The sequence below is a fragment of the Melospiza melodia genome, chromosome 18, assembly GCF_035770615.1.
Source record: "Melospiza melodia melodia isolate bMelMel2 chromosome 18, bMelMel2.pri, whole genome shotgun sequence".
Lineage (NCBI taxonomy): Eukaryota > Metazoa > Chordata > Aves > Passeriformes > Passerellidae > Melospiza > Melospiza melodia.
Window position 1 is genome coordinate 10,070,723 of NC_086211.1, and position 242,196 is coordinate 10,312,918.

The 242,196-nt window shown below is 41.1% G+C and overlaps 7 protein-coding genes across 16 annotated transcripts; 3 read left to right on the top strand and 4 right to left on the bottom strand.

Moving 5' to 3' along the window:
• Positions 1–1,126: 1,126 nt before the first annotated feature.
• RMI2 (RecQ mediated genome instability 2) lies at positions 1,127–6,776 on the bottom strand. The gene is given in 4 exon segments (XM_063171455.1): positions 1,127–4,988; positions 5,546–5,834; positions 5,837–5,931; positions 6,770–6,776. Coding segments are annotated over 4 exon segments (540 nt in total). The 3' UTR covers positions 1,127–4,839.
• Positions 6,777–23,267: 16,491 nt separating this feature from the next.
• On the top strand, positions 23,268–34,025 carry SOCS1 (suppressor of cytokine signaling 1). Of its 2 annotated transcripts, none has more exons than XM_063171074.1 (2): positions 23,268–23,288; positions 33,042–34,025. In XM_063171074.1, exon 2 carries the CDS (start codon positions 33,116–33,118, stop codon positions 33,737–33,739), a length of 624 nt encoding a protein of 207 aa, XP_063027144.1. In that variant the 5' UTR covers positions 23,268–23,288; positions 33,042–33,115; the 3' UTR covers positions 33,740–34,025. The 2 variants fall into 2 exon arrangements, with proteins under 2 accessions (XP_063027144.1, XP_063027143.1); XM_063171073.1 differs by lacking the exon at positions 23,268–23,288 and adding an exon at positions 31,045–31,149.
• A 52,406-nt stretch (positions 34,026–86,431) lies between these two features.
• Positions 86,432–146,805, bottom strand: CLEC16A (C-type lectin domain containing 16A). Of its 7 annotated transcripts, none has more exons than XR_010029959.1 (25): positions 146,661–146,803; positions 140,402–140,530; positions 139,593–139,726; positions 138,702–138,850; positions 137,933–138,038; positions 135,946–136,069; positions 134,896–135,070; positions 133,923–133,976; positions 131,428–131,541; positions 126,434–126,662; positions 124,892–125,021; positions 121,403–121,503; positions 120,542–120,664; positions 119,094–119,203; positions 118,582–118,626; positions 117,350–117,400; positions 116,502–116,630; positions 112,861–112,981; positions 108,453–108,604; positions 107,561–107,765; positions 106,688–106,855; positions 101,244–101,390; positions 95,575–95,694; positions 90,985–91,770; positions 86,432–90,594 (listed from the first exon to the last, which is right to left on the bottom strand). XR_010029959.1 is itself a non-coding variant. In XM_063171075.1 (24 exons), exons 1-24 carry the CDS (start codon positions 146,738–146,740, stop codon positions 91,430–91,432), a joined length of 3,237 nt encoding a protein of 1,078 aa, XP_063027145.1. In that variant the 5' UTR covers positions 146,741–146,803; the 3' UTR covers positions 86,432–91,429. The 7 variants fall into 7 exon arrangements, 5 of the variants coding, with proteins under 5 accessions (XP_063027145.1, XP_063027148.1, XP_063027149.1 ...); XR_010029958.1 differs by having other exon boundaries at positions 86,432–90,328; positions 90,423–91,770; XM_063171075.1 differs by having other exon boundaries at positions 86,432–91,770.
• A 1,183-nt stretch (positions 146,806–147,988) lies between these two features.
• Positions 147,989–156,306, top strand: DEXI (Dexi homolog). The gene is made up of 2 exons (XM_063171082.1): positions 147,989–148,831; positions 155,648–156,306. The coding sequence occupies exon 1, from the start codon at positions 148,304–148,306 to the stop codon at positions 148,583–148,585; it is 282 nt and encodes a 93-aa protein (XP_063027152.1). The 5' UTR covers positions 147,989–148,303; the 3' UTR covers positions 148,586–148,831; positions 155,648–156,306.
• A 1,867-nt stretch (positions 156,307–158,173) lies between these two features.
• On the bottom strand, positions 158,174–195,929 carry CIITA (class II major histocompatibility complex transactivator). 2 transcript variants are annotated; one of them, XM_063171083.1, is made up of 22 exons: positions 194,994–195,929; positions 190,493–190,684; positions 180,060–180,201; positions 178,324–178,437; positions 177,834–177,893; positions 176,458–176,541; positions 175,834–175,896; positions 172,997–173,146; positions 171,698–171,838; positions 171,507–171,563; positions 170,691–170,741; positions 169,470–169,535; positions 167,309–169,022; positions 167,022–167,195; positions 166,100–166,171; positions 164,701–164,781; positions 163,680–163,772; positions 163,241–163,324; positions 162,433–162,516; positions 161,874–161,957; positions 161,109–161,201; positions 158,174–160,216 (listed from the first exon to the last, which is right to left on the bottom strand). In XM_063171083.1, exons 2-21 carry the CDS (start codon positions 190,502–190,504, stop codon positions 161,129–161,131), a joined length of 3,399 nt encoding a protein of 1,132 aa, XP_063027153.1. In that variant the 5' UTR covers positions 190,505–190,684; positions 194,994–195,929; the 3' UTR covers positions 158,174–160,216; positions 161,109–161,128. The 2 variants fall into 2 exon arrangements, with proteins under 2 accessions (XP_063027153.1, XP_063027154.1); XM_063171084.1 differs by lacking the exons at positions 190,493–190,684; positions 194,994–195,929 and adding an exon at positions 185,276–185,351.
• Positions 195,930–196,307: 378 nt separating this feature from the next.
• Positions 196,308–206,019, top strand: TVP23A (trans-golgi network vesicle protein 23 homolog A). 2 transcript variants are annotated; one of them, XM_063171086.1, is made up of 8 exons: positions 196,308–196,410; positions 196,501–196,580; positions 200,477–200,513; positions 201,104–201,155; positions 201,586–201,675; positions 203,383–203,508; positions 205,076–205,205; positions 205,602–206,019. In XM_063171086.1, the coding sequence occupies exons 2-8, from the start codon at positions 196,523–196,525 to the stop codon at positions 205,661–205,663; spliced, it is 555 nt and encodes a 184-aa protein (XP_063027156.1). In that variant the 5' UTR covers positions 196,308–196,410; positions 196,501–196,522; the 3' UTR covers positions 205,664–206,019. The 2 variants fall into 2 exon arrangements, with proteins under 2 accessions (XP_063027156.1, XP_063027155.1); XM_063171085.1 differs by lacking the exon at positions 201,104–201,155 and having other exon boundaries at positions 200,477–200,621.
• Positions 206,020–206,608: 589 nt separating this feature from the next.
• Positions 206,609–212,389, bottom strand: NUBP1 (NUBP iron-sulfur cluster assembly factor 1, cytosolic). The gene is made up of 11 exons (XM_063171456.1): positions 212,362–212,389; positions 212,181–212,282; positions 211,615–211,751; positions 211,341–211,409; positions 210,780–210,812; positions 209,816–209,906; positions 209,503–209,657; positions 208,315–208,425; positions 208,090–208,192; positions 207,312–207,395; positions 206,609–206,776 (listed from the first exon to the last, which is right to left on the bottom strand). The coding sequence occupies exons 1-11, from the start codon at positions 212,387–212,389 to the stop codon at positions 206,724–206,726; spliced, it is 966 nt and encodes a 321-aa protein (XP_063027526.1). The 3' UTR covers positions 206,609–206,723.
• Positions 212,390–242,196: the final 29,807 nt, after the last annotated feature.

Sequence of the window (242,196 nt, forward strand, 5' to 3'; positions counted from 1 at the left end):
CCACAGTGTTTTAATGTCATAAATATATCTGATGCTATTTTCCCTTCCGAGATGTTTTTTTGTATTTCACTGTAATGAGAACTTGCATTACATGTGACTGTACTTATCACTCACCTGGAGTTCATCTCTTCATTTCAGCTCGAGCCAGTTCTGAATGGCAGATAGCAGCCCTGAAGATGGAAGAACTCTTTCAGCACCCAAAGCAGAACAGTTATTTTAGACAGACAAGCTAGAGGCAAGAACAGGGAGAGAACAGTAGAAGTGTGAATGCATTAGTGTTAACTGTGAATATAGTGAAGTATATAAGGTATAAAAGGAAAGATTTCCACCCAGAACCCCTGAGGGCAAGAGAAATTATTTCAGTATATTGACAAGAAACTATAATCAACCAGAAGAAATCTGACAAGAAAGTATCAGTTACTCTAAAAAAAATTCTCCCATTCGGTGGCAAAACTGCCTCTCCACAAGCCTTGAACCATAGCACAAATACACTGAAAAGCTGAGAAAAGCTCTCTTCCAGCTCAGATTAGTACAAGTGGACTACTTTGTAAATGCAGCATCAACAGCCTAGAGTCAGCAGAGATTGCTGACTTCTTTTTCTCCAGAAATGAAACTCCACCGTTCAGCAGTTCTGGAGAAAGTTATCTATCTTTTCCAGGGAAGTGCTCCAACACACAAGAAGGCTAAGATAGAAATAAGATGGGTAAATAATGGAAAGCAGTTAACAATTTTCTTATTTTTATGCTGGTTGATTTTTTCCTTATTAATATACACACTGTTAAATGAGAAACAGCCTTCTTGGTTTCTGTGCACCAGTTTCACATTTTCCCTTTGTAAACCCCTTGTCAGTTGATGTGTTGGGAAAAGGTGACCAATATCTACCCTACCCATGAAGTAATCTTAGGGTGTTATTGCTGCTCTTGTGTGTCTCACACATGATGAATCCCTTTTTGTGTTGTAGGTCACTTGATTTAAAAATTGCATCACCTTTCTCCACAGTGCCTGGAATGCAGCTATTCCTTGGTGAAAGGTAACGCTGCAAATGCAACGTTTGCGTAATATGCAAACATTGAAATAATGGTGTTTGGTACTCTGACATCATGCTAATAATAAACATCTGGCTGCCTTAGTTTTACGCTGGAGTACATTTTTATTGATTATTTGTAACAACAAAGTTGCACTGACCTCTGTAGAGAGTTAGCACTGGCTGGGTTTGGCTCACAGAAAAAGCAAGCAGCTGCCTCTTTTCTCGTGTGTGCTGCTTGCAGCTGCACTCGCTTTCTGAACATTTACTCTCTAGCTTGATACAAATGAAAACATGATTCCTACACTAGTCAGGAAAAAGTCCTGCAATTTTTAGCATTCCCACACACATCAGATGCTAGAAATCAAATATTCCTCTGTAATAATTTTATACCTGCACCCTTGTAAAAAGCCAAAATAGTAGTAAGTATTTCTGGAAGCTACAGAATATTTATACCAGTTACTGATTTTAAAAAACACATGATTTTCTCCCCAGTCACTGAATGTCTCGTCACCCCTCAGCTAAGCACACCAAGCATCTCTGAAAAATGTCTTGTGGTGACAGCTTCAGAAACAAAGAAAAATATCAGCAAGTAGAGGAAAAGACTGAGAAGAGCTCAGTCAGCAATACAGACATACAGGAATTTAACTAAATCCTAACTGCAGACAACAACATTGAGCTGGCTGCAGACACCAGGTCTCCTCTAAAAGCTGCAGATAACTTATCACTCATAATAAAGAAGCCATTTAACCACCAATAAACATTTTTAACTGCAGCCATGTCACTCAATCCAGTGTTTGGTATGTCTGAGCTGTTCCTAGGTTCTCCACATGCACAGTTCCTGTCTAGATACTCTTCAAAGAGTCAGGAACTTGTACAGGCCCTGGACACACCTCAAGCCCTGAAGCTCAGCAGGAGCCAGACCCAGCCCCAATCCAACCCTAGAGCAACAGGCCAGGTGGAAACTCTGCTGACCCCATGGGCTGGGCTGGGCACCCCACTGACCCAGTGCACCTACCTGCACACAGGGCATGTATGAGACACCACCTGAACTGAGCAGGGCTAACAGAGCCACCATCAGGGGTGAGAGAAAAAAAAAACTCCAAAAGACCCCACACTTAAATGAAATGTTCCAGGTCATGTTGGTAATTGGAGATTAGCACTGAATCACAGCTGCCATAAATAAAGCATTATATCCATGTTTCTGCACTGGGAGCTGTGCCTTTCCTCCCTGACTCTGCTGTTAACGCAAAGGCAAATGCTCTGTTCACCAAATACCTGCCACAAACACAGCAGTGTCACAGGCCACAGGGTTCTTTGACTGAACTGTGTAAACCTTTTAATGAACCACTAAAACCATCCAGCCAGACTTTTCAACTATGCCTTATTTACTGCATGGTAATGTCACACTTGGGCAATTAAAAAATGGAGCCCACACATCACCCTCCTGCCTAACAGAGGAGAGAGAGAGATGGCAGCTCCTATCAGCAAACACAACAGCAGAGAGACAGGGGGATGTGGGGAAGCCCATTCCAGGTGTCCCTGGAGGGAGGGACAGCAGTGTCCCTGCAGGGCAGTTGCCACCTGCCACCAAACAGCCCTCGGGCCAACTGAGAGATCTTTGTGATTTCTCATGGATGTGAACCTCTGGAGAAGAATCACCTTGGAAAGGTTTGGCTGAAGCATTTATCAGATCAATCCACCAGCTTCAGTACTTCGAAACTGGCTTTTATCTCTGCACTAGCCCTGGCTTTACCAGGACTAAACTTTTAGTAGATAACTACTGACAACACTGCACGTTATTGAACACCTTGACTGAAGTAATGCAACTGTTTATGCCTCAGGTGCACCATGCAGTTTATAAACTGTTATATGGCAAACACATACCATGCACTGCCTCTCTCATGGGTCTCCCCACCACAGCACACCCAGGAATTCCTGCCCTAACTGCTGCTGTGAGAGCACTCTGAGCACACCTGCCCACAGCAGCTGTCCCTGCAGAGCACACAGCTCCAGTGGTGCTTCCCAGTGCAGCTTTAGTGCTTACAACTCACCTCCAACATGTCCTTTATAGAGAACTCCACGATCTATAAAGTTCATAGAATTTCAACATATTACACCAACCCCAAAACAGATGTAACAAGTGCTCAGCTGTGACCTCCTCCTCAACACAGGGCTACAACTCCTCAGTTACATATTCTGCTGTGCAAAAGCAACAAAAATCACAAACTCATGTTTAACTGCAGAATTTGAGACACAAGGTGAGGAAAAGGGAGAATTCCCAGTACCCAGAAATAAGGCCCTTCAGCCCAGCCTTAAACAGCCACCATCAGCCTCTCACTAGGTGAAGTACAACAGAGCTGGGAGTCAAAGCAATCTCCAGCAGCCTTTTGTTTAGAAATACAACATTCACCCTGGCTACAAGTGTCTTTTGCTTTGAACTCCTAGGAAAATAATTTTTAATATGAACTAGTCACCAGACAATATGGCAGTCACATGAATTATTTCTGAAGGCTACAGCACTCCACAAGCAGATTTTTTCCAGAATTACAAACAATGAATAAACCCAGACTGCCAAAAGTCTTTATCTTTGTATGTCTTGGCACTTCATCAGCAGGATCTCAAGAGCACAGGACTTCCACTATCCAACTGCCTGTGATGTGATCTGCTTTGAAACACCAAACTCAGGACTGGAATTGCACTCTGAAATCCAGCCCTTAGCCTGCAAAGAACTCAAATCTTTAAAGGGTGCTGGTTAGTTTCCACATGCTTTGAAAACCTGGTCCAATTAAAAAAAATTAATTACTACAATTTGATTTTCATCTTAAATTGCAAAGCATTCAATCATGGTCTCTTCTCTTCCAACACGCATTCCTCATTAACATAACTCTATTGCTGCACAATACAGTCCCCAATCACAAAGCCATTCCACACAGATACTCCAATGCATTTGTCAGGACCCAAATTCTCTTTAGACAAGATGGAAAATAAAGAGTAGTAACATTTCTACTTTTTAAGTTTCTGGATATGATTTCATAGTTTGACTTTTTTCAGAAAAGGAATTGTAAGAATAGAATACAACTTAGAATGCTAGAAATAACACTTAAAAATAGCATACACTGGAAGGAAAAAAAAAACTTCAAAAAGAAAAATGCACTTAGGAATATAACACTTGTTTCTGGAGGTAAAAAGTATTTACATCTTGCACCTGGAGAATCTATTCCAAGGAATCCAGCATCACATCTTTTCATTAACTTCACTTCACTGAAACAGAGGGGTCATTACCACTTTCAGTATTTCAGAAACTAGAGAGGTATTTTAAGTACAAGACACTGCTAATTGTTACCAAGAGACACCTGTCTTACAAGCAGTTAAAAACATGGTGATTACTGAAATAGAAAACACAGGTGAAAACAATTCTTTCCAAGCACAGCCTAAATGGATTGAAACACATTTTGCCTTGATGCCAGGTACTGAGTTCACCCTGGTAGCACGAGTGCTGTGCAGCCCTTGCTGCCATGAACACCCTGCTGTAAAACACCTGCCTCGACACGAGCCCCCCCAGACAGCTGCTAACACACAGAAACAAACATACAGCCTTTTTAATGGCATGGACATCTTCATCAAAACATCAAATAGGCACTGCTCACACATGTTGGTATAAAAACACTGGGAGACATGAACTGTGATTATTATCAGATAAGCACTGGTCCCTATGTTTCACTGAGCCCAGCTTCTCACTGGTTTACTCCAGGAGTGGTTACACAGAATAGTCCAATGTTCTGCACCAAAAAGCAAAAGAAAACAAATTTCCATTAGGGGATGACTCTGTGCAAATCCTCCACTTCAAGGTTCCACATATTCTTATGAATGGGGTTTTCAGAGAGATCTGTCATCTTTATTGCTCGAAGAATGGGCTCCGGACTGCAGGACCGCACCACACCCATCACCATTACATACTTCCCTAAAAAACAAGTAAGCATTACATTTCATTAACCTTTGTATTACCATTTAAATTCATAAGCCAAATTACTTAAAGCCAAGTAAACAGTGCAAATTGAAGATGCTAATACTTGTAAGTAAACTCAAGAAATGAAGATTGCTTAGAACTAAATTTCAGAAAAGGCTTTGTTATCTGTACAATCACTTCTACAGCACATTCAACTACATTTCCACATAGAGTTAAGAGCCAAAAAACCACAAATTTATCCTGCTGTGTGAGTGGACTGAGGATAGGTCAGAGGACTGAAGTTTTAAGCAACGGGCCTATTTTGTACCACAGTTTCTGCAATACTGCAGACCAACACTTCTCCATTTGAACTGGCAGTTCTGGTGAAGGGAAAAGAAGGAAAAGAAAGCAAGACAGCGAAAAGAAAAATAGGAGAAGAATCTCTCTCCTTGTTCAGGGCCTCCTGCAGGGGGCCAGGCACGGCGGCCGGGCCTGGATGAGCCGAACCGCGTTAGAGCGGACACGGACAGGGACAGGGCCCGCTGCCCGCGGGGGACCCCGGCCCGCGGTACCTGCGCTGAGGCACGGCCGGCCCTGCGGCACCTGCTCCACGCCCAGCACGGTGAAGGCGCCGCTGCCGTCCTGCAGCCGGGCCGTGCCGCCTTCGGCGCCGCGTCGCACCTCGAGCACGGTGCCCTGCATCCACACGGCCCGCAGGGCCAGCGGAGCCCGGCCCGCCGCCGCCCGCTGCAGCTCCCAGGTGCCGCCCGCGCCGCGCTCCGCCTGCCGCAGCTGCGCCGCCAGCACCTTCACCGGCGGGCCCGGCGGGCCCAGCGCCGCCCCGGCCATGCTGAGGGCGCCTGAGGGCGCCTGAGGGCGCGCAGCCGCTGAGGGCGGGAAGCACAAGGGCGGCCCCGCCCCTGAGCGGCCTGCGCGGAACGGGAGCTGCCGCGCGGGGCTGTGAGGGGGTGAGGGTGCGGAGCGCAGGGGGTGCCCCCGCCGGTTCACCCGCCCCGTCGCCCTCGGCTGCACCGTGTGCCAGCCCCCCGAGCCAGCGCCCCTCACCTGGATCAGCCCAGAGCCTGAGTGGCCGTCATTTTGCCTGGTTCCAGTTCAGGAGCGGCCCCCTTCGTGCAGAAGGCAGTGTGAGCTGGGCTCGGTGCTGGTTCGAGCCGAGGGTGCCGCTGAGCGCCGCCCCCGGCCCCTGCCGGAGCCAGCCCGGCTCCCCCCCTGCTTAGCGGCACCGGGCCGCGGTGTTCACGTGCGAGTTGAGGGAGCTCCGGTTTCGTGAGAAAACAGAAAAATGCACTTGCTGATTTTCCCAGGGATGCTCTTCTGGGGAAATCCGGAGCATAATGCACTGAAACCATGGGCAGTTTTATTATGGGAGACTTGAATTCCAAGTCTTTAACCAATTTATTTATTTATATAAACCAATTTGTTTATATTACCGACAGGCTAGTTCACTTTGCTGTAGTCTGGTATTCTTGAAATGTTATGGTTTCTTTTGGGCGGGTGGGTTGACATTTCATTTAGAAAATAAGCCAAGAACTAAGCTAATGAAGAAATAGGAGGATGGAGCAAAGACAAGAATCAGGAAAACCAAAGGGATGGGTTCATTACTTTCACAAGTCCTATGACCTACAAAAGTGCAGAATGGGTAAAAATACACTGATTGCAATCATTCTTCTTTAGAAGAACTTTTGTTTTCCATTGAAATAGGCAGTTACTTTATTTTAAAAATCTGTTTTTTCCTGAGTAGCAAAATACATCAAAAGACCTTTTTACCTACTCACCCATCATGTTGTGAATTATTTATTCAGCTTTTTCCTTTCCAAATATATTTTCTGTTTGGAGACATTCTGTAAATGGGACCGTATTCTTTTTATAGTGTAAGGAAGCAGTTAATTTTTTGTTACCACTTACAGTAAGAATAAAACATAATATTGGTAATAACAATAAAAACACTGACATCTAAGCACAATACAGAACCATGTAATCTGGCAATCAAATCATATAGCTTACAGGAATAGAAAGACATTAGATGGTTACTGTATATGAATGCACGATTTGAGCAAGGCTCACAAGAGAATATTTGTAATTTATGCCCTTAAGCTGCAGTCACTTGACAGCATCAATATTTAGTTTCACATAAAAAAAATTAATTGTGCCAAATATTGATAAAAGTATTGTATTCCTATTTGTTACTGCATAATAGGAGTGTCTAATGCTTATTAAGCCATTAAATCTACAGATCAAGGCAAGACCCCTACAAGAGTGTAATCTTCACGAGAGACTAAAAGGTCCCTTTTAAAAGATTTGTCTTCAAGAAATGGTGTTATGAGAAGGGCAAAAGCACTGGCAACCTGCATCAAGAAATGGATTTGTTTTCCTAAACCAGAAAATCCTTATCTTTCAGTGAAATGCACAGTTATGCTGAATTACCTGCAAAGCTTTTCCCCAAGACCTGGTGCAGCTCAGCACAGACACATTCTGCAGCTGCAGGGAAAAGGTCGGAGGCCTCAACAGACTGGTCTGGAGGTGACCCCACAGTGTCATCCTCTGATTTAAGGGTAGCAGAGGAAGCTCAGCACACAGTTGGAAAAGGCACAGAGTTGGTGGTGGGCAGGCTCTAATTTACACTGGATTAAACATGAGCAGATTTTTGAGAGCACGGAATGCAAGAGTTTTGGTTTGTATGGATTAAAAGAGAAGGAATCAATTTCCTGTCTGCTACTACAATATGCACCTCACTTCAAAGCAATCCTCAAGGACATTATTCCTCAGGCTAACACACACATGAGATGGTCACAGTGTGGGTGAAGAAAGGTCAGACTACACCTAGACAGCACAGTCCAGATGAGAGCAGGAGTCAGGGCTCCCTCAATTACACTGGCAGGGTTTTGTTGGTATGGTGCCAAGAGAGCTTAGAAAAGAATTTGACCCCAGATCTCTGTGAAAAGAGATTTCCAAAGAAGCAGCAACTTGAAATTTTCTGTTGAGCTCAGACTTTTTTGTGCTGCCACTGACAGTACTACTTAAAATGGAAGCAATTCCCTGCTTCTCTCCCTAATTTTGGTAAAAGGCTGACATTACAGAAGCAGAAAAATATTTCTTTCCCTTGGCCAGGAAGTCTGATCTTTTACAGCCTTTCATTCTACCTGAAAGAGTTTTAAAAAATCCTTCTTTCCAGTCCATTGGCCAATGTGTACAGAACAGGTTCTTCAATTTTATTTCTCTTTCCTAGTACTGAGAAGTTACGAAATGGATTTCAAACAATTTTTAATTTTTTTCCCTAGGATTTGGAATCCAAGTAATCATAAAGTTGTTTTTCTTTTTTAATTTTATTTTTAGTATTTTGTATGCACTTGCTTTAGAAATAGATCTAGCTGGGAGCTCCACAGCTGACTGCAAGAGAAGTCACAAAGTGTGGAGCTGAAAAATACATAGATCATAATGGTTATGTCTGAATGGCCCACAAATGTCCATAAAACAGATCTGTAAAAAAACCCTTGTCTCTGGTCAGCCCAGAAACTCAGAGTATTCACAACTCAGAGGATGTGATTGGAGCAGGCCAACACCTTCTCTATTGTGGCATCTCCAGCAACAATGCCTGCCCACAGTTAGAGAGTGAACTGCAAATGACATGATTGAGCCTTTCATATCCTCATGCAGAAAAAGGAAGCAGGACATGGGAGCTCAGCATCACTGAAGGAAGATGTGAAAACAATCTTTGCAATAATTACTCTGCAAGTGAGGGCTCTGAGACTGTCTTCCTTTCCCTGGTATTCATATTTGACCTTTAAGAGATCTGTCCTAATTTAGACTTATTTTCTTACATTGCACACAGAACAATACGACACAAACACAAGAATATAAAATTCCATTGTTCCTGGTGTTTGTTTTGTATTGCATAAAAGATACAGTGTGGACATATTGACTAAGTCTGGAAAAACATCCTTCATCCTTTTTTTTTTGTTTTTAGACTATCTCATCATCACTGAATTTAATTGATGATTTGAAATTAATGGATCAATGAGTTGAAATTAATGGATTAGTGGGTTGGAAGTCAGTTGTATTTACATTCCTAACATGAGCATCAGCTGCTTGTAATTTGTGCTTTGGGGCAGAGCAGTCTGGCAGATGGATACTGAATTGTGTTTGACCAGGAATTTCAAAAGACCTGGAGCCAGCAAAGGCATATGCTGAAACAGGAGAACTCTAGGTGCAACCTGCCAAGGTTTTAATTAGGAGGTGGCCCTGAATAAGTGGTATTTTAGATGTGACTTGGACAGGGCAGGTAAATGTGAGCAACAGACATCAGAACCCTACTATTTACAACAACAAGAAGAGTCTGGCCTCTCCCATGGTCTCATCAAGCCAAAACCTGCACTTAGAGTGACAGAGGAATCACTCTAAGATATGGTGACCGAATTTTGTGGCAAATACCATCAAGCAAAGCATTAGCAAGGCATCCCCAGTGCTCTTTTTCTTTGAGAACCTAATATAGATGCTCTGCATCACATGTGAGCTTATGCTCAGTGGAATCTGTGGTGGATTATGGCAAGAGACTTCCTGGAGCTGCCAGGAGCTTCCAGCTGCACCCAGTGTGTGGAGAGGAAAACCAGCATCTCCTCAGAGAGTGGGGGGGAAACCTCAGCTTGTACAGGCAGCCTCAGCATGTGAAATTATTCCACTGCTCCCACTGGCATGCAGACTTAACCAGTTCCTGTCACTCACCACACATCCCTGCCATGGGGCCTGCAGGCTGTAAAAAGGGCAATGCTGTCCTGCTTAGCTGACTCATTTCATTTACAGAGAATACTTAGAGGAAATAATTAGAGAACTGCAGTTGTGTTCTGCAGAAGTGGGTGTCACCTGTTGGTTTCTTTCCATGGTATATAAATGCTGGCATGTAAATTAAATATATCAGTGTTCTATGGAATAGTAATATAACACGATTAAAGGAAAAAATTAATGAATCAGTCTTTACTTTACCAGTATTGTTTGCTGCTCTGGAAATGGTCTGCAGAGCTGGCTTCCAGATGGGCTTCTTCAAACTCCTGCACAAGAAAAAGAACTCTTTAAACAGGAAACATGAATGGTATACAAAGCATTAGGTCTTCATCCTGACAGAAGCTGGGCCAGTAGCTAGAAGACTTCAGTCACTCACCTTTTTGACTGAATTTCACTTTTTAAAAGAATTGGATATTTAGCAAAAGTTTAATAAGACCCTATAACCAGTGTAGGGGAACACAGATCACAGTGCCTTCCCTTGGCAGCTGCTGCTCTTGCACAAATACACTCTGATTAGCATGGTCAGCATCCAGTTCATTCAGCAATGTGACAGAAGAATAATTTTTCTAAAGAACAGCAAGCAGCAGAGTGACATTTTACTTCCAGAAACTTAAAGCCTGAGTTGTCAAATAGAAATCTACATAGAAGCCAGTAAGGCTGAGAAGTTACAGCCATTCCATTGGCAGGATTCTGTAATAATCAAGGCAATATTCAAAAATCCATGAAATGAATTTCTGGTGCTTAATAGGGAGACGCTTTTAACTAACAGTCAAATCTTCATACAGGCAGGATCTTTCTCAGGTCCAGTCAAAAATACTGTCTCTCCCTATGAACTTTATCTTGTTTATACTAAAAACATCACAGCTACAGCACCACACTGGATTCACAACAAACAACTGAATGACTGAAAAAGCAAAAATATAAAGAGGAAATCAACAGCAGTGAAACTTTGTTTGAAGCTGCTCAACAATAGCACTTACATGGTTTTGTGTACATAGGTGGACTGGGACCTAAAGCAGCTTGAGTTTCTAGTTTCTTATATGATGTGTATTCTGTAAAGCAAGATTCAAACCCAGAAGTGCTTACAAGCCTGGATGTAGAATGCATTTACTGCCATAGCCTCCACAAATAGCAGCCTGCTCCCCAACTACTGGCAGGAGTGAATGAATGAATGAAAAAATGTTGGCATGTTAATAGCAGTAATTTTAGATGGAAGTCACATTTATATATGAATATACAAGGCCTACTTATCTCTTAATAGGTCTAGAAGAAGATATAAAACGTCATGTTAAATCACAGAGTTCTTCCTAAATCACAACACTTAGTGTATAATTGATGAAGTATGTTTTCACATTCTTAGGGTTCTTTAATTTATTAAAAAAGTCAAAAGACACAAGACTGCATGAACCAATAGGAAGACATCTCATCATTTCATTTTAGAAAGACCTCTATAAGCCATATGGAAATGTCATGTTTTAAAATACAATTTGACATTAAAATGTCACAAACTGCCTCCACCTCTTGATTTAAGTAATTTTGATCACAGGTTTTAGTTTGTAGTTTGTACAGCACCTTATGTTAAGCACTATGCTGAAACTCTCTAATTTAGACCCATCTCTTTTCCCCTAAGCCCAGAATATGCAAGGTCAAATATGAATTTAATGAAATGAAGGTCACAGTTTTATTGCTGGCATTTGCTGTTAATGAACAGCCATCACTTGCATCTGCTCCATGAGCATCTCAGTTCTCAGCTTTTGTGAAGGCAAATACACCTACTGGTGCTCCAAGATTTTAATCAGCTCCTCCAGTGAGACTTTAGAACCTCACGGTATGAACCAAACAGGGAAACAAACAAACCAGAGGAACACAGAAAGAAACTGTGAAAAGGACCTACTTCAAGGAGAAATATTAAAATAACTTTTTATATACAGGTAAGATGACCTTTCTGCTAAACTGTGTGAAGTCTGCAGTGAGGCAACTGTATATCTACCTGGATATATTTAAATATTTACTGATTAGTCATATGAAAATATTTGATTTTTATAGAAGGCTAGAAGATGGCATATAGTGTGCAACACAATGGTTGTATCTGAATGTAGGTCTATATAGGGCAGCCTTCCAAACTAAACAACAAAACTTGGACTTGAAATTCAAATGCAACCAAAAAAAATGACTCATCAGGGATCCAAGTATATTGAAGCCAAAAACTTAGCAAGCTTTCAGCTTGTCATGAAAAGCAGCAGTAAATGATAAATGCAGACCCAGTACACCTTATTTTCAAAACCTGACAAGCCCACAAAACCAGACTTGCAGTAGTGCACTCTACTGCAAAAGCCATCAGTGCTTGTTTGTTCAAAATAGAAACTGTCAATACTGTAAGAGCCAACCAGGAGACATCAGTTCAGTGCAGATGATGCCTCAGACTCATGCAAATGTCACAGAGTGTCTGTGCAGAGCTGGCAGGACACCATGTGCACATTTTTGGTTGCACCTTTGGAGTTTTGATGTTTCAAACATCAAGCATTTATATTCAAGAAATTTCAAATATTACACAGGAGCATTTGAAGAGCTGAAGCTCTGCTGCAATTTGAACAACTACAAACAGACAATAGATGAGCTCAGACAATAGACACTTGAGAACGGAAAAAAGCAACACGTGACCTTGGATTTGCAAGGCAAAGCTTGGCAGATCTTGGCCTCCACTGCCGGTTACAGCCTCATTTATGAGAAATCATATTGGCGAAAGTGAAAGGCACGTGGTTTTTGTTCTTATCTACAGATCTCTGATTTGCCAATACGTTATCTATCTAGACTACTATAAAATAATACTGTGATTACTAATAACCACAAGATGTGTGTTAGGTATTTTCATTTTTGTTGTTTTCATAGATTTTTAAGGCAGAGGGAGACTTGAACAGCTGACCCTACTGTTTGACACAGACCATTGGTTTATTTGCATTCTGGTACCTCTGAGTCTTCCTTTGCTGAGAATTCAGTGGTGTTTCAGTCCACTGCAGACCACAAGAGCTCCCAGCACTCACCAGTGGAGCTAAGGAGGCTGAAGCACGCTCACTACTGCTTTCATGCTGCCATTTAATGGAATCAGTTTTACATTCATTTCTGGCAAATGAAATACTGGGGATAGCAAAAATAGTCTCCAGGCCCCTTTTTTAAGTCTATCCAGATTTGTGAACAGCAGTTAAGCATATTGATGAAGGAATTAATACCTTTGGGCAGACATTCTGCAAATGCAACTGGGCTGGCTCCAATTACTCTCCAGTTCCACTGCTCTTCCCTGCCTGGAAAAATTAGGCATTCATGTATGTAGGTTAGATTCAGAATATATAATGTGGATAGTTCACACTTTGGCTGGGCAAGTTAAATAACAGTAGATACTGCTCATAAAACCAGTGCTGCTCAGTAGCAATCACTGGTTCTTCTGACTGAGGGGTGTATTCCCTGTTTTGATGGGTATACAGTGCCTTCTGAAAAATGCTCCACACTTCAGGCCTCCTGTGGTATCAGCCCGAGTAATGATCACTAGCAACTTCCAAAATCAAGGCTGAGAGGAACAGTTCTTATAAAGAAAATCTCTGAAGTTTACAATGACAGGAATGTTAATTTAAATAGTGCCACATTTTACTCAAAACTGGCAGTGTTTGGTGAAGGTCCCTTTTGCTTGTGGCAACTTTCCCTTCTGTTTCTTAGAAATATCATTCTACTAGCCTGGGTTCTGGTTGGACACATGATGTCTAGGGAAACCAAAAACTCCAGCCAAAGAAAACAGAACTGAAAGTAACTGGAGAATCTTTCTCATTTATCTTTTGATCTGTACAATAGATAGATGCATTTCCTTCCAAAGGCTGCATTTCCTTCTAAAGGCTGCATTTCCCAGATGTAAAGCAATGAAGCTTGACCAGTACTTCTGCAATTTCCGTCACACAGCTGTGGAGTGTTGTGAACTGATAACATTTGTAAAGAGTAATTGTAAAGTCATAAAAGGAGCTTGAGTGAGTGCCATGAACTGTGGTAAAAGTTTCTGTCCTTGAATTCCAAGCATTTTTCATGTTTTGCAATGTCCTCAAATTATAGTTTATGGTCTGTAATCTTACACGAAGTTTGGTTAAATTCCTGGTAGATGAGTAGGAAAGAGCGTATTTGTTTATTATTTCATCAGAAAAGTTGCAGATATATGCCTTAGGAGCAATGCTTTCATCTTTCCTGGTACCTGTCTCTTGCAAGCTCATGCTGAAGAACAAGTTTCCATTGTGGTTTTCATTTGCTGCTTTTCATTCACACATTTATATTGCCTATAAATGTCTGGATTTGTAATGCCTCAGCTCAATAGCTCTCAAGTTGTATCTTCATGTCTAAATGGGCAGACTGTGCATTTCAGATGGTAAGAAATGAACAGGCTTTGCATGAAAAGACCTCTGTAAGGAAAGAAATTATCTCCTGTCCTACATCCCACTGAGTGGCAGGAGGGAACTTCTGCTTGTTTTTCCAGCACTTGTTCTAAGTGCTACAGCTTGGCTGGGCACAGTTTGGCCTCTGGAAGCAGGTTAGCTCTGATCATACAAGTACAAGAGTCCTGGGAAGGTGGGGTGAGACCCCTAGACTGCAGACCCAGAAGCTCTGCAGTGTACCTCAGCATGTCCATGCCTCAGCAGGATGGTGCTCCTGCTGTTGCAGAGCTGACCCTGGTCACCTACTGCCTGGGACAGAAGCACTTCCTGATACCTTTTCCCACCTCCCTTCCTCCCTTCTTCCTTTAGTGTACACAGACCCTGCAATAAAACCTTCTTATTCAGAAGGAAAGGGAACTATTGCATTGAAATTATAAAGCAACAGATGACTTGCACCTGGGAGATACTGCAGCTGCATTTCATCAGCCAGGAAATGTTGCATAGTCACAAAATGTTGCATACAGGAGAACTGAGACTACTTGTTTTTAACTCTCTGCCTTGTTGGGCATGAGTTTCCAAAGACAGGCTGGGTTTTCTAACTTCCCTAGAACTCAGGGCTACTTCTTTCTGGTCCAAACCTGTTGTTAATTCTAACATTTATTTGGCTACTGCAGCTAAGGCTGAATAGTCATTTAACCTCATATCTTGTACTTAGAATATATTCTAGGAAACTTATTATTAGTTCATGTTTTCATCTGAAATACAATTACATTTTTAACATAATATTTTTTAACATAGAACACCAATTCAGTATAGTTTTCCTTCCCTCAGTGTTGCTAGTTTGATGTTTATGGAACAATTGTCACTATTTTTTCCATCAGAATCTAATAGGAGAGGCTTGAAGTATTACTTATCCCTTCAGAGACTTCTTCATTCAATAGAGACATTTTCTTAAAGGGGTATAATTTTTTCAAGCTCCTCCATTTTATCCAGCAGTTTACTAGTGAGATCTTTTGTGGGAATGTGGGTGCTTCAGTTTGGGGACTCAGGCTCAAACCCCTCCCTGGCATGGACTCAAGGACATGCTTCTCATGTCTAATTTTGAAATTAAATTGAAATACCTCACACCACAAACCCATAGAAGGAAACATTCTCTGGTCTTCCTGTGAACTTGCTTTAGTTCACAGAAAGGCTTTCAAGAGCCATTGACCTACAGAAAGAATGGGCCTTGCCTTTAGGCCTGCAGGCTGGGGCTTTGATTTAACAGAGGTGAACCACTGACTTCTGTCTCAGCTTCAAATAACACTTCAGTAGCTTGTCTAAGAACTGATTAACGTGCAGTGAGTTAACAGCTCTCAGAGGGGTCACCAGAATCCAGTGTTTCCCAGCCACAAGTGACTGCTCTAGATCTTAAATTCTTAAATACTTAACAAATACTTCTCATTCCCTCTCCCTGAGAGGAGACTGCTACTCACTTGTCAGGACAACTGCAAGAAAAGGGAGAAACTGAAGTTTGACTGCTCTCTGCCAAGCAGGGGCACAAGTCTCACTTCTCCACATTCTGAGGAGGTCTAAGTACAAATCAGCTGCCCCAGCAATATTCTCTTGGCTTGCTCCATTTTTAAAAGACTCCCTTTCTTCAGAGACCCATTTTTCAACAGTCTCAAGGGAGGAAAAGCTTCAGCTCTGTAGGCAATAGTTCCTCACTGGGGGCTGCATGCATGGCACACTGGCTGCTTTGGATCTCCTTTCAAAGAAACTCAGCACTCTCAATGTACACCACAGAGGACCGTAAACAGGTCCAGCACTTTTTCTCAGAAACTTCCAACTTTTCTTGGGCAATGCTCAGTGTTGTGACACACTTCTTTTCTGGCTTTTAGCCTAATTAACTAGAACAAATTCACCAGGCAGTGTGTTTCAGAGCAGGGCTGAAATCCATGTCTTCATTCAATGCTGAAGCTATTGGCTTGTCTTTCCTTGCTGTGCCTGTTTCCTGATCTGTAAGTGTAAAGCTGGTCCTTGTAAAAGGGTTTGTCACACACAAATGACAAGTGTGGTTTAACCAGCACATCATCTTGTCTTTCACACAGTGATCTGCTCTTGTCACACCTGTGAGAGGAGCAGAGCAGTCAGAAAGACAAAGCACATCTCTGCAGTTTGAATTGCCTTGGAAAAGCCACGTGGGCTTCTTGCAGTCAGACCTTTCCTGTTTGTTGTTTTGAGTTCACCATAACAGAGTGTAATGATTGCTGACAAAGGATGTAAATAATACATAAGAGATATAGCAGGGGATGAAGAGGGTGAACACTGCTGAAAATAACTTGGATGATAAAAGAATCAATTGAGAAGATGAATTTTCAACACACTGACTCATTCAGATAGAATAACTTGAACAAATTTGCAGTGATCATCCAAACTCTTCTCTAAAGCATAACTTATGACAGATAATGACAGATAATAATAGAAAGGTGGTAAAGATCTTGTGAACTCTAAGCCTGTAATTACTTGCACAGTAATAAGCTGGAATGCTTTTAGATGTCTAGAGCATGCACGGATGAAAACAGTTTTTCCCTCCAGCAGAGGGGGCTTGGCAGTAAGTTTTCTAAACACAAAACCAAATGATTTCTTCAGAAATTGAGTAATACTAACATTGAACTGACTTTTGTAGGAACATGTGTAGTATTATAGGTAAAAACAGAACTTCCTCCAAACGAGAGATTTAAATATAAACAGACACAATTCCAGTGAGTGTTTTTCTGGCTATCTTGGTTTGCCTTATTTCTCAGTGTGGCTTTTCTATTTCAGCAGAAAACCCTTGCAGTTACACCTGACTGGCAGTGTGAAAGTTCCTGTTAAATCTGTCCTGTAAAATACTTCAATACATGCACAAGAAAAACCAGAGAAGGCACTAAGGTAAAGTCCTGGTGGAAACTTTTCCAAGCCACAACAAAGGTGTGTATTTGAAGGCAGAGCATGTCTTCTGAATAGTCCAGGAGTTTGCAGTACAGTTATTTGAGGACATAAACAATTGACATAAATCTGGATGACCAAAGAGACATTGGCAGCCTCACAATATGGATGAGACCAAAGCTGTGGATGTAATCCAAGGCTGTACAAAAGCCCATCTGAAGCTAATGCTTAGTGTTAAGTTACACACACTGTTATGAAAAGACGCAACAGTGACACAAATTTCCCTTTAAATTAAAACAGGCTTGCTAGTCATCTGGTAAATTCCTCTTTTTCATGATTAATTGGACTTGTCCCCCAAGTACTGTTTCCTTGCTTGATTTCAACTCTAATAGGGGAACAGTACAGGCAGGTGCATTTGAATACCTGGGATTATATTCTCTTTATTATTTCTGATGGACAGTCTTACTCCACATGCAACTACTTGAAAATGGCACTGTTTAGAGCTGTTCAAAACCTGATTCTTTTACTTCTAATGAGAACCAGCTGTCAGTTTTAATGATAGATTCTGGTAAATGTAATTTCACCTCTGTGGCTCCAGCTTCTGTTGAAGGAAATATTGAAAATAATGATGCACAGGAGTAACTCAAAATGAAATTCGTGCCATATATAGCAAAAGGTGCAATTGAGTCACCATGACCAGTAAGGTGCAGCACTTTCCCCCCTGATGTGGGCACAGGCTGTCCTGTCACAGGCACAGGCAGCAGTCACCTTGCAGGATGCTGGGAGGTGCAGCACTCCCAGACTGGGCTCTGCCCACTCACTGCCCTCCCTGGTCATTCTGGTGAGGTCTTCTCAGAAGGCAGGATCTCAGCACCCACTCTGCTTGTGGGGCGCCACCCACGTAACCCCACAATCTTCCCTAAGTACTATACTTAAAATGAGAGTATGTGGGGGAGGAAGAGGAGGAGGAGAGTTCTGGTCACCTGGTGAAATAAAATTATCATTTAGTGTGGATATCAGAGTGGTCAGGTTGTCTATTAACCCTCCTATTTGGAAGTGGATGTAGGATGTAGTGACACTATTTCTGGTAGAAGAAGAAGGGGTTAGGGCAGTCCATGGGGAGGAAGGGGGATGGGGCAGGTCACTGTGTCCTAGGTCCCCAAGCCAGAATCCCAGCTGATGGCACCAGCTCTGAAAGATGGTGAGCCCCAGCCTCTCCTGCCTTTGAGTCCCTCATCCATGCCACATCTCCAGCACTTTACCCACTGCTGTCAGCTCCCCCTGATCTTTGTGTCCCTCACTCCACTTCTCCATTGGCAGGTCCCCAGTGCCAGCTGCCCCTCAGCTCCCTCTGGCCTCTGCAATAATCTGAGTTTCTTCCCCAGCTCCTCAGGTGTACTTGGGCAAACCCTGACTCCTGCTTTTCAGAGGGGAGGGTTGCAAAGCACACCAAGACCTCCATCATTCACTTGGCTGAGGGAAAGCAACTGAGAGCCAGCTTTGGTAAGGCCATGCCCTGCAGAGCACTGCTGTGGGGGGCACTGGAGGGAACTGGGGAAGAGAAAAGAGAAGAAAAGTGGGCAGTTATAGGAATTTGAAAGAAAAAGAAGAATGTACTTTGATGCTAATGACTTGAGTCAGAATATAAGGAGGTTGAACTTCCCAGAAAGGAAGTTCACTAACAAGGAACCACAGACAACCTTCAGATGCCAAACTGAAAACTCTGGAGAAAGTAGACAATTCTCAGAAGGATAAAAGATAAAGCCCTGTACAAACTATACTTAATATAACAGAGAGAGAGAAAGCAAAAGTCCAGCAGACTGGATCTTGAAACTAAAAGAGGTATTTAACAGAAATTAAAGGGTCACTTAGATAACATTGGGCTGGAAAGCAGAAAAAATGGAGCAGAGTAAATTTTAAACCTGGGCCACAGGATTTTGTTCACATAGAGCAAGGTTAGATGGGACAATGTTCCAGCACTATTATGGAGGAAACCAATAAGGAGTAGCTGGAACTAGCACAGAGGGAATACAATAAATAAAATAAAGGACTGTGGAGGAGAAGAGAAACAGAAAGTAAAGAAAGAAAGTAGAAACAGAAGTGTAAAGAAAGAAGCAGCATAATAAATGTTGTATGGATAAACAGGGAAAAAGAATAGTTTGTTCTAGGTCAGTTCATGGAAACCTGCAGATCTCCCAAACCTGTTTTATTAATTCCCAATGCCAAGTTTAAAGCTGTGTGTGTACAGAACTTTGAAAAGGCAACTGTCTCTACAAATTCCAAATTGATCACGGAAAGCATTGTCTCAATGGCAAAGGATGTTCCAAAACCATGAGCCCAATAGAATAAAATGATATGTGACTGCTTCAGACATAAAATATTCTAGTGCAAGTGAGAATTGATGCTGCTGATCTAAAAGCTACTAGACGTTGCTACTGCTGTTACCTTAATATGGGATTCTTCCATCTCAGTTCATCTTTCCATAGGTGTTAATTCTTTGAAGGAACAGTAGGTACATTAGAAAATGTATTATAAACAAATGTATAATTGTCAACAGTCTCCTATTTAGCATATTTACACACATACTCTTAAAAAAAAAAGAAGAAAAGTAATTTCTGAATATTCTTGCACATGAAATGAAAGCAAGAAAAATTTGATTTTTAGGCCATCAAGAGATGCATGTAAGAGCCCAGTAAAAGTATGTGAATACAAGTCCTAAGAACTTTCACGTGAAAGATCCAAGCAGACACATCATTTTGCAGGTGTGGGTGGGGTCACTGCTAACCAAGAAGTCTGAACAGTCCTGTTGGGTCTACTGTGAGATCATTACCTTGAGACAATAAAAAGTAATGGGTCATATTTGTCAATTCGATCCCTCCAGGGATGAATGGAGCCCCTCTTGGTATGGTGCAAAAAGAGAAGTAAAACCACCCAACCAGAAAGGGTGTCTGTGCTGAGTTCCCAGTGACTGCAAGGGCTGAGTCACAGTGGGTTCTTGGACATGCAGGGGAGTTTTAGCAGGAAACCGCCTACCCTTTATTTACAGCCCTCCTTCAGCTCTGCCATTCCACTCAGCTCAGGAGATGATTTTATCACTCTGCATGTTGTGGATGCAGTTGCACACAGACACTTTCCAAAAGGCCTCATGTGTTTAGCGTTGGTTTTTCATGAGGTTTCAATACATTCACTTCAGATGGAAGAAATACTGCCCCTTCTGCCTCCTCTCCATTGACTCAGATTTGTTTGAGTCATCCCTGACCTGCACAGATGCTTTGCATTGCTCAGCTCTGTTTAGAAACCAGCATGCTGGCAGTGTGTGCCTTGTGAGCACAGACAGATACAGTAGCACAAAGGCACTTTTCTTCAACATTTGAACACTTCTGGTGTCTTGAGATTAATTTTAAGTAAAGCAGGAGTTCCAAGATCCAGAAAAGCAGGGGTACCCTCAGTTCTGCCAGCCTATCCTGCCTTGACTCAGTGATTTCCACATTCAGCACCTGGGAGAGTCCTGCACTCCCACGTGCAGCACATTATCTTTTTGGCTATTAACATAATTAAAACAACAGTAAGTTTGTATTAAAAAAAACCTGTTCTGGAATGCTAGCAAATTTTCTTCTTTGTAGAACACAGACTTATCTATAGGAAACCATATCAAAAAAATCTAATTGCAAACTCCAGCCCTTAAAATTGAGACGGGGCCTTCCTTGTGTTTCCTGCCAATTCTGTCCTAGTTTTGTGAGAGTTGAGATCACACATTTCCCCAGCACCCCTGTGTCAGTCAGTGCACACATGTGTGAGTGGGCAGATTTCAGGTTGCATATGCAAATATAAATCTGATATTGCCCAGTTTTTCAGATCTTGGCTATGTAACCATGGTGTGTGTACCAGGGTACAGGATGGCAGGAAGGCTGTGGTATGTGCTCTACTGAAGTACAAACTCCTAATTAGGAGAACAGAAGAGGAAATGGGGTAACGATTCTCTGGAAGAGTGATGGGCTCTCTGCACAGCCTCATGACTGCACTGAAATCCCATTTTCAGAGGGGAATGGTTACTAAATCCCCAGTGATGAGGAATTGTCTCCGGTCACGGAGTGCTCCTCAGTGTGGTAAACCCAGAGTAGAAAAATGCACAGATCCTCCCAGGTCTGCTTCTGCCTGCACAGGCATCTGTCATATTTCCCCAGCCCTGAGAAGGGGGCTGGGAGGAGATAAGGGAAGAAACAAAACCCAAGATGTTACCCGTTTCTGTCTGCATTTGGCAGTATGCAGAATAGTTTATGTAAATTAGAATCAGCCACAGGACTTCTGGGAAGTTGGCAGTGACACTGTCAGTGTCTCAAAGTTAAGGTATGAGTGAAATTAAGAGAGGAAAGTCTCTTAAAGCTGTTTCTAAATAACCAGTACAAACATGCAGTTCATTCAGCAAGAATTGCTTTGGCACCCTACATTGGCAGGTTCAGACACTCAGGATCACCTTCTCTTTTTTATGCTGCACTAAACTCTGCTTGTGGGTCACTTTTTGAAGCCAGATTCAGCTTTAGCCCTGCCTTTGAAGGTCACATTTGAGAGATCATCATAGGCAGAGGAGAGATCATCACAGCAGAGGAAGGATGCTGCATGAATCATGAGAGATGATGTTTGCCAAAACCTGCAGGCTGTACCACTCTTGGCATTTTGTGCAGCTGGCCTGTCACATGAAGAGGATTCACACATGCCCTGAAACAACTCAATGAGTGCAACTCCCTAACAGCCAATGGGTTTTACCTCCCCAGGCTCCAGTCCAGGGTTTCCCTCTCCCCCAGATCACAGCCCTCCTACTCTTCACCCACCATCACAACCACCGAGGGTTCAAAATGAACAGGAAATAGCCACACTCAGATCTTCCTGCCACCCGCTAGGGGAAACTGGGAATTCACTGGAATTCATGGAACTGGAGGCAGGTCACACACACATTATGCCCCTGATGCCACAGTTTATCTACACAGTTGATATTTTAGAGTTTCATGTATGTCGTTCAGTTTCCCTGACATTAACCTTTGAAAAAAAGAAAAAAGAATACAGAAAGAAAAAAAAAAAAAAAAAAAGAAGAAGAAGAAGAAAAACCCACAGCCCTTTGGGGGATCAGAAACCAATTTCAGGAAACATTACCAAGTTTGATGGTAAATGCAGCCACTGAGAGTAAATGCATTCTTGTGTATGTGTGTGTGTGTGTATTGGACCAAGTTTTTTATTGAATTTCCTAGAAACAGAGAAGTAAAAGTGTGGAATGCTATGACTTACTGCTGGAATAAGACAATGCACCATTATCAGTGGTGAGCTATTTCTAGTATGGCCCATGAGCAGGCAACAAGTGAGGGCTTTTTGGATCCAGGCAAGCTGTTTTTTCCAGCCCTGACACCTGGAACCCTCCAGTGCAGGGATCTCTTAGCAGCCCAGCCTGGGGCTGCCCTGGTCTCTGGCCCAATGGTCAATCAATGACTACCCTGGGCAAAATGGGACACTAAGAAAGGAAGGATAAAATATGCAAGGAATAAAAAGCCAGAATTAAACTGGAGGAGTTAGGCAGTGTCCTTTAAGTTAACTCAAAATTTGTAATCCAAGTGTATTTAGAAGAGAGCTTTGAATGTCTTTGTCCTTAATCTCTTCAAAAATAAGCTATTTTTAGCAGTAGATCTAAGGCCAGGACTGCTCTGTTGTGCAATCCTGCTTTTCCATGTTGCTAAAAACATCTCCTTGGAGATCTCTGCCCAACTGCCACTGGCAGCGTTTTGGATGCAGAAGTCAAGTCTGCATGTGAAGTCACATTTGCATTCTCCTATAGCCACAGCACATCCATCACATTCCTAATAACACAACAGCACCAAATACAGAACAAAATGTTCACCTTGAACAACAAAGAAAAGAATTTCTGAGACACTTCCTAAGAACACAGCCACTGTCCTATTGTTGCTGTGTTTATTCACCACTGGAATAGGAAATCTGAAGGGCTCTGATGAAACTCCTGCCAAGTCTTCAGCAAAAAAACCTAAACTCGAGGAAATTTCCTCCTGACCAGAGCACAGACTCTGAGCATGGACTTGGGAAGATACTGGGGCGTTTTTAATGTAGCCAGAAATTCTGGGTGTCTGGCTGGCCTCTGAAGCTCAGCAAACCTCTCAGGATATGCAGGACCTGGTCTGTAGCTGCTCCACCTTTGCCAAAGGTAAGGACTGCACTGTATGAGCATTACAAAGGGTCTAACTGCAAAAAGTAGTAATTTAACCTGTTAGTAATTTAACCTTTCTTACAGACTCAGGAAGAGAGTATAATAAACCTGTTTATGTGGGAAGTCATGAGAGAAAGCACAGTATTTAAATTTACATTAAATTTACATTCATATATTTATTGGTATTTCTTGCTGGTACTGTAGTAGGTGCTTAATTGTATCCATTTGCCTATAAAAGCTCTTGAGGGAAAAGGCCCCAACACTTGGCATAAGAAGAATTATATCTGCTTTTTCTTTTCAACTTATCACACAGCTTATCTGAATTTTTAAATTGATGATTAGAGAAATCTAATTATGGAACTTCAGCTTAGATATGGACTAAATCAGCAACTACCTGAGAGCTGTATGAATTTATGTTGGATGAGGCTGCAGTGTCAGCAATATACAGAACATTTTGTTTAGAAGTAAATCCTGAAGGTCACGGACACAGTGTTGGTACTGCTGCAAAAACTGAGAGGTAACTCAGTCCAAACTTCAGTGGTATAACACAGAGGCAGCACAGGGCAGCTGGAGCAAAGAACTAAGGAGAAATACAAATTTACACTGTTCTCCTATAAGAATAGCTCCAGTTACCTTTCCAAAAGGCTTTTCTGTCAGTAAAGCTGTATTAGAATCCCAGGGGGTTTCAGGCAGCACAGGTCACAACCCACATGTCCAGTAAGTTTTAGAAGGTAATCTTGGCAAGCTCAATTCAATTAATGGAATTAAGGGTAAGGCTTCCTCCAGACTCATTATCAGAAATTTTGCCAGTATTTTCTTGTGACGTTATTGTGACCTGAAATAGATCTGCAATTGAAATACAGCACAGCACTCATTTCCAGTTTAACACAAGTGACAATAGGACTTCTTGCACTCTCAGAGGACAAAGTGGCCCTGGAAAAGTGAGTCACCACAGACAGAAACCCTCCCTACAAGAGCAACCCTCTCCAGTAAGGTCTCTCCAGAACTCCTGTAGGAAATCCTCCAGGCTGGGCACTCTTCCCATTTTCATATTCTTAATTATCTAATTTACTGATAGAGGACATCAAGGCCTGCATGCTAAGCTACACTAATTTTACATAACATAATATTTCTTCTTCATTAATCCAAAAGTATGTGTGGTGAGGTCTGTATATAACTTATAAAGATATTTCTAAAATTAGAAAATGCTTCATTAATATCATTGGATGATGTTTCTTTAACATCAGATGCCAAAAATTCTACATTTAAAGGACTTTTTTTATCTTTCATCAGAAACTGTCAGCTTATTCTCCTGATTCCTAGAAATTTTCCTGGAGCTGGAACATGGTGAAACTAATCCATTTTGCACTCAGCTTGTTGAGTTCACATATAAAATTGGCTGAGGTTTGCAATAAATCTGGAGAGGGAAAATGTCTGAAGAAGAAAATCCAATTCTTTTTCCACAAGAGCAATTATGGTGGGGTTTTTTCTTTTTCTTTTCTTGGCAAATGAGGAATTAATATTTGTACTCTGAAGAAAATTATTGATCCACCTATCAGGACTTATCCTTTCTCCAGGGACAGAGGAGGAACACAAATCTGGATAATTCCTCAATACTTTGAAGAGCAGAAGCCAATAATAAAATCTATATTGGACCAATCTGTACAGTAGAATAAAAGGTGCACATTCAGTAGTTTCTGTTTGTTGGGTATAGGAGTTATTAGATACTGAAGAACCAAATGTATTCCATCATCAGAAGAGTTTGGTGGTTTATGATCTGGGATTTGACTGCAACCATAAAAAATATCTGTCAATGAATGTAGATTACAAACACAGCAGGAATACAGAGGCCAGCATACACTGCCTATGGAAGATCTCTTCTCTTGAGTATTAACAGTGATTTATTCAGATTTAGTCATGCAGGCTTGATGGATTCAAGTTTTAAAAATCCAACCAAATAATCTGAAAGTGCCTCAGTGAGTTGCCCACCTGGATCTGGCTGAGATACTGCAAAACACTGCTTTGCCATCAGCTTCTCATTTCTCAGTTTCCAGTGTGCTAATTCTGCCTCCTGTAACAGCACCACATGAGTCTTTATTCTCTTTAAGAACAAGACCACTTTTTTCCTTTTAATTTGGACTGTAGAATCTCTGTACATTCAAAGAAATGGAACTGAGATTTGGATCCATTTGACTATATTAAGAATGAATTTTATTCAGTTTCTGTGGACTAAGAACCAAAGATGAGGGAACACTTGAATCATTTCCTTTACCTCACCCCAACCATAAAAATCTCTCCATGTGTTGATTATGCCCAAGAGTAAAATGTGTTCCTTTAGCCAGCACTGAAAGCTCTGTGGTCCAGCACATGTATCTGAAAGCTAAACTAGCTTAATATTCTTCTGCTTTAACATCTTCAGACCAGTATTTATTGCTGCAGTTCCCCTGAACAGCACCCTGCTACCTCTTCAATTAGCACCTACATTATTTTTAGGGATCCAAAGTTCCTGCATCAGTTGTGGAGTGTGTACATACAAACACACTCACACACAATCCAGCAAGACAAATTTGTCATTTGGATGAAAAAAACCATCACAAAGCAGGCTGCCCTTTCACAATATTTTACCAGCAATTTGAGACTTTCCCTTTTTTTCCCCCCACTCAACTAATTACAAAGAAGGATGTCTAAACTACTGAAATGCAGAAAGCCCAAACCACATTTTCATGTGGTTAAGTGCTCAGCATTTGAATTCATGAGACTAATGTGAATCTTGATTTGACTTAGTTAATATCAACAAGGAACTTCCACTGAACATCAGACAGGATCCATTTAGTCTGGGCTCAAGGAAACCTGAAAAAGTAATTAACACAATTCAAAATAAACAATTCCAGAATAGTCAGCTGAGAAAGAAACCTTTCTTATGGCCTCAGACAGGTAATTTATTGGTTATTTGAAAAGTAGCAGTTTATATCTCTTACAGTGAAGTATTTCAGACAACATGGACTATTCAAAGGAACTTAAGGGACAGAGAGGCTCAGCTGTTACTCAGCCTTAGTCCACAATTAAGCTTAATTTATTTAACTTCCAAACCTCACACTTCTCCATTCTAGCCAGCACACATGTGCACATCCTTTTTAGAAAGCAAAACCACTAATTGCTCTCATCCATCCCATCTGGATGGGATCTGACTTGGACATTCTCTGCAGAACAGCACAAATTCCAGTTCAGACAGAATTAATTATTGCTGTACCAACTGGCTTGCCCTTGTCTAGATAGATGCTTATCAAGACTTGATAACAAATTGGTGACATCCTCAAAATGTATTTTGTTCTTGGTAAAATGATGAATTTGCTGTGACTGGCAGCCTGGCCAGACACACATTGTTCTTCAGTGATACCTAGCATGATAACTAATACCAGTGTAAAGTGAGTCACATCTGTAGCTGTTTTACCTGGAAGGGTTGACTAAAAGGATAAGAAGATGAGCTGAATTCATCAGGCCCATTTTATTACCTCTTAACTTAGAAAATGATTGATTGGAGGGTATGGGAATGGAAATGTGTGAGGCAATGCCACAGTGGCTGTTATCACTTGGACATGTCCTGTTTAAATGCATCAAACTCTAACCCAAACACTTCATCCAAGTGGGTGACAGGTTCACACCTGGCTCAGTGCTGCTGGTTTCACTGCATTTGAAAGCAGACTCACAGACAGTGTGGTGTCTAATTTACTTGCAAAATCAAAGAATTCCGATTTCAAGGGTTTCGTTTAAATGAAAATTCAGATTCTGGAGAAGAAAACAAAACCCACTAAAACAGGAAGGATGGTATTGTGGTTAAGTTTCTAGTATAGGGCTGTGAAGACCTGAATTATGTTCCATTCCTAGCCCTTCTGCAGATTATCTCACTCTCTGACTTTAAGCAAATCACTGAATCTCTTGGTGCTTCAATTCCCCTTTTCTAAAGATGATGGTGATTTGATCAGTTTAGATACTGAGCACATTCATGTAAGAGCTATCATGTACAGTATCAGCACAAGAGAGGCTCTAACCTCAAAAGACAAATAGTCAAATATGACTCTATTTACTGAACCATTTCTGCAAGAAAATAGCAATTCTGTATTAATTCCCACACTGATCACCCACTTACTGTACCAAACTCTAAACAACATGCTGTCCTACAGACACATTGGCCTGTCCAGTAATCCAGATTCATAACAGAATCAGTGTCTGCTTCTATTCTCAAAAGCTAGGAAAAAGCTAAAATAGGGAGTGCCTGCTGGTTTCCTAAGCCTTTCAGGTTTTCTGATTTGTTTTTTTTTTTTGGGTTTTTTTTTTTTTTTTTTTTTTTTTTTTTTTTCCTGGAGGACTGTCCCTGCAGTGGGGATGAATTCAGCAGGGTGTGGAATGCCCCATAATTGAATTTATACTGGGGAATATCCCACATGGTATCACAACCTCATCCCTCCTGCTGGTTTCAGAGGGTGAGCAAAGGCTTGGAGCACAAATAGAGGAAGCTCTGCCTGCATTATTCTGCTGTTAGCTGGCTAAGAGTGTGGGCTTTGGAAAACTAACCAACAGGCAAATATCTCACATATCCCAAACAGAAACAGTACTCTCCCACCTTCAAAACCATCTTCAGAACCACGTTTTTTCTCTTACTGCCTCCTGGTAGACCTTACCTGGCATCTCTATTCCCAGTGCTTTCTAAGGATATTCCCTGTCACCTTTGTCTTGTTTGTAGCCAGTAAGCCATGCTCCTGCTGCACAAGTGCCCAGCAATTCCTATGAATTTTCTGTCATTTTTCAAAACAATGTTTACAAAATAGGGCTAAGGACTTTCAATTTTAACTAAAGCTGAGTTTGCTCCTTGTCCTAACTTTTGGAGGTTTACTGATACGAACCTTCAGAGCCAAAGCATTTACTTTCCTTCTCTAGAAACAAGGGAGGAAGGAAGATGGGGTGCTGTCTCCCAATAATTTTCTCTCCAGATTTTGCTTTTCTTTCTTGAGATCATCAGCAGGGAAAGAAACACAATTTGTTTCACAGGCATTTCACATGGAAGGCTTCACTTACCAAATAGACCCTAAGTCTAATTCACCTTGCAAAAAGCACAAGTGCTCCTTAAGCTGCCAGAGCACGGGTCAGAATCACCTGGACTAGTGGCAGGGTTTTCACCTTCAGTCCTTTATCTGGAGCTGTTTCCCTGAGTGCTCTGTCCAGCAGCTGTGCCCGTTCCCCTTTCCGCAGTGCCCTCTGCTGGGTACAGTGACCTGCGGGATCCTGCTGCCAGGAGCTGCTCCCGGGGCACAACTGCTGAGGCCAGGGAGAGGATGCAGGAAAGGAAACGGAACGATGGGAACGGAGAGCTGCAAAACCAAAGCATGAGTGGGTAAAACTGAAGATTTCCCAAGAAAGCTCAACTTGTGGGACCCTCACATCTAAACCCTCAACTCCTATCACAGAAACTTCACTCACTGTGCAAATCTCCCTCACACACTACAGCTGACGCCCATTTCTCCTGGGCAAACCTTTCTAAGGCACTTCATGGAGCACCCCGCACCACTCTCACTGTGGGATGGTGTCAAACTCCATAAGCAGCAGCCTGACACTCTTGGCTTCTGCTGTCCAAGCTGGCAGGTTCACTCCATCACTCTCCTCTGTGACTGGGAGTTCACCTACCCATTCGAGCCTTGCCAAGCTCTGAAGCTTTGCAACAATTATTACCACATTCCTGCTCAATGAACACGACTTATTGGGCTGACACTTTGTCAGCTGCACTACTCAGTCCATGGCAGACAGACTGCATGTACACCTGCAGGATCTTTCTTTTCCATGTGATCTTGCAAAATTAAAAATTACATGAGAGTGAAACAGCTTTCCTGGCACATCTACAGCAACCTTCAGCCAGCTCTGCCTCATGTGAGAAACACGCTCCCCGCTGTGCTGCATTACAGCTGTGAAGGGCTCTGCCCCAAAAGCCACAGGCGGCAGGACAAGGCTGCAGCAGCAGGAGGGAGCTCGCTGGGCGCCCCGGGGGCTGGGGGAGAAGTTAAGAGGCTCTGAGCTGTACTTTTGGTTCTGATTCACCTTATCTTGACAGAGTTAATCACTTCAGAACCCTTTTCTTTGAAGTGCTGGGGGGAGGAAGGGGACTTTGTCTTGCCTAAGTAGACTTTAAGCTGTTAAGGGCAAGGCCTGGCTGTGCTACCTCTGTGAACACCAACAGTGCCATATCCAAACCAGCCATGGAATCTACTCCTGCATGGAGCACGCTGTGCCAAAGAGTGGCAATACTGCATATTCAAATTCTAGGGGAAGTTTCAGTTCCACCAGTCCTTCATGCTTTTGCTATGAGCTTGCCCCAGCAGCTTATGCCAAACCTTGACTAAAGCTCTGTTGCTCAAAACTTGAGAGAGAAGTCTGAGCATAAAGTGAGTCTCTGTGCAAGGTCTTAAAATTAATGGCATACTGCTTCTCCGAATTCATGACAACCATTCTCCTGCATTGCAGAACATAAGCAGTAAACTTTGGTGGCTAAAACATCATGAATATCAAGATTCACCCATTGTACACTGGCTGCACATCACTGTAAGGTGCTGTATTGCCATCAGGTTAAGTCAGTCTGTGATCACACTGGATTTTGAAAAGAATATTTAGTCTCAAAGCAAGAAATACATTCCCTCAACTTCATCCCAACTCACAAGGTATTGCCAGGCCCTCTCCCCTTAATCACTTGACAAAGACAATTCCTTTGCATTGTCACAAAACATCATGCTAACTACAGGGAAACTTCTTGGCCTTTCAGACTTGGTTATTTAAGAAACATCCTCTTTAGAAGAAAGCACACTTTACTGAGCCTGCTGAAGGGAGCACATAAGACACTGGTGTGGTATTTGAGGTTTCAAATCTCCTGGGTGAGCAGGAGAGCATTCCAAGTCTCCTGCACTGGCTGCTGGCAAGGTTATAAATACAGCTGGAATTTGAAAAGCTACTTTTAATTCTGATTACTCTGGAGAAAACCCCAGGGAAATTCTGCTTTAAGAAGTCAAAATCCCAGTGTAGCATCTTTACAGTCTTCTCAGTGTAAGGATCATAAGCTTTTCTTAATGCTTTTTGCACTTTGAGATTATTGGTCTAATACTTTGTCCTTTCTTTAACATTTAAGTTATACATTAGGTCTTCTTACCTCTTCTGTCCATGCTGACCTGTTAGCTCAAAGGAGAGCAGCTATTTTCACGTCACACCTCCCCGCAGTGGTTGCTTGCTTGCTTTCCCTCCCGTTTCCCCCCCACGTTTTGAGGCAGCTGCCATCAGAGCCTCATCCATCACCTACCTCGAATGTCCCCCGACCTCCCTGGGCCCTCAGAGCGCTTCCGTGCTCGGATTTCCCCCGCAGCACCTCTCGACCCTGCCCGCGGCCACCGCCTGCTCCAACGGGGCTGTCCGAAAAAAAAAGCAAAAAAAGCAAAAAAAAAGTAAACTCAGACGTGGTCGGATAGAAAAATACAGGTTGAAGAGCATCCCCAGCGGCGGGGCAGGGAGCCCGCGGGGCGTTCCTCGGCGGCGGCGCTCCGGCAAAGCGAAAGTGAAGGCCAATGTGTTTTCCGAGAAGGAGGGGAGGAGCCGAGGGGAGCTCCGCGTTAAATAAAAAGCCGGGCCCGATGCGCCGCCACAGAGCGCTGGAGGTGCCGCTCGCCCGCCCGCCCCGCGGCAGCCCCGGCTCGCCGCGGCGCCAGGCAGGGCCCCCGCCGGAGGATGCTCGGCCGGCCCCCGGGGCCAGGACCAGGACTAGCAGCGGGACGGGGACTGGCAGCCAGTGCTGCGCTCCGGGGACGGCCCCCACCCGCGGCACCCCGAGGTAAGGGAGGGTGTCTGCCCCGGGGGGGCCGCGCCAACAGCGACGTGCGCCGAGAGGGCTCGGGCGCCGCAGCTCAGATTATCGGAGGAGTTCTGCCAGATGTTCCAAGAGCGCGGTGGCCCCGGGAGTCTTGGCCCTTTATTTTTCTTTTTTTTTTTTTTAATACATTTTTCCCCTCCCTTTTTGGCTCAGTGCTCGTGCTCGCACAGACCTGTTGTGCCTAGTGTAAAACAGCGGGACAAGCACTAAAGGGAGCACGCAGGGGGGTTGCAGGGCCCCGCGCCGGCCGGGGGAGCCGGGGCAGCCCCGGACCCGCGGTGCCCGCTCGGCCGCGCCGCCGCCGGGACTCGCCGGGCAGGGCCGGGACCGGAGCCCGCGGAAGTCTCCGCTCCGCCGCGGTCGTGGCACCCTTGTCCCAGATCCCTGCCCTGGCTTTCGGGCTCCGAAGACTGGCGTGTCCCCTATTTGTCTGTGCGCTTTGGAAAGGCACTTTCCCTTGGCTCCCTACGGCTTCTGCTAGGGAGCCCTTTGATTTTTAGATCGCGGGCTTAGTGCTTATGTCTCCCCAGGGTGTCCTAAAACTGAATTTTTAACTTAAAATACTGAGCGATAATCCTGGCTCAGTAATTGGAAAAAACTGGCATCGGTTTCCGTCTGCTGTGCAAAGCAAGCCGAATGATACTTTCAGCCTGTTACTTACCAGCTTAAGGATTTTATAACCCTCGTAGGTGCTTGAGGAAGTAATGTGACTTAAATGAAAATAAACATCAAGTTGTTAAATTAGCGCAGACAGGAATCCAGCGGCATACTTTCTTAGAAATTCTCATTAGCATGTTACCCTGAACTGTGAGACGGCTGAGGGATTCATTTCTGAGAATCCTTCAAGGTTTCTCAACAAGCTGCTGCTGCAGATCTATATCTGACTATAGGGATAAATCCTGAAATCTATGCTTGCCAGTAAGGTCAAGGAAGCCAGCGGAGATGTATTGAACCACACTGTCAGAGGCAGACATTTCAGGCCAAACTCATTCCTGGTGCAGCACTGCTAATTCCTTTGAAGTAACACGAGGGATGAATTTAGTCCCTCATGTTGAAAGATATATCAATAGGAAGCAATTTAGATTGGGCCACTTAAAGTGCATGTGATACAAAAAAGAGAGAGAGACTGCGGAGTAATGCTTTAAGGGTTCACAGAGGTTGATTTGTATAAGCTAGTAGGTTGTAGCACTGCTGTCCCAAGGGAAACTTGGGAGAATGGAAATGGCCTTTTATGGCTGAGCCTCAGGTTAACAGGAGAGAGGAAAGAAGTTTTAGGATTACTGTGTAAATTGACCATGTTACAGGCTGCCCCTCCAAGTTACACTTCAGTCATACTATGGAACCTCACCTCACTCTCTTCCCCAGTTATCTGGGAACACAGCCTTCATCCACTTTCACTTTTTCACACAGTGCATGCACCAAATAACACTGTGTGCTGAGTTCTGACATTGTAGTTGGGAAGGCAGAAAAAATGGTAATTCAGTTGTAAACCTTGTTGATTTCTTCTTTAAAAACTTGAGAATGGGAGAGGGTGTCCATGAGATGACTTCTCATTGAGAAGTCTTTTGAGTTGCTAGGCCCTGAAAGGGCTCATAGCAGGGAAACTTATTATCTTCTGTAGCTCTTACTGATCCTTGCTAAATATTTTTGGAGCTCTGGAGTTTGCCGTAGTGATAGGCTGCTAATCTTGTCCAACAGAGAGCAGTTGCTTGCCTGGTGTAGACTGGAAAATGCATATTTAATTATTTTATAATGGGTGGGAGGTGTGTCAGTGGAAGAGGCGGTCGTTCAGCGACTGCGGCCGCCTGTCCCTGGGGATGGATCTCACATGGTGTCTCTCCTTGGCATTGCAGAGTAGCTGCTGGAAGGCCGCCCCGCCGTAGCCGTGACGCTATGGAAGACCGCATCCGCTGCTCTCGGCTGTAGGATGGTAGCGCACAGCAAGGTGTCAGCAGATAATGCACTTGGAGCAGACCCAAGACGGCTTCTTGACCCTCCGGCACGGGATCCCTCCCAGGCACGAGGCTTCCCGGGCCCCGGCCGGCCCGGCGCTGTGCAGGCACAGGGCAACACGCACTTCCGAACCTTTCGCTCGCAGGCGGATTTCAGCAGCATCACTCGAGCCAGCAGCCTGCTGGATGCCTGTGGCTTCTACTGGGGGCCTCTGAGTGTCAGTGCTGCCCACGAGAAGCTGAAGTCTGAGCCCGAGGGCACATTCCTCATCAGGGACAGCACACAAAAGAATTGCTTCTTTGCCATCAGTGTTAAGACTGCAACTGGGCCCACCAGTATCCGGATTAATTTTCAGACTGGGCGTTTCAGCCTGGATGGCAGCAAAGAGACTTTTGACTGTCTTTTTAAGCTGCTGGAACATTACCTAAGCTCCCCGAGGAAGGTACTGGTTACCCCCCTTCGCAAGGTCCGGGTGCAGCCGCTGCAGGAGCTCTGCCGGAAAAGCATCGTGAAGACTTTTGGAAGAGAGAACTTAAATCAGATCCCACTCAATCCTGTTTTAAAGGACTACCTGAAATCCTTCCCATTTCAGATATAAGTGCAGCATTAACTGTATAGAGACACATTAGACATGTGTAACAAAATCCATCCTCCTGGGTTTTTAATTATGTTTGACAGTGAGCAAACTTATTTTTGTAGCAGTTTACTGTATTTTGTGATGGAACCTGAACACTTGACTTCTTATGTTTACAAAAACTGTTTGCACAAACCTGGGGTTTTAAAACCCTGGCATAATTTTTCTGCCAAGCAGAATATTTTACTATTTTATAATATTTTTAATGATATTAACATAATAAACTTTATTGTCACAGTTTTTAAAAAAATAGCATCTCTGGTTTTAGTTTTAAAGGCTCTGACAGCTATCCTGCTGGCGGATTAACTGCTTAACTGAGTGTGTAAGTGCAGACAGGTCTCCACATGGTGCTGCTTCTTTGCCCTAACAAATTAGTCTTAGTGCTGGTCCAGCAGGCAGAGGATTCCTGCCTGCAAAAGCCTACAACAAAAAAGGGCAAGCAAGTAGAAAATATACTCAGGGTAAATCTGGCCAGGAATCCACCTCTCTCCTAAACCCATGAGAGCAGAGACAATGTCTTAAGACTGCAGTAGTGCATAGTTTTTGACAGAGTAAATCAAACCCTTGCTGACCAAGCTGCACCAACACTGGTTTGCCTTATTTCTGTGGAAAGGTGCAAAACCCTGAGCTAGAAGACGTTGCTGTCTGACATAACCAAACCCCATGAACCTCGGTGGGGAAAAATAAAACTGTCCAGAAATGCTGTTCACACACTTTAAAAGTCTGTGAATGCTGTATCATTGTGGTGCACTGGGGAAAGGATAGCTTAGTTCCCTTTGAAAATTTGCATACACAAATGGCAAAGGTGCAGGCATCCTTACACATAAAAAAGACGTTTCTCATCTTAAATTCCTCCTGATTTAAGAGCAGAGTTTTGACATGTTAAAAGAATCTATGACTTTGCTCCATGACAGAATCCAGAGAACATAAGCCTCTACATTTGCAGCTGTAATTTCTAGTGGCTAAACTGCATTCAGAGAAAGTTAAACTACATTAATTGTTCTGTTTCCATCTGCTTATGAAACACAAAAACAGTGCCCCCAGAAACTGCAGCTGTGAATGACTTGAAATGCCTGATTTGGCAAAGTGTCACCTGCATTATGAGAAAGTGATTCTCCTCTCCCCCAAGCATTTCCTGAAATCCATGAAAAGCTGACTTAGAAAAACAGCTGAACCAAATCACTTCAAAGAAGGCACAGAGTCTTTCACAGAAATGTACTCTATCAGCCTAGATCTACAGGGCTTACAGGAACTGCAAGCAGTAAATGAAGTAATCTTCTTCGGAGTTTGGGAGATAAAAGGTCACTCCCCCTACTGTAATTCACATTCCTTTTAAAGATAAAGCCACTTTTAGGAGACACTGAGTGTATGTTCTATAGTGATCCTTACTGAATCATTTGTTTAATATTTACCAAATCAGCTCTTACTTCATTGACATTTCTTTGGAATAAATAGGTTTCCTCCTCAAACATGACTAAGGATCACTCAGTCAGGACTGGATATGAAAAAAGGGAAAAAACACACAGGCAGTATCACGTGAGTTTCTGATGTGTTGCTTCCCTAAAAATGTTCTTTGGATCAGTCCTAAAACAGCAGAAAGCATTTCTGCTTAATTCTAAAGCTGGAATTAGTTGTCAAATGATGCATTTTCCCACAGCAGCTGCAAGGATATAAATTTGGGAAGTAATGAATGCTGTGCTGTGCAGCAGATAGGAGACTGGAGCAAAGTTTCTGCCTACATGTGAACAGCATTGTTGAATTGGAAAAAAAGTCTTTGTAGGGTGAAGGCTGCCAGACTGGTTTGCTGTCAGCAGGGATTGTTAGCCCTTCCCCATACTCTTTCCCAGATCCACACTACTATCTTTTAACCCTTCAGGCTCTGAACTAATGCCTCTTGCCCTGCTATACAGAAGAGTGCCCACATGACAGCATTACTGGTAGAACAAGCACCAAGTAACTTAGAAGGTTCTCTGCTACCTCTGAGAAAACCAAGCAAAACTAGACCTAGATATAGAACAAGGGGCTTCCCCCTGAGAGGTGTGGAATGAAAAGCGTAAGAATTGAGTCAATTTCATTTTCTTCCTGGCAGAAACAAACTGTTTTCTTTCTCTCTTCTATTGCTTTTGAGTAAGTTTAGCAGAAATAAGCCATATCTTCCCACATAAGGTGCCTAAATATCTTCATTTTGTCTTTAGTATGAAATGCAAATATAGGATAACTCAGGATAAAAAAATATATAACCAAAACTAAATAAGGACAAGAAGGTCAGAGTTGTATAAAATGTTTCTTAAGAGGAGACAAAGCTGACTTGTATTTTTAAATTACATTATCTTTACCTGCCTTATTTTTCTTTCCCTTCCTTTCCTTCTCTCTTTCTCCCCAGCATGAAATACAGTGGCCAGGAAGATCCTCCTTCTAATAGGTATATATGGGTTGCTCCAATGCAGTAAGGAAATCCTAATCACAGGATGTGTGTTCACAATATCACTGTGACTTCCCTTCTATAAGAGCAGGTGGAGGGCTCTCTAAAATGTCTGCTTACCTGTGTACACTGATTTAAGGGTGGTGTCACATCTAAGGAGGACAGCAGGAATCTCCTGAAGATTTCTGTAGTAATTTCAGCTGTCAAATCTCTCATCCTCAGTTTTAATAAAGTAGTAGCAAGGTCAAATAGGGAATTTGCAGTACTCTGCACCTGAAGTAATAGAAACATGCAACAGATTTTACTCCCTCCTGCTAAATAGCACATGAAGAGTGGTGATTCCACTCCCTTCCCCTCACCCAGTTCTTTCCTCTGACCTTCTGACTGTGGCTGAAAAGTAAACAGTCAATCTGTTAAAGGACTATGGGAGAATTCGAGCCATGCTCAGGAGCCCAGCAAAGCCATGCTTTGGAAGAGGCTGCAATATTCACAGTTAGTGGGGAAGGACAGCTTTAAGATAATGCCATTTGCAGCGTGGCTGTGTGCCCAGAGCAGCAGGGTGGGCTCTGAGCAGGGCCCTGCTCCTGGGACTGCACAGGCTGCAGGACTGAGGCCTCCTCACCCTTTAGGCCGAAACACGTTTTACTTTCTGAGTAGTTCAATTACATACAATGCAACAGCTGTAAAACACTAACGAGCAAATTAATAGACTTGTAGAAACTCACAAAGCTGTTTTATTTAAGCCGTGAGAGTGCTCAGGAGGAGGAGCTTGAACGCCAAGCAGGGCCCGTGTGGTCACACTAATTCTGTTATGATTGAAGTCATTTACAAGAAATGAGGTTCAGCTGCAGTCAGCACTGATGCTATTTTCAACAGACAAGAAAAAAAGTGTCCCCTAGGGCAACACTCTGCCCATATCTAACCATCAACTCTTCACCCTGCTGGTACTGAACCCTCTGTGGAACAGCACATCCCCCTCCTGAGCCTTCTCCTCACATCCAGGGGTTGTGCTGGGCTGGCATTCAGGCCCTGCCTCTCCTGCCACCCTCCATTCACAGTGCCAACAGCTGTGAGCAATGCATTCATTCATTGATTCCACTCATTTGAGACAAAGGCATTGTAACAGGGAGTTATTTAGGACTCTCCATGGCTTTCTGTGCCAAGTGTAACAACTGCCTGTGCCCTAAGTTTCCAGGAAGTTTCTCCCAATTGCCACAAAGTGCCATTTTCATTGCCTCTGACTTGTCGTACTTCTGCATAACTCAGATCCTGTCACTGTTTCTGTAGTTTTCATCCACAGCTGTTTCCCAGTACAGCAGCCAAATTTGCAACACCCTAGTCTAATTTGCTCCTTGTGTCACCATGGAATAACAGAAACATGGGCTAGCAGGAAGTGTAAAGAGAAGCCCAACTTCTCCCACACAAACCACTGCTCAAGTAGGGCAAACCTGCAAAAGCCAGAGTCAGAATATAAACTTCTGACTTGACAGACAGCTGAGTTACCCGCATGCCAGAAGTATTTCCCCTCTGTCTGCAGCTCAGTGACATGCTTTGGATTTAGCTATTGAAGGCAAGAATGATAGATGATTGTACATAGCAAAACAATTTCTCTATATTCTTCAGCTATGAGAGGACTACAGATACACTGTGAAGATGGAATATCAGCCAAACAGAATAAAACAAATAACTAGCTGCACCATAAGCCCCATTTGCCCAGTTTCTTTCATTCTGCTCTTTTTAGCAAGGCAAAGTAGGATCACCTTTCTGTTGTCATTTTAATCTCAGTTAGTCTTAATTTCAGTTATTCTTTGTAGCTCCCAGCCAAGTAAAAGAATGGTAAATCTGGTCATTACTCCTAAAGGGATACAGAGGATACCATCCAAACATCTGTAGCAAAATTTTAGGTCCACCAAAATCAATTACCAGGGAATAACCGACTTCTCCGCAGATAGTTTTATTAAATAACAGTAAGTATCTTTTTAAAATTAAATGCAAGAGCTATGATTGCATCACAAAGATTTCTTACTTGATAGACCTTCAACAAATTCAGAGGCTGAGAATGGTCTGTTTTGATGCTGTGTGTACATAAGGTTGTGTGCAATTTCCTACCTCTGTTCCTTGCAGCTCTGCAGAGTATTTGCAACCCTGTGCCCTTCAAACTGAAACTGCCCTTCAAATCAAACTTTCCCCAAATCAACTTCCCTACAGCAGAAACTAGTTATTACTGGAATTTGAGTCAGATTGAACTTTCAGGCTGAGATTTTAGGTCTCCTCTCAGGGATTCGAACAACTTCTGGTTCCCAGTCTGAGCACTGAAAACAGAAGATAAAATATTGTCCCCAAAATGTTGCAACATAGACTTGACTGAGGCTTACAGATTTTGTAATTCTCAATGTAATAGTCTCATTTGGCTATTTCTTGACCTGCCTCTGTACCATCACTGTTCAGACTGTCTAGACAGATCTGGAAGTGGAGCTGGTATATCCTAGACTCATGAAACTGAAGTAGGATCGGTATTATTTCTAACATTATCATTAGGATGAATTTGGGAGATAAATCTGCTACCCAACAAGTAAGGTTAGTAGCTATTTTCTTAGCTCTGCCCAGATAAAAAACAACAAACCTTTTTGCTAGACTTCCAGCATCTATTCTACATACACAATCTGCTCAGAAATAGCTTTGACAAATGTTTCAGAAGTTATTTTCTTTTCTGTCACACATTCTCATTTGCTCTCACCAGCTCAGTTGTTCACACCAGCTAATTTAAACAGCTGAATTAGATTAAAATCAGAAGCTTTCAGAAAGTTACATAACTGCCAGGACCTGCAAACTAGGTGCCTAAAGGACACTGTGAACCCTTCCTCACATTTCTCTCTAGTTCTCAGCAAGGCCAGCTATACAAAATAAAATGAAGTGAGCCATGAAAGCTTTACAAGTGTTATATACAACTGCTTTCTGTTTAAAATAAACTGAAACTACCTTTCAGAACCTCGAGCCTTTTTCAGGTTGAGATAGGATCTTTCCTTTACAAGCACAGAATATTCTTTATCTCATCTCTCACAGTCAGTCAACAATGATGTGATTAACGGTAAATCCACCCTGGCCTAAGACTAAATGTGTTATGTATAATTCACTCTCTTATGCAAATACAGGTCTTTTGGTTTTGAAGAAGCAGAAAATACTATGGTTTTGTAGGAAAAGGAGAAAATTCTTGTCCATGTCTGTAAAACTGGCAGTCAACAGAAGTTTTTTCACATCACAACAGCATAGTAGTCCTGAGCACAAGCACACTCCTGTAGCCCAAGCTCTGCAACGTATTACGTACCTGTTATCTCTTGTATGTGTTCAGCATGAACCATATTTGTGTAATTACACTGAAAGTAGATGGTGCCTTTCTTAAAAAATATTTCAGTTCCAGTATTCTCAGGCCAGTACATTTGACAATGTAATTTTGATTTTCATACAGGTTTCTGGCTACTGTAAATTTTCTCAATACTGTTGCTGCACAGAATAAGCTGAGGCTGTGTCAGGCTGAGCTGTGATAACCACACCATCAACCTGCTGCTCAACCTGAGTTTGATAGTTTTCCTCTCTAAAGAGCTGATTACAAAGGTTTAGGTGTACAATGGCATTTACAATCAATATTGTTCTGATTTGTCAGCTGTGCTGACAGTGATTCCTCTGAGTTTCTGGTCTGTAAAGAAAAGGAGAAAAGGCTGCACTGAGAGAAATGTTTGACCTGGCAGGGAAATCACTGCTGGCACAGGGGGCAGAGCTATCTAAAGCCCCCAAAACTCATGCAGAGTGTTGGAGCACTCACTGCTCTGGTGCACTCCCAACAGCTGGGATGTGCATGCGCTGCTGTAACTCCTCACCTCACTGAACACTTCACTCCTTTCTGGAGTGGATAACCGAGGCAACAAGAGTACAGAAGGATGCTCAGAGGTGAGGGTTTGCACACAGGGACAGTGATTCCTCCATCTTCCTCTAAAGCCTGAGAAGTCAGACACAGTAAGCGCCTCACAGGGTGGTGTGGGTGACCTCAGCTACCTTGTTTGTCTTTAGGGCCATGGCTATCATGGTCCAGGTCACATTGCCATTTAGGGATGTTGTTAAGGGATTTCTCAATAGCCTGCAGTGTCATTTGTCCTTGGGAGTTAAATAAGAACATCTCACCTAATTTGTGTGTTGCAGTTGTAAAGGTCTCAAGCACTGGTGAGACTAAATGTCTTCAACTTTGTGCCAGGGACAACACAGTTCTGAGTACTCCAGCTTAATACAGAACACATGGTAAGTTCTAAAATGCAAAATTGAAAGAGTAGCCCACTCTGGCTTTGAATGTTAGGAATAGAAGCCATGTGCATACTGGTCAGAGGGATTATGTGTGGAATCTAAATGCAAATAAAGGTCAGCTTTTCTTTTAGGAGCAGTGAGAAAGAATGTGAATCAGCAGGGCCTACTGAAGCTGTAAAGCACAAAGGATGATCCAGTTAGGCACACAGGTACTTGGGACAGGAAAAGAAAATAGGAAAAATCCAGCCCTTGGCTGAAGTGATACTGAAATGAGGCTTAGGACTCTGAACTCCAAACAAGGAAATTTTCTCTTGCCCTGTGATTTTGGAATCTTGCATTATATAGTTTGAGTTTCGTTTTCAACTCTGTCAGCATATTATTCTATACATGATACTGCTTTACTTGCACCAGCTTTTAAAGGGATAATTTAGTCTGATTTTCACAGCACAAAACAGAATGTGTACTACCTTTTTATCTTTTTTTTTGGACCCTTAGACAGCACTACAAGTGCCTCAGTAATAGCGTACTCTGTAAAGAGAGGTTTGGCTTTTTTTTTTCAGTTCAGTAAGGCCTATTCTCTTTCTAGTCCTTTTACAGCTGCCCTGCTGAAACAACAGCAAACTTCACATCTTTTTGGCAGTAGAATAAAAGTCGCTTGATACAAACCTCCCCATGCATTCACTTCCTTATCAGTGCATGCTCTAGTCCGGGAAGTCTTACTGTAATACACAAATGAATTTAGGAAAAGCCTTTATCTCTAGGAACTAGAAGTAAAAAGAAGTACAAAGGCCAAGCTGGGTATCAAGAAATACTTGCTGATTGTTCTCTCATCTATCCAAGTATTATTTTATACCTGCCTTTAAAGCAAATGTGTCTAACAAGGAAGACATTATCCTTGTGAACTGCACTGAGTATCTTTTTATTATGCTTTGGAACTAATTAAGCCTAGGTAATCTTTCTTCCCAATAAGTGTAATTTATGCACTGTGTGCAAGACCATACTCAACCCTACTGCCAAGGTAAACACAATGATGATTTTGATCACTGATCCTGAACTAGCTTCCTTCCAAATTTGCATTAAAAGACACAAGTGAAGAGTACAGGTAAAGCTATTTCTGTACACTGAGTATCAAGGGAGGACTACACAGTCCAGGGCTGCCTCTCTCAGCCATCTTATTTTCCCCTTGCTCTCCTACATATTTAATTTCCTCTGTAATTTCAATATAGGTTTAAGAAGAGGGTGATTTTAAAATGCAGCACATTTCACATCATTCCAAAATATACATTGGGCCTGGAAGCTCAGATAGATCGGTTTTGCCAGTGACATTTCTAGCAGGGAAGAACAATCTTTTCTGACCCCTTGGAGTTTAAAATATTACAGTTTATCTGCCAGACATGAACTTCTGATTCATGGTGAGGAAGAGCTGACTGCTGCACACCAATTATTATCTGTTAATGTTGAATATAAGCCCAGCTGAAGCCCAAGGGCAATTGTATATAAAGGCTAAACACAACCCACATACACATTCCACGCTGGTGTAAACAGGCTTTGAGTGAATTTATGAGTGCATGTGTAATTCCATGAATATTGTAGCTTGAGTGTTGGTCATTGGTGGAACAAAAAAAAAAAATAACTGCAGGGCCAGCTTGAAGTAAGTGCCAGGTTTAACTGAGGGCCAGTGGACTTCAGGATCTAATTAAAGGGGCTTAACTCAATCTCTAGTGAAATGAACAGAACTGAGCAGAAAAGTAACTTTGGAAGAAAATCTTTTCTTTCTAAAGAAAAAGTCTGTGTGAAATATGGGAAGACTGTAGCATGCCAGAGAAAAGTATTCTGGAAGGCTGTGAAATTTTGGAAGGAGGTCGAGTGTTTGAGAGAGCCAGATAAACTATGAGCTGGGTTTTGAAGGAATTGCACAGGGACTAACAGCTGCAAGGGGATCCAGGTGGTCCTCACAAGTTCTCTCACCAGCTCTAATCTCCATTACAAAAATGGAGTCCTAGGTGCAGAACAGTTCTACACCTAATTTAGAGCTTCTAAGATTCAGGCATGTTAGGTAATCCAGCATAGTCCAAAACTGCTCAGCTTCCACTGACAACAGGGAAAGCCGGAGCCTTTACTGATGACTTTTATTATTCAGTAGACAATTATTTTCCATGCAATTTATGCTACCGTTAGTCCAAATTTTTAAAACTTGAACTGACTGCAAGTCAGTTTCAACAGCCTCTAGTGCTAGAGGTGAAATGAATGCAGTTCCTTTTATTGAAGCTTAATCCACATTAAGGGTACAATTAAGATAATGTGCTGATTGAAGAGGGAAAAAGGAAGAGACACCTTTAAAGCACCTTCATAAGGAAGCTTCTTTTTAAATAACCATTAGCAAAGTATTTATGAAACTCCTCCAGTCTGAGTCATAAAGTGTTTAAGTAGCAGGCAGATTATGAAAATAGCTTGGTCTCAGTAGTTCTAAAACATAACCCAAGTTCTGTTGGGTTATGTGATCATTTGTACATTTGTACTAGGATGGCTCTGGCCAAAAGTAGCTTAGAAAGTTCTTCAAATTAGCATCTTGAAAATTTGTTGAGAATCTAGAGCCTTGACCTGTGGAGACCATGTGGTGCCACATCACTAATTAAGAGAAAAGAAACTAAATTCAATGTAAGAGTAGGCACAGGCCACTCACTTTAATTTTCTGCAGGTTTTTCTTTTAGTTAAGTTGCATAATGAGAAGTAAAGATTGTACAGCAAATTACTAGTGCAACAGGCACTGGTATTCAAACACAAGGAAAACAAATCCTTTCCTTTTAATTCAAGTCCATCCGGCTTCCCATGATTTCCTGTTCTCCAGCACAGTTCAGTTCCTAGGAAGACTTGCACAATACAAATATACTGTTGCCTGTGCTAACAAAATAATTGATGTGCCATGAAAAAACTGGCATAAATATTATCTCCTCCTGGTAACTACTAACAGCTAAATTGCATGTGGTAATCCTTTTTGCTATTAATGTTATTTTAAACAGATATAATGTTTAAAAATCTAAACAGAACAAACAGTAGCATGCCCTATTCCATGCAGGATGTACAATAAATGACACATTTACTGTAAAACAACTATATCAGCACCACCACAGTTAAAGAACATATCTCACAGTCACAGCCATCTAAATTGGCTGGTCAGATATGATTCTCTGGGAAATTAAGGGCTGAGGAGGAAAAGAGCATAATCAAACAATTCTTTCTAATGTTATTGGACTGGGGGGGAGGGGAACAACCATCTTTCCACTGAACTCAGTTTCTGCTTTATGAATCAATTCACGTTTTCTACTCTATATAGTTCAATACAAAGAGGTCTGAGAAGGATGGACTAGTCAATGTTCAAAATCTGGTTCAGTTTTATTAATTTTACTGAAATTAATATACTCATATGATCAACTTGGAGCTCAGACTAGCAAGCACTAGTCCTGCTTTGGAAATACTCCAGTTTGCGACCTTTGGCTCAGACACTTTAGGAAACAGAGCTGATAACCCAGGAGTAAGTCCAGGAAAATAAATTAAGCATCTGGAAACTGTTTAGGAGTGTGTTTAGGAGATGGAATAAGAATTTAACAGTAAAAAAATAAAATCCAGAAATATTCCTGGAGCAATGACTAAATCACAGGATTTCTCAGGCACACAGAGCAACTGAAGCACCAGCCTGCAGACCTCCCCTGCTCTGTTCTGCTCAGCCAGAGATGCCCTTGGGATGCCCCCCTGTTGCACAGCCTTCAGAGGCCACAGTGCTCCCCTCTGCCACAGTGGAGTGCAGGACCTTCACCTCTGAGAGAGGCAACAAGGACTGAAACCAAATCCACTCCTGGCACTGGATCCGTTTGGCTGCTGAGGGAAAATCTTGGCAAATACAACTACTACATCAGGACTGTCATGCTGGATTGTGAAATGCTGTGAAAGGCCAAGCTCATCCATACACCTAAGACAACCATTTCCCAAGACCAAAAGGATGAAAAGGAGAACTTCTCAAGAACTAGCTACTTCCATAAATCTCTGCTTAAGTAGGGGATGTTTTGCTATGGATTGCAGAGGCAGCAAAAGCAGAACTGGGTCACACACATACACAACAGGTGCTCTCCCTCCTACAACTGGGCAAGAGTCTTGATTTCAGTACAAAGATTTACTCACTGTGTGGCCCATCACATAACATCTCCTGGCCTGCACCAGTCACTTCTACCTGTGAAATGCCTCTGTAGCTCTGACAGTAACAGAAACAGGGTGCCAGTACTGACAGAAAATTCAGGAGTACAAGAAAGTCAGAAGTGCTTCTTTGCCAATTCTTGCACAGACAGAAAGTGCATGACCTAATTCAGGAGAATCAGTTTGCAGATCAGAACATTAGTCTTCCATTTTCCATTTATCATTCACCAATGATAAACTTGGATGTGGTGGCTCTTATATTTCAGGAACTTGCTCAAAAGCTTAGAGGCTCAGTTCTGATTTTTAGCACTTGATATGAGTAACACTGACATTTCTTTTCAGGATTTTGCTGTTTCCTTTGCTTTATTTTGACAATCCCAAAGGACATAGCTAGAAGCCATAGTCATATCTGGGTCAGGATTTTCACATCTGATTATTGAATCTCTTGGGAAAACTATTTGTCTGGAATTGGAGAGAAATTAATGCATTAATTTCCATTAATATAGTATAATATCTGGATTTTTGATCAATACCTAGCTACAATTCTTGTGGAAAGGGGCTCAGCTGCTCTACATGAACAAACAGGGCTTTGCAGAGAACTTTCTGTAGAGGCAACACAGGTAAATCATGTCACAACCTCATTCTCTCTTCTCCACCATGTGCCTTCTCTTCAAAACCATGGCACTTAAGGAGTATTTGCATTCACAGACAATCTGGGGGATGGGAGCCCTCTTAAAAAAAACCTCTGCTGGCTTCAAAAGCCTTGTAAAACTCCAACATGGCAACCAGGCTGCAAGTAGGCAAGGAAGTGATAGGAAAAAGTGACAAGTGTGGCTGTCCTGACTCCTTCCCCCTCAAAGAGCTGGAAAATACAGCAGGAGGGCAAGACGATCACGCCCTTGCCCATAAGAAAAAATGGAGGATTTCCCTCCTTTTGCCAGGGTAAAAATCTATAAGGAAACTATTGTGGCATTTCCCCAAATTGCTGTTACACAAGCTGTGGCATCTGCCCTGTCCCCTCCAGTGGGAAGGGGCAAGCACAGACTTGCTGCAGCTGGATGACAGCAAAGGACAGAGGCAGGCAGACTTTATCACCCTGCGTTGTTACTGGCACGAGTAAGGACTTCTGTAGTACAGGAGGAGCTGGTTCTGAGCCAACCTACTCAGGCTCCCAGCAGGCATTAGTCATTTTGATAATGGTCTAAATGCAGCCACCCAGTGACTGCTTGGCAAGCTTGAATCTCTGCCATGCGCACGCTGATAGAAGGAGTGCCAGGCACCCGTGTCAGCTGAAAGATACTGCCAGTGGCTGGGGGAAAGCCAAACAGAGCAGGTGGGTGTGGTGTGAGCACACAAAGACACATGTTGGGCCAATGAATGTACTCAGGTAAGTGAGAACCAAAGCAGAGACTGCTGGACTGTTTGAAAGTAATGATGGAAATAGTTACCATTGGGAAAGTGGTGCCTGTTCACTCGTTATGATGTTGCTATGTGAAATTTCCATGATTTTCCTTAAAATGGTGATTTGTTACACTTTGAAGTCCTTACTTGGTAGGGCAAATGCATTTACTCACGGAAAGTGAAAAAAGATCTCATTTCATCCAAGGAGCTGTATGGTAATTCCTTTAACCATTCACACATGGCAGATCCTACTCCTCTTTCTAGCTGTAGCAGATAATTCTTTCCACTTCCCACATAAACATTGCAGTGCCCTCAGTCTGTTCCTGTAACTGAGTGGTTGATCCTCCAAGATGAAAAAAGCTCTGAAAAACCAGACTCATCCATACCGTTCATGTTGTCCCCACCCTTTACCTTACTTTTATGTTTAAAAGTATTAAAGGTAACCTGAAGGACTTAGACCAAGCAGCTGGGACCCTCAACAGCCAGCAAAACCTTTTTTCAGTTGCTCTAAATGAAAACTGCTCAAGTCTGGTCAGTAAAACCAGTCGCAATCCCTATTTCACATTTCTGAAAGTTAATTTTTTTTCCATAATTTTATCTATTTTTTTGAGAGCCAGAAACTAGAAGGCTGCTGGCTATGTATTTTGCATGATAGAAACAATGCAAGCAGAGCACTTTTAAATAGCTCAAGAGCGTGGTGTCACAGACAGCTGTGACAATCCAGCAGCTTCCCCCTCAACCTGGAATCTCCATCCCCACTCCAGGGCCATGGAATCCTATGGGGATCCTTTATGGTGGCTCTTGTGGCAAGACAACTTGTTATTTTATCAGTCATATCACAGTAAGGACAAAAAATGGCTAAAAAAAGTCCAAGAAATGTGGGAACTGGTGCAAAGCAGAGCAGGAGCCCATGGCTGGAATGTGCCAGGTCCTGCTTGTTTACAAAATTTGCAAACCCATCAGCAGCAGAATATCAATAAAAGACAAACTTCTCATTCCAGACCAGAGTCACTGGACAGCTATTGCAGGAGCCTGCTGTTGAGTTTGGCAGAATCAGACTGGAAATAAAATGCTGAACTGAAAGCACATACCCCATAGCTGAGAGAAATAATTCAGAGTCTATTAATAATGTGACATGTAGGACCCAAAAAACATGTAAAGTGATTGACTTTGCTAATTCTGTCACAGAAAGTGCCTTTCTGATATGAAAATCCTGAAGAAAAAGTTGAGTACAAATGTACTAATTCTTAATTCTCTAGGAGGGATAAGTTAAAACTTTAAATACAAAATTTAGATTTCATAGCAAAAAAATCAAACACCCCAAACCCCAACCAACAATCCCAAACTAAAACAAAATAGCTGTAATTAGGGCTGAATACTTATGGAGTAAAATGAAAGACTGCCCAAGAGAAAAAAACATGTCAATGACTAATCAAAGAATATTTCAAATTAGGCAAAATTCTCATTGAATTTGCTGCAGAAAGTTGATAGTGACCACAAAACTGATCTTTAAAGAAATCTCAAAATAAAAAAAAAAAAAGTTCTTCCTAAAACATAAGAAATTTCTTTTGTGCAAAAAGTAATTGAGGGGCTGGAGGAAAAGCAGCCAGTTTTATTTGGGTAAATATTGGATTTAATCTGTGATTTCATGGGTAGGGTCACCAGATGTTAACTTTACACAAACCATGCTCTTCTCAAGGGAGAGCTGCAGCTGAGTAAGAGCCCAAGTGTCTGATCCAAAAACTATTGGCAAGGGAGAGAATGTTTCCAATGATCTGTGGAGGTCTAGATCTCAGAAGAGGAAGAAAGAGCAGAGTCTCTTCTGAGTGCACAAAGAGCCAAAGCCTCTTGGACAGCAGGCACATGCAGGGGCTATCACAAGGATTCCTTTGGATGACTGGTACACACACATCATCACTGCTTCAAAGAAGACATACAGGACAATACTGAGTTCTTGGAAAAATGGGAAGAGGAAGGAAAAAAGGAGGGGAAAAAACAACAGTAATTTTTAACTTACTGGAATCCAAAATTATTTCCACAGAAAATGTGGTTGGTTACTATAATTTGGAAAATTATTTTTGCAATCTGCCTGTTGGTGATTCCTTGAAATGAAAGAGCAGGCTTTAGGCCAGTGGGCTTATTTTCTTGCACAGGAACTGTTAAGTCCTTTCATCTTGCTGCAGAATACTTTTTTAAAACTTTAACTCTCTCAATGTTTGAATCATACATGAGGTAAGAGAGTAGCTCAGGGCAGTAGTTAGTTTCTCCCTGGAGGACGTCCTCCCATGGCAGGAGCTGTGGGCTCAGGCTGGGTGCTGAGCCTGCTGTGCTTTGGTTACTCCTCATTAAATCCACAGCATGGATTTAATGAAGGCTAGAGGGAGAACAAAGGGGGCCATAAACCAACAGCTCTGCTACAACACAGTCTCCTCAACTCAGTGCAACAGAATCAGCCCTTGGCAGGTCTAGGGCAGGACAAATTAACTTTTTCACTGTTCACTGACTAGCAAAGTGCTTCTGTGCCACAGAGATCCCTGCCGCGATCATGTGGCTCTGCCTGGAGCAGAATTTGGCACACCTGTGCTTTCTGGAGGTACTTCAGATGCAGCAGGCACAGCACCAAAGAACTCAGCTGTCCTGGGAAATAATGAGGGAATACACAACGGGGATTTATTTGTTCCCACACATTCACAAAAAACACCAGCTCAATCTGCACCAGAAGCAAATCTGAATTGAAAGAGGATATTATGGTGTACATCAACAAACTGTTCCCAGGCATAGTTCTGGAGAAATGATTACTCAGCTAGTAAAAGTATTTTAACTAGATTTGCACAGCTCTTGTCATATATGCTCAAACATGTTTGCAGAGATGCGTTCAGTGTGGCACATGCACGCTGATGTCAGTTCCAGTGACATGCTCTCTGCACACTTGAATTGCCCTGACAGTACTGTGGCAGCAAGGCTGCTAAAACAGTTGTTTTTAACAGAGGTACAGGAGGTCAGCTCAGCAGGAGAAGTGACTGTAACTTTCAGTAAAGTGCCCGTTTAGTGAACCGAGTCTGGGATAGTTGTGCTTTTGTAGTTCAAAGGGAGCGTCTCTCTACACGTTTGGCTTTTAACACCATCCCTCCATGTGATTAAAGAAAGCCACAAGAAAGAGGTTTCTACATTATTATCTCTTCCTGGAAAACAAACCTGTCTGTTTCCCCGAAGTTTGCTGGTACAGAATTATGCAGCTTTAAAGGCAGCCAGACATTTTGGCTGCCCATCCACTTGCTTTCCTTGCAGCTGTCATTATCTCTGTTTTACTTTACCTGAACTTAACAACCCCTCACTCCCTTTCCTCCTCGGTTTCAGTAACTCTTCAAAATGAAAATCAATAGTGCTCCTTTTACTCCAAAGTACAGCCTTTCAGATCATCACGTCATATTGTGCAGCAGCTGCTTGGAGCCTGTGTGGCAGAAATAGCCCTTGGATGAAGGGTTTCCAGTAAAAAGCTGCCTTTTTCTAGCATTTCACTCTCAGCCTTTTACATTGGTTTAGATCAACATTGGGTTTTTATCAAGGGATTCAAGTGACATGTTAGTGGCATGGCTAAGACAACTCAGAAAGCTTTTAAAAAGTATTTCATCTAAGAGACACTAAATAAACAAAGATCTGAGTGAGTGGATTCTATTCCTGTCAAATGGTCATTGAATTAAAACAAATTTACCTCAAACCTCTCATTAACAGAAGAACTGCAAGTGTAATTTAAGTTTCTGTTTTGCTTTTAACAGTATTGTAAATGCATTATAGTAATCCTACTCCTTTTTAAGAAAGTTGTCCTTATGACAGATACATGAAAGGCCTCAGGAAACCCCCCTCCCTCTTCCTCTAGAAGTGTCAGGTTTGTAAGGAAGAGATGGTATTGCAAAAGTCTGGACATAATGTAACAGATTTTCCCAGCAGACAGGGCAGACCCTGGATCCTCAGGGTGGTCTCCCTGGTGCTGCTGTGCAGATGGGTGGCCTGGTCCCTCCCTGGAAGGGAACAGCACAGACTGAAAGACCTGAGCACTGAAAGTGAATGCGCTACAGCTGCCAGTTCTCATAATCCAAGTTATCTGAAATACCAGATCACTTCAGAGACAAGCCAGGTTTCTGTCAGCACTGTGGAGAAGCTGACTTCTATAAACTTCTGAAGGAGTTCACAGTATAAGTGACACATGGAAAAGTTGAAAGTGGCAGTTCTGAGAAACACAGTGACAGGGTTGTGGGCAAAGGACTGCAGCAAGGCAATTTTTTGCATTTGTTTTATCTTGGGTCTTTTCTATAAGAAAGTTGGGAATATTTTTTATACATACATATATATATATATATGCACACTACAAATGCTTCCTTTTGAGACAGTTGCATCCTACAGGAACACTGCAGTTGAGAGTGTGAGAAAGCTTTGCTGCAGCTGCATAGTGACCTCTTTATAACCTTCTTTGTGCCTGCATGAAGGACCAGTCAGCAGCTGTGTCACTCAGCTTGGATTTTAAGATTTCTTCCTTTACATAACCCCAGACAGGTTTTCCCCCATTGAGAAATGCAGCTGGTTTTGTCCCAACTCCCTCCTCCTCACAGCCCCTTCCTGTGCAAGCAGACACCCTCATCATGATGCCACTATCAAACAGCAGCAGCTATCACTACATGGGCTGCATTTGCTTCCTTCCTTCCCTCCCTCCCTGTGGCAGGCACAAGAACCCTGGATCCCTCTCTCTCCCTTATTATGGTGCTGCCTGGCTGCCCAGGTAATACCTGGTATTTTACTGGGTTTGCAGTGTCTTCTATGGGAAGAAATGACAGAACAGAAGCAAGTGTCCTGCAGGCTAGAGCTGACTCACAAGTGCCTTGGCTATTGTAGCAATGTTTCCCTAAGTCCAGAGAAATGAGGCTGAATTCCAGATGTGGTGTCCAGGGAGAGAACAGACATTTCATCTTTGTCAAGCAGATGGGAGAAGGCTCAGGGTTGAAAACAAGAGAAAGAAAGAGCAAACTTTTCTTTAGCCTACACATAAGGCTGGTTGTATGATCTGATATCAGAAATATACATAAAGCCAGAGACAGATGTGGCACTAAGTAACTTGTTGGGTGTCTGTTCATTCAAACCAGAATTACTCTACAGTGCCTACAATCCATTAGAGACAGAGTGCCTTAATTGAAAATAATCTGGTGAGAGAATTATTTAGCCCAGATGTGTGTGGATGATGAGCAGGAGTTCCAGGTTCCAAAATAGCCCCACTAAAGCTCAGCAAACAAAGGAAGAATCTCTCTGATTATTTCTGCCAAATGCAGGACTCCAAAGCCACCTCATCTGGCAGCCTTCCAGAACTGATGTTCACTGAGAGTAATGATTCATATTTACACTGTTCTTCCTCAAAATACAGGGGAATTTTGAAGCATATCCAGACGTGTAAACTTTTCTTTAAGCAACAGTCTCATTGCAAAGTATTTATATACTGAGAATTCCCCCCTACTTCTGGAAGTATCTGCCACACAGAAAGTAACAAAATGCATCCCAGTATTCTGCAGCCCAGTCTGACTGGGGCAGAGCTGAAATGCTTCTTGTTGGAAGTCTTTAAGACATAGATTCTAAGATGAATCAGGAATTAATTCCAGCTATTTTCAGCCCACATCCAAAATTCATGCCTCACTGAATGCCATCCAGTGTTTCAAAGATAAGCATTTTGAGTAAGTGCCACCTTCACCAACGTTACAAAAGTACTTTATTTTTGACTCACATTTTACTTTCCTCCTGTATTCAAATTCCCTGTTCTAATCACCATTTCCAGTGAACCCTTATCCATTTCTGGAGATCTATACTTTTCACTAGTTGGAGAGAAGAAACACTGGACTTAAGCACCAGAATTACTCAGCAATGAAACAAGAGTTTGCTTTATGACCAAAAAAAGCTAGAGTGGAAAAAATGTATCCTCTGTGGAACTGACTCAGTGTGATGGAAAGTGGCAGACATACTATTGACAGTATTGTTCTTCTCAGGTCAGCCCCTGACAGGTTTTTTCAGTGCTGCAGTACAAATTACAGGAACTGGCCCCAGCCAGACCCACAATCCACATCTCAGCAGCAGTAACAAGGTTCAAAGGTGGATTACACATATGTTGATTATGGGAAGAAGGAAATTGATTCATTATTAGAGAACAGAGCATTTTATACAAGCTCTGTTACCAGGAATATTCAGAAATGTATTGCTGCAATGTCCCCCTCAGAAGCCATGTCACTCACCTATTCTGGCACAGGAAGTGAATGACCTCAGATTTTACCTCATCACACACATCCTGTCCCCATGCAAGTCCTTCAGCCAGGTGGGCACTCACAGCACCCACACCCACTCAGCCACAGCACTCTGCTGAGATGCCTGCTGGTGGTGCCAGTTCTGGCTGGCTGCTCATTCAGATGGGCATCCCCCAGCTGGGGCTCGAAACTCCCCATGGCTACAGAGCCCTTCCTGTCCTGAACAAATACTCCTGTATTTGTAGTAAACACAAACAAAAAATCAGGATGAATAGCATGGAGGGGATATTAAACAGCAATAGAAGAGTTGGCAAAGAATTCAACATCACCAAAGGAAAATGTCATTTAATATCACTGAGCTTAACTAGCTCAGGAAAATATCCCAGAATAGCCTTTATTTGGTAGTTAGAGTTATTGGGAAAAGCAGCAGGAAGTATGCTGGAGACAAGGGGAAATCCTGCTGCTAAACCATGAGAAGTTGAACACAATTTCTATTTTCACTCTAGGCTGCACTGTGCCACTCACTCCTACTGATAAAAACCACACACCTTCAGCTTGTATCAAGATCACATTGAGTAGAAAACCTGCCCAAAGTCCAGCTTTGGTAAATCACAAAATGAAAACATTCACATGGTAAATACTCCAATTCAGTTCCCTGAGTCTGTTTAATATAGGTGGATATTTAAACTTCTATCTGACAAATCTCAATTCCTTAGATTATTTATACTTCCTTTGGAAAAAGCTATAACAGCTTTTTTTAGAGCATAGTCAATGAAACTAATGTACAGTACTTTAGTGAACTTATATCTAAAAGGACACCACTTTAATATTTTAAGAGCAGGAAAAATACACATAGGTTGAGAGAAATGAAAAAGAAATGTTTGAAGAGAAAAAAGGGAAGGTGTGAGATTGGAGTGTCTGCAGTGAACCCCACAGCAAAAATCTAGAGGGGGCTGTAAGAGAATATCAACCCTGTATGGTCAAAATAGGGGCAAGAAGGAACTAAGAAAGAAGGTGCAGAAAAAAATTTAAGTCCATTCATAAGGAAGAAGTGTTTTACAGCAACACACCCATTGTAAAGCTCTAACCTCTAGTTTACTTTGGCACCTTTACTAGATATGGTTTGATCTGAGATGGGATGAAATCCTATATTGATTTAAGAACACTTAGTAAAATGTCCCATCTATGAACCATGCAGGGATTCCCTTTCTACATATATTTTAGCATAAACATATTATTATTTTATTATTCTAAAAATGTGCTTTATTTGTTTTAGTATAAAAGAAAAATGTACTGCAGAGTCCTGGAAGAGAATTAACAAAACAATTCTGTCACTGAGGCCCAAACTTAAAAGGGCACAGGCACTTGAACTGCCTTAAACTTCAGCTTGGTATTAGGTAAGTGACATATAAAAGATTTTGGTGGAGAAAATATATCAGAGTGTAGTTAAATGGAATTTATGGAATGGTATATTGGGTTGCTGTGAACTCTATCAGAAGAAATGTGTATACCTGTTAGCAGGATTTTAAAGCACTATTTCACCCAGCAGCCTGCTGAGCGAGGTTGGCTCAGTGGCATCTGCTGAACATGTTGTCCAATTAAGCAAGACACTGCCAAGAATCATAGAGCTGCAAAACATTTTCTTCTCCTTTTAGACATTTCTCTTTTCAAGAACCCACCTTCAAAATTGAGTATGGACAGAGGGTTCTGAGCTCCAGCTCTAAGCATAAAACACATTTTGACACAAGTTTGATCACATGCTAGAGATGACACATGGCTCCAAGTCCAGTTCCTAAACTGCTGCTAGGGAGAGCAGAACACAGCAGAGCTTGTGAGCAAGAGCATGAATGGCTCCCACAGCAGCTGTGGCTTTGCTGCAGTGCCCCCTGCTTCAAGGAGTCTCCTGCTTGGGCTGCAGGGACTGCACCACGGCCTGCAGCCTTCAGCTGCCACCAGGAGCAGCAGCAATAAACAGAGGCAGCAGTGTTGTGTGGTGAGGGGAATCCCGTGTGTGACAGCAGTGCCAGATCTCCAGAGGCAAGGCGCTAAGGACCAGTGTTTTAGGCTAAAACTAATGACACCAGCAAACAACCCACTGTTTATAAAGCTTATACTCTTTTGTTGATATTAGGTATGGAAAGCAGGCTTTAGACCTCCCACAGTGAAGATCAAAGTTGTTTTGAAAGGGTTCACATATCCCAGGATCTTAAGTCTTACCCTCAAGCCAAACCGCTCCTTTAATAACAAGACTGTCAACTGCCAAAGAGCGGGTCAGAGATCTGGTTGTGGGTGAAAAGAGAAAGACTTTAGCACAAACTTGTCATTCATGTGGGACACTTTTTTCTCTTCATCTTCCTGCTCTCAGCTTTGTCTCTTAACAGCTTTGAATCTCTTACCTGTGTTAGGCTTATTCCAGTCCCTACACAGCAACCGACCACAATCCCCTCTGTGCCTTGGGGGTGAAAATAGCAAAGAAACCATCTGAATTGCCTCAAAGATAAAAGTATATAAAATGTCTGTCTACATTAAAAATACATTAAGTTCTTGTCTTCTAAGTCTTTGAATTTGAGCCTTATGAACTTTATGAGGTGACAATTGTGCAGGAACCAAGAGTCAAAGCACAAACTGTGCTAAAACGTCTGCCACTACTAATGAATTTCCACACTAACTTTTGGTCTAATCAAGCCTAGTTTTACACTGCCAACATTACCTGGTCAAAATAGTTGTACCAGAATATGCCCCAATATGAAGTTCACTTCCATTCCAGTAGGAATTACCTTAATTACCTTAAGGCACCTCCAACTCAGTTAATTTCTAATCATCTGATGCTGCTGGACTCCATTGTAACCCTACAATCATGAACAAGGACTTCTGCCTTTAGAGAGATAATGGTCTCTATTCTAGTACAAGAGGTAGAAACCAAAAGGAGTTATAGCTTCATACTTGTTGTAAATACCTCCTCTTATTCAAGTATGCTTATGCCTGAGAGCAGCTTTTCCTTTTAACTTTTGGTACCAATATTTTTAAACTACAAAGCAAGGGCTTTATACTTGCAGAATTAAAGACAGATACAATCTTTAGAAAAAAAAAACACATTTATTTTCCCACATCCTGGGCAGCTGCAAGATCCTTTGCATGTTATTAATGACCTTTCTATGTACTTCAGACTCAATCACTCTGGGAGAATACTTTGCTTTAACTGCTTACCTGAACCCCAAATTTTTCTTAATGCTTCTTACTCCTGTGTTCCCCTCCTAAATGTGTCAGGGACTGTCATTCAAAGAACATTTTCTTCACTGCCTGCAGGGCTGTGTATCTGCATCACAGATCTTTCTGTTAATGATTTATGGTATCAATTCAAAGCTATTTTCACATTTACAACAGCATTCCATACATCCTCTTTCAAAGAGATCCAGGAATAAAAAAAGCACAGGATTGCCACCAGCTGTCCTAGTGGGATAGATCTTGCAGGGCATAAGTCCCTTTGAGGCACATGAAGCAGGGTCTGACTACAGGAAACACAGATTGTTCCCAAGTTACACAGACCTCAGCTGATGTTAACATGAATTTCAACCAAATGAGTACATTCTGTGCAGGCAACAGCAGCTCACTAGATATTAGAGCACTCTGAACAGATAAGGTAAAAGATACCATATGCAGTGTGTGCTAAATCATTTAGCCAAATGTCTTGCAGGAAAATGTTGATGTATTCTATTCCAGGAATGTTTCCTGGGAAAAACAGCTGTTGATTCAGGACAGAAGATTTCAAGGCTGCCTCCATATACCAGCTGCAGCTTTTCAAGTAGTGCTGAGTTATATAATTTAACTTATATTCATAGTTAGTATGTTTTCACATAAATGGGAAAGAGTAAAGGAATCTATCAGTATGAGCAGAGTAAATTACACAAGCAGGACTAACTACTGATTTAAAATTGGACTCACAAGCTCAAATATAACTGGAGAAAGGACAAACAGACACAGCCTGTCCTGATGCCCACTCCCAAATGATACATGGGAAACACTTTGCTACCTCAAATTTAGGCTGGTTTCAGACTATGTCCTCTTCTTTCAGATGTATTTTTAGTTCTTGTAACTGTCAAAAATCTGAGGATATAGAAAACACCTTTTTCATCAGCTTTTCCTTTAGCTCTGATACAAAGAACTGCTAGTTAAGTGAGCTAGAAATTGTGTTGGTTTTGACTAGTTAGCTGGTGTGTGTTTTCAATTTGTGCTGAAAAAAGTGTCCATAATTCAGGGATGTTTTTGTTATTGCCAAGCAGTGCTTACACAGAGCCAAGGCCTTTTCTGCTCCTCACCCCACCCAAGCAGCCAGGAGGCTGTGGGTGTGCAGGAACTTGGTGGGGGCACAGCCAGGGCAGCTGACCCCAGCTGACCCACGGGATATCCCAGACCATATGGGTGTTATACTCAGCACATAAATCTAGAGAAGAAAAAAGGGGGGATGTTCAGAATGACAGCATTTTCTTCCCAAGTGACTGGCTTGATAGAGCCCTGCTTTCCTGGGATGGCTGAACACCCACCTGCCCATGGCAAGTGGTGAATTAATCCCTTTGTTTCTGCATGGGGCTTCTGCATTTCCTATTAAACTGTCTTTATCTCAACCCACAGGGTTTTCTCACTTTTACTCTTCTAACTCCCTCCCACTGTGAGAGAGTGAGCGAGGGACTGTGCGGGGCTCAGCTGCCAACAACAGAACCATGGGTGGCTTCTCTGTGCTACAATTGCTTTTGTGGTCCTTGCTGTTCTTGCTTGCTTTTGCTCAGCTGGTGAGGAGGAAGTGAAAGGAGAGAAGATGTAACCAAAGGGGTTTGCATTGAGAAGCTGTTCTTTCTCATGCAGTTTTTTTTCACACCATCACAGCATTAGATTTTTCCAGCAGCACCCTTAGAAAGTTGTAAATCTTGAGGGCAACAAGGGTCAAAGACTCTGCATATCCAACTGGCAAGCTGAGAAGTGCTATCCCACAGTACTGCAAAACACCAGAGCCATCCTGTCTTATTTAAATCTGATGCTCTGACAGGTGAAGGCCACTTTCATGCTTGTGCTCCATCATACAAGAGCTAGATAGCACCTTGCTAACACAGCACAGCACCTGACTGTGGGCATCAAACTGAACATCTCTCTTGCCTTTTGGGGAGAAGTCAAACAATAGGGAGCCCCTGCAGATGCCTCCACCTGCAGAGGGCAGGTGGAGGAAGCTGTCACCATAATGATGACTGAGCAAGATTGTTCCCTTGGGTACATCCTGTATACCAAAAGCCAGAAGTGTTTAAGAAAACTAATAACCGTATATCCTGTTCTTTCATCTGTCATGCATGGAACTGAACATGCAGGGGTTTTTTTCAAGGACACCACCAGCACCTCTAACCTACAGAGCCTGTGAACCCTACCTGCAAAGGATGAAGGATGAATTGTCCTTCCCTTTATAAGTCAAGATGTTCCTGTGAGGAAATAATGTATGGTAGAAGCAAACCTAGCAGAGAACTGCATGGCAAAATAATTAGGTAAAGCTGTGGGACATAAAAAGGAAGAATATTAATGTTGTTGGGTAAAAAGCACAGATGAAAATAGCAGGAGAGTTTCAGTTATGCTGATGTGCAGTTCAATAATTGTGCAAAAGCAAGCACAGTTGCATCTGGTGATCTCAGATTTGAGATGCAATCAAAAATGGGATAAATCAGGGAGTGAGACAGAAAATACCATGAGGTGACCTTGATGTGTCTCAATATTACAGAAAATAGAGTAAGCTTGGGTGTGCTCATAATCTGTGAACTGGACCCTAAAAATTGATAGGATTGCATAAAATTGTGCAACTTCATAATTAACTTTGGGTCCTGCTGGTGAACAAGTTTTTTTGGTGTGGAGGTTTGAATTTTATGTTTTATACTTGCCAGTTATTTCTCCTTGACAAAAGCTTAGTTCTGTTTGGGCAATTTGTTATTTTGCTTTTGAAAACAGATTGAGAATTTTATATCACTAAATATTATGGATCCATAATGAAACTGAGAGAGCTGGTAGTGCTGCTAAAGCCACTGCACCAGGCACATTTTCTGCTGAGCCCTTCACCCATGCCTTGTGCTTTGTTTGAGTTCAGGTGCTCTGTGACACTCTGATGCTTCCAGCTGCTCTGTCCCCACTTTCCCTCAAGGAGACAAGGACAGAGGGCAGACCCTGGCCTTTACTGCCTCCACCAGTCACAGGCTGGAGGGGCTGTTTTGGTGCAGGGAACCTTTCCAGTGCCATCATGCAGCCAGGAAAAGAAACTGCTCCTTAACAGAGGACAGCAATCAACATCCTCTGCTGCTCTGCTCCCCAAAACAGCAGCACCCCTCTGGAGAGAGAGGGGTGAGCTGCTCTCTGGACAAAACTGCTCTCTGGCCTTTAAGAGAGGGTCTTAAACTCCAGCTCTGATCTCTGAGCCTGCAGATGTTGAACCAGCCCTTGCAAATTAAATAAATGACACAACTTCCTATTGCATAAGAGTCCAAAGGTTAAAAAAGAAGGGTAAGTAATATAGGATAACAGCACGGCACAAAGCCAAATCCTTCTGTAGCCAAAATAAAACTTAACCAAGTTACAGCCTTCAGTAAAATCACAATCATATTTCATTTACAGCTTGGTGACTTGCCCAAGTCATTCACCATGTCACTAGCTGACTCAAAGAGTGGGGTTAAACATAAATTTAGTTATTTGAAGTCATGCCCCTGATTGATTTGGACACTAAAGTATCTAGGTGTGTTTCATCTCAGCCTAAAGCTAACACTCTTCAGGGCATCTCTGCCCTCAAAATGCTCATTTCTCTCCACTGACTCCAAAGAGAACTTAGGGTACACACATCCATGCTGTGTGCCAGGGATGGGACACTGCACTCTCACAGCTCAAAAAGCTGCACTTTTTGAGAAGGAAAAGAGAAAGAGGGTAAAAAAATAAATGGGATTAGGAACAGTGATGCAATTTCCAAGAAGAAAACAAAGAATCAATCCAATTGAAGAAAAAAGCAAAGAAAAAGTAGCCTTAGGAAAACTTGGCCTCTGAAAAACAATGCACTGAGGTGAAGAAGAAAAACATGGGTAGGAGAGGTATGTGGTGTGCTTAAGTTTTTGTGTTAGAACACGTGATTAACAGGAATTTATATTTCCTTTCCAGGGAAACTGCTATTGCTAACACCACTCTCACTTCTAAAAAGTTTTCCGAGCTCCTGGCAAAGATGTGTCAATGATCCCCTCCTTAGGTGGCCCCTCCGGACACTGATGATCCCTTGTGTTCCTTGGAAAGCCATTAACAGGTACAGCTGGCACACGGCAACATCCCTCCAGGCAGCGTGATCAGCTCCCGGCTTAATGATAACCCGACTGATCCTCAGCCTCTAATCGCTGCATTTTGGGAAGGTGGGAACAATATTTTGTTTCTACAAGGACTAAAACTGATGCCTGGAATGCCAAATGAATTTCTCGTTTCCTGAAACTCGAGGTGTCCGTGGCCCATCAGTTCCAAGGGCACTGGGCTCCAGGAGCAGGGCTGGAAATGGGCCATCCTGAGAGGGAAGATGCCTGACTGAGGCTCTTGAGCTCTGCAAGGAAATCTTCCCTGCATGCAGCTGGAACAGCGCCAGCAGAACGAGGCACGAGTGACTGAGGGGCCTCCTGCTGCTGGCACTGCCAGAGGATGCTGCCGCAATAATTAGCTGGAAGCACTTTAACCCCTGGCCTGTAGCACAGAGCTGTGGGTGTCTGCTCAGTCACACATCACCGTCGCTGATCCTGTGCACAGGCACGCTTAAGCAAGACAGGGGATGTTGAAAACCTCCTGCTCCTTTCCAAGCTTGTTTCCTATGCACTCCTGCTTTCAAAATAGTGCTCATTTAGTGTTTACGATGTCAGTTATCTCTTAATTCCTCCTTTTTAAAAAGTTTAATTGAGAAAGGAAATAAGTGAAAAAAGAAGAATGCTGCACAGACAGCCCTTGAAATTGCTGTGCACGAACTCATCTGATGGAGCTTTGTAGTTGTTCCAACAGTTGTTCAGGTGATTGGGATGAAAAAAATGTACCACAAATCAACATTCTTATAGTGTGACAACACACTCTAACCCTCTCTCATGCCTTTTCTTTCCAGAGGAGAGCAAAGTCTTGGCAACATCCAGCACAGTTATGACACATGTAAATGATTTTGTGAATGCTATTTATAAAAGGCTTATCACAGTCTCTGTGTCCTTAAATCACAAATTAAGGGTGGGGATGTTATTTCATTAGAAGACAAATCACATGTTCTAACATGAAGGCAGTTTTAGAAAAGAAACCACCCTACAGCAGTTGGACCAGCTGATTAGATATTTTGCTCCTGAGTTTATAGGCTTGCCCCAGACAAGAAGCTGCTGAGCAGAACTGAGACCACGCCAAGTCATTGTTATGCTGGACAAACAGAGAATTCTTCTCCCTGCTCATGACATAACATATCCTTGTGAAAACATAGCTGCTTTGAAATCCTGAAAAAGCTGGGATCTCTATCATCAGGGCATCAAGCCTGTTTCATTCACATGACAGGAGATCTGTGCCTGTGTTGGGGGTGGCGAATGATGAAGCCTCCTCTCTCTCCCCTGCAAGAGAGATTTCTTTAGCCAACTGGTAGAACATGCTTTGAAACCTAAACAGTTTTCTTGGTTTTTTTAAGATGAAGTCATTCATGCTCACACCACCTGAATTGAGGCTGATGCTGTTTTCATTCTTGTGGATAGAGGTCTGGAGCACATAAATATGCTTGTTAAAAGTAAGAAAGAAGCCACAGTCTTTTGGGACTGAGTATCACAGAGGAATACTAATGAGTGTATTGTTTCTACTCTTATTTGTGGTCACTATTATCAGCCTCTTGTTTAGAATCTTCATTTGTTGGGCTTGGATCCATTAAAAAAATAAAATATGGAGCCAGATTTTTAATTTGAAATAGGAGAAGGGAGTTTTTGGTCTTTTCTGCATCTGCCACAAAGGAACCATTCCTTGCAGACTGCAGCCAAAGCACAGGGAAACCAGGACCATCCTGTGCCCTGTCCCAGACACTGCACTTGGGCAGGAATTGTGACAGGCAGCCAAGGCCAGTGCTTTCCTTGCTCAGAGGTGTCAACAGGGCTCAAAGCCTTGAGCCAGTGAGAAAAGCATGTTGTTAGTGTGGGACATCCATAAGAGCACAACAGTAAGATGAAGAAAAATGATTCATAGCATTATTTGTATACTCCTCAACATGAAAACTTTAACTTGTCAAATGTGGAGGAAGTGAAGCCTCAGTAATCCTGGAAACCCTTGATTCACTGTTTCTGAGGAGGGGGTCACTTTCAGCCTCACAATGTGAAGGGAAAAGGCTCCATCCCAACCTTCCCTTCTTCCCACACCTCTGTATTTCCCCATCCTCAAACCTGCTGCTCAGCTCTGCCAGGTATGCTGCTGTCAGGCTTGTCCTTGAATGACTCCAGTCAACTGAAGCAGACCAGAGCAGGGGTAAATCTGGCCTGGAAAACCAATCTAGCTCCAACATTTGTGTTTGCATGAGGTTCCCAGGTGCGAGCAGCTAAGCTAACACTTCTCCTTGGAAACATTCCCAGCTCCCAGGGGAGGGGCTGAGTCAGTGCTGGCCCTGCCACACAACGGGAGGGGGCTGCAGCTCTCACACAGCTGCTCTCTTCAGATGAAGCTGCTTTTGACTCTGACCTTGCTCTCCAGCTACATTTTGAGAGATGCAGCACAAGTATCAAAGGACTTGCTGTGCAGTCTTCCTTTAACCTGTGCTCTGCAGGGTCTCAACACGACTGACATTGCTGGCTTCTTCCTGCTGCAAGGAGGGATTAATGCACGGCTTCTCACTACATCCCCTCTTACTGGTACACTGCAGACCACAGAGCTGCAGGCCAGTCAGCAATTGAATGAATCATCAGACTTTTGTTCCCCAGGAACATTTACTGTACTAATCAGTAGGAAAACACAATTAAAGCCCCAGATTTGTCCTTGGTTCAGCCTTTTTGTTCAGAGCCCGGGATGTCCCTTCTACCACCCTGTTTAATTTCTCAATTAAGCTGTCACATATCCCTTGTTTCTGGAGGCAGAAGGCTCAGTCATTGGCTATCAGCAACTTCTGACACCAACACACAGATATCACATGCCACAATAAGCTACTTGTCACTGAGATATAACTACATGTACTGAGAAGATGCCATAAAATACCCAAAAAATCTAAGTATTTTAGCTTTTGACCTAATCTACCTCTTTTCAGCATTGTAGTAAACGCTTTAGTACCAATTCTCTAGTAATCTCAAACTCCTCTGGACACCTTTACACCTTTGTTGAGGTGCAGAGAATTTACCAGATTTTGGGTGTAAGATGTTCTCCATTGAGTTCTAAACCTCTCCTTCAGAAAGTTTCTTTCACAAATGAAATGTTTCAGGTTTCACATTTGAGCTGCTATAAAGCAAACCATGGCAAGAAGCCTTATAAAATATTTGTTTTCCGTGGTGCCACTCAACACAAGGAGGTTTTGCCATGGCTGTGCAATGCTCTGTCCTTACAGCCCTGCATGGCTATGGTGGCTGCCCCACACCAGTAAATGAAAAGCTTTTTTATAATTCAGTCTAATTTCAAAGAGCAATCAGAATTTTCTATGGTCCCTTCAAACTCTTCTTAAAAACCTACAAGAATTTTAACAGAAATGTGGCCATCTTACTAACATTTGACTGAGGCAGATGCTCTCAGATGCCATGAGTAAACAGTGGGAAAAGTGAACATGAGGACACCAGGGTGAAGGAGGGTAATGTGGCCATGCAGGTGGCAGGCAAAGGGCAGCATTGATTGCTAATGCAGAAAAGCCAAGGACACAAAATCTGTCTCCTGTTGCAGCATTGGGAAAAGTGCTGCCTTCTGCAGGAAAGCCAGCCAGGTTTCTGTGATTTCCAAAGGTTTCTAAACAATTTGAGTATTAGTTTCCTAGATTTGAAGATAAAGGCATAAAAATCCCTTTTGTTTCCTTTAGAAACCACAACACTTTTTGTCACTGTGTTGTGTGACTTCTATCATGAAGTGGATGAAGGCAGAATTAAAAAGATGAAGGCAACAGGATTTAACAGGACAGCAGTATCCAGCAGGCACTCAGGAGACATAAACACACCTGGTGAGTCACACTTTTAGTGCAATCTGTAACACAAAATATACAGTCTCTTGGGGTGGTAGGACATGACACCTCTCAATCTGCTATATACTATTATGTCATGAAGATGTCTGAAATGCAGTGAAATTTCTTCTTCCCAGGGGATGAGGACTCCTTTCAGTGATATGATAAACTGTAAAAAAGTAAGAAAGATGCTAAGAATGAAAAGAGATTGCCTGAGAAAAGGTGGATATGATGGAAAGTACTGAGGGTGTTACACACCTCCAGACTTGCTCTAGATAGTTCTCTCTTATCAGAGACAGACAGAGATAATATAAGGAACCAATTAATCATGGACTGGTTTGATTTCCCAGACAACTGTCATGCAACAACTGCTTCCAGTAGTGAGAGATTCCAAATATTTTTGTAGGATACAGTTATTAGTCAATAAAGTTTTGGACTTGTTTTGGTAACTCTGAATCATGTGCCACTTTCAATGTGGTATTTCTGGCACCCTGCATCCTGGGGGTGGTTCCATACAGTCATTTTAAGCAACAGTTTGTCTGTCTTATGACATTTCCCACCCCACTACCTTTTTTTTTAACCTGCCCCACAGCCTTTTAGTCTCCCTGATTTGGCTTGGCATGGAATTTTAGCTTTGGATCCCAAGATCTGCATCGCACCCAGTCTGTTTCTCCATTCTGTTCTGGGAGTGTATCCTCCTCTGCAGCTCACCAGAGTAAATATGACATAACCCTGCTAATTCCAAAAGAAAGCACCTGTAAGCAGCCTGATCTGGGATATTGAAACAGGATGGTAATGCCTACAGACACAATTCCAGCAGAGCAGATGCAGCCTGATCTGGGATATTGAAATAGGATGGTAATGCCTACAGACACAATTCCAGCAGAGCAGATGCATGGCAGTGTTAACATACACCCAATATCACACCACAAAGTGTTTTACATCCTGATGTTATGTATGGTGGTGCCAAAGATTCTATCAAGCTTCTCAGAAAACTGCTGTACCCTCAACAAAAGCTAAGAGACAAATAATGCAATTACCTTTAGAATGAATTTAAGTTAAAATACTTATGGGTATTGTCAAGGCTGAGAACCCAAAAAATTGTACATAGAGAATATTACAGATATCCACCCATGAATGTTTGGATAACAGGCTTTACTAGTTTCTAGGGGAATTTCATCCATCTGCTAATTTCCTTACCAGGGAAACGCCTCTGCAACAAAAGTAGGTCACTGGGACTGCAGGGATCCCTTCAGCTGCTGTGAGGCAGCAGGAAGGTGTGAGGCAGCAGCATCCATTTGTCCTTGGCACAATTTCTGACTGAAGTGCTGCACGATCAGCACTCTATTAACAATGGCACAATGGCACTTTGGAATTGTCTGGACACTCTTCTGATTTTTAGGCAATGACTTAATACAGGACTAAGTGCTGGAGGATGGCTGCAGACTGAATGGTTTTGGGGCAAGTTAATAGATGAGTTGTACATAAGAGATAACAGTCTGAGGATCATCAAGGTGCTGGGTGGTACCAAACAGCACTAATTTACCGAGCAGGGTGCTGAACACATGCAAGGGCTCTCAGGTGGGTGGGGAAGTCCCATGGCCAGCACAAAGAACTTCCCAGATATCTTGGCTTAGTGTGAATTGCACAGTTTGCACTGATTTCTTTATCAAGACACCAGAGCTCCCACTTATGGGAAGTAACTCCTGTTGAATTCACAGGAATTAATTAACTTCCTTCAGACACTTAACAGTGCTCAGCATAACCGAAAGGAAAGCTAGGTGGGAAATTTTCTGTGAACTTTAACAGAAGCAGCTTGACCACTGCTGCCAAGTTCAAGGCTCCTTCCTGATAAACAATTCAACACAATATGGAATATCAAGTTTACAAGATAACAGGCTGCAACAAGCTGCCCACTGACTTTGCTCAGTAGTTTATATCCACCACTTTCTACTCAAGAGAATGTTAGAAGTAGGTTGATTTTTTTTTTCAAATAATCTACTAAGGAAAGAAGGTTAAGGAAAAACTATCCTTGATGACAGTCAAATAATTTCTCAGTAACTTTATGGCGTTCTCCTGATCATTGCTTTTGCTAAAATGCTTTGCTGAAAAGAGAGAAATGTGCACATATGCAGATCTCCTATTCATGTAGGCCAGTGTTACATGCTCTACTCTCCAGCAGTCTTTCTGGCACAGCTTCTCCCCTACAAACAATTTGAGAAACATCGTTTACATTATTCTCTGTGATTTCTGCTGGCTTACTTCCAAAATCCAAAATAAGCAGGCAGGAAAAAAAATCACAAGAAAACTGGTCCATGTTTCAAAATTCATTCTTTCTTTTCTCTGGAAGTGCAATTACAGCTCATGAGCATTTGTGAGGCCACTAAAGGGCTGTGGGAGCCCAAGGAATGCTCACACAGTGGGAGGAAGATCACCCCACAGCAAACACAGAAGATTATTGGAGCCAGGAGGATCCTGAAGGGAACCGTAACATGCTCAGAGCACTTTCATTTGTTTTGTGAAGAACTGGAACTCTTTTCCTCCCTTATTCACAATGCTTACACTGAGCTCAGCTTTGGTATCTGGGAGTGCATCAGGAAGAGCATTGCTAGCAGGTCAGTGAGGTGACCCTGCCCCTCTGCTCAGTGGAGTGCTGGGTCCAGTTCTGGGCACCTCAGGACAAAAGGGACAGGGAGCTGCGGGAGCAGAGGGTGACAAAGAGAATGAGGGGACCGGAGCCTCTCTCTTGTGAGGAAAGGCTGAAGGAGCTGGGGCTGCTCAGCCTCCAGAGGAGATGGCTCAGAGGAGCCCTCAGCAGTGCCTGTCAGTGTGAGCGGGGAGGGCTCAGAGCAGGGACCGGGCTCTGCTCCCTGGCCCAGCAATGGCACAGCAGGAACGGGCAGGAGCTGATGCCCGGGCAGTTCCACCTGAGCACCAGGAAGAACTTCTTCCCTGAGAGTGCCCGAGCCCTGGGACAGATTGTCCAGAGAGGCTGGGGAGTCTCCCTCGCTGCAGATATTCCAGACCCATCTGGACACAATCCTGTGCTGCCTGAGCAGGGAAGCGGCACCAGATGAGCACGGTGCTCCCGACCAGCCTGACCCGTTCCGTGGTTCTGTCTCAGCACTGTCCTGACCATGTCATGAACCATTACAAACCCCTGAGCTGTACCAGCTTTAACAAGAAAACCATTTCCTTATCATTCCAGGAAAAGACAGCCTAAACCTCCAACAATTCCCTGGCTTTCCCCCATTTGCTTATCCTGGAATGGGATTTGCTTACAAAGACTTTAACAGTCACATTTTATTGCATAACAGCAATTAAGAAAAGCAAATTTCACCTTCTGGTGAATCAGATATTACTTCCATGGTTCCAACTGCTTCAGTTAAGCAACTAGTTAACTGCTTATTTCATTGAAGGAAAACAATGAGCAGAAACAGAAACCAGATAGCCCTTCTTTGTGAAACATTTCCTAGGAAATTTTGGTGATATTAACCAGAAAAGAGGAAGCAGCAGCAATGATTCAATTTTGAAATAATGAAAACCTCTGTATTTTTACGTTGAAGTCTCACCAAGTGACAGTCAAACCATCTCCTAAAATAGATTTACTTTCTGGGTATGAGGATGAGCCTGCCTTTCTCCACACACTTCTCATCACAGTCTATTGTTTCCTTCTTCCAGGTCACCTGATTGCTGAACCTTCTCCCCTGCTCCTGATGCAAACCAGAAGTGGGAAAATACATTGTAAGAGAGCCTGGAGTACATCTTCCTGCTGTGTTCAAGATATAGGCAAAGTATGAGTGGCTTTGGTGCAGTCCAAAGCTGATCAAAGCTGGCAGAAAGGAGGTGGCAGCTCATACAGCTCTGGATAGCAACAGGAGGGGCATCTGGAAATCAGCTTTACAGAGCTCATGAAGGTTTTGAAAGTACTGGGCCATAAATCATCATATGCATGTACTGAGCTGATTTTCACATGCATGCTTCATGTTATATGTGCTTCAGATTTCTGAAGTTTAATATGGGGCAGAGAAAAGGGGTTCTAGTTCTAACAAGGACTGCTGTTTGACTATGCTCAAATCTGATTAAAGCCTAACTATCAACCTAATGTTTAGTGTTTCATTTCAAGGTTGTTTCCTTTTGTTTCCAGAAGCACAGAAATAATTATCTAAGTTTACAAGGAACTTTTGGCTATATCCAAACTACAAAGTTTTTTTCAGGCTGGAATCCTGACTAAACTGGAGAATAGGTTTGAACTATTTGCTCCTTGCACATTTTTTGAAGTAACAACAGAAAACCAGCTTTGAATAGCTATGGTGATATGTAACTGAAAATCCAAGATAAGCTTCCATGTAAACAAGGAGAGGTCAGAGGTGTCAAACTCAATAACTTACATATAAACTATGGCTGTTTAAGTGTTAGTACCATTGAATTATATTTAGACAGAGAAGAGGAAAAAAACCCATCTGACAAAGATGTAATTAACTTTGGTACTTTACCTTTTAAAGGTGTAAGAAGGCCATTTACATGAAGTTATTCTGACTCTTTCAGTCTAATTTGGAGTTTTGGAACTCAAGAGCCTTTAAAAAGACTATTTTTATCACCCTAATACCACATCCTAATCTGTGATGAAGTAATACTAACCAGATCAGGCTGTTTTAGAAAAATAGCATGAGTGCAACTAAGAAATCAACAGGATAAGACGTGGGAAGTAGGCATTGTTTTTTGGATGCCCAGTTGGCCAGAACAGACTTCTGCACAATTTCAGTTCCTAGGCATGGGCAAGTAAAGATAACTAGTGGCAGTGAGCTGACCAGCTATGTATTCAACTATGACATCAACACACACTCATCAACAATCTGTGCTCTGCACACAGGCACACGAGTTTTCTGCTGGATTATTTTTGTGCACAGTTACAATGGCATGACAGACATATTCCATAGGTGAACATCACAAAACTCTCTGGCCTACTGGGCTCCTCATTCTAAGTGTGGTGGTGCAGCTGAAGCACTGAGCCAAGGAAGAGGCAGGCTTAGGCTCTGCAGATGAGAAGTTCTGAGTCCCAGCACCTGGAGCTCCCTGCACACACAAAAACCTGGCACTGCTCTCTGTGCTCTGGCTGCTGTTGCTTGGCTCTCCGGTACTGCCAGAAAGGACCATCCTCAGCTTTACAGTGGATAAAAGGGATTGAGAAGTGTTTATGGCTGCAGCATTAAAGCCTGTCCATGCCTGCTTATACAGGAAGATAAACAAGTCTCTGTTCCTTTCCCTTTAAATAGCAAACACAATACAGTGAGGTTTTGAATGTGTTTGGTTTTTTTGTTGTTGGTTTGGTTTGTTGCCTAAACTAACATTAGACATGTTCCTAGGGAAGCTCAGCACTGACTTACAGCCAATAGGCCCTTACTGGGTAGCAGCCAGATGACAATATCTCCTCTCAAAAGAGGTTTCCCTTTTCAGATATCTCTGTGTTATTTATAGGCAACAAGCAATGCATACAAAACATCAGGAGAAAAGGGAGGGGCAGCATCAAGCATCTTGAGACTTTATTCAATTACTGCCTGACAGAGAAATAGTTGCCAAAGTCTTTTTGAATAATTTTTAAAACTTTTTATTATAGGAAAAAAGATCCGTTAGTCAAAGTCCTGTCAGCCCAGAGATAAGGAAAAGGCTTTAATTTCTAAATAGAAGGACACTTAGAATTTAGACGACCTGCAGTGTACTTGCTTCTAGAAAATGATGGAGGATTTGTTTGCTTTTAGTGTTTTTGGGAGGGGACTGAGGAAGGAAGTGTTAGCTTACTTTAGAAAGAATGCCTAGGATAGAAAAGCAGCTGGAGTAGAATACAGTGGAGGCAGAATTGTGGTTCCAGGGACAGCCAGGAAATTTCAGTGGAACAGCTCCCTTGCTTTAAATCCAGCGGCTGCTGACACACATAGCAGAATTATCTCAAAGCACCCTGGGTTTTGTCTTGATTTTTTGAGAAAATATAGTTCATGTTCATGTGCCTCTTCTGCCTCCTATTCCCGCCATGAAGGCTTCAATGGATTGGTTGATTCTAATCCAGTTTGCTACAAACCTTGAAACACCAGAGTTACCCACTCTCTCCAGCCCTCTGCACAGTTGAGAAGAGAGGAGAAACTACTTTCATTTTCTCTGTTCATCTAATCTCAGAGGAAAAAGTACAAACAGCTCCACTGTTAGAATTGTCTGGGATGACCCATCTCCTACCTGGGAGGCAAGACAGGATGTGCTGCTCCCTGCCCTGTCAGCAGGTGAAATAAAAGAAGGTGGAGGCTTGGCCACTATGTACTGACAGGAAGGGAGTTAAAAATACATCTATGTGGGAATTTATACATGACCTAAGGAATAGCTCAGAAATGCAGGACAAAGTCACAGAAATATGCAATTGTGTAAGGTCTGCTGTTAATAGCTGAGCTGCTCTCCCACTGCACTCATCACTCAAAAGGCAGAGGGCCAGTCTCCTTCTTAATTAGCCCTGAAAAGTTAATGACCCATCACCTTGGCTGTGTTACAACTTCTGCCCACAAACAATAGATTAACCACTCAGGGACCAGCACCAACAGCAAAAATCTTAGTTCAGCAATCATGAAAGACCAAACCATCAAACAGGACAGTGCTAAAAGGAGGATGTGTCAGGAACACCTGAACTCACAGACTACAGGGAGCCCACGTGCTCCCAGTTTGCCATCACAGGCCATTAGTAAAGGAAATTAAACTAACTACAAGTGATGGAAAGCCTTCCAAGTGATGTACTGACTTCCTCTCTAGTGCTGGATTTAAACTCCTAGGTTTTTACAACATTAGAAGGCAAGCTAAAAGCAAACATCAGAAACAAGGCTATGGAGCAATCAGTGAAATTTCTGATAAGGGCATTGAAATCCAGGAAAACAAAATGTCAATATTTTGTCATCTCAATGTACTCAAGTCTAAAACAACTAAATATAGTCATTGTATATGGCCTTTTCATAACAATCTGTAGCTCAGTTATTTTGCTCTGCAAATACAGAGGAAAATGGGAAAGGGAGGGAAATTAGGGATGAGATATTAGGGGGGAGGGAAAAAGGGAATTAACATTGGATTTGCAAAGCAAAAGCTCCAAATCCCAGTAAACAAGATTTGATACCATTTTTACTTTGAACACTAAAGCTCTTGGCACATTAAACTTCTTTTAGGGTTAAGTAAATTACAACAATGTCAACTCTTGAATTAAACCAGGCAATTCCTGCATTTACACAAGTCTGACATTGTTTCATTTGAAGGTAGAAAATGTGCAACTAGAGTCCATGCCCCTGGCTGTGCTGCTTAACCTCCTGGAGGTAGGAGCACCCTCCTGCCCCCTGCAAATGTTTTCTGCAGCAAATTGCACTGATTGTTCAGTTAGCCAGGCGAAAGAGCTGTCCTCTCTCCAGAGGCTGTGATGGACAGTGAGGGTGATCAGGTCCACCCAGATTTTGCTAGTAATTGAACTGAATAAAAGCTCTTCCCCAGCCAGCTCTTTGGCCAGTGAGGCTTAGAACCCTGGTGACATCTTAAGTGTATTCAATTTAGATCTGCCTGAGAATTTTGTATATTATTTATGAGAATTGATTTTTTTTTTTCTGTGAGGGAATAATATAGCCTGTATCCCTCCCTCCTCATCATATGCATTTCTGGTAAAATAGTTCCTACATAAATACCAATGCATCACTGTCAGAAGAATTGTACACTTTTAAAAGACTGCCTCATTTTGTAGTTCCTCACTTTACCAGAGTAACAAAAAATTAATGGAGAGGAAAAAATACCTGAATACACAGAAAATTCACAATTACCTTTCCTGTTTGCTGTTGATAGTCCATTACAGAATAAGGTTAAGTTCTCCAGCTACTTCACTACTGTCCTGCAGCTACATGTTATACAGATATTAATTTAACCTTGTCCCAAAATATGTTAAAACTGAGAAGGAAAAAAAGCATGGAGATGGGTAGTAATATCATCTTACTTTGTCTCAGAATAAAATTCACATAATTGGTCTTTCCTGTCTTATGCTTGAAAAATCAGAATTCTTACAAAATTTATGTACATGTTTTTCTTCCACAGGATGAGGTTTTCATTTTCATAAGACATTTAAATACCCTCCCCCCAGCAAGCTGGATAAGAGATATAGGTTTATGAAAGAAGATTATGGCAGATTTTGAGTTCCTAAATTCAAAACTGTGCTCACAAATATGCAATTCTGCTGAGCAATTTTTGGGCTCTGGAGATTCTCTTAACTCCAGAGATCACTTTTGGGCTTATTGCCAAAGACTTAAATGCTCTCCAGACAGCATGCTGGCTTTGGATGTGGTTCTAAGGGTGGGATTATAAAGAGTTCTGAATTATTGCTAGTGCTGTCAGTCTAGCAGGGGGAGAGTGTTTATAGTTAGGCACCAGTGGATTTATTTCTCTGGAGCACTTGATCTCCTGTGATCCATCCTACACCAGCCATTTTCCACAAGGTTGTCCCTATTCAAGCAAGTCTTTGCCCCATATCCTATCAGTAATTTGTGTGTAATTTGTTTATGTCAAAGGTTATCTACTGCCTTCTCTTGATGAAGTTGTCTCTGTGTTCTCCACCTGCTTTCTCCCACAGCTATGAAGATATCAGTATTTCCATCCATTCCCTCAAGGAGACTGAAGGAGGGAATGGAAGAGTGGGAGATGGGCCTCAGCCAAAGCAAGGTTTATTCAGAAATTTCCTATTGGGAAAAAAAAGGCTACAAAAATTTGTTTAAATTCTGAGTCAGCTGGAAAACACCACAGCAACAGATATTTCTAAACTTTAAAAGAAAAAAAAAATACAATGTGCATGCTGAACTCAGAAGAGGTCCATCTTTATCTTTCATAAAAGCAAATTTTTATTTATTTAAACTAAACTGAAAAATTTAGGATTACTACTTCTGTTTCAAAACTGGAGAATAAAAGCTATATTTCAATTTCCCGGATGCATTCACTGCATCGGGGAAAAGCAGTAAATCCATAAACCTGAAAGTGAAACAGTCTCATAAAATATCGCCTGACTCCACTGAGCTATCTTATCTCAATGTCCAACAAAACCTGGGGCATTTACTAGAACACTGTCACAGCTCTGAACAGCTGCAAAGGAGCTCACATGGCTTCTTGTCCCAAAGCTGCTGTACAACACTTCAGTGGTGACACGAAGGTACACCTTAAATTGATCAGTGGGTAAGGAAGAAAACACTTGGAAAAACAATTCTACCCTCAGTTGTGGGAAAAACTTCTGCATAGAAGCAGCCTTGCTTGGTGCTGAGGGAGAAAAGAGGGTTGGACAGAAAAGCCTCCAATTCTGAGATCAGTTCAGCTGCTGCAAAATCAGTCTGGCAAATTTCCATGGATATGGTTTGTACTGAGGCTGCCCAAGGGCCAGTACTGAAACTACTCTGCTAAAAAATCCTGCAATTCCTTCTTGTCCAACACTGCCTTCCCACTGTGTGTGCCAATGCCAGTCTGCCAGGAAATAAAACAGCACTGCAGATCACAACACCTGGGATGGGGTCAAGTACTCACTGGGGGAAGAGCTTCACCCCATTTGGAACAAAAAGAGGGCTAAGTGTGATTTATGGGCACAGTGGTAAAAGCCTGGCCTCCTATCAGTAGCACATCATTACTGATGTGCCCATATTGCCACTCCTGCATTTAGTTTTGCAAAATACTTGTCATGACCTGCCAGACACCTCCAGTGCCCATGTACAGGCAGCATGGCATAGGGGTGCTCTGTAACCCAGCACACTTCATGCCCTGGGCCTGTACTCTGTGGCCAACACACCCTGGGACACTGCTCAGACTACAGAGGGAAAAGCCTGAATGGAGCTGCACAGCCCAGTCACATCTCTTATGTTGATGCAGAAATGAGCATTGGAGAACAGATGATTTTTGCACTTGGAACTGAGCCCTTGGACCACAAACCCTGCATGTACTGAGCCACTGTCTTCCCTCCCCAGAGCATCCCTCCAAAGAAGGAAACAAACCAGAAAGAGCAGAAGAATATAGACCCTGCTGGCTCTCATGCTGGATACAGTGATTCAAAAATAAGATGTTTTGCTTTTCTCAGTCCCCCTTCTAGGCATTTAGAAGAAATTTATTTCATATGTTCTGAGCCCTCATTTTAAATGGAAAGGATCCTGTGATCATGGCATTAAGGACTACTTGCAAATACAGTGTTGATCCCCCAGTGCAAATCCAACAGATCTGCTCAGCACCTTTCACTCAGCACTTCAGACTAAGAAGAGAACAGGATTACCTGTTTCTTTCTATACAAATATTTGTATAATAGATAAAACCAAAAGGAAACTACAGTCCATAGTACTGCTGCACATATCAAGTCCTGACAAGGGCTAAATCATATTTCTGAAGGGTTTCTTTTGAACTGGACACAAATGAAGGAGTCACAAGGTGAATGACTGGCTTTATCATGGAGATAAGAAGGCAGCAGAAAGCAGTAGAAGCAAAGGCTGTAGCTCAGAGAAAGCACGTGCCTGGCACTTGACCTGGGACATGCTGAGAGCTTTGAGTAAGATTTCATGGAGGTTTAAGTGAATTTCAGACTGGAGGCTGTGGTCCTGTCTCTGTCCCTCCCTCTCCAGCTCTAACTTGTGCCAGCAGTAAAGCTCATGCGGCTCTGTAACAAAAATGTCTGGCAAAGAAAGATGAAATTAAGTATTTTGGAACTTTATTTCTTCCAGTTAGGGTTCAGACAGATTATTTCCCTTACCACAGTCACATGAGCACTATTTGCTAGTAAACAAGTTCACTCAAACAAACTCCTCACCTCAGTCCTTTGCAACCTTCTAGAAAAGTATAAAAAAAAAATCTCAAACACTGCCAACCCACTTGGCAGTAATAAACTGAACACTGGAACATTTTATCTTTAGACTCACCAGTTTGAGTGCAGAAAAGCTTTTCATCTGAGTTGTACAGGTTGGCTCTCAGTACTAAATGGACACTGACGTGAGGGGAGAAGAATTTCTGCTATGGGAAGATCTAGCCAGAAAATGTCAAAAGCTTGGAAGCCAGTTCTTAGCAAACAAGCTGTAAGACATGGAAGATGCTAAATTATGCTTGTCAAATGCATGTCAAGAGAGAGGAAAACAAAAACATAGTTGACAGAAAGCAATCATGTCTTGATGCTCCTGCCTGAGAGCGGAAAGTGGTTGATGGCTACAAACATCCTAGATCATCAGCCAAAATAAATGAAGGAGATTCCCCCTTTATAAATGGTGAGGCTGAGTAGAAATCTACTCAGCCACACCTAGAGAAAGTGTACTTCAAGCCTCTGTCAGCCTCTCTTCCCAGCAGTATGACTGTGTCCTCAATATCAAACCATTTCAAGCCTATGAAAGTGTTCCCTATGTGACCTCCTGTCAAAACACAAAAGTGTTCTGCACTGGGAAGGAACAAATGGTACAGGCAAGGTGGCTTGGCAATGTCTGTTAAATAGGCAAGGAAGGGGGAGAGAACATGCTTCTCTGCAAGGTCTTCAGGCACTATCAAACTCTGGAAAGAGTTTGGGTAGTCTGCAGTAAATCCAAGCACTGCATACTACCTCCTTCAATCTGGTATTCCTCACTTACATTTTGCTGTCTCCATGGGATTATTGGCTGGAAACAGACACACTTGATCATTTCTGAGACCTCAGATTCCATTATTCTGCCACAACATTTACTAATTATAAATGCTTTGCCAAATATCCAATGTTTTCACTGGCTGAAAGCCCACACTTAATGGGCTGATAAAGAACAAATGCTGTCAGAGAATGGCACATAATTGGTTACACAGGTCAACTGAAACTATGCACTCAGGGGGTGCCTGCCTGAGCAAACAGCATAAATGAACTTTTCCTGGATAAGAAGCTGAATGAACTCTACTTCTAGAAGGGAATTTAATATGTTTAACTATTCCCACTGCTATTAAGCCTTTCCCTTCAGTGATGAAAGTTGTACATGTCATGCATGCTACTCTCCCAAGAATGCTGTGACTAGAAAACAAATGGAGAGAGTTGACTCAGAGTGTGTGCTGGGCATGCATAAATAGGCATTCCTCTCTTTCCTGGGCACACTGATCATACAGGAGGATGCTTCCAACACTAATCTGCACATCCTGGCTGGCATATAACAATAAGACATTGTCTTTTTAAATCCTGCTGTTCTGCTTCCTCCCTTGTTTGCCCTGTAGTCTACAATTCCCTCAATCTGTCCTCTCCCTTTCCTGCATTACCACTCCAGACCATTGTCAATTCACATCCACAAACCTGCAAAAAACCAAAGACAAGTTCCATTCTTCTCCATTCCATGCTACCCCCTCTTCCCTGATCACTCAGAGCCCTGTTTCTTGGAGCAGGACGAAGGCCCCAAACCATCACAGGCCAGAGCAGCTGCAGTACCAGCAGTGTCCCAGCCCAGCAGGCAGAACAGCCTCGGGCTGGGGAAGGGGCACAAGACAAGCAGTGTCCATGAGACAGTGCCCACGTGCTCCAAGGACGTTTTGGTTTTAGAATTAAATCCTTTCTGTGAAACCATGTCAATGCATTAGCTAACAGAGTGGGGAAGTGAGAGCACACAAGACCAAGCAGCTAAAATAAGATGGTGATCAGTGAGAAAAGCTGCAGAGGACAACTCAGGGATGTGAGAGATATCAAAGGGTTGTTTTCCAAAAAGTTTCAACAGTTGTTCTTCTGGCTTCAGACTTTAGTTGGCTTCCTTAGCTTGGCTATTTAACTTTCCAAAAAAGCTTAGTGCTGGTGGAAAGGGGGACAATACTGAGTGAGTATTAATGTATCTGTTTTCTAGATTTCTCAGATATTTATTATCTAAACCCTCTCAATAGCTAAAAATGCTCTTCTCAGCTTCTGGAGGTTACATTGAAGACATGTCTTTAATTTGACTTGTCAGCTGAGTGAATGCTCATTCAGTCATCTGATGGCAGGCATTTGTAGGAAAATATCCAGAAAAACAACCCCAAATAAGAATTTTCCTTGCAATCAATCAATCTGGTTTCCAATTAAAATCACTCATTCCTTTAACTTTCTTCCATGAAGTTTTTGCTTCTACTGTGCCAAATTCAGGGAGTGAACCCTGTGAATACAGGGTGAGGGGAAAACAAAGCCAGACCCACCACCTGTCCTGTCACCCAAACTTTCAGAAGTTTTAGGAACTGTGGTTGGGATCCACAGGAGAAGTACAGGAAAAGCAATGGCACAAGTGTGCAGAACACTCTGGAAATTAGTAACTCCAGGGACAGCTTTGTAGACACAGTTCCTGACTTTTGCTGTATTGATTGTGCCCTTACACCTTTCAAATTATTTATCATTTATTTTACTTGCTGTCTCACTCTTTTGGTAGGGCTGTCTTAGAAATATATTCAGTAGTTTATTCCGTTTTGACAAAGAAGGGAATCAGAAGCTGCAGCCACCTGAGTAATTAATCTCTTGAAGATATTTGCAACATTACAGACCTGGGCTTAACAGGTGCCTTGTAGGGCTGTCCTTCTTTTAGCTGGACTGTTATTCACTCAACTCTGTATATTTTAACAGTAAGCTCTGTTTACTTCCGTAACATATGTTAAATGGATATTTTGGTATCACCACATCAGGATACTGAGTACTATAAAAGTGAAAGCAACTTATGCAAAGGCTGCAAAGGAGGGGAAATTAGACTGCTTAATTGCATCAGCCTGACCCCCTCCAGGTTAAAAGGCCTCTGTCTAGCTGGTAGGAAATTCAAACACCACTTAAAAAATGAATATATATTTTAATTCCTTATCATAGGTGGTTTAAGAAAAGCCCCAACTTTGAACTGAGCTAACTTTGAAAAGCCTCACCTATTTCAGTGGTGGGCATGCAAGAGTCCAGTCTGCAGACAGGTTTTTACCACCTGTTGATTCCTGTGTTCAGGATCCTCACCTGGTGCATTAGCAGGGAGCCAGAGGTGGAAGAATTAAATAACCAGCTGTGAAAGCTGAGCCAGAGCTGAGTTCCAACTCGGGTGACACCCCAAACTGCTGCTCTACACCATGTTGAAATCCCTGAAGGGATAGTGGTAGTTTCACTTTTGGTTCTGCCGGTGGAAGGGAGGAGCTCAGTTTCTGTTTCCCAGAAATGCTCTCTTTACCCGTAGGTCTCCTGCAGTCTTGTCAAGGACTTATTACCTTCCCCCCCTCACCCCGAGGAATCCTCAAACATTCCTGACACATATGCACTGTGTCCAAAGACCAGGAATACTTAAGTCAGACTTCCCCCTGCTCTGGTCCTCCTTCAAAACACAGAAATTATGGTATTTTAGTTCTGAACACAGTTTCACCTATTTAACCTAAATTTGTTTCTGTTTAATTTGTTCTGACTAGTGGACCAAATATGGCAAAAATACTCCTATCAACAATTTCATATTAGCTACTTCTACTTTTTTTCTCCTCCATCTAGTGTATTTTATGTTTTTGTACTTTCAAATCCATCTCATTTATTCAAAACTGGTTGCAACACATGCAAACCAAAATGAATTGTATCAATATAAACAAGGACATAGAAATTTACAGGATAAAGACAGAAGCAAATGACTTCTGCGACCATTTCCTGCGTGGAAAAATATATTTGAATGATACAGTCCCTGAGAGCAAGCAATTTAAGCTTTTGCATGACTAACTTGACATTAAAATTCCAACTCTGGACCACAGATAGTGAAACAGTCACCCATAGGATGAGTTTGCAGGCATGGCTTGTTTCACCAGTGGACTAAAAAGGATATTTTTTCAGATATTTTTTTCCATTGAAAAAAATGGTTTGAGGTTTCTTAACTAATTTATCTTGGCAGGCCAAGGAGTCTGTAGTGGGTATTACTGTCTTGATGCTTTGAAGAACTCTGTTTTTTTCACGTTCCCACAAAAAATCATTTGAAGGACAAAAAAAAAAAATCCTTTGCCTCTTTGTATAACAAATGGCTATGGTCTAAACCAATAAGAGAGTTTAAAATTAGTGTTTCTAATGCGACCACTGAGACATTTCAGACCTAATTACATCTGAGGCAGACTTAACCACCCATTTCTCTCCAGTTTCACACAAACAGTAATTGCCCTGCAGCCGCACTGCAACACTGGAGAATTAACCACATCCTAGACGAGCTGCAACAGCTCAAGGGAAACCCAGGAGACTCCAGAGTGGCTGTGCAGGCAGAACAGGCTCCCAGATCAGTCCCACAGGTCTCCATTCTGCAGTGAGAACCAGAACCAGGCCACTGGTATTCTGTACCAAACACCTGCACCAGGTAATGCTCCACTTCCTCTCTTGGCTTTCTACTTTAGCTCTTGTTGAATTAACATGGAGTCAGAGACACAAAGTGAGCATTCCTGAGTCCATATGCATACATGTACTGATGCTCATCCTAATTAAACTACTTGTTAAAAAACCCCACTATTTTTACTGGCAGCAGCTGTGCAGATTTTCCTGCAAGCACCAAATGATATACAACCCCTAGGCAAAAATATAAGTGCTATTCAAGTTAGTGCACTAATAAAGACACAAATAAATGATCTCTATTAATAAAACTGTCGAAATTAATGTTCCCACAAAAATCTTACACCTGGATCTCACTCTGGAGGCCAGCAACCAAACCATGGAAGCAGGAATGTGGTTCTGCAGTTCCAGTATGGCTGGATCACTCCAAATATGCTGCTCTGTGGCAGGCAACAAATCTTCAGTGAAGGAAAAGAGACAGCAAAGTGCTTTTTTACATACTTAGCTACTGTGAGCAAAAGTGCAAAGTACTAACTTAGGTACTGTAATCAGTGGAGCTATAAACAAGATTATCTGTCAGCCACAGAGCTTGGAAACTGCAGAACCAAAGCCAAAAAGGCAGCAGAAAAGTCCAGGAGTTCCCTGGCAGGGTAGGTAGTACAATTCAGGATGCCTCTTCCTTGCTGCAATGTTGCTCAGCACTGTGGTAACTCTTGCACAGGGAGAGATTTCCTCTTATTTTACAAACCAGCCACTGCACACTGTTCAGACAGCAGAGCTCCCAACCAGCCTCCCCCTGCCACGTGTTCCAGACTGACTCTGGAAGCAGCAGGGAGCAACAAGCTGTTTGCTTTGCTCCAAGATTGCAGAGTTCATTGACGGCCCCTCACTTATTTTACACCTTGCACATCCAGGCTTTGGTTTGCTGTCTTGGCTCAACCAGGTTCAATTACATTTTCACTTTATTATCTTTCTTCGCTGCCTGTTTTAATATAAAGAATAGTATTTCACATTGCACACTGAGCTGAGAATCCATCCTCCCAAGCCTCCTGGATTGGAGGAGGAAAGCTAAGAAAAAAAGGAACAGGTGTTCCCATTTGCCTGTCAGGTAGACTTCATAGAGATCCTCTGGGTTCACCACACAGAGGTGTATTGGATCTAACACCTAAAAATAAAACATCTTACAAGGAAATGTTACTGTGCACAGATTGGGAATTGCTCCAGCATGAACGCTCCGCACCATGGGCTCACTCTGACAAAGGAGTGTCCAAGTGAAGAGGTGCAAGTTTCCTTTTCCTGGCAGACTGAAGCTGGATACAGCTGCAGATCCAAACTCCAGAGCACAGGAGTGGCTTTGCAAGGACCAGCTCATACTTGTCAAAGTCAGTCACAGCTTTCTGCTTTCAGGTGAGATAGATGATGTTTTTAAGTTCTCTTTCTTACAATGAGAATAAACAATCCAAACCAAAACAACAAAAACCATGACAATGGTAAATTAATAACTGCCCCAGAACTCCAGTTCAAGGCACGTCTCAGACAAAGGCAGAGTATTTGTACTGCAACATCTGAATATTGCCCATTTGAGGAACTTCATTTCTGGGAGTTGAGAAATACTGTGGGTTTCTTTCCTATTGTTTCCTTAATCTAGAAGCAATTCAGAAACATCACAGCTTCTTGGGTAAAGCAGAATAATAAGAGCTAACAGTGACAAATCCCCAGTCAGCACCAGATCTGTAAGTCTGTGGCCTTTGCCCTGAACTAGCTCTTCAGAGGAAAAGCCATCCTACTGAACTCTGAAAGACACCTTGTGTCTGTGCTTGCTTGGGCAGAAGAGATAACTTCTTGCAAGATTTCTAGTAATTCTGGCTAAGGAAGGCTTGCATGGAGACTTGTTAATGCACTTTTGAATTAAATATTCCCATTTAAAAAATCTGAAATATAATTTTTTTCATTCCCATTTTCTCTTATGAATAAGTTTGAAATCAGAGTTTTTTCACTTAATGTCCCCCAAAATTTGTTGGTTTTGATAGTTCACACGTAACCAAACCACGCAAAACTGCTCTTTTATCAGCTCTTGTTGACAGCTGAGGCAATATTCCAGATGATTCTCATCCAGACTGGCTGAACAATCATTCTGGGTTTGTCCTATTACTTTTCTTAAAACATCTCTTTAGTCATCACATTATTCTGAGGACTAGCATTACATGGAAAAGTCTCCTCATACATACTAGTAAAAAGATCTTGTCTAGAAGATGCATTTTAAGATCAGATATTACATATAATCTCTCTTGCCACTGGAAATTCAAACCAGTCATCAGTAAAGGCTTTGTGTTCAGTTCTTGAGTCATCCACAGACTCCACATACATTCTGAGCCATCAGAGTGTGATATGCTTTTCTTATCTCTAATGGAGAAACAGTGCCACTGCCTTGCACAAGTCACACACCTGCCCTACACTCAAGTCATCCCTACACACTGTAAACTCATTGTAACAGGGTTTGACTCAATTCACATCTGGCTCTTGGTTGCATTTTCAGAGTGAGCAGGGATATCTGTGACATACCATGGTGGGGAATGAGGAGCTCCTGAATCAACTTCTGGTTACCCAACTCAGAGTCAGTAAGTAATTAAAAAAAAAAAAAATCATTCAGTGTTTCATGTTAACAAGGTTAGTCACAGGACTACTCAGAAATTTCAGTTTCCAGAATGAATGGTACATTGTCAACAAGGGAGCTGAGGAAATCCTACCAAGGGAACATTCTAGCACCAGGATGCAGTGACTTCTGTGTTTATTTTCTTGAAAATACTGAGAAATCAACAGTTTCATTCCCTAATTCACTCAGGTAATATTTAATTTACTGTTATAAGAAATACTTAATGAGTCTTGGTTAGGTCTCATTGTTGTAGTGCCTTATAGGACCCACACTACTGGCCACTTGTGGTTCTTCATTTTGGGATACCTAAAAAAGCTTCAGAGGGAATTATCCGTTTCTTTCTGCATACAGACTTTCTATTCCCATTCCAGTTGTTCTCAGCGAGTTCCTGATAAATCTTTTTCTAACAAACATGCTCCACATGAAAAATTATACCAAAACCAAGCTTCCTATGGTCTTTGACAGATTCTCTGTACAAGAGACAGACCAACGGGGATTGTTGAATTATTCTGATAAATGGTTCTACATTGTGTTTGACCTTTGTTGGAGGTTCTTAGGCTCACGGGTACCTTGTTTGCAGTGGTGTAACTGGTAACTCAAGCAGTTAAGGATTTCTTCATGACTACTAACACATAACACTTCCCTCTAACAGAGCAAAGGAGAAAAGTTTGTCATGTCCCAGCTCAGAGATGGCAAAAGGGAACTTCTCACCTACACTAATCCCTCCACATTATTTCAGATTACACTTCCTATCAGTTTCAGAGAAGACACCAGGCTGTCACTGAAGCAGATGAAAAGTGTTCCTTTTTAATCACTTGGCATTTTACTGTCACATCTTAAATGATGCCAATCTTCCATTTTTTTCCCCAAATAATTGTGCTACTAATACCTGAGACTTTTACAGAGGTTGTCTGTACATCATATTGCTATGGTTAAATTGAAGGAAAACTCTTCACTTTCTTGCTTTTCTTAGCAATTTCTTTCTATTTCTTAAGTCTTGCATTTCTTTTAGCCTATGTATAAATAGATGCTTAAAACAGTTTCAACATTCTAAGACTGACTCACACATTCAATTTGATTTCTAAGAGAGTTAGTAATTTCCTTACTATCATTGCTATGAAGCAGAAAAGATGGAAAAGGTTTTAAATATACTGACTTTTCCCCCTTTGGTTTTTTTTTTTTTTTTCCTAAATTCAAAGGAAACCAGGCTTCTTTTCAGACAAACCCATTACTGTGATCATTCTGGACAATAGTGAACAATTACAAATTATGACCAAATCCTAAATCAAACATTCCCAGAAGCTAAAATAAGTATTTTATTTTCTTATAGTTTTAAAGTTGTTCAGATGACATAGAGATATAGTGCAAACAAAAAACTAAAAATATTTGCTTTGAAAGTTACAGGTATTCGGCAGGAACTATGTTAACTGGAACAAGGAGTAAGACTGGAATGATGCCTTTAATGACATTTCTTCATGACAAGGTGATAAAAAGATTAATGCTTAACATCAACCTCAAAGCCCTTTACCAACATGACTTAGGCTTCCCAAGTACAGCACTAATCTGTTTAAAAAGGGTGAACTCAGGAACAGGAAGGACCTGTCCAACGTCCTGTTAAGCTGAAGCCCAGGTGAAGCTGCTGATACCAGCCTGAGACACAGCGTGCAGTGTGAGCTGACCTGAACACAGCAAGGGAAAAGGCACCTCTGATTTCCCCTAACAGGTCTGGTTTTCTCTGCACGTTCAGACAAAACAAGAGGAAGCTTAGCTCCAAGATTGTCCTTCAAAGAGATCTGTGGTTTGACAAAATTTGAGAAACATCCCTCCCTCCCTCCCCAAAATGTCTCATCTGAAGATCTGTTCAGAAACTCTCTAAGAGGCTTGCAAGACCTGTTTTCACCAAAACCTAGTGTGCTGAGTGAGCCTATCTCACTCCAAAGCACTTTGGCAGCTGTAAGAACGACAATTATCTAACAGACAGCGGTTACCAACACCACTTTCGCAGGAAAGCCTTGAAGCTGATAAACTGTGATAAGCAAATTCAAGTGAACTGCACGGTAGAGAAGTAGCAAAGCAAAGCTGCTCACATCTTGTTCCCAAGAACTCTGGAATTAGCTACACCCCTCTCACATCAGCAACTGGGTTTGCATAGGATAATATGGTGGTGGAGAAAGAGTAAGAGTTAAACACAGGTCTGGATATGGACAATTGTATTTGATATTCCTACAGGTGATGAGCTTTTTGTAGTACCAGTTAAGCAACTGACATCCTGAACAGAGGTCATGATCTCATATAAAATACTATAAAATTATGTTTCTTCTCTCTTGTCCCTCAAATTAGCTATTAGGAAGAGCAAGACTACTTTCCTCCTTTGCAGACCCCATCTCTCTCTGCAGACTAGAAATTCTTTTTCCTAAGACATTATGGTTACGTGCCTCTCTCCTCCTTCAGAAAATCCTTTTTCTATCTCTGGTAGCTCTGGCTGCTGAGGCAGAAACAGCTCTGAGCACCACTGTAGTGGTAAGCCAGTCTGGCTCTCTTCCGTCTCAGTGCACTGCTCCATCAACACTGCAGTTTCAAGCAGCTGCCTAAAACTGCTTCAAATAAATGACCCCTAAATGAGGACAAATTTACACAAAGATGTCTTCAGTCAATTAACCAAAAGACAAAATTTGTTTCTGTAATAAAGTAACAGCTTGTTTTCCCATCCGGTGTCATGATGTTTATTCCATACTAAAGCTGAGAAAAATGTTGTGGAACTAAGAAACAGGGACCAAAAATTCTTCTGTCCTTAGCTGTCATCCAAACAGGCAAAAAACAATATTAAACTGTGGCCTATGTGAAATATAAACCTTCATTTGGGGACGAGACAGTGAGAATGGAATGCTGAGATCAATATTTTCCACTCAACAAGCACAACATTTCTCAACTTTGTAGAGTTGAGTGTCTGAGGACATGCAACTTTCAACTTATTTCAGAAAATCCCCAGTCTGCATAATAAGGCACTTAATCAAACACTTCACCTTATAAAATCCATTCTCTAATGACATCAAAAATCAGTAATAATTTTAAGACATTTGCAGATAAGATGATGGCAAAATCCTTCAGCTAAAAGCAGACACGTTGTCATCTTATTCCAGGGGTCCCATACTGTTGTCTCCTTATCACAACAGTTCCATACCTTCTGAGCGTTTTCTCATGGTCATCTCCTCACAGCACTGACTCTTTCTCCTTCCCAAAGCAGCCACTGACTCCAGTTCCCTTCTCACCCAGCCACCCCACTCTTTTATAGCACTCTGCTTCTCATTGCTTACAGCTGTGGCCTGGTAAAGTCAGGCCTGTTCCTGATCTTTGATAATTGGCCCAGCTGCAACTCCTTCGGGGTAAGATACTTTCTACACTAGCTTTAGTTTCTTCTATTCTATCCCCCTACACAGACACACAGCTGAGCACCACCCAACCAGACTGCCTTACTCCCCTATGAGCTCAACTACCTTAACTGTGTGTGAACATTTGTCTGAAACCTTTCTTCCAATTTTTCTACTGGAAATTTGCAACTCCAGGTGCTGCAACTCCCTCTGCTTCTCCTTATCTGAGAGACTAAATGTATGAGTTTAAAATTCAATTGAATTTTCAGGGAACACACTCTCATAAACAGCCATCTCTCATTGCCAGTTGTATGCAGCACATATTCAAGATCATCAGAAAGTACCAAGACAGCTTTTTTCTTCATATAAACTGTAAGACAGCAGAATAGAAATGCTGTTTCTTCTGCCCCAACAGCTGCATCCATGAAGTCACAAAGAACTCCCTCCTTGACATGGAAATAAAGGTTAAGTGTCAAAGAACAAAGAAATGATCTCCAAATGCTGTATCTTTATTTAGCCAAGAGTTACTTTGACAAAGACATATGTATTGACAGAGTTTCACTTATTTTTATAACTATGCTGAAATGATCTTGCTGATAAAGATGTGGATTTACCCACTATAGGACTGTTCAAGTTGCTATTCTTAGATGTTTCTGTGGAAAAGAGTGGACTAATGCAGCAGTGCATTTCTGTCCAGGTAATTTTCAACCCAGTCAGCTTGAGAAGAGGTTTGGAGGCTGTGCTTTCATTCCCTCTCTGATCATTGTTAATTCAGGTCAAGAGGCTCAATCTGACTCTAGAGAGGTTTAGAGTCTAGAAAGGCTTAGCAGAGACACAAGAAAAATGACAAAAGGCTGCAAGAGTTCTGAAGCATCAGGATACAGAATCACAAAGCAGTTTCAAACATGAAGGAAGGGACCTTCCTGGCCACAAATTTGCATCCTTAAAGCAGTGTTACTGGCAAAATTCAGGAGGTTTGGCTGCCAGGAGCAGATTCTAGGTCATTTTCCACACCATGATTTAATATCTGCATCTTAGGAGACAACACTGTGATTTACTCTGATACCTAGCTTGCTTATCTGATGTACAATGTAATTGAATTTCTTCCAAAGAAAGCTTTTGGAGCAATGACTATTTTGAGAAATAACATTTCCCAAGGAATGTATATTGACTGTGATGAATTCCTATAGATGTAGAGGCTAATTAGCAAGAACCCAACTAATAACTTGGTTGGATTTAATCCATATACTGAACTGGCAACATGCACCAGAGAAGGAGGCAGAGGGCGAAAGCATGTCTTTGGGGAAGAAATCACACATGACAGGCACTTTCAAAGTGGTTCACAGATATTTCATTTGTTGCCTAGGCTCTCTTAACCCTCGGGCTCATCTGCTTTCCATCACCCTTCCAGGCCTGTTTCTGCTCCCCCTCCTGCTATGTCTTTCCTGCATACTCAGGGCAAATTACCCTGACTTAAAGATGAAAATGCCTAACAGTCACATATGCACAACATTCTTCTAAATAAAAACAAGGTTCTGTAAATGTTGTCTTTCATTGCTCATGGATGTCCTTGTGCATCAAATGCATGCAGCAGCACATGAAAGGGAAGAAGTTCTCTTAGTAAAACCATTTTTATTGCCAAGTTCCATTTACAAAGAAAGGTCTCTTCCTTGTTCTTGTTCAGGTTTTCAATAGCCATGACAAATTCTCAATGCCAGCAAATACAGACTCAGAAGTCTGGATTTCAGAAACATACACCAATATTTTCTAATTCCACTCCCTTCCCAGATGCTTAGTTACATTGTTCTTTAAATCAACATAAGATATCACATTTACTCCAAGTGTCTAACATACCCTACATTAAATAATTAATACTTATTGCCTGTAGAAAGACATTTCAGAATTAAATTCACACCATGTGTGGGCTTTTTTCCATGTAAATGTAAGTGCAGGTTCAGGACTTCTTTTTCCTCAAATGAACTACATTTCAGACAACTTTACTGAAATATATTTCATAGGAGGACAGTCCATGTTCATAAAATGCTTTTTGTAGTGCTTAAATCCCAGGTACATTCATTCTTCTAGAAAAATACATTTCTACCTCTTTGCACTGAAAACAATCAAACTTACAAAGCAGCTAGAAATGAAGGAAAAAATTTGCAACAAAAATATCAACACAGCTATTTACAAGTGGAGATGCCTAAAATGATCTTCTAAAGTTTGCAATGCTTCCAGAATGTTTCCTGAAGTTGTGACAATGTATAGTTAGTGCTGTCCCTGGGCAAAACAAAGCTCCTAGACATAATAGTCTATAAATTTCATACTTGAATCTATTCTCAATCTATCTTTAAAAAAATTATCTTCATGTTCATTGTAAGAACTTTTGCCTCAGTTAGTCCTTAAATACAGCCAAACACTAACCCTCAGATCTCATACAGACTATAAGATTGCAATTACTGTGTGTCTTAAACTCACTTTAGTATGAGTATCCATAACTAAAAGTAATGGGAAACAAGATAAAAAAAATTTCAAGAATCCTCAGATGATGATCTTAAAAGAATCCTGTGAACTAGTCTGGACCTTAACTTTTGTTATCAAGTATTCTTAGTCATTACTTGCTTAAGCCATTTTTGGTTACTTTTAAAATAAATGCACTCAACACATTTATTTATGCTAACAAGACAGCCCCAACAATGACAAGTTTTTCCTTTTCATATTAAGAACCAATCAATTCAAGTTAACAAAACAATAAACCAGATACCACCACAGTGCACATTTATTAGACAACCAAAATTTAGCTTTACATTTATGATACATTAACAAACACAAAATATATATTTTATAACACCTTGCAAAAGAAATCAAAACTGAGCAACGTGCAAATCTAAAAATGCTGGGAGATCAAAATAGGGAAAATTCTGTACAAATGTAATATAAAAATATGTTTCCATATGAAAGAACCCTCTGTTTGAGACTCAGTCAAGAACTGCATCTCCTATGTCTTTGTTGCTACTCAAGTATTGAGCAGCAGAAAAACCCCCAAGAACTACTCCCCTCCCAACCCCTAAAAACATCCCACCCTAGCAAGCCCTGCTTGGATCACCCTCTGCTTTTCAGAATCCAGTAGGAGATGGCAAGATTTATTCTATTTGTTTCTAATTCATGCTGCAAATGCTGGGGAAGGTCAAGAGAAACACAGCAGGCAAGCACAGGAGAACTTCTCCAAAGATTGCTAGATAATAGAAGAGCAGCGCCCAGGTGAGTGGTATCTTAAGGTGGGTCAGTGTGGTGAACCAGGGACACACCAAAAAACTCTTTCAAGAAGGACAGTAGCAGTTAAGAAGAGACTTTTCAACATGTATTTAGATGGCTACATTAGGCTGTCTGAAAGAAAGAGACCAATTACCTTGGAAGCAAAAGGCCTTGATCTCCTGCCCCCAGCTATGTCTCTGCAGATCTCTGATCCAACTACAGGACTAAACCATTTCTTTTCCCAGGCAGCAGCTGCTTGCCTGGGCAATGCTCTTTTAAAAGCAAGTTTCACTTCAGCTGGTTAGTGGAGACAAGGGCAGAATGTTTACTTTGGTGTGGGTTTTCTGACCACTACTCCCTGGTGGTCAGTGCCCCTGCTCCTAAGGCTGTTCTGGAGCTCCCTGTCTCCTGCAGGAGTGACAGCAGCACCCCAAGAGTGACAGCAGCACCCCAAGAGTGACTGACAGCAGCACCCCAGAGTGACTGACAGCAGCACCCCAAGAGTGACTGACAGCAGCACCCCAAGAGTGACTGACAGCAGCACCCCAAGAGTGACTGACAGCAGCACCCCAGAGTGACTGACAGCAGCACCCCAGAGTGACTGACAGCACCCCAAGAGTGACTGACAGCAGCACCCCAGAGTGACTGACAGCAGCACCCCAGAGTGACTGACAGCACCCCAAGAGTGACTGACAGCAGCACCCCAAGAGTGACTGACAGCAGCACCCCAAGAGTGACTGACAGCAGCACAGCACTGAAGTGTTTACTTTTAGGAAGTGGCTTCATCCTTACACACACAGTTTCACCTGCTTGTCTGATAGCTTACCTACATCTTCAAGCATAAAGTTTATTTTACTGCTAGTGAAATGACAATTCTAGGGCAATTACTGAATTCCTGGATTGCTTGAAGTAATCACAATTAAACAGTAGACCTATTCTTCTATTTTCCTAATAACAGTATTTAAGTCATTTCCTGTGAAGCTCTCACTAGACAAGTGATCATGAGATTGAAAAGCCACTCAAAAGTAATAAAAAGTACAAAGTCACCTCTCTTTCCCTTTGCCCCATTTCTTGTGCAGTACAGCTCAGGGGTGAGATTATTCATATGCATTGAAGAGACTCTTTGTGGGTCTAATCTTACTAGAACTGAATTTGAAATGAGATAAATTAAGATCAAGGTTTTCCAGTCTAAAATTACTTCTGTTTAAGGGAACTCAGCCTGCACAGTGATATTTTCTGTAATCTAGGTCAAGAATCTAAGGTTAATAACTAACATAAAATGATTTCTAATTAAGTGAGGCATTTTTTATAATGGTCTCCAGAATATTACTAAGACTACAGTGTAATGCTGCACCATTTTAGAGAGAGTCTAGACTTCAATCAGTTCAGCTAATAAAAATTCATGTGGTTCTTGTGCCCAGATTGCTACTGATGTGTCTAGGCCTGTTCAGGTACATGCACATTAGCTGCAACAGTGACTGCATGAATGCAAATTCATCTTAAGCATGAGACAAAAAACCCAAAAAAGCAGGCTCTTACTCTAGTAATGCCAGATTTTCACACAAAATCCACTGCAGTGCTGAGGACACCTAAACTCTGAATTCATTTAGAGTTTGGGCCACTCTGGAATGGTCAGATTATCAGTTAATTCAATTTGAGACAAAGTAGAAGTCACAGAAAATTAGAAATCAAAACTGCATGAAAAAGTAAATAGGGGGAAAAAAATTACTGGCATTCAAGTGGCAGACACCTCACATACCCAGCTGGCAAAGATTCAATTATTATGTGAAGGAGAAGACAGAAGAAGTGAGAAAAGTGGTACCTGTGAATTAGTCAATCTCATATGTGTATATATATATGAATATATATCTATATATACACCTATATGTATATACACACATATATCTACACACACATATATATGACAGCCAGGAAGAGGTACAATAAGCAACTGGGAAAAGGGTAAAAATGTTGCAGATTCACCCATTTGGTAAGAACTCAATGCCAGTAGAGTGCAGTGGTGACTAAAATCAATACCAAGTAAACAGCAGCCCTCCTCTGAGGAACTGCCAACTCAGGGTTGAGAACAGACCAGCAATGACAAGCTACTCAATTTACTATTAACTTAAATTAACTTACTTGGAAATTGATGAAAAATCTGAAATTCCTTTCATGTTAAATTATGTATCAAATCAGCAAAGAACATTCCAAGCTTTAAGAAACATCTTTCCCTTTTCTGTCAGCTTGGTGTCAGGATCTAGGAAGTAATGTGAACTCAGAGTCACTTTTACGTATGTTTAATGTTGTTTAACTGAGATACCATCCCAGACAGGAAAAAAAATAAACAATACCTTTCGAGATCAGACTTGCAATGGAATTATCACTTAGATATGGTGACCTTCTTCCTACATGACTATGAAAAATCTGAAAAACCTCTTTAGAGTAAAACTGCTTCTGTCTGCTTCTTGAAGTTGTCTTTCAGTTGCAGGGATATCACCATTCCTCAGATGTGTAGCAATTTGACTGTCAGAAGTGAACAAACAAGCTATAGCAATCTTGTAAAATATTTTACATTCCTCTCTGGGCATCTAAGCAAAGACTAAAGTAGTCTCAAAAATCCCTTGTGTTAATTTGAACAAGCATTGTGTTTTAACTTTGAATCAAACCTTGAAATAAATAAATATGGAAAACATAGTATTTAAGTCTGGAGTCCTACAAAGACAATACTGAATGTGGCCAAGCCTGCTGGTATTGTGCAGACCTCCAAAAGATGAACAAGTTTAGGATTAAAAAAAAAAACAACCAACCAACCAAAAAAACCAAATAAAACCCCAAAACCCCTGTTCCACAAATAAAACCCCGAACCAAACACCAAACTGAAAAAACACACCCTGACTCAAATGGAAATTTTACCTCTGTCCTATAATATATAATTTTTTTCTGGTCTATGGCACATCTCCCATTTCAGAGACGTAACAATGCAGTACCATGAAGCTGGGTATCCAAAAGTCTCTTCACTTTGCCATAATACTGTAGACCTTTTACAATAAATTAGTTCCTATTAGAAAGACAGTAGGTTCTCTGAAACATGTTCATGTTCTTGTATAACATAAACTGGTAGGAAAGAACCAATCCAGATTCACAAGTCTGGGTTTTTCTCTCTTCCCCAGTTCAGATATGCTGAGTATGCAATGTTGGCTCTGAAAACTGCTGACATTCTCTGTCACCACTTGGTCCCTTCATGTGGGCCTGAGGCCTCTCAGGCCTCCAGAAGTATCTGCACTCCCAGAGGGGAAAAAAAAATAATCACAATTTGGTTGCACTTCCTTCACTGTTTATTACGGTCTGCATGGTGGCTTTAGTCAGAACTTTCCTCCTCTACCTCTTTCACCTTGTCAACCTCAACTTCAGGCTGCAAAGAGGCCTGAGGGATGCAGCTGAATGTTCGGATGCTGTGCGGATCCACTGGTGGCACCAGTGTGAGCGACTCCACACTCAACGTGTCCGTGCTGTCATCTGTGAGTAAGGATATGGTGGGCTGCTGGGCAGGAATCAGGCTGGGAGACAGGTTGGCTGTTTCTGTGTCACTGGGTTTTACAGCATTTCTGCCGGACTTGGAAACAGCTGCAAGAGTTTCATCAGTCAACATCGTCTGACCGGAACTGGCCGTCAGAGGCTGCTCTGGAGCTGAAGCATCATCTGAGAAAAGAAAACACCAAGAACAATCAATACTCAAGGCAGTATGCACATTAACCTAACAATACACCATTATTCAAGAATAACTGGGTAGAAAATACAGTTCTGTGAAGCACTATGCTTACACATCCACATTTTAGTAATTAGAAATAAACCAAAATATTATAAAGGCATAACCTAAAACGTCAGTAGGATTATGTTCTAATTAGGAACCATTTAGTATTAGAATATGTATCAATATTAAAAATTTTCTTAGAGAGAGCAAGTTGAGGGAAAGAAAACCTCTCCAGTATTTAGTATGAACTAAAATGAACCCGCTACCCCTTACCAGGAAAATCTTTAGAAATAAAAGAAAAAAACTGAAGAACCACTCTATAGCCAGCTTTCCCAAAAGGTGGCCTGTTTCTTACAAAAATTTGGAAGTCACTCTCTCAATTCATCCTCCAGGTTCATATTTAAGTGACACCTCAACCACAGAAAGCAGAATTATGGCAGAAGAGGAAGGAGGATCATTTCCTTGCTGCAACTGAAAGGTGCTGCAAGAGGCCTGCTTTACACAGCCTTCTGAGACATGGGGGTCTCCTCCTAAGCAAGGAGCATCCAACACTCACATTGAGAATAAGCATAAATGCTACAGAAAACTGATATGCTGCTGCACCTCCTACTTCATGAAAAAACCCTCCAACATTATTAGCTATTTGTGCTGTCCTCTCCCCCTAAAAATCCTAGTGAACTGTCAAGCAAGCTAAGCTGTTCATTTGGCTCAGGATGGAGAGGGAATGGACAGGATGAGGTGATACAGCCTTAGATGATCAAGTATGCCCAGAAAAGTCAGTTTTTTTTCTTTTCAGACTACAATAATAGATGCCATTAAAGTAAAAGGTATCCAGCTTCAAGACAGACCAGTTTTAAAGCTTTTCTAAGAAACAGCATGTGTTCAAGTGTACAGGAATCTGCAGAAAAGCTTACAAGGCAATGTAGTGAATACATAAGCTAAGAATTAAATTATGGTTTTAATACACAGTGACCTTAAAAAATTTTCTGTTTCATTATGATTCCAATTAGTCCTGGAAAAGAACAGAAAGCATGAACATAAGACAAAGGGAAAAAAAAAAAAAAAGGAAAAGCAAAGTAGAGAATGGAATGGGTATCAGTAAGGTATAAATGGATTACACTAAAATTACTGGTTGTTTTACCTTTCTGGTAAGATAACCCAAACAATGGGGTACTCTCACTCCAGAAACCACTCACGTACTTTTTGCTGAATTGGAGGCTAAAGCTTCTTGCTTTGATAAAAACAAGATTTTTAGATGGTAAAAAAAGTCTACTATTAAATAAAAGAGGTATCAGTGGTTATTTTTGAATGATAAGTACAGATTCAAAGTAACCCTACAGATTCTTCATCTGTCAAGAAGCTTTAGTGAGAATGTAGCAACTGATAACAGAGGAAGTGATGCAAGAATCACATGGAAAATGAACTACTCACACAATGAAATACAGGCTCATTTCTCTGAATTCCAAGCTGAGCACTAACATTTCAGTATGCACAGAACAGTGAGTTTCTGCATTTTCAACTTATACAATCTTCAAATGCTATCAAATGCTCTTTGCCAAGGTAACTTTTAAATCTTATTTGTACTACAGCATGAATAGTCCCCCCAATTCAGATTCAGAAACGTGAGGCATTCTGGTAAGTAAAGTATTATCAACTAATGGCATTCTGCTCAGAATGTTGCTTATAGCACATTTCTATTTAACTTCTGAATCCACACTTCAGTTCTTAAATCATTCCTTCCCCTCTCCCAATAGAATATCAATGTCTTAATACTTGAATTTACTGAAATGATGAAAGACATTATATTCTTTTGTTATGCTGGATGTTTTGGTCCCAAAATCCTTCCAGGTAGGTTCTAAGTTAATGCTAAAGTGACTCCTTTCTTAATGCCACAAACAAAAAATATTTGGAAAAAAGTCTTCATAAAAAAAAAGTATCTGGAGTTAACAAGTCCAAATTTTCTACACAAAAGTCTCAAAAAAACCATTAAAAAGAATGGCAAAAGTATCAAAAACTGTGAGCAAAATACACTGCCCAGTATTTCAGTGGCAGCATTTGTAGAGAATACAAGATCAGAGCTCTCCTGTGCTTCCCTCCAGCTGTTATTGATATTGCTAGAAGCCAGTCTCTCCCCTCTCAGGATGTCTTTTGTCACTGCCAGCCTGGTTTCCATCACTGTGGCATTGAATTTCAGGGAACAGTGGCCAATTGCTGTAACCCAGGGTGGCACCACTGTCAAAATGATCAGAAAACAAATCCCAACACACAAAAGGGTGGAGGAGAGAGAGTTCTTAACACTGTCTAGAGCTCACAAGAATGTCTGTCCTTAAGCAGGTACCAAGCTCTTGCTTCTAAGGAGTTTCACATACTCAGCATATCTATAGATTAATTTCTCTACTTATTATCTGGAATTTCCCTTTATACTATATATAAAAATACTAACTGGCTTTCAAAATCCAAACTCCCAACATTTTGGCGCAGTTTGACTTTTGGATAGAAAGAAAATTTGTAATTTTTCCCTAGATAAAACCACCAGTCATCGAGATATGCTCTGCTCTTAAATATCAAAAGGTTATCACCTAATACTAGAAAACAGCATTTCTATTTATCTTTCCCCAGCCTCAATGTACTTAGGCAAGAGTGTTTTGGCACAAAATATATGCCAAATCTGCAGCAAAACCAGGGAGAGAGAAGTCAGTTTCTTAAAATGGTTTTGATCTTTGCTCCAGCAAACAGTCTTCCATACCTCCAAACATTGTACTTATTGAAAACAAGGTGTAATTTTGCAAGTTTTGGGGTGTTATTAGCTCTCTTTGGATGCAGAGCCTTCAACAGCCTTACAATGTTTTTCAGCACTTCTTTAATACTACAAAGATTATTGTTACAACAAAAAAAAACAACTAAAACATTCAACTTGTTATATTAACTTATGCTAAGAAGGGTTATTGTGAAAGAAGTTTGAAAAGAACAGAAAAAGGAAAGAATAGACATCTACCGTGAAGTGTCCTAAGCTGTACAGCAACGTACTATGAAAGGATAACAAAAATACAAATTACAAGACATTAGGCAAAAAGTTGCAAATTAAATCTATAATGATGAAAAAGGGTGTTTATATAATACTAGCAGAGTAAAGTAGCTTCATGCCATGACAGGAACAAAAGAAAAGAAAATTAGATACAAGTTCAAACAGATTATATAACAAAGGTCATCTGGAGCATATTTCCATATTTTTTTGCATCTGCTCCTCCTCCTCACCTCCTCAGGTAAGGACAATCAAACAGTCCATAAAGTCATCTGCCAGAACCTGATGATCACAGAAATATTAAGCTTGTGCCATCAGAGTCCAGGGACAGTCTTATGCTGAATGCCTGTCCATTTGACCTGTGCTATAAAGAGATTTCTTGCTGCTGGCCAAGGACCTGCATTACTGTCCATTCAGGAGCCTGTGTTTACTGAATTTCACTACAGCCAGGGCTGCCCTGTGCAAATGAAGACATGGCTGCTTTGAAGCTGGAGGCTTGATAGCACAATTTCCACCTTTGGCACGAGTGCCCAGAGACATGGGAGAAGCCGCAGATAAGGCTTTCAGGAACAGCTCATTATTGATTTACAGTTCTCCCAAAACAAAACGCAGAGACAAATATTATAACACTTTCTTCAGTTTCCTACCTCACTGTCACTGCTGTCAGCATGGAAAGCAAATATGTTCTACTGATTATTATGGGCTTGTGAAGGCTTATGGAGGAACCTGCCTGAGTGGGTATTGCGGGAGTTTCTGCTGCAGCTGCTGCTGGAAGGCCTAAACCCAGTGTCCACCGTGACTGTCAGCCTCCGACAGACTAAACACCCGCCGGCGTCCTTTCCTGCCAGACCTTACTAGAGGGAAACACAGCCAGAAATCATACAGAGCCTTCAACAATGACACAGGGGAGGGAAACTGGAATGGAGACAAAGGATAAATGTTAGAGCAGCAACAAGAATAAGTGACAAGGACACACCCGTAACTGCTGGTATCTTGAATACAATTTGACACCACACCAAGAGCCTTCTACTTTTGGGAAATACTTCTGAAGCAGGAAGTATTCATTCTTTAGAAATAAATGAGTTTATATGAATTTAATGCTTTGCTTCCTATCTGAAAATGTTTGTAAGTTTGGGCTATGTCTGGCAATATCAACATCAAGGAGGGCTGGCAGGTATTTATTTGCATTATAATCTACTCACCTGCTTTAGAAACTTTGAGAGAAGTTCTTTACCACAAATTCTGGTGACACAGAATTATTCTCCTTTCCCCTGGCCATGAATTATATGCAGTGCAGTACTGTGCACGTGACAACACTTCAGATCACTCAGCCCTACTATTCTGAAACCCAACAGTAGCATTTACATTTGGTTTATGATAAAACCGAACACAGCGTTTGAAAAGATAACAGCAGTTCAGATGATGATGCTTGGTGCATAGAAAGTTCCTAGAAAAGAAACTTTCTAAGAACAAAAGTACTTCCTCACCTAGTCAGAAAATTACTAGAGCTTCACAGAACAGGAGGTCAAACCACATTTACATTACTGATTATAGAGGGAAGAGACAGAGATGGTTTCAATAGGAAGGCAGGCACTGCTCTTCTAAGCTTGATTAATCACCCTCTCCTTGGAATGGAAATTTAATTTCAGACTGGAATCCAATATGTTCTCTGCAACAAGGGACAGTTCTTGGTACTTATTTTAGATCTTTTATCACCAATACCTGCCAGAAGCAGAAAATACAGCTTAAGTGGCACAGATCAGTGCCTTGTGAAGTCCTCATTACCTATTGCTCTGATGTAAACATTTTCTTAAGTACTGAAGCCAATTGCTTTTTAAAAGTTAAGACAGCTTAAAAAGTAATAAAATACAGCACAGATGACATTAATACATTCATAATTCTGGAAGACTGCTAACTTACAGTAAGAGAGCTTCTATATCTAATCCTTGGCATATATGACAATAAGCACTTTAAAGAAGTGTACAGTTCCAGCAGGAGTAGCCAAGACACAACTGTATTCTAAGCTCTGAAACTTGATGATTAAAATCTGTCTAACGAGAACATTTCTACCTTAGGCATAGTAACATTTCAAAAGCACATGATAATTAAAAAAAAAAAAACTAAATACAAAGAAAAAACCAACCTGATAGCTGGACTTGCAGAACCCGACACTGATTTTTCTGTCTTGCTAAGCAATCTGCTTTCTTTAAGGGATGATTTCTGCTTTTTCAATTTTAAAGAACAATAATCTTGTAAAGGGCTAAGTTTAATCCCCAAACACTGCAAATGGGGGAGCTGCCAGTCTTTAAAATATCTGTGCCATAAAGCAGCTTGACAACTACTAGGTAGGATAGCCAATGAACTTGGGAGTCATAGGAGTTTATTTCACTCATGACAAAGCAACTGATGCAATGCTGTGGGACAGTCTGATGCAGGTATGAGTGATAACAAGTAAATTATTTTTACAAAACATTGAACTAACATAACTTTTCCCTGTGATACATTTTTGAAAGAACTTTTGCTGTTTAATCATCAATTTATCCTCTATGTTGTAACATTTTCTCTTAATTAACATGCAATTTGTCTTTATTTTGTTCTCATCTATCACTGTTTTATGTAAAAATTGGTGTCTATGTTCCAAATCTCATTTTCTGAGACAACTCTGTGAAGATTTACAAGTATCATCTAAAATATATTAAACCCTGACCAGTTTAAATCTGTCAACAGACTGTAACTTAGGACACTATAATCACAAGTTCACAGTATAAAAAGCTGTGTGGTTTAAGATGTTGCTCCTAAGGAAGGTAGTTGAGGTAGTTTCCTTGAAGTCCAGATAGGCATCTCCCCTTTATCAAGTCTGGCCTTCTTGTCTGAAGTTCCTGAGCAACCCAGGATGCTTTTCATGCTCAACAGCTTGAGCAGGTGCCAGAACAAAGAGGGGAGCAGGGAAGGAGGGGCAGAGAGGGGCACAGACATTTGTGTGTGTGTTCAAAATGGAATGGGAAATGAGACAGAGTCAAATGTGACAGATGGCAGCAGCATTCAGGGGCTACCTTGGGACATAAAACAGATTTTGGTAACTGCTTGCTGCTCATCACAGACTGGTTACTTCCTCCTCAAAGGAGCTACTTCACATCATGCAAGTCACTGCTGAGAAGCAGAGGAGGAAAGGCATTTTAGCTTCAACTGTCCTCAAGTGGTTAAGCTAAGGGAAAACCACTGCTTTACACAGAAGTGGGTGAATACCAACAGCTGTTTCCACATCCCAGTTGAGTGGTCAGCATGACCTGATCTAACACAGACTGTGCTCATGGCACTGTCACCTCCTTCAGCAGAGTTCTGTTCATGCACAAGTTCACAGAACAGCCCCTTGCACATGCCAAACAGAGCCCCACTTTCATGCCACAGCCCTGGCAAGTTTCCACTACAGATCACAATTCCATGTAAGTATTACAAAAGGGAGAATATTCAAACTCACAGTAAACTGGTCAATCAGTTAATGCAGAGACACTGATCCCAAGAATGCCACTACTGAACTGGTACTGGCAAAAGTGTCAAAAGGGCTCTGGGGGTTGGGGAAAACCCTTCCTACATTCACACCTCCCAGAAGACCTAGGGAGTTCAGAATTCTCACTAGTCTGTAATAAGGACATTGAGCCACCATCAGAACTCACCCACAGGTTTTAAACCACTACTTGTGTTCATTATTGCCTGCAACTACACTAAGCAGTTTGGTACAGACCAGGGCAGCAGCTTTGAAGAATTATGCACACTTATTGCTTTAGTCTGATTTTAGGAACAGTTTCTGTGCATTAATGACATTCTTCTAGAAAGAAACTAAACTATTAGATATGCTGCAGCTATGCACCAAATACACTTCTAACACTAACAGCCAACATATCAGTCTGACCTGACCACTGGTCCTTTGAACAGCCACATACATGGCAGGGATTCTTGATCCTACAGGCCAGAGCAAATATTGTCCAGCAAAACCCCTAAGCCACATGCATGCACCTCAGTTCCAACTGTGCATTATCCTACTGCAATAAAATACCTGCTCATGCACATAAAGCCACTGCCTTCCTCTCTGTAACTGCCCTCTGAGGAGAACAAAAGTCATCCCTGCAGCAGATCAGTGCAAGTTCTGATTTGGGACTGGAGCAGCTGACGCACATCGTCAGGTTCGTTCCCTCTGACTTGGCTGAAGGGGACTGGGCCCAGTGGTAGGACCCAGAATTGGACCCTCACAGCTACATCTGCTAGAGCATGACATAAAAAAAATAATCAAAGCACACCCAAAGACAGTTTTCCTGCACGACACGTGACATTTTGCACATACTTTATGATTAAGTCACAATGAAGGTCAAGGTGGGCAGTTCATGCAACCTAACTGGCAAAGTGCATACTGAAATCAGGCACTCCAAAATACTTTTCCTCTGGTTTTGGTCTGGGTTTTTTTCATTATTTTTATCATAATTTTCAGGGGTGAGGAAGGTAGGGAATAGTTTGTGTTTATTGTTGTTTGTTTTTCTTTTTTTTTTGGAAATCAATGAGCAGCTTCCTGTCATCAAGCTTTTTAAAATGCAGGAAAACCAATTTTATGTAATACAAATGCCAACATACTGTGTAAGCAGACTGCAATTTTGTTAACTACAGTCTGTGATGATACTTCAATAATTCACTATCTTTTTATACTTGATGAGTAATTGTATGTTCTGGATCTATGCATTTTTTCATAGAAATCAGATTATGTGTGCTTGAAACACCTCAGTCTGAAACAAAGCACAGTCTTGCTTGATATTTTTGTGAACTAGCTTGAATTGCTTATACTTACAGAAATAATATAGATTCTTTATTTTCATTTCCTTTACCACAGTTTTCTCTTAGATACTCTTGGTAAGAACCTGTAGCTGCATTTCTCTTTCTGACCATAGAGGATTCAAATACAGCAGAGGACACTGTACATGAGCCTTTTTACTCTGCTAAGGAGAAACATGTCATCAAATTCATGTTTTCTTGTAGTGCCAATCCAGCCTGAGGATTCTGACAAATGACAGCACTTCTCTGTGCAATGACTACATATTACCTGGACCATGAAGAGACTGGGTAACAGCAATCACTTGGCAATAGAGGAAATAAATTTTTGAATATATGGTATATAAAAATATCCAAATTATATTCTGAAATTACACATATTGCAGGACTATTTTGACTATGTGTTAATCTTTCAAGGTAATAGATGCTTTTTAATCTAGAGTCTGGCTGCTAGAATGCTTTAAATATTTATTGTACCTTAACTTCATCAGCACTCTTTCATTACCCTTTCCAGCAGTATTTCTTTCAGGGACACTCACTTGAAACATATTGGTCTTCAACATATTGGTCTTCAGTGAAACCTAAAAACACTCAATACCTAAAGAAGTTGCATCATTTCCTGTAGGACTGCAACAAATTTTAGATATAGATGGGCCTTCCAAATAAAGGCAAAATGGCACATCTTAGAAGGGGTAGCCTGATCAACCCTCTCAAGGAATGATCAACATTGTAAGTGACCACTAAAATGAGGGCTTGCTTGAAAAGGTCTTGAGAATCAAGTTCCCTCTATTGTTTTATAACCAAAATGAGGTAGAGTAGGTCACTTCTAGCATGAAAGCATTTCAGGATGCACCCTTGTCTAGTCTCCAGCCTCAGGCTTTGCCTCACACAATTTGCACTCAGAACAGACAATGCTACAAGATTCTCTACAAATACTACATGAAAGGGAGGAATAATGCAAAAAGAAGTTTCAGTTTAAGCATACCCACTAAATATACTGACCAATGCAAACACATGCAACCTACATTTGTGAAAGTTACACTGTCAGTCTATTTATATTGCAGCCTCTTCTGCACCAATGAAACAGCCTCCTGAAACATGGAGGTGTTCAGCCACAAGAGTGTTGTTGCGAAAACTTTGCAATATTAATATCCTAAATAATTATTTTCAAATATTTCATATTTGGCCCATTGTTACAAATTACCCTGAGGATCAGATAAACACACAAAAGCAAATGTCACCCAGTTAAAAAAAAAAGCAATACTTCAGTTAAAACAAACCATTGACAAAAAAAAAAAATCCTCAACATTCTAAACTGTTTGTGCTAGGAGAGAAGTCAGACAAGCAGGACATTATTTCACCAATACTTAAAGTCTCTACTGAAAGAAGCCAAGTATTTAGAGTTCCAGAAAGCTGAAGAGATCACTGCAATTTATACTACAATTTACTTTTAATTGGCTTAGTTGATTAAGTAATCTAAAACCATAAAGCCCTACTCTTTGAATCCAGTAACAAAGCAACTTAATTTTACAATGATCTGCTCTGCATCCCTTAGTGCCTAGGCTGAAGGTGGTGAGTGAATACCTGCTGGGCTCTGAGCAGCAGAAGGAGTGGATGTCGAGCTTGCAGTCACTGAGTCACAGCGCCCTGTACTGCCACTGCCACTGGAAGGGGACGGTGACGAGAGCGGGGATGGATTGTGCTGATTTATGCACTGGGCTACAGCAAAGCCTGCAAAACAGGACAGTGAAGTTTACAAGTTAAATAGCAATCTTAAAAGATTAAAGCTGTTGAACAAACTGGGAAAGGGTAAAAGCAAATCCTGTATGAAGGTGATGCCAACCTCATGTAGTGACCCAGAGGATGTGCCCTTTCCCACCTTCATCCTGGAAACCAGAGAAGTCTGAATGCACCTGACTGAAAACAGGCTACAAGTGCTGATCAATAAGTAAGTAAAGAGTTTAAGGGATTAAAGGCATTTTAAAACTTAGAGATTGCACAAACAGTCAAAACATATTGAAACTTTTCGATTTTTGATATAGTCAATATATTCACAGGTCACAGACTGTAACATAAGGAAAACAATTAAGTCAAAAGCGAACAAAAAACCCTCTTGGATATAAGACCTACATTTTTTTACTAGACACGACTTCAGAAAATTTTAATCAATCACATCTAATGCTGGCACTGAATTTCGTCCAGCCTCTCACAAACTGAATTTTTTCCAGTGTGGAAGGAAAGACTGGAAAGGTCTATGCAGTGTCCGACAGCACCTCTTAGATGAGTCATTTTCTGGCTTCCAGTGTAATTCTCCTTCAATCTCTTTGCAGGGTAGCATCCTTTTCTTTCCTAACCAGATGGCATTAATTCCTTTCTCCTTCTCTAAGTACACACCTATAGCCACCTCTTCAGGTTTTGCTAGCAAGCAGCTTTTCAGAAGTTGATGCACTTCTTACAGCAAAAGAAGTGCCTTCACCACGGGCTGTAGGTCAGGTGAGGCACACCACGTTTCTGCTTCTGCAGCTCTCCTCCCTCTCTCCCATGGGAAAGTGCTAATGCAGAAGTTTTTTTGGCAGTCCTGTGAAGTACTGAAAGTAGCCACAATGTGGACTACAAAACACCTAACAATACTCTAGTTGCTACCTTCACTGAACAGTCAACACTGAAAGGGAAAGTATCTGACGATCACGTAAGACTGAAAACACACAACACAGTTCTTTATCCTTTTATACAGGGAATCTCCCTTGGCAGTGAATGGATGATTCACTCAGAGAATCTCCTATATAGGGAAGGTGCTGGTGCCATACAGGATGCAACCACTCAAAACTCAGCTTAAATGGACATGTTACAAGAAGCTCTGAAAGCTCTGAAATGTAGATATACCAAGTCAGGAAAATGCTGTTAGCAGCAACACACTGACAGGCTGTGCTACAAGTGAAAACAACAGTGATGAAAGCACAGAAGAAAGCTCACAAACATCTGTCCTGTTAATAATCTGACTTGATCTGTAATCCCACCTCCTACATTCTACCTCCCACGCTTACCCAAGAATTAGACTCAAAACCACTTGCAGAAGCACAATGCCACCTGAATTTCTGTAGCACTGCAGCATAGCTTTAGATAGGTATCTAAATGTCATTTTTACCAAGTTAAATTACATTCATTATGTTCAAGATGAACACCACTTGAAAGAACTAAATCACTACCAAGGCAGGAGAGATGTCTTTCAGTGAAAAACAAAATATTCGGTAAGGAACTAATTGTCCTACAAATGTAAATAAATCCATGCATTTTATTTCAGAAACCAAAAGTGACTGATCTACAATCACTTAGGTAAGTTAAACTGAGTTTACACAGTGACACCTGACAGTCTGCAAAAAGTTAACCACAAACTGAACCACCTCAAATGTGAAAGACTTCCACATGTATCACTGGCCATGAGTGCTATAGTTTTTAATCACAGAAAATGTACATTAGATTTTTCATACACAGTTCATAGTTTGAAATATCAGTTAGGATGGGGTAACAAGGAATAACCAACCAGTGGACTTGCGACCACAGAAGTGAGGCAAAGCCAGCTGTTAAGGTGAATGAAATTAAGAACAATTCCTAAAGCCACTGCTACAGAAGAGCTTACATCGAGATATTTAGCTTCCCTTACAGGGCTGGTAAAGGCTGTACCTGCGGATAAAGCATTCTATATCCACAAAGTTTGCATTTCAAGGGAGAAGAAACCTTCCACCCTCAGCAGAACAGCAGAAATAAGTAGACAAGGTCACCCATGACTGTCATAGGGAAAACTGGTCTGATTTAGCAGGATTGCCAGCCCAAAGCTTCTGCAAAACAGCACTCATGGATTCATGTCCTTACATAGGAGCATTTGCTTCAAAATGACCTCAACATATTTTCTCTCCCCAAACAACTGCAAAGGAAGAATTTTAAATGCACTAACGGAAGCTAATTTAGATAGGAAGGAAAGGTAAGCCTGAATAATTCAAAATACTGTAACTGGGAAACTACTGACCAAGGAAAAAACCTCTAATCAGGAAACTCCTATTGGAAATACCTGCAAAGAAAATGTGAGCAGAATTAATCCTAGCTACAGGAAGCAAAATAACAGTAAGGAAGTTAATCTGATGATGACAGGAATGTTAGTTTGTATTACACAAAGGGTTCCAAACCTATGGATGATGTTTTTTCCTTCAGACTTTAAAATGAAGATGGTTATAACTTGCTTGCCATGCTAATGTTAACAAGCTTTCCTCCTACTTTTTTCCTCTCAAAACCTTATTATCATCTACTAAGATATTAACAATGGATAAAATAGTAAGAGAAATCTATTGATTTTTGAATCTTTTGCTTTTCAAAATAAATTTACTTAGTAGGTAAGCAACCACACTTGTTAAAATATTTAGATGTACCTTTTGCTGGAAATCGTTAACATTTCCCTTAAGACAGGCGGGGTATATAAATCTCAGAATAGAGCTGATACTTGAAACTAATTCTTGAGTTTGCTTGAAGAGGAAGTCATTATTTATTTACTTTCAATGGAAGACATCTGTTCACAGGGCCCCTACCAAATCTGCTGGTTTCTTTAAAAACAGTGTTCTTTATTTACACAGATTGCTTCAGAAGTACAATATGTTCATACATAGCTAATAGATGAGATGGTGAAGAGTCCAGCCAGCTACACTATCCCTAAAATGCTCTAACATTCTAGCAAAGGTCAGAAACTTTAAATAGACCTTGGAGTATACTCATAGCCATGACTTCATGGTGATAAAATTGATCAAGTGAGGGATTTTGCTTACGTTGTTCTCTACTGAGAACTGTCCAGTCCAGCAGATGATCACAGCATGTCCCTGCACTTTTCACAGGGGGATGTTCTGAAGCATGGTCTGTGACATTCTCATCACCCTTCACTTGTCCTGCACAAAATCCAGTTTCAAGCTATAACAATGCTCACCCTCTTTCCCCCAGACACCAAGATTTTAACTTTGCACTGTGGAACAATGAAGGAAAATGAAGCCCAGTTTGACAACAATAAGGGAACACAGAAGTTAACTGCAGGCTCTCTAGTGACATATGCAGAGCTTTATGTAGGCACCATGAGAGAAACTGAACCAGACAACTGCAATGAGTGTTCTTGAAAATTCTAAATTCATTGACAATAGGAATTAGGGAACTGAATAGCTGTATCAAAGTTCACAGAGTGAAACTTGCAGGAGGAATGAAAACATTGATATGAGTGTTAATTTCTTAAAAACCATGCTGGATTGTACAGCACTGACAGCCAACATGGTCCTAACAAAAGTAGTAATTAGTCTTCTAAAAATGTTGCCATAAAAACAGCTCTGCTTTGAATCTACAAAGGACATCATCAAGGGAAAGCATAATTTGAGTATTAAAAGTACAACCAAATTAACTGACTGTGCGAGCTCTGCAGAACTCAAACACCAGCTGGAGCTGTAACAGTTAAGAAATGCATACATGAAGCCAGTAATTTAATTGCAACTTGTTCAGTAATTTTTTCAAAGCCACAAAATTCTCCTCTTGAAGTAAAAATCATTGCAAGCCTGATTAAGGGATAAGCACACAGATTCCTATAAAAATCACTAAGAACAAGGAAAGCTTATTCATTCCTCAGCAAAGATAAGATAACAAACCCATATTTGATACTGGTTTTGTAATCAGATGTAAACACAGGATATTAATCAATTTTTATTTTATTACTACCTGTCATAAAATGCATTTCAATGATGTTGTATTTGATATACTTCCAGTGGCCTGCCTCATTTCTTATGCTTTGTATCAAATAAAAGCTTTAAAATACTTTTCCCTCTGGATCTGCAAGTGGAACTCTACATTTCCTGGATTCAAATAAAGGATGTCATTGCTTGAACAAACAACTATGTTGCATCATCCCCAGTATTCCCCTTCGAATTAGCAGATGAAGTCATTCGTTAGGAACACAAAAGCACTCTTAGAGAAAGCTGAAACAGTAACACTGGACTCTTTACAACCACACCTTTTCCATGGAAGTCTGGTCAAATAAGGAAAACACTCCCCTCACACATCATACACTGGTCTTTGACGCACTGACTGACAATACCCATGGTTTTATAATTTCTGTTCCCCAGTCAGGACTCAGGTAACTGAGCTCCAATTCTAAAGCAGTAAAACATCTGCATCCTAAGTAATCTGAATTATGTGCATTTGAATTCTGAATCACATTTAAAGAGAAATGCTGAGTTCTGTGAAATGACTGACAGTAAGAGGTAATGAAATCTTTTGTATAATACAGCACAATTAAGTACTTTCAAGCAGTATGAGATTTCCCTTTAAAATGACTCAACCCAAAAGGAAAATAGTCATCTGGAAAAGAATTTTTGCAGAGAAGTCAATTTTTATTGTGAAACACACAATAAAGAGGAAAAAAAAAGCAAAGAGCTCATTGATTTAGAATCATTCCTTTAATCCCAGTTCCAAGCTAATGTAGCTGTGGCCCTTTTCTGTCTTGCTCACTCTGAGGGAAATGTGGCAGTGCACAACATTCCAGCTGTTTCCACAATCCAGCATGAAGACATTCATAACCGAATTAAAGGAGGAAATACACACAACTGACTGGGACTGCTCATAGAATCTAAATGGGAGGTGCTGGGCTGCAGCTCCAGAGCTGTGTCCAAAACCTGTAACTTCAGCTGAAGGCTGAACAGGAAGATCCGGATGTGCTGCATATATACTGAGTATGCAAAGCATGATTTAAACTAACTTGATTTGTAAGGAAGGCAAGGTATTAAGACATCTGGGGAAACTGCCATGGAAGTATCGCTCACAACGCACCCACAATACACACCCAGGTATTATTTGTTTCTCTCAGAGTAAATTTTGCCATAAGCCTCATCCTGGAATTGTGTGCTCAGGAACACACCACAATAAGCTTTTCACTGCTTGTACAAGTTACAGTACAGTTTTTGCAGACAGAAATCACAAAGCAAAACCTGCTTGTTAATGAATGCTAATCTTACCTGGGACTTTGTCAACAGATGCAAAGACAGAGCGCTGCACTGTGGGGTCACTGCTCCCACGCCGGGACTGGTCATAGAATCTAAATGGGAGGTGCTGGGCTGCAGCTCCAGAGCTGTGTCCAAAACCCATAACTTCAGTTGAAGGCTGAACAGGAAGATCCAGGAGAGCTATGTTTAATCACAATTGATAGTATTTGTTACTCAAATACATAAAAGGAAAAAGAGGTGACAAGAAAATTGATAGTTTGCTCAGGACCTAAGACTAAACCAGATTTTAACATAACTTGCTTTCATTTACCTCTTAATTATGGTTACAAATGCACTGACAAACTAAAGAGTCAGTGCTTCTGGCAACCTTTTCTATATTGCTGTCTACACCACATTCACACTAGGGAAACCTCAAAATTTCAGCGGAAAAGAAAAAAACCCCAGGATTACAGGAAGTCTCTTTCACTAAAAAAAACATTGGAGTTATTAACAATTAAAAAAACCCTTTTGCTTTTCCCTGCAGAAATAAAGTAATTCATTAGTTAAAACAGAACACTGCAGAAAGCCATTTAAAGAGACAATCAGCTTTAAGATGGAAAATAAATGCCTTTGCATTCATTCAATCTAAAATTTTAAATATCAAGTACTAATATCCTCAAACTTGCTTTTATGCCTTGCTTCATGTAAAAAAAATTAAAGTGTCACATATCCACTTCATAAATTCTAAGTTAAATATGGAAGTAAATCTATTCCTTGGAAACTCAGTCCTGTTTTAGAGTCTTCTGTAGCCCACCACTCCTCAGTGTGCCTCAGCCTGACATTACAGAGTGATTTGCCACGACAGCCCAGTGCTGTCTCCCAGAGCCATTGCAGGACACCACCCACCTGCTATCCTCTGCATTTTGGTGCGCCGCGCCTGGATGCGGCCCTTGGCCAGGCGCTGCTTGGCGATGATGCAGCGAATGTGATCGGCGAAGATGAACGTGGCCTGCAGGATGGGGAAGGGCTTCGAGTGAGGGCTGGAGGCAGGCTTGTGGATTATGATGTTCAGGGCTCTGCTGTCATCCTCTACTCCGGTCACCTGCATATCCTAAAGAGAAGCAGAAGGCAAAGAGTTACAATAAGCTTTTCTAAACTACAGATTAAATATTAACATTGAAAGAAAGTATTATGATAATGTTTCATTAAAGCTCTTACTAAGACAGTTTCCATGTTAAAAAACCCAGCAATATAAAACCAAACCAGACTCTGCAAGTTGTACAACTTGGACTTACTTCTTCAGAAATTAGTATTCATAGAGATTGAGTATTTGAGCACAGCAAATTTTCAGGAAATACAAACAGCAACAGTTAAGGCAATAAAGAGACAAATGAGAAAAAATTCCTTAGATAAGCACACATCATTTCAAAATTACAACCTGTCACCTTCTCCACCTGTGTAGGAAAATCAGAACTCTAAGTGAGTTCATTAACTACTTGAGTAAAGTGCTTGGAACACAATCCTAACCAGATGTGACTTCAGTCTTCAAATGAGCATAGCCCATCAGATGTTAAGGAAGTTACCCCATCTGCAATTGTGTCTCTGGTTACCTACGTAAATTTCTTCAGAAATTCAGAATTGTTTTAAAAGGCAGGAAGCAGAAAAAAGACCAAAGAAACAAGGAAGCATGCTACAGAGCTTAAATATATAAGCTAATACTGGTATTACTATTTATCCAACATAAAATGTAGATTTTCAGCTCAGAAAAGCTGGCCACCCAAACTACAACTTCCCTTACCTGCAGAAGGCCTGCAAACTTAACTACTCCCCATCCAAGTCTGGCAACATCTGGTTCAACCAAACTCATCTGGTAAATATCCACAGCCAGGAATCTTTGAACTTGGCCCCCATCCTTTGTTACGACTGTACAAGCAATCAGATCACTGTTATCTAAAGGAAGGAAGGAAGGAAGGAAAAAGGTTACATAACACTGAAGTTGAGGATTCTGGGGGGGGTGTGGGTATTCTACATAACAGAAAACGTTAACATATAAAAATATAACAACCTTGATAACACATGGTTGAAGCTTCTGTTCACATTTTTAATAGATATTTTAACTTTCCTATCACAGTTACATAGAAAGGGCAGGAGAGATTTTAACAACAGTGGTTCAGACATACAAGTTAAATATAAGATGGGTACTATATACACCTTGCTTACTCTTATCACCTTCACTACCTTTCAGAAAAGAGCTCCTTTCATCTCAGGGGTAAAACTGCAACATTCTTATTTCTCTCACTAGGTGAAGTCTCAACTTGTTAACAACCACAGCCAGACCCAACACCACTGCAGGCCATGGCTTCTACCTTGTTATAAACTTTGTCTCCTGACACAAGCTACTTTTCTACAGGTCTGAAACCAATGCTGGCTCTTGGACTCACTTCAATTTCAAGATTATTTGGACTCTCCAGAGAAATTGTAGCAGTATTTTGACAATATTTGATATTTCATTGACTTATATTGAACAAACAGATTCTTACTCCAGAAACCCCTCCAACAAACCCCAAAATACATTCTCCACCATTTCCTCACTGCCCCGTTCCAGTTCAAACCCATTATTAATGAAAAGGGACTAAATCACCCTGTTCACACCAGCTGAAATCTACCAAGCAGCCGTTAAACTGGCAGTGCAACCCCTAGCAGAGCTCTGCTAACTCTACTAAGAGCTGCTTTTTCCTTTGCTTCTTTCATATTGATACTTTCATTCATATATTTGATGCACACAGGTCTTTTCCTCTCTCTCATCTAGTACAACTTACAGCAAGTAAAATATTGTGAAGGCTATACAAATCAGTAGAATTTATTTACTCATTCAGACATCTAAACAAGCATTTAACACCACTTTTCACACTAGAAACATCTGCAGGATAAACTACAAGTGGATGTGTACAGCTCTTCACAGTGGCAGGTCACATAACCATAGAGAACAGCCATGAATTATGGTCAGGAGGTGGAAGAAATTCTTTTGTGCAGCTGATTACCCAGAGATGATGTGGAATTTACATCACCAAAGGTTTTCAGGCTTCAAAAATCAAACCAACTTCCTCTTCCCCACAAAAAACCCCCCACAATACAAGTGAGAGATCCTTTCCAACTAACATTTCTGTGAATCTACCAATTACTCTTTACCAGCAGGATCCATTCAAAATTCATTGGGTGGTAGGAAAGAAAGGCATGAAATACAGAACCCTAACACAATTAAGAGGATAATTAATGCTAACCAGTGTGAATCTACTGTCAGCTTTTGAAATTTGAGAAAACAAGTTTAATCAATAAATGCAATACATACAGGACATGATTCAGTTAACATGAGAATTGATTGCATTAACATTCTCACAGCCCTAGAAGACTCAAGAAATCCATAAAGGATTGGCAAATATTACTGTAGAGGATTTATTCCTGTTTAAAGAAGGAGCTCAGACACCAGGCAGAACTGGATATTTCTGATTTTGGTATGCTTCATTTCTTGCCTCTTATTCTTTCACCAAATGAATCCATCAACAGTTATTTCAGTTGACTTGAATTCCTGAAGCACTCCTGCTCTTCTCAAGACAAAGTGCTTGGATTGGGACTCCTTCAAACAGGAGATGTCAGGCTGATGACTCTTTTGGGAGATTCTCAACTAACAGGCCACAACACCAAATAGAGTTGTGGAGTTCTCAAATACTAGTTTTTGACCAGTATTTACAAAGTTTTTAGTGCAACAGTAAGCAGGTTAAAATACTTGCTATACAAATTCAACTGCCCAAGTACAAAAATGCACTACTTCAGGAACTCAAAGGGCAGAATGCCTTCTAGAACAGAAAGTTTTTATTTCAAACCTGACAACATCTTGAAGTAAAGCATTACTGTAAAAGTCTTTAAAAGAAACAGAAAGGAAAGTTACTCATTTATTAGGCAACTGTTACAGGAATCCTTTGAGCCTATACAACTGAATGTAGTTCATTTACATGACTGTTTCTAGTTCACAGCTGCTGAAGAGTCAAACTGTCATCCTTGATGACAAAAACAGAAGAGAAAGTGTGGTTAAACACATTTTCAGTGAACTGCTATAAGAATACTTACAGCTATGCTATGAAACAGCTAGAGATACCCAGCCACATTCAGATGAAAATATCAAGCCCAGTAAACTTCAGTACTATTCAAATTTGGTCTGATTACAGTGAACCACAGGCTGAATGGCTTCCTGGTGTGGCACTGCTGCAGAGAACTGGAGTGCCTCTTCTGAGATTAACAGCAATGGCTAATTTCTCCTCATGCAAAACGAGGTTTGTAACCAGTCTGGATGCTATACCTTCATTACTTGGATCCAAAATTTCTGTGAACTTTCTCCAAGAAAAACCCAAGTTTTGGGAAATACAGCCAAGGAAGGAGAGTTCATAGACCTCAGCTGCTTGCAGTGCTGAAGATGTAAATTCAGGGAAAATAGTTGTCTGTGTTTACAAAAATATTTGCCTGAAAAGACTGTATTGTAAGAAATTTTCATGAATATAACAGCTACTCAATATGGTCTAAATGCACCTGATCTGCCTTGGGGCTTGATCTTTAATGATTTTATAATTTCCAGCCATCCCAATTCCAGAAATTATCTGCAGACATTAAAAGCTCTTACAGAAAACTTTCAGCCCTTTGTATGCACAGCTGGCAGCCCAAGATAAGCATTAGGCTGAAGATAGTGAATGCAGCACCTCCCACTTCACAGGAAGAACTCTTCCCAACAGCAGGCACCCTTCTGGGATGATATCCAGCTTTACTAAGCAAGAAACCAACCAGTCATGGATCCACCTTGTTCCCATGAAGTACATTTAGCTCATGTTAGAGGAGTTGTTCCTGGTTATACATCTGCATCACATTCTGGGTTACTCTCTTTGCCACAAATATGACAAACTGTCCTGGACACCTTTTTTAGCTGACCCCACTTTGAGCAGGGGGGTTAGACTGGATGATCTACTGAAATTCCTTACAACCTCAATTATTCTATCATAAACTCTTCTGAAGTCTTTTTAAAAAAGTTGACTCTGATGGCGTTTTAGAGCCTGCTCACTCTGTCTGCCAAATATGCAAAGAAACTTAACTACAATGTTACTTTTTTTCTGTTTCAGCAAAGAAAAAACAGCTTTAAATGTATCCTCATTTACCTCTTGGCCATGGCATTTGAAACATTAAACAGAATCCTGTTACCACCTGAAACCAAGCGCTGAGGCTGTTAATTTGAGCTGCCAGTGACTTCACACAGTGAGCTGCTAAACAAGACTGAAAACACCTCCAGCCTCCCAGGCAGTCTAAGTGAGACAGTTATCACAAAATATGTAATTGCTTCAAAACTACTGACAGTAGAAAAACACTGCAAAGTAACAGTTGCTGTAATTCTGATGACAGCATATCCAGCAGTATGGAATGAACCTTTTGTGGAATTACCTGACTCTCTGTTCATACATTTATATATATTCATACATACTGGTGACAACCTTGTAACTACACCTAAAGGTTCACATTTAACATATGTGCATCAAAATATTAAATATGGTTTTTTACAAGAAACTTGAATCTCCCTCATCAAGCTCACATAAAACATGATCATTACATTCAGGCAAAAGGAAAAAATAGAGCTATTTTGATACAGTTCTGTGGGATTTTTCCAAATCAAAACAGTAGCTGAAACCATTACTGGATCATCTTAACCTCTACTCCCCTCTTAAAAGGATTTGTATACAAACAAGCATAAACACTGAAGGCATCTTAATGTTCCCAAGAATTTTAAAAGCCTTGTATTAATAGAGATTGAGGAAAATTTGTCAAATCAACAACACCCTCAAAGTGGTATTTAAAAAAGACACACAAATGTAATTTTTCGGGTCATGCTTTGCCCACTGCACAGTCTCCTGCCAAGGTATGGCACCTATGCAATCCTGTGCATCCTGCGTGCTTTGTGTGATATTCTCCTTGATATCCTCCTGTCTCTCTTGTTTGGGCAAAGACTCCAACTGCAAAATACATTTTTATGCCACAACACACAGTGGAACCTCAACACTGTCCTACTTCAATTCAGGTAGTTTCAGTAAGAACAGCAGTAACAAGCAGTTTAGGAGAAAAAAGAGTTAGTAATTTTTGTATCAGACTATTTAGGAAATTGAGGGGCTACTTACTCAAATCCAGAACATCATCTGCCTTTATCAGATCTCCCTCCCTCGTGAGTGGTAACTGAGTTTCCAGCTCACCTTGCAAGTGCAGGGACAGTGAACGGAGCATAAAGAAAACTCTGATTGCCTTGAGAAATTAAAGAAAATATTATCAGAATATTTTTACACCCAATACTACATATTTTAACAGAATCTTACAAACAAATACTGGCTTTTACAATTCCCAAGTTTGCTGTCCTGTAGTAAATATTTTTAATACATTTAAAATTGAAATTAAAATTGTAATACCTTTTACATTGGAAAAGTAGAATGTAATTTCCAACTTAGTTAAAAAGAAGACATGAAAGAAGCTGAAACCTGCCATTTATTTCCAGTGAAGTAGAAGCAGCAGAGCCTTTGTATCACTGGCACACTTACACAGACTGTGACTGAGAGGGAAACAATTACAGGAACTGTTTATGCAAAAACAATCCTGGAATATTTTTATTTAATCATTATTTAAGACTGATTGTATTTGCAATACTTCTATGCTATAGACACCTACACAACCAACCTTCAGAGACTCTCACATTTGGAACTTAGAACAGTAATAACTTTTCTGGCCAAGTCTAGCTAATATGTCTACAAGTTAAGACAGAAACAGAGGGGATTTCTGCATTTTAATTTGCAGTTCTCACTACAACTAGCCACATGTAACTTTCTCAGAGCACTTAATTTATATTCTCAGAAGGTCTTCATCAGGGCAAAGCATTCTGAAAGCTCTAACAGCTTTCAGAATGTAAGAAACTTTCAACAGCTGCTCTGTGAAATGAATATGCTAGTTTTGATTTACAAATTCATGACATATGGTATGCAAAGACCCAAAGTGTCAAAGAACAATCATTTTATTAGCCACATTTTGAAAGGCCCCATTTATAATCCTCTTTCCCTACAAGAACTGCATTTTCAGTACAGCAAATGAAAAATCATTTTTTATTACTTTCGGTGTTCTGCTTTTTAAGAGTTTCCTACACAGTAATTCTGTGGTGTACTGTAAATTAACTGCTGCTTTACAGTAACAGCATTGAATTCATGAACAGCTGCAGTGCCCAGAAACTCCCAGATTGCAGGAAGTACTAGGAAAAACAAATCTAAAGTGCTTCAAGGGAAAACTCTACACTCTTCTATTTTTAAAATCAACAGAACAGTGGCTCCTGTGAAGTAGAACTGTGAGTGTTTGAGCTTTCTACTGGCAGTGCTTCCAGGAATTTCTGACACAACAGGGATGAAGAGAGGGAACCCATGTATCAGGTTCTACCATGAAATGACCCCAAAGCAATGGCTTTGAGATGCAGCTGAAATTTAACAGGGTAATCTCATTATGTGAAGCAAAGGACACCAAGGGTATCTAACAAAAATATGATTAATTCATGAGAACAGAGTCACTTTAGAATCTGAGATAACCACTCCCATTTAGGGAGTGCACTCTAATGTATTGTGGATTTACTGAAATTATACAGGATAACTATAAAGCAGTTTTCCTACCAAGTCCTTCAAGAAGAACTCACAGTACTTGGTTTAATATTTGCCAAATTCAGTCAAGAAGAGGAAAATCTTGCCATTTTTGGTAACCCAAAAGTTAAACCCAACAAGGATTTTGTTTGGATTTTTTTTTTAATTTGGAGTGCAACCATCACTCAGCTTTCACTTATCTGCCCCCTCAAACCTCTTCCTCCTAGACTGCATTAATTTGTATCACATTTATTTCCTATAAAACGAATGACACTCATCTCCAAACATGCAATCACATTTAGTGCAGAATGAAGTACAGGAGTAGAAAATAAAATTAGAACTTTAGCCTTTGCAAAAAAAATAAAATGAACAAGAACATCAGATGAAATGGAAACTGTGCTGTGCTTCCTACAATACTGACACAGCCCACAGTTGGTTATCAATATACTGTGCCTAATGTATTTTATCAGATCTCAACGAAACAATAGAAAAGTTCTGTGGCCTAGAATTTTTTTGGCTGACTTTTAGTTTTTTGGTTAACTTGGAATAAATACAGATTTCTATCTACATTAAAGTATTATGCAACTATGATCCTGATTTCCTCATCTATATACAAGTTCTATGTGCAAAGACACATCAATTTGCAGGGAAGCCTACCACTATCTTATTACATTCCCAAGAAAGTGTTCTTAGTAATTCAAAAACTTCTCACAAAGCGAGATTTTTGAGGGCTTCTCCTAAAGTTGTTAAAGAGAAGAAGAGCTGCCACTTACAGGGACTTTCCATAGCAAGGAAGTAAGATCCTAACAGTTAAGAACTCATAATATAATCAAAGTTCACTTACTAGTGAAGTAAAACTTGAGAACTTTTTTGAATCGTGTCAGAGCATGTTCAGAATCAAATCTTTTTGCATTTGAAACCATCCTTAGAACCTCATCAGGTTGAGTGGCAGCAGCAATGTCACAAGGGATACCTGAGTCCAGCATTTTGCCATGGTAGGTCAGCCAGGGCAAGGCAGCAGCACAGGAAATGAGGAAATACCAAACCCTGAGTGCAATGTGACTGGGGAAGGAGCACCAACAAGGAATCATTCTGGGAATTCTTGCTCATGATGGAGATCCTTTCATCCCAAAGGCTCAACAGGAATATTTGTATTGATTTTTTTATTTCCACCAACAGAAGTTAAGCTATTCCTTATTTAGCATATGAAAATCCTGGAACAGTCATTTCCCACTAATGTGCATTTCTAAGTATCTTTCTGTTAAATGCCTCAGAGAATTTCAGGAAGCATTTCTGCTTTCTAAGAATAATACTTTTCAAAATAATTCACTGTATTGTATCTGACAACTTGCTGTGATAACAAAAGCTGTGTGGCTTATAAGCAATGAAAATGAACCTTCTCAGAAGATTGCTGTAAGTATGTTACTGCACAAAATCATCATTTGGCAAGTGCTGTTCTCTAAGTTTCTTTGCATTGATATAATTGTATTATCTAAGTATATTCAAGTACTCTTGAAGGAAAAAAATATCTCTTAGATTTACTGACACTGCAAGGCTTCTGGGACACAGCCAGATAAGGGCCAAGAACCGATTAACCAAGAATGAAAATGAGGATGTTGTCATTCAGGCCAGTATCACCTCTATGGATTGTGTCAGTCACAAAAATACTTTGCTGGTTCTCTCTTCATTTTCAAATCTCTATCACAAATTACCTTGCCAAGATGAGCTCCCAAGTAAAATTAAATTTTTTGCCATGTCTAGAAATATGAGTGATACTAAGCCAGTCAGTCTTCCATGGAGATTCTTACTACAGGAATATAATTGAGACAGCAGATCACAAAAGAAGCTGACAATATATTGAGTGTCATCAAAATGCCTTTGTATGTAGCTTTCTGTATGGTCTGAAAATTTAAACCCCAGTGCAAGAACATGTTGCATTGACGAGACACAAGAAATCAGAGAAAAAGCTTCTCCACTGGGGCAGGCAATTATTATATATGCTCTACACAGATCTGTCTTCAGCAAGTTTTATGATTTTATGGATGAACCTTCCAATCAAGCAGTTTTCTAAGAAAAGTATTTGTACTCCTAGAATTGCTCAATGATTTTGGCATCACTTTGTCAGGAGCAGATGGAAGCAAAACAATCTTACTCACTCTTCGTGTTCTTTCTACATCTCCACAAGGCAACCTCTTCACAAAGTCAATCCCGGTCAGAGGAGTCCCCGTTGGGGGCAGCAAGATGGAGGCATCCATCATCAAGTATTCTACATTCATAGGTTTCATCTACAGAAATATTTCAGCACTGGTTAGTATACAGAACAAAAAGCATTTGTCTCTAGTTTCAAATATAACTGATTGTTGTGTATTTTAAAATTCTGAGAATTTTTAATACTGTGTCTCATTTAAGGGCCTTATATGCAATTTTTCATTTAACTCCACGCAACCTCTCATTGTTCCCAGACACACTGCCAAAGTTTTCATACAAATAAAACATAAGAAAAACTCCAGAAGATTACAGAAAAGGTATTTGCAAACACTAAAAACCAAATTCTGCCAGGTTTGATTTCAAGTTTTGACTTAAATTTGTTGTTACTTCAATCACAAGGAAGTTTCTCATAACTTTTTCTCTCCAAACAGAACTTTCTCAGAAGAGAGAACATGCTGAGCTTCAGACAGATATAGGAAGATTTTCATATTGTTTAGGGAAAAATAATAAGTCCAGTGTCCCATTTAGGGACACTGAATGTAGGCTGAAGCAATTTTTTTTATACTCGATTTTATAAGTAATGGAATTTTATCAAATAAAGAGCCGTGAAGTTTCACATAAATAATTTATGTAAGTACAGACACAACTTCTCAGAGACAAAAACACCACTGACTTTTTCTTATCCTACTCCCAGTAATAAGTACCCCAGTGTGCTCAGTAGCTATCAGCACTTTTTCTTAGCCCTGTGCTGTATCTGGGTTTGAGGATTTGCCAGGACAGAAGAGATCTCACTTACTGTCATAGTCCTGTATTCATCTTCAAACATATCCAGAAAGATTTCTTCTCCCTTCCAAAAGAAAGAACATGGACATACCATGAGCCTTGCTCTTTGGGGCTCTATCAGGTTTGCTCTGTACAGTGTCTGTGAAGGGAGGCCAGGGCTGCAGGGCACTGCTGAGCCCTTCAGCAGCACTGCTCACACCTCTGGGAAAACACACTTAGCAAAGGGAGAGATTTCTCTGCAGCCCCTGCAGGACCGTGGCGGAGCAGGTACCAACCCTGCAGCAGGCAGATGTGCTCTGAAGGAGCTGCAGTCTGCAGGAGCCACACTGGGGCAGGGGAAGGTGTGAGGAACAACAGACAGAAGCTGTTCTGGACTGACATCAAATCCCTAATTCCCACTGCCCCTGCACCACTCACAGGAGGAGAAGGTTGAAGAGCCAGGAATGAAGCTGAGCCTGGGAAAAGGGAGAGCTGGGGGACAGTTTTAATTTGTCTTTGTTTCTCATGATCTAAATTTATTTTTCTTGGTAATAAATTAATTTCTGTGAAGTTGAGACTGTTTTGCCCAAGACTGTAATTGGCAAGTGACCTCCCTGTTCTTTATCTTGACATGATATTCTATTCTCCCTCCATCCTGTTGAGGAAGGGCAGTGAGAGAGCAGCTGAGTGGACCTTTAGAAGGCAGCCAAGGTCAACCCACCACAAGTTACTTATTTTTTGTAAGCCACATTGAGCAAACATCCTTCAAGAGAATTCTAAGAAAAACAGGAAGATATTTCAGCCACTTGAAATCTGTCACGGATTTACTGCTCCTTATATAAAAGTTAATGCTTGGGGCTAAAAAATTTAATTTCTTTCATTGTTTACAACACATGTAAAAGTAAAAAGCTGCCAAGGTTTCCAATAAGGAAAAAAAAATTAGACAAAACTTTAGATGATCATTTCAGATATGACACAAACAAAAAGCACTGTCAAAATCAAACACATTCCACATTAGTGCCAATGATAAACTTGATCTCCAGTACAAACCCTGGGAGTATTCCAACAGCCCCTTGTGACATGGGTCAGGGTGGTATGGGAAGGATGGAAAGGAGAGGAATTCTCCAAGAAAACACTTCCTTCCCTATCACAAATTTGGAGGCCCCATCTTAAAAAAGGTGTTTCTTTGGTCACTATGTAAAGACTGGGCTGCAGACATTCCCCATATGTAAAGGACTTTTTTCTTACAGCATTCTGCATATTTACCTTATAGAAACGGCGAAGGAGATGAACACTTTCCTCCCTTGCACCCTAGGAAAGAGAAAATGCATTTCAGGGAATACACTTACTTATTAGTCACATTAAAAAACCCACCCAAACACTCATACAGAACAGCCTGTCTAATAATTCATGGCCTTAATGCTAGAATTTGATAGAATACAGTTCTTGCACCTATGAAAATGCAGCTTATTTAAGTTTATTATTGATTATTTCAAAAGCACTTTTCTTTACGTTATAGAGATGGATAACATACAAGTTTCAGAGAGACAATGAAACACAAAACTGCTGGAGAAGTTACAAGTTAAAATAGCAGAGATGAGAACAGAGCATAGGTTATGACATTCACAGCACAGAGCTACCAATGCAAAGATGTTCTAGAAGCTCAAATTTCACATCAAGGCTGATTGCAACCAGAAATGAAACAAATTGATTCAACTATACTCCAAGACTGAGACACCAGTAATGCAGTGCCTGGGAATTTGAAAGAAAACACTCACCTCCAGACAATCAAGGTGTACACTTTTTATGATCCTGCCATTTTTGGAAAACACAAGCTGCTTCAGCAATAGGCAGCCAAGTTCTAAAGTTGCCAAACGAATCTTTCCATCTGTGAAAAGAAAATTTCAACATACAAAATAGTAGCAGTTTTGGTTACAGCTCTTGTGATCATTCCATGTCCTTAAATGTTTCTACTCTTCCTGCAATTGTCAAACTTTGCTCCTTTGAGTGCTGGTGCTGCCTTACTATGCTGATGGCTATAAAGAAAAAACTGAAAGAGTATTTTAAAGCAGAAGAAAATTTAAAGCAGAGCCATTCAGTAAGAAGGGAAAGATTATTACTATTAAACAGTGAGCCCAACATTGGGTTTTGCTGCCTTTATCAATCTGCAGCACAGGTTGAATTACTCTAAAATTACACAAGGATCCCAGACATTTGGGATGGATGAAGTTACAAGGTGAAAGGAAGCTTTGTATATAGTACACTACTAAGGCACAGCTTTCCCTTGAAGGGAGAAAAGGAGATGTTCTACACAGCATGCAGCAAGTTGAATAAAACATACCCCATTTCCATCCTTCTCCAGCACCTCCCTCCCCAGACATGCCTTTATTTAAATAAATACATATCCTCACTTGCACTCCTTCCTGCTGCTGCAGGTACAAACTCTTCATATATAAACATGTTTTTCATCTCTGACACATCAGCACAAGTTAACATGCTGTAGAGCAGTTTTGCAAGTCAAACAAACAGATTTTTATTCTACAGACATTCAAAAATTTGATAGGGTGTCAGTTTCTGGGGAAATCCAACTCTACCCATTTACAGTTTTAAGGGGGCAAAGGCAAGGAGGAGAGGTGTGGCTTGAACAAAGATCATTTTCATGGAATAGGTCATGGAACACTAACCCTCGTTTCACAAAAAAAAAAAGGGAAGAAAACCCCCAACATTTTCTGCAGAACAGTTCAGAACTGAAAATACAACCTGAAACAAAAAAAAAAAGGAGAAAATTTGCTACCACCTAGAGCTGACAGATAAAGGACTGCTATAAGCAAAGCACACCATAGTTTTCAAGATTATTTCTCAAATGAAATTATTTCTACAAGCAAAGGTGAGACAGATCATATTTTCAGGATGAAATCAATAAATGTAAAACCCCTCAAAATCTCAATTTTTGTTTATTCAGAAGTGCACAAAGTAGGAATTTAGACAACAGATCCTTGTATAGTTCTGAGTATAAAAACAACTACTCAGCACAAATCCAGAATTTCTGATTCCTCACCAACCAAGAAAAAGCCAATAGTTGTCTTTCACAAACCATATCTACATACTGCTCATCAAAGAGCAGCTGAACAATCACTTTCTCCTCAAAGACAAGAGGCTAAGTAGCTTCTTTCTATCTTCAAAAATTTCACCTTGGAAGGAAAAACAAACCCTGGAAAAGCAATACCTGGTTGTGCAGCATAATTCATTATCCTGATGAGCCCTTCTGCAAGGACATGATTATAGGAATTTCTCTCTTCAGCATTTTGAGCTGGAAGTTGAATTCTCTCCAACTTGACTGAGTCAAGTCCTTTCATGAGAGTGAAGGAAAAAAACGCAAATTAGAAAACAGGAGTGTGCTCTGAGGCAAGCATTTAATAGACCACAGCAGTTTTCTCAGAAGAGAACAATCAGCAATAGGAAACTAAGCAAGATAGTTTTGACTTTGTATGACAAGGAAAAGGAGGAACAACGAAGACCAAACACATTGATGAATCCCTGAAAATTCTCAGCCTTAAAAGGGGCCTACTGAGTGGCAACACTCAAATCTCAAAGTTGTTGGTGAAATGCAAATGATTTTGCTGTTTCTGAAATTCTCAGATTATTTGTTTGCATCTAAATCAAATCAAAGTCAAGCCATACATCTGGAGAGCATAATGGCTAAAGGGGAGAAGATCAAAGTCTGATTTTAAATTCTGCTTTCATAGTTAAGTAATCTGTTCATATATGTTTAAACTAAATAGGAATTTTATTTTGTAGTAGTCCTATTTAGTATGCTCCCAAACACAAATAAAATTTTCAGTGACTTGTTATATAAGGAAACTAATCCCTTCTTTCTTTAATATATTCCTCTAAAATATCAAAGTTCTTTCTCAGGAAAGGCTGGATTGCTGGGAAACCTCTTAGAACAATAAACAATTATGGATTGTGAGGATCTTCCTGTCCCATTCTAAAGAACAGCAATAAACAACCCCATAAAGCAGAAGATGACTCTACTGAGGTTCTTCCAATCCTGGCCTTGGAGTTAACTCCACATAACTGCATTTACCTTTGTTGTGTGACATTGCATATAAAAGACAGAGAACAAAGAGGGCGTAGTAATCATCTTCAGGACAGTCCAGTGCATTGTAGACCATATCAAGGAAAGGCCTGTGGAAAGGAGTAATTTAGAAACAATTTTAAAAATATATAGAAAAATGGGTAACCATCTTATTGTACATGTAGCTAACGGAAGAAGCAAATTCACAGTAATGCACATTTTCAGCCATTATAACAAAAGAGTTCTGTTACAGAGTTTCTGTTGCAGAGTACTCAGATTACAGCCATGCTCTGTATTTACATACTGACAATAATTCTGAGTTTTAACCAGATTCATTACATAATACTTTCCCAAGAACTGCTTGTTCAAACAGTTACTGGGTTGTTTGTAGCCTGTTTAGTAAGTACACAGAATCATTGCAGAGCTTGCTTTAAGTGCATACCTAAGTAAACTCAAGGAGCTGCTATCACTGTTGTATAAAACAGACTCCTTTAAAACTCATGTGCTAAACACAATTGAAAAGCTCTTACTATTACAAGTAAGAATTTTTACCAGAAGTCTGGAGGAAGCCAGGTTTTTCTAAAACAAGAGTTTCACTGTCCAACAGTTATAGGAAAGAAATATTAACTAGGAGGGAATATCTGAAGAGAAAAAAAAAAGGTTTGGATTGTAGATGGGTTTTGTTTTCCTGAGTTTAAACACTTATGACCTATGACACATATACAGAAAGTTACCAACAGTGCCAAGTTCACCTTTTCTTTACCTGTACCTTGGAAAGACAACAAAAGTCAGTGTAATCCAGAAGGCATTTGGACAGATCAGATGCTGCTGAGATTAACCTGATATTAGCACAGGCCTGATGGCAATGCAGCTTCACTTCTGGTCCTAGGATGGCTTGCATCTAGTCAGTAGTTCAAGTTCAGAGCACATTCAAAAACGAAATATATTTTCAAACTGGCCCAGCTAAACAAATGATGTGTCAGGGTAGTGTCACAGTCATCAGGAGATGACACTGTGTGTGGAAGCCCGAGTGGAAAGGGTTTATTCCTATCTGCTAAACTATACTTTAACAGTGAAAGGAAAAATATCCTTACATTATCTAAATTATATTTTAAAAATACATTAAAAGAACAGTAAACAACCTAAACCCTAAACTGTAAAAGTACTATTTAATATAATTTCATTAAAGCCAAAGTTTTACCAGGTGGAAGCTGCTGAGGTATCAGTAGTTATTCCATTAACACCAATATTACACAGTATTAAATTACTTCTCTGATGCCTAATGCATTTTTCATTGTTTTCCCCCCACATACTAATTAGATTAATGAAATTATGAAACTTGAAAAAAATCATTACAGAGCAGCAAGAGATACCATTTTCATTCCACATGCTTCTTCAAAGCATCTTATCGACATTGTCTGTCTCAGCCACAATAATCTGAGGCTGAAACAGCTTCCAAGAATCCCCCTCACCAATGTTCCTCATTTAGATTAAATACACAACAGACCCAGAAAACTTCAGCCTAAGAAAATAGCAACAGAAGCCACAACATAGCATGAGGATTTGACATGCTTTGGAAAAAAGCTTTGCTGTGCAGCATTACATAAAGTGAAGCTAATTTAAAACATGTCTTTAAGCTTAAACTTTCCAGTAGTGAGGCCTATCTAAATAAAATAACACCTAAAATACTTAAGCTTTTTCTTTTGTTTTTCACAGTAGGAAAAGGGCTAAGGGAAATTAAAAGCTTGACTTAGCTTTTACAGCTGCAGATTTTAAACTGCCAACTGTGCTGTTTTCCATTTATTTTTCAACAAGTATTGGACTGTTTTAAAAAGAACCAAACAGTTTTCACAGTAAAGACTATATGGTAAGTATTTTCAAATGTATTTCTTAACTCTGTAAGCCTTTGCTTCCTTTAATTCTTCTACTAAGGGCTTGATAGAAGCAGCAGATCAAATGCCATACAAGTGTTCCTCAGATTATTTGTTCTTGTGGAGTATGTCCACAACTGAAAACTGCAACCCACTAGGAACCACTGTCACCACAGGCATTAATGACTACTGCAGGTGTGGAAGCTTCAGTTCCAGTATGGCACAGAGGTCCCTGCATTTTCCACTCCCATATGGTGCCTTATCCACAAGGCTCAGTGATTCCAACCAGTGTAGGACAGAAACTACACATACTGAGGCAAGTCTCTTGAGAAATTTAGCTGCTGCTTCAAATACTATACTTGGCATAATAATACATCTTAAGCTACAGCAGCTAATCCACTGACATTTCAAAAAAAAAAAATCACATAAAACAAAGGCCAGAACTTCCCTATACAAGGTATACCCTTATTTTAAAACTATTTTTAGCTCTGCACATTCTTTGATGTTGCTTATTTTTAGAAAAGATGCAGAATTCTGCGAGACCACATCTGCAGATCAAGAGAGGCCTGAACTGCAGACATTTGCCAAATGCACTGGCAGCTCACTTGCATTCTGCTCTTTTCAAGACCTGAGCATCCCAGTCACTTTAGTATTCCATGCACTCACTGCCAATTTCTTTCTAAAAGCCATTTGGCACATATTTTAGTCAAATTATCAATAATATAGAACAGTGTGTTTTAAAGCCAGTTCAAGTCAAGGTTCAATTTCACTTTTACAATGAAATTAAATGTTATCTTTATTAATGAATGTAATCTAAACTACAAAGCTATAATGAAGACAGAATGAAATTCTGGGAATACCAGGCAGCATTTCCCAAGTTTAAAAATAAATTTTAAATCCTATCAAACACGTGCATTTCCCCAATGGACACATTTTCAATTATTTTTGTGTCAGGCACATTTGGTTTCTTAACATTCTATTAACAGGAATGCAAAATCCCTAGTGAGAAGTTGTGTTAGGGGTATTCATTACATCCAAGCTTAAATTTTGAAGTCAGGGCAATTTCTGCTCCCAGAAACACTTATGAACTGTATTTCCAGTAGAAGTTTCCAATAACCCTAAAACATAGTAATGGACCCTGGAAACAGTAAAAGGTTACAAGGGTTTGCCTATTACTACTGTTACTAAAATTCTGCCCAACTCATCTCTGAACTGACGAATTTTCCTTGTTTTTTCCTTATAGGTGCATACAAAAATGGACAAATGCAACTGTAAATATAATAAATAAAACTTCCATCTTAATTTAGAGGTTTAGAAAATTACAAAATGCAAAGATTTGTACTCTATTTTTGTCATGTTAATATTCTGTAATTTAACTTTACCAACTTAATGCAATACAACTGCCTAAAGGAAAGCACAAACTAAAATGTAACAGAATCATTTCCAAAACCAAACAGTAGAGAGACTACACTCCACTTTTGTATTGATTCACTCACTTGTGATCCAGAAAAAACCTGTAATTTTAACTTGAAGCAGATTTGAAACATCCCTTTAAGAAAAGCAAAAGATTTAAGGGGAGGATAGGTAAGGAAACAATTCAGCAACATCTTTTCCAGTTCCTTTATACCTGTTCCAGTTTGTCATGTCACTCCCAGAAGCAGCTGCACTCTTTTCTTCATCTGTTGTATTCTGTTCTGTCACAGCAGAGATGGACAGCTCTGACAGCTTACACCTCTCCATAATTACCATCTCTATTTCTAAAAAAAACAAAACATACCACCAACATTTGCTATTTTCAACAAGATTATCACAAGCTCATCTGTATTTTCTGTTTGGTATTAAAAGCATTTCATGCATCTATATGTAAGAGGTGTAACTATTACTTCAGAAAGGTGAATGAGAGATGTGGGAAAAATTTTCTTCCCAGTAAAGCCAAGAATCTGGCTTACATTTCTTTAAGGAGTGTAACACTATAAAAAATGTATACATATACATAAAATATGTAAAGAAAATACACATATCATTTTGGCAAATAAGCCACAGTCAGCTCCCTTCCCACGCAAACCACAGGAAGAAAAGCCATAGAACCTCTTTCTGAAAAAAAAAAAAAAAAGATTGTGAAAAAGCTGGTGAGGCTGGGGCATGGGTGGACATCAAGTTTCACTGAGGGTGCAAACAGCCTCCACAACTGCAGCAAACAGGACACCTGGTCCCCAGTGCTTCTCACCTACTGAGCTTCAGCAGAACAAACAAATCTAGCCTTCCCTTAGGAAGCTGAACAAAGATTACAACTAAATGCATCAGTTTAAACAGCAGATTATTTCATATTTTCTTCAAAGCATGGAGGAAAATATACTATCAGTTATTTGGCACCATTTAAGGAAAGCCTTCTCAAAAACACTTCTCAAAAAGACTGTTTACCTAAATCTAAACTCAGTCACGTTTGGACAGGACTGTCAAAGAATAACACCCTTTCTTTCAATTGCTTGCAGGCAATCCTGCCACATTTTTCTCATTTTATGTTTAATTCTCAATTTACGTTTAATGTAAGTACTAGGACTTACTATCCTTCTAAAAGTTAGTAACCATAAAATAAACAGTTATAATATGCTATAGGACCACTCATCCTATAAAAGCAGTTCTTAAGTTTGGGCTACAACAAAAATGCAGAAAAAGTCCAAGTAAAAAAAATCTAGGAGTCAAAGATATTTTCAATTATGAACTATTTAATATCATCTTCCATCATGTAGTGTCACTTCTAGCACACCAGTTAAATTTTATCATTGAAACACAGATAAAATACTGCTGATTATCTTGCAAAGGTGAAGTGGCTACAGCTCTCCCTTACCACAAAAGGAACAAGTTATAAAGCTGTCAAGCTTGCTTATCAAGCCATGCACACTGAGGTGCAAGGCATGCATTGTGATAAGGGCCAAGGCCTACAGGCAGATATGAACACACTTCCATAGCTTTAATGAGATTAGAAGTACATGTTCTCACAGCTTGACTTAACATGAGAAAAAATCCAGCCAAAGCCTTAAACAAATGTCATAGTCCCGTGCTCACCTAGTGCAGCAAGAGAACAAATCATGGAACTAATCACAACCAGCTCCATCAGCAAACAAAAGTACCTAAATTGTAGGCACCCTTTTCTTGCTGGAATACTCACCTTCATTTTCAGTGCTCGTCCTTACACCCTTTGAACTTGCTTCTGTACCTCTACTTTTATCAAGGTCATCTTGGTTATCTTCAGATCCTCTCTCCTCTTCATCTTCCTCACCAACATTTTTATAGTTGGGTCTTTTCTGCATCCTCTTCTTCCCTTTCTGTTTGTTAATTTCAAGAGACCTCTCAAGTGTTTCTGTGGGTTTTATGAAACATCTGATACTTGACTTTGCCTGTAAATTTGAACAGTGTACACTGAGTTCCAGCACAGAATTTTTAATTGAAATTGATAAAGAAACTTCAATTCATATAAAATGTAAATCAGCACACTATCCACAAATCTCAAAACCATTTTAAAATACAGAAAATTAATACCAAATCATCAGTAGCACAACTTTCCCCAAAGTAACTACCCCAAATATCTATCATTAAAAAGTAGGCCTTCTTGAGACAGGACAATGCAGAACTACCTAGTTCATCACCACAAGTTTTACATTGAAGGTGTGAGACATTACACATAAAATTCAGACACCTTTTGTAAAAAGGATAAAGGCAGCAAAATCCTACATGTATGTTGACAGCAGCGATTAATATAAATACACCCCTTTTAAAGGTGCAAGGACTTTTTTAAAGCAGCAAGGACAAAATCCAATGCTCTGTGCTGTGAGATTTTTGGGTTGGTTGCATTTTTGGAGTCGCATGCTTCCCTCAATATCAAACTAATTCCTGTATCAACCAGGAAGAAATGACAGTCATTAACCTTTTTTGGGCCTCCAGACATGACTTATCAAGTCTGGAAAACATAACTTCATTTATTAGACTTAATTTACTTGTGTTTTACACAAAGTTATCACAGGATAAGATGGCAAACCAACACCTCATTTTCTTAAGTATTAATTAATTTCAGAACAAGTAAATAAATTTAGATAAATTTCTCCCAGAAGAAATGAAGTATTTCCAATAATGTGTCCTAACAACACAGAGCAATGGATTCTTATAGAAAGTGACCAAGATGCTACAAGAAGCTCTGCAAATAAAAGGAGTAACAAATTTGGTTTTTAACAATTCTGCAGCTTGTCTCTGAGCTGTGCTGTTTGAGCTCCCCTCTGCCTGCCAGCTAATCACCAGAGTACAAAATAAACACTAATCAGCCAAACCTCACTGTTACTGAGAAGTGAAACACATGGTTTGGAGCTTTCTGCCAGGTTTGACCCAAACAGGACAGTTACAGAAACCCCATTAACTTCCAGAGCTCAAAACCTCAAACAGATGCAGCTCACACTGCCTAAAGGGTTAAAAACTTAAGGGCAAGCAAGAGAAAGAAGTAAGACTAGAGTAAATACCAAACTGATTACAGTCTTTGCCTTAGGTGACTCAGTACAATAAGCACTCAAGATGACTGCATCAAACAAACTCTGGGGAAAAAGTTTGAAAAAATCCTTCCCTTCACTTAGTGAGGAACATCTATACATAAGAGATTAGGAAAATATCAGGGAAAAAGCTGTCTACAAGTTAAAGGCCAAAATGATTCTCTGAATCTGGCATTTTGCAAATGCTTTATAGAAATCTTGCGTAAGTGAATTTACACTTGGCACTGAAACAAACCACATAGTGGGAAGACTATTTTTCAATACCAAAAAATCCCCATAAATACAAAATTCACTACACTTATATCCCCTGATAACCTCTTGGATGCATTTTTTGTGTGATCCAACTGCAACACAGGAAGGTTATAAAATGAGCAGGCTACCTTTATTGATGGCTTCTGGCCAGAAAAGTCATAAGAAAAGGGAAGAGCACCTTAAGTTCTATTATTTAGGGGAAAAACAGAAAAGTAGCATGCAACTTGCATAACACATTTTCCCCTTTCTGCATTCACTTCCTACTTCTGCATTGCTTCCTAGAATCTTGTAGCTACTTCTTTATGGAGAAAGCATGTACTTAACAACCTTGCATTTCTCATGTGCTCAAGAGCAAAGTACCACAAGACACCAGCAGACAGTGATGTGCTTGTAAACATTGAGCCAGAGTTTGCTCCAAGAAGGAATGCTGTAGAAAAAACCCTACACAAATATTCTGTTCTGCTAAAGGCAACACGGCTGTATCATTAAAACGTTCTAAAATTAGATTTAAAATTATTTTAGATAGCATTTGGTTTATAAGTTGATCATACAAGTTGAGGTACTGCTGGTTTATATCTTTAAAATGTCTTTTAACCACATTTTCAATAATGGTTTATCTTGTGCAATGTGTGATGGTAAAATAAAGCAATAGCAGTAACACCTTTTACGGGAAGGAGAAAGTAGGTTAAAGAAGAAACATGCACTAGGTAGAAGTGGCCCACATGTGAATGATGCAGGAAAACAGATCTCACAGGAAGTAAGGTAAACCTTAGTGTGATATCTGACAACTTTAAATACATTCTGCTGTCTATACATATTCAGCTCTCATTGTGACATAAGAGTATTTCTTCTGGTGATGCCCAAAACCAGGGAAAAATACAGGGAAAAAATATGGAATGATGTGGAGAACTTGTTCAATGGAGCCTAGGCAATCACTACTGCCCAGTGATGTTCAGCAGATCTCCACGGGTAGGTTATTGCCAATTTGTAAGATATCACCAGTTACAACTGCTGGTCATTTTTTCCATAAATTGATTTACAGTAAACAGTATCACTTGTTCCTCTTGTGAGAACTACCACTGCTCTTTGCCCTAAATAACTCAGGGTATTTTGCATTTATACACAGCAACTGTGATGTTTCTCAGCTTTTATTTTTGTGAAGTGTTCTTTACTCAGTGTCCCAGCAAGAGGACTCTGTGTGTAATGAACTCAGTCCTTACTCTTTATCTCATTCCACTTTAATTTATCTTATTAGAAAGATGAACAGAGATATGAGGTTCTACATCTAGGTTTAGAAACTATGTGCTAGTTAGAAACTGACAGTTACATTTCAACTTAAACATATCAAGACATCTCAGTTACAACAGATGAGCAGTGATAGATACAGAGCGAGGGTTTAGAAATAGCTGCAGTTCACCACAATACACAGATTCCCCACAACAACAAGCTTAGGACAGTATCAGAACAGTTATCAAGATAAATTAGAACACAAAGGAAGTAGTAAATGATAAATCTGGGTCTGATTTAATTAAAAAAAAATTCTACATTCAGACTAAAAATAAATTTTAAAAATTGCTCATCACTTCTATTTAACAATTCTAAACTAACTTCTGAAGTAACTTTCAGTATTCAATAGAAGTTGGCAATTTCTTTGCAACAGAAAATACCACAGCAATAACCCTGCAAGGATCCTGATGTGCCTTCATTTGCACAGCTGACCTGAGCCCCCCTGCACTGAACTGTATCAGCAGGGAAGCCCAAGCAGCAGTTCCCACACAGCCCTGCAGAGCAGCTCCCCCCATGGCTCCCCTCCCTGGCAGCCACAGAAGCCATGGAGCTCTTCTGCTGGACACTGCACCCCACTCCTGCACATACCCAACTCCCCCAGTGGGCAGTCTGGGCTTTCCTCTCCATGTTCTCACTAAACAATATGGTTGAAGTTACTACAAATTAAGGTTTCTCCCATGGAAGTTTTTCCCTTTACCCACTGCTCTGCACTCCCTGGAACACAGCTCCACCTCTGGCAGCTTCTCCAAGGGTCTATTCCAGAAGGCCAGCACCCTTCCTGTTTAGTACCTGCTCAGGTACAACAGAACCCCCAGTTAACATGTCAAGAGGACACATCTTTAAGACCAGTAAGGAGCAGCAACCTTAATAGCATTACAAAATTAAGAGATGAACAGCAGTCTATAGGAAACCCCTAATATTCCTGACATAAGTGCAAGCACACAAAGACATGCTATAGGTATTTGGTAACTCTGTACAGTAACCATGACAGGAAAAGAAAATCTCACTTCTGTAACAACTGGTACTCCACCCTCTTGCCACAGATTTCCTAGCAACAAAGCTTCTTCTGCACAAGTGACACACAACACTCAGTATGCACTTAGCAGAATGTCAGACATTTCCTAACATAAGTGATTGCTTTATCTTAAAGTAATCAGCCAACTCTATCATTCTAACGTAGTTTTTTCTAAAAAAGGTTAGATTCTAAATATCATGGCCAACAGAACAAAACACCAGAACCCAAAAGCTACCAGCTAAGATCATTCCACACAGTTTCCAATGCCCAGTGGGAAGAAATCTGGAAAAGTTGATGTATCTTGGAGGAGTTGAAACATATCTCCCTCCTTGAAACTCCCAGAGATACAGCCAGTGCTAGGAAGGAGGTGAGTAAGAACCAATCTATTGCTTGTTGTAAATTAAACATTCAGTCAGTAACTGCTGGCCAGTCAGTCAGTAGAGGACACATTCAATTTTTGGACAGAACTACAGTCAGGTGCCTGTTACAGTAAGGTCATGCCCCCCTACTCGTTACCATGCCCAAAATAGGCCTCTAAAAGGTAACAAGCATTACACAAACTGTGAAAGCCACAACAAAAGGGAAAATATTAAAAACATGACACATAGAAAACCAGTAACAGCATCAGCATCTAGCAACATCTCCCATGGTTAAATGTGAAGGTAGAAGGCCAGTGACAGAGTAACACTCTCCCTTCTCACATGCTCACTGATGCACAGCTTCCAGAGATGATCAGTTTTACTGCTAAAACACTGGGAATATTCAGATGAAAATCCTAAGCCTGGTAATTTTTTAGGTCTCTCATTTCTACTACAAGTTGCACATTGAAATTACACAGGAAAGGTGTGGTGAATAATTTTTATTTCACTACCAAAGCACAGATAAAAACTGAACACAGAAGACTGCATTACAGAAGTGTCCCATCAAAATGATGGTCCAACAACAAAAAGTCTGCTACTGCTCTCATCTCCTAAACATAAACACCTTGGTTTACCAGTTTCCAGATACCTGGCTTTGATTTTTAAAAATTTTCTTTGCCTTAAAAAAAAAAATTACAAACAGTTGGCCACTTACGGAGTTTTTCTGTATATCTTGCTCAACCTTAGAAGAAAACACTGAGAGGTCCCCATTGAGTATAACCTCAGCCAAGGAGTTCACCAAAGGAGCATAATGTATAATCAGAAAAACCTATTGAAAGAAGAGCAGAAAAAACATCAGACATATTTATACAATACAGTTTCACAATTTCACTAGTTGAACATACTTTAGACCTTGCTAAGTGCTATCTTTAGTTTACACATAAGTGCAACTGGTAACAGAGAGTTCATTAAATCAATTTAAAACAAAGGAGACAAGGGTATCTGACCTGCCTCTATTTTTGAAGCTACCTAGTTTTACTAATGCTTCATATTCTTTCCTCCTTCTGAGAAGTGTAAATTCTCTCTTCAACACCTTTGAAAGGGAAGTTGTGTGATATTCCAGCAAGGAACTCATTAAAACCATTCCAGAAATTTATTTTTCTTTTAGAAACAACAAACTGATTATGGTGCACAGCATCCCCAGACCTTCCCGTGTGCCAACAAGTGGCCAGACTCCAGAAAGTTCTGTGCACACAATCACTGTGCAGTGATTCATGACTAAAGGCCATGCACTAGGCTGAGCTGGATCAGAAGCAGCTTTTCTGGCTCTGAAATTGCAGCAAATCAGTGTCAGCTACACAATGGCTGCAGAACACAGGAGTAAAGACCATAATCCCTGGAGCACTGAAGCATTTAACCACAAGTGCTTTGGTGCTTTACCAGAGTTCTGTGTTTACACTGACTACTCCATTTTGAGCCAAGGCTTACATGTCTGGGCCAGCCAACAACTGGCTCCTGGACAGAACCAGCTCAGGTTCAGCTGCAATAGCTTTCTGTCAGCTTATATCCATTCTCTTCACAGGAATATCAAGGCTGTATCCCTTATCAGTGGTTCTAGCTGAAAAATTCCCAAATAATTCCTAACTCATTAAACCTAATCACTGCTTTGAAAATATTTAGCTAAATGTTCTCAACAGGTTTTCTGATTAAAGTCAGAAGCATTCCAGACCTCCAAAAGGCAAGTGATTATTAGCATGTAGTGGAGATCTACATAAAACTTTAAAGTCACAACACATTTCAAAAGTGCTTTGAACAACCTCCAAAACATTCGAGCTTCTGCCAATTCAGCAAGTGTTGCTTGACCGTCCGCAGGCCTGCTCTGGTTCAAGAACAGCACAAAATCCCTTTGTCCCAGGGGCTGAGAAATCCCAGCAGTGCATTTCCAGGTGCTGGCATCAGTCTCTCAAGCACTTGTGTCTAATACAAGAGTAGTGCCTAGAGCATATGCCAGGTGTCAGGAACAGAAACAGTCAGCAGGGTCTGGCAGATCTCATCCCACCCCAGACGAACGCCAGGTTAAAAGAGGTGGGAGAAGATGTTTTTCTGCCAGTCACAGCAACAGTAACTTCATTTTCTATATCACATCCCATTCTGATACACAAAATTTGTTCTCAGTTCTTTATGACTACTTCCATTTTCTTCTTTAAAGAGAATGAAGAACATAGATACAAATCCTGAAATGATACATTGTCCATACTTCTACTGAAAACGAAGACTTTAAAAGAGATCACAACTGCATGATGCAGATCCCTTTGCTTACAAGCAGCTGCTGCTCCCACAGTTTTATCTGTGGTAAATAACCCTCACACCACCACAATATTTTAGACTTAAATTAAGGAGCTTCAATTATTTTCCTAGGAAAAATCTCCAACCCCATGCTTCTAGCAAAAAGATGAATTTATGGGCCAGATCACAATGAAATGAGTACTAAAAAAAATTCTAAGATCAAAGAAAAAGAAGTACAAATTCTATGAACGTAAGTCAAAACTATTTTCAGACAATGTAATTTAGGTAAATCAATCTCACAGTAATGCACTGAAGACTACAGGGACAACAGATGAATTTTCCCTACAAAACAAAAAAAATCTACTGTAGAATTCTTAATTTGAAAATTAATTCCAGAAGGAAAAGGAGGTGGAACTGATATGAGTAAGAAATAAGTCTTAATTACAGATTTAAGCTATAGGCATAATGACATTCATATTGTGAATTGTGAGAAAGTGAGATTTTGGTAGTGGTGGTTTTTGGGGTTTGGGTTTTCAAAGAGGAAAATTAAAACCCGAGATTTTCCATAGCTTAAGCAGATTCAGAATGCAATACAGCATCTGGGTAAATTTCATCTGCCATGGCACCAAGCTCTGACCCAGCATGCTGCATATCTATTCCACTTTATTTGTCAGGGCGTGTACACAATTTGAAATGCTCTGAAAGTTACCCTGGGCAATGGGATCCACAGAAAAATGACATTAACTCAAACTGTCTGCCAAAAATGTTTTACTTTCTTTTTCTTAATGAAAACTGAAAGGTTAGAAATTTGCTTTGATGAATTTTCTTTTATGGTTTTGCCAATATGATGAAAACACACTATTTTATAATCACAAGAGTACTGCAGAATTTGTTCTGAAACGGGACAAATATTAAAATACTTACTTGAGAAAGAAGATAAAGAGAAACCTGGAGACTTATTTTCGGACGCTCTCCACCCTACAGAAAAAGTTATGAAAGTGCTTATTTGTACAAAGAATTTATATGGCTTAATGTTTTATTTAAAATCAAACTTGTGTTGTTCCACATCCTGCTACAAAATATTCAGAAAGCATCAAGTTCTTTATCTTTAACATTCACTACTTCTAAACTATTTGAAATGGAGACTCTCTGAATAATCATATCTCTCACTCTTCCTTGATTGAAAAATTGCAATTAATTACTGTCTCTCGTGGTCACTTCAGTAATTTAAACAGGTGAGCATCTGAGAAGTACATTGGTTTTCACTATGCTACCAGTTCAAAAACTTTTCAGTTAACATTCATTAAAGACTGCTAATTAGCTATTCAGATAGCATGAAATATTACCCACAACAGACAAATGAATGCAGGAACCTGTACAGGTTTAAAAAATACTTTCTATTTCACAAAACCCAATTTTAGTGAAACCACCACTTAATTTAAAGGCTATGCTTTAAACATAAATTCAGCTTCATCACACTAAAACACAGCTTCTCTACAAACAGAAGAAATGAGTATCAAACCCAGGAGTCTGTATTTTCTACATGGATAGATTTTTAGACCATGGCAAATTTGCTTTTTCTGTTTTTGCCAGAAGACAAGTTAGCTTATCAGAAAAGGAAATCACACATCTCCCAGTGTCACAGAAATGTAAACCCTGTTCCAAATTTGCAGTTCTTCTTGGTCTCCAACACTGTGAGCTTTTAACCACCATGTCACCCAAAGCAGCATTTCTTTGGTGTGCTCTTGAATTGCATTTCAGGCTATTTCCTCTACAGCCACCCTCTTTAAGCTATTTCATGTAAACCACACATCATATACCCAACTGCCCAAATCACTCTGCACACTGAAAGCAAGCAGCACCTTTGGGAATTCACTGTTTGCAGGTATTAGCTTACCTTGTCTTGATTTACTAAGGAATACACGTAGAGGGGAAGAAAGAGCCTATTAAGTAGGTGGTCTGTCAGCACATCATTTAAAAATTCACAGTTAATGATAAGGATATCATTAAGGTAATGCAAATGATCAAGATGTTCTGCCACCAGGTCACTCAGTTTGCCCCTATTTCTGTGCCTGAAAAGAGAGTAGAAATAAAAAATTATACATGATCAATTGTGATAGGAAAAAATAACATACATCCCTGCCACAGATCAGCTGGCTCAGGTAGACAGCCCAAAGAAGATGTTTCAGTGAAGCCAACTAATGCAGCTGTTGAACAGCTGCCTGTATTTTCTTTAGGATGCACACATCAAGTTTTTGCCCCAAGTTTTCACAAGAAAACTTCGTTTTTACAAAGCTTTGCTTCCATTGCCAGTGTTTTCATAAGCCAACTACAAAAATGAGAAGATTTCTTTCCCAAAAATGAAAGAAGAATTAGGTGTTGTATTGAACACCTACCTCTTCACTTTAGGAAAGCAAGAAACACATGGCCACTCTAAGGTGGGGATGGCAAGACAAACCAAGAACAACTTGAATCAACAAAGTATTTCTGTAGCTGACAGTGGAATATTACACTGTCATGTCAGGTCTGACAGCTCACAATCAAGTTCATATTTCTTGTTTAAATCTTTTTCCTAGAACCTTTTCAGAAAGCTCTTCTAATGAGATGACACAAAGAAAAAAGGATGTTAGAAAGACAAAGTTTATAAGATTGAGAAGCACAAAATGCCTGTTGTGTCTTCTGGATATCTGCTATTTTTAGCAGAACAAAACAAAGACAAGGCTTGGTGCAAACACTAATTTACTTGTAGGGATAGCAGCACAGATTAGGCACACAGCACTGTTTCCTTGAAGAATCACTAAAAACCTTAAAGAGTGAAAAGTCTGAACTGCCTACATGGGAACATATCTAGAAACTAACTTAACTGGACTACTATAGACAAAATGAGCACACCATTGACATCTGGGAAAAGCATTTGCATTCAAGAGGCAGCATTGTAAAAGCTTACTCTTCATCAGTCTGCACACAGTTATCCAGCTCTATCACGTGGCTGCCAATAAACCAGACGAGGTTGGAGAAATAAGGAACTGCTGTTTTATCTCGAATGTAATGCAGCATAGGCTGGTTGTCCACTGAAGAGAAATCATTAAAAAGAAAAATCAGTTGCCAATATTTTTTATTGCTTTTTAAGAAATATAATAAAATATCTTTTGAATTTGATTACATGCTAGTTTTCCATATGAGTATACACCTGACACAATCTTAGGCATGAAATGGAAATCTACAAAAATGCCACATCAATTCTTATCTGGCTTGAATGAGCCTAATGTTGATATATTTACAGATGTCTGAAAAGAAACAAATCTAGTGGAATTCAGAAAGGTTCTTTTAGCATATTTTTTATTAAAAAGAAGAGAGAAGCGCAATAATAAAGCAGTAATGCTGAGAGTCAAGCTAGTTAGACTTACATGACACTGCATTAAGGAACACAGGAATCATCAGTGAAGGAAGGGCAAAAGAAACAGACAACAGTTAACAGGATTAGGAACTGGGATAGTGACATCCTCTAAAAGGGTTTAAAATGCTAAAGCACAAAGCATCTAAACTAAAACATATGGGGTAGCAGTTAGAGCAGAATATATGCAAACAGGTAGTCAGAAAATGATCAAACCTGAACATCTGAGCTCTGCCTGTAAACTCTAACCATTATATCACTACAACATTCAATGAAAATTCTAGAAAAGTAATTTTTAAAATAAAAATACTTAGTCGCAAAAATATATCACAAATAGGATATGAAACCTATAATCTACTCTTTTTTTTTTTTTTTGAGCTCATATTTACACTTAAACAGTTCCTTCAAGTAGAAGTACCAAGTGCTCATTTCTTATACAAGAAAAAGTGTTGCAGCCAACACTGTAAAGATCCTATTTGCTATGCAGGCTATCCAGTCATTTGCAAAGCAAACAGCTCATTGTTTTACAAAAGACCTCATATGCCTCTATGAAGACTGTCAAACCACTTCTTCTCTTAACTGACAGAGTTTTGTAAATTCAACATGTAATTTAACTTAAAATGGACTAAAGAACAAGAAATCCTGCATGAACATATTGCATAATACATATTACCTTATAGCATGCTGATTTCAGAGGTAGAAGTTCAGAATAAACAATTTTTTTAAAGAGAACACTGTGAACAGTTCATTAAAAATCTTAAATATCCCAAGAAAAATTTAGGGGGAAGTGACTTTTGGACATTGGGTTTTAGAGAACACATTCTCAAAGCAGTGCTAACTTCAAAGTTCAGCCAGGTTTCTGATGTTCCTGCTGAGTTTTGAAGACCTCCAACAATAGATGCCGCAGTTTAGTTTCTCTGGAAAAATCATTGCAGGGCTCAACTACTCTCACAGTGAAGCTTTAGGTTTTTTCCTCACATCCTACTGGAATGCCCAGCAGAGGAGTTTGAGGCTGCAGCCTCCTGGCCTTCACTGAGCACCTCTGGGAATGGTCCAGCTCCTCTTGAGACTGGAGTGACTGCAGCACCACCAGTTCTACAGTCATTTTAATGCACTTCCAGTCCAAAAGGGAGTGAAGAGGGTTACTGCTTCATACACCAGAAAGCTCAATTTCATGAGTAAAAGATAATTTGTATTCTTAAAACATACTGGTTTTGGGGTTTTGTTTGTTTACTTTTTAAATATGGTCACATTCTGACCTCTCTTGGAAAGGAAGCTAAAGTTCCTTGTGTATGCCTGACACTTTTGGAGTTTTTTTTTAAACCAGTTTCATTGGTGAGAAAATAATACTATTTACAAGTACATACTGCAGGTTTGGGATAGTTGTCACAAAAGTAAAAAATGTGTATCTGAAACTTGTCAACATGCTAAGCTTTTCAGTCTCACAAAACAGACAGAAAACCTTCACAAATAAGTGAAAATTAAACTACAATGAAAGCAGATTTGCACACATATCTTTTTTAATGTATAAAAAGCATACCTTTGTAGACATTTAAGGTTATAGTCCTAACAGCAATCCTGACCATGCTTTCGGGGTGGTTAAAAAATTTAATAGCTTCGGTGTACAAAGCAAAGTCATTAGTGTGCTGCAACAAGAGGAAAGAAAATATTTATTCATTAAACATGTACAGAATATGGCTTGGGATTCTGTATAAATTATGTTTTCCCTATATTAACTTGGTATCTTTACCTTCTACTTAAGTAATCAAAATGATTTTACAATGCACATTCAGCTGCACGTGTAGCTCGGCATTAAAACGAGCTGCTTCAAGCACCAGAGCTTCCCAGAATAACTGCACACAGCACACATAGCCAGTGCTTTCATGCCCTCTTCTGGCAGAAAGCAGAGTGCAGAGAGGAAAAACCCAGCTCAACTTTGCCCTTTGAATCAGCTTTTTGGACTTTGACTAAACCTCTTAGAACCAAGTGATGCAATAGAAAAGATCCTGTTTATGAAAGCACAAGAAAAAGCATAAGCAAGTTGAATTCTCAAGGAAGCAGACTTCAAAACTACTGAAATGACCCAATATAACACTAACTTCCAGATTTTTAGTTTATTATAGTTGTAAGAGGACAAAGCCATGCTTGTGCAGAGATTCTCACAAACAAATTCACAACCACTGGCATGGCCATTTAAAAAATAAATGCAAGACATTATGAGACAAGAGACTAAACAGAGTATGTGCCACACTCCTATCAATTTCTAATTCAAGTCCTCTTATCATTATACTGCAACTTTCTTTACTTACCTCATTATAAAAGAAATGTACAGTATGATTATTGAGTTTCAGGGAAAGAGTTTTCAAAAACGATATGTAATATGCCATGATCTCTTCATCAGAAAAGTCAAATTTGTGGACAATAATAGAATTCACATGGTTATTAGAGAGCAGGTAGTCTGAAAAAAAAAGTATTTACACAGGTTAACAAAAAAAAATGACTGAGGTAACAGGCTGTATTTAAAGTGCCAGCTAGAAAGCAACAACCTGATGCTTGAAGATCTCAATTTTGAGCCAAACAAGTGATGCCTTTGACCATTAATATAAAGGAACTGCTCCCCACAAAGGTCTTTGCTCCCAAGAACAAGACAACTGAGAATATACTTCATCTTCCTCAATTCAGGTAAGCTCTGCAGCTAATGACACTTAACTCTTTTCCTCCCCAAGTCCCAACTGGCAAAGGCTTGATGATGACTTTCATAACAGTGGTGGAATACTTCAAATTATTAATTTTGTATCTTCTATGTATTTTGCCAAAAACTCTGAAGGAACCTCCTGTGGCTGACTGCCAGCACCAACGATGTCAGAACAGTTACAGTACAAATTACACACCAGAGTCTCACCACATGACCTGTGGCAGCAAGTGAACATTTCAGATGACAACTAATTTGACTTAAGGAATCCCTTGAAATGTGCTAAATGCTTGTTGTACCAAAAAACTACTTTTGCACCACGGAAAATTTACATTCAAAGGTACTGTGGAATCAGTTTACACCACATTTTTGGTAGTGTTCAATTTAAAAGACTGTCAGTAATTCATAGTTCTGTGCAGGGGTACTAGGACTAAATTTCATTGACTGAAAGGGAATCCAATCAAATCTAGATCACTTCATCCTAAGCAGTTTGGAAGTGTGTCCTTACACAGGGATGTTTCATGGCTGATGTTCTCAAAAAGGATGTTCAGAGTCTGCAGCAGCTGCACACACACATAACGACCTGACTTCTGACGCAGGATGTTCAGGAAGAACTCAAACATATTCTTCTCCAAGAAAAAGCTGAAAGAAAACAAAGATGTCATTAAGTCACATGTTGTGAGTAACAGGAACATAATTTGGCTAGGAGCAGGGATAATTCAAGGCAACTTTGACAAACAGCATGTTTTGCTTTTATGAAGAATTACTTTGCAAAGTTGCATGTGCATAACAAAAGAATATCTTTCAAAAACCTTAAATACTAAACAAGAGGGCTTGAAATTCAAATTATGCAGAAAAAAAGGTATCAAGTATTCAGGGCCTTTCTTACTGTATTTTTAGTACATTCAGTTTATCAGGCAGCTCTAAATACCACAGCTAGAATTTGTGATATCTTAGGTAAATTGAAGCAATGTGATATTGGATGTACTGAGTAAATCTGGGCCCTAAAATATGTTAGAGTTCATATTTATATCAAAAGAATGGAGAGTCAAACAAAAGCAGTACTTGAAAGGGGCTCTGCAATCCAAACACCTTTTAGAAGCAGCAAATTCCTGCATGACATGAATATGAACCTGCTCACACATCAACTACAGGACACATCTTTTTACATATAGTCATGAAATGCAGTCTTGGAGGAGTTCACAGTAACAGGAACAGAACTCCTTGGGGGAGTAAACAGGAACAGAACTGTACAACTCCAAGCATTCTTCAAGCACAAAAGCAGAGTCCCAGAGAGAAGTGGCTGGGGATACTCACTCAAACACTGAGCTGTCATTCTGATCCCCCCAGATCAGGATCTCTGTTATGGAACGAATGGTCTCCACCAGCAGGTTGCGGTTGTGATCTGTCACGATTGTGTTTTTACTCAGAATGTGATACATGTACCTAAAAGGGAAAAGAAGCACAAGTGATGAGCTATCCTGCCACTCCCACATGCACCAGATTTGTCTTTCACCACTGCACCAACACAGACACACACATATGCACACACCAAGTCTAACCGTTGGACAATTTTAAACCCCTAAAATTTCCTTCTAATACTCATGTAGAGAGAAAAGTAATTGTTAAACAGAATGACAAAGGGAACAAATATCCCCCAGCCAGGTGAGTTATGGGTGCTTATGTAGATGTGAACTACAGTTTCTAGTTCTACTTATGTAGAACTAGAAACTGTGCAACTGGTCCCAAGGTGCTTCTTCTGTGAATTTCTTTGGAATATGTTGAAGTCAATGGAGTGATGAACAACAGAAATAGAAATAGAAGAAGCAGGTAAGCATGCAGTAGCTGCTATGAAAAGTGGCAGTGAGGTCTAATCCTTCTCTTGAGTGCCACATGAGTTCAATCCCTTCTCCTGCCTGCAGAGCCCCTCACTGACTCACGTCTATTCTGATGTTTAGTATCAGGACCCTCAGAGACTATTCATTCACCGTGGCAAAACTTCATCAGGTCTCTGGTCCTCTGAGCACTCCCAGAAATCAGTATTGCCCAGAAACACTGATTGGAAAGGGGGTAAAGTCCAGCTTTATCATTTCAAAAGGCAAGAGTTTAAGACTGTCTAGTGAAGCTTAAAAAATGGTATGTCTATACCACAGGTGACAGGAAGCTATAGACAATTTAAGTCTCAGAATGTTACTCTTCAAGGAAGCACTTTTTTTGCCCAAGTTAAGTTGTTACATCAAATTCTAATAACAGCACAAAAATCACCACTGCTTTTCTCCCCCCTTTTTTTCTTTTATATAGTGATTAAAAAAAGGGTAAATATAAGAAAGGTGCACAGTTTTGAAAATAAATTAAAAAACATGAGGGAAATTTCATGTCATTTTTGAACTGCACAAGTTTGGATTCCTAAACACAGTTCCTATATTATTATGTTATGATTGTACTGAAAACCAGGAGTAACACCTCAGCATTTCTGTGCAAATACTCACAAGTGTTTGGAAAGGATGACAGATTTTCCATATTATTAATCTTGCCATGAATATGGAGTTAATCAAACTTCCAGGATCTAGTTCTGTGAAAATAGCCTGTGTCCTGACCCTGGGGCAGCCTTCATTATTGTTCTGGATTCCATGAGAGTTTGTTCAGTGATTCAGACTAAAATTTTACGAATCTCATTAGTAGAATTTTGCCAAGCTTTTGTAATGTTCCAAAAAACACAGTGCATTTCTAAAAATAAATGTTGGGGTATCTGGCTTATGGCTTAAAGTAAGATGTTTAGATCAAAAAACAGACTTGAAATTATGTTCCAAAAAACAAGATTCCCATCAATTTTATCAACACTAAAAAACTGAATCATTGCACTGGGCAAGCACGCAGCCAGAGACTAAACTGCCATTTAACTGAATACTCACGTGAGGCTGCTCCAAATATTTATCAGACTTCCAAAGACAAGACAAGATATTACCCAGTTTCAGAACCTTTTGCTTGAACTCAAGAAATCTCTCACAAACACAGAAGAACTTCGATCATATTTACAATTTATTCAAAATCTGTCAAATTTGGTTTTGGGAGCCTTCTTCAACCACTGAGCTGCCAAAGTTGGGCAGAGTTTCACAGGACTTGCAGCAAGGAAGTCTGTCCTCACAAGCCATGCAGGGAACAGGTGCTGTTTCAGAGAAGCTGAGGGTAAAACACTGTGTGCTCACTGCTCTTGATATTACTTCACCCTCAACCAACAATTCTGCTGTGTTGAGTACTGCACAAGGACACAAGAGGTAAACAGCCCTCAGGAGTCCACAGCTTTCACAAACCTGAAACCGCATGCTGCCCTCCCTCACTCCCCTAATCAGCAAAGCCTGCACTACACTCCCAAAGCCATTACCATGTTATATATATCACCAGCCAGCAAAAAGAGGGAAAAAGGGAATAGGTGGCAGAGGGGGGAGAGGTGGAGGGGGAATTGTCTTTTCTTTATCTTTCTCTTCAATAAAAAAAAAAATTCTCTCCCTCTTCATAGTGTTTTCTTTCCCCCCTCCTAAATCAACACTCATTTTCAAACTCAAAACAATCACTGATCACATTGAAACCACTCTAGGAAAAGTTGAATCTCAGCTGTGTCCTACAGTCACAACTGCCTGGTCACGTGCTGTACCAGAATAGTCATTAAACAGCACAGAGAGCACCTGGAAATCCTCTTCCACTAATCTGAGATCACAGCTCAAGATTCCTTCTGTGCACACTGACAGTGGGAGGCTCACAGTGAAGATGTGAGAATTCCTGGGGTTTCTAAATCAGCACAAAGCACACAAGCCCTGGAAAAGCTTCCCATTAGGGCACTTGGTGTATCATCAGGACAGTGAATCAAAAGAAAACGCACAAATTCAGTCCCTGCTCTGAGGACGCAGCAGTTAATGGAACAGAGAAGAGATGGCAATTAGATCACTTCATTCCACAATCATTTTAACAACTTCCTGAAACAGTTAGTAATTAATACTATATTACTTCACGTATTTTAGACTATTAATTTGAAGTCACATAGAAATCACTGCATCTGTGAACATGTATTTCTCATTAACAAGTTATATTATACAAATTTGGGATTAAAGTTTACTCCAGCAGTAGGATTTTGGGTATGGGATGCAGTGGGAAGAATGACAAGCTATTATTTCATTTTGGGAGCCTATGGAATAGAAAGCATTACAAACACAAAAAGCAAGAAGCATTTAATAATCAGGAATACATTACCTCAAAATTTATTTATTTAGTAGAAGCATTACTGCAAATTCCTTATTCTGCTAAGGCACTGATGCACTTAGAGGAAACTTGGGCTTCACCTTCAAGCTATTCCTTTTTATTTCATTTTTTATTTATCCTGTTTGCTTGAAAATGTACAAGGAAACACACATACTTGCTTCTCTTTACAGACATGTGAAATACCATATTATGAGAACATGAAGCATCACACAAACCCAGTATCTTTGTATTTAGGTAAGTCTTTAAAGGCTGTCTCTAAATGCTGATTACAGAGGGATCAGGTTTGTGCTTCAAAACACAAAACTTTTAAAGAGGAGATTTTTGTCTTCTCTATATCTGAAGACTGGGTTTAAACAAAAATACATCATGCAGGAAGTGCCAAAGCACTCAATACCATCAGAATCAGTGGGAGAAGTTGCCAGCAACTCAACAAACCCAATAAAATTCTGAACATTTTTCTGGTTAGAACTCATGCTCAAAGGGGCAACATAGTAACTTGTGAATATTGTGAGTATTAATGACTTTCCTACTCAATACTTACAAAATACACTAGAACAGGTAAGAGTTTAAGAAGTCAAGCACTCAAATTTTAAAAGCCCAGACCTGCCCATAGCAGGCTTGCTCCTTCACTGCCTGTGACCAGGTAATTGCACACTGTTCTCACACAGGACACCTGATGCATGGCACAGACAGGGCCTCAGGAAATGAATCACCCATGGAAAAGGACTTCGAGCACACCTTTATGGACACTGCATCTGACCAAGGCATGGGAAACGCTCAGCACCCAATTTTAGTGGCACGGAACCTTTGTGCAGTCACAATGCAATTAAAATACCAAGTGCAGAAGCAGCCATGGGAAATGTGCTTGACAGTAGCAACAGGGCTGTGTAAAATACCACAGAAAAGTAGGGGGAAAGTCTGACTTAGAAACAAAGACACACAGATCAAGTTCTCTGAGAAGTACCCAGGCAGTAAGTAGCACTGTGCCATCCTCCTCTAGATGGCATTTCAGAAGTTAGATTAAATTTTAACTGTTTTCCCTAGATCAAGAGACTGTATAAAAACACCCAATGCAAAGTGTGTCACAATTTTCCTTCAGCCAATCCACTCTCTGGTGTGTTTGCAGGAAGACTGAATAGCAAAATTTCAAAAGCAAACCTCAAACAAACTGCATTAAAGCTGATGGGAAAGATCCAGCACTCACTGACCAAAAGCAATAATGCTGCTGATATCACTAAGCATGTGGATTGTTTACAATTTAGACTAAACTCTGCCTTATGCATGTTAAAAATTAAAAATGTTCCCACAAGGCTAGCCCAGACTGATTTCACCCCTGTAACACAGCATAATGTACCTTTTGCAGGCTGAGCTAACCTGCAATGGCAAGGCAGGTGTGTTGTACTCAGCTCCTTCATATGGAACACAAAATGGGGCTTTGACGAGTTGAAAAGATGAGAAGATAAACAGCTTATCAAGTGTGCTTACTGAGACTGTCTTTCTTTCTTGACCCCAAAGCAAAGGCTCTCTCACCTTTTTCCTTCTGTTACTTTACCCACTTCAATACTTGGAAAAGACTTCAATTTCACCTTTCCTGTTGGCATCCAGCTAGAAGCTGAAATTCACACAGCTTGGATAAACAAACACTTAAAATATACATAGTATAAACAGATCAAAGTATTATCTGTCGTTTATATATGACCATTTCAGATTCATAATTATAGAAATCACATGCAAAAAAGCAAACAGACCAAAGCTTGTACTTCAGTAGATAAATATATACTCCAACTCTCTGATAACAAGCCACAACACTTACAGCCCAATTCCCCATTGCTACAAATGAGGTAGGGTGCTATTTTTCTATTCTCTGTGGCCCCAACAGATCATATGGACACATTTTTCTGACATGTGAAAGTAAATCTCGCTCTTTTCTTCCTAAACTTAAATTCAGTTTTTTCAAATTTCATCACGCACCAGCATTCTTGCTCTATCTTCACGTCAAAGATCAAAGTCAGGAAGAGCTAAAGCTCCACTAATGCTGAGCAGTACACAAAAACTACTCCTTGGATGTTCAGCAGAACATTCCTATGTTTACATCTGACCACGACTTTTCCCCCTTTTCCCTGTAAAATCAGACTACATTGGCGTGCTAGTCTGACCTACAATACTTTCAAAATTATTCCTGCAATGCCATTGCCTCATTAGTTTTGTATTCATGGGCTTGAGTTCCGTGTCTTTGGTAAAAAGCATTGCATTTCAGATAGTCTTGCTCATTTTGAACATTTCTCCAGTTTAGAGACAAGGACCAGAATCCATAAATCATCTTGATAAAACAACTGCAAGATCCAAATCCCGTACAGGGCATCCTGCTCGTTACTGTCAGAACCCATTAATGTCCTCCTTGCAAGATGACTGAAAACTACAAAGCACTTTTTCTCAATGAGCTACATAGTCACAGTGATTTCATTTAGAAAATGCTTCATATCTCAATGACCTCCTTTTCTCGTTCAGTACAAAGAGAAGCTATCAAGGTGGTTCTCATTTTTCTTGCAAGAGCGGAACACTTAAAATGGAACAGAGAAATTAAATTTTTTATCCCTTGCCACCCTTCCAACTCTCCAGCGGCAGAGCTGGGGAAAAACTATTCCACCTTCAGCGGGCAGCAGTAACACACGGCTGTGGGGCTGCAGAACACATTACAGCTCTCAAGCTCAGCGCTTTCCTTCTGCAGCAGCTGCCGCGTCCCGCAGCGCAGGGCACACCCCGGCCCGCCGTGACTCACGGCTGCCACGGACCTCCCCTCACACCGGAGCTGCACTGCCCACACCCCGGCTCCAGCCCCTCGCCTCAGCCGCCCGCAGGAAACAAACAAAGTTCTCCCTCACGAGGAATGCGGTATTTCTTGTATTTATCACGCCTTGCACTCTACCCCCCCGCAGACTCTGTGGCACTGCTAAAAACAAAACAAACACGTATGGCAGCCGGAGTGTGACATTACATGACGAACTACGTCTGCCCTGAGGACTTTCTGGGACGGAGAGGCCGGTTTCCGTGAGGCGGACACCAGACCTCAGAGCCTCCGCCACAGGGGACTGCTCCGGGCGCGTTCCCCTCAGGAGAGCTGCGGCAAAACGCCCCGGCGAGGGCAGCGAGCGCCGGGGGAGCGCCGTCCGCCGAGCCGCCCTCTCCTCTCCCGGCCCCGCAGCCGGCTCCGAGGGAAACCTGCCCCGAGCAGCTCTGCGGACGGAGCCCGGCCACAACCGCCCCCCTCCGAGCCCCCTCCCGGCCCCGCCATCCTCCGAGCCCGCGGCCGCCCCTCGCTCACTTGAGGTGGTCCAAGGAGTGGATGCTGCGGGAGGCCTTCCCGTGCCCGCCGCCCACCCAGCTGCGGGAGCGGCCGAACATGCTGGCGGTGGAAGGCTGCTCCGGCCCGCGGGCCCTACGGCCTCATAGCCCCGCGGGGCGAGCGGGCGACCGGCGGGCGGGGACCGGCCCGGAGCCTCGGCGGCGGAACCGGCGCGCAAAGCGCATGCGCGGCCAGGGCACGCCGGAAATCGCCGGCTCGGCCCCGCCCCGGCCCGCGGACTGCGAGTCCCAGGGAGCACCGCGGGGGGCGGGGCCAAGCCCTCACACGGGCGGGGCGGGGCGGGGCGGGGCCTGAGCCGGGCGCGCTCTGGGGCCGGCTTGCTTAGAACAACATAAGAGAGTAAAAGGCATCCGAACCAGAAAAAAAACCAAAACACATTAAGCGTCTTACGAGTACGTCCTAAATGTGTTGTGATTTGAGGTAAAATTTGGCCCCTGCCTGACATTCCTTGTTCGGCTTCCATAGCCCAAACGAAGCTGTTCTGTGGGGTCACTCCTGTGCTGCAAGACGCAGCGTCAGAAATTCAGCTGCTGGAATTTCCCTTGCTGAGGTTCTTCCAGTAAGGATTTTAAATCGGCCTAAATATTGAGGAAGAACAAAGAGAAGAGGACTCTTGACTGTCTTGACCTAGTTTTGAATTTTTTTTTTTTTTTTTTTTTTTGCTTTAGCCAGAGAAATAAACTAAATCTATGTAAAAGCTGAAGAGTTTGTCAGGCAGTGTCAAAAATGGACCGAGTTTAAAATCCCGCCTTCGGTTATATTTTGGTATAGGTAAAGAAGCACCTGCACCGCAGCCGAGACGGGCCGGGCCCGCAGTGCCGCTTCAGGAGGGCCTCGGTCACAGCAGAGGTCGTGAAACAACTTCCAGGGGCGAAGGCACAGCCCCAGTCTGCCCGCGCTACCCCGGTCCGCAGGCTGCGGGCTGCGGCAGAGCTCGGCAGGCAGGAGCGCGCAGCCGAGGGTCGCGCAAGCGGCCCCTGTCTCCTGCAGCCCCCGTGCAGCCTCAGCGGGACCCCAGTGCCGCCAACGCGGCGGAGGCCACGGCGCCCGTCACGGCCGCCCCGCGCCAGCAGCAGCGCGGCGCTGGTAAACAACGGCGGCGTGCGGCAAGGCAGGCGCGGGGCGGGGAGCGAGGGGCGGGCGGGCAGCACGGTCCTGCCACGCAGGCCGGGCTCGCTGGCAGGTGCTCCGAGCCCACTCCCAACGCGCCTGCGGGCTCCTTCCGCAAAGTTTGCGGGCGGCAGGAGGAGGAGGAGGAGGGAGCCGCGGCGGGACTGCAGTAGCCGGGCTGGACATGCCGCTCAGCACCCTCCTGCCAGCAGCGGGGCTGCGGCAGCGCCGCTGAACCCGCGCTGGCCGCTCGCCCGTCCGCCGGGCGCCTCTTCCTCCGGGGACTGAAGGGACCGAGCCGGCCGCTCCGCGCCCCTGCGGGGCTCGCCTCTTCCCGGAGTCCGGATCCGGCTCCTCAGAGATTCTGCCCTTTGCTACCACCGGGGCTGCGGCGTACAGTCCTGCCCCGCTCCCAGCTCCGCCGCTGCCTTCCACCCCCCGCGCCGGTCGGGCGGGTCGGTGCCCGCTGCCCCCGCAGCCCCCACGGCTGCATGACCGCCGCGGTCTCCGCACGTCTGGATTCGGTGGAGTCCTGGGCCTTCCATGCGCTGCTGGTGCTGCCCTATATGTTTTACGTGGGCTTGTTCTTTGTCAATGTGCTGATCCTGTACTATGCCTTCCTGATGGAGTACATCGTCCTCAATGTGGGCATCGTTTTCCTGCCCGAGGATATGGACCAGGCTCTGGTGGATCTGGGGATGCTTTCCGACCCTGGCTCCGTGCTCTACGAGACGGACAGCGAGCTGGATGTGTTTGACGGGTACTTGGAGTGACGCCCCAGGGCGCTCCAAAGCGACTGAGCTCCGCCGCCGCCTGGCCCGGGGCAGGGGCCCGGCGTGCCCGCATGGCCTCAGCTCGGGGACCGCCGCGGCTCCGCTGCGCGACCCCGTCGCGGCTCCTTGTGCGCAACATCTTCCCTTCCAAATGGCACCCGCCCCGCCGGTGCAGGGGCCAGAGGGGCGGCCGGGACCCGCTGCCGCCGGGCAGGCCCGCGGAGAGGCAGAGGGCTCGCCAGTGAAGTAAGTAATTCCTCAGTGTCCGGCCGGGCACAGCGGGCACGGCGCCGGGACACGCTCCGCCGCAGCTCCGGCACGGGCGAGCGCTGCGGGCAAAGGGCCGGGGCCGCCCCCGCCGCTTTCCCTGCCCCGCCGCGCCCGGGGACAGCGGGGACAGCGGCCCTGATCAGTCCTCCGGGACTGATCCCCCAGCCACTGCAGCTCTGCATGGGGGGCTGCCGGGCAGCAACTTTGCTGATCCGGTCCTGAGAGCAGCCCTGAATCGAAACGAGCATCCCGGTTAACATTTATTACAATTCGGAGACCTTCCTCGAGCCAGAAATACATCTTAATTTGCTGCCCTTTAAAACCACTCTCTTGGATAGTGACAAACTACCCAGCTCACCATTTTAATTGTAGCACGAGGGTTTTGCTTGATCAGGTTTTTTTTTGGTAGCTTTGAGTGATTCTAAAAGTCTGGAAATGTAAGGATTTAGCATTTTAAAACACTGAAATGCATTTGGGAAGAAAAATCACTATTTCTAGCTAGGACTTTCTGTGCCAAATGTATGTTAATGAAAACATTCACAGTTTAAATTAAAATGTGTTAGCAAATCTGCCAGCAGATTTTTTTAGCAAAATATTGTCTGTAAATCTGGAAACCAGTTCAGGATATCTTTATTTTTCTGTTTGAAATGATGGAAATAGGAAATTCAGTTATAGGGTTACAAGTATGAATTCAGTGACCACACCACACAAATACCAGTTAATATCAAACTATTTTAACCAGTCTTCTAATTTAACAAACCCAAACAAACCTTTCCTGTAGTTCTGTCCTTCATATAGGTTAAAATTATCTCCTGAATATTTCTAGTCAGATTATTTTTAAAGAATTAGCTGATTTTGGTCAGTAATTTAGAAGGCAAAATTGGACATTTTTGGTGTTGGAGTAACATTGATTGCACAAACACAGCTGAACAAGGCTTGGCCCAAGGCATGTGGGAGCCTAACAAGGGAGTGAACAGATTTTGTTGCTACTGAAGAAATCTCACTGCATATAGTCACTGCAAATGGAAGTGTCTATGCCTACATCTGGTGGTCCATCCCAAGCAACTGGATGAGAGTCCCTTCTGCTAGAATAGAAGGTGTGGAGCAGCACAATCCTCCCTACAAAACACCATTGACTACTTTTGTGGTTGTCTCCTTCTTCAGCTGGACAAATAATACACATGATCTGCATTCCAGGAAAGAATTTCCTAAAAATTGATGGTAATTCAAGTAAAATCTTTGGTGCTAAAAACTGTATCCATTTTCTTCCTCAAAATACCTTTCTCTAAACTCCAAATCTTACTGCTCCAATGCTATTTAGTAGAGGGATTAAAAATACTTTTTTTAAATAACTTTTTTTTTTCTGTCTAGAATTTGTTTTGATGAGTTGTGTCTAGTTTTCAGGAAGACCTAAGGAGAGCATCAGACACAATTTTCCTCAGTGGGAAAAAAAAATTTCCTACTATACAAATACCATTTGTCATGAGCACATTCAGTTCCATGTAGATTATTTGGCTTCTTAAAATTTTCTTTCTTATTAATAAGATAAGCAGCTCTGGAAACTTCTTGATATTCCAACTATAAACCCCTCCATATGCAGAAACCAAAATGCAGAGGTTTTCTCAAAGCTCAGAAGTAAGGCTCCATTTTTACCCACCAAGAGCTCATGGAGCTCTGCACAGGTACCAGCTCCACCCTTGACCTTTCATCTTTTGGAAGCTGTCAAGGTAGATGGTGGTTTCCATTGAGAATCAAATCATAAATCCCTAAAGTTTGATCAATTCTTAGGCAGCAAAAAAATTACTGTGTTTTGTCTGTTTATCTATTTAATTATACTTACAGACATAGCAACCAGGCTACAAATTGCATAATTATTTAGCTACCAGGCAAAGCCACAGTGTTACCACCATGATGAGGGATTTGAGTTCATATCCTCTTACAGGTTTCTTCACTGTTCTGTGCCATTCCTCCTCAGCAGTTCTGTAGCAGCAAAGCAGGCAGAAGAGGGCCCTAATTTGGAGCTGTGTTTTCTGCTTTGGGAGCAGCACTAAGGCCCTGGAAGGGAAGATTTAGATTCTTGTGGTGCCTTGCCTGCAGTGACCCAGTGCTGTGTGAGTGTTAACCCCTGCCCTCCTGGCCTGGGGAGGTTTCCCTTGCACCCAGAAGTGCTGAGGATTCACAAGACACTGCAGGAAGAGTGGGTCTGTTTTGTCAGCAGTGATGAAGAATATGCAGGCCTACTCTTTGCATTAAAGAGCAGGGTTCTTCATGTGACTCACCAGTGATTTCTGAGAGCAGGCAGAGAGCTGTGATTATCCTGAGCTGAAACCTTGCAGCGTCCTCTGTGCCTCGCACCCTGCGTGAGTGACGTGTGACGGGAAAACAGAGGGGGCAAATCCCAGGAGGACCTTCTGCAGTGTGAGGAAAGGCTGATTTAGATGTAAAAATAAAAGAACTCATGGATCAGAACAGCTCTGTGCTCTCTGGCAGCAAACCCCTCACTTGAATAAACTCAGTAGAAGCAAAATGATGTTCAAGTTCCTGAGCAAAACTGGTGGCAGAGATTGAAGGCAGACAGATAAGTAAGCAACTGAAAAATGTTTCCTGGCTTATTCAAATGAAGAAATTAAATCTGTGTAACCTGAACAGAATTGAGCTTGTTTGTGTCATCTGCTGTTTTTGTGTGAGTGTTTCAGGTTATTTACGATATATTTGAAGACCCCTGGAATAAGGTCATATGACTATTCTCATACTTTCATAAAATCAGATGTGACTCATCACAAAGTACTCCTATCAGAAATAAAATGGGCAAAAGTAATCAATAATGAGAACTGAATAAGAAGACTGAATTGATGTAATCTTGCAGTACATGCTTTACCTGTATTTTTTCGTAAGATGAATTATGATGAATATCTGCAGTGAGCAGAATCCAGCTCTCAAAACCTGTGACTCAGCACTTCCAATGAATGCCAGTATCTAAATTCTGAATCAAAAAACCCCAACATAGCTTAACTCTCCAGCTCATCAATATAGTGCCAATTAGAACTGCAGCTCAGTGTCTGTGGGACAGCCACCCCCTGTGCCTGTGCTCTGAAGCAGAGATGTCCTGCAAAGGACAGATCAGAAGAATGATGTCACTAACACTGTCAGGATACATTTAAATGTATCAGAATCTACTTCCTGACTTCTGTCTTTTCAAACTTTAAATATTAAAAATACTGAACAGAGTGGTTTGTTACTTATTTTACCTTGCCATTTTTCACAATTTTTCCTCTTTTGGTAGAGATCACCAAGGTGATTTGTTGACTCCATGATACAGCTCAGTTGGCTGTTTTATGAGTTACAGTAGCAACAGGATTAAGAACAATTGCTCTGATTTTTAGAACCATGTTTTGAATTTTTAGCTGTTACTAAAATTAAAAGAAGTCCAGTGTTCAAACTCACCTGACAGCTCTGCTTTAAAGAAATGTGTACTTAACAGGAGTTCCATTCTAGATGGAAGGAAGACAAAATCAAGGTTAATTGTTCAGCTGTCCATGCAGACTCAATAACCACAGCCATGGACAGTTTTCTACCAAATGCATTTATTTATATAATGTCAAGAGAGTAAGCAGATTTTTTGTTTCCAAATGGTGCTGTAAATAATGTGAATTAAAATGAGGCACAGAAATTAGAGATATGTTCAATTTTTGATAGACATAGTTTGGGCCTGAGTATTGCATGTGTTAAGAGCCTCGGCCACAAGTAACTTTAAAGAATAATTTTTTAACAGTCTGTGGTTCTTTCTATAAAAGTCAAGCTTTCTGTAATAAACTTGCTTCAATAGGTGGCAATAGCCAATTACTACTTTTAAGCTGTCAAAGGAATTAAGAGACAAATCCAATTTAATTCTTCATGTTTGTTTCCTCTGGAGGAGAGACAAAGTGACACTATAGTTCAGCTAATAACTATAAATCCTAAAATAGAAGAAAAGAATAATTTGTTTAGAGACATTTAGTCTCTAACTCATTGCATTTGCCCCTCATAATGATCCTAGCTTATAAGGAGTACAGCTATCCCAAAGGATCAAATATGCACAAGTTGCTAAATCTTTCCAGTTGCTCAGGGAAACTGTCTTACTGTTCTTTTCAGAGTTGAATTTTATTACTTTGGCTACAGATTAGGAAAGAAAAAATAGCTGAATAGTTTGAATGATGCTCTCTGAAGACACAAGCATGTGTCTAATATATGTGATGAAAAGGGGAAAGTCAAATAGAAGCCATGTATGGGAAATAATGGTATAATGGAAAATGATGATGTGCACTGAGTGAGGGATTGCTGGGGAACCTCCAGGTAAGTTCACAACTGAAGGCTAAATACTCTTTTGTAGGGCCAGAAAGAAAGACCCAAGGATTGCTCAGGCAGTGGAGCCTAAATAGGCCACAAGAGCTGAAACACTACTGCAGAAAGTGAGGAAACAGAACGCAGACTGTGTCAGGGTGTGAAACAGTCACACCATGTGCCCTTAGCTCCAGCCTGCATTGTGAGGAACAGTAACTTCAAATGCAAAATTAACAAAGATACCGTGACTGAGCTGTTAATGCTAGAGTCATCCTATAGCCATACTGTTCAGGGCTTGCAGGTATGTTCTAGGCTGTTCAAAGTTCTAGTTCTGAGATGTAAAAAATATTTTAAAATATTTTCTATCTCTTCATTTTCCAGTTTTCTGAATTTTTTGACATTTTCTGTTAAAAAAATAGGTTCTCATGAAATTTGAGGAACAGATTTCTAATCTGAAAATAAGAAAGGCAGGATTGAATATCCTGGCCAATTGTATAATTTACACCCCATTTAATATCTGCCACAACAAATTACAGTCTTGGAGTAGCAGCCCTACAGCAGTGTTTGGAACTACCATTGGACAGCTTTACCCTTTGCTTTGGAACCCAGTAGATTTTGCTGTGCTATTTTTAAGTCAGCCTAGAATCCGATCTACAGTGCAGAATACTAACAACCACACTGAACTGTCTGCTCTGGATCAGTTTTTAGTTCCACTTGGAAAGCAATCAGATAAACCTGAAATGAGTAACCTGGTAGAGCTGCTGTTCCCCCTTTTCATGTCCTCATTTTGAGAGAAAGGATTTTGAGCAGTGTGTTCTGCTGACAGACATTTGACAGAAATGCCTCACTGGACACAAAAGTGCCTCTTGTTTTGACCCAAATCTGCAGTAAGTGGCACACAGGAGCATGGAAGTGTTGTGATGAGTCAGACCACGATCTCACAGCCCTGTGTTCCACCTCTGGGAGAGCTCCTGTCCGTGACCAAAATCTGCAGGCTGCTCTGTTCTTTCCAAGGCAGAATGCAGGATGTTGGATGGCACATTGCTGCCCAGCCCTTTAGCAAATGTTTTCCAAACCCATCACCCATTGCCCACTCTGTGTTATGAAATCCCTCTGGATTTCCTTCCCATCAGTACATGATCTGAATACTTGAAAGAGCTTATTTTCTGCAGTCTGGAAGATTTCTCTATTCATCCTCTTATTTGAGTCAATAATGGTGATGAATAAAAATTGGCCCCTGGTATACTCTGCTACTGAGTTCTTTCCTACCAAGTTGTATTCTTTGCTTCCAATCTTTTAATCTTCTTTCAATCCATAAAAGAACTTTTTCCCCAGTCCTGTATCAACCTGTTTGCTTTTGGCCTCCTGTAACACCTGTGTTAATGACACTGTTGCTGTGTCTGTCCAAGCTCATGCAGAACTGTGACATCTGATTCCATTCTTCATTCAGGCCCAGAAAGGGGAGGGAGGGAGGAGCTGTCCATTCAGAGATTGCTGCACACAACACGGGGACGTCCTGAGCTGCAGGCAGCCAGGGGACCTGCTCATGGTCTGTACCTCAGCTCCTCCTCAGCACACACTCATGCCAGCCCCCTCTCAGAGCTGCACCATTCTGCACTACACTAATTAGCTTTCTGTAAATCACAAGACCAGATGAATGCTGTCACTAGTGACCAGCACCTTTGTAATCCACAGCTCTGGTTCTACTTAAAGGAATCTTCTCAGCTTTGTATTTACCCCTGATGATTGTAAACAATCACCTCCTAATAGCAGTGGGATATTTGAGTCAGTCAAGGCAAATTAGATAAACTGGGATAAAGCAATATAACACTAATTTATTCTTGGCAATAAGACCAAGAAGTAACACCAAAATGTTCTTGAGCTCTGTAACTACTTACCAGTGGATCCAAAATAGTTGGAACAATGCAACTCTGAAGTAGAAGAGAAAGTGACCAAAATCAGAGACTAAATCAAATGTAAGCAATACTTAATTAACATGATGATCCAAACAATAAAAACACTCTAATGAACAGTACCTAGTCAAGATAATGTAGCCAGTTCAAACATCTGTTTTAATTAGTAGGGCTAATGATATAAAATCTGGATAAAATAGGTTACCCCACTGTGTGTCACAGCTGTTTTTACTCTTAAGAACTTCCCCTAGTAATTGATGTGATGCACTGTGGTTCTTACTCTCACACCCCTCACACTGGTATCTTCATGGCTCTGTTAAATTCCTAAGGACTGGTGGGCTCTGACATGAACAGAAACTGTGACATTGATTTTTCTGAAAGGTTGTGCAGGTCTTTACTTCTCAAAGAATTATTATCTAGAGTCACAAAAGGGTTTGATTTTTAATTTTTTTTTCTAATAAGTCAACAACATGGTGCTGTATGTCACATACTCAGTAACTTTTCTGTTCATTTTAGGTATGGAGGGTTATTCTGTATTTATGTGTTTTCTTTTAAACAGATTCATTAAACACCTGAAATGGATTATGGCCAGGCCAATGGATCAAGTCCTGGAAAGAAACTGTACTCTGAAATGTAAAGATGAAAATAAGGACAAGAGAACCAGAAGAGGAGTTGTCATCAGACCTTGTCAGTTGTGACTTCTCTTCATGGTCTTTGCCTCTTGTGTGTGCACTTAGTGCAGTGATTCATGCACCATACTGGGCTTCCATGGGTAATTCTGGGATGGACTGTATGAAAAAATAAGATAAACTATGTTCCATTGTAACAGAAAATCAAGATGTTACCCAGATTTGATAAACTTTTGAATGAATACCATGTCACCCAAATGGACACACTCTACATATAGCTTAAGCCAGTTTTACAATCACATGTTGAAAATTCTACCAGCCAGTAGTTCAAAAGCAATGCTTTCTCAGGGGAAAATATGCAGGAGTGACTGAAGGAGGTTCTGTTCAGGGAGTATAATGGCAAAAACTGTGCTAGTAAGATATTTTATTTAAAAAGAGAGTTTTGAAATAGATCAGAGAGTGAATTTTATATAAGTCAGGTGGATTCATTATTTAACACAGGATACTTTGCAGATTGTTTAAGCTCACGTTCCTATGTACAGATGTGAAAGCAATACAATAAAGACTGACCTTTTCCATGAAAAATTAAGTAGTTGTGTTGGAGTTGTTCTTCAGTTTGAAAAGAAAATAATTGAAATATGCTTTCAAGGAAATTCCAGTTTTCCTGCAGGTACATGCAAGTAGTTCCAGATTGCAGAGATGGCCAGGAGGTAGGAAACCCTTCTCATGAACAGCTGCTTAAAATATCAGACCTGAACTGAAACATCATGCACTGTGTGTGGGGAAGGGGGGGTAACCCACACGTTATTAGGGCAGGCATTAGACTGGTTTTGTTTTATTGTCATTATACTTTTTAGAAAAGACTGATTTTTGTAACTCTGCAATTTTTAAACTGAGCTGATGTATCAAGAACGTTTTGGATAGAGCAGAATTGAAAACAATTCTGCTGACACTCTCTGCATGATGTGTGTCCTCTGCAGTCTGTGTCTGCCATCTGCTCCCAGCGTGGGCTCCCTGCTGCACACAGATGGTGTCAGGAGTCTCTTCTCAGCCAGTATGAGGAACAAGAGGGTGATGACTTAGATCCCCCATGAAACAATGACAAACTTGTGTATCCTGATACTGCCAGTGTATTGCATTCAAATAGCACATTTTAGCTCCTAGGCAGTAGAAATTAGCTCCCAGTTCCCAAAATTCTGTGCTCCAAATGCAATTTTCAGCTGCTCCTGCAGAAGGAGAAGCACTGACACCAAACCAAATAGCATTTCTCCAAGATAGGATTCCTCAGGTGCAGTTCAGGACCTGTAAGCACTGACAAGTGTTTTGTTCCACACAGTCCCTGGACAGCAATTCAGCAATAAAGTCACTTAGGGCACAATATTCTAACACATAAAGATACATTTAGGGAAGCCAAGTCCCCATTTAGGTACTTATAGAAAGAACAACCAAGTTTACAAACTTGTCAAGTCCATTTGATAGTAACACAGTAAAGGCTGAATTTTGCTACTGCAGGGGGCATTCCTGCTGCCTCTATAATTATTCATTCATAGTGTTCACAGAGGTGGCTTCACTAGTTTTTCAGGGTCCCACAAATGCCTTTTTAAGAACACGGTTCAGTTTGTCACTTTTGGTACTTACTGCAGTACCTAGGAGTTTGTAATAAATTCCCTGCAGTGGGTTTGTGCACACAGTGCACAATAAAACAATACACATTTCCCTGAGTCAGTCACTTTGGAGATTCTGAATCTTAGACCAAGATTCCTGATTTCTCAGAACAGCTCAGCTTCATGCATTTAAAGGATGGGGAGAGTGTTACAAGCTCTGACTACCATGTTAACACAATCCTTGGCATTTTAGCAAGGCTTCTTTGACAACAAAAAGAGATGGACATAAAGAGAGCAGCATTTTCCTCATCCTAAAAGATTTTTTTAGAATAGAGATTTGATCACAACAGCTTCTTAGAAGGTAGCCAGTGGATTCAGTTTCTATATACAATGCACTCATTTGACAAAAGCATTTTGGAGGAGCTTGGTGCCATAAGAATATCCAGACTTTCAACCCAGATTAAGTTTAGAACTTTTAACTGCAAAGATTGAGTAAGGATGAAAACCCCTTTTTGCTTTTATTAGCAGGTGGCCTCAGTCAGCACATTTGTATCTCCTGATCCTGAACTTACAGTCTGGCAGTTGGCATTGCAAGAACCTGTTCCTGTTAAGAAAGAATTATTTCTCCATTTCCAGCCCACTGAACTGTCCTGCCCATTCAGTCTCCCTCACACACAGTGCTTTCCATTAGCCTGCAATACAAAGCCCCAAATCTGTTACTGTGGCAGAAGCCAGCAGTTGCTGTGTGGTTTCAGTGTTTCCAAGAGAAAAATCAAAATTTCAACGGGCACTAGAAGGTACTGTTGAACAGAATACTTACTTTTATTAATACTTTAAAAAAGATGTGTAAAGACAACCAAAACACTGTATCAAAATTTACAACCTGTACATTATAAACATACATTCCCACTAACTCAGAAAACAGCAGTACAGCCAACATGATTTTAGTAGTCCAGACATCATCCTGCAACATTCAGCTGCCTGTGGAATATTGAGCACATTCTGAGACTCAGTCATGGTAAAGTGCAGCTGCAGAAAATATCCCTAAAGGACATTTGTCAGCCAAAGCTTAGCTAGGAGAGGTCAAGACAAGGATGTGCATGGCTGGAGTGCCACAGGCTAATGGGAATATCACACCACATTTGGCTCAAACTACCTCCCATTCAAGCAGCTCCAAGAGGAGAGGATAAATAAGATTTTTATCCATGGCTCTGGCTAGAGTTTGACTATAAAGAAGAACCATGCAGATAGTTGAGAAAAATACAAATTCTAATTACAATCATATTCTCCACAGGGTTTTTCCTCCTGGCTTTCTCTTCCTCTACACCTTATGTCTGATACACTGCTCTCAGAAACAACAAACAGACCTTCCTTTCTCCCTTCTTTCTTTAATTTGTTCACTCTTTTTAATTTGTCCACATCCCTGCTGTCAAGATTCTGCAGGCATTGAAACTTAAGCAGAGGAGTAGAACTTGCTGGAAAGAAAATGAATGTTGTGATTTTGAGCTGTTTAAATCTGTGAATTTTTAAAGACCAAGAAACAGAGTATTTGAGAGGTTAGTTGAGAGATTCTAGTTTGCACAGATCCTTGGGTCAGTATTGTCAGTGCTTCCTAGCAGAAGAGATTTCAAAGAGGTTGTTGAACTAACCCTGAGCTAACTGTGAAGTAAAGACTTCCCAATTTGTAGCATTTTGAGCATTCCTAGCTTTTTCCATCCCTTTTTGTTGTTCTGTCTCAGACTTTATCTGGATGGGAAGCCAGAATGGTGCTCCTGACCTGACAATTGCCTCTGTACAATTTTAACTTCTCTTCATGTTCACAGAGCAGAAATAAAAGAATAAAAGAGACAAATGGTTTGCTGTTGCAGTCAGCAGGATGAATATTTGGCCCACATATGACTGAGACCAGCAGCATAGACATGATAGTGCTTTGAGATGTGCTTTTGTTGATTGCCTGGCTACTCATAACTCTGAGCCAGAAGGCCACATAAACCACACACAGTAGTGATATCACTGTCAAGTATAAAACTGGTGCTTGTAAACATTTATGCTGCCCAGCTGCATTTAAGAAATTAAATACCAATCCAGGTATATGAATTCAGAGTTCTCATTTGAGACATAGTAAAAAACTTCAAAAATTGTTTGAGGATTTGTCTGCCATAAACTGGCTATTTTTATCTATTTGGATTTCTGCAATAATTTTAGAATAATGCTTCATCATTTTACACTTTCAATTTCTTTCTTCTCATTACTTTTTTTTCCCCAATTTTTTGAAGGATTCTGTAACAAGTCATAGAAGACATGTTTCTATCCCTTAAAGCAGCACTGATTACTAGTGAAGAAAATAGCAACTTCTAGAATCTTGTGGATAATCTTATCAGAACACTTTCTAGGGCTGATGACTCTTTTATATGCTTCTTACCCTAGTGCTTCCAATCAGTTCATACAGAGAGGTGAAATGTGTAACCCTGAGCTTTGGAAGTCCAAAATCATCAGACCAAATTTGATGGCAGTTACCATTGGCACCATGAAGTAAACAATCAGATTTGATCTGTCAGTGCTTCAGATGTTGCAGGTTGAGCAGGTTTCAGTTTGCTCTTCGATGACTTGATGGAATTTTATACTCACAATATCCTTGTGCTTCCTGGTCTCCTTTAATGGTGGTCACAGTATCCAGGTGCTCTTTTCATCTTTGATGTTGCTTAACTTTTACTATATAAGTAGAAATACAGCTGGGTCTTTGAATAGAATTTTAAAACTCTATAATTCATCCAATTTAAGCATCGCTTAGAAACTGCAATGTTATTTTTTGCAACAAACATGAGAACATCAATTCATAAAGCAGCAAGAAGACAGGAAAGGACAGAGGACACCCTCCCCTCTTCCTTATGACACCTGTGAAATGATGAATACAGAACATTAGATGTACACCTGTCACGTTAACCACCATTAAGATTACAAAAATCACAGATTTAATGATTTGTGTAAACAGACGACAGTGGCTAGTGGATGCTGAATGGTTCAAGGTTGGGAGACAGAATCCAGAGTTCCTGCTGCTATTTATCCTCAGAGCTAATGCAGGTTTCCTCACAGTGATCATATCCCTGGTGTCCTTTCTCAGGAAGGTAGGGCTTTTCAACAGGACAAAGATTTAGTTCACTGTAGGCTAGTAAGGAGCACCACAATTCTTCACTGCTGCAATTACTTCAAGGATCCTTGAAACTGTGCAGGCAATGAAGTAAAAGTGGCTGCCAGTGGCTAAACCACACAATAACACAGAACTAGGAATGTAGGAGGGAGTGTTTTGCTCTGAGTACTGTACAGGTACAGCTGCACAGGCACACAAGCAGCTGTTGAGGATTTGTATTCAACAAAGGAAAAGTGAAAGGACTTACTAAAAACCAGCACAAAACAAGTTCTGAGGAGTACAGAACTCATCTATTAAACATGAGAAGTACACAGAGCTTTAGTTTTTCCCAACAAAAATGAGAAGCTAAGCAGGGCAGCTGCCAGTCACTGAACTGGGCTGGACTGGGAGTTCTAGAGGTCCATTTTTCTTAATAAAGCACTTGCAGTGTGCTAGTGCAGGTCCAGGGAGGAGGGAAGTGCAAGGTGAGTGCAGGGAAAGGGGGCCTGGTGTGACACTGCTCTGTGCCACTCTAGGGCACCATCTCCAGACTTGCCCATGGGCACATGGATGCTGTTACTGTGCCTGCTGCAGTGAGCCTGGAACCAACAGCTCCCACAGAAACAAACCTGGTTTTCTCAGGGAGCCATGGTTTGTTACCTTTATGGAATCCTCTGAATCTACACACTGATCCTGGAGTCCAGCTGGTGAAGGTGTTCAAGAACTCCATAGGGAATGGTAGGATTCCACATCCTGTAAAGGCAAATTCAGAAAGAAAAGAGATTTTAAGAAGTGCAGTTTGTTTTACCTTCTTTTGGTGTGTTTGATGTGTTTGTGCCTTTTTCTGGTTGTTGTTGCTGTTGTTTTCTTTCTTTCTTTCTTTGCTTTAAAGTTGTCCTTTGACTATCATCCTGTGAAAGTATGTAAGCTATGGAGCAAAGGAAAATGCATTTTGATTTAGAAAAAAACAGTTCAGTATTCCATAATCTTGCTGACTCTGGTCACACAACTGCACTCCTGTCTCTGTAACTATTTTTTTGACCTTCCATCAAACTCCCTTCCTCTCAATGTGTACCGGTAGCTTCAGTCTATTTAGCCTCTAATGATGGCTGCTCATTGTTTACCCCTCAAACAGAAGTGGTGCAGCACAGAGTAGGTCTGGTTCTCTGGGAGGGTAGAAGATTAACAAAGGGAGGCTCAGTGGAAACTGTTTCAGTCAAGACAAGCTCGATTGCCTAGGACTACTGGGAATTAATGCAGCTGAAACCAGAGACAACATTTTAAAAAATCTCTGCTTTTGTATGTTGCTGATGTTTTTGTTTGTGCCTCTTTTAAGTCTGACAAATCCAGAAGGCAGCTTTAGCATGATTGCTAACCCAGTTTTACAGGATGAAGGTACAGCAAACAGCCTGTCAAGAGACTTACACCAGGTTCTTCATCTGGGGACATTTTCGTAGGCTGTCAGTCAGCTGCTGGGCTCCAACACCAGTTATTTTGTTATACTGAACACTGAGGAATAAAAACAACTTTGTTAATCCAAATCAAATGGTGTAATCAAACATTTTATTCAAAATAAAAAATACTGTATAGGTTAATCTGCAGATGGGGTAAGAAAGAAAAAGGAAAAATCCCAAAATAGATTGTCAGTTCAAAAAACCTGTAACAATATACTCAGAAGGTTGAATGGGAACTTCATTATGTTAATTCATCTGAGGGATTCCTTTTTCCATGTTCCTGAGGTCATTCTCTAGCTCCCCCATGAGCCTATTCTCCCACCTTAACACCAATATTTCTGGGTTTATGGTGAACTGTTCCTTAATCCTTTCTAATCACTGACTAGCTGGACTCTGTAGAAGCACATTTCTCCTGTGAAATTTTCCCAAAATCTTCCTCAGTTTCTGTCTCCTCCAGAACCAAACATGGAATATTTGTATTTTCAGTCTCCAATGGCTTTCCTGGGCCATCTCAAAGATTTCATACTCACTCTAGCACTCTTAAAGATGTCATTGCAGGAAGAACCTTTGCCAGATTTTCTGCTCCAAAATCACAAATGTTGTTATTGTACAAGCTGCAGAAAACCAAACCAGAAGAGTCACAATTGAATAACGGATAATGTACATAGATATTAGATCAAGGGTTTTCAGATATGGTAAGTACATCTTAACTTTCATTTTATGCTTATTTGCAGTTAAAGTTTAAAGCACACATTCATATTTCCTGTATCAAGTAAGGCAAATGGTCACATCCTTCTTCACCAAGCACAGGTACAGCAAAAAAGGTCTAGATTCTATTATTCTATGGATAATGAGAACATTTCTGTCCACACAGGTCAAATTAAAAATCTGCCAAAAAAAAAAAATCAGGCTTAAAGATTTGGGGTACAGCATTCAAAAGATTTCCACACCACCAAACTACTCCAGAATTGCACACCAGGATTCCTTGCATTCCCTGCTTCCCTCAGGCCTGTGCCAGATTCCCCAGTGCAGTGGGATGGGCCATGGTCCCCATATCAGCAAACACAGCTTTGGGTTTGCAGCAGATGTGGTGCACATCTGTGCAGGGCAGGATTCATAACTGGGTATTATGGACTGGATTTAAACATCAGCCCAGTCCTTGCTCTATTCCCAAATATCCTTCTGCATGTCATACTTCTCCTGTTCTTTCTGAAGACTTTATGCAAAAATGAAGTGAAAAGCTTGACTGCTGCAGTGTTACCTCTTTGTTCCCTGTTCAGTAGTTTCTGACAGAGACAGCAAGGTGTGCTTTCAAAACAACAGGATACAACTACTCACCTTAGTGTTTTTAAGGAAGACAAGGAAGGGAGAGCTGCAGCAAGGTTCTCTGCACCCAGGTCTGTTATTTTATTCTGTGATAAACTACAGTAAGTGAGATCACTTCGTTAGTTGAGCACATTTATTCTGATTTATTACATTGTGGGGGGAAATTAATTTTCAATTTTTAAAAAATATAATTTGGACAGTCTGTTTAGACCAAATGCGGAGAAAAAGGCAAGACAGAGCCCTTGAAGAGAAGTCAGGAAGGATTAATCTATTTGTCTAATGAATGTACTGATTAAATATCTCCACAGGCTCATTGGTCTTCCATGCCCATGGGAAACTTTTACCCATAATTGTTAACAGACAGTCCCTTAAGTCTCTAGGTTTAATCTGTTTCTTCTCAAAATTTCCCTGAACTGTTAACCTTACTTTAATGTTACTTTAATGCACTTACTTTAATGTTTCCAGTGATGTCAGCGTTGGAAAGACTTCAGATAGACTCTTTGCTCCTTCATCTCCTATGCCATTTTCACTCAGAGCATCAAGGCTGTGTGATGACAAAAAGAGAATTAGCTTCCCTTTTAATCTAAATTTTTGTGGTCTATTCACCTCAGAGACCATTCTATCTATCTTGAAAAGCTTTTCTGCAGTAGCCTCAATCAGCATGAAGCATCACACAAATTACAGCTTCTCTAATAAGCAGCTTTCTGCTGCCCAAATTTAAAGCATAAGAATTTTTTTTTACTAGTTGAATGCCTTGACCCATTTCCTTTGATATGCAACATTATTAAAATAGTTATGAAATAGCTGTGTTCCAGCTAAGCTGAAAGGAGATTTCCTGTGCACACAAAAATACAGAACTGACAAAATCCAGCAGAGGCTGTAAATCCTTGCCTAAACCTGTCCTTCTCCAGAGAGGAAGTATTAAAAATGAAGTTTTCCTCGTATCTAGTCAGATACTGGAATTTCAGATACTGGATCCCCTTCTAATCTGACAGATAATGCTGGGATATATTTGATATATCCAAAGGCCCTCCCAAAACCCAAGAACCTTGCCACAGGTGCCATGCACACCCCTGCCTACTGCTGCTACACTTGATTCTAGTGCAAAGAAGCTCAGAACTAAGAGAGAGTTGGTTTGTCATGGATGTCCTGGAGCTCCAGTGAAGTCAGAAGTTGTCAGTGGTGGGGCAGGGAGGGGGCCCCCAGGGGCTCTGCACTGAACCTTCACCCAGGAACACCCCAGGAAGGGACTCAGGGTTCTGAACAAAACAGCACCTGCTGTCTCCAGGCAGGATGGGGAGTGTCAGCTTTTAGGGTGCTGTTACAGTATGGGAATGTTTCTGCTGGTCAGTTTGGTCATCAAACAAGGAGTCAAGTTGGCAAATAAAATGTTTCTTGGGTACAAGAGCTTCTCCATCATCAAGGGCTGTTGAGGAGGAATGTTAGCAAAGTTCATCTTTAGCAGAACTCACTCTAAATGCTGAAGTGATGGAAATGCTGCAAGAATTTTCACGAGTTTTAGCAATCCTTGAAGGCCACATGCTGGACCCAGCCTGGAAGAAAATACAGACAGGCAGCAGGTTTTTCACAGGCTCACAAGCAGCAAAACTCAGGAATTTCTGAGTTCTTTCCCTGCAGCCCCCAATACAAGCTAGTTTACACCCTCAGAAGCAGCCATTCCCTACAACCTGCCCCAAGGAATTCTGCTGTGAAGCCTCCAGATGAAGACCAACAAGACTAAGGCCAGGACAGAGCTTGCACAGCAGCTGTGGGACATTTGCCACTTTTTGTTCCTCTCTGCAAGACTTATCTCACTTGTTTTAGATTCTTATATTTCTGTTCTTTATCTTTTTCAGGTTTTTCACTGTAAGTATAATCTTGAGATGAAATACACATCTATCTCAGTATAACTGAGAAATGGAAACAAAGTTATTTTCCCCCAACTAATAACAATTCAGTCTAACTTAAGATCAACATTTTACTGCAGCTTGAAGCATAAATTGCACTTTGATATTCATGCTCCAAGCATTTGTCTCTCATATCCTATTTGGAGTTTCTTTGGTATCAAAACAAGTTCAGTTATTTAAAAGGATTAGCATTTTAAAGAAAATTTAAATAAAGGAAAACTGGAAGAGGAAATTAGAAGAGAAAGCAGCATAAAATCAGAAGTGAGGCCAAGCATAGCTGTGCCAGGTTGTGTTAGATTTACAGAGCAGGAAACAGGTGAGAACACCTGATGAGAATTCTCCATTGCACTGCTGCAGTTTCTGCCCAAACAAATTCACATGCTATGGAAGGATATTTTGAGCAATGGAATAGCCTTGGAGGCTGCTTACAGTCTGGGGGGAAAAAAGTGTTACTAAAACCTCACTTTTAAAGTAATGTTACCAAGTCAACCTTCCATCTTCCAGGCAATGGGTGCTAAATAATTTATTTGGGAGGCATTTTCTGATGTAATCCTCTCATGGCCTTAGCTCTGATAGGGTAGAAAATTATGTCAGAAAACTCAGATAGAAAAGTTCAGCATTTCTGGGGGAAAAAATATCTTCCAGGTAGTTGGATCACAGTCAAAATATTTTATGCCCTGTGGCACAAGATCAGTACCTTATGGTCAGGAGATAACTTGTACTAAAACAAAAATAAAAAAGGTAGAGCCCTGTTGATCTGTATTGCTGCAGGAGTCAGAAATAATGTTCTTTGAGTTCTGGCCATAAATTAATAAATCTAATTCAGAGAAAAGGAAGATAGCAATTAATTGGGGTTTACTCAGTGCTTTCAGCTGACTGTACATCAGTGCCATGGCTGTAGCCAACACCCATGACTGCTCTTCTTAACCAGGACCACCTCAATCAGTAGAAGTTCAGCACTTACGCAAATTCCAGTTTTCTGAGGTTTCTGATGGCAGGAATTTCATAGCTGGTGCAACCAGATGCTTCTTGCACACTAAATAAATAACAGTAGAATCAGAGTATGATAAAAATTTTAGCAGCCAAAGAGTGCTTTAAAAATAATCTGTTAACAAACTTCCACAGAAAATTAACCACTGTTGCATTAACTGAGGAACCAGGAAACTTTAGAGTAACTTCTGCTCTAACCTCTCTTCACCTGAGTAATTTCAATCCAATAATTGCCTTTCATAGTGCAATTGTTTGCTCTTTTTCCAATAAAACTTGAAAATACATTTTTCTAAATCAACTATTTTCTGTCAAACACGAAACTATTTTTTCTATCTCTTAATCAAAATACTCCACCCATGTTAAAATAGAAGTCATCATTAAAAAAACCCAAAACAAACAACAAAATTTTACTTCTGCATGTTTTTAATTGTAACCAATCCCCCAGCTACATCAGCAGCAGGAATGGAGCCCAGGGTTTCTAGACCATGCAACACAAGATTTTATCTCCTGGGCTAAAGGACTGACTCAGCCCCTTTGGGACCAATGCAAAACAGGCTTTAATTTATGCCCAGGTACTACAGGGAGAAAGAATCAGCCCAAGTTCTGTAACTGAAAGGAATTGGAAGAGATTAAAGAGGAATGACAGCTGGCTTTTTCAGTGGCAGTTTTGGTGACTGCTCTGCACAGTGCTGTCACTGCTCATCCCTGCTATGACATCTACCTCACATGGGGGTGGGAGAACCCCCTGAGATGACCCAGGAGCTTGCACTGCCTTAGTTACTCCTCTGGACAAGCAGACAACTCCATTGTCCAGCACTGGTGGTGAAACCCTGTTTTCATAAACTGCTATTGGTATCAGTTGGTATAAGAGGAGTTTTGACCATAAATGATCCTACCAATTCATCATCTTCTCCTGCATCTCCACAAGGTCGGAGAGGTCACTGATGTCCTTCATTGTCTTTGCCTTAAAGGGATCAAGAACAAATTTCTCTGTGGATGCTTTCAGCAGTTCGTAGTCTTTTGTCTGTTCTAAAGATTTCCAGAGCCTGACTGTGTCACTGAGGGAAGCCCTGTGAAGTGACAAAACATGCAAAACCAACAGATGTGACTGCTGTTGTTGCATGAAAGTGTCATTTACACACAGGGCTGTGGATGATGCTGTGGGGTACAGAGAGTGACCAACCTGAACGATGTCACATTCCTCAGGCTGACCAAGGCCTGCAGCCCTTGCATGTCGATGCTGCTGTTCTGCAAATCCAAGGAAAACTCTTTTCTTGACCTTTTCAAAACAGAGTGCAGTACATGGACATCAGGTGGTGTAAGAGCTATGCCCAGAAAAGACAACTTTGGCTCGAGCCTTAAGGCCACATGCTGCAGGAGATAATTGTTCTGTGTTTCATAAACACAACACAAAAGCTCCAGCAACCTCTCTGGACAGAGAGTATCAATCTGCAGCCTTCTAATGTATTTCAAGAGTGTCTTCTGCTTCTTGGTTGATTGTTTTTCATCCTCGTTTGAAAGAGAGCAGAAGCAGGGATCATCCTGGAGAAACATCAAACCAGCCACAAACCGAGGCATTAAATCTAACCAGTTATAAGGTTTTTTCTTCTTGGATAGAAAAGACAGGTACTTTGTTAGATTTTTATCCTTGAGCTCTTCTGCTAACAAAAGGTGAAGCGCACACAAGAAATTCTGAATGACAAAATCAGAGAATGTGCACCCAAATTCCTCTTCTTCACTATCTGAATGTCTGGGGAATGCAAATGGCAGGAAGAACCCATACTTCAGAGCAAACTCTTTAACTTCCTTAGAAGGAATAAGATCACTTTTCATGGCACTTTGGTGCTTTTCTCCAAGACACCAGGCTACACGAGCTAGGGTAGCAAGATTCTCTTGATTTTTTGTGGTTGCAACATTTGTAACATCTGTTTGCATAAACATTATCTTCTGCTGAAAAAATTTCAGGAAGACTTCAGTAAGAGTTGAAGGAAGACTTTTCTCTCCCATTTCAAGCACTGTCTCACAGAGAAAACAAACAAATCTACACATAACAGGACTGTAACAATGACTGAACAAGTACTCACACTCTTTGATTAATTTCAGTGCCCTATCACAGTAGAGTGATTCTTCAAAGTATTTGGTTATGTACAATTCTCTCTGCTGAGGGGAAAATCCTACAATTTCAATAGTCTTATCCACTTTGGACACGAACTGGTACAGTTTGTCTTTTGGCCTTGCTGTAAATAATAAAGTACAGCCATTGAGTATCTTTTTCTGGATGAGTCCTGAAAGCAGCTCCTTTATGCTGCACAAATCCTTTTCAGGCTGGCTGGCTGAGCAACGAGGAAAATTCTCCTGATCTTGCAACCCTTTAAAACCGTCAAAAATCAGAAGGACTTTATCAGGATTTTGCAATATATACTCAAAGATCTCTTTGCTTCCCTCTTGAGGCTTTACAAAAAATTTAAGCAGTAGTTCCTTCAGGCTGTATTGCTTCTCAGGCAAGCTTATTTTGCAGTCAAACCAAAATACAAATTCAAACTGAGAAAACTCTCCATTGGACCAGTCCTGGCAGATTTTCTGAACGAGAATGCTTTTGCCCATTCCTGCTTTCCCCAGCACCACAATCACTTTAGTCTCTAAGTCTTTACGCTGTGGGATTTGAAATATTTGGCTTCTATCAATGGCTGTCTTTTCCTTCTCTTGCAGGCTGCAGGTTACCAGCTCCTTTTCCATTGCTTTTGCACTGTTCTTTCCAGTCTTGGTTTCAGTTTGACTTTGAACAAGTGTCCCATCAATGAACAGGTGATCCAGATTTACTTCCCGCTCCATGGTCACAGATTTGCACGTGTCTCGGAAATAATCCTTAAGGGATGAACAGAAAGTTTCCACTTGCTCTAGAGAAATAAAGAGCACACACAAACTGAAGGAACCAGTCCACAAATTACAACATCATTTCATGGTGGCTTAAGTGCCTGATTGCAATATGGTGAAAGCACAGGCATTCCCATAAAGCCCATAGGGCTGGATTTACCCCATGCTCCTGCAGCTGAGAAGTGCAGGCACAACAGACACTTTCACATCCATGAACTGAATAATTGTGGAGCTCTCTGTACAGATGATAAAACCAGTGAAGTACACTGAGCTGCTAAGCAGCTACTACAGCAAGATATCTACAGGAAGCCAAGTCTAATATCTTGAAACCAGGAATTGTGTTCAGACCCTCAGAACAGCTTCACAAATTGTTGAATAATTCCTACAAGGAGCTTCTCTGTATGGAAAGAAACACAGAATCTTTTTCCAAAAAATATTGGAAGGTTTAAGTTCAAGAGTTCTAAACTCACCTGGTCTTTTGAAAGGTTCATCAGAAGGAATTATGGAATCTTGAACTTCTTGAAATTTCTCTAAATCTGGAGAAACAAAACAATATACTTGACAAAGACACCTAGATAATCACTGATTCAGCTTTACTAATTTTAACAATAAGATTAATGCAAATTTCCAAGTTCATTGTAGCACATATTCAGAGTAAGAGACATTTTGTTCATTTTACAAGGAAAAATGAATAAAATTCTCCCACAAGTAGAATTCTGCTGATGTGCACTGATAGAGGCAGAATGGCATCAAACAAGACCACAGCTGTTCTGACAGTGGGAAGCAGATTTACCATTTCCAGGTGACATTCACTGTTCTTTTCAAATGTCAGTGTTTTGCATAAATTCGTGTTCACACATAGTGCTTCTTTATGTCTTCAAAAGCAATAGTTTTCTTTTTTTTATTCTACACCTTGTAACCAAGCACTAAAGATGAATGTCACAGAGAAGTGACTCCTGGTAACAGTGTTTACCCATTACTCTCCCTGACAAAGTCCCATTGCTGTCCAGTTTTCTTTCTTTTCACCTGTTTGCTTTCAAACTACTGCAGACTTTTGCAGTTGGGTCAGGTGAACAGTGTCTCCTTTACACAAAGGAATTGGGAATTTTTCAGAGAGAACACATTTTCTTCAGATTGGTAATTGCAGAGTATCAGTTTTGACAAAACTTTTGGTAGGAAAAGCTTTGCAGATGCAAGACAGAATTTAAATTGACAGAGGCTGTAACAAACTCAACCTCAGAACCTTGTAACCACACACAGCAGAGATGTGCAAAAAATTACATAAACCAAAACAGATTAATCTCCCTAAATATGCACAAATGTGTTTCATACCAGAATATCATCTTGATCATCTTGATATAGAATATGATCTAAAAGAAATACAAATCTTACAATTTCAGAGATCTGGAAATTAATTCCTACCCTGCATGCCAGCAACTTTCAGAATGGTTAGAGTTCACAATTGCTTCTAAAGGGAAGCACCACAGGCCTCCAGTAAGAAAGATATTAAATAAAGAAAGGTTGGGCAAGTGTCTGTTTTTTATTTACTGTTTATTTTATTAACTAAGAAAACAGAATGGAAGAACAGAAAAAATAATCTGTAATGAGACATTTAGATGGGAAACTATTCAAAGAAGGTAGGAGTGAAGAACTTTTAAAAGAGTAAAAGAAAAACTGGCTTGGCATCTTACATTTATCTGCTGCTGCTGCATCGGGAATTCCAGGGCTGGTGGTATGTTGTGCTGCAGTAAATCAGTTGGAATTACTGGCATTGTTTATTTACATAAAAAGTAAATACAATTTACAAAGACTCCCCCACACCTAGGGATATTTGCCTCTTAATCTCCATATTATACTTTTGCTTTTGGGGCAGTGGAAGCCACCAGAGGGCAACAAACTCCTGCATTGGGCACAGGGACCAGCAACAACACTGATACCAAACTCTGGGTTCCAACAGCCCTCTGAGGGCTGGAAGGAAAGTTTGTTACCTGAAGTGTGACTGTTAAATCCTGACCAAGGCTCTGATTTCATTATAAACCATTCTGTGCATTAGCTTTCAGTATTGCTTAGTTGAATAAGTTGGGTTTGGGTCTTCCATGGGAGCTGGGTGCAGTGTGGCTGCCAGCACTGAGCATTTCAGATGCTCAGGCCATGCCAGCATCAGATCATCTCCCACTTCCTGAGGGTGCTCCAGCACCCTGGGCTTTGCATTGTTTTAACTAAACCTGACTTCTTTCTGAAACTGGATGTCATAGCAAACACGGGGGATTGGCTGCTGAACCTGAAGCTCTACAACTCCTATCTGTACATTTTGGATCAGAGTAAGCAGCCAGTGACCAATACAAAGAAGGAAATACCATCCAGTTTTGGTTTTTTAAGGTCAATAGGAGTAAAGTCTGAAGGGGAGAACAGGCTTTGAGTAGAAGCAATATGGTTTCTCTCCCAGTTCAAAGTGCTGTACCCCAATTTTCTACTACTACCCCAATAAACCCCAATTTTCTACTTACCACATAAATTAACTGGAAAAACGGGAGACATGAATGTTTCCATGGAAGATGTCAGCACTGGCAAGAAACAAAGCATAGTTTCAGCATATCATAGCTATCAGTAACTGGATTTAATCAATGCTGCTGTTGGCAGCATTGATTTTTTTAGCACTTTATGCCTCTTTATGGGGATAAAAAGCTATCGCTCTTACCTGGATATACTATAACTTCAGATGTGCCATTTTCAAGAACAAAGTTAAATATCTGCTGAGGAGCACCTGCCAAGCCTGGATTCTCTTGGTACCCTTTTACACTGGCTGGTAGGCACTCTGAGGTCAAAGGTTCTGACAATCCTGAAATGAGTGCAGAATAATTACTCTTCTGTTTTTAAAGGGTTCTGCCTTCTAAAGCTTTATGAGAGAGAGAAAGTTTTCTAACAGTACTTTCTGGCAGCTTATAGGCAAATCTTCCCAGTGGAGAATTCACAGGATCACATGAGGTCCATAGAACCCATTAAAAAAAGAATTGTTACAAGGTATGATGAGCTTGAAATACAAGGGATTACCCAGCTTTTAGCAGCCACTGTTTTCAATAGTCTAAAGAGAAATTCTGTTATCATAAGGAAAAGTGCTTAAGGCAAAGTCTGTAAATGTACAGTCAAAGATCCAGAGAAGTGAAAATGTGTAAATAGTATGTATCTGCATTTAATTTACCTTCCTTGCACTACATCCTTCCCAAGTAACTGCACATCATGCAGGTTGTACAAGCACCCTCCCTCTCAATCCACACTGGGAAAGTTTTTTGATGATTCAGCGCTTGCAATTTAATCAGCCATAGCTCTGAGTTTCTGTAGGTGGGACACAATTTCTTCTGCTACTTTATGCTGCTTCAGCTCACATGAGGTATTTCAAGGCTCCCAATTTACACACTGGCTTTGGTTCCTTTCCAGCACAGACTTAACAGTGAAAGGTGTTGAACTGGGCCTTTGTCATTAGCACTTCTCAGTGTGCCATGAGCGCCCTCTGCTACCCAGCATGGCCCAGGCCAGGGGCCTACAGCCCATCAGTGGGATCACTGCTCACTTTTCATGAGCTAAATCACAGCCTAGATTCTGCTCTACTGCTGCAAATGTAATTATCCCTCAGTCCTTTACAAATCTCTGGGTGAAAAAGAAATTGGAACTAAATTAAAGTTTAATAATGAAAAATTTTGTGACTTCCTATTCTTAAGACAAGTAAGTAATTACTCAGATTAGCATATAGTAAATAACTGTTCTGTTATAACCTGCACCAATTAAATAAAAGATTCATTCTACTCAATTAGGAGCAATGCCCTTTTAATTTCCCTTGAATATTTTCCATTCTTTTAGTGAGTGCCACACCTTTAAGAGCTGCTTTACTTACCATTTTCCTGCCATTGCTCATAGTCAAAGACAAGATTTACAAGAGAGTTTTCCCCATGTGTAGAACAGCCTGTGTACAGCTGCACAGCTACAGCTGTACTCTACCTACCAGGAATGATGAGGCTCCTTTCCAGCCCGTGGGCAGCAGGAACAGAACAGGACATGTGCTGGTTGGTTAGGGAGGTGCAGCTCACTGGGTGGCTGTTGAGAGGCATAGCAAAGAAACTGCCACTCCCTGCAGAAGCTGCAGGGACTTCCACTTTAAAATAAAATAGCAAAACAAAAGGAGAAAGTTATCTCATTGATAGAATTTAAAGGAACCAAAGAAGAGGTCTCAGTAGATAAGATAAAGCACTTGATTCTGATCAGCTGTGTTTTGATTTTCCAAAAGCAAGAACAATTCACAATAGCTTTCTGAAAACAATTTAGCTCTCAAAATCTAAAATGTATTTATTAAATTCTGTAGTAGATCACTTTTTCTTCTTTGTAGTTTCTCTTTAAATTTTCTTTTTCTTCAGCTTTCCTCACTTATTTTCAGATGTATCTAGATGTACATGACCATACACATGGATGACTGACAGATAAGACATAACAATCAGTACATTGGCTGTACTGATTTTCCAAGCACAGTTTGCTGTCTCAATATTGCACAAAAGCAGAAAGGCCCACAAGCAATAAACTGGGGACCTTGACTCCCTACTTAGACACTACAGTGCTTGTAAGGACAAAGAGTGTGTGTTAAGTTCTCCCAAAGAACAGTCACAAACACTAGCCCTTTTAAAGATGCATCTCCTCTGCAGCATATTTTTTCCTCCAAGAATAGAACAAATGGGGTGAGATGTTTGTGCATTGTACAATTTCATCTTATCAAAAGACTCCTACAGATCAAGTAAGACACACCTGCTTATTTGAATTAGTGTGTTAGTTTCATTGGTTTTACAACACCCCTATTCTCAGAGTTGGTTTTGCTTTTTCCTTCCCTCTCCTGTCTAGCTGCAACAAGTAAGTCTGTACTTCATCACTTTCTGTGGTCTGATGTTTTTATTAGGAGCTTCAAACTTGTCTGGGGTTTGTGCCACTATTTCATTTAATTCCTTTGAAAGAATCTCATCCTTGGCTTACTTTGAACTTTAATACACATTATTGTCTTTGCTGTAGGTAGTCTTGCACTTCTGAAAAGCTGATGCATTTGCCTTTGCAGGATCCTACTGTAACACCTGTGACAGGTTAAAGAAACTCCTGATTTTGTCAAGTAGCTCATATTTTTGTCAAGTAGCTCATATTTTTGTCAATTAGATTTTTCTACACAGTACTTATACTGTCTTATGTATATTTTCCTTCCTCAGCACCTTCACTGGGTCAAGGACAGTGGAAAAACTGATAATATTCTGAGGACTTCCACCAAAAAGGATGGGTGCAGCTTCACAAAGCACCTGTTAGCTCTGGGATGGTCCTTTCATCTGGAATGCAGGTTCTGTAGGGTGAGGCATTTGGAACTGATGTGGCATTTTCTTATGGAAAACTATTATTAGTAGTGTGGTGTAAATATAGGCTTTTAAAAGTGCCAAATCTACAAAGGAACTTAAGCAAACAGAAACGAATCCACCTTTAACAGCTACTAACTGCCAGGAACTTCACACATGTCCAAATAACTACAGTCAGCAGGTAGAAACTCTGATATCATTCCCAGAGCTAGCAAAAATGTTTTTTTCTGCTCAGTTCTCCCTCCCCACTCCTTCAGAACTCCACAAGAACACTGGAAAACCAGCATGGATGGCAGTCATGGTGCACATGTGTATTCTCCCACACTTTCAGGCAGTCTGTGCCAGCTCCTTACCTGCCCTGTGCTGAGGTGCAGTCCCAGATCCCAGCACTCTGGATGAACTCTAGTTTACACACTGCTTTGGCCACCCCCCAGTATGTACATGGCCCCTGGGCTTTGGTACAGCCAGAGTCCCCTTAGGAGCCTTGGGAGGTGTGCTGATACAAAACGAGTCAGATGTCCACCCAAAACACAATAGAAAATAGTTAAAACTGTTGCTGCTAAAACAGGTTGTTCTCACCTGGATTTTGGAAGAGTATTTTGCTGGTTTAGCTCTGCCTGAGATACCCCTTTAGGCTACAGTTGGCTGAGAACATTAGCACCAGTTTACACCAGGGAGACAAGTTCCAGCCTGCCTGCTGGCCCCAGGTGTGTCTTGTAGATGGTCTAACAATGTGCAAAACCTAGAAATTTCCCTTTCTCCCTTTCTTTCTTTGTTTTAAAAGACTTTACAGCATGGACTAGACCAAGAAATCATCTCTTCACAGTTATTATTTTCACTAGGATGTTTCACTGGACTTTTGGAAGATGTCACACTTGGAAGAAAGAGGATCAAACCCAGGGCATGTGGAGCTGTGACCTGATGGATAATATGACTCAGGTCATAGCTCTGCATTTCCTGGGTTTGATCCTTCTTGTTCCAAGTGAGACATCTTCCAAAATTCCAGTGGAAAAAAAAGGTGTACGTGATAAAATTTACAGAATTTGGCACTGATCCAGGTCTCCATTATTTTTCTTTCTTCTCTCATGTGGATTTAGGAAAGGTCAACTGTTCCTCTGCTGATATTAAGCAAGTAATTTTCCTATCACCTGGTAGGAACATGTACTTTTGAAGCATAAGGATCCAACTGTTCTTAGGCTACCACGTAGCTGATCCTAAGTTACACAATGTAATAACTGCAGATAAGAGGATGTGGATTTTTTATACCATAAATTAGTCAGAGGAATCTAAAAGTGGGATTTTTGCAGAAACATGAAAATGCATGATGATCAAAATCATCAAATCTATGACAGCAAACTTTTCTGGAAGGTAGAGTTACAGAGTTACAGTACCTAACAGAGGATGAGATTTTGGAACATGAGAGGTTATTCAATAACCTTTTCTTATTCAGCCAATGACTTACCAATTTTCTTATATTTGGGTTCTGAAGCATCACAGTAACTCTCTGCTGCAGAGCCTAAGAAAGCTGAAAGAAAGCAATGTCATACTAAAGTGGCTAAATTTTGGTAATTTCAAATTTACCCATGAAACTTAAGTAGAAGGGGGTGTTGCCAGTTTCAATTCAGCTACTTCAGGACTGTACAGGCCCAATGTATAAAAATGAAGGTGAAAAGCCTCATGTTATTTTGCTCTGTGAAGTTTTAATTAGGCTGCAGATTTTTGTGCCACAGATATTTGCTGTTATTCCTGCAATTAAAAAGGCAATTGTTCAGCCAATGCTTACTGAGCTATAGATACACTGAAAACAAAGTCAACACTGCCATGAGGATGACAAAAATGCAAAGAAACGTAACATTAATTTAATGTTTTGTTACAGGAAAACAAATTCTGCGAACTGTAAATTCTACGCTTGGAAGAGCCGCTTTCAGTTCCTGCCCACAAAACTGAACCAAGGCAGAGGAAGCTCGTCTGGTGTCACTGAAGAGCTGCATGACAAATGCTCTGGGGCTGTGCTAAAGCCAAGGGGCTGGAATGCAAGTTAGGACTCAGGCACAAAGCCTTTCATGTTCTCACTGCTTACACTTACTTCGTTTAAGACATGACTGCATCTTTATGTCAGGAAATTTCTCAGTGTTTTCGGCAGCAATGTCATCCAAAATAAGGTTCCCTGCTAAAAACATGAAATGTTTTTAGGAAACTTTGTTCTCCTAAAAAAATTACAGAGAGGAATAAAAGCAAGACAAACACACCAATAGAGAGCAAAGATGAAATATGCTCCAAATAAAAGATAAAAACCAAACAACGTGATAAAAGATGTACCCAGATCCACATGACTTAGAAAGCCCACAGAGCTCTGAGTGCAGACTTTGTCACCCTGTGTTAATTTCTGAACTGCAAACTATTAATCTACTGGCAGTGGCTAATAAACCATAAGTACTTCTCAATGCTCTAATGATGAGCAAAGGATAAAACATTGCAGCTGTGTCACAGTGTGATCACAGTACTACTCAATTTATGTACTAAAGGGATTAGATCCTTTAAGAGACAGAATGAAGGGTTCTAAAACAATTTTATATTCTGTGCTGCAAGAACTGTGAAGTCATCCCCACCATACTTTTACTGGAAAATACTTAAGAACTAATATTGCATTCTGCTTTTTGGTAAAACCAATAAAAATATTGCCATTGGTTGCAAATTCTAAACACATGAGGAAGCAGTATATATCATTTGAAAAGCTATATGAGCTTCCTGCAGCCAGGATTATTCTAGGGAAATACTGACCTTTGGTAAATTAGTCCAAATTATTTTGCTCAAACATAAAATAGGATATACAGATATTCTGTGAACTTTCTGGTTCTATGGATTTCTCAAGAGGCAACCATTGATATATCTGTTCTGGAATAGTAAATAGCTGCATTTGTGCTGCTACCAAAACAATGATTTGGTACCACAAGCCAAGCAATGTGTCCAGTCAAGAATGGATGAAGGAATGATTCATTATATATATAATAGCACTGCTGCATTACTCAGGGTGAGAAGTAAAACTTGACACTTCCTCAGGCAGCTCTGTGCATCCTGGACAGAAATCATTGTGTGTAAACTGTATTTATACACATGCAAAGTGCTCTGGGGACTTATGTGTATCATCCTGCTGTGCTCAGGGTAGGTATGATGCTATTGAAGCTATTAATGCACTGGACAGTGAGGCTCTGCATATTCTATGGGCATGGTGACATGATCAGCAGCTTGGTCAGAGACAAAACTGCCATCTTTGAGAAAGGCCTGCAAAAATGCATAAAACCCTCAGGTTTTCCAAGAAAATCCTGGGACACTGTACCCAGGGGGAAAGAAGAAGATACCAGAGGTAGAGAGACTTTGCTAGTGTTCAAACTGGGGGGATGAAGCACATGTTAGACAGAACACCGTCATGGAGAAAGTTACTCTTAGCCATATCAATCTTACCAAAAATGTCTTCAACCTGCTTCTCCTGCTGATCCTTGAGCACATATTCTACTAATTCAGCTAGCAACAAAAGAAAAAAAACAAAAGAGGAACACAGTAATGATATAGTAAATGTCACAGCAAAACTCTAGTGAGCTTATCCTCATTAACAGAACTCTGCAGTGTAAGTAAAATGGAGGAGTTAAATTAAGTTTTTCTTGTAACTTGTTGTTCAGGAAATAAAGATCACAAGAAAAGAGAAGTAGAGAAAGGAAGTATTAAGCAGAAGGAGACATTAATAGAGAGATTTTCCCCCAACAACCACAAGCTACTGTTAATCAGTTTCCCCACAATGCACAGGTTGAGATACTCTAAATCAGATTTATCACACATGAGGGAAAGGCTACTTGAGTAAATACCATGGCTCCAGATTGAGAATAGAGTTTATAAGAAATAGCTATAGCAAATGATTGTAAAATAATGATTTAAAAAACAAAAATTCCTTTCATACCCATTTTAGCATAAGCATCCGTGGTGTTGCAACAGGGGTAGAACCCATCTCCATTTTCATATGGGAAATCCGTATTATTGAACTGTTCATAGTTGCTGGCATCAACTTCAAGATCTAGAGTTAATAAGGAACATGCATTGGCTCCATGAATGCCATAACCAAGCATAAAAAAGCAGATAGCAGGACATGCAGAACAGGCAGATTTGTTACTTCTGCAGAAGGCTTTGGCTTTCCATTGTGTGTTGGCTAAGAAGGAACAGAACTGGACTCTCAGTAATTCACACTCACCTGGAAATCAGCACTTTTCTTTGCTGAACTCTGAGACCTCATCTCTCTTAGTATTTTATTTACTAAGTGCATTCTGTGATGATCAAGCCCAGACTCATACAGCTTATTAAACCTTCTTATCCTTCAGGCTATGGTGGTATCACCCAGATGCCCTGTTCAGAACAATGCTGTGTCCATGCTAACCCCTGAACTGCACTGCAAATTGCCTGTGAAGCTGCCAGTTGGCCAGGGACCATGCCAAAACCTTCACAGCAGAGATGTCCAGCTTCCAGGACAGCTGCCATGTCCTGATGATGTTTGATTTACCTGCATCATCTCAGACATTGCTAAGGCTCAAAAGTATTCCAATCAGTGATAGCATGAGTCAGTGCTTGACCCCTAATTCATGCTGCTTTCAGACACTGAGCATGTGAGGCCATGGAGTAAGGAACACTCCTGCAGCTGTTTTTAACAGTCAGAAACTGAGAGGGAAAAGCCCAACCTGGGAAATGATCAATCATAAAGATAATTCTGGTGCTCAGTTCTCCACTGATTTGCCCATGGCCTACTGGCATTGGTCACCCATGAAAGCCACAATGCTCCAAATTGGTAATATTTTCCACCTATTTGGCACAGAGCTGAGATTTCATGCCTGGCATACACTAGCTCTTCTCTCATTGCCATTCTCAATCCATGGTCCAGCTCATTTGTTTAACATAAGCTCAGCTAATGTTCCATACCACAGACTTCCATAGTTTTATCAGAACACTCAGGGAAGGGAGAGCAGATCAGTCCACAATTTCCACACAAAGTCAGGAACACAAAGTTTGAGATCCAGGGCAACCTCCTGATCTGATTACTTGTAGGAACTGAATTGCAAGAAATTATCAACTTTATATTCTTGCCCTTCTGCTTTCTCATTTGTAATGGAATTATAAAATCACTGTGTCCCAAAAAGCTGGAAAATGGCACCTGGTAATGAAACCCCATTGTTTTGGTGCCTTAGGATCTCAGAAGGTAAAGCTGTTTGCTCAGGGACTGCGTTCATCACAAACTCATCTAAAAGTCTCTGTTTAGCAAAACTTTTGGCTTCAAGCCACAGAGGTGTTGACAATTACACTTGGCCAGCTTATGACTGGAACATTTGCAAATAAACTACTTCCAGGAATGATATCCAAATGAAAGACACTGTCATGCCCTGGTGAGTGACAGTACAGTGTGTTTTGTTAGACTGACTGAGCAGGATGCTATAAATATGTACAATTTAAAAACATGACAGTTTCTGGAAGCAGTCACTGTGTGTGCAGATACAGACAAACTTAACCACATCCTACCAACAAAGTGCTTGTAGACTTTATCAGCCCCCATAATAAACTGCCATTAGGTGGCTTTGGAGCTGAGAGGAGATGGCAAATAATTTACAGTGTGAAGAATAAACCAGTCAAGTATTTTTTTAGTGTTTTACTAACCTGTAGAGAAGTCGCCTTCTTCATCTCCAGATGACTTTGGATCAAAGAAAGTACACAGATGCACTGGGTCAATATCACTGTGCAGTAAATCAAGGTAGCCATTTTCAGGCAGAAATACTGAATCCATGGTTTGTCTCTTTGTCTGAAATCAAATTGCACAGCAGTTAGCTATGACACAACTAAAGCCTCAGCTTTTGTCAGTCAAATCCACAAGTCCTGCACTGTGGCTTTCTGTTGGCAAGACACAGATCTTGAGGTTGGAGAGATGGCTTTCTTACCAAGGCCTGCATTGAGTTATAACCCTGGGTTACTTAGATAGCTAGAGACAGCTTGGAGCAAGACTCACCTGTCTTTACTCCAGGGAGAGGAGTGGGATACTGCAGTCTGACCACCTGGACCAAAAATGCCAAGTACTGAATAAGTGGCAACCCTGGTATCTTATCAGGATATAAATAATGCACAAATCCAGCAGGTATCAGGGAAATTAGAAGACTGCAGTGAATATGATGGGAGAATCCAAAAGACACATTTGTTCATGAAGTTTATCTCTTCCTCCACATAATTGTAAATTCCCTTCTATTTCTGTCCAGTTACTGCAGCAGACACTAGAATCAGTTCAAACATTCCTCCTGGATATTCCACAAGTACAGAATAACAATATGTGTTACTTATTCATCATCTCTATCAAATTATTTCAAACCCAAATATCATCTCTTCAGTGTTTATAGATCACTGGTGTAAATGCCACCTGAGCTGGTGATCCAAATTGTTTACTCCAGCATAATACTGAGATACCAGGATGAAAAGAACAACCAGCAAAATTTTCAGACTCTATCCTGTTAAAATAGGTGTCCACACTCCGTAACCCTGGAAAGTTTCAGCTTGGCATCAAACAGCATATTTTTCAATGAAGAATATCTAATAAATGGCTCTCAAATACTCTGCCCTTAGTAGATGACCACTGATGTCCCTGCTTGCATCCATCTCTGTTCCTAAGGAGTGCAAACAGGGAGCAACTGCTGTACCATGAAACCTTCCTGCAACAGGGAAAAATCAACAACAGCTAACACTGCAGCTGTGATGAAAGAAGGCAGAGCAGACCTCATCACACACTACCACGTGCTGTTTGTTACAAACTCATCTTCATTCCTCTTACCCCTCCATGGGGTTGTCTTCTGAACGGCTTGGAAATGGATATTTCTGCATTTGCTGCAGAAAATGCCAAAATCTAGAGCCAGGACTTTGAAAAGTAGGTAAACATGGTGTGGATCCATGAGCAGGAATAGCCTGCACTAAGATAGTTCTCCTTTTTCATGTTTTATAGCCTCACTACACTACCATGATTACAAAATTTTGATATTATTGCCTGGCAGATATAAATGGAAAGCAGAAGTTGAGAAACCTGCCTGAGAACCAAGAATGAGGTTATAAACACACCAAATTAAATTTTCAGTTTGTTGCAACACTTTGTTTTGCCCCTTCCATTTGTTAAATTAACAGAAAATCTAAATAGGGCCTTTCAGAAGGCCAAGCTGCCAGACTTTGTGAATAAAGTTGTTGAAAAAATACCTCTGAGTCAATATAATTTTGGGGTTAGAGTCAGAGAAGAAACTGGGCAGAAGGCTTAAGGGGAATGCAAAACAGACAAATCTATCACTCCAAGTTCAGTGATTGGCAAACTGCTTGATTACAGCAACTAGAGAAGGGCATGTCCTAGGGAAGGAGACTGAGTAGGCCTACTTAATCTTCATGGAAATACCATGCTTTAATTAATTTATAGTCATAAGAACTTTTCCATCTTTAAGCTTTTCTTTCAATAGCACTTCTCTGTGGAAAAACACATAAGAAATGCCAAAATGTTTTATGTTACAATGGTCAAGAAGTCAGGAAACAACCAAGGGAAAGTCTTGGCAGTGCCAAGTCTGGCTGCAGAGCTTAAAACTAGAATGTAAAAGATGGTACATCTCAGGTGCACAGAAGTGAGAGAAACACTTTTCTACCTTAACAAGATGAAGATTGCCACTCTTCCAAAAATGAAAAACTTTGTTACTTGCCTTTGTTTGCTACACCAGTCTGAAAGGCCCTCACCTTACTCTGGTATGTTTTCTTCATTGTTTTAGTTTTGACACAAATCCTTGTATCAATGTCTCTCTATTGACTACACTGGATTTAGGATCCTGGGATTTCTTTCTAATCTGAACCAAAACATTTTTAATAACAGCTGTATTCTGCTGCATTAAAAACATGGTCCCACCATGGAAAATATACTGTGAATAAAGAAGCAGGTTTTTGAAAGATGGAAATTTCTACATGGAGAGGAGGCAGAGGCAAGGAAAACTACACGTCAGGGACAGCAAGTGTATTTCTGCATATTGCAACTGAAGGACACAAAATGAAACCAGACCTTTACCAAGCTTGTTTACAGCAGCAACTCCTTTCCCAGAGCTTCCCCTTTTTTTGTCACAGCATCCCAGCAGTCCTGTCTGAGGTGAAGAGTGAATAAGCTCTGTACTGCTCAGCACTTCCTCTGTTGTTTCATACTTTATTTTAACCTCATTTACTGCTATTACATTCCCTTTGGGGTCTCATGGAAACCGATGCTGCCAAAACAGGTATTTGCAGTGTCATGCCAGAGGAATAACAAATTTTGTGATGATTTCTGTGTTAGGGCTGTAAGGCCAGAGGCAGCTCTCAGCAGGAGCAAGGCAGAGCTTGCAGGGACCTGCAGGACAGGAGTCCCCCGGGCCACCTGCCAGGCTGCCACGCACAAAGGGCATGTGCTGGGCGGGGGCGAGGCAGGACAGACCTCAAATGTATTTCCATGCCATTCAGAGAGCTCAATCCTTTGTGGTTTGGACACTGGTTAAGACAAATATTGTTCTTTAAATCCTTAAATAACACCTCCTTCCCCCAGCAGCCGATATGGTCCAGCTGCACAGCCACACTTGGCACCCTGTGTGCCCTTTGTGACACCTCTGCAGTGATTCTGGGCACACCTGACACTGCCAGGTCTCCACTCAGGATGCATTTGGTTCAGCTCTGCATCCTGCATACATGGCATGACAATATGGTTCACTTCCAAGACTCACAATGCTTTTTTTCAGTGCTCTTTTAGAGTTCAAGTGATATATGAATTAAAAATGCTGGAAAAGCAGTGAAAGAAACAGTGACCATCACTGTAAAAGGACAAGAAGGAGCAGGTGTTCATTTAAATCACATATTAATCATAAGAATTAGATGGGGCATTTTAGATTTCTAAAGGCAATGGAGGTCATTTTGATTCATCGTTTTTCCCAAATAATCTGATTTCCTTGTGCCTTATATTTTAAAGGATCAACATGTTAAAAAAGGCAATGGGGTCTGCTACTAATTGAAATCAAATGTTATCTTAGAGAACAAAGGATTATAAAGGCCAAAATGCAACATTTACTCCAATGATAATGTAAAGGAGAGAAGATTTGAGGAGAGCTGTTAGGGGCTTTCCTTCCCAAACCTCTGTTGACATATGAACTAACAGGCAATAAATCTCCCACATGAGTACAGAGGTTAAGAAAATGAAAATTTGTAAATTCATTTTAGGAACAGAGGAAATCCCCCTCTAATTTAACTTTTGGACCAGTTTAGGAAGCTGAGGATAATTCATAGAAAAGAGTAGTAGTGCCACGCAAATCACACACTTGTTAACCAGAGGATGACATAACATCCAAGTCTTGCATAACATTCCAACTCCTAGAATTCAGAAAAATGGAACAGTGGGACTTCTGTGAAGACAGGAAATTGAAAAATGAAATACAAAGATTGCTGAACAAATGCTATTTTCCTGCAACACCTCAGACCCATTAAGTGCTACACATGAGTCTGAGTGAAAGAAGCTGACAAACAGCAGGTTATATCAAGCTGTAAAAAAGGAGTCCTGTGAAAAACTTTGATTGAAAAGCTCAATATTGCTGGCCACAATTTTACAGCCTTGTTTTCTTACACCAGCTTTAGAAAGTTTTCTCTCACCTTCTGTGCCCCCCCAAAGGTTATGTCAAGGTGCACAAAGCATTTTCTGGCTTTTGCTGCAAACAGTGTTTAGGCACCATTTTATCTGGGAGGTGGGCAAGGCAGCAGTGGGGAAGGATGAAATTCTCTCCACATTCCAATCACTTATATCCTTTTCCTCTTCCCAAATCAATGAGCAACAATTCCTCTGCTTTACAGGTACCACACAGATTTTTCCTTTCAGAAATGCCCTGATTATTTGTAAAATGCAAGTAATGGAGCTCAGTTTATATTTAGCTTTGAAGTTTTAGTTTCTATTTCAGATCTGTGAAAAACTTACAGTTTAACTAACAGTTTAAAAGCCAGTTTACTTTTTCCATAGTATTACCCAGCTCAAGAAGAGATACTACTTTTCCTGAGAGTCTTTATCTTTCTGATGGAATGGTGTTACTTTCCACAAAATTTATATTCTAAAATGAAAGAAAAACAGAGATGGAGCTGAAAAAGAACTTCATCTATATCCTGCATGTTATCCTTTGTCTCTGTTAGAGATGAGTTTAAAAGAGTTTAATGAAGCATAAATATTGGGTAAAAGAAGCTTTTGCCTTTCAATGAGCTCAGCTTAGAACCAGCAATATTACTTGTCTGGGGCAGGAGATGGACAAGTTCAGGCAGAGCTGTAACAAGTGCCCTGCAGGTGTCAGAGTTGTGATTTAGAGCAGCACTTGCCTTTCATGTCCAGCAGCACCTCCTGTGTCACAGCTGTGCCCAGCTCTCTCATCCCAGCTATGAGATAAAGTAAAGATCACAGCAGACACTTGTCTGCATTTTAACTCAATGGCTTTCTTCAGGACAGAACTTCAGCCCTCCTCAATGGGAAAGTAAAGCTCTAGGCTGTTTTGCCAGAGTTATGAAAAAATGGAAATAAGCCAGTTTGTTTTTTTTTTCAGTGATTCTCAGTTTCACTTTCCATAGGCACAACGTTTATACAAAAAAAGAATATTCTTAACAAAGTCTGAAACAAACTACAGCAAGTAGCAGGGCCAGCCGCAAAACAAAATCACAAAAAATTCTCTAAAATTTCACCCACATTTAGACATCATCCCACTAATATTTGAAGCAACACAAGTCCAGATACTGACACACTGCAATTACAAATATGTACAAAAAGCAAGATAAGATGAATTTACCATGAAAAAAAGCATGCATTCAAGGGTTGAAGAAAAACTGACCTTAAGGAACTGGACAGCTCCTGCTCTTTCACTCTGGATTCAGTACCAAAAAATGATGAGAACTGCCAGCCCTGTCCAGGGCTAAGAGAAAGTGACAGCAGAAAGGAGGAAATAAGAAAGACCAGAACACTCAGAGGGGGAATTCCAAAGAGGAAAACTAAGAGGAACCTCCCTTCTAGCAGCCCCAGTATAACAAGCAGTGATACCTTCACTGGTCATTTGTTGCTGATAAGAAGAGCTTGATCTTGTCACTAATCAGGAAAAGGTCAATTTATTTGGTTGGAAACCAAAATTGAATGAGAGCTGGCAGTAACAATTTTCATTGCTCCCCAAATTCTTTCTCTCATTTCCATTCCAGTTCAAATCTGTCCCAAAGCCATGCTGTTAAGCAGTCCATCAGTAAGAATAAAGGCAGCAGCATGTGGGCACTTACCTTGCAGCTCCACTTGGTGCACCAGAAGTGAAAGTATGTCTCTCACATGTTCACAGACTCTGTCTACACAAAGTAAGTTTTGCATCTCATGCAAGGTCTCTTGCCATTGGCCCAAAATGACAAGTAGGATGTTCTATAAAACAGGAGCTTGTCTGGCTTGCACATGGTGTTCTCAGTTTGCTCGTAGCAGCATCTGACAGAATGTTTGTTCATCTAATCATCACTTACCTTGCCATGCCTACCTGGTGCTAAGACAAACAACCTTTTGAAAACCAAGTTCATTCATGAGCTTCCTCTCATGAGGCCTATAGCTGCTTTTGTGGTGATCTGCAAGCTTATTTGCTTAGTTTTCTATTTTTAATCATGCATAGACCTACACAAATTAGAAATTAATTTTAAAGCAGACTGTACTCCAGAATGAACAAATACTTTTTGCACTATTATTCCACTGGCTATTGCTTTTAAGAAAAGTTCCACCAGAGTCTGAAGGGGAAAGGCAATAGGATTTGATAAACACAATGACATCCAGACTCCCTGCTTCAGACTGCAAGATGTTTATCAGCTGCCAGTGAGAAATGGCTCCTGCACAAGACAGCAGCTCCTATAAGCAAAGCAGCTGCTGACCTGTATAAGAATTTTCTCTTTGCAGAGGAGATCCACTTCTACCAGGTTCCATGGGAATATGCTCACTGAGAAGAGACAAAGATGTTTCCTCCCTGGGAGCAGCTATCTCTTCACAGTAGTTACAGACATGGGGCCTGATCTGCAGGACATCAGCCTCTTGAGGCTCTCCCACAGCCAGGCTGTATTGGGACTCCTCTGTGCACTTTTGAAGAACAGCAACATCTCAGAATAACAGCACTATGTTACTAACAGCACAGAAAATAATGAGAGGCTGCACAAATACAGATTCTGTATTTTAGCGGTCTGTTTTGACAGGAGACAATAAAATAATCACTGCATAAGAAATCTGTACAAAATTTCACATGGCTATTTCTTAGCTCTATTCTAATGTGCAGCACAACCCCTCAGGGGATAAACTCCTTCAGCAGCCCTGCAGGCAGATCTCTAGCAGCTTCTGAGGCTGAATTGAGGCAATCCCTATTCAAATCAAGAACAAAAGTTTGGGGAACAAGAGTTAGCTTATTACTGTGATTCCAGTTCATGACTGCAGCAAAGACTGGTTGTCCACTTTTTGTACAACACCCATGGGTGCTTGGAAAGAAAGGAATTGCTGGAGCAAATCATAGCTCATCCAGTAGAGTAGTCTATAAAGGTGGTCTTCAAGAGAAAAGCAGACTGGAAAAGAAGAGGCTGTGAGACAGCTGAGAACTGCCTAAGCTTTTCAGGTCACCACCAGCATCTGCTTTGATGTTGACTGGGACACTGCCCTACTGCCAAAGGAGGAGACAGAACATGCTCAGTAGCATTGGAAGCACCAGCATAAGTGATACCAGGCCACATTCTATGGTTTTCTACATTTAAAATATGAATTCCTGCCCTTAATTTGAATGTGTGTAATGATACAGGTCAGTATTTTGCCCTCACATGAATTATCTTAATTTGTATCCTGAGGATTTCCTCCTGTATTTTCATCCATGCCTTTGTTGTCCCAAAATATTCTTTTCATCTGGTGTTAGAGAGGCCAATCCCCATACAGAGTCAAGATATTTGGTTTATTTACAGTTCTGCACAGAAAGGAAGGATGGGTGGCAAATTCACAAAACCAGCACCACAACTATTAGAACTTTTCATAATTAATACATTTTGGCAAACAAAGGCGTGAATGTTCATTGGCTACAAATTAAATAGGTTTCTTATTAATTTATATTCTATTAGTTAAAAGATTCCCTCAGTTCTCATACTAATTATTCTGTATGCTCAGTTTTTCTGTCCTTTTGAGTCTTGCTCCCTCAGCTCTCTGAGAATGTTTGTCCAAAGTCCAGTGAAATTCTGAATGACCACAAATATTTGAAGCCATAAACTGTCTTTGCATCTACTAGACTGGAAATTCTGAACCTTTTGAATGCCTAACTTCACCTACAAAAATTACCTTCTGAGGAAGTTGCAGGTGTGACCAGCAGCATTGCAGAGGGTTATCTTGGTGTGTCTCACCTGCAGTGTACATGTTGCATTACTGAGGCTCCTCATAGCATTTGGGAAGAAATATAGTGGGTGATACTAGAAATGTAGGTGTGGATGGACGCTGGAGGACTTTGAAGCAAAGCTAGTTTCTGAGGTGAGCAAGCAAGGAAAAGGTTTGATCACAGGGCTTTAAAAAAAGCTCTAGAGAAAAAGCCCCACCCTTGCAATCAAGCTTTTATGTTCAAAACAACTTCCAAAATATCACAGCTTTGCTTACCTACAGGAAGTCAGTTTCACAATAGACATAGAAAGGTTTGCATTAAGAGCTGCAAGCCTTGGTGGAATTGCTGAGAAAATCCTGTGTGAGTGTGTGTGTGTGATGGAAGGCACTACATTGGTAACCAAAGGCTCCTGAGACTCACCCAAAGCATCTTCCTGCAGTTCTGCTTTGCACAGTGCAGGAATGGGCTGGTGCTCATTCACTGAGAGCCACATTCTCTAATGCTCATGGACATTGCTGCAAAGTCCCTACGGATTTCAATACTGCATTATGAACAGGGAATTCTGCTTCCTTGAAAATTCCTTTCATGTTGGCTCTGTATCTGAGCTCTGGTTTTTCAGTCAGTTACTGTCTTTGGCCTCTCTGGCCAAAAATTGGTTTCCACAGCAGAATTTTGTTCAGGATTCCTTCTGTCCAGGGTGAATAGCTTTGAGGTACTGCTGGTTGAACAATTTCTCATAGACTGAAAAGTTTATTTAACAGATTTCCCTATTTTCTGATTATAATGATTCAAGCTGCACAATATATAGACATCAGCAGTTCACTACTTTGCTTTTCCACATGACTTCCCTTCCTGTTCTATGGATTCTCTTTAACTCACATGCAGCTTTTGAAGATAAGACAGATATTTCACAGCAACTGTATCTCTCTTAGGGATTGTCATGGTGTTCTCAAAATCCAAAAGAAAATACATATCTTAGCTATGGAAATGTCTTAACTATTGTTAAGCAATAGCTACATAAGAAACACCAAACAGTAAAAATGTATGGCCCGACTTAGTTCTCTTTTTCACACACATTGTTTGTGCTGTGACACGTTATAAAGAGGAAAGTGAGTTGAAAAGGAGAACTTGTGCTTTTGATTTCTCTGCAATGAAGGGAAGTATCATTTCTAAGTAAATACGGCGCTGCGCAAAGTCTACAGCTAATTTTGGAACCCAGATTATATTAGTAAAATGTCAGTAATTAATGTCACCATTTTTCCCAGGGGCAGTGAGGTAGATGAAAGTGTGCCAATGGAGGCCACATTATGTCCTTCAGCACAAGGCATTTGGGTATGCCATAAACCACGGTGGATTCTGGTGTCAAGATGGTAAGAAATTTTTGTTTCTACAAATGCAAAAACAAAACCAGAAATAGAAATCACATTTAATTATTGCAAATTAGGACTGTAGCAGCAGAACTTGAACTAAAGCTTAAGCCTCTATAATCACCTTTCCCTTAGTTTGGCCTCAGTTACAAGATGATTAGCTTTGGGTTCAAAGGCAGAGTAGATTTGGCACGTTATTGCTTGGTTTGTCTATAGCCCAGCAAAAGCCAGGGACAGCTCTAGAGAAACAAGGCTACCTCCTTGTCATGATCTTGCAGCTCTTGTTGGAAAACTCTTCAGGAATACTTAGAACACATGGGAAGAGTAAAACAGGAACTAACTTGAAATCTTTATATCTTAACACCCATTCAAAGTCCATCTTGCTTTTATCTGTCTCCAATCTAGATATAACAGAGATAACAATCCATTGTTTCAGTTGAAAAGCATATCACCTCCTGGTCATGGTGAACACTGCCTGGGAACATCTGAAGGTGGAAATTGTTTAAGGGGTGAAACTCGCAGAAAATCTGCTTTTCTCATGTTTAAGTGGCAATCATGATGATGTACCACAAGCTGTTTGCTCAGTTGCTTGTCTGCTTCTGGAGGGAACTATCCTATGGAGAGGAGCTCTTTCTCCACAAGCAGCCTGCCATTCTCCCATTAGTGCATCCCCTCACAGCCAGTCACACGTCCTGGAGCTCTGAGCAAGCATTTCCACCAGCAGCTGGCAGCTGCCTGGCCTGTAGATGGAGGAGAAGACATTGAGAAAACCTCTGATGCATTCCCTTGGTTTTCAAGTAGTCTGTGAACATCACAAATGCACAGATCCCTTAGCATTAGTGTTGGAACAGGCAGTGCACAACAGTATTCATCTTTTTGACACATGAACTTCTCATTTATCTGTAGCTAAGAGAGATTAAAAGAAAAAAAAATAAAAGAAATTTGTACATTTCCTTTCACCACCACTGGCATTCATATAAGTAGTTTAGTCCACTGGTACACTGGAGCATGTGACATAAATACCTGTAATTTCTCTTACACTGAAATAAAGTAGAGCAAGAATGGGAAATAGCATACAAATGCAAGCTCCAGCTAACAAGGAAAAGGATGTTTGCAAAAAACCACAGCTTGTTTCAAGTTTCAGACTGAAGCAAAAACAAACTGGGCAAAAATAATAAAATGACAGTTGAAGAAACCACATATTTTAGGGGCTTCCCTAGAGCTTTTTTGATCTTTGTCAACTAAAACACACACCAGACACAAAAGTTTTCAGAATCCACACCAGATACAGCAGCTCTGCTATCAGGCAGTTGAATGAAGGAGCACTCACCATGACCCCCATTCCAGTGGTTGTGCTGTTCCTGTAAATGCACACGGTGATTGTGGTATCACAGAAAGGTCACACCATCTTCTTTTTCAGGAGCTTCAGGTCCATGCTGCCACAGTTCTGCAGTGTGGTCTCTGGGCTGCTCTGCCATGGAGAATGAAAGCTCTCCCACCCTTCTGCTGAAGCTGCTCTGCCCTGCATGAAGGATGAAAATCAGACAGTGCATTCTCTGAGAAACCAACAGGTTTGGGTTCTTGCCCTTCATCCAAGCTTTATTTCAGTATTTTTAATTGCTGACTATTTATAGATTTTAAAGGCGTGTGCCTCATGAATTCAGGCCCAGTCACAGGAGAAACACCCTCCAGGAGGGAAGTCAGGCAGAACAGTTTTCATGGGAGCAGCTGTGGAGATGTCCAGCACAGCCTGGAACTTCCTCCTCCTCGAGGCTGCGAGGTTGAGGCTTGTCACCTTTCAGGCCATAGAGGAAATTGTGGTCTCTTAAATCATGGCCTTGGGTGTAAAAGGGGGTCACAGGCCACAGACATGAACTTTGCTTTCAGTTTTGCCAAAAGATCAGGCCCCTGCCCCTGGGAGAGGTTCAGAGTTATGTCCAGCAGCACCTGGTGCATCTTGTAAACATCAACCAGTCAATGTGGCAGATCCCATCCAAAGCACTTAATGTCCCTACAGCTTATCTGGGGGCTCTGGGGACCTACAGACCAATCCAGAGCACCCCCTCCTCTTTGTGCCATTCAAACCTACAGAAATAGTATGGAGTTTGTGAATTCTAATACCTCAGATATCCCCTCAAGTTCTCCATGTACTGAGGAGTACAAGGAATACCAGGAAGCTGAAGCTATTTGGTGAACTAGAAAAAGAAGTATTGATAAATTAGGAAATACACTATTCAACAATACTGCTATAGAAGTAGGCATCACAGGCTGCTTCAGGAAAATTCACAGGCTCACAGAAAAATTCACAGAATTAAGAATGGCAGGTACAGGTTTTTCATTTCATTGCATCACCATATTAGAAACCCTTTCTTTCTTTGTGTTTTGTCTGTATTCTCTTTTAATTTTTTCTGATAAAGTAATTCCCTTTATTCATCTCAATTTAGAATACACAAGAAAAACAAGTGCAAGCAAGTATGGCAAGAGCTGCTTAGCCACAGCCTCCACAACAAAAGATGGAGTGGAAAATGCCAAAGAGGTTGGAGAACTGTCCAGCAAGATTCTCGGGAGCTGAGTGAGGCTCTATAGGTGCTACTAGCAGCCACAGGGAACAAAAGAAAAAGGAAACATGTAAAAAATCTAATGAATAAGCAAATTTAGAGTTTTCATAAGCAAATTTAAGTTTTATTTCTCCAGATAAACCAGTAGAAGAAACAGTGCTCCATTTCTTATCAATTTTCCTATTGTACTAAGCTTCTCAACTTTTTGATAGCTGTTAGAGTCTTTTATTTATTAGAATAAGATTATTATTATTATTTCTCAGTAAGACTATAGAGGCTTAAGGCAGGAGAACTACTGGATACTTGTGTGAGAGTGTACAGATATTTTAAGTTCATGTGGCAAAGGAGGGAAGGGACTCTAAGCACCTTTTCTGATGAAACCACTTCCACTTGGGAAATGGATCTGGGAAATGGAAGGGGATAGATAAGCTCTGCTTACTGCAGTAGATCTATGAAGTTGTTTAAACCAAACTTTTGCCAGCCCAAGTTCCTTATTTTTGGAGTTCCCAATATGAGAAATGAACAATGACTTGCAAAATTAACAAATACTTAACAAATACCAAGTAGTGCAGCTGAGAGTGACTGAAGCTTTGAACACATCAGGAGATACATAAATCTGAACACATTGAAAAATCTGCATCCAAGTGCTGGGAATGCCCCCCAGGCTGGAGGAGAGCTGGTGACTTTGCCTTGGTGTGCCCTTGTTTTGGATGTGTCTGAGTGACCACCACACAGTCTAAGCAGGAAAATGACACTGAAATAAACTCAGTAATAATTTCAAAGCCTTTTCTTTCTTGGGTGACTGCACTAGAGGTTCCTACAGCATGAATTATATAAGGCCTTAAAGCCATACAGGCTTAATAAAATAAGGTATTTAATAAATATGTAATGTTTCCCTGGTTTTTCCCTAACTGGAAGGAATAGAGCTGCTACTGCACTTGTTAGAATCAAAACCAGCTACTGTACAACAATGGAAATTTATACTCCTTTCTTCACATACTCAAAAATTATTTTTCACCTTTTTGGGCATAGCTAAAGGAAGGATCAATACTTTTTTTAAATCCCTGTTTATATTTAGGGCCCAAACTTCCTCATCTGACATATTTTTCTGTTACCATTTCTTACTGATGGCAGAACTTGATCTCTACTGAGAATGTATTGTTATATATGAAAGAAATTGTCCTGATCCAACAAGTAAATCTTGTGGCTTCTCCTCTGTTAATACTGAGCTGCCAATTTCAACAATGCATGTATGTACAGCCAACAAAATCTATAGAAATCTGGGCCAACGCAGGAAATCATATTTGACAAATGAATTAGAAAGTGATGCTATTAGAAATGTATCTATTTAGTACCTTCTATGATTTGCCCTATCACACCATAATATAAACATTTTATTGAAGCACCAACAAACATTTTAAGTGTACCTCTGATGAATAAAAGTGAGGTAAAAGTTATTACTGGATTAACAGCATTTTCCAGCATTCAGGGGAATAGAATACTAAACTACAAACTCCATTGAAAGGCCTAAACCAGAGCAAAACCAATCAAGTTACTCACAATATCCCTAGGCAGTTTACAGGGGAAGTCTCTGCTAAGTCTCTGCAAGATTCTTGGGAGTGTTCCAAGGAGAAAGAGAAATCAGCTGACTTCCCAGTAATAGAGTGAATAAAGCACCATACTAATCTCAGAGGAAGCTCTATTTATTGTTGAATCAAAGAATGGGAGAGGTTTTTCAAATATTCATATCAAGACTCTGATAGTGTTCTAAAATAGAAATGTCACTATTGTGGGGAGGGAATTCCCTGTAAGGTAATGGCAAGGACACAGCAGCATGTGATGGATTTTTGAAATATTTTATGCTATATACTTCTGTCAGCAATTAAGGGAAATCTTAATATATTTCATAAATGGTCTAGGTTTTCCTGTGCAAAAACCTGAAAACCAAACTACAATTCATAAATTCAGTGTAATGATCTCTTCATCTGGGGCTGCTGAAGCAGTATTTGAGGACTTGCATCATCTTTAGGGTGTTGCTAATCTTTCCAATGTTCAAACAATTTGTAGTTAAGCTACAAGTCAGAAAAAGTGTTGAAAATAGGAAAATACAGTTTGTTCTGTAAAATCCTAAAAAACACCAGAAGCTTCTAATGAGGTTTCACATGGATGCATTAATTTTAAAACAAGGAAGAATTCTTTTCTAGCAAACCCCAAAGAAGGAAATTCATTTGACCAATGATTCCTCTAGAGACCAAGGATTCTTTCTAGCCCTCAATTTGCTCTCAAAGAAAATGATGAGCCATACAATATCCTGAATAATCACACAGCACAATTTCATATAGCTTCTTAGAGAATTTCCAAAACTATTTGCATGGTACAGTGACAGTCTCCTGTGGGATTATCCAATAGAGTTTGTAAGGAAAACAGATAATCCCTACAGTGAGCCTGGGGAGATAGGCACTGGTAGGAGGGAAAACTAAGGAAACATTTATCTGTTTTAAAATCAAAACACAAAACACAGGTTTTGCTTTTTTCCCAGTTATTTCATCATTCATGAAATCAGTGTAGTAAATCAGACACCTAATGCTGTGACAGGCTATTTGTCCCTTCTCCCATAGAGGTGCTGTTTTACGTGATGAGGGACACAGGACACAGTTATTTTCTGGTGCCTTAGAATGAAAATGCAATGGCTTGGACATCACAGAATTACTAAATTCAAAGGATCAGTTGTGCTGGCAGAGCTGCCCTGAGAGGTGCAAGAGGAGCTGCTGCAGGAGCTGAGGTCAATGATCTGGCAGGCAGGAGGATGCGAGATCTCCCAGCCCTGCTGAGGCTTCTGTCAGGGACTTCTGGGAGCTGCTTCTGAGTCAGAAGCCAGATCTGTTTGAGTTACTGTTAATTCATGCCTTGGAAGCAGAAGTGCCCGTTGATACAGGAAATGAAGGCAGGGTCAGCTTCAGGTATGCACAGATTTAATAATTGTATCTCATGAGAACTCTCAAAGAGAGCTCTCTTTATACCTCCTTGCAGACTGAAAGCCCACTTCAGTATTTGAATATTGTAGTCTATCATGAGCCATCCCCTCAAATTGCACGTGCCTATTCAGTTTTTTAGTGGCAGTCTACTGTACTTACTAGCACACTGTACAAGTGGTTTTAACACTATCAAGGCCAAAATATGACAATCAAAATATTAACATCATTAGTCATTAAGTACACCTTTCCTGCCTTACAATTATAATCCTACAAAGAACAGTGTATCAGTTTCTCTTACCTATTAGGTATTGCTTTGTTCCAGTAAGTCTCGTGCAAAGCTGCTTTCCAGTTGACATTTTTGAGAAGTTCACCTCAGTAGCTTCTGTACTTACTCAAGAACCTGGTTTAGTTAGATGTTTTAGAAAAGACTAAGAAGTTATTATTTTGCAGGCTAATTTAATGCTAGTACCCAGTCAGATCTACATGTGGCTGTGGTTAATCAGATCTTCCTTGACCCTCCACTTCATACTAAGCTGTCCAGACTATTTCCCCCCCACTATTGTGAAACCCTTACCCCTATCCTGAAGTTTGGTTGTCTTGTTTCACTTCTTTATCTCTGCTGCATAATCCACGTGCATTTTAAATTAAGGCACAAAAAAAATATTTATCATGGAATCATAGAATATCCTGAGTTAGAAGCGACCCACAAGGATGAGTGAGTCAAACTCCTAGCCTTGCACAGGACAGCCCAAGGTCACACCCTGAAAGCCCTGTCCAAACATTCCTTGAGCTCTGTCAGGCTTGGTGCTGTGACCACTGCCCTGGGGAGCCTGTTCAGTGCCCAACCACCCTATGCAGGAAGAACCTTTTCCTAATATCCAACATAAATCTCCCCTGACACAACTCCAGGCCATTCGCTCGGGGCCTGTCACTGATCACCACAGAAAAGGGATCAGGGTCTGCCCGTCTCCTTTCCCTTGTGAGGATGTTGAAGACCACACTGCGGGGTTCCCTCAGCTCGTCCAGGCTGAAGGAGCCGAGTGCCCTCAGCCGCCCTCAGGGGCCTCGTTACCTGCACTGAGCCAGGGGCACACGCACGGTGCTGTGGAGCCACCCCTGCCCTCAGAGCTGGCCCCCACACGGGCACAGGGCCGCGGGCAGCGGGGACGGCACCGGCCGGCTGGGGGTGTGCGCCCAACGTGACACGCAGCTGTGCTCTCATATTTATACACCTCCGTTCACCTGTCCCGCTACTCCTTCTTCCTTTCAGGGTTTGTACTCAGCACGAGACCCCAGCGGCCCTGACCCGGCCGGTGCGTGTGGCGAGCCCGCGGGGCGGACAGCAGATCGCGCTGAGGGCCGGGGGCGGCCGGCCGGGGCTCCCGGCCCCTCACGCTGTTACAGCCCGATCGGCCGGGGCTCCTGAGGCCCCTCACGCTGTTACAGCCCTCCCGGCCGGGGCTCCGGGGATTCCTCACGCTGTTAAAGCCCGCCCGGCCGCTCTGGCCCCCGCCACAGGCACCCCCGCTGCAGGGCCGCAGGGCCGCAGGGAGGAGCGGCTGTTCCGGGGGTCTCCCGGGCGGTGCCCGGTGAAGCGCAGCCGCCGCGGGCTGTGGCGAGGGGCAGCCCCGCTCCAGGCGCGCAGGGCCGGCCGGAGCCCGGCCCCTTTTGCCGGGCCAGCTGCGGGCCTGGAGCCGTGGGTCGGGATGAAGCAGGTAGGGGCGGTAGGGGCGGCAGGGGCGGCGGGCGCTGCGGGCGGGGCGCGGCTCCCCCGGGCCCTGCGCGCTGACGGGCTCCCGCCGCAGGCGCTGGTGGACGACACCGAGGATGTGTCCCTGGATTTCGGGAGCGAGGAGGAGCTGGCGCTGCGGAAAGCGCGGATCAGGTAACGGCGCGGAGGCCGCAGCATCGCGGCGCCCGGGCCCGGGCGGTCCTGGCTGTTCCGCTGTACAGAAAACTCCATTTAAACACTTCATTCCCATTTTTTACAGGGAGGGTGGTCAAGCGCTGGAACAGGCTGCCCGGGGAGCCTGGGGGGCCTCTGTCCGGGAGATGCTCGGGGTGGAGCCAGCGAGGCCAGGCCCTGCTGCCCGGCATCACCCGGTCACTGGAAGTGAAAACCTGGCACACGCAACATCCCAAACCCCGAGCAAACAGTGCTTTAGTTAGAGCTGGAGCAGGGCTCAGCTTTGCTCAGCTCCAGCAAAGCCCGCTGTGCAGCAGTGCTCAGGCACTGCAGTGGGCACCTGGCTGAACAGCCAGATAGCTGCAATAAAACTGCCATGATTTCCTACCATGGGATGTGATGCTGTGTGGAATTTAAAATATCTTATGCTTGTAGACATTACCTGAGAAAACCCAAACCCTTAACCCATCTCATGTGTCAGCCTAAGCTTGGATTCCTCACTAGAGGTGTCACTCTGCAGCTCTGGCCACACAGGGGTCCTGGGTGACAGAGCTGTTCAATCAGTGGCTTTTGAAGAATCTCCAATTAAAGACTGTGAAAGGAAGAGTTTTGTGTCAAAAAGATTTAGGCATGCACTGATCAATAATGTATATAATCAGCTTTGATTTAGATTGCTTTCTCTGCCTTGCCCCAGTTTAGTCTGGTCCATTTAAATGATAATATTTTCTGTAGGTGTAAACAAAAACTATAATAGATGTTAAACCTGACACAACATTATCTGAGATAAAAAGCAATCATGTATCTTTACAATATAATTACTTTTTCAAGTGTCTGGTGAAGCAGTGCTTCGCACTTGGTCACTACTTGAGTCAGCCCTGACATAAGATTAACCTTCCCAGAATTGCCTTGGTTTTACACCTTAGCAACAGCACACATTTTAAATGAAGGTTTATATTTTGATGCAGTCTTGGAGAGCACAGCTTAAAGGATTCAACTAAGCTGGGAAGTACAGCTTAGAAGTACCTTGATCACATGAGCCACAGGTTCTGAAGGAGCAGACTACATTTAGCATGAAGTGAAACCACCCTGGAATGTTTGTAGGAGGTCACAGCACGCAGCACTTTACTCTAGAGATCTTAGAGATTCCTCCTGATTTATGCTGCTCAGTAGTACAGCACAGGTAAAGTATCAGCAAACTGTACTGTTCTGTGATCCACTTTGTTAGACAGTGGCTTCATTAGAGACAGCTCTTCTTTCTGGCCCTCAAGACAGTATTGAAAGATGATGTAGTATTGAAAATTCTTCTGCTATAGAATGCAGAAATGAAACTGCTTACACTGCTCACATGTGTTTGTTTTTATATTTCTGAAGAATCTTGTGCAAATGAATCTGAAAGTCACCTAGGTGCTGCAAAATTTTGTTATCATATTAGAGGGCATAACAAGGTGTTCCAGTCATTTGTCTTTATTCCAATTTCATGTATCTTGAACTTGGTTATAATTAGCATAGACTATGACAAATTGTGCTTTTGTGATTCTCTGAGGTATGTGCAAAAGGGCTCCTTAAAAGCAAAAGTTTAGTGGCTACTTTCCTAAGAAATAGGGAAAAGATAAGTTCTGGAAATTGGGAAATTCTTCCTCTTTCCTAAGAAACTGGAAAAAGATTGCAGTACCAGGACTTTAGATCTGGAAGTAGGGAGCATATGATTGCTTCTTTTACAAATCAGCCAGGAAACAGTGATCAAGGAGAAAAGAGAGCTCATTTATTTAAAATTTACCTCAAAACATTTTGAAATATGAGACGGGAGAAAAAAAAAAAAAAAAAGAGGGGGGACAGCATGTAGAGTTCTGCTGTGGCACCTCTGAGCAGGCACCTGGAATGATTCTCCTGTAGTTCACTGGCACAGCTTAGGCCTGACCCAAATTTGATTCTTTAACATGGGATGCAACTAAATTGATTACAGCTCCTTCCTGTCCTAACAGGCATGGTGCTCCCAAACTGAACAGAGGTTATTGTAACAAGTACAGGGCAATCACTGAGCCTGCAGGCTCCAGTTGTACATCACATGGATGTTTAGCTGCAACAGGAAAACAACAAGGCCAAGCAAGTGGGTTCCTGTCCTTTCAGGAGCAAATTTATGCCAAGTTGAGCCATGGTAGAGTTGCCATTTCCTTTATCCTTTCCAGAGTCTCAGTAAATGCTCAGCACTGTAATAAATGACAGCTCCTTGCTCATGGATTTTGTTTTGTTTGGTTTTTAGTAAATACCCTTCAGTGTTTGACATTGGAACAAATTCAGCATCCAAACAGTAATCCTGTTGTAATCCAGTCATACTGCTGAATCTGCCTTCCAAAATGAAACATGAATTCCCCAAAGTTACTGCCACATTTGAAGCACTGATCCATTAGAAAAGCTCAGGCAACCCTGGTGTGCTTTGGGGCTGTGATCTATGAAAGCTGCTCTGGACACAAGGGCACCATTCCATCATTGACTCCTGCATCTTCCTGACCAAGATCAAGGCTGGAAGCAGCAAGCCCTGTCTGTTTGAGCCAGCTCACAATCCCCACTCCACCCACCTGGCTGCTTATGGCAGAAAAAGCCCCTTTGCTTAAAATGTCACATGTTCAGTTCTAAGTCAGAAGAAGTTTTTGGAAAGTTTGAAGTTCACGTGGGCATGACCAGGAGTAAATATAAACTTCACCTGTGCATCATCCTTCCCTCCCCAGTCATATGTGTAGTTCTACAATCACAGTATTACCACTGGAGAAAGATAAACACCAGAACAGTTAAACAGCTATAGAGAAATAATAGAACAACAAGGATATTAAAGTCATAAAAGTTATTACTCTTATATAACTATAATTTAAGTTTATAGTAAGCAATTGTGTATATATTACATATCTCATTTTATTAAACACAATAACAGAATAACATTTAGTAATTAAATAGTTGATTACACCCTAGGCCATACTTTTGTTAATTGGCTATTCTACTGTTAATTGGTCACAGAGGCATAGGAGCTTAAGGAGACTATTGTTGACTTAAATATCTTATTCAGATATTTTATTCTCTAAGCTTCAAGGAAGAAGTTATTTAACTGCAAGAGCCTGTAGTTAATTCTCACTTTCAACTAATTAACACAAACAATTGCACAGAGTAAAATTTTTACTTGGCATATTACCCTGAAAATTGTGCTGTGCTCATTACAGCATTCTCCAGCCCCCCAGCCTACTGTGCAGGCCAGTATTCCATGTCACATACTTCTTTCACTGAAATTTCTCTTTATTTTGTTACAGATAAAAATTTGTTCAGTGAGCAAAATGTAAATACTATAGTGAAATTAATAAGCAGTAATTCAGAAGAACTGTTAGATTCCCAAATCATTGTGCCTAAAAGGAAGTGTTGGGTTTAGACATTAAATATGAAAGTTCATTTTTTCTTATAGCAAACAGCTACAATTTTTTTAGAGTTAATGTTTTGTTTTGAAAGCTGTTCTGAATGGCATAGGAGCTCTCTCAATTCTTTTGTGCTTTGCAATGCTGATTCATTTCATGAATCAACAAGGATTTTATGGTACTGTATTGCACACAGCCACTAAATTCCTTCACACAGGATCAAAGAATCTGGTGAAAGGCTCCATACTTTGAGAAAGTTTTGACAGGAACACCACATTTGTATTTTAGATTTAGACTGAAGCTTGGCTATTGAAAATACCATTGTTTGCTAATGGAGATGTACACCAACACTGAAATAATAGCAGCTGCAAACCAAAATACCATTACAAACTTGAAATACCTGTGCTGTGCTACATTGTCAGCCAGCACTGGAACATTCCCTCCTGTCCCATAACCTCATTTATGCTCTGTTTTTTCTAGGCACCCACTGGCCACCTTTTTCCACCTGTTTTTCCGAGTGAGTGCTATTGTTACCTACTTGTTCTGTGACTGGTTCAGCAACAGCTTTGTTGCCTGTTTTGTCACTATTCTCCTCCTTCTGTCCTTTGACTTTTGGTCTGTCAAGGTAAGATGACCCTGAATAGTAATTACCTTGGGAAGTATTTTGTCATTAATTAAAACAAAATTGAAATATGTATAATGACAGAAGTGACAAAAATATTGCAATCTGTTGATTTATTAAATGTCTAGCCCATTTTAATGAAGATGTTCACATATGTTAGTTATTTATCACCATGTTTTCTATGGCTGACTACTAAACTCTACTAATATGGTGAGAAAATTGCTTTGCCATAGGTAATTTCTTTGTATGCTTCCCCCCATAAAAAAATAAATTTAAAAATTAAAGTAATACTGGCTTTCAGCAATGGATGCCCAGGAATGTCAGGATCTGCAGCCTTGTGCCCAGACCCCACAGCAGGGCTGCAGAAGTCTCCTGACAGCCCAGCTATAGCTCTGGTGCCCTGCCCTAATCCCATGCAGGCAGGTGGGTCAGGCCAGCCCAGGATCCAGGGGTTCCACATGTTGAGCAAGGCTTTTGTTTTGTAGAAGTGAAGTACTGATGCACCTCCAGTATTCTGAAAGCTTCTGGTTCATCCAGGTGCTGAAATATTTTCTTGGTTTGTTTCTCTGATCCTACACAGCTTATTTGTTTGTCCTTAATCTCCCATTTTCCAGTGTGTTTCTGTTATTAATATTCCTCTTTTACTGAATAAATTTATTTATCGGGTGCTTGTCCAACAAGCACCCAATAATTGACTTGAAAAGGATACAACCTATAATTTCTTGTCTAAGCAAGTGCTATTGTGCTTATTATCATATTGAAAGAGAAGAGGCCTCTAAATTTGTAACTTCACCCATTGTTAATGGCTGTTGTACTCAAGCTGGAACAGCTTTTAGAAGATATTTTTGTATTAGATAAAAGATGATTTTTGAACATGCTTGTCTTTTAAATTTTTTTCTATTTTTAACTGTTATACTGACAAATCACTTGTGCTACTGATTAATGCAAATAATGGTTTCATCACTAGAATGTGACAGGAAGACTCTTGGTTGGTTTGCGTTGGTGGAACCAGATTGATGAAGATGGAAAAAGTCACTGGGTGTTTGAAGCAAAAAGGGTAAATATATTAATAGAAGCAGGCACAAGGCAAACAGAATCCATAGGAAATTTGTAAAGCTGATACCAAGTCAAACAAAGTAACAAATAGAGCACCTTTGTAACAGTTACTTTTCATCCTGCTTCCATAGAAAACAATGTCAGTATTCAGGTGCAAGCACTGTTTGTCACATCCTGGAAGCATTCAGGGCAAAACAGGACTCACAGCATTGTCAGCATATGGATCAGCAGAATAAATATTCATAGCATGGTGCTATAGGTATGAAATGTTTCTGGTAGTTCTATTTTATTTTCTAGTGAGAATATCTTGTGATAAACACATCTCTCCATAGATAATCCCAACACAGAATCCTCTTCAGGAAAGATCTATGTGGAAAGCAATGCTGAATAGTTCAGATTCAGTATTTTGAAGTTAGTATTTTATTCACCTTCATGGAATATGGTGGGAAAGAGAACCTGAATAACAGAGCATTCTGATACTGCCAGTGCCCCCTAAACACACTGAGTTAGGGGGAAGGAAGCACAATAGGATGGCATTTGGCATCACTGCCAGAGTCAAGACTCGGTTTTGCTCTCACTTGCTGACATTCTGTCTGCAGCCCCACTGAGCCTGGCAGAGCAGCACCCGGGGCTGCTCACAGGGACATTGTCTGCAGCCCTCCAGCTGTGTCCCCAGCCCCGCCGGCTGTGCCGCTGCTGTCCAGTGTGTGGCACTGTAGTGCCCCCCGGCAGTGTCCCCTGCAGTGTCCCCTGCAGTGCCCTCTGCACCCTCTGCAGTGCCCTCTGCAGTGCCCCCTGCATCCTTGGCTGCAGCTCGGGGGTGCCCCAAGCATGGAACACAAATTAATTCATGTGCTTCCTGTGAGACTGAGGGAGGCCTGAAGACAGAATAGAGGAAACCCTACAGGACAGAATACATGGAAAATTCAATATACTGAAAATTAACTAAAAAGCTTTTCAGAGTGGAAGAGTTTCAGAGGGTTTTCTTTTCCAATTGTGATGCTTCTGTTTCAGAAGCTGGTACTAGTGGTAATCAATTGGTCTGAGGGTTGGAGTGAGATTTTGCAGTTTGAAAAGATCAGAGACATCTGAATAATTCTCTCACTTTAAGGGTTTTTTTTTTTTTTTTTGGTTTTTCTTAAGTGCAATGAGCCCTTCAGTGTAGAGACATGTGAGTTGTGCTGACCTGAAGAAATCTGTAAGCAGGGCTTTTCATCCTGCTCTGAAGTTTCTGCTCTCCCTGAAGAGCAGACAGAGCACAGACCATAAGGCTGCCTCCTGCAGTTACAGTGTGCTCAACTGCAGCATGACACAAGAGGCATTTTCAGAGCCATGGTTCTTAATTCATGGAATGTCAGCAGAGTTCAGAAGCAAAACCAAGTATTTATATAATAAGAAACATAATAGTTTATATAATAAGAAAATAAGCTTCATGCAAGATATAAATGAAGATACAACATCTTTTTATGAAAACATATAGAAATGTGCACTTTTATAAGAATTACATTCTGAACTAGAATCAACTGATAAATCCCTGGGGATGAAAATGCTGTGTACAGTAGGGCATCAGGAAGGAACTGGGCAGGAGCTACTGCTCTTCTTAGTTCATCTTCTGTGCATATGATAAGTGAAATCTTCCTCTTCTGTCAATTTGTCATTTATTGTGGGTTTTGACTTTGTGGCTAATAGTCTCAATTTTTCCTTCCAGGTGCCTACAGCAGCTGCCTCAACTGAAGCTGAAGCCCGAATCTTCTGGCTCGGTCTCATCATCTGCCCAGTGATTTGGACAATGTTTTTCTTTAGCACCTTGTTCTCCTTGAAGCTGAAATGGCTGGTGAGTCAGCGGGTACTGAAAACAATCTTGGTAGAGGGAAACCCAGATCTGTTAGCTTTGAACTCAACAGTAGAAAAATTTCACCAGCAGCTTCAAAGAATCCCGAGGAGTTTTCTGCAGTCAAGGCTTGCACTCTGGAACGGATTGGTAATTTTTAGCTGCACTTCTACTGGGTTATCAGATGTCAGCTCTTTCCTCTAGAGAACCTCAAGTGGTGGGCAAAATTATGAGCTTCTATTTAACTGTAGCAACTTACTCTGCCCCAATTTATTTCAGTCAACTAAAACTAACAGGAGAGGACAAAAAATGAACAAGTGATGTTGGTTTTCAGGGTTTTAGGTGTCCTGGGAACTTAAATGTACTTTTAAAAGTAAGGAATTTAGATGTCTGGTACCATTTCCTTTTGAAAGAACCAGCATCATTAGCTCATAAAACCTTGATAAACTGAGCTATAAGTATTGCTCTACTTGTACGTCATCTACTTAAAAAAACCTCAACACTTTTTTTCTAAATATGAGAGGAAATTTACCCCATATATTGCATTATATTAAGATATTTTTGTCTATGAAATATTCACATTTTCCCCTGTAAATGTTAAATGCTTGGCTAACTGCCACGCTATTCATGCTGTCAAGTTCCCAGCCATGCTCAGTACCATTTTCTAATTCAGTCTGAAAAGATAAAAAGCACCTCTGACATGTGCAGCTACATAACCAGTAACAGTCAAAATTGCATATTCATTATTCAATTAAACAAGAAATTCAGCTATGGGCATGAATCAATTGCAAATCATTACCTGCTTTCTGGTGCCCCTAAACAAGCAATAGTTAAAATTAAACCAGCACTCTTTGTTCATGGCTCCACCTTTATTTTTGAAAAGCAGAGATTGTTTGCTAAGCCAAGAACTGCTTGGAGACAGAACTCTAACTGGCACAGGAGGCAGGTTGCCCAGGTGCTTGTAAAAGGCAAATGACTCAAACAAAAATAAAATCACTTCTGGGAAACCGGTTCTGAAGGCTAAGAGAAACATTTTTATAAATTACTGCATTAGTCAGATTGGTTCCACCTGCTGCTAAACCTGAAGTACCACAAAAGGAACTGATTATTTTCACTGCCTGTCAAGGCTAGATAGGAAATCCATCTATGGATGCTCTTTGTAAATCCATAAATTACAGATCTCATTTGTTTATAATAAGCTGTTAGCTGAATAGGCCTGCAAGTGTGCCATGTATCTGGATGTAAAACTTTTAGATAAGAATGGGGCTTAAAAAAAGTGAAACGTTTCTGGAATCTGTTGAGTAGGTCCTTTTTTGAGAAAGTGCTTTTAGGAAAGTAATGAAGTCCTTCAAGATACAAAATGACACAACTGGTATTGGTGTTTTGATAAAAATAAATATTTGTAGAAAGGAACTATTGTGTTTGCCATGATTGGATGTCTTTGAAGGCCATTTATGATTGTGAATAATGTCCCCCTGTTACAGCACACTTATCTGGATAGTGAGCACACACACACACAATCAATGCACAACCATGGATTTGTTCCTGCTGAACTCTTGTTTGTCCACAGGCTCTCGTGATTGCTGGCATCTCCCTCCAGACTGCTAATTTATATGGCTACATCCACTGCAAGTTAGGAGGACCAAAAACCATCAGCAGAGTAACCTCAAGGTTGTTTGGCACCACAGATGTTCCCAAGAGTGAGTACTGAGCTTCAGCCCATAGGGTAGAACAGCCAACCTGCCTCTCAGGGCTGGTGCTGGCCTTTCCTAGCTCTGAGTTCCTGCAGTGAGTCCAGGATAATCCTGATTCTCCACCAAGCCTCTCTGGCAGTGTCACAAGGAAAAGCCATAACCCCAGGTCACTTTGCTCCAGGTTTGGAAGCCTGCTGAGCTCCACAACTGAGCTGCTTCCAAGCTCCAAAAGAATGTTCTTAGCTTAAATGCGTGGAGTTGCTATAATTCTAATTCCTCTAAGCAGAGCTGGAAGAGCCATCTTCAACCTTCAGGCTTCCAGCTGGCAGCTCCCTGCTTTTGTAAGAGATCTCTGTGTCCCAGGTTGTGCTTATAGCCATGTGTGCTCTGTTCCCTCAACAGGACAGAGCAGGAGAATTGCAGAAGATGGCACTGAGGATCATGGGAAGACAGGCACTAGGTAACCAAATAAGGAAGAGCTAAAGGATGAGCAGTAAAAGAAGTCATTCATGAAAGTTGTTCTTTATGGGAATATATTTACATAAAGCTCTTCTAGAATTATGCCTGCATGAAATAAAGTAATTTGTGTTTCAGTCTTTAGATCCTGGAAGGTTTAACGCCTTTGTTACTTAAAAGCTTCACCAAAAAATTGTTTGTGTGAGCACAGACAGTGCTCATGGTTTACAAGGAGCACGCTGCTTTCAGAAAAGCTGTCAACTAACCTCAAACTGTTGGATTATCTTAACCAGAAATTACATGTAATGAAAATATGATGCTGATTTGTTTAACTATGGAACTACAATAAACAAAACCAAACTGCCTTTCCCTCTTGTACACAATACTGACTTTTCAGAGCTTTCAAACTACAAACACAAAGGACCTCTTCATTATTAAAAATACCGAATGTTTGTTTTTTAATGTTCAGGCTTAGGGTCAAATAGAACAAAACAGAAGTCATGAACCATGTTCACCTACTACTTATGTATAGCTAAAAAGTTAATCTTGTTTTGATACCTGTAAAAAAATAAATAAAGCAGTGCACATGTACTGTAATACTACCCCAGCTTTCACTCTAGACACAGATCTTTTCCAATGAAAGGAGACATTTAAATGATGTTATTCTGGGAGAGGGAAGGGGCATTACAGCTCACCCTTGTGCAGCAGGCAAAACTAAGGCTGCTGCACATGCCCCAGTGTCAACCCAGCGTATTTTAAATTCAACCTCCTAAGTAAAATGTGGGTTGTATTCTCACCTCTTCAACTGCTACTTTCACAGTCAGGTTATTGGTACCAGGACACTGGAGGCAGAATGCACTTGATAATCCAGATGCAGACTCATTTTCACAGCTTTCTAGTGAGGGAAGAACTACAAGAATCTTCAACTTTTGGAAAAAACACAGGCAAGAGCCTTTATATTAAGAATTTATTTGCAATATACAAAAAGAATACATTCCTTTAATAAATCAAGGCATAAATTACTTTTCTATAATTAGACATGAGCTACATTTTTGTTCCACTTACAGATTACATTATCTTTTCTTCTTGCAAATGGTGTTGTTCACAGTACTCCTGAATTCCTGCAAAGATGGAGAAAAAGTAATGTAAGTACTATTTCAGTGGTATATCAGGAGTTTGTTGCTGCTGCATCACTCCTCTGTGGTTACAAGTATCTGAAGTTGGGCCTTCCTTACACTGAAAGTAGTTTTAGGATTATTTTAAACAGCACAGCACCAGCTGTTCAGGGAGTTTTTGCAAGGGGTTTTTGTTAGAAGTGGAGGCATTGGTCAGTCAGTTGCCTCCCACTGGGTTATGGTGAGCACCCCTCCACACCTGCTCGAGAGCCTCAGAAGGTTTCTCTGAGCACAAGGACACCCCATCTCTGAAAATGAAAGTCTGACTTCTCTGAAGTCAAATGTTGAAACCAGTTATCACATACAATTTCATTATCACTTTAGCAGCCGCGGTCTTTGCACCTGCTACTTTCAGAATTGCTGAGTCCTTCTCCTGATTTTATTTTGTGGAACAGTTACACAAGCTTGTGTAACACCTTTGTGTAGTGCAGCAGTGCTCAGCACCCAGGGGATTCATTTGCACAGTGATTCTCAGACTCACTTTGAATGATATTCCTGTAAGACAGTGTAGCTGGAGACTCAGGTGCTTCAGCCAAGAAAGACTGGCCGCTGTCACAACTTTTTCCTTGAAGGACAGAGAAAAAACACAGAAACAAAGCAACAGGAAAAGATGAGTTTTTCTGGTTTTTAGCCTTTATCTTGTTCCAGTTACGCCTCTTCAAACAGCCACCTGCATCTATTCCTTTTAGGAAGCCCTGAAGTCAGTAACAGGACTAGAAATACAGTGTACAGCTTGACAGAGCAATAGTACTAGCAGAAACCTTCAGCTGGAAGTACTGAGCTGTTCCTTGATGTCATTAATTCATGTATTAATTGATAAGTTAGTGGGCAAAGAACCACACCACCTCATGACCCACAAGGGAATTTGGGTAGTGCCAATAACAGTGAGGTTAAAGCACTGGTTTTAATGTTTGACATCTACAAAATACTCTTCTTTGAAGTGGTTATTATTTCATTCAGTTTGCATTTGCAGGTGACTTCACCAAAGAGAAAAAACATGTTGTATTTCAGATATGATTACAGAGCTGAAAAGATGTAGCATGTAATCTTAACTGATTAAGGAAAAGTAAAGGAAATTACCCCAGCACTTCCCACATTCTACACCAAGCTATAGTCATAGTTCCAGTGACATTTGATTCAAAAAAACATTCTATCTAGAAGTGCTAAGAGACATCAGTGCCCACATCACGGTTTTGCAGCAGTAACATCAGTATAGGAGGAACAACTTGCTTTAAGTGCAGTGCAATAAGTGACTTTACCTATCTGTGGATCCAGAGGCACTTTACCCAGGAGAGAAACACTCAAGTTCTGGCACATCTTCTCTGCACCACCAGTAGTTGGGGGAAAGATCTGAGATTCATTCTGGGACAACAAGAAAATCAGAGTTAAAATACTGCAATTCTGAGAAAAGGGCATTGTTGGAGCAATGTTTGCTATCCAAGCAATGCCAAGGAAAGAACACTGTAATACACAGCCAGCCTTACCTTACACTTGGGACACACAAAGCCACTCATGTTCTCCACCACACCTATGATGGGCAGCTTCACCTTGCGGCAGAAGTTGATCTCCTTCCGAACATCCTGAAGTGACACTTCCTACAAACAACAGCAAACACTTGTATTTCAGCTGTTTCATGCTGAATCCATTCAGTAACCTCTGTAGAGCTACTGTATAATGAATTATTATTGCTGCCTTCATATTTTTAGGAACACAAACCTGTGCTATGAGCTCCATCAACAGAGCAGGTACAACACTTCAAGACTACTGGATGTGGTTCTGTTTTGAAATCTGACTCTAGTCAATATTCACCCACGTTTGTGTTTTATATCTCCTATGTTCATCTCTTATCTTCTTTAAATGCAACTTTTTCACATTTTCATCTTACAGAAGGACCCTTGGTATTCTCCACAGAGTGAAGACAAGAACCACCAGGCTTACACTAGTTATCTTTTTTCCAATAAATTTAAAATATCTTATTCTCTCCTCAGAGTTTTCATGTATATGACTCACCTCATCCATTCTCCCGTTCCCTTCCTCCTTCACCACCTCTCTGGTATTGTCCTCAACACTTTGCTTCCTTTATGTGTTATCCTTTCTGCTGTTATAGAAATACTTCATGTCACATGCTAGTTTGATCTCCTGTTCTGTTCCAAACCAGACATGAAAACCTCTGTTTGAACTGGGGGTGGTTTTAGTTTCAGCTTTCCAGGGGCTGATTTCTCTTTTAAAAATGCACATGACAAAGCTGCCTACTTTGGTGGGTCACCTGGAGGAGACAGGCTACTTCACCGGTGTCAGAGAGTGCACAGCTTATCACTTAAAAACAAAGCTTCTAACAAACATTCTTCTGAACATTAAGCTGTTGGTGAGTAAATTGCAGATCCACAATGGTGTTAAGTCTGATTCTGAAGGAGGAAATGACACACTGCATTTCCTTTCACCACACTGGTCTCAACAGCTTTTGATTGTGAGCTGCTGTGGTTTAGTGACCCATGTGGATCCCCATCCCTGACACATCCACCTAACCCACAGACCAGCCAGCTGCAGGGGCAACACAACAAAGTAATTTCCCTGAGATGCTGCACCGTTAGATTTCTGTGAAATCAACAGCCTGGAAGCCAAGGGCTGCCTGGAAGTGCCATGATGCTTCCCTGGTGGGCTCTGGCTCACACCTGGGGGGTGGTGACGATGACAGCGCCGTCGATGCGGGTGGCACTGAGGTACTGCACGATGGACAGGTGCTCGTCCGACGTCCCTGGGGGCGTGTCCACGATCAGGTAATCCACTTCACCCCAGTCCACATCACGCAGAAACTGCTTGATCAGCCCTACAGGAAAGGACAGGAACGTGGAAGAGAAAAAGGTATCTTCCTGTGTTTGAAATTTCTGGGTCTTAGCTAACTACCCTATCTACATGACTAAACATATTTCTACACTTGAAACTTTTCAAGTATGTAAATTACTGCTGAAAACACTCAATACATACCATTCTTTTTTGGTCCTCTCCAGATGACAGCATCATCAGGACTACTAAGCAAGAATCCCACTGACATGACACCTAAGTTTTCTTCAACATACTGAAAGAGAAGTAGAGAAACATAACAGTGAAGAAAGACTAGAGAAACAGACTCTGAACCCCTATTTTACAGAAAAAGCAAATGAGGGGGAAGACATTAACGAAATAAAAGCAGAGAACTTTATCTTTTATCACAGGGCAATTAAAAACTGCATCCTGTGCAACACTTACTAACTATACTAAGAATGAAAAAATGAAATTGTTACAGCAGTTTATGGAATCACTGGGGACAACAGAAGGATAAAAGCAGCTTTCTCTCTCAACACCGGTTGCCTTTCTAACAGCATGCACACTACAGGGGATCTTTAGACAACCAACAGTACTGCAAAATCTCTGCATATTCCAAAGATTAGTAAGGTTTGTCTTGGGTGCAATATACTTCTTGGCTGTCACAGAAGACATGACACACTACAGCATGTTACTCCAAAATAACAAACCTGAGCAATTTATATTTATTTCCCATATTGCAAAGTCAGTAGACACAAGGTAATAAAACAATTCTAGAAATACAGTACTACTGTTTTTAAGAAATTTAACACTCTGATCTACATAGTCTATATCCCGATTCTATACGATATGTATCTCGATTTCATAGATCTAATCGATATTCTATAAAATCTGGAAATACATTCTATAGTGTTCTCTAGATACTCTATAGAGCATGGATATAGGTTATATAGATCTATAGAATCTGCGCATGCAGCATCTGTAGATTCTATATCTGTAGATTCAATAGAATCTGGATATTTAAGTCATTAGAAGAAGAATTAACAAGAGTACTCCCTGCTCCTCCCTCACTCTTTTTTCACTGTAGAAGATGGTGCCCAACCCAAAAACACCCAATGAACTTTCTGAAACAACAGCATCAACTCACCACTGGAGACCATCCAGACCCACTCTGATGAACCTGAAAATTGAAGTGATACACAAAAGCTGCAATAGCAACAAATGTTACACAAACCATAAACGTTAGTCAAACCTGGGCAAAGAGCTCTCCTGCCTGCAGGAACAATCCTGCTTTTGTGGGGCAGCTGAGGTAAAAATGCAAGAGCACCAGATCTCCATTAATAAGTGAACAACAACTGTTCAACCCTTATGCAAGTTTACTCATTACTTGCATTTGTAAGAAATATTCAAGGGCTGATAAAGCACATCACACTAATAGTACTCATGTAGTAGTTTCAAGTAGTCAGCATTATGTGGCTGACATGCAATGAAAGTTGGTTTGCAGAACTGCTCATCCTGAAAGCAAATGACTCTTTTGCAAAATATGTTATGTTGAACTTCTACATCTCACCTCATTTCCCTACCACTGCCCCACATTTCCCATTATGCACTCCTTTTAGAAGCTCTACATCCAAAAAACCTGAATACGCTAATGAAAAACAGAGAAACCCCCTCTGGCCATGAACAAGATGCTTGAGCATTCACTCACCTGTTCTCCTTCTAGACCCATAATTTTAGGAATCGATGGCCCACAGATATCTATGTCGAGCAGAGCAACCTGGAAAAGAAACCAGCCAACCTGCCCCACTGGAAACAAGGTAGCACAGGGCTGTCTCTAAAGGCAATCTCATGCAATGAAATCACTCCAGCAAGACTCATCCAGAAAGTCAAACTTTAACGAGCAGGGACACCCGATCGGTACCTGCCCGCAGGTGCTCGGCCCCGACCCCTCGCCGCCCATCCTGCCCGTGCCCTCTGCCCACCTGCTTGGTCTCGTCCGCCGCCAGCCCGTGCGCCAGGAGGGCGCTGAAGGTGCTCTTGCCCACGCCGCCCTTCCCGGAGAGCACCAGCACCGTGTGCCGCACCGCCCGCAGCCGCGCCCGCAGCTCCGCCGCCTCCGCTGCAGACACCGCGGAGACACCGCGCGGTCAGCGCGCCCACACCGCCCCCCGAACCGGCACCGCGCCCCATCCCGAGCCGGCACCGCGCCCCACCCCGAGCCGGCACCGCGCCCCACCCCGAGCCGGCACCGCGCCCCCCCCGAGCCGGCACCGCGCTCCCACCCTGAGCCGGCACCGCGCTCCCCCCGAGCCGGCACCGCGCCCTCCGAACCGGCACCGCGCCCTCCCCCGAGCCGGCACCGCGCCCTCCGAACCGGCACCGCGCCCTCCGAACCGGCACCGCGCCCCCCCCCGAGCCGGCACCGCGCCCTCCGAACCGGCACCGCGCCCCCCGAACCGGCACCGCGCCCCCCCCGAGCCGGCACCGCGCCCTCCGAACCGGCACCGCGCCCCCCCCCGAGCCGTGCCCGGACGGCCGCTGCACTCACCCGGGTCCGGCCCGGCCGCGCCGGCCGCGCAGAGCCCCTGGTTGGGGCATCCCTGGCAGGCGGCCGCCCTGCCCGCCTGGGCGCTGCCGGTCCCGGGGCACTCTGCGAAGGACAGCGAGAGCTGGGCCGCGAGTGCCGTGAGCGGGGAGCCCGTCCCGCCCCGTACGGCCCCGCCGCTCACCCTCCGGCGCGCCCGGCGCCTCCGCCATAGCGCTGCGTCACTTCCGCCAGCGCCGCCGCCGGGGGCGGGGCCTCGCGCCCGTGGTGCTCACCCGCTGCCGCCTGGGGGCGCTGCCGCCGAGGGCTCGGCTGACCCGGGGCACCAGTGAGGGACCGGTGACACCAGTGAGGGACTCGGTGACACACGAGAGCCCTTGTGACACCAGTGAGGGACCGGTGATATCCCGGAGCCCCGCTGACACACGAGAGCCCCCGTTTCCCTCCGGAGCTGTGTCGCGGCGGGCTCTGCCCGGCTCACCCGGCGCTGCGCACAGCCCGCGCACTGGAGCTGCCTTGGGCAGAGCAATGGCCGGGGAAGGGCACGGATCCGGGCCGGTACCGCAGGCCGGTACCGCAGGCCGGTACCTCAGGCCGGTACCTCAGGCCGGGTGCTCCCCGGGCCGTGCCCGCCGGGCCGCTGGAGGAACCGCGCTCCAGCCTTGAACCCGCTCCCGGCACGGCGCTGGCCCGCTGCCGAGGGAAGCGTTGCACAGCAATACCTTCACTGTTTCATTCCCAGATTATGTATCATTCCGGTAAACACGCGCTGTTGCGGTATTTCTTGGCAATTCTGAGTATATTAATTCTGTATCCTGCTGATACGCCATCTCCATTAATTGAATGAGTACATTTATTTGGAAGATTACACTGCCTTAACTTGGCCAATCAACTTCTAAGCAATTAAAAAGGTCGCTGTACTTGGTACATAAAAAATAATAAAATAATTTTCCAAACCCAGGAAATGTGCACCAGCTGCTGATGCGATCTGGACCCTATTACTGACCACCTTATCCCAGTCACTGCTCCCTCTCTCTTTCTCCCAAATCCACCTGAGCACAGCCTTGTCCTCTCTTCTGCTCCTAACATCACTGCTGTAAAAAGGATATTTTCCTGATGCAAGCACAGTTGGAAGTCTCAAATACTCCCATTTCAGACCAATTAGTCCCAAAACTTGTTTGTTTTAATATACAAGTGTGTAAGTTATTATTTGAGATGGTGTCACCTTGGAAATAGAAGCAATAGAGGGCAGTGTCTCTGTGCTAATGCCTTGTCGGCTCCCTGAGCACTAACACAGCAGGAATCCAGCGGTGAATGCACTTCACAATCTCAAATGACAACGACTCTGTCTTGTTGGAAGGAGAAAAAATAATCGGTATTATTTGATTTATTTGATTACTTATGTGCTGTTTTTCATTAAAAGATCACCTCATTCACTACTGAAACGAAGGCATATCCAAAGGAAACTTGGCAAGCATTCCGCTGACTCCAGTACCTCTACCTACTTTTAGGATTAGCCATGAATAAAATTATTCTCATCAGCTCTAGTAAAAAGCAGATTAATGCAGATAAATTTTGCAGACCTTTTCCTTTCTCACCATCTAAAAAACGACATTATTCATTAAAGTTTTCCTGAAACCCTTTGGCAGTCTGAGACATACCTGCAGCACTCAGAAGCAGAGCAAGTACCTTCTGCTTCAAAAGACCCAGATCAATAAATTACAGTCTGAAAAAGCAATGTTAAAGAACAGATCAAGTACTAAGTATTTCAGATAGTCAAGATGGAAACCTACTTAGAAATTTAATTTTCCTATGGAAAAATAAATATAATCCATCAGATCATAGAGAAGGGGAAAGAAACCCAACCCCAAATATCCTGCAGGAAATAGATTGAGATTGTCTGGGTCAGTAGCTGTGAGCAGTGCCAGCTCAGATTCAGTACACTGATTTAATACACTTTATTACACTGGTTACCTGAAGCTTCTCAGAGCAGCTGCCTAAATAAGTGTGCAGCACTAAGGAATTCCAAATCACTTAGGAAGGTCAGTATTTCAGTTTGGAGACCCTACAAATTATTGAAAAAAACACTACTGAGAAAACACCACTGACAAAACCGAAAGTAATGTTTTCTTTTTGCATCCTTTGATACTTACTCTCAGTGTTCAATTAAAATCTAGAGTAATGTGAACTGAAAAAAATAGTGACTTATCCCTGCAAAGTTTAATGTGCAGACCTAATTCTTAGCATAAAGCTTTGTACGGAGAAAGAAGACTAAATGCAGATAGATAGTTGTCTCAGCCTTTCAATTTGGTGAGTAAAATACATGTACTTTTCATAGAATACATTAAACACTTGGGTGAAGAGAGGGGTGATCTAGCAGGCAAAGCAAGGCATTAAAGAAGTGGTGAATTTAAGTCCAAAGACAGCAGCTTACACCACACCAGCAGTTTTGAAGCCAGGGGCTCAGGCTGCAAGTTATTGGAAATCCCTGCTGAGTGCTTCAGCTCCTGCATCATGGGCTGAATCCAGAGCAGACAATATCAGGTGCTCTCAACATGCAGGGGCCAACTCTGTCGTGCTCTGAAAGGATGCAGACTTGGACTGGAGTGCACAGCTGGGGAGAGGTGGAATCATTTAATCTGTATTAACCCGAGCTTTAATAATCATGTTGCTGAAGTAGCAGATGCAAAGAACAAACTCCAAAGAGAACTGAGGTAAGATTGACTAAAAGTTGGCCACTGCCTATTATCTTATAATACCCAAAGGGCATAGGAATGTTCTGTAGCACTTACATGCTTCCTGGAAAAGCACCTCCTCACAAGACACACCTGTATTCCCTTCCCTGGAACTGCCTGTGGCTCACAGCCAGCCTGAGAGGAGCCTGCTCACAGACAGATGTCAGAGTTTTACAAGGAACCTCACAGCATCTGCCCAGAATCACACACTGCCTATGATCATTTGCAACTTACGTGTTTAAAGTGGAGAAAGATACCTTAGAAGTTATTTTTTTCTATTTTACTTTTATTTATAATATTCCCCTGGCCATTTCCTGATGTAGAAATTGTACATTAATTATTTTTTTCTCTTAAACAGTAACCAAACTTTGGAAAGTGTGCAAATAAAGAGGCCCTCAAACAGGACATTCATCTGTTTTAGAAGAAGAAGATAACTGAGCTTTTGCTCTTTTATTTTGCAGCAGCCAGGGAAGAGCCTCATCAACTAAAATTTAGAAGCATTTATATTCAGAATGTCATTAGTTTATGACTAATGGAACTTAACACCAAAGTTCCAAGTTTTCCTTGCCTTTTGATAAATACATTCCCATATCTTTAGTCTGAATGCTGGTCTGGCTCTGGTCAGAAACAGTCTGATATTTGAGAGTGGGTCACAGTGAACTTTTCAACCACATGTTCTGCCCTTGTCTTCCTGTTATACAAAGCAGAAATGGCACAGAAGAAGTCAGACCTGTATTAATCTCTGTCTATATTGCCTCTGCAGTAAGTTTTCCCTAAAATAAGTCATATGTTGGAAGTATATTAATTGAATTTTGAAACATACATTCTGAAGTTAACCTGAAGTTAACCTTTGTACTGACAGATAAAATTTTGTCAAGCAGCAAGACTCATCTGCTACTTTCATACAGCTCCACTTAAAGTTCTTTACGTTTTTCCATTAAGATTCTTTCTCTTACAGAGCAGCCTCACGTTCACTCATTTTTTCAATGCACATTTGGAAACAATAGAGTTTTCCTGCAATTCTATTTGTCATAAGTAGTTTAAGATGTTTTCAGTTTATTTTTAGGGACTCTTAGGAAAGTTCAAATAACCAGCTAAATATGTGTAAGCTCACAGCACTTAAATACATTTTCTTTTTCTTTCTCTCCCCTGTCTACAAAGCACAAAAGATGTAGTTTTTCTTGTGTACTTTAGCTTTTATATGATCTCACCAGCTATAGCCCTTTATGCCTGAATTAGCTATCCATCTATGTTTCTCATGGATTTAAATGTATGAACATTTGCATCACATTTTCCATTGGTGTTTTCTATTGTTTTTAAGTGCCCCTATATAAAATAATTTCTGGCAGGAGGGAGCACAAGTGCTTTGTGAGATATTGACACACAAGGAGGAATTTTGTCATGGAGTCTAGCGACAACTGAATTATAATGGAAAAACCAGTAGCTATATTATTAAAAGCAATAATCAACTACCTGGGGAAACTTGAGTATTTGTATTTGTGTAAAGAATAATTTGTTTCTATAGTATATGTGGATCAAACACATCAGAGAAGAATAAAGTCTTGTTGAGGCTGTTTCTGCTGAGTTGTTGATTAGTGCATACATAGCAGAGACACTTTACTTCTCACAGACTCCACAGTAATGGAGTTACAACAGAATTACAAAATGCTAGAGTGAAAGCAAACAGCTTATGCCAGTGAGGAGGAATTCAGGCTGGTCAGCGTTGTCTAAATAAAATGAAAATGCAATAGGTTCACTGAGCAAAACCAGAGCTGGTTAAGATCTGGGTGAAGTTACATGGGAGAAGTCCTGGTAATTCTCTGGCTCCTGACTATACATCAGAGGAACAAGAGGAAGCAGAAGGCAAGCATCAGCAAGCATCCTGGAGCACCCTTTCTTCTTTCTCCAGTCCATAATAATTAGAGAAAGAAGCACTGCTAGGATTGCTTCAATAGGACAGCCTTTGGCTTAGTTCTTGAATTCTACCACAGTTCTGTTCTTCCACTGGGAGTGATTATAGTGAAGGCAGCTCCTACAGTTCCTGCTCCCTTCTCCTCCAATAGCAATTAGACAAAGGGTGCTGTGAGTTCAGGTTTTGTGTTTAAGAAACATCAATCTTTCAAAGGCTGTTCTTGCACTGAGTTCTCAAGCAATGGATGCCACTTTCAGACATATTCCTTTCTGACAAATTTTCCTAGCTAAGCAGGCTAGCTTCATAAAATGAGAGGAAAATCAACATAGTAATTATTTGCTATCTTGGAAGCAAAAAAGCCTGCTATTTTAATGAGGTCTGGAGCCCATTTTGGAATGAAAAATATTTTTCTGATTTGTAAAACAGCAAAATCTTTTTCAGATCAAAAAAGTCCAACCAAAACCAAACACCAAAACAACATACTGGGACCCTCCTGCAACCATTTGTTTCTAAAATCAGTACCCTGAAAAGGGAAATAATCAAAAACTACATAAGAGAGTAAACAGTGTGAATATGGTGCTGATCTAAAAATGACCCCATGCTGAAATGGCATATTTTCTTCTCTTTATATCCCTTGCACATAAAAGTCTATGATTAATTTATCTTACTAGATTCTGGGATTAATCTTGGTTATAACATTTGAGAAATCCAGAAATTGGGTAGTGGAACCCTGGAGGTGCTGGAGGCAGAAGCCTGGAAGCCCTGGTGAGGTATCTGGCAAGGGTTAGGTGACAAACCCGAGAAGGCATCACAGCTCCTCTGCATTTCATCATCACTGGGCTCAGAGCAGGTGCTCATTTGGGGATGCAAACATTCTGAGGAGTTCAAGCACAGCCTGGCACTCTGCTCAGACTCAGAGCTGCTCTGAGCACATCCTCAGACTGGTGAACAGAAAACAGTGTGGGCACAAGTCACTGTGGAAGAGGGGAGTGGTACATTGCCATCAACATGCCCCAAGAAACACTCAGTTTATGCCAAATGATGTCGTGGTAAATGTATTTTAGATTTGGTGTAAAAGGACACAAATCTTTAGGAAAAGAAGGAAAGCCTTTAATCATAGTGCCAGCCCTCATTGATATGTTTGTATCTGCTTTCCACAAAGTTAATATTAGCAGAAATAGTTATCTTGGCTTCAGCCTCCTGGAAGTACCAATAGGCCAGGATGTTTATGGACATGAGCTCTGGGAATCAGTCAGAGCAGGCAGCAAGGGCCATGTTTACCCAGCCCAGTATTGGGGCCATGTCTGAACAGAGGATTAGCTCTTCCAGCTCCAACACCTGTCCTGTGCTCAGGGCTGTCCCATGCCCAGCACCACCCTTCCTGCAGGCCTTGCTGTTTTAAGGCTGGGAGCACAGGGATCAGAAAGATGCTAGAAAAACATGTATATATTAAATAAAATCTTGAAAAAATAACCACCCACTCCAACAAACAAGTCATCAGGATTCTGAGTATTTCCACTGAGCTCACTGAGAATGCTTTTAGAAACAGCTTCATTGTGCTGGGGATTTTTATCCCTGGGGTATGAAAAGGCAATTTATTATATCAATATAGAAGGGAATTTGACTCTCACTTTCTTTTTTGCCTATATTTTTACTCTCTACCAGAAGAGCCTACAGTATTGCCTATAGTATTTTGTTTTAGTAGCTTACTCCTCAGAATGTCTATGACATGACAGTAAAACCAGTCAGGTTAAAATTATTTTAGATTCCAGATCTGGATTATGCTTTCAGTTGAAATATTGCAAGTTATCATAGTACTTTGAAATAATGTGGCATATATCCTAAAATTAATTGTGAAATCATTAATGAGTATTTATTCAGTCAAGTATAACATCAACAAATGTTAAATTTTACAAAATAATTTAGGCAAAATATTTAGTGAAACTGACTGAGAAGCAAAGTATTAAAGGAATTTAAAAATGAAAAGGCACAAGTGTGTTCCTCCTACCACATTACCTGGTTGCTGCTTTTTGCATTCAGATAAGAAACAGTGGGCTGACCTCAGAACCAACAAAGAAGCAAAGCCAGGCTGCAGCATTTTGGAAGTGCTTATGTTGTACCCAAGCCTGCCCTGAGTTCATGGTGGAATTTAAGTGACTGCTCTCAGTCTAACTGTGTCCAGGCACCAAAAACTCCAGCCTGGTGGAATGAGAGAGCAGCAGGAGCAGTGTTCCCCATGCTCCCAAGGACGCTGCAGCACAGAACTTTCCTCATGTCCTGGAAGGGAAAGTTTCTGGCTGGGCAGTGCTGGGCCAGTGCCTCCCCTGCTCCCGTAGGAACTCCTGCTCTGCAGTTGTTGTTTGCTTCCTGCCTCTGGAGGCCAGCCAGAAATGACGTGGCTGGTGCAAAGCTGTCTGGTGATCCTCACCACCAATCCCTCCCTGTACAGCAGATTATCTAAACCCTCCAGCCAATGTGTGGTCAGAGTGAGTAATTGAAAACTGTTTGAACAAAACTTCTGTGATGCATTGGAGGTGGTTCCCCTGAGGCCATTTTTCTTTGTATGTCTTAAATGTCAGCGCTTTAAAAAAAATAAAATAAAAATTCAGGAACACACAATGAACCTAACCCACATCCACTTACATGCAGCCAGGCAAGGCTTAAAGATGGCTGTTTCAATTTTGAATTCACAGCCAGGCTTAAACAGTATTTTTTTAGTGAATGAATGAATGAATGAATGAGGAATTTGCTCTGTAGCACTGAGCAGTTCCCTTGGTTGTGTATAATGTACTTGCAGACATTTTCTTGCAGAAAACATTAATTTCATCCTCTTCTCTAACTTCATTAGAAGCAATTCAGTGTAAGAGAGCCTGTAACTTATCCCTACTCACCAAATCAATTAATTCATGGCCCCATGATGACAGGCTAGGCAGTATCAGCATGGTGCCTGCAGGACACCCTTACCATAACCCAAGCACGCGTGTGACCTGAGGCATCGCTCTGGGATTTGGTTTCAGTGTCCTGGCTCATTGCTAACCACGTGCTCTGAACTGTTTTAATTGCACTGTTTCATTGTTAGATTTGCTGCATGAAGATGAATCACCATTTCCAGCTGTTGCCCAAGAGAGAAAGTGTTACTACCAATACAGACCAAAGGCTGAACCACAAGAAGTCTTCTGTTCCTCTAGAAGTAGAAAACAGATAACCCACTCAATACTTTCTGAAACTGAGACATAACTGCTCAGTTCCTACTTGGATGAGAAACATGCTGCTTTGTTTCATTGTTTTTACTTTGAATTATCCTTTTTTTAATTGAAAAGAAATGAATGTGTTTACAATGTGCTCCCAGTTTTAAGTAGCATTAATGTAAGAGGCCAACATCCTCACAAGTCCCCACAACAGATCCACACCAGGCTTTGGCTCCTTTGCAGGCATGGGAAACAGGGCTGTGCTGGCAGGGGGTGTAACACAAACACAGGAAAGGAGGACCCTGCTGAGCAGCAGGTGGCCCTGGAAGCACTGGGGATCCTTTCCTCACAGCCCTGGTGCATCCCTGCAGGCTGCTGGCTTTGGTTAGCAGTGCAGGGGGACAGTGGGAGCAATGGGTAGGACTGACAGCCTTGTAAAACCTCTCCCTGACACACATCTGCTCACCAGTGCTGCCTGGGAGCTGCACCTCACCTTTGCAATGGATGGGTGGACACACAAAATAAAATAATCAAGTCCTGATAACAGCACAGGTTCCTCAAACTCTGCTTCTGAGCAGCAGAAGACCCAAATCCTTGGTGCTCTCAGGGAAAAGGAAGGATGTGGGCTTGGTATATAATCAATATTTAATGTCATTAAGTCTCTTCCTGTAACCAGAATATTGTAGACAAGATATAAAACAATGTTTCCAACAATGCTCTTTTATCATAAGCAGTTCCTCTACAAAGCAAGTAGCTACCAAAGTGCACTAAATTACCAACATAAATATTTCCTCTAAATCCCAGCTAGCTTAAAGTGTTTATCTAACTGAGAAGGAACCACTGCAGAATTAAATTATAAGGAGAAATTTACTGCCATTCTCTTCACTTTCTTCCATTCTGTGTTCTCTCCATATCAAACCAGATTTCTTTCCCTGCAGTCAATAATCTGTGAAGGCTTCTTTTTGGGTGAAGGCTCTCTCAAGCATTTCTGTGAGAACCTACCCTGGACACAAGGGCTCAGTACAATGTGAAAATGTGGCTTCAAATGCTCAGTCATGTTCACAGACTGCCACTCCAGGGCCCAGGGTGATTCATTTACTGCAGAACTGCTTTGCTGTAAGGGCTGAGTGGGTTTGGACAGTGCCAGCCAGGAGATCTTTCCCACTGCTCCTCTGTACAGTGTCAACAAGCCCATGAGGAATTGGACTGGGATGCAGGCTCCTGGCATTCTTAACTCTTTGGGTTTGTCTATAAATAATCTTTCAGCAGCAGGAACTAATTCAATTTTCAAACCACACACATCATTAGCAAATCTGGTACAACTTAGTGTGTAGACAAGATCTAAATAGTAGAATAATTTAAATCACATTATGCCATTTTTAGTGGTTGATGGAATTCAAGTTGCATTGATTTTAGTAGACTGGCTGGGAAACTCCATTAGTTCCATTTGACCTCTTCCACTCTAAAGCTACCTACAGGAAAAGCTTGAATGGGTTTACCACACTGGCTATAATGTTTACTGATCAGTAAGGGTAACATAATTACCAATAGGCTAGGAAATATAAACATTTTTTCCCCTTCTGCAGCAGTCACTTAGCGGCTACATTTACTGCGGGAGCAGATCATTTGTCATTTCTGGTGCCACCACAATCAATTAGGTAGGCAAGTTAGCCAGTATAATAATTTTATTTAAAAACTTCAACAAACAGAACTGAACAAGCTGGCTTTACATATTAATACACAACTCCAGTTTTATACTCACTCTGAGTTTTGTTTCCCATGTCCGCCCTGAAAAATCTCTTCCACAAAACTGTCAGCAGCATTAGGATCGATATGAGTCTGGTCGACAGGATTTCATGTATCCAAAATACCAAACAGGTTTTAATTGGGATCATAAATGCAGAGTGTTATTTACCCCTTCTTATTCCCACAACTGCCAGTCATGTTGATATTCTAAAGGGTCATGTCTATAAAAAAAAGGAAACTTCATTTGAAGTCAGTGGAACATTAGAATGTCTCTGAATTTTTCTTCAGGTGGAGTGAAAGGACATTAATGTGACACACTTAAAACCCAGAAGTACCTGAAAGTTCTGAGTCAGTCCAACTCCTGTGAGATCCTAGATTATGTAAGAGCTTCATAAATGTCCCCCAGATACTCAGAAGTATTTTAGGCTTAACATATGTGCAAGTTTTCTGTCAGACTAATATGATTTCTAATATTTTAACCCAAATGTTTCTGTAAGTACGGTGTTTACTAGAAGGAGTTATATTGACAGATAATTAGCATATCCTGTCCTTCCTGAAATACATATGAATTTTACTGTACTATAGCTCCCTAAGCGAGACTAGGTTTTGTTGGATGCTTTGCTGATTCAAATCCTTGAATATTATGTTCATCAGATCTCTAATTAGAAATTGTAATCCTGACAGAGTATTTGAAATTTGGACGCTTTTATCCTATCAGAATTTTTGGTTGAACTCACAGCATAAAATGTATTTTCTTAAAGATAAAATTCTGAGAAAGCAAAACCATTTGCTACTTCACTTTCTAGGGATTTTTTTCTTTTGAATTATTTATTTCCCTCATGGTTTAAAGGAAGAAGAATTCAGCCTTATAGATCGGCTGCAATAGAGAAAGAAAATATCAAATGAAGCACTTCTTTGTAACATGTAAATGTTATCTGAGTTGCTGTTTATTTTAAAGGAAGTGCTGATGTTGGCACTTGTTCCCTCTGTGTACTGCCAGCTTTATAGTTGAAGGGATTAGACAGAAAACAAATTAATAAAGTCTAGTTTTTCTGCAGTTAAACAACTGTGACTGTCCCAAAATCAGTTAAAAGTGGTTTCTGGAAGAAATCAATCTTTCTTACAGTCCATAGTGCACAGAGAAATGAACAGAAGCCCAGTTCTGTCAGTATGAAGAGTTTACCAGCTCAGCAACTATGCAAGAGGATTTGCCACATCTCCACTGATAAACTGCTGCAAGCACTGTGGCCAAGATCTGCTCTGGATTTCAGAGCTCCACATTGAGGGGTTCTGACAAGTGATTGTGGTTACCATGTTTCTGTGCCAAATCCAGACTCATCAGCACATCCTGCCCCACAAGTTTAAACTATCATGAACTACACCAACACTGGCTGGTACCATCCATACCAAATGTGTTCTACAGGTGTTCCAACCAGCCATGAGCTCCTACAGAGGCTGCACAAGTGAGGCTGCAAGTGAAGATAGCAAAGGGATCTGTCAAAGCAGAATGGCTTAACCCACTCTTGAAGTCAGCACAAGGCAGAAATCCTCACTTCTCACAGATGCTCTGAAAGTCTGGCAGAGGTTTCATACTGACACAGCCCAAGGCAGCTGTACAAACCCTGCCTGAAAGCGTGACCTGTCTGCTTTAAAAGCAGAAATGTGGTGAGGGGCTGCTGAAGTTATGTGAGTAACCTGTCCCCTTTTCTCAGGCCACTGAAGTTGACACTATGATTAACATCACAGAGCTTTTAAAGAGATGTTTGCAAGAAGCTCTGATACTCTGCAGCTGCTGATCCTCCCCAAATCAATACTGGAAGATGATTCCTGGGAAGGCAAACTCCCTCTTCATGGACAAGAACTGTCAATGTGTGCCAAGTCTTCCCCTATGGCTCATCAGCTACACTTAACAGTAACTTCGATACCTCAGTGCATGTTATAAATTGTAAAGGTTGCAAATATTTCCTGATGGAGATAATTAATTACTCTGTTTTCTCAAATAATGAAGTCTATAAATTACCATACTACTATAAACTAACATCAAGCTTCTTTCCTTTAAATAACCTCATATTCTCAGCTGTAGATGCTACTAATTAAAAAAGAATTAGTAGAATTATTTAAAGTGAATAAGACCATGACAAAATAGAGGAACAGATGTTCTTAAAGTGCCCAGAAATTGTACTTCAATCAGTTAGTCAAGATTGCTCAGCTTTCTGCTTTTCAGTGGAGCTCTACCTTTGAGGGGACAGGAGAAGGATGGAATGGGCTTTGAGACGTGACTTTTCTGGATGGCAGCTGAAACATATTAACAGTGCAGTAATCATAGTAAAGGATTAGAGGAAGAGCTGGTTGGTAAGGCATCCTGGCTGTTTTGGACAAAATGGAAGAATAAAGTTTTACTATTATTTGTATTTCTTCCTGGATTTCCTCAGTCATTTACAGAATAAGTGGCACACTACAGTTCTAGTAATTGAACAGTTTCCTACTAACTCAGGGTCCACTCTACACGGCAGCTGTGGAGCACACAAAATGCATTTTGCACTGGGCAGAAGCCAAATCCAAAACAATGACAGATTTGAAAGTATCCTGAATAAACTGGCTCTGTTCCTTATCCTTTGTTTTGTGTGGGTGGTGGCCTAATCAGGTTACCACCACAAGTGCCCTAGCAGGGCAGCTGGGGTGCACAGTGATGTGTGACATGTCCCTGCAGCCAGCCCAGCTTGTCACAGCATGGCTGACACGCAGGTTCTCCCTCCAGCTAAAAAAGCAGTTTCTCCTGGCTATTGGGTCAAACCATTCACACAGCAACAATGTTTCTAAATATTTTAAATAATAGGAAACCATTTTGGAACACAAAATTGGAAAGTGACATCCAGGCTTCCTTCTGGTACTCATTAAACCCATCTCTCACAGACCACGCTGCATTTTGATTTTTCCCAGGAGGATGCCACAGTCAGCTTGCAGGTGGCTTTGGAGAGGGCAGTCTGCTCCATCCCGCAGTGCTGAGGGGTGGCTTTCTGGGATGAAGTTTTCTGAATGTAGGCAAAGTTCCAGAAGTAACTGAGTTACTGAGTAACTGAGTTTTGTATTGCAGTGCTTGACTGAAGAGCAATTCGAGAGGTCCTGGTGATGTGTGGCTGGACACAGGAGGAGCTCTGTTCCTGCAGACTGCACAGGGATCTGCTTTGAATCACCAAGTCCTACCTTGCTGCTTCTTACTCAGAAACACTTCACAGCAAACTTCTATCACAGAACTCCCTTGGGACGTGACTTTAGGGAGGAGTGAAGAATCTCACTGTTTTGTTTCCCAGCAGGGAAGATTGTTTCCACTGGTAACACTTTTCTCCCTCTCTATGCCTTTGTATGGAGGCAAGGGAGATTTTATCACTTGCTTCTGTTACTACCAAACTGTGGAATAAAGTACTTTATTTGCATTTCATATACTATTTTTACAGTGTATGAAGAATAATATTTGTGTTAAGCTGTTAAATATTGACAAGAGTCCCACCCTATTTATCAAATACTGACAGCTGACCAAGCAAAGGAGTTAAAAATTATTTGGAAATTTGGATCTTCTTGAAGCCTTTAAATATATTTCTGGAAGTTGGAGGCTTTCCCAGTTCACACAGCTACTCTAATAGCTAGACATATTTTCTCCCTTCCTTATGCCAAGAACTCAATTAAGAAATATATAGCAGAAGGGAGGCACTTCTAAGGGACCACACTTTTCCCCCCCCCATTCTTAACAGAAGAAAAAAGAAGGAGAAAAAAAATCTTTGTCTGAAAACAATCAACATAAGTGTAGAGCCAGTCTGAATTTGAAAATATGGGGACTTTGGGATGGAGATCATAGGGCTGAACAATAATTCTGAACATTACAAATTCCAGCTCCTTCCTGATTGTGCCTTTGTTCAGCAATGTTCTCTCCAAGATCTTGATTCTGCTTTTGGGTGGAGACCTCACTTGGTACATTGTCAGTGCAAACAACACTGAAGTGTTTGCTCATGCTGTGAATTCCTTCTCAGAGTGGCTGCCTGACCCCAGGGAGCCACGACAGCTGGTGCTGTTCTTGGAGAGCACCACTTGGAGTACAGGAATTCCCTGAGATTCACCTACCAGCAGCAAGAACAAATCTTCACTGAGCACTGCAAAAACAACACTCTACAAAAATCATCTTCTTCCCTAAATCTAACTGAGCAGAAGATATGAAGTGTACTATCCTAGTGATAACAAATCTTCAGTGGAAAAAGTGCTTTTATCTTTTTAAAGTCATATCTACACATGCAGCTCTTTTCAGTTTGTTGATAGCAAACAACTACTTTTAAAAAGTAAATGGTTTTCTTTAGGCTATCAAAAAGGAGGAGACTTTCATGGACTTTGGCTATAAAGCTATATAAATCCCAAAAGACTACAAATAATTCACTCTTTGCTCCTTAGAAGCCAAGATAGATGGATAATGCAGAAAAATCTTGTTCTGCCACTGATTTACTGAGTAAACAAATTTACCCTCAGCCTCCAGAATCATTTAATCCCAGCTGTGATGGGAATATGTCAAAGGAAACACATTTCTAACAATCATAGAGATACTCATGCAGATAAACCTGAGAATCTCTTATAAAACCTCCCAAGAGAACATAACATTTTTTTTCCATAGATATCTCTCCCTGTGAACTAGATCATTAATTATTGTACTCATATGGAACCACAGACATCAAGAAGCCAGATCTACTGCATTTCCATATATAAACCCAGAAATTTAATGTGCAATTCCATAATTCTTCAAAGATAAGATCTGTTATACAGCAAAGAAAGTAATGTAGAAAAGACCAAAACCTGTCCCTGCCTGTTTGATACAATGAGATAATTTTAGTTCCAGACAAGCCATTTCCTAACGTTATCTAAACTATAGCTCATAAAAGTTTATGGACTCAAATTCCAAACAGAGTAAGAAAACAATGACTCTCAGTATCTTCACTAATGATAACAACAGTTGGGTGCAATAACATTGCTGATTGCAGTGAAGGCAGTTTATTTTACCCAACTCTCCTAGCAGCACTTTTAAAAATAAATTAAAATAACAGCAAAGTAGCAGAATTTGTACAGGTGGTATGCCCAGCCAAGCAATATATGTGAGGGTGCTTGTATGACAGGGCTTTTCAAAAACCTTCCCATGTGTCAGCTTGGAAGTTTTTAACCAGAAGATATTCCACATTGCCTAGTATAAAAACCTAAGTGTTATCTACTTGGAAAAATAGTAATCTCTCAGAAGACCCATTTCTGATACCATATTGAGTCCAACCTTTTCAAACCCACGTCCTTGGGCTTTTTAAATTTGAATTTGAATCTAGAGATAATGTCAGACTTTGAGCAAAAGCTTATTTTTGTGCAGCAGAAACACACAAAAAGCCCATGAGATCTACACTCTACGTGGACACAATGTCACTATCATTAATGAGAACATGGTCTAATGAGTCTCTCCCTCTTAATAAGTATCAGTGAGCCCCTGGAGCAGTTAATGAGGGCAGACAGGGTGGGCCCAGGTATAGGATGGTTAATATATCATAGCACTGACAAAAAAGGATTTTCTGGGATTTTCTTCCCACCCACAACATCACAGGCATGAATTTAAAGCTTTAAATTCATGATCATGCATTTCCCAATACAGCAGAACTCCTGGCAGCTCTTGGAAACAATGGCAAAGTGCATCGAGCCCACGCTCAGCAGAGATGAGATTTCAAATCCCTGTACCCTGGAATAGGAGACCTATGTGTCTGATGGTTGAGTTTTTAACTCAACCTCTGATGATTGAGTTTTTAACCTCAAGCGGCTCTGATAACTGCTCATCACTGCACAGAAGGGTTTTGGCACATTTTTGTTCATTATTGCAAGGGAAAGTGTACAAGCAACCCATTCTGCAGAAGAGGCTTGGGAGAATTGCAACACAATAAAGGCAGATGCACCAGTGACAAAGACAAGCAAATCAGATGACTCTGAACCTGGATGCTGGCACCAAAGTAGTACTTTACAAAGTACTATGATATTATCAGTTTAGTTCTGCAGCCCCAAATTCTTTTAAGAAGGAGACCTGTCCTAAGTAGATCACAGGCTTCTTTTTCAAATGAAGGGATTAAACTAAAGGCACAACTAATTCCAACAGTGAAAACCAAATAACCAATAACAAATAACCAATGCTTTTTACTGTGCAATAAAGAATTAGAATTTATAGAGGGTATAAAACAGAAAATCTTTTTTCTGATGCAAATTGCTTTGAAGTATTAAAGAATGGGATAAATTTCAGTATCACTGCATTATGATCCCACATCATGTAAGAACATGCCTGCCCAAGTCATAAAGTAACTGCTGGCACTACCAGTTCAGATCTGTTCCCTGGCCTCAGGGCTGCTGAAAACCATGCTGTAAACCAAACCTTCTATTAAAACTTAGGAGAATAAGATGCAGGTCAGACTGGTCCAAGTATTATTTGATGAAGGAAAGACCCTCCTAAGTATTTAGACTTTATAGCTCCAGTTTTTTTTCAGCTGGAATCCATAAATGTTTATCCAGTCTTCCTATGATGTCCTTTGATCTCTTAGGAGTTTTTATTTTTAAAAACACAGATAACATTTCTGTAGCCATATTGGACAAATAAGTAAAGGAGATGACACAGTGATCTGAACCTTTGTTTGGATTTTCTCTCAGTATTTATAAACACAAAGGCAATCCATCATTGGCTGCCAATGAAAAGAAATTCAAACTTACACAAAATAGTCATGGTGATGTGGTGTATTTAATATAAGGCAGACCTATGGTGTACAAGAGAAACTTCCCATCAGTTGTTTGTAGGGTTTTTTTTGTGTGGTGCTTTTATTTTTTTCAAAGGCATTTTCTACTGTAGGACTATCACCAAACCCTTCAGCATCAAATGGAATTTTTAAAGTGGAAAAGATTGAAGGGAAATATGTCTAAATAAACAATTCAGAGGCTGTCTTCTTGTGAGAAATTTCTTAGTGTTGTGAAACATATTCATAAGAGAACTCAGCTTGAGAAAACCAGGCTTTACACTAAAAAAGTAAAAGGTGGTGAAAATAATATCCACAGAGGGCAGCAGGCAAAGGGTGGTCAGGAAGGTGGTGGGACCGTGAGTGCCAGTGGGTCCCTACTCTGCAGGGTCTAAAGGACCAGCACAGCTCTCACAAGCAGAGGAGATGGGCTGGGAGGGGCAGGGAGCTGCAGTGCTGCCGGGGGGCACAGAATGACACAAGGACCTCACCTATGGTCAGGAGAGCACAGGGACCCTGTGAGCATCCCCGCACAGTGCTCTTCGTGGCCTGGGCATCCTGCCTTGCTTTAGCAAGAAGGAAAGGATCGATTGAACAGGCAGCTGATGTGGCAAGGCTCAGGCTCTGGCGTCCCGTGGTGTAGTTAAAGAACCGTAGGAGGAAGAGTGACATTGTTTTAAACGCTCAGCTTCAAAAACAAACACGCAACAAAGACAGGAGTGTATTCATCCCCTCCTATCACATCTGTGCCCTGCAGGCAATGTTCTGAGAGGAGTCTGTGAAACTCGTACTTGCAGCTATCTCAGACAGCTCCACCTAGAACTGTCTCAGCGCTGCCTCTCCCGGAGCCTGACACGCTGCCAGGGCTGTGTACGTGATCCCTCGTGTTCCTACGCAGTCCGAGCCGTGTTTAACTCGCAAGTATTTGCAAACACGCCGTGCAGGAAAACAAGATAAACATGAAAACGGACTCGGGAGGACGATTTGCATCCACTGTGCTCGTCGGCGTGCACTGCAGAGGTGCAGGGATCCAAACACGCTGTCCCGGGGAAGGACCGTGCTGCTCTCTGCCCTCGGGCACTTGGAGATGCTCCTGCACTGCAGATGCAGCTGCGACTCCAGCCCGTGGACTGAGCTGCTGAAGTGTTAGCCAAGGATTCTGTACACGTTTTACAGCCAGAGCTGAGCTCCGTGCTGCTGTGGTTGCTGCATTAGCTCCGCCAGTTGCTGAACTGGCTGTTGAGATGGCAATTGCTTGTTCTAACACGCCTCTGGCAAGCTCTGCTCCGTGCCACTCTCCACGCACCCTGCCCCGGCCCCTCTCCTGGGGAGCGCTTCTCATCCCGCAGTTCCTCCTTCCCGCTTGCTCAGGCTCTGTGTCCCCGCTTCACCTTTCTCATTTAAGGCTGAGCACAGCCCCTGCCAGGCCCCTCCCTCCTGACATCCCAGACACAAAAGAAAGGGCAGCCCCATGCCTCTGTTTCAGGTGGGACAAGACATACAAACAGATCTGGGGACAAAGCTGTCCCCTGCCAGTGTCACAAACAGTCTGCACAACACAGCCTCTCGAGGCTTGCACAAATCTACTCCATGAAGAGAAAAGTCCCAAGGAGTATCTGTCTTTCCAGCTGAAATTTGCAACTAGAAGGTGTCACCCCAAGCTAAGTGGGCTCAGGGATGCTACAGAAATTCACTGACACAAAACACACATTCAAAACAAGGGAGTTTTTTACTAACTACTAATGGATGCCCTGTACTAAAATTACCAAATAACCTCTTCCAGATCCTTGAAGCTGAGCATACTCCTTGAGTCTATTGGAAAAAAAGGAAGAGTTCACCTGTACCAGTAATTACTGCAGAATTAGTCTGGTGCCTTGGACTGAGCACAAATTAATTGATCTGCTGAATAAAATTATCAGTATATATATTTGTCCTCATGGCTGTTAGTCTGAGCAGAGAGACTACAGTTTATAGCTACATGGGGGAATGGCTTTTAAAAATATTCTCTGAATACTTCATTAAAGATTTTTGGCATAGCTGAGGTTTCCTGTGTTCTGAACACTGCACAGAGAAGAAGTGCATAAGCAAACAATGGCACTTTACTAAAGGCACACAAAAGAAAAACTTGGGAATAACATGGCCTAGCAGAGGAGTTGTGTCAGGAGGAGATTGCTGAGTGGATTTGGCTTCTCTAAAGTGAGCTACAAAGCTTTACTACTAAACAGGTCATCCAGAGATGGGTGGGAAAACATTAGTTTTATCCTCATCTGCATTTTGTACAGGAAAGTTGATGGTCTTGCTGAGCAGAAAGTCCTAAGTGATACAGTTTTTTTGTACCTCAACTGGAAGCACTTAAGCAAAAGAGCTGCTACCTAGTTCTCCCCAGGGACAGATAAATGAGAGCTGGGCATTGGTGAGCACAAGTTCCATACATAAACATTTAGGCACTGCAATTTATTAGTCGTAGATAGCTCCAGCATGTTAATGTTAATTTATCTTCCATATTTCAAGAGCAGCAGAAGACCTATTCTCAGTATGACAACAATTACAAGAGAGTTTTTGCAGCCAGATTTGCCTGCTTAAGGCCCTCACTGTATTTAGAGCTGTTGCAGCCATGCAGATTCCTCTGGCACGAGGCACCAAGCCTGCTGTCAAGGATGTTTGATTTCATGAGGAAAGCAGAGGCAGGTCTCCCTCACTGGGGAACATTCAAGGTGGAGTGAAGGGAAGGGAGGGCAACTGATGAGATGGTGACAGTCTTGTTTTTCTGAGCTGTGCAATATACAGGGCTTTAGAGGAAACTTCCCCTCTTTTATCCTCTTCCCCACAGCACCAGCACCTACCCCAAGTACATGCTGGAACTTTCCTAAAACTGCTCTCCACATTATCCTTAAGCTTTGCTTTTTCTGGGACAGATTCTTTGATTTAGAAGAACAGAACCTGGGAGATTTTCATTAAGCAGCATGGAGTCTGGAGTAGCCTGAGAGAGTGCTAAGTCTGCCCTTGTATCTGCCTCCCTTAGTTTCACTAGCTGCAGTTTTCTTACTGACATTAAATGAACTCAAACTCTGAACAGTCCCTCTACAGCTTTCCACAGCATCTTCCTGCAAACTCCCTTTATCTTTGGTGCTAAGACAGACTGCTGAGACCAACTCATTTAACAGTGGATAATATATTTGGAGTCATGGATCAAATGGTTTCACCAGCCACACTTTTTGTCCACCACAGACCCACAGCCATGCACTGCCCTTGCCGTACCCTGGCACATGGACCTGCCAAAGCTGGCAGTGACTCTCAGCCAGAGCATAGTAAGGGCTGAGAGGACTTTTAGGAGAGAAGGAAATGGGTGCACTGCTACCTTTGAAGGACAAGTGGTGGGAAAGAAACAGATTCTTACCAAGTGGGAAGAGTAATTTGGGACAAGCTGCACAGGTTGGGGGGAAGAAGCACAGTGGCAACGCAGCGACAGGGAAAGATGCTCAGAGGAGATACAGGAATCAGCATCATTTTATTGTATACAAGAGAGAAGCAGAGAATCATAGACTACCAGGTTGGGAGGGAGCCTCAAGGATCATCTTTTCCAAATGTTACTATCCAAATACTTTCTTGCAGAAGGCATTTCCTTCCGGCCTGATGAACTCAGCAATGGCAGCTGAAGCAAACTGTGACCTTTGCTTTTCAACTTGTCTCAGTAATGAGGTGAAAAAATGACAGTGAATAGCATTAGTTACAGCATAAATATACTGATTTTTTAGTCTTAGGCACTGACAGTGAAATATTCCAGACCTGCAGTTCACTCTGTGGTATAGAGATATGCTAAGCATGCTCACTGCAAACCCATGTGTGCTTTATGATGTCCACCCTGAGACCTCACTTGCCTGCTTCTGTACAGCAAAGAGCAGACCACAGCCTTAGCCCATGATTCTTTGTCTTGAGGTGCTTTACAGTTCTTTCCCAGGCCCCTACGTCAGAACTAATCTGTCCTTTGGAAAGATTTATGAAAAATATTTTGAGGGGGGAACCAACATTTGATTTGGTTTTGCAAACTTGTTCACAGCAAAGCAATCAGGCTGTACCAAACATTTATGTTCTGTCTGTCTGAATTTAAAGCACTTGCAAGGCAAGTTGAAGATCTGCATAATACACTGGGTAAATCACACAAAGTAAAAATTTTAAAAAGGAACATTTATCCTTCCCTTGTGGGCAGGGGGAGAAGACACTGATGGCTCATCAGTGAGAATCACTCCCACACAAGCCTCTCTTCCTGGCTGCTGATTGTTCATTCTGGGTGCAACAGGCTGGAGCACCATGATGGGGACACATTTTTGTGATGGAAACTCCTGTTCTAGTATTGTTAAAAGCCTTCAGCACCAGACCTGTGGACAAGCCTATACAGGATTGAGGTGGGTTTTTTGCTTGGTTGGTTTGTTTAATTGTCCTCCACTTTCACTAATAACAGTGATGATCAGTCGATTGCTTCTTTAATTGTTCCTTTTCCCACTGGAGCCTTCAATCTTTGTGATTTATGTGCTATAGTTATCAGCAGTCCAAATGCTGAAGTAGTTTGTCATACACAGAAAATATGACAATTCTTTCTCCAGAAAGAAGCACAGTTGGGCATTTATACCAGGTAGGGAGGTTTAAAGTGCCTGACTCTCTTGGCATTTCTAATTGCTCTGCATATTTCTCATGTAACACATGATTACCAAATCAAAGTCATCAAACTTCTATTTGTTATTTCTTGCAAAATTATAAGAAAATAATCTCTTCTACAAGTGTTCTGCCTTCTTCTCTTGTTTAGAAATGTCAGGGTGCAAAGAGAAAACAAAGTAGTAGCTTGTTTCCAGTTTTGCTTCCCAGAGTGCTCTGAACAAGTGCACTCTTACATGCTGGGGACAGGAGAAAAAAATGATACAAGTAATAAAAATGACAGTTCTGTTATTTTCAGATTTCTCACATACAGAACATTCTGCAACATTAGCAAAGCTATAACCCATGCACTGAAAAAATAAAATCCTTCAGAGAGTCTGAAAAAGCCTTGAGCAATTTCCTCCATCTCTCTAGAACTAAAGATGCCTAATTTTTCAATACAATACTACAAAACTAATCTTCCCTCTAAAATGCCTTGCACTTGCCAAGATTTCTTCCCCCGTTTCTTAAAAAACAAACAAAAGCTTGTTTTCAAAGAAATATGAAAGGAACCAAATGAATTATGTTGAGCCAAAAGTCCTGCTTTCTCCACCCTCACTGTACTCATCTGGAGAGCATCTGGCAAAAAAATCCATTGATAGTTTAGAAAAGTCTTTTATCTCTCCTCACAGACTTAAAAGGAAAGCGGAGAGCATTCACATTCTGAACTAATTGCACATCCTCTTTGCACATCCTATTGCCATTTTGAAAAGTTGAGAGTACAGCACACAATAAGCACTTTAAAAGCAAAAGCCTTCTCTGGTAAGACTGCATGAAACCCAGGTTAGTAAAATTTCCAGGAGAGAGGGCCAGCTACATTAACAATGAGTTGTCCAAATAAACACAGATGAAGGGCAGCATATAAATTCTGCCTCCATACTATAAGTGATGCCAGAGCAGGCAACATACCCTCCTGAAGCAGCATTGCACAATGTACATCTCTCCCCTGGTACATAAATCTAAAGCATGTGAGACAGGGGAGGAAATGATGGTGCCTTTCATGCATATTTATGTAAATGCTATGATTACACCAAGTAATCAAACCAGCAGCATGCAAATTTGGACATGCATCATTGAAGAAATGCAAATATTTATATAACAGTTTAAGTGGGAAACATTTAGGACAGTCCTTTGCTAGGAAAAGATTAAATTTCAAATAGCTGAGCATTGCAGAGTTGGAAGCTGGCTGTTTATCAGAATTTGAGCATTCAGCAAACTTCTGAGGACCTAATTCCCTTCTGTGCTTACAGGTATCCTCAGGAATCAAATTCCCCTCACAATGAAAACGTAACCTAAACCACTATAAACTGGCTAATGACTATGGTGTATATATCAAAATCCCAATTTTCTATTTTTAGTCTATTTAGTATTTGGCTTCCTGCAGCTTCCTGCAATGAAAAGTACAAGGGCTCCAAAGCCATTTCCTCCAAAGTGACCACAGTATTGCTTTCTCACTCTGTCCTCAAACACGTACATGCAAGATAAAAAAAAAATAAAAATTAACCTTTCTTAAAAAAATACATTCTATGAACCATTGCACTATATTCTTTGGCAGATGCATAGTCTCAAACATTATTTTATATCTGCTAAAGAAGTTAAAACAGGTTTCCAAATGACTCAGACTGAGCAGAGCTCTTGGGAATGCTTTTTTGGCTGTCTTGCAATGCAGAACTAAGAAGAGATGGGGGAGGAAGCATTAGGGGACTTTTTGCAGGTAGTTTCATGTTTTTAGCCCTATCAAACTGGATTTCACAGGCTGTCATACTGTGCCTCATGTCCTGGAAGCTTGGGTGGCTCAGCAGCGTACTCACTGAGAGGAAAGGTCACACTGCTGGAGAAAACAAAGCAGTCCTTGAAACACTGTGAGCCACGGAATGTCTGGGGTGATTTGTCCACATTTTTTTTTCTGATCTATAATGAGGGCCAAAGTTTGATTTGAGGGATCTGTTTTGGAATGCAGTGCAGATCTGTGGAGCTGCCGTGCTGATGACATTACAGGATGCCTGGCAGTCCTCGCTGTCTTGCCACATGCTCCTCCCTGCTGCAATTCCATTTTAGCCATTCCTCCCAGCTCTCTAATGGACTCAGAGCCCGAGGATACAGATGTTAACAGCTCCCATCAGTTATAAACAAAAGCAATTACAAATAGAAATCAGTTTTCCTTTTCCTGAATGGCTGACTACTCATCTCTCTAGCGATAGTAATTAGGATAGTAATTAGGTGAGACGGGGTTACCACTGTAATGCCAGGCTGGTGCTCCTGAATTTCTCAGTGACTCTCACACAGCAGAAGTCTCTCACTGCCTCTCCAACAATCATGGCCTTACACAGAAGGGTGCTATGTCCTTTCACTTTCTTTGATTTCCTTCTACTCACTACCTATTTTATCTCCCCATCATTGCACTCTATTCTGATTAGAGTTTAGCTTCAAATGGAAAACAGCATTGCTACCAGATTACTTTTGCATGGTGGGATTTGGGACTTTTTTCAGGTTAAGTAAAATGGACAAAAACATTAGTGACAGAAAGATATCTAACATTGCACAGAGAAATTCCAAGAGCTGTTTGTCATCTGTTGGCTAGGGGAACAGACAACCCCCAGACATATTTTAAAAAAAATTCTCTTTCAGTAGAAGAAAAACAGGATTTATAGGATTTAGACTGAGCTAATATAGAATGCAATATTATGCCTGTCAATCTTCACTCATTCTTTATTAGGCTTATCTGCCTTTTAATAATTACAATAGCATCCCTCTTCTCTCATGGAATATTGTATAAAGTGTATTTTATTGAGGATTTTAAAGGTTTTATTATTTCTGCCACTTAATTCTGTCTAAGACTAGGGAGACAGAAGCCAGTCCACTACATATACATCAGTAAAATCACATTATCCCAATGGAATTCTATAGCACTCCTCCAGAATTCTAAGCCAAAGAGAAGATGATCTGACTCTATGCTATAATTATAATTCAAAATACAATGTTCAAAGGAATCACTGGCCAAGGTTCCTCTATAAAGTGTATGAGAATCTTCTAAACAAAAGTTATTTCATGTGGCTAGTTCAGAAAATAACAAGCAAGCCCTACTACTATTAATCCAGAGACAGGATCAATTTTGCCTCTTGAGACAAAACCTTTCCAGGCTTCTGCTAAAGCCTTTCAACAAAAGTAAAATTAAACCCAGATTTTGCTATTTAACATCTTTTATTGTTCTTTGTAAGTTTACGTTCCTCTGACAAAATACAAGCTAACCCATCCATTTCACATCTAACTGATTACTACTTGAGCAGTTCTAGTAGAGATCATGGAGCCTTGTACCTTGTAGCAGTTAATCCAGTCAGCATTTCATACAGGGCTGAAGCCTGTCCTTCCCCTTCCTGGTTCACACTGTCTAAATTTGGTTTATTTTGGAATGTTGTTGTAGGTCCTAAGCCTGATTGGGCTCTGTTGATATTAACCCACAAAGCTGAAAGTATTAATGGCAAAGGTTACAAGAAGAGTATCTCATAATTCTTAGACAGGATCTGAGGTTAGACTCAAGTTCATGACTATTACACACCATGTATACTGTCACCTTTTTGTCCAGTAATACAACTGGTTATTTTTAGGAATGACTCACAACAAAGATTAGCTGACCAAAATGTTATATTTTTCACACCTTCCACTAACTAGAATCTTGTTCTACATCTAAAAAACCCCAAACCCTCCTGAAGTTTTACTCATTTCTGAAAGAGAAGGTCTCTTCCAACCTTGATGATTGTATTGTAAGAGAGCTCTTCCTGTTAACTGTTACCTAAGTATCATCTTAAATTAAACTAGATATTAATTTTCTTAAATTAACATTAATTGTTCAATTAACAATATGATGCTTGACTCATTATGAGAAAAGTGGAAAGGACAACTATTTTACTTATACCAAGGAAACTAGAACTGAAAATAAAAAGGAAACACACAGGGCATTAAAAGCTTACAAAAAGGAAAAGAAAACAAAATAAGTATTCTTAAAGTGATTCTCTGTTTGGGGCTGCCCTCAGACCCAGGCAGAGCTGGCAGCCTGGCCAGCCATGACTCAGGGCTGAGTGAGCAGCAGTGAGAACCTGGCAAAGTTCCACACCTCCCCAGGCATGGCCTGCCCTGCAGCCCTGTGCCTGCCTGCAGCCCTGTGCCTGCCCTGCAGCCCAAAGCATCACTAGAGACAGACCCTAGATTGGGCCTAAAATCTGATTTTTACACACAAACCACACCATGAATCCAACTCCTTGTACTATTTGTGTCTTCCAGAACTGACTCCTCACAGATCTCAACATAGCTGGTTATCCTTTCTTAAGCAAGAGTTTTCTCCTTTCTGTCTACCTGTTAAGTAGAAACTTACTCCTACCTATATTCCCTTTGATAAAACTGCTTACAAGCTGAGATGGATATGCAGTAATGAGGTGAGAAACATGGCATATCCTTGCAGCTCTTGTACACTTGCTATCAGCATGGTGAGACAGTGAGTCAGTACATACCACTGGATGGTTTCAGGCACAGCAGCCTCCATTGGCATATTACCTATATATTCCTATGCAAATCCTAATAGCACATCACTTAACCATAGTCTGTCAAGCAAAACAACCTCTTAGATCTTTTATTTTTCCACTGGAAGAACCTTACTTCAAAATTAGCACTGTCAGTGGTACAATTATGCATACATACATTAGACAATCAAATGTCTACCCTTGGGTAGTCTGTACTGACAGGCTGTGACGACTGCCCTACTTCTTAGATTGGCATACCCTATAACCTAATGATACTACAGTCTTAACTTCCCCCTCTGGATACACTAAATTACTGAGTGCTGCTCCCTGTATGGCAGGATTTGGTAGAGAAAGTGCAAGAACAACTGGTTTTAATGGAAAAGAGCAAATACATGAACACTGAGCCAGGACCTCCAAAGACATCTAAAGAGGCACCCAGAGAAGCAGGGCCTGACTCCAGCTGCCCACTATCTCCTGTATCTTTCTGATAGTAAAGAGGCTCTACCCACCCAAAACAAAAGCATTTAACAAATCACAAATGCAGTACTTAAGAACAAAACCTGTCACTCAGTGATCCAGTGAAGAGCAAATTTAAAATACATTTGAGCGGCACTACTGTCTTTGCAAACTCATAGGAGAACCACAGACTAAGACAATATTCGAACCAGAGACTAAGATCATGTTTCAGCTGCTTTTTTGGTATACTCGAGATATCGATTGTTTCTTGGCTTTGGAAAAAGTTGAATAACTGAAAGAAGCAGCACCACCAGATTCCTAACAGTCTGAAAACCTCATGCTTCAAACAACAGAAGTATTGTTACTGATGGCTATGATGTTATAGTTGCATGACTTGGCAGGAAATACATGCAATTTCCAGGACACAAACTGAGGTGCTGTGAGAGAAATATTGTAGATTGAATTTGTTCTCCTCAGCTAGAAAGAGAAAAAGCAGTCAAAATACATACAGACCTCTGACACACAGCAGGTCACTTGCAAGTCAAGACATTACCTGTGAAATAATTAAAAGAAAAGCCACAGAAGTTACAAGAAAATTCTGAAGTTTCTCTGTTGTTATAAATCTGGAAGTTAAGGAGATTTGAGACAGATATACAGATGTCTTTTCTAGCACAGGAAATTGGGATGATTCCAATTTTTTATTTAGCAAATTTCACAATTATTGCAATGGTCCAAGAACTTGTGGGAAACGTCATCCTCTTGTGCTGTCTGTAGTTTTGCCATTTGCTTTATTGATATAGGCTTTGTTTTATGGTTTTGAAAAGCAGTTTTGCAGTCCAGGTGCCTATATTGTTAACTCCTTAATACCCTCTGACCTGACTACATCTGCACTGTTACTTGTAGCTGCAAGACTGACCTGATCCAAGGGTTCTCCAATCCAATGGGGTAAATTCCTTCTTAAAAGGAAAGAGCAGAGACCTTAATTTGCATTTGCATCACTAATGCACACAAGATATTACACAAGTGAACAATATTACAATATGTTTAGTGATACTGCAGGATATCACAAGTATGAGTTCTTTTCCAATTGTAAATATCCCCACAGAAGTGCAACAAGAAAAAAACTACTGGGTTTTTTTTTCACATAACATTTTTGACAGGCTGTCTTTTAGGATTTCAATTTATAGCCGATGGGCTTTTCTTTGAAATCAAGAAATTTGTCATCTTTAACATCAGGTTAAAGGAACAACAGAAAGTAACAACAGACAATCTTATCAGAAAGCCAGGAACAACTTTTTGTGTCTGTTGATGCATTTTACTCAGTCCTCTATTAAAGATGGGTTAGGTTCCAGAAAAAGAAACATTAGGATTCATTGCATCTAACCACATCTCAGACTCCTATGTGCTTCCTCTATTCTTTAAAACTCAGTGCAGCCTTATCTAGCTGGTTCCCTCCACGGGGATATCCCTCCCTCAACTCCCATCCATAGCAGACATTTGCATTCCTGCTCAATGCCTATGTTTATTTTTGGACATATGCAATCATTCTAATGAGTGTTAAAACCCCTGGGTGCCCAGACTGATCTGATAAGCACCACTGAGTCCACAACTGCAGGCAAAGTCTAAGAATGTTCGCTTATTTCCCACAGGTTCTGTCCACTGAAACGTGGCTTGAAATTAAAGGGTAAGCAAAATACTTAATAAGGGGGAAGGAGAGGAAGGGAGATGAAAACAACTTTCTTTAACCATCCTCTCTGTCACTCTCCGGACTGTTCCTGTTCAATCTTGCCTTGAGGTATTCCTTGCAGATGTTACATGGAAGAACATCATACAGAGTATAAACACTTGTTCACACACATCCAGGTCTGATGGAAGAGCAGGATTATTTCCTAGGCTGCTTCACTCTGTGATAGGATCATTCAGTATCTCTTGCTCCTCTAGACCTCCCAACAAGGTTTTACCTGAGTATTCTGCTTAATTTAATCTTAAACGTGCGAAATTCACCTATCTGCATTGTTCTAAAAGATCAGGCAAAGGTATTGGAAAGTCTTTGGAAAAAAGAAATAGAAACAACTACTCCCCTTCAGCACATCTCTGCCTGGAGTTTACAGTGTGGGATAAAGTGGGTTGTGTAAGATCCATGAAGTGGCAATCAGAGGAATTGTATTCTGCCTGACCTTATCAGAGAATGATTGCTGGTTGGTATTTCTCCCTCAGATTCAAACCTGGGTTTTATTAGCTACCAAATCAACCTCTGCAGCTCGGTGGGAAAGTCACCCTGAATTACCTTCCTGAACATTTTCTGGATTTCAAATTCTCCACAACATGATAACAAATAGAGCTATTTTGGGAAAAAGACAAGATGCTTTGTACTTGGCACTGTTGCATGAGGCTATCATTAATGCTAGACAAATCTGAAAAGGCAATTGAGTTTAGTCTAGCAAGGCAGAGGGTTACATTCTTGATTACAAAGTAGGAAATTAAAAGTTATCAAAACCAAAACAACAAGTAAGACACAGAACATATTTGAAACAGTTCAATTCTCCCAGCTGTCTCAAGACTTCTCTGAGTAATGTCCCTGGAGCAGACACGGGAGAAGATGGGAATTGGTACAACTACATTACAAATTTGGACTTTTAGAAATAACTTGCCATTACTGTGAAAATAGGAACTGAAGTTTGAGGCGGCTGAAGTGGCTCAGAGGTGAAGATGCCACTCTCTTCACTTCATCTATTTCCTCCCCTCATTTTTGGTCCCATCTTGAATGACATTAACATCTTCTCTGCCTGGGTGATCTTCTGACTGTGTAGAGTGCTTTTGAACATTCTTTTAGCTTAAGCAATCTTCAAGAGGGATAATATTCTTCCAGGCTTGTACAGCACTTGAAGTCACATCTCTATACCTGCTCTTTAATCTGAACACACTTTAATAAATAATTTTTTCTTCAGAGGTCACTATCCAACATTAATCACACAGATGATATACTTGGTGTGAATGTGTCTTCCCTCCCCAACATTTAAGGGAAGGAGCCTTCAAATAAGGTGTGTCCCACTTTCCCCTAACACAGAATGGCTGAGGCTGGCAGGGAGATCTGGTTTATCTACTCCAAACCCCCTGCTCCAGCAGGGCCATCTCTTCTCTGGAGGGAAAAGAGAAATATCTCCATCTTTGGAATTTTCAGGACTCTGCTGTGCCTGATCTGGTCTAACAACAGCAGTAATCCTATTTCACATTAGAGGTTGGGCCAGAAATACTTTCCATCCATATCTCTAATCCCATAAATATGAGTGTGCTTCATTCAGTGAAAGGTTTTTATTTTTCTCCTGATCAAAAAGTCCCCCCATCAAGCAAGTCAAAGCTCACTGCTGTCAAGGGCCTTATGCCATTGGTTTCACTCCCACTTTGCAGTTCTACATCCTCTACTGGCACTGCCACAAGCTGAATGTTTTGGGTGCTGTCACACTGGAACATTCACAGTTCTGTATTTTTAATGCTATCGTGGCTTGGTTCATTAACTATTCCACTTGAACCTTGTCTTCCTTTCATGAAATATTTACAGCTCTTTGGTAATATTTTGTACATCTGTTTTTTCCCCCCATTCATCTAAAAGCCATTACTAATGTTTTCATAATAAGGGACTGTTTTACTGAACAAAGATAACAGTAGCTAGGTCAAGAACAACATGAACAAATTAAAATTAAAAAAGGAAGTAAAGCCATTTAGAATTCAACAATACACAGCCATAATATTTATCATTCCCTGCTAACACTAAATAATATTGAAGTGTATTGTTCTATTCTATTCTTCAAGGTCCATCTTATATGAAACAAATGGAAGTTAAGACAGCATATTCCAGTCACCTATAGTAGCACTATCAACTTTTATTAGAATATGGAGATAAGTCTGCTTTTTAAAATTGGCATCTGCTTTTTAAAATTAGCACAATAAAGCTTCTATCTGAAAGTGATAGAAATAAATTTTGATTTGTCATTGAAAGTTA

Coding starts and splice junctions, on each gene's coding strand:
- DEXI (XM_063171082.1), top strand. CDS start 148,304: ATGACCGCCGCGGTCTCCGCACGTCTGGATTCGGTGGAGTCCTGGGCC.
- TVP23A (XM_063171085.1), top strand. Junction 200,622..201,585: donor TTGACTTTTGGTCTGTCAAG/GTAAGATGACCC, acceptor TTTCATCACTAG/AATGTGACAGGAAGACTCTT. Junction 201,676..203,382: donor GGGTGTTTGAAGCAAAAAGG/GTAAATATATTA, acceptor TTTTCCTTCCAG/GTGCCTACAGCAGCTGCCTC.
- SOCS1 (XM_063171074.1), top strand. CDS start 33,116: ATGGTAGCGCACAGCAAGGTGTCAGCAGATAATGCACTTGGAGCAGAC.
- CIITA (XM_063171083.1), bottom strand. Junction 173,147..175,833: donor ACCCAAATATAAGAAAATTG/GTAAGTCATTGG, acceptor TTTATTTTAAAG/TGGAAGTCCCTGCAGCTTCT. Junction 171,564..171,697: donor TGAAGTTATAGTATATCCAG/GTAAGAGCGATA, acceptor GTTTCTTGCCAG/TGCTGACATCTTCCATGGAA.
- NUBP1 (XM_063171456.1), bottom strand. CDS start 212,389: ATGGCGGAGGCGCCGGGCGCGCCGGAGG. Junction 212,283..212,361: donor GGCGCCGGGCGCGCCGGAGG/GTGAGCGGCGGG, acceptor TGTCCTTCGCAG/AGTGCCCCGGGACCGGCAGC. Junction 209,658..209,815: donor GAGAGGACCAAAAAAGAATG/GTATGTATTGAG, acceptor CCTTTCCTGTAG/GGCTGATCAAGCAGTTTCTG.
- CLEC16A (XM_063171075.1), bottom strand. CDS start 146,740: ATGTTCGGCCGCTCCCGCAGCTGGGTGGGCGGCGGGCACGGGAAGGCC. Junction 121,504..124,891: donor GACATGACAAACTGGAACAG/GTATAAAGGAAC, acceptor TCCTTTCCACAG/GCCTTTCCTTGATATGGTCT. Junction 91,771..95,574: donor CTCCCGCAATACCCACTCAG/GCAGGTTCCTCC, acceptor TTCTTTTCTCAG/ATGATGCTTCAGCTCCAGAG.